Source organism: Haemaphysalis longicornis, unplaced genomic scaffold, assembly GCF_048455015.1.
Source record: "Haemaphysalis longicornis isolate Haplotype H1 unplaced genomic scaffold, Haemaphysalis longicornis Haplotype H1 scaffold_3, whole genome shotgun sequence".
Classification (NCBI taxonomy): domain Eukaryota; kingdom Metazoa; phylum Arthropoda; class Arachnida; order Ixodida; family Ixodidae; genus Haemaphysalis; species Haemaphysalis longicornis.
The window spans coordinates 221,692,943-221,944,739 of NW_027526335.1; the positions used below are offsets into that span (position 1 = coordinate 221,692,943).

Here is a 251,797-nt window from a genome sequence, read left to right on the forward strand (position 1 = left end):
AAGATCCGTCTTCAAGAAGGATCGCGAAACGCCTCAAATGTCACTGCCGAAAGTGAAACTAGCGCCACTGTATCCGTGATGAATCCTCAAAAGCTCCTACCCATATTTGACGAAAGGCGCGATGATCTTCACGCGTACCTTCAACGGTTCGAGCGCGTGGCAGCTGGACAGGGGTGGGCCCAGGACAAATGGGCCGTTGCACTCAGTATGTGCTTGTCCGGAGAAGCGCTCACCGTGATTGGCAGGATGACTGCGGAGGAATCACTCGACTACAGCAAAGTCAAAAAGGCATTACTTCAACGGTTCAAATTCACTGCCCAAGAATACCAAGAAAAGTTCCGCATAGCCCGGGCAGAAGACGGCGAAACGGGACGGCAGTTTGCAGTCAGGCTGTCGAGCTACTTTGATCATTGGGTTGAGATGGCCAATATTTCTAAATCTTTTGAAGGCCTCCGTGACCTAATGATCTCGGAGCAATTTTACCGCTATTGCCATTCAAAACTCGTATTTTTAAAAGAACGTGAGTGCAACAGCTTGGATGGTTTAGTGGATGTTGCGGACCGCTTCCTGGAGGCACAGAACCTTTCTAACCTAGGGAAGCTTCCAAGTGACGCGCCGGAAGGTCCGAAGAGTGCGGCCGACACACCGATAAGAGCAGCACAGAAGTGCTTCTTGTGCCATCGTCCCGGACACCGCGCACAGGACTGTCCCACTGTGGCCAGAGTAAACACCACCTGCTCCGAGTGTGGCAGATCAGGTCACAGTGCCGATAACTGTCGAAGTGGATCGGGAGGCAAAGACACGGTAGCTGCATGTGGCATTTACGAGCCTCCAAGGAGAGCCGCCGAATCCAAGTCCTACCAAGCCCAGTCGTCGGACGCGAGAGCAAGTGGTCCCAACTCTAAGGACGCCAGCGTCAGGAATTCGCCGTTTCTGGTGAAGGGGATGCCAGTCGTTTCAGGACGAGTGCTCGGTAAAGCTGCTAGAGTCCTCAGAGACACCGGGAGCAACACCACCATCGTCCGCCGTGATCTGGTCAACGACGACTGTCTCACTGGAAAGACACGCCGTGTTGCCCTTCTAGACGGTGTTGCGTCTTGTTGCGAGTTGTAGCGACCGCAGTCTGCTGGTAGCGGGGCCGGTCGCCGTCGCTTCGTCGAGCCAGGACTAGGGGAGAGCTTAGAGCAAACTCAACGGGTTTATTTACATTTTTACAGTGAGTTGTCGAGATGAAGACAGAAGACAGAAGACAGCTCTTGGCGGGCCGCAGCACGCCCTTTTAAATGCAGAGCATTTCAGTAACTCACGATGTCACCCGCGTTGGCGTCCGTAGTCCGCACGCTCACTGCGCATGCGCGTCGAGTCGAGGCGATAGCGAACACTCACGCGAGGGGCATTGGATTGGATTCGAACACTCTCTCGCGAGGGGCATTGGATTGGATTCGATTGGATTGGCATGGATTGGCTTGGCTTGACTTGGATTGGATTGGATTCGGGTTGGATTGGATTGGATTAAAGTGGATTGTGTTGGATTGTGTTGCGTCATAGCCGCGGCACGTTGCGTCATAGCCGCGGCAGACGCGCTGGGGCTGGCGCATGTGCAGTACTCTCTCTTCCGCGGTTTCCTCTCCTTCGGGCGCGCTGCGCATATAACCGGTGTGCCGTTCTCCGGCGAAGCAACATCCCCGCTCTTGGCTCAAACACCTAGAGTCCACGCCGCTTTACAAGTGCGCCGACGTCGTCGACTGGGACCGGCTTACGCAGTCCCCTCAACGTATATAAGCGGCGGAGCGCAATTCAGTCAAGGGCGTCTTTGCTTGGCTTTCGCTTCACGTGACGCTTTGCTTGACTCGAGTAGATGCGACGCATTTACTCGAGTTCCCCCTGTGGGAAGATGCAGGCGGCTTTTTGTTGACCCCCGATCCCTAGTTCCCTAGGTTGGGGATCCCCATACAAAACAATGCGGACCAATGGTGAGGTGTAAGTTCCTCGCTGTGAAGCACCGCCCTCGGGTAGACACGCCTTTCAGGTATGTCGACAGATGCACGGCACACACACACACAAACACACCCTTGCCACTCGTCAGGAGCATCTAGTCGGTGTTGCTGTAGTAGAGGGGAAGAACGGAAGGCGCGCGAGCGCCTTTTGGTGTCCGCCGCGCGCTGCGTTCCCACGGTGGGGTTCTCACACATACTTCCCAGGGAGCTAACAAGGTTCGTGGAATCTCTCCGGGAAGGGTTAATGGCTTGACCATTGCCACTGCCTTCTTCGCTGTGCTGCCGCCGCCACTGGGTCCCATTGTCCGGTCGTCGCCGTCTGGGCTTTCACGCGCACACGCGTTCAGTTGCTTAGGCCGGGGGACGAGCGGCGGCTCCTTAATCCCTTTTGGGCAACAACACTAAACACCGCTCAAAAGCCGCTGTCAATCAGTGGCCGCCGCCGCGGTGTCGGCTTCCTTTCGTTTCCGTCGACAAGCGGTGGGGAGGTCGACCGGCGGGTGACTGACCCGCGCAAACATGGCGCCGGTGAGTCATAACAGCTCCTCCGCCGATGGGAAGATCTCGGACGTCGTGTAGTATCAGCTGCTCGACGGGAGAGATCACAGTAGCAGCATTCTTTCAGCACCATTGAAACCACAAAGACCAACCTTCCGAACCAGCAAGAGCCGGCAATGAGTTTTCGGCAACCAGGCTGCTCTTTCAAAGGTGCTACAATGCACCTACGCTTTTCAATTTTTTTTTTCATATGGCAACCACACCAATACTCTTGCTCACAGCTAAAAGCTTAGACTGAGTTACTCACAACACTACTCAAAACCATTACTGAAAACGTTCCTCAACTGAAAACAAAAGAACGCGAAAGAAAAGCTAGAAGGCTCCGCTTAATGTGTCAACATTGGCATTGGCAGAACCCTTCTTATACTTCACAGTGAAGTTAAGCTCCTGAAGCGCAAGGCTCCAGCGTAGTAGTCGCGGATTCTTTCCCGACATTTGCGACAGCCACGTTAGTGGGCAGTGGTCAGTGACGAAGACAAAAGAAGTTCCGTAAAGGTAGCAGGCCAATTTTTGGGTGGCCCACACAATGCAGGCACATTCTTTTTCTGACGCACTGTAGGCCTCCTCGCGAACTGAGAGTTTCCTGCAGGCGTACAGCACTGGGTTCTCGTTCCCGTTCTCATCCTCCTGGCAGAGTACTACTCCTGAGCCTCTGTTGCGGGCATCGCATTGCACAGTCAAGGGACGATCATGGTTCGGTGCATGCCGTACGGGCGAGTTTACAAGAGCCGTTTTGAGGCCTTGGATAGCACCCTCCATTTCTGGTTGCGGGAATTCGCTAACCGCCTCTACTTTCAACTCGTCAGGTCGCCTCCTGACCTGCCCTACCACGTGCCCTAGGTACCGTACTTCGGCGCGAGCTAGCTGGCAGTTAGCCGGCTTCGCTGTCAGTCCAGCGTGTGTCAAACGTCTAAGGACATCGCTAAGATGGTACAGGTGGTCTTCCCATGTATTGTAGTACATAGCAAGGTCGACTAAGTAGGGAACAGCGTATTCTTCAGCCCCCTGCAGAACTCGGCTCATCAGCCTTATCCCGCACTTATCCAGGAAGCCCGCGGTCAGTACGCTGGTGAACACTGAGCCCGGGTCGCACAGTATCTCCTGAGGAAAGCCCACTCTCGAAAAAACAGACAGTAGTGCGTTAACTACTTCTACTGAGCTTTGCTCCTTTATTGGGACTCCCTCTGGAAATTTGGCTGGTGGACAAACAGCGGTAAGCAAATACCGGTAGCCTGATTTTGTCACTGGGAGTGGTCCCACAACGTCTATTACCAGCCGGCGAAAGGGCCCTGAAATGAGCGGAAGGAGCTCAAGTGGCGCCTTTCCCTTCTCGTGCGGTTTTCGCACTCTCTGACAGGTTTCACACGCTCTTACGTGGTTCTCAACCTGGGTGAAGCATCCTGGCCAATAAAACTCCGTTAGGAGCCTATCTTTGCTCTTCCGAGCTCCTAAATGCCCCAACCGACCAACTCCGTGACAGAGATCAACAATGTAATGCCGATACTTAGTCGGAACTACAATCTGGTCAAACGTGCGACCTTTTGCATCCTGGTAGTGGCGGTACAAGATGCCGTTTTTGACGGGAAAACTGACATTCTTCCTCGCCACCCCTTCCCTGACGGTGTTCCAAATCTCCTTAAGGCTGGGATCGCTTTTCTGCTGCTCGATGAGCTCGTCTCCTGTCACTTTCCCCTGTACATTGCCTAGTGATTTGGATACAGGCAACACGAGCAGCCCCTCTTCCGATTCCCCTTCAGCTATATCAGCGCGAGTCTCCTCCTCTGACCCCTCTCTCTTTTTTTCAGTAGGCGACGGGATAGTAGACTCCGCTGTGCTGACTCCAGCTGGTGATGCTGTACTTCCGGTGAAACTCGGTTCTTTCCGCTCTAGTTCGGCGGCTGGCGTGCGTGCTTTAGCTCTAGTCAAGGCTTGGACTGTTCCCTCCTGAAAACTTTTCCCTTGTTCTCTAAGCAGACGGTCGGTCTGATTCGAGAACAAGTAGGAGTACTGCGAGGGCAGCTTGCCTGACACCGCCGCTTCCGTCTCTACTTCTCCGAACGGCCCAGTGATGACTACTCGAGCTACCGGGAGACAAATGCTTCCCTCTTGCAAAACCGGTTTAATCCATGCGCACTTGCCGTTGTAATCTGCTTGTGTCACATAGTCCGGGTGCACCAGATCAATGGTTGCCCCACTGTCTCATAAGACGCGGCATGGCTTCCCGTTCACTGTTAGGTTAAAAAGGTAAGGACTAAGTAGCTCCTCGCTAGTAGCAGAGTCACAAGTGTACGAAAGGGCTGGCCTGGGCCTACGACAGCCTATGGCAATGTGACCGACCTCCTTGCATTTGTAGCAGGTAGGTGGTTGCCGCGCGTCAAAAGGACTCTTTTTGGAAGAAGTCTCCGAAGCCTTTCCCTCCTGTTTGTTTTGCGATCATTGACTACTTTCAGCGAAGTCCGCCTTTTTCTGTGCCGTCTTACCTGCGCCAGCCCCCTGCTTTCCCGTCCAAGGTTTTCCTCTATCTCCCGCTTTTGCTGGAGGAACCTCGTCCCTTTCTCCGCGGCGTGACGCGTACTCATCAGCCAAGTCGGCAGCTGCCTGCACTGTTACTACTCCGGCCCTGTCTTGGATCCAGAGCTTCATTGGCTCGGAAAGCTTAGAAAAGAACTGTTCGAGAGCTACTACTTCAAGAGCCTTTTCGAAGTTCCCAAAAGCGCTGGCTCCCTTCATCCATTCTACCAAGTTGACCTTCAACTCGTAGGCAAACTCAGAATACGTGCTGCCCTGCTTCTTGCCAAGATTGCGAAACCGCTGCCGGAACGCATCTGACGAAAGTCGGAACCTCTTTAGAAGGCTATCCTTCACTTTTTCATAATTGTCCGCATCCTCCACCGGAAGCCGCGCGATCACATCGGCTGCTTCACATGGCAGCAAACTTAACAAGTTTCGAGCCCATGTGCTACGGCCAAGCTTCGCTTTTTCACACGTTCTCTCGAAGTTCACAAGAAAGAGGCCCACATCTTGCCCTACTTTGAAGGGTTGCATTAGCTTAGATAAATCACAAAGATTTTGTCTGCCTGCTACCTCCACTCCTTGAACCTCAGCCATCTTCCTCGCTTCCACTTCCAGGCGCAACTGTTCTACCTCCAGTTCTTTTTGCTTTAACTGGTACTCCTGTTGCTCCCGTTTTTCCTGGCGTTCATGTTGCTCTCGCCTTTCCTGACGCTCCTGTTCCTCACGCTTTTTCTCGCGCTCCTGTTCCTCTTGCTTTTGAATCTCGTTCCACGTTTCTTTGATATCTTCACTGCTCAGATTCAAGCCCTCGATAGCGCGAACAATTGCGTCTTTCTTCATCCCCGAATCTACTTCTGCTCCTAGCTCCTCCCCCAGAATTAGCAGCTGATTCTTCAACAAACGCTTCCAATCCATGACAGAGAACTAGTGTGGTGCGGCTCACTCTCTACCCAGAAGTTCCGGAAACAACTGCTTCTGTGGTAGCCTCTACCAGCGAAAAGATTGCACTTCTATCTTATCAGCCTGGCAACCAAAAAACCAAAGCCAGCACTCACCAGTCCACAGCTGTCAGTCTCCGTGATCTCGGCGTGTTGATCATTCTCCGTCCTCCAGGCTCAGATCCCACCGCTGCCACCAGTTGTTGCGCGCTGTTGCGAGTTGTAGCGACCGCAGTCTGCTGGTAGCGGGGCCGGTCGCCGTCGCTCCGTCGAGCCAGGACTAGGGGAGAGCTTAGAGCAAACTCAACGGGTTTATTTACATTTTTACAGTGAGTTGTCGAGATGAAGACAGAAGACAGCTCTTGGCGGGCCGCAGCACGCCCTTTTTGTTGACCCCCGATCCCTAGTTCCCTAGGTTGGGGATCCCCATACAAAACAATGCGGACCAATGGTGAGGTGTAAGTTCCTCGCTGTGAAGCACCGCCCTCGGGTAGGGACACGCCTTTCAGGTATGTCGACAGATGCACGGCACACACACACACAAACACACCCTTGCCACTCGTCAGGAGCATCTAGTCGGTGTTGCTGTAGTAGAGGGGAAGAACGGAAGGCGCGCGAGCGCCTTTTGGTGTCCGCCGCGCGCTGCGTTCCCATGGTGGGGTTCTCACACATACTTCCCAGGGAGCTAACAAGGTTCGTGGAATCTCTCCGGGAAGGGTTAATGGCTTGACCATTGCCACTGCCTTCTTCGCTGTGCTGCCGCCGCCACTGGGTCCCATTGTCCGGTCGTCGCCGTCTGGGCTATCACGCGCACACGCGTTCAGTTGCTTAGGCCGGGGGACGAGCGGCGGCTCCTTAATCCCTTTTGGGCAACAACACTAAACACCGCTCAAAAGCCGCTGTCAATCAGTGGCCGCCGCCGCGGTGTCGGCTTCCTTTCGTTTCCGTCGACAATCGGTGGGGAGGTCGACCGGCGGGTGACTGACCCGCGCAAACATGGCGCCGGTGAGTCATAACAACGGGTCCACGAAGAAACTACCGGAGGCGAAAATTCAAGTGCAGACGCCGTATTTTGTAGGAGAGATTAGCGCTGTCTGCATGGCCTGCCCCCTTTACGACCTGGTTCTTGGCAACATTCCAGGCGTCAGGGAACCCCACGATCCAGATCTTGACTGGGAGTACGGGGTTATTGGCGACAGTGAAACGGGTACGAGCAGCATAGGGCGAACGCTGCCTTCGGGACCGCGCTACCTGATTTCCGCCGTGGCAAGCGCTGAAGCCCTGCTGGATATACGCTTAAGAGCGCCACTACTCCTGCACCCTAACCTCAACCGGAAAAAACTAGCCCAGGAACAGCGAGAAGACCCTTTGAGGTCCATTTACCGGAAAGTAGGGAAGGGGTCTCGCTCTGCAAGAGGCCACGACTACACTTTCCTTGAAAGTGAGGACCTCTTGTATCGGTCTGTCGTTTTTCAAATAGAAATATGTTCAAGCAGATATAATGCCCCAGACCTTCAGAAAGTCAGTCCTTCGACCCGCGCATGAGCGCGTCATGCCTCGACACGCCGGCATCCGGAAGACCACGTATCGGATTTTAGAAGAATTCTACTGGCCGGATTTGGGACGAGATGTGAAGCGTTTTGTGCGATCATGCAACGTCTGCAACCGGAAAACACCTGAAGCGCAAGTTGCTGCGGCATTTCTGCTCAACGCTCCGAATACCGCAACTTGCTTGCAGCACACCGGTATCGCAATGAAAACGTGTAATCAACTTTCCGACGAACCAGGAGGTGATGCAAGCAGGCACGATACACGAGCTGGACTTCGACACCTAGATACGCAACCTTGCTTCAGGTGGCATACTCCGTGCACCTCCCAGAGAAGCCGACGGCACAAGGTTTTCCGCAAGTGGACAGGTGTCCAGCTGTGTCGTGTTGTGCGGGCGCGTGTGTAACTTAACGGTGACATAACGTCGTTCAACGTAGTTTAAGTGACTGCATGCTGTGCGTGATTGCGTTGTCGTCAGTGCCATTTTTTGCCCTGCCTAGGGACTGGCAGAATAGTTGTTTGGTCCCCTAAAAACTTTCTTAAGGTGTGGGTGATGTGATGAGTGGTTCGGAGGGGGCACGGTGAAAATAGTGGAAGATTTCACTCGCACGTGACACCAAGCGGCCGCTGGGAAAAAGACACCACCAGGATGAAGAAGACGAAGGCGTGGTGCGAGCAAGAGCTGCGAACCCGGGAAGCGCAGGGCGACCGAGACAGGGCACGGCTGGATTGGCATTCCCACGTCAGATGTCCGGTCGACGTGCCGTCCGCTACGAGTCCGTCGCCATCGGTCACCAAGGCGAGCTTTCGTCTGGGTGCGGCTCGGGCACGAGTGACCGCAAGGCTCTGCCGCGTCGTCCCGTTACGGCTCGAGCCAGGGTTTCTGCTGCTGCGAGGCCGACGTTCCCGGTGCGTCAGCGGCCCCATGCTCCTGCTCGGACCGCCGGGTTGCTAAGTCCTGGCCACGACTTCCGGGCCTGGTGTGCTTGGTCGCGGAGGTGTTCCGGAGCGTCCCACACCAGATCGTTGGCGTCCCACACCAGACCACTGCGCCCCAACAAGACATACCTGTGAGCCGTGCGCAACGCAACTGTTTTGCGGGCCTAGCGACAGCCACTGCCGTGGAAAGCTAACCGAACCCGCTTTGCGAACATTTCTTTTTTGAGTTGCGTTCATTTCCTTGAGTGGCTAAATATGTTGTAAATACATTCCGTCCTGTGTGTGCGTCCGGCATTCCTCTCATTGGGTTCTGCATGATCCTAGCGCAACAACATACATACATACATGCACACATACATACATACATACATACATACATACAAGAGAAGAAAAACTGCGAACAAGGTAAAAGCACGATTGTGGCCTACGTTTCAGCAAAAAGAACTTGCTTTCCTCAGGAAGTTTTTCTTCTCTTGTGTTCTCTACCATCTTCAAAGTTCTACTACATACATACATACATACATATATACATACATACATACGTACATACATACATACATACATACATACTGCCGCGAACCATACATTGGGTTTGTTTATTTGTGTTTTGCTTTTACCGCCCGGCTGCGCCGGTCTGTGTTATCTCTGCGCCAAGGGAAGCGCGTGTTCCATTCTTTCTTTCTGTGCCGCATGTGTTATCTGTTGTGATAGGGAGAGCATTCCGATCTAACGTGAACAGCCCAGAATAATCTTCTTGGATCTACTATGTTCTCGATGTGAATCGACGTTTCGAGAACCACGCGCGCCAAAAGATAAAAAGCCTGCAGTGCGGACGCCGGGGCATTCGATTCTGCGACGCTCGCCGACGCACGTACGTCACTTTGTTGACCACTGCTTCGCCGCCTCTGTATTCTTTTCAGTTGTTAGGGGAGCACAAGTTCGCTCCAATAAACTTGTTTCTTTTCCAAACAACTGCTTCGTCCTTGGCTACGTGACATCTGGTGGAGGTGCGGGGTACGCACCCTTCATGCAAACTACAACCTCTGGAAGCCGCCAAGCCAGTCCAACAAGGGCCAGCCTCCGCGTGCAAGACTTACCACCCGAGTTCGGTCTACTACCGGAGAAGACGAAGAAGAAAAACGTCGCAACCAGCACCATGCTCAACCAAGCCAACCCTCCTGTCGTCCTGCAGCAGCCACGGGAACCGCCATCATTCCGAGGAGCCCCCGCAGAAGACCCAGAAGAATGGTTGGAGAAACTGGAGCGCGTCCGGAAATTCAACAGGTGGGACGACGCAGAAACGTTCCGGCACGTTTTCTTTTACTTGGAAGATTCGGCTCGCACTTGGTTCGAGAACCACGAGAGCTCTTTGACAAACTGGGCTCAGTTCAAAAGCGAGTTCACTAAGACCTTCACTACCGTCGTGCGGAAAGAAAGAGCCGCCCTTTTGTTGGAAACGCGCACGCAACACCCCAACGAAGGTGTTGTGATCTTCGTTGAGGAGATGAAGCAGCTATTTCGCCGCGCGGACCCCGAAATGACGGAAGAAAAAAAGTTGCGCTTCTTAATGCGCGGAGTGAAGGAGGAACTGTTTGCTGGACTTGTCCGAAATCCGCCCAAAACCGTCGCCGAATTCGTGACCGAAGCCAGCACCATTGAGAAAGCCCTCGAAATGCGTGCTAAGCAGTATGACCGCAACTTTGTTGGCGCGGCCAATGCGAACGACTTTGGCAGCATGCGGATCCCGGCCGACAGCCTACGCGAGACTATCCGCACAATCGTGAGAGAGGAGCTGCGGAAACTTCTCCCAACGCCGCCGCAGCCCCAAGTCACTTCCCTCACCGACGTGATTAGAGAAGAAGTGCAACAAGCGTTGGGAACTTCTACGCCATCCGAGGTACCCCCAGAGCCACAAGCTATGACATACTCCGCGGCTGTTCGTCGACCCCGCCCTGCTCCAACACGCCGTCAAGAGGCCCCGCCGTACCGCCGCCCACTGTCACACGCCCGACCCCCGGTAGCCCGAAACCAGACGCAGAGGAAGACGGACGTATGGCGAACTCCCGATAACCGTCCTCTGTGCTACCACTGCGGAGAGGCCGACCACATCTACCGTCGCTGCCCATACAAGATTCTCGGGCGCGTGGTTTCTCCGTCGACGCACCTCGCCCTCTCTCTGGCCAACGACCACGTGAGATCGACGAGTATCTATCTGAAACCAGTCGTGGCCCATCCCGTTTCAACCGCTCACCATCGCCCTACCCGTACCAATCGCCGAACCGCCGTAGCAATGCTGACTTCGCCCGTGGAAGGTCCCCCAGCCCACGCGGGGGAAACTAAAAGCAGCAACTTCTGGAGGTGAATTTGCAGAACGGCGAAAAAACGAAAACCCTCCAACGACGCATGGCCGCACCGAACACCGTACCTGCAGCCCAACGACTCGATCTAACCCGGACGTGACTCCCGAACCCGACAACGACACGACGCGACGCTTACCCGAAACGACAGAGCCTGCCGCTGAGAAGATGACGAGAATGACGACGCATAATGCCCGCCCGTCAACACGCACAAGCCGAGATACAACGCCCCGGCGCACCAGAAACTCCAGGAAAGCGGCGTCCGACGTCCAGCTGTCCATCGACGGCTTTGACGTAGTCGCCCTCATCGACACGGGATCCGACTACTCGGTAATGAGCGGCTCATTCGCGTCGAAGCTGAGGAAAGTTACGACAAACAGGACGGTCCGCATATACGCACAGCAGGAGGCCATCTCGTAACGCCAAGTGGAACGTGCACATCGCGCGTCACCATAGACGGCACAACGTACCCTGCGGTGTTCGTCGTTCTGCCTAACTGCTCCCGCGACGTGATTCTCGGAATGGACTTTTTGACGGACAACGGCGGAATAATTGATCTGCAGACCAAGTCGATAACATTTTCCTCCGATCACTCCATGACGCCGCAGCCGAACCCCGTTCACAGTGCTGCTGTCAGGATCGCCGACGATCACATCACCCTGCCACCCCGCGCAAGCTTGATGATCGCCGTCTACTGTGAGGATGCTGCTTCTGACATCGACGCTATCGTAGAGAGTGATCGAAGGTTGCTTCTCGACCGCGGTGTCTCCGTCGCAAGAGGCATTGCGCACTTTAAGCAACGACAATCTCACGTTTTGGTCACTAATTTCACCGAAGAGTACCAGCATTTAAACAAGGGAGCTGCAATTGCGTTCCTCGAAGAAACGCTAGAGGCAAGTGATGTGATCGCGGTCGCCGACTTTGAACGCGCACCCGAAGATACCTTCAAGCTCCCGCAGTCGTTCGACGTGAATCCGGCGCTACCGCAAGAACAACGGAAAAAATTATTGGCTTTGCTGCGTCGCTATAGCGAATGTTTTTCGTCGAGCGCAAAACTACGTCAGACCCCTCTAGCGAAGCACCGAATAATAATCGAAGACGGAGCCCGACCTACCCGACAGTCACCGTACCGCGTCTCTTCACACGAACGGGAAGCCATCCGGACTCAAGTCGACGACATGCTCAGCGACGACATTATACAGCCATCGAAAAGCCCCTGGGCTGCGCCCGTCGTACTCGTAAAGAAAAAAGACGGCACATTAAGGTTTTGCGTTGACTACCGGCGACTGAACAAAATCACGAAAAAAGACGTGTACCCCCTCCCCCGAATCGACGACGCCCTCGACCACCTCTGCCACGCGAAGTACTTCTCATCGATGGACCTGAAGACCGGCTACTGGCAAATTGAAGTGGACGAGAGAGACCGAGAGAAGACTGCATTTATAACCCCAGACGGCCTATACGAGTTCAAGGTGATGCCGTTTGGGCTGTGCACAGCACCAGCGACGTTTCAAAGAGTCATGGACACTGTGCTAGCTGGCCTTAAGTGGCACACCTGCCTCGTATACCTCGACGACGTAGTTGTATTCGCCCGGACTTTCGACGAACACCTTGCAAGGTTGGAGTCTGTACTCGAGGCCATTCGTACGTCGGGGTTGACGCTGAAGCCTGAAAAGTGCCGTTTCGCATACGGAGAACTCAAGTTCTTGGGCCACGTCGTCAACGCCGCGGGAGTCCTACCTGACCCGGCAAAAACTTCAGCCATTGCGAACTTCCCAAGGCCGAAAGACAAGAAGGGCGTGCGAAGATTTCTCGGGCTGTGCGCATACTACCGGCGCTTCGTCGCAAACTTCGCACGCATTGCAGAGCCACTCACGCGCTTGACGAAAGATAGCACCCCTTTCAGCTGGGAAAACGACCAAGAAAAAGCATTCTGCGAGCTGCAAAAACGCCTGCAAAGCCCGCCCGTGCTCGCTCATTTCGACGAAAATGCCGAAACGGAAATGCACACGGACGCCAGTGATATAGGCTTGGGTGCCGTCCTTGTCCAAAAGCAAAGCGGCTGCGAAAGGGTAATCGCCTATGCCAGCCGTGGTCTGTCGAAGGAGGAGAAAAACTATTCTGCCTCTGAGAAAGAGTGCCTGGCTATTATATGGGCGATTTCAAAATTTCGCCCATACGTGTATGGAAGGCCATTCAAGGTTGTAACAGACCACCATGCGCTGTGTTGGCTCGCCAATTTGAAGGACCCCTCTGGCCGTCTTGGGCGGTGGAGCTTGCGCCTGCAGGAGTTCGACGTTACAGTCGTTTATAAATCCGGCAGGAAACACTCCGACGCCGACTGCCTGTCCCGCGCCCCCGTCGACCCACCACCACAAGACTCTGATGAAGACAGCGCGTTCTTCGGGATCGTGACGGAGAGCGACCTAGCCGCCCAGCAGCGTGCCGACCCCGACTTACGCGTCATAATCGAGTACCTCGAGGGATGCAACGTTGCCGTTCCTAGGACCTTCAAACGCAGCTTACCAGCATTCAGCCTGAGAAACTCCGTCCTTGTGAAGAAGAATTTCAGCCCCGCAACAAGAGCGAATTACCTTCTTGTCATCCCCGCGGACCTTCGTGACGAAATTTTGGAAGCGTGCCACGACGACCCGTCTTCCGGACATCTGGGCACAGCCCGCACTATTGGAAAAATCAAGGCGAGGTACTACTGGCCCGGCCTTACCTCTGACGTCACTCACTACGTCCGGAGCTGCCGTGACTGCCAGCGACGAAAAACGCCGCCGACAAGACCCGCCGGACTTCTGCAACCGATCGCCGTCCCATCGAGACCATTTCAACAGATTGGAATGGATCTTTTAGGCCCGTTCCCTACGTCACGATCACAGAACAAGTGGATTATCGTAGCGACAGACTACATGACGCGCTACGCAGAGACCGCCGCTCTTCCGAGGGGGACTGCACAAGAAGTGGCGAAGTTCTTTATAAGCCAAGTTGTGCTGCGACATGGAGCCCCGGAAGTCCTAATCACAGACCGCGGAACGGCATTTACTGCGGAGCTGATGCAAGGAGTATTACGCTACAGCAACACGGATCACCGAAGAACGACGGCGTACCACCCCCAAACGAACGGACTAACAGAACGTCTGAACAAGACAATCGCAGATATGCTGTCAATGTACGTTGACGTTGAACATAAGACTTGGGACGAAGTGCTCCCGTATGTCACGTTTGCGTACAACACGGCTATCCAGGAGACGACACAGCTGACGCCGTTCGAGCTTGTCTACGGTAGAAGGCCGACTACGATGCTCGACGCCATGCTTCCGCACGTAGAAGACGACGACCTCAACGCCGACGTCCACGGATATCTTCAACGTGCGGAGGAGGCCCGCCAGCTCGCTCGAGTTCGTATAACGGACCAGCAGCTGGTGGATGCGGGCCGCTACAACCTCCGACGCCGAGACGCCGAGTACCAACCAGGGGATCGTGTGTGGGTTTGGACTCCCATCCGACGACGCGGACTCAGTGAGAAGCTCCTGCGACGGTATTTCGGACCCTACAAGATTCTACGACGTGTTGGCCAACTTACCTACGAAGTGATCCCCGATGGTGACTCCGGCACATCACGACGACGCACACGGCCTGAAGTCGTCCACGTGGTTCGCTTAAAACCTTTCTACGGACGATGACGAACTTTTATTTTCATTTGTTCGGACTGTCGCTTATGTTAGCATCGGGTCGATGCACTCTTAGAGGGGGGGTAATGCCGCGAACCATACATTGGGTTTGTTTATTTGTGTTTTGCTTTTACCGCCCGGCTGCGCCGGTCTGTGTTATCTCTGCGCCAAGGGAAGCGCGTGTTCCATTCTTTCTTTCTGTGCCGCATGTGTTATCTGTTGTGATAGGGAGAGCATTCCGATCTAACGTGAACAGCCCAGAATAATCTTCTTGGATCTACTATGTTCTCGATGTGAATCGACGTTTCGAGAACCACGCGCGCCAAAAGATAAAAAGCCTGCAGTGCGGACGCCGGGGCATTCGATTCTGCGACGCTCGCCGACGCACGTACGTCACTTTGTTGACCACTGCTTCGCCGCCTCTGTATTCTTTTCAGTTGTTAGGGGAGCACAAGTTCGCTCCAATAAACTTGTTTCTTTTCCAAACAACTGCTTCGTCCTTGGCTTCGTCCTTGGCTTCGTCCAAACAACTGCTTCGTCCTTACATGCATGCGTGCATACATGCACACATACACACATACATACATGCACACACACATACATACATACATACATACATACATACATGCATACGCACGCACGCGCATACACATCCTACTAAATATACGAAGTGTGGGCGTATTATAGTTTTAAAAAGTGCGATAACCTAAGCATACCGCAATCATATTGCGTTTGCCTTATTTAGCTCAATGTATAGCATTAGCCTTTACCGTTATGGTAGTATTTACCTACGCTGTGACTAACGCATTGCACTTGTTACATGCGTTTTTGTTATTTCGTTTATGGTCACAATTGCTCCTTATGTTTCTTTAAGAACATAAATAATACGACCGAAACGCCTCAAATAAGTGCACTGCGTAGGATTCCCAGCATTGTATGTAGAATCTGTTGGTACACCAGGCACATTTCGTGGAAAAGAGAAAAAGAAGGATCGCAGAGAAAAATCACTTTCGTTAGGTAGAGCAAGAGGAGGTCATAGATGAGCTTTCTCAGCAGAGCCATGGCCTGGATCCTATCCGCAACAACCCGTTTCCCGTTTTCCTTCTCATGTAAAAACACCGGGCGGTTGGCCCAACTCAAGTCGTAGCAGCCATGACCAAAATTATTTCTGATCGAACCCCTATGTTTCTAGCTTTGATTTGGCCCAACCACATGCATAATAGTGTGATCGGGAAATTGATAGTTTTTTTTTGTTAGGTAGTTTTGTGTGACGAAATGTTATCTCGACAATACTACGTATAATCGTGTACTTTTAGTTCAAACCCCATGCCGCAGTGTAGAAAACATTTCAAAGGCATTACAACGGTAATAAATTCCAGCGAAGCTGCATATAACAATTCGAGGAATGTTATAAATGATGTTACCTCGAATGCGGGAAATATTTAGCAAGAAATTTGTTCAGAGTACAAATATGTTTGCATGTTAAAAGCATGGGGGGGACTATTTTTTAGGCAGCCTTCTTGGCCTAGAAGCATAGATAATACGGTAGTTATCGCCTGCCAAACGCCGCACAGCGTGATTTGCTCGCCCGCAAGAGGTGTGTTTGCCAGTTTCTGCTACATTGGTGCGAACTTCTTGATGCGTAACCCTCCCAATCGTTTGCAGGAATTTAACGCGCATAAGTGGGAGAGAATTCTCCTTTGAGAAGTCCCGTTTACGTGGCCTAGACAGAAGCGCAGCGAACCAAGCTTCCATCACGTAAACGTCACGTAAACGTCATCTAAAGGCAGGATTCATAACTAATTCTGAGGGAGGTCTGTAGTTGCCCAGTAGGCTCTCACGCGTTCGCTTGCCGCTGCAGCAGCTCGCGGCAATGCTCCTCCATCAGAGCCATGGAGTGTAACCGCCGCTGCATATGCTGGCTCGAAAGTGGAGTTGGATACGCGCTGTCCTACTTGTTTTTACCTCTGCGCGTACACTGATAACAAAGGTTTTGGGAACAAGGAAATACATTTTTTTCGCATTGTTAAACACAGTAACCTCATCTGGAGGTCGCAGGTGATAAATCTAACATTTATTCTGACCACGAAAAGCATCCTCCTCGCCCTCTTTGCAAGTCGCCGACTTCGTGTTCTATATAAAAAAAATTCCCGCGCCTTCCCGCGAGGGGAACACGAGTAAATGCAGAGCATTGGGGCCTCAGTACTGATTGAAGGCAGTGTTGCTTCCATCGCTTCTTCCGTGATGCTGGAGTAGCAGACACGAGTAAACGTGGGGGCGAGCGTCAACCAAGGAAGGAAGGAGCAACGCAGTGACTGAAACACGAGCGACCGCTAGCCGCTATATTTGCAGCGCGCGCAGTAGAGGGAGAGCAGTACGGGGGGGAGAGCGCGCATGCGCAAGCAGCGCGCGCCCTTCCACGCCCCACCGCGCTGCTATCACGCACCTGTTACGCCGAGATCGCGACGGAGCGAACGGGCTGACTACGACGCATGCGCGCGCCAGCTGCTGTTGAGAGAGAGGAGGGAAGGAGAGGCGCACCTGCTGCGGACGCGGAACTGTTGACACCGTCCGACGCAGGAACAGGCGAGGCTAAGAAATGCTCAGCATTTAAAAGGCAGCATCAAAAACGCAAGAAAGAAACAACACCTGGGCCAAGTCATACCAATATTGATTCCGTACTGATATCTGACATGCTTGGCGGCGATCTTTGGTCTTATCAGAGAACGCTCGTGTCCCCGCATGACCGAGGCATGCCGTCATCGTAGGTACAATTTCTTTCGTGCGACGGAATAAAGGGTGCTTCGGTGTCCTGGTTGTTTTTACACTGCTTGATTGCTGCTATCTGACAAAGCTTTTTGGGGCCGATATGTGATGCAATCTGTGAAGCAAAAAGTGCGAATCTGAGTTGGTGCCGAACAAATGAATCCTCAATGACGCGTCGAGGCACCAGGCAGTGTGAATCGGCGCTACTGCTCTCGGGGCAAGCTTCAGCGCTTGAGGTCTGTATCAGTCACCACCGTCCGAAAATAGCATCACTCGCTGCTGCGTCAACAGAAGAAGGCTTTGAATTCTATGAAGTGCGAACCTGGGGCAGTATTCTCGAGTTTTGTCCCTTTTGCGTCGCTTTCAAAAGTGTCCCGTTTGGCGAGCCCTGATTGGCTAAAAGCAAACAACCGGAAGTGACGTACCGCAAGCGCAACAAACCTACTGCCAACGCCCACTGCTTAACCGGAAATACGTCACGATGAAAGGGACTCAAAAGGGACGTTTTCAAAAGGGACTAGAAACTTCAACAGCGCGAACTGACAGGACGAAAGACGAGAGACACAAACGACGTAGATGGGCGCTGTCTTCCAACTGTTTATTTCAGAGCGTCCAAGCATGCTTATATCTAAAAAAAAACACATACGAAACTTAAAACCATGAAGAAGTAAAAAGAAAAGTACATTTGATAGCGGAGGGAACTGGTTAAAGGACACCTTGTAAAAATTTTATATCTTTATCGTACAGTGACAATGATGGTGTGCTAATACATTTTTTACCCGCTTTGTTTATGTAAAAGGCTTCGATAATATTTCTCTCTGTTTTATCAGAGGCTCGTTTGAGGAACTTGGTTTTATCTAGTAGTGGCTCACACCCCCATCTTTTACAATGGTCGTTCATGTGACCACCTAGATTGCTACGTACAGCAAGTTGGTGCTCACGTGCCCTATCATTAAAGCATCGGCCTGTCTGTCCGATATATGAAAAACCGCAGCGCAGTGGTATCTCGTACACAACGTTGCGCACGCAATCAGTGTAACTTTTTTCATGTTTCTTTGTGCAACCGCCCTTGGTTTCTTTCTTTTCCATCATTGGACACAGTCTTTCCAATTTGCACGGGGCGGAAAACAACACCTTCACTTTATATCTCGCCGCAACCTTCTTGACGTTATGCGAAATGCGGTGAAAATAAGAAATAACGTGCGTTGTGTTACGTTCCAACTGAGCACGCTCTTTTTTCTTTCCTTTCACCTTTTGAAGGAGGCTTCCACAAACATTTTTGGTAAAAGCTGCAGGATACCCAGCGTTTGTTAAGCGCGTAGTCTGATTTTTAAAGCTGACGTCGATTTTATGCTGACCCGACTTAACGAGTGCAGCTTGAAGACAGGTTGTCGCAACCCCCCTCTTGACTAACTTTGAATGGGCACTGTCAAAGGGAAGAAGGCACTTTTTTGTTCTTGGGTTGTACATGTAACAGATGTGATCAGGAGCAAATTCTAGTTCCAAATCCATGAATTTAATTACCGTTCCTCGCGGCTTTTCTAGAGTGAAATTTATACCTTTGGATTGAGAGACAAATGTTCCCTTTACTTCTTCAATTACGTTGTTAAGGTCAGTCACACCGGAAGTGTTTAAAAACACCAAATAGTCATCTACGTATCTGTGCGACAGGACGTTGGTTGAACTGAATAAAAAGTAATTGAAAAATAATTTCGTAAAATTGATTTGAATGCACGGACGAAAGATAACTGAATTACTTTGGCCCACGTTTCTTTTATAGTTTAGTATCCCCCAACAATCCCCCAACTTCCGTAATCCCCCACAGCCGTGATTGTGTAACGCCCTGCACTAGTACAGTAGTGAAAGTAACACATTTCATCATTATATTAGCGTAAATAGAGGTTAGTGAAAGAAAAAAAAGAAAAAGAAAGAAGAGTGGCAAAAAGTTACACAAAAAAATGGCCTGTCCTAACCAGATTCAGATTCAGTTTATTTCATGTACAAGTACAAGTCATCTTCGGCCCGTGTGTACGAGATTTCGGCGCACGATAAAGATCCCCAGGTGGTCAAAATTAATCCGGAGCCCTCCACTACGGCGCGCCTCATCGCCTGCGTTGCGTCGGCGCGTTAAACCCCACAATCAATCAATCAATCATCTTCGGCATCCCCATAAAACGACGCCTACTCAAACTATCTCGGAAAAAGATATTGGAAATAGTACTATATTATCTTGCTAAGACAGACCAACCGGCCACTACGCATTGCATCACCGGGAAAATATATAATTGGCGCAGAAGGCAGCAAACCCACTTACTCGCTATATTTGCATTTATTTACATCATAGCTGAATAGAAACAAAGAAGAACATGAGCGCAAGAACATGCCCCAACGTGTTTGGCTACTCATAAACAAAGCTGTCTGTAACTATGTACACATGCGGCAAAAGTTCGCTGACCCTTACTAGACTAGTTTCTGATTTTCTGCAGATTTTTAAAATCGAAGCTCGGATAGTAAAAGTAGGTTTTTAGATTTCCAACAGAGAACTCATGCCGACACGTCTTCGTGGATCACAGAGTTTTAAATGCTTGTGCCCTTTCTCGCCCCTAAGTATATAGAAGCAGGCAAGAAAACTTGCGCGGTGCAACGGGTGACTGACTGATCGGGGAATTTCCTGCCCGCAAGCTAGTTGCATAGAACGTAGACGCACTGGTTATGGGCGCCTGTTTATGGGTAAAGTAAAGGCAAAGTTAAAGGTAAAGGTAAAGGTAAAGTATTTAGGTGTCACCTTTTCTAGTAATTTATCCTCGGAAAGCCATTTAGACAAAATATGTAGTAAAGCACTAGGTAAGCTAAAGTTCTTAAGAAGGCGCCTACGCCAGGCACCCTTAAAGGTTAAACTTAATGCCTATAAATCTCTGATTAAGCCAACTCTAGAGTACGCCGATATTATATGGAGCCCCCACCAAAAATATTTAGTATACAAACTTGAACGCGTACAGAACTTGGCTTTGCGTTTTATCTTTTCCAACTACTCCCACTTTACTAGCATTTCCGATCTACGAAAACGGGCAGACCTCGGAACTCTCTCAGACTGCAGAATGATATCTAGATTAAAGTTCCTTTATCTTTTGTTCCACGATCATTATAAAATACCCCGAACTAACTACCTCCAAGCTCCCTTCAGGCATTCTTCGCGCACAAATCACAATAAGACTATCAGGCAACCTCATAGCAACATAAACACACATACGTGCTCTTTATTCCCATCAGCCATCGTGCTGTGGAACAGATTACCGGCGGACGCCGCCAACAGCACATCTGTAGAGTGTTTTCTAAGAGTCATAAATGATCTAGAATTTTAACACGTGATAAAAGGAAAAATTGCATATTTAGTGTTTATATAACTTCTTTTTGTGAACTAAACGTTTACACTGTATAGCATGCTTCTGTCCATGTGTATTCTATATCGTTTTTGTTTCTTGCCTTTTGAATACCTACGTTATCCTTACGATGAAAACTTGAATTCATTGTAACCACTCCTGCATGGGCCCTGAAGGGCCTGCAGTATGTTGAAATAAATAAATAAAAATATACATTGCGGAAATTTGCGAAAATCTACCATACCTTTACATGTTCTTGGGCACTCAGCTACGCAAGAATGTTCGACTTGAATCTTCTAATGCGTAGTCCTCGGTTTCAAGATCTGGGCGCATTTACTGAACAACACCTGTTTGAAGCAATGCCTAAATATATTGACATTACGCGTCCCGCCTTGCACGAATGCAGTTTAATTTCTGATTTCCATGCGTAGTTGTCAACGTCAAGCTGAACGCCCACGCGCGTAATGTTTGTGAATGGTTAATGTTAAACCTGCCGAACACCTTATTTTTCCCATTACTTACTTTTTCGTTGCCGTTAACTGCAGCGTGCTCACTTTTTTAGAAGCTGACAAACTCGCGCTGAAAAGAAAATTTATTATAAACCACATCTCAGCTGCTGCTTGTGCCAGAAAAACAGCACTGGTACGTAGATACTAAGGCCGCCATGTGTGCTTTATGGCCGATCTGCATGAGAGCACTGAAATAGTTGTGTCGATCTGCAAATAGACATAGGTGCGCCACGTCCTAGTCTTCGGCTGTGTGAAATGTACCTCAGGCTTTGCCTTTATTATACACTCTTACACTGTGAGCGTCCGCAGTTAAAACAGGAACACATAACGACGTTGGTAACAAAATATACCCGAAGTAAAAAAGCCATGAAACCCAATAATTTCTGCTTTGCGCGGGATACACACTTCGCTTTCTTTTCCACGTCGCGTTCTTTATGCCACTACCGATGGATATCCAGTGTCACCGGGATGCCTTTTGATGTGATTGACGACAATAGGCGACTGACCAGCTTTGGCGTCCAGCGTGCAAACTTAGCAACAAATCCAGCACGGGCAGCGTACACGCTGTAGTCGAAGGTGGACGCTGTCCAAGATCCGGCCAGCCTTTCGATGTAAAACATATCTGCGTGCCAATTGGTTTACTATTTGTGGTTACAAAAGATTCTTGCCGGACGTTCAGAGTGATAAAATACCGACCGAACCAAGTTTTGAAGCTTGTGTTTCTATAATTTGCGAACACCATTGGCAAGGCAACAGCAGCGAATCTCGGTTGTTTCAATTCATCCGTCTTGGAATGCTCGACCCTAATTAGTGGCGCGTCTTTTAATCGGCTGCGGTCATCTCTCGCCACTGATCTGTTGAATTGGCAATCTCATTCGCGTTCATGCTACACCTTGCGGGCACACAGTTTTGTGCAGCTTAACATAGCGATAATTCGTACTGATATGCCGTATGCAATTTTATTTGTCGCTCTTACCTTCCCTCCCCAACAGCCCCCGAAACACATCCCTTTGATTTTTACTTACTGATGTGAGTAGCCATGAGTATGGCATGACGCGTTGAGAGCTGTGTTGAACACCGGTTCCTTACATAAGTCGTTTTACACCTCAATGGCGTGCGTACGATTTGCACTTCTGTTGTGGCATGCGCGCGTTAAAAAGTGCCGCAGCTTTTTATTACCACTGAAAACTGTCAGTTTACAGCTTCAATTTTTTCCCCACGAGAAAGTAATGAGGCTCTGTTGTCACGCAGGAAATTCAAGGACCGCAGGTAGCGGCGTTACAAGAACGCGTGCGAGTACTTTGTAAAGCTAGTCTGGGGTAGCTAATGTAGAATGTTTGGTCGTGGGACTATTTACTGGCAGCTTGGCGTTTTGGAGCAAGTACGCGTTTTCCTGCGCATACCTTGTTGAGTGTTTTCATTTTAACAAATATAAGCCGCCGAGGTGGCATACATATCCGTTGAAAGTATCTAGAGCCAGTAAAAAAAACTACTCTGTCATGGGGAGCAGCTACTTCGGCACTCATTATTAAACAGTAGGTGCACTAGGTGAAACCCACAAAGCTGTCATGAGGTGCAGCAATGGTAGAATTTTTATTAGCCGTTCCACTCTGTTACGCTTGATGACCAGCCAAAGCAGAGTTAGAACTGTACTTGGCTTGTCGCGCCAATTACGTCAACCGAAGAGAAGGGACAATCAATACGGATACCGGCCACTTATCCTGACGAGGGGACCGCTGTCCCAAGAAGCTGGGGGAAACTAGACAATGCAAAGAGGACGCCGACAATATGAAAGCAGCACGAACGTAGAGGTGGTCGACGCGGTTCGTGCGGTGGAAAATCTTTGAGAAGCTTTTTTACTACCTACCTGAGATATACTACTTTACTACTGAGACTTTAGACCTACTATAAACTGACCTGAAAATGTATACGCAAGTGATAATATGCATAGTACTGAGGTTCAAATTAATGCTCCGGACAGCATGCGGTTCTGATGGGGACGGGGCGGTTGTAGCACCCACAGCGGAAATTCGTTTTCCAACGCCTCACGCTATAGAGCGCGCCGCGCTTAAAGAACATGAGACTTTTTGTTCTGAAGTGTAAAACAATGCACCAAACCTTGAGCATTTCAGCTTTGCTTTAAAACATGACTGCAAGCCGAGACTGTAATGTAGAGTTTTCGCCACAGTGCAATTTATGCAGCCAGATCGCCCCTATCGGCCGCGTCGGCTGACTGGCTGAGAGCTAGAGCAACCAGCGCGAGGCGGAAGGTTTCAATTGAGGCTGCGGTAGCTAGGTTTCCGTAACTGGACGATCATGCCGAACCATTTGTTTAGCACGGTCGCGAACCAACAAACGAAATAAAAATGAACAACCACTTAAGGAACATCGAAACCATCCTTCAAGAGGAAATGAAAATCCCAAATATCAAAGTTACCTTTGCCACGCTTTCACAGACGGTCCTTGTGTGATTTTGGAAGGATTTTAGTGAGTTCTGAAACAGAATGTTTTCCACAGTGAAGAGGTAGGTTCTTGTAGTTCTTTTTTTTGGTATGGAACCACACTGTTAAACAATCAATGTGTTTGTTTCATGTTATTTTCAAAGTAAATCATTATTACGTGGATAATAATCGTTGATATTGTACCTGATTTTTATACTGTGGTTGCAAATGCTAATGGAAGCGCATTGTTTTTATTTCAGAGAAAAAGCTACCTCGTCCAGTGGAAAGGTGCTCCAAGATGGGAATGTGCGTTTGAGCCCAAAGTCAACCTGAACTCTGCTTGTCACCGTGCATTTTATACACCTCCTCCACCATCATGAGGTCGCTTGGAGGCTGCTACGATGAATTTCCTTTGCGCCGTCCAGAAGAAGCTGCCGTCCTCAAAAAACACAAGTGGAAGGCTGTTCATCCCCAACTTCGAACTGGACATTTTTCGTTGGGTGTTTAAAAAAATTCCTCAAACTCAATCAAGCACGCTTGGCTCCTCCTCGAGGAGTCGGACTTCGTTCGTCTTGACCATCCACCGGCGTGGTATCATTCCATAAGCAAGTTTGGAGCAATCACTTCAATATCGTTTCCAGTTAGGATTCGGGGCTTCCTGAGAATGCAAAAAGGCGCCGTGTTTCCTCGCGGGTGCCCGGTCGAATCTCTGACGATGTTTTTTTCATCAAGATGTGGCCGTTGAACGAGGACTGTGCTGCTCGACCGCCAAATTGCTCACCAAATAAGGCGTGTGCCACATGCCAAATTAACAACGAAGCGTGAAAATTGAGGAATAAAGTGAAAGAGAAACAGCTGCAATGGCCAGCTGCAGGTCCGTTGCTATTAGCTTCACTTCGTTTTCGTCGGCATAGGACTGCAAGAAACAAAATGTCCACGTACGTCTCGCCAGAAGTTCGCTTAGCTGAACTGAATGATTTCGTGATTTTGTCATTTGACAATAATACGGCCATAACCATACACGAAGAAAAGTGTCTCTTAAAAAGAGTTATGTTGAAATCATTTTACAATGCCTGCCAACCACTGTACACGCAATAAAGTGTTTCACAAAGTTGGAGGAGCGCTTAAGATGTCGTTGCACTGTTGCGGCGCACCGGTTTTCAAAACTTAAAAGCCGCAGCAAGCAGGAATACTTGAGGAAGGTGAGCTCCATAAAAGTTCATTTTGTTCCAGCTTCTGAAGAACTCGGCACACCTGCTTCGGAGAAGGTCGCCCAAGGAAAATCGCAGCAAGTGCTGAAGCTTGAGGCAGAAGTGACGCAATTGAAAGCAAAAGTGCAAAAACTGGAAGAACAACGTGCCATATCTGAATCCACCAAGCAAGCTGGAAAAAGCACCGGTGATGGAAGCAGGTAAACAAAAAAACGCAAGCTCAAATTATTTGGAACGTCGATGAATGCTTCGCCAGAAAACCAGCTTCATAGCTATGGACTGGAGTTAAGCTCTGTCATTGTCAGAGATGCAGACTGTCTCCTTCACAAGATAACTTTAGACCGTGATGTTATCCTTGTGGAACAAAACCCACGACGGCTTTTGGGGGCGACAAAGAAATATTCTCCCTCTTCCCTGGGTCCTGAAGATCGCGAAGTTCTGGAGAACATAGTGGCTCTTCTAGACAATCACTACGTCAGCGATAGTTTTCGGAAGAAACTTTTTATGTTCATTCCGAACATCCCTTCACTGCGCCTTGTTAACAGTCTAAGGAGCGACCTCGATGACCGCACGGAAATCTTCCGTACTCCAGGGAAGTTTCGAGGAGCCCAAGTGTCATTAGATACAGAGCTTGTTAGAGCTTTTGAAGATGTCTGCAAAAGAGAACGAAAGAGCTCAACAGACCTCTGCAAGGAACAAGTCGTCGTGAAGCTGGAAGGGGATGGCTGCAAAGTCAGTCGTCGAACTTCGTGGTCGACTGTGTCGTTTGTTATCATTCGACCAAGTGACCGCATGCAGAACCACAAGCTGCACAGGCTTCTTGCTATCACTGATGGTCCGGAAAGCTATTTCCCGTTAAGGGAAACTTTCTCTGACTTACTGGCTGAAATTAACGCGGTAGCTGAGAGGGGCTACGCAATAATGGATGAGGTGAAGATCCCTTTAAGGGTATGCCTGGCCGCTGACTTAAAATTTCTCCTCATAGCTTTGGGCTTACAGTCAGCTTCATCAAAATACCCGTGCCCATTTTGCTTCACCAATGAAATCGAACGGACCAACCGAAGTATCCCTTTGGAGAACTTCAATCGAGCTCCATTTGTTCGGACAAGAGAGAACATGCTTTCCGACTGTGACACGATGGCCCATCGCGCCCTTTTTCACATCAACCCCTGTCTTGTAATACCAGACGTGCTTCAGATGAAGTTGAGGGTGGTCGATCGATTAGTTTATAACTTACTGCTCGAGTTTGAAGACTTCAACGTGTCTGCACAAGTGCTGAACCCAAGCGCTCCAAAAGAAGAGCACATGGATGTTTTTGTCGAGCTTGTCAGCAGCTGCGGAGTGAAGTTTTCAGTTTGGAAGGACGAAAATACGTGGTGTTTCACATCGCTGACTGGTGACGACGCTGATGTCCTCCTTCAAAAGCTTCCTAAGAAGCTCACAGGGAAGCTTCACAGCGATACCGAAACAACCGTAACCGAACCATGGACGACACTGCGGTCTCTTTTAGACCACTTCACTTCGAAGACTACCGGAGCATCTGCAGAAAATCACGCGTGTCTCTTCCTCCAACGCTTTATTGACCTCGGAAAGGGCCCACGTAGGGGTTGCGGGAAGAGACGAGTGACGCCCTACATCCATATATTGTGTCACCACGCAGCTCAGAAGCACGAGGAATTCAAGAGCCTCCGCTGGTTTTCAAGCCAGGGCCTAGAGAAAAAAAATGACGTCCTCAAACACCATCACCACGCCAGAACAAATGGAACCCTGCTACCGACGCCTTAAAGATTGTTAAGAGGCAAGAAAGCCATTTTTTGTAGAGAATTCTACTCGCTCATATGCTTAGCAGGACTTGGACTACTGGTTTGAGGGTGGAATCGAGGAGTCCAGAAAAAAGAGAGCCCGTTCCGTACCGGAAAGCCAAAGCACAACCCCACGATTCGAAGCATGTGAAGTTGATGCCACGACGGTAAGGGAACTTCGGACGGAGTTGAAAGCTTTGGTAGTGACCACAAAGTCAAAAAACGCCGAAACACTTAGAAAAATGCTACGTGCGCAGCATCAGCGTTGTCCGTCATGAAGATTATGCGTCACCTCTTGTTGCAAGGCACTGCAACGTTTCAAATGAAGATTGGTGAAACTCGAGGTCCTCCGGCTGCAAAGTCGTCGTGTCGAATCGGAGAGAGCACGTAAAATTAGAATGAGGGCTTCAATAGAACTGGCTGCGGGTGCAGCGCGACGGCTTGCAACCGCTCGGTCGCTGCGGCTGAAAGTAATGATGATGCCGCGCCGCGTGCTACAGCGCCGACTAGGAAGAAGTTTTCCCAGAGATAATTAAGCGCAATTTAAAATATCTTAAGATTGGGAAGTGGTTCCTGTCACCCGTCATTTCGTCGTATGTTTCTGTTGTACAGTAAACAGTTGTACCGACTAGCCTCGTCAAAAAATGTGTTATTATAATGCAACAATCCCATTGGGAATTCCATATAAAGGGTGTTTCAGCTAAATTTTGCCAGAGTTTAAACATGTGCCGATGCCCTTGAAGACGACGCGACAAATTCCATGCTGCTCACTTTTGCATGTGCAGTATCACGCTAATTTTGCCTTTCGATTTACCCACCGTTTAATTGCAGCAAAGATAGGCAAAAAATTGGAAAGTTGCAGAGTGGTTCGCAAAATGTCCGAATAAACAGCTTCCGTGTTTGTATTAAGTATTAGTGCCTTTCACCTTACTCGTGATGCCCCCAAAATACAAAAAACACCATGTGACATGCCCGCCTGCGCGTTGTGATCGAAGTGCGCTCAAACGTGCCCCGCACAAACAGACACAGGTGTGCTGCCATTTAAATTGTATCAGGTCAGCGACGCAAGCGCTAACCGCTGCGTCTGCTTATTAGAGAGTTTTAGCTGACCGTTTTTGACACTCCGCTATGCTCCCGACGGGCCGCTTAGCAAAACCGGAGCGTCAGCAGCAGAAAGGCTTTTAGCTAAGCGATAAGCGTATCTCCCGCGACACGGAATGATTCGCGTGACTGGTCTTTTCCTGCGCGTGTGTAAACCAAAACTTCATCCAAAAGGAAGCATAAGAATTTGTATTTAGTCGCTCAAATAAATCAAAACGCCGTGTTTTTCGCCTCTTCTAGCCTCTTTTGTATAATGTAGTCACGGACACGGTATAATGGTTCTAAATAATTTAAAAGAAGCCGATAAGCTTTTGAATAGCCAAGGCAAGGCTGTCTTTCTTGGAGCTGCGTAGAAGCAGAGTCCTTCAATGCTTCTCTGGTCATGAAACTCCCGGCCAAGTTTCGTACGGGGACAAAGGCTACCGCGAGGGGCGCCACCGCAGATCGGAGGGCATCGGGCAGCCGCCGCTGCTCTGTAGCCAGACCGGCAGGCAGTGACGCAGTAGCAGCATGCTCGTTCGCACCAAATTTTTCGCCACTCACAAAATGACAAGTCTATTTAAGCGGCCCACAACACGCAAAGCGAAACCGCACTGCTGATAAGGCGGCGAGCGTCTGTTTTATCTTACTCCGTGGTCCGTTTACTGCCAAGCGCGCTCTGACCACGCCCCCGGCTGCCTTCCGATCAACAACAGCGCCGCGGGGCAGCAGCGTACGAAGCTCTCCCATAGCGTGATGGCGAAGTTTCATGACCAGAAAGGCATTGAAGGACTCTGGTAGAAGCTATAGTGAACTAGAATATAATAGAAGCAGCTCCGCGCTTCGTTCGGCGTTTTTCGCTTGCATTCTTTTACGATTTTGTCCCTCGTGTCCCAACTGACGAAACGGAGTTCGCCGTAGCGCCCTCGCCTCGCGGGGGGCAGCCATGTTGGAATTCCGCGCGGAAGCGTAACCTGCTGTGACGGTCCGCTAAGAGGCCCCAGTTAAAGGCCTATAAACGGTACCTCCGGCGAGGTCTTTCCGTTCCGGCCAAAATCATTCCGGCGGCCGGAACGCCCGGCGGATGGCGGAAGGGGTTTAAACGGTCTCTCCGGCACACCGCGCACTCCGGCGCCGCTAGAGCCATCTTATTGGCCGGCGAGTCCAATGACGTGCGTGCAATGCTTTTACTTTTTTTTTATTAATGCGTGCTCGATTCGAAGACGTGTGTTGTGTACTTTCGGCGTTGAGAGGCCGCGATATGGATTTACGCGAACTTCAGTAGTGTGAGAGCAGTCTGGAAAAACTAACCTGACCTGGGCAATGGTCGTGCTAGCGCGAGAAACGCGCAGCGCCCCGCGTCGTATGTTGCACCTGGATTTGTGTAAAGCACAAAGCTACATAACAAGCTGCCAGCCGGCGCCCGCGCGACTGCACAAAGGCAATCGTAGGTAAAAACTGTCGGCAGCTGATTTTAAGCAACGCACGTACATACCGCGGTTTGCTTGTGCATGTTTACGCCATTTGTTTAGATACCCTTATTTATCATCGCTAGGCAGCTACTCCAGGATACCGATTATTAAAACCAAACAAGCCGCGGATCTCGTTAGGGGCGAACGGATCTGATAGTACAGTGAAGCTAGAAATGTCTAGTTCATATCGTAGCATCGCCCCCGCTCCCCCGCCGACCTCCCGCTTGTCATATTCGACCCGTAGCCGTAGGACACCGCGGGACGCTGCCGCTTCCCATCATTTATTTAGCCTCCGCAGGAATTTAGATCAAGGGTCATAATATAGTTTTAAACCTACAATTGCATTACCCAACAGCGCTTGCGCAAGTTTATTCAGCTTAGATTTGAAGTGACCCAGTTTGCGAACTGTAGTGAAGCAATATTCAGTCAAGTGGGGCGGGTGGATCGCCATATCCCCCCCTTAACGACAAGTACCCATTTTCCAGCCTCTCCCTCACACAAACCCCTAACAACTCTACAATTCCGTAAATATTTTAAAATGACTGCAAACCAAGCAGCCTCATCAAGAAATGAGCATGACAAAGCCCTAGGAATACCCATGTACGCTCCAAACAAAAAATATGACGCGTTGGGTGTGCGCAACACTTTCGAAGAACAAATCAAGGCGCAAGCCGTGCAACACACAGCGCACCTAGAGCACCTCACCAAGATAGCCGCGAGCAGACACCTATTAGACAGCCTGCGCATTTTATATGAGAATACCGTCGGCGACAACATCTCCACCCCTGCGGAGAGAGCTGTGAGTCCAGGAACTTGAGGAAATCCGCACGTTGTTTGTATTGACACAGCCACGTGGAGCTATGGTTTCAGCCGCTACCGACTGCTCGAGCAAAGTTCTTGAACCCTGCTCCACCCAAACAACCAAAGGAGGACGAAGAACTGGCCTTTGCCCTAGCCCTATATAGCAGCTACCCAAGTGCGGAAAATGATTAGCGATTCCCATCAAGCGATCTGCAAAAGGAAGAATTTCCAGCGGAAGGCGCAGGATCTTTACCCGCCACGAGACGAACCAAAACACCAGACCGCCGCACATGTGGCACTACAAGGCAACGAACGGGCCAACAAGGCTGCCCGAGATCTCACCCACCGGGAGCCCCAGCACACATTCCACAGACAACTCCAAAGATCGTGTCTGTTTTCGCCGAGACGTGCTTGTTCACTACAAAGGGGAAAGACGAAGCCACCCGGCTGCTTGCCCCTCGCGCACCAAGAAACAAGAAGTGGTGTGTAGACGTCTCCAGATGATCACTTATCCAAACCCAAGGCTGTACTGGCCCTTCCATTTGGAAATAGACAACACTGGGTGTAAACACTGCCCAAAGCTTGCGACCTTGGCTCGCATGCTATGGGAACGCCCCAGTATACAGAGACATGGGTTCGAAAATTCAAAAGGAACATTTATTATCACTAGTAAGGAGCAATGGGAAACAGTGCCGCACAGCGAAAAGCCTGAAATCCAACAGTGGGCCATCCAAAGGAAGACATCGCCAGGAGCCAAGGCATCTTGGCTGTCGTCTAGAATGCCACAGGCCTGAATAGGCCTCCCCTTTCGACCGCATAAAGTTATTTTCTCCTCCTGCGGATCGATCGGAGTTCAACATTTTCTAAACTAGCCATAGGATTTACTTGAAGTGAATTTAGTGCTGCAAAATATCACGAGCTAATTGCTAATTGGGCATATTTCAGAAAACTTCAGTGACAGAGAAGGATAATAGAACACTCAAAATAAATTCAACAAAACCCAAATTTAATGTCCACATGCGCCCAAATGCCCAGCTGTCAGTTGTACCACTGATGACGACCTTTGAAGGTTGGAATTCTGCAAATGCACCCAGCATTGTTTGCGAAACAGGGACTACAAGTTTATAGTGGCATGGGAGCACAAAGGGAAAGACACGTGAGCGTGGGGGTCCAAAAAAACATCTCTTGGTGCAACGTCATCCACCCACCAGTTACGTATCCAGGATTTCATTTCGGGGGATGATTGGGGCCAAAAAAGGTAATAAAAGAGCATGAAAGGATGAAAGTGCACACAAAAAAAATACAAGCCAGAGCAAGGAATTCATTACAAAGAAAAACAGCTTTGTTATCTAACTCAACAGCCCGCACAAGCACTGTTTGAATTGCCTGCACAGTGGACGAGCAGATATCACCCTCATACCGAAGATCCACAAACCTCCAAGGACTACGCCTATACCTTTTCTGTTGGCAAAACATTTGAACACTTGGTACATACACAAATCACCACGCACCTTGAACAAGCGGACAGTATCCTTATGCCATGTTTTGCTTTTGTACCGGACTGTTCGCTCAACACGCACTGTTACAGCCAAAAAAGGCGAAGAAAAAATTGTGGAGGCTCTGTTACATCACGTCTCTTTTTCAAAGATAATTACTCCACTCACCCATAAGACTTCACCAAATCTCAGACCTTCATTACACTCTCTATGCCGAGAACATCATACTGTGGACAATTCAAGGTCAGTTGGAGCCGACACGACACCTTACATACATAGACACATATAGATACAATCAACACGTATCTCATACCAAAAGGGCTACGCTGCCAAGCCGAGAAGTCTGCACTACTGATGCTTCGCTTACGCACGCGAGAAAGACCTGCCGAAACCCCATCAAATTCTACTCTGGCGATTAAAAACACTCCTATCCCCCAAGTTTCTGCTCTGTGTAATCTTGGCGTTCCTTTGCATCATGATGGCCCGAGTGCTGCCCTTAGCCTCCAACTCACTAAAGCATGTTCGCAACTTACATGCCTCACTCAACGTCTAAGACACCAACACGCAGTACTCAGAGAGGATGAATCTTGCAAGCAAGCTCAAACAGGCCCTGCTGCTTAGTCGCATCACCTACAGGATGACTTATACTCCAGTCGAACCCCCCTGAATTAAGAAAATTTGATATGTTAAGGGGGAACATGGGTCTGTAGGACCAAAAAATTGCCCAAAAAAGCATTTTTTCAGGTATCGCTTTTCTCTTGATTTGCAGTTTTTCCTCCAAGAATTCCATATGTGGAACAGTGCCACCGACTTATAAAAGCCATAGAGGCCCGATATTTTCCCATAATTCCACACTTTTTCGCCTCGAGTGGTATAGCAGTGATACAAAACTCTCGAGGGGTACTATCGGCATCAAATGAAACGCGAACACGAAATTATGAACCTGAACACACAAATAGCGCGATTTCTTTCCATGCAAGTTAAAATGACGCGTCGCTTAGTTACAAAAACAAAGTTCGAAACACGGGATTTCCAAACATAACAATAGCAAGCCATTATATGAACTCTACGAACAGTACTTTTCAATTTTGCACGTTCTGGTTCATATTTTCAGGTTTGCGTTTCATTTGACGCCAATAGTACATCCCAGCATGTAGTGCAGCTAGAAATGATCATTTCTTTCGCACTGTGAAGCTGAATGTGTGCGCCATGCGATATGGGAAGCAGATTTTGCATTTTGTGTTTCAGTAGTTGTTTAATTAGCATTATTTTTAATTGGTTAGCAGTAGTAGTTCAAACCTAGAAGTTAGAGTTGGTGTAAACTTGTATTTGATTGCAAAACAAAAAAACTGCTTCACGTTTCATTCTCCACCACTTCTGGTATCTATTCATGTCTTGCTGGCAATCTTTTGTTGAATAGTTTTTTTTTCTACTGTTCTCAGAAACAATCAGGGAATTTTTTAAATTAACACAGAAACTAGTTGCCTCACATCAAAACTAATTAAATATTTGAAATCAGCTAAAAAAACTGAGCAAGCCTATGAAGTTTCATCAGAATTGGTTGGAAAGCAAAAAAAAAAGTTTCTGGAACCAGTGTTTCCATGGAAAGCCTACAAAACGGCCCTTCACCTGCCCACCTTTACACCCTCACAAAAACTCTTGGGCACCCACAACACAAACTCACGCAAGTTCACCTTCAACTTGCCACCTAGCATAATCAGAAGTTACAAGCAGGAAAATTGACCCAGAATGCAATACTGCACCGGTTAAGGAAATGATTACACACACATGGTGGAGGGGCGTGTTGGCTATTTTAATGAACTTTACATGAAGTTTTGTTCACCACACATAAAATTAAAGGTAGAAACTAGCAGGAGGAGCAAAAACACTTTTCAAGACAGCAATCAGTGTAAGTTCTACTGCTTTTCATTCAACTTAACAATTTTAGGCTTTCATATTCCCAAAATTTTAACAACTGAAGGTTGCAGGCTGACAAAGGTTGATTTTTCTTCCACTTAAACTCAACATTAAATGCACATCTGTAGGTCTGTACATGCTTTATGCCAGATTGACTTCTATCTATCACCCGAGGCAAACTATGTCACTGCGATCGCTAATCAGCGATAGTGTCAGCTCTCAGATTTTTTTTATTAAAATTCGGGATTGGATGGGAATAATACACGTCTAAAATGCGATCCCAGTACGCATCCCCGTCGCCAGTGTGTTTTATGGTTCCAGGTGAAGGTGGGCCTTGTGAATGCGTTGTGGCTTTCTACTTAGAAAACGCGGACAACTGGTACATGCAGCTCAATGTACAGTGATTTCGACTTTGCTTGGCACGTAAAGAGGGTCGACATTACGGTAGTAACGACAGGGTAAAATGAATATTGGCATGACGACATACCAACTCAGGTGGATTAGCCAGAACGACTACAGCTGCCATCAGAACCAATTGGCTGTTCCACCAAATCGCATTTGGCTGCAACTTCACATACCCACCCATAATTCTCACAAACCCATTGGCAGATGCAGAAGCCCAGCAGACACACCACAATGGAACTCTCGTGGCTATACCCATCACACGGCAAGATGCTAACACGATACTCTACCGAGCACGTAAACAAGCTACAGCCTTGCATTCGTTTGGCCTGCAGAATCGACATGAACGGCTTCACAGGCTCGATGCAGAGCAAAAGTTCTAGCTCGCTCACGCTCCTCGGCTTCGCAGAAGTGAAGAGACATTGCTACACCGGCTGCGTCTTGGAGTAGCATTGACCTAAAAGTCTCCACACAATCGGACGCGAGGACTGCCCGGACTGCCTTCTGTGTGGTTGTCCTGAAACTATCGAACATTTGCTTAGCGGTTGTCCAAAGTACTCTAGTGAGCGAGATCCTTGAGGCAGCATTAATACTACACTTGGACACTCACCCTGTAATAATCTGATTCAGCGACCCATTGTACATGAGGCGTTTATTGGTTGTACTGCTTGTACATAGTTCATTTGCCGATTTCACTGTCATTCCTCATACCTTCCATATTCATTCCATTCTCTTTTTGTTCCCAGATCCATTCCCCCAATGGGAAATAGCAGGCCCAAGTAGTTTCTTAGGCCGGCCTCTTCTCCCTTTCAATAAACATTTACTCTCTCAAAAGGTGACAATGACAATGACCGCTGTTAGAAGCTCATGGCCAATTTCCTTACTCTCATAACAAACCAAATTCTCACATACCGACAGAGTTGGACTGGCGACTGATAATGAAAGGTGCTGTCAAAATTCATGGTGAATTCACCAGTTCCTATAGGCTGTGATGTGAACATACCCACTTGAAGGAACACTCTGTGGCATTCTTTTTATTTATTTATTGCACAATTTTGACACAGGGCATCAAAGTAACAGAGGGGTAAAAAAAGGAAAGTGAGGGGATGCAAGTGGCTTCATGACCTACAGAATAGTGTATAGGCCTTTCTCGGCAAGAAATTCCAACAGCTGCTTGTGGAGAAAACCATGCGTTCAATGGGACACTAGTGCTTTTGCATTCCAAACCCATAAGAAATGCTTCGGTGTCCTCGAACTTCTTCTCCTGTCACTTACACAACATATAGGTGTGCACACTTTAACACACTTAAGCGAAACAAAATTTTTGTTCACTGACATACACTTACAGGGCAAAGTGTAGGTAACCTGTGGCATCACTACTAGTAACAGTGCTATGTGCACATACAAGTTTACCCCAGGGTAGTATTTTTGGGGAAAATCACAGGCCTATATGTTGTGGTGTACAGCTGACAAACCATTCAAACTGATGGCCTGGTTTCATCACTTCTGTGGCAAATAATTTCAATGCAGAAGCTGTTTTAGCTTATCACTTGACATAACTGTAGCTCTTTTCAAATAGGTACTTCTCTGACAGAATCTCTTATGATGAAAGCACTTGGTAATTATTTTAGTTGTGGAAGTTGAAGCTATTTGAATGACATCTGAATTCAGTATGGGGAGGCAGCTTCATGTTTATATCTGTCGCACAGTGATGTTAACAGTAGAAGCTTTCTACATGATGTTTTGCCCACAGGAAAGCAGGAATGGGACGTGCAGTACACACTGCAGGCAAACCGGGGATATTTTCCTGCTAGTGCTACCTTCTTTGCATGCCTTATTTTCCTCGCAAGATATAACCAATTCTTAGGACTGATCTAGGCAAGCTAAAAAGTAACAGCAGATAACAGCAAAAGGAACAAAATGAATAAAAGGAACAGCAGATAACCTGTTACATTCTTTACCACAGATCAACAACAAAAATTTTGGCAATGGGGAAAAAATATACTGCACTTGTTTAGGAGAAGCAAATGTATGTATGGCTATTCAAGACTTCATTCGGCTTCATGTTTAAGTGACACACAAGAACTAAGACCACAAATGTGACAATTAGCGACCATAGATAGCGGGCTTCTGGTGTTGTGATTAGTCTGCGGGGGAAAAGTGCATGGGTGATTACCAGATTGACGGCACCAAATGACATTGACTGCGGATTACCAACAACAAATGTTCTAACTCCTTTGTCGTGAGCCAGTAAATGCTATTCTCTTTTTTTGGTTTAGTTCCAGTTCGGGTTCAGTGAAAGCACTGTTTACTGCTTTACGGTCAGACCCAATCCTCCTGTGTTCACAATGGTCTGCAACACAAGAAGAGCTACTCGCCGACGGGATCCTGGCACCTCCTAGTAATGCGAGAAAAATTGTTCTTCTGTAATTCATGCTATGCACGACTACGCCACAGCTGGGCATCGGTACTGTGCATGCACTCTTCACCGCACACAACAGCATTAATTTTTGCCCGAAAATGTGACAGTCGACCGAGCTGTACGTGGTGAGTTGCCCCCAGTGTAAACGCAACAAATACCCCACGCCTGCTCAGCCGGGAAGACTCCACCCTGCGAATCTCCCTCCCCCCTTTACCAGTTTAAAAAGTGGGCATAGATTTGATGGTCCCTTAACCTCGGTCAAAGAATGGGAACCATTGGATGATCGTGTGCATCAACTACCTTTCACGCCATAGTGATACAGCTGCATTGTCATCTGCAACAGCTGCCAAAGCGACGAACTTCATTCTCAGTCGCCGTATACTTCAACATGGCCCACCTCGTGTCCTCATCAGTGACCGTGGGCGCCAGTTCACTGCTGACATCGTTAAGGAGCTACTTCATCTGTCCGATTCTCAATTCTGCCATTCAGTGCCATATCATAAACAAACAAACGGTCTCACTGAGCGGACCATCCGGACACTCACTAACATGAATGCCATGCCTGTTGTTTCTGACCACAACTGGGACGACATCTTGCCGTTTATTACCCATGCTTACCACACTGCCAAGCATGAGACAATTCTACCCAGTTGACGCACGTGTTCCCCCAACTACCTCAACACCATCTTCCCCTTCTTTCATGAGGAGGCCAGCCTATCAAACACCCTCTGCGTTGCTGAAGAAGCTCAGAAACTCACTAGTCTCCACATACTGCCGTCACAAGACCGCTCGAAACTCCGCTACAACAGCTGACATCAGGAAATTCGTACTCGCGGGGAGACCTGGTTTTGCTCTGGACACCTCAGCGACAGCATGGACTGTGCAAGAAACTGCTGTTACATTAAGTCAGCCCATTCCCGCTACTTGACCGACTTAGTTGACTGAACTATGTCATGTTCAGCTTACTGCTTGAGGACGGCGTAGTCGCAGAACTCAAGTGGCTCGCGTACCTTGCTTGAAGCTCTTTGAACCACGTGACGCTCACTGACTTGCAGAGCATGCACAACAAGCACAACATGCACAACATTCCTTCCCTGGCATGTTGTGCATGTTACATTTCTTCGGCACTCCTTCAATCGGTGGCCCCTCCTCGTACATCGATAGCACCGCATAGAGTTTGCCAGTCGCTTCTTCTTTTCTAAAATGCTCGGAGAAGCGTCGCAAGCCTCGGTACTGTGCTGGCCGATCCGCAACATTTGGTGCCGAAACCCCAGGGGAAAACGAGCGGCTCCCGCCGACGTGGGCAACGGGTGACGGCGACGACGAGTTTCACCGAAAAACGACCGCCACAGCACTTCGTCCTCATCGGAACCGCCCCCAGGGAGACAACGCGCGGACCGGGCTGCCTGCCAAGCGAGTAAGCCGGACTTTTTCGCTTAACGATGGACCGGCTGAAGGCGAAACGCGCTGCCAGGCGAGCCCAAGCGACAAAAATTTCGACCGAGGCAACAGCGCGCATCGAGAGCGGCTGCTCTGACCGGCTCGTGCTCCGAAAGGTGCTGGATAAGCTCATGGCTAGCCGCGAGGAGCTTACCAAGATCGACGCCCAGGTCGAGGACGCGATTCCTGTCGCGGAGCTAGAAAGGGAGTACGAGTCGGTGGCGCATTACAACTTCCAGACGCTCGAGGCTCTGACTCGCCTTACGTAACGGCTCGAGGAACTCAGCGTCAGCAGCACGGCGCAACCTGCCCCCTCGCCTGCGATTAACACGCCCCATGCGCCAACGACGGTTCCATGCCAGATCACGACCTCATCTCCCAGCGCTTACCATCAAGTCTTTTATGGGGACGTGTGTCAGTGGACGTCGTTTTGGAAGCAATTCAACGGCGCAGTCCACACCAACCAGGCTCTAACCACCACCGACAAGTTTCACTACCTCCGAAACTACCTGGAAGGTGACGCAGCAGCTGCCATCGTAGGACTGCCAACAACGGAGGCGTGCTATGAGAGTGCCATCCAGCAGCTCCAGGACAGGTTCGGGGACACGAGCCGGATAATACAGCGGCATTTCCGAATGCTCCGCGGGATTCAGCGTGTGCCATCTGAATCTGACACGAGAGAGCTGCGCAGTCTATATGACTCCGTTCAGCTGAACATCCGCTGCCTGAACGTGTTGGACGTCCCAACGAGCAGCTTCGCCGCGATGCTCTACGACAGTTTGCTCGAGGTTTTGCCGGAAGAGGTCGTCGTGGCGTTTCACAGGCACGTCCGCCTCCAGGAGATATCAACGCCCACGACATCATCTTCGTCTGGGGATGAAAAAGTAACGGCTTGCCGGCAACTGGAGCAATTTTTGCGGTACACGCAAATCGAGCTCGAGGCAAGAGACCAATGTGCTCCAGTAGGGACTCCTACCGAATCAAGCGACCCTCTCCAACGTAACGGCCAGTCAACGTCGGTTCTTCACGTCTCGCATGCTTCGATGCCCAAACGAAACGAGTGCTTTTTTTGCGGATCGGCCAAGCACAGTACCGAGGCTTGCGACGCTTCTCTGATCATCTTAGAAAAGAAGAAGCGACTGGCGATCGAAAGAGTGCCGAAGAAATGTAATATGCACAACATGCCAGGGAAGACATGCAACTGTCATGTGCGACCCAGACTATGCATGCGCAGTGAAAACGGATGAGGTGCACGCTGACCCCGCATGCAAGGTCCCGGTGCAGACGCAGGACGCCACGTCAGCATCAACTGCCCTCACAAGCTGCCAGTTGGGTGAGGACGTTTACCTCCAAACCTTCCAGTCGTGGATTATCGGTCCTAAGGGTAGATGCTACACACGAGGCATTTCGGATGGTGGCAGCCAGCGAACGTTCATTAAGGAAGACCTCGTGGCCAAATTGCGACTAAAAGTCGTTGGAGAGACGAGCCTAGCTGTAAATTCATTTGCGTCGGCCGTCTCTCCAGAAGTACGACGATATCGAATAGTTGAACTGCGACTGCGTAGCCAGTTTGGCGACGCAGAGCATGCTCTCCAGGCAATTTCTGTACCAACGATTTGCCCAAACGTCCCAAATACAGAAATGAACACTGATTTCGTCAAGCATCTACGGAAGTTAGGCTACCGACTTGCGGACGAACAAACTGTTCCCCAACGAAGTGCAGACCGAGACATCGACCTGCTCATAGGATCCGACCAACTGTGGACAGTAGTGGCAGGAGAAGTTATTATAAGCGAGCAACAGAAAGGATTAGTGGTGATAAAGACTTCGCTTGGGTGGACGCTGCAAGGCCCTGTCAGCAAATCGAGTCCTGCGCTTCAGAGGACGGGACTAACTTGCGCGCTGAGTGCCCAAGTATCACTAAACTATGAATCAAGAATGGACTCTGTGCAGCATCCAAGGGATCGACAAAGCAGTGCTGCTACCTTATCGCCTGATGTTGCATCCGTCGCAAAGTGCTTCACAGGAAGTGCGGGAGCAAAGGCACTAGACGGACTCAAGAGATATCCGCGTATCAAAGAGTTTACTTCATTAGCGGCAACACTCCAGACTTCGCAGGCCACAGACGTATACGATGTGCAGAAGACTTCGACTGGTGATGGCGTAGCCAGCGATCGACCGCAATATTTGCCAAAGACAGGAGCTCATCCGCTAACCCATAGAGCAGCGTGGAAATACCTGAGCGGCTACCTGAACGGCTGCATGCATTGTTTGAATGATAATCTGAACACGTCAGAAGCAACGTGGTCACCAACCTGGGTACACCGAAAGAAAAGAAGAAACCACATTGAACGGAAAGTCAATGGAAAAAAAGGACGGTCTAGACGGAACTGGCATGCACGCCAGATTTTTACCGATAATGATAATGCGATGTTTAGGCCAGGAGCCGCTTGCTACATGTGGACGTTGTTTCACTCTTTTGTGGCCGGGAGAATGTTGGGAATTGCGAAGAAGAGGAAGAAGGTGTGGCTCCTGGCTCGAGGGCACGAGTATCATTATCATTGTACATAAGTCAGTCATCGCCATTAAATGGACGTTCGAACAGGGCTCCCACGGCTTCGTTTCCTGGCGGCTCAGCCGCAGCGAGCTGGCCGATCCGCAACACGGGCTGCATCTTCGACGGGGGGAAATGTTATGGCCTCCGGGGCCTTGCGATATTGGCCGCCTTAAACTTGGACACCAGCGAGGAAGATGTCACCTTACAATACTGAAAGCTAGTCAAAGAGGAAGATGATGAAGCTGGCTGGTAGCCCAGTCCGCCATCTTGGCTCGCCACCCTTTTGTAAATAAATGAGTTTTTCTCTGTAATGATATCGTGGTGGCTAAAGCAGGCTTTGATAAGTGGTCTTGGGCAAGCAAGAATGATCCAGCTTCGCACCAAGCACTAGCCGAGACAGTATTCCACACTTAACAGTTATGCTGAAAACGATAACTGTTTCACCTCGAACAGCTGGGTACAACAGTGGGTGTGAGGGCCATCCTCAACATATCACTCACCCAGTTTAAACAATAAATAGTGCATCAAGCTGCATTATCGCAACTTACCATGCAACTGCTAAGTGCAATCAGCAGTGTTTGATTGACGAACCAAACTAGAGCTTCATATTCATGAGCAAAGGTAGCACAGCTATTGCTGTTACATCTGTCAGAAGTGCATTGCGCCACCGCCACACCACATGGAAAGCTGACAACTCAAAATTCAAGTCTGCTTTTATCAGGTTGTCGGCACTCCTTACACACTTGTAACGCTCATTCATGTCCAGGCGGCAGCCGAGGAGGAAACCACTTTTGCCGAAAACTGTTTCTCAGTAGGAGTGTGTTAAGACAGATGACGGCTAGAAGGCAGCCGAGCAATCATGATCCTAGTTAAGTGTATACAACACCCGTTCCCTTAATTTGAAGTCACAGAAAGAAGCCAAAGTGCCCACTCCTTTAATTAAGCACAGCAATCCCAAGGCAGACACGAAGCTGGAACACTGAAGACTACACGAGGTTGCAGCTGTGCTATGCCGATTCCTAAATGGCAACAAGCCAACTTTTTCCATTTAATTAATGTCGGGAGCAAAAGTATGGAGTCCACTCAAGTGGCCGCCAAATGTATTGCAGTCCCATCATGCGAAAGAGCTTCTGCTGTCGACACACTGGTTGTGCGTCCCATTTTAACTGCATGCATCTTCGTTGGCTCGCCTGAGTTGATACGCTTTTGGTACGAAAAAGGACTGAGCTGTTTCGATTCGGTTGCCCATGTGTCACACCTTTCCTAAGTGTTCTCGCTGAGCAATGATGAACGATGTAATTAGCGTAGAATGATGTGCTGAACCAGTGGGCCGCTCTTGTTACTCATCACGAACTCAAGCACACGATATGCTTCATTCAAACAAGGCCTGAGTATGCATATTTTTACTCTTGAGTCCCAGATTGTATAGGAAGTGCAACGATGACAGAAGACAGAGTAACAATAAAGAACAAAAACACAGATGACAATTATGCGCACACATATATTAACTGCAAATTCAGCTACTCATTGGGGCCACCTTTGAAAACAGGCACAACATGTGCAGCTGAAGCAACACTGTTCAGTCACTCTGCTTACAAACACTGCATCAACTCATAGGTGCAAACTATGATGCATGCAGTTAAAATAAGCAATGCAGCCTTTATCTCGGCAGCAGTTGCCCTTCCGCTAGGTGGTACTGCAGTGTGTTTTGGTTGGTGCTTGCGTGGAATCCAGACTTTCGCTCCCGGCAGTACACATTCGACCATGTGTAATGGTTATGGATTGATTTCAAAGAATGAGTCAGTTTCACACAAACACCAGTATACTCAGCAGGTGACGAGCCTATTGCATACAGTGGGTGTACCCCAGAAGCAACACAGAACAGTATATCTGCTTTACCTCAACGAGCGTGCACTCTGACTGCTTTAGCACTCCTGACACAAACAATGATGATGATGATGGTTGGATATTAATGGCGCAAGGCCAACTGGGGCAAAGAGCGCCAAAACAGTGGTTAAACATGAGAGGTGAGAACGTAGACACTAAAATCAGTATGCAAGAACACAAGTAAAATCAATAAAAGACAGTGAGGGTGGCTGGTGTAAAAGGCCAGGTTGTGATGGTGCATGGCATGAAATAAGGCTTTAAAAAACTACGCGTGATAGGAAATGAGACGTAAAAACGTGATGTCACTGAGAAACTTAAGAGTGCGTTGCACATGAATCACGGGATCATCCGCTAGAAAGAGTGCTGGGTGTAGTGGAATGTGTAGAGTTGAGGGAAGTGCTTGCGTCTTGTTGTCGGGAGTGCTTTGCATGTAATGAGTAGAGGCCGGATTTTTAGGCACTAAAACGCACGTTTTAGGCGCCAAAAATAGGCGGCAAAAACAACGTTTTAGGCACTAAAAAGAATAAAATAGGCGCAATAAATTTTTAGATAAATGCTAATAATTTCAAGTGAAGATATGAGCTAACTGTAAGCCCGACAGGAAATCCAAAAATGCCATTGCTATGAGGCCACAATGGCAATAACAGTTCAATTCAATTCAATTCTTTATTTTTCTCTCATAACAAGTTCTATACATTGACCTTAGACGTGGAATTGCCCCGTAATACCTCTGGGCTAATGGCGATCAATTGGCTTAATTTCCCAAGCGCATTGCTTACATACATGTTCAGATGCGAAAGTCACTCAAGCGTCGCATATTGTGAAACAGGCAGGAGAAACAATACTTGAAATATGGTAATACTGATTTATAAAAGCGCAAAGTTATGTCTGCCTGACGCAATTAAATTACAATAAAGCAAGAAAATAATAAATGCAAGATAGACAAGGTTTGTTAAGAAATTAACATGTTGTTACGTGAGAACTTACGTACAAATTTTAGCAATTTTCTACAGGTACCTTAATTATACAGGCAAGACCTTTCAACACTGCCAAATACACATACGCTCATTCGAAATATAAATATTAAGAATTGTGTTTGGACAGAACGCGGAACCTAGTTTAAGAATCACTATGAAAATTATACACACAATAGGTAACTACCAGAATCTCCAGATTTCCGGGTTCAAAATTGTGCCTCTTGTAGCTGAGAATGAGTTTGTACGCGGAGAACGAACGCTCGACGTCGACAGATGTGATTGGTGCGTACTTATACTTGGGAAGATTCGATGGGTTAATTGACACTGGGATCCTACAGTGCTCACCAGCAAGGACTTCTGAAGCTTCTTTAAGGACAGAAAACCCCTTGTTTTTGTCCAAGACCGATTGCAGCTTCGCACGTGCCTTATCGGCGACGGGTCCTTCGGGAACGGTGGCGATTCTTTCCTGTGCGTGGAGAATTAGCGCAACTTTCGTAACAAGAGTTTCTCCCGCACTTTCAAGTTTTTTGATAGAATCCGCTAAGAACGTGAAGTTGGCGCAAAGGTACGCCAGGTCTCCTGGAAGGCTATTCACGGAGAGGACAGCTTGAGCCTTTGTGACTGCAACACTCTCGTCAATTGGAAGGCCGTTGATCACGGCCTTGATGTCCGAAAAGTAGCAGTTGTAGTACTCAACAGCTTCTAGCCACGTTCCCCATCGTGTGACGACGGGTTCTGGCGGAAGGGGCACATCAGGCAGCATCTCCTTGAAGACGCGCACGCGAGAGGGTGCCTTCAGGAACACGGCCTTGGCTAAACCAATAAGCTCGTTGACGTCAGTGAAGTGCTTCCTCAGTTCCTCGCAAACACGATGAAGCGCATGCGCTAGGCAGGTGATGGAGCATCTGCGGGTAGAAGGCCTTCAGGAGATGAGCGGCCTTGTGCATGTAGCCTGCAGCGTCTGTGTAGAGCAACAGAACCTTGGTTGCCTCGACTCCTGTAGGGTAAAGAACCTTTGAGGATTCGTTTACAAAGAATGCTGCAGACTCCCCATTTGTTCTCTCCAAAGGTTTCGAACACACAAGGAAAGCCCTTGTCTTCTCGTGCGCTGCAAGCTTCCCAGCAACAAAGTGAACGACAAAGCGCCCTTTGACGTCTGTTGTTTCGTCTACGGAAATCCAAATGCAGGAGTCGCCAAGCCCTTCTCTGATTCTTGCTAATGTCTGTTCATACAAAGACCGGAGGTAGTTCTTCCTCAAATTAGACTCAGACGGCACGTTGTGATTGCAGTATTTCTGTAGAAATTGTTTCAGAACGGTATTTTCAATTTTGGTCCAAGGGATGTTTGCGGCCACCAGGGCCTCGCACAAATCAATGTTGAAAGCGTTTGTCCTGTCGTCCTTGAAGTCTGTTGTCAAAAACGACTGTTTGGATGTTGAGGGCTTGTCCCGCTTAAAGTTTGCCAGGTGACCTGCCGTCTTCTCATGCTGAGCCAGGTGGTACTTCTTCTCGCAAGGAATCTGCGCAAATGCGTTAGGATTTCTTAAATACGAAGCGTATATACAACATCACAGCGCAGATAAACATGCTAGCATACTAAGCGTCTTGACATGCTAACAGAAGACAAATAAATACGATAAGCATCAATAAACATTCTAACTTCCGCAGAGAAGCGCTCGAACACCCCTGCTGCGTCCTATTTGATGGTATAACTGCACTTGAGCGCCGCGCTGCTACGCGTGTCATACCACCAAAACGTACTTGAAAAACAAGAAGGTGAGATTCCATTTACGTTCTGTTCAACTGACTCGGCGCGCGTCATCAATACCCTAAATTTCACGGTGGCACGGCGGGGGAGTAAGATACCAGATTCAATTGCGTGTTAACTTAGCGTGGCGTACTTCGGTAATTCTAGCTAGCGTCTGCATGTAATTAACAGTGTAGCTACGAGGTGGTCTTCGATTTAACGGATGTCTAGTGCATATCTTAAAAACACGCTGCGTTCATCAGCGCTAGTTTTGAAACATCATCCTTCAGTACCAACTGATCGATTGCTCGTTTGATTAAGAAATTTCTGGACTTTCACTTAATACAGCAAACAAGGACGGTACATAAAAATGTGAATCTCCTTCTCAAGGTATCTAAAATATTTCATTTCAATAATCTCAATGGTATTGAAAGTTTAGAACTTATAAACAACGCTAGCAATCAAAACAACCAACGTTTGAAAAAATGCAGGCACCGAAATGAACGCTGTCTGCCGTATTCAAAATACACAGGTGCCTCCTTTCTTTTCTCAGAAGAAGGGGCAGTATAAACAAAAAGCAATAACAGCGAATCGCGGCCATGACGCCCAGGCGCCAACCAAGGCGGCGCAATGGACAACTTTGCATAGTTTCGAGTTCGACCACGGACCCTGGATCAAGCGCACTTGATCGAGGGGCCGTGGTTTCAAATAACACATGAAACACTCACACCACGTAAAAACTCGTCGGCTCACCTTCTTTCCGCACGGTTGGCAGAACACGGTCTCTCCGTCTATTCTGTAGCATGGTGAGTTAAGTGTCCACTGTCGGATCAACGCACTTCTGGGCGTCTTCCGTTTCGGCATGGCTGAAAAGGGCAGCGGAGAAAGCCAGACCGTGCACATTGAAAGACCGGACAAGAAGGGTACGATGCCTCCTATTGGTCGGGTCCAATCGCCTAGAGCCGGCGGCGGCGGCGTCGGCACAGGTGCGTCTCTCCTCCACTCTCCTCCTCTCCTCTCGGCGGCGGCGGCGGATCAGGTGCGTCTCTCCTCCCAACGCCGCCTGTATTAACATTGCCTGACGCGTCGCGCGCTTTTCAATGGGAAGGGTAGGGACGCTTAGTTCAGGCACTGATCCGCTATGTGGCGCGTGCCGGCGGACATCTCGCCTTACGTCACTGCTCGCGAGTCGCGAACGCTGCACCCACTTCTACGACGTGTGTCTGTCAGCTTGCCTGTTGGGCTTCAAGGGCCGTTTCGCTTACATCTTAGCCGCGACGGGGCGCTAGTTCTGTGGCACACTGGGGATCTCGTTCAACGTGTCGCTCGCTTCATACTTGCTGCATTTTTCCAAAGATAAAGACGGAGGCGGACTGAAATAGTGTAAGAACATACTGATGTCGGGTAGACATACAGCTAACAGAAAAACGATATTTTCGTATGGGGCAGCCATTATTTTATTGATATTTTTTTTTCGGGAGTATTTAGAGAAGAAAAAAATTGCGTGCACGCTTTTCGTTCAGGCGCTCACTTCTACGATTACTTTCCAATAATATCACGTACTTGTAAACTTCAGAAAATTATAGGAAACAAAAAGATAAGCAGCTGGGATCCCGCGACGCTGTCCGGGCGCTTCTGCAGTACAGTCGTCAATTTTAGAAGTGCGTACCGATGCGGAGTGCGAACAGCGGGGTCAAAACAGTGCCTAAATGCGGAGGGGATAGAGGTGGGATGCCCCACTCAGAAAATTTCAGGGCCTGTGATCCGAGTAGATAAGCGCGCAAAGCCGGCATCAGCCTGCGGCAGCGCAAGGGATTTTGCTTCGTGACAAAGGAAGTTTTATCAGTGACAGACCAAGACAGACAGGCATGGTGAAAAACAAGAAGGCGTAGGAGCGCCGCCTCGGGAACGCTAAACAAACTTTCCACTATTTTGCATAGTTTCCGAGAAGCGGCGCTGGCTGGCGGACACGAAAGCACGCTGGAAGGCTACGGAGCGGGGAAGGGTAGGAGAGAGCAACAGGAGAGTGGCTGTGTGGCCATTTTTCGCTCGCGCGTAGGCAATGTTTATACAGGCGGCGTTGCTCCTCCACTCTCCTCCTTTCCTCTCTCCGATAGCGAACGCGGTCTCAGTCGACGGTCGTCCGTGCTCCGTTTGCACTCTCTCCCAGTACTCGACGATTGCTTGATGCGACGGTTCCTTTAGAGAATCAACCCAACGGAAACACCAATGGAACCACCCAGATGCGTTGCATCACACCAGGGTTCCCGCGAGGGGAGGTGGGCGTAATTTTTCCCCATCACTTTCTTTGCCCCTGGTGGTATCATAGTTCCCCTGGGGAGTAGAGTTGTGCGTCCACCGCCAAGTCCTGCGGGAAAGCCACCCGTAAAGCACGCAGAAGCCGCCGCTCCGGTTGTACCGGCTCAAAGGGAGGGGGTGGGGGGGAGTGGTAAAAATAGGACCAGGTTCAAACACATGTAATTCAGAACAGTAAATATTTCCAGGTAGAATGAATAAAGGTATCAAATTGCACTCGAAAGCGAAACTTGACGCTATATAGTGCTGATTTAGGCGCCAATTTGAGAAAAAAGGCATTTATAGGCATTTATCGGAGTTTAGGCACCAACACCCAAAATAGGCATTTATAGGCACTATAAAACCACCATAAAAGCCATCCTTGACCCCCAATTCGTGCTCATATATCGAAATGGGGCGATAGGAAAGCAAGGAAAAAAATAGGCATTTGCCTAAAATCCGGTCTCTAGTAATGAGGATGTGAAGTACGGATAGGCCCTCCCCACACCTGCTACACAGGGGTCTTGGAGATCCAGTGAGCAGATGGGAGTGTGTCGCGTGTGTGTGGCCTATCCGTAATATAGCTAGGGCAACTTCGATGAATCTGTTGTGTGAGTCACTAGTGTATCGTCCTAGGTGTGGCTTTATTATGTGTAACTTGTTGTCTGTCTGTGTATTCCAGTCGGCTTGCCATGTTTTGCGAAGGTGCTGTCGGATGTGTGGCTTGAGGTCAGTGTAGGGTATTGTTGTTATGTCCACTGTGTTTGCAAGTGCAGCGGCGGCGGCCATTTGATCCGCGGTCTCATTCCCCGCCATTCCAACATGGCCTGGAACCCAGCACAGGATTAGTTGAAAATTATTTGCATATATAGACATTATGAAATTAAAGACAAGATTGACAATGTGGTTTTTCCTGGGTCTGTGTGAAGACAATGCACGCACAACGCTCAAAGAGTCTGTGAAGATGACGGACTTAGGAATTTGTTTTTTCAGAACGTGCTGAACGATGTGTAAAATGCCATATGCTTCTGCAGAGAAGATAGTGGTGTGTACACTCATGGTTCTGCAAGCAATAAAGTTGGTACCATGAGCGGCGCACGACACTGTAGTTGAAGTTGTCGAGGCATCGCTACAGAACTCGGCACATTTATATTTACCCTGAAGCGACAAGAAATGCAGCAGAATCGCAGCTCTCGGAACCCTGTTTTTATCTTTTTTCATAAAAGAAACATCACAACAAACAGGCTGCAGTTGCCATGGTGGTATAACGTCAGAAAATGATGATGATGTACAGACATCTAAAAACCCAACGGAAATACCTGAAGCTTCCTCTCTCACCCTCAGAGAGTAGGGCAAAGGAATAGATGGACGATTTGAGAATAGCTAGGTTGTAGATGTATCGTTGAGGACAGGTTAAAAGGATGGTTATTGAGTGATGAGACATTAAAAGCATAACATATAAATAAATAACTATAATAAATAATAAATAACATATAATAAATCAGCCGGTCCATCGTTAAGCGAAAAAGTCCGGCTTACTCGCTTGGCAGGCAGCCCGGTCCGCGCGTTGTCTCCCTGGGGGCGGTTCCGATGAGGACGAAGTGCTGTGGCGGTCGTTTTTCGGTGAAACTCGTCGTCGCCGTCACCCGTTGCCCACGTCGGCGGGAGCCGCTCGTTTTCCCCTGGGGTTTCGGCACCAAATGTTGCGGATCGGCCAGCACAGTACCGAGGCTTGCGACGCTTCTCCGAGCATCTTAGAAAAGAAGAAGCGACTGGCAAACTCTATGCGGTGCTATCGATGTACGAGGAGGGGCCACCGATTGAAGGAGTGCCGAAGAAATGTAACATGCACAACATGCCAGGGAAGGCATGTTGTGCATGTTGTGCTTGTTGTGCATGCTCTGCAAGTCAGTGAGCGTCACGTGGTTCAAAGAGCTTCAAGCAAGGTACGCGAGCCACTTGAGTTCTGCGACTACGCCGTCCTCAAGCAGTAAGCTGAACATGACATAGTTCAGTCAACTAAGTCGGTCAAGTAGCGGGAATGGGCTGACTTAATGTGACAGCAGTTTCTCGCACAGTCCATGCTGTCGCTGAGGTGTCCAGAGCAAAACCAGGTCTCCCCGCGAGTATGAATTTTCTCATCTCGGCTGTCGTGCGGGGTTTCAAGCGGTCCTGTGACGGCAGTATGTGGAGGCTAGTGAGTTTCCCAGCTTCTTCAGCAAAGCAGAGGGTGTTTGATAGGCTGGCCTCCTCATGAAAGAAGGGGAAGATGGTGTTGAGGTAGTTGGGGGAACAAGTGCGTCAACTGGGTAGAATGGGCTATAACCATTGTCTCATGCTTGGCAGTGTGGTAAGCGTGGGTAATAAACAGCAAGATGTCGTCCCAGTTATGGTCGGAAGAAACATGCATGGCATTCATGTTAGTGAGTGTCCGGTTGGTCCGCTCAGTGAGACCGTTTGTTTGTTTATGATATGGCACTGAATGGCAGAATTGAGAATCGGACAGATGAAGTAGCTCCTTAACGATGTCAGCAGTGAACTGGCCCCCACGGTCACTGATGAGGACATGAGGTGGGCCATGTTGAAGTATACTGCGACTGAGAAGGAAGTTCGTCACTTTGGCAGCTATTGCAGATGACAATGCAGCTGTCTCACTATACCGTGAAAAGAAGTCGATGCACACGATCATCCAATGGTTCCCATTCTTTGACCGAAGAAAAGGGACCATCAAATCTATGCTCACTTTTTAAAGGGGTAAAGGGGGAGGGGGATTCGCAGGGTGGAGTCTTCCCGGCTGAGCAGTCGTAGGGCATTTGTTGCGTTGACACTGGGGGCAACTTGCCACGTACAGCTCGGTCGACGGTCACATTTTCGGGCAAAAATAACAACGCTGTTGTGTGCGGTGAAGAGTGCATGCACAGCCCCGATGCCCAGCTGTGGCGTAGTCGTGCATAGCACGAATTACCAAAGAGCACAATTTTTCTCGCACCACTAGGAGGTGCCAGGATCCCATCGGCGAGTACCTCTTCTTGTGTAGCAGGTCATTGTGAACACAGGAGGATTGGGTCTCACCATATAGCAGTAAACACTGCTTTTACTGAACCCAACCCAAACTTTTTCCAGCATACCGAACCCGAACTGGAACTAAACCAAAAAAAGTGAAAAACATTTACTGCCTCACGACAAAGGAGTTAGAACATTTGTTGTTGGTAATCCGCAGTCAATGTCATTTGGTGCCCTCAATTTGATAACCACCCATGCACTTTTCCCCCTCAGACCAATCACAACGCTACAAGCAAGCTATCCATGGTCGCTAATCGTCACATTTGTGTTCTTAGTTCTTCTGTGTGACACTTAAACAAGAAGCCGAATGAAGACTTTGAATGGCCATACATACATTTGCTTCTGAACAAGTGCAGTATATTTTTCCCCGTTGTTTAAATTTTTGTTGTAGATCTGTGGTAAAGAATGTAACAAGTTATCTGCTGTTCCACTGCGTACTTTTTTTAGCTTGCCTAGATCAGTGCTGAGAATTTATTATATCTTGTGAGGAAAATAAGGCATACAAAGAACGTAGCACTAGCAGAAAAATATCCCAGGTTTGCCTGCAGTGTATACTGCACATCCCATTCCGGCTTTCCTGTGGGCAAAACATCATGTAAAAAGCTTCTACTGTTGCCAGCACTGTGCGACAGATATACACGAAGCTGTCTCCCCATACTGAATTCAGATGTAATTCAAATAGCTTCAACTTCCACAACTGAGCTAATTGTCAAGTGTTTTCTTTATAACATATTCTGTCAGAGAAGTACCTATTTGAAAAGAGCTACAGTTATGTCCAGTGATAAGCTAAAACAGCTTCTGCATTGAAATTATTTGCCACAAAAGTGACGAAACTAGGCCATCAGTTTGAATGGTTTGATTGTCAGCTGTTACTTTAATGCCCTGTGGCAAAATTGTGCAATAAATAAATAAAAAGAATGCCACAGAGTGTTCCTTCAAGTGGTATGTTCACATCACAGCCAATACGAACTGGTGAATTCACTGTAAACTTTGACAGCACCTTTCATTGTCAGTCGCCAGTTCCAGTCTGTCAGTACGTAAGAATTTGGTTTGTTATGAGAGTAAGGGAATTGGCCGTGAGCTTCTAACAGCGGTCATCGTCATTGTCAACCCTTGAGAGAGAGAGAGAGAGAGTAAATGTTTATTAAAAGGGAGCAGAGGCCGGCCTGAGAAACTACTTGGGCCTGCTATTTCCCACTGGGGGGAGGGAACTGGGGACAAAAAGAGAAAGGAATGAATATGGAAGGCATGAGGAGTGACAACGAAATTAACAAATGAACTATGTACAAGCAGTAAAACCAATAAACGCCTCACATACAATGGGACGCTAAATCAGATTATTACAGTCCACTTTTCACCATATAATTATCCTCCATAAAAAATTGCGGCATTATTCCGTACTCAAATTTTGTAGCAACCTAAAGCCGAGAATCCACAGAGAAGTCACTAAGAAATATAAGCAGGGCTTCAACGGCTAGGCTTTGTTTCCCGTTGCCAGCCCACGTGCCCAAAATCTTTTGTTCGGACCGAGGGCGAGTGTCCAAGCGTAGTATTATTGCTGCCTCAAGGATCTTTCGCTCACTAGAGTACTTGGGACAAGCGCTAAGCAAATGTTCGATAGTTTCACGACAATCACACAGAAGGCAGTCCGGGCAGTCCTCGCGTCCGATTGTGTGGAGATACTTCCAGGTCAATGCTACTCCAAGACGCAGCCGGTGTAGCAATGTCACTTGACTTCTGCGAAGCCGAGGAGCATGAGCGAGCTAGAACTTTTGCTCTGCATCGAGCCTGTGAAGCCGTTCATGTCGATTCTGCAGGCCAGACGAATGCAAGGCTGCAGCTTGTTTACGTGGTCGGTAGAGTATCGTTTTAGCATCTTGCCGTGTGATGGGTATAGCCAAGAAAGTTCCATTGTGGTGTGTCTGCTGTGCCTCCGCATCTGCCAATGGGTTCGTGAGAATTGGGGGTGGGTATGTGAAGTTGCAGCCAAATGTGATTTGGTGGAACAGCCAATTGCTTCCTATACCAGCTGTAGTTGTTGCTGGCTAATCCAACTGAATTGGTATGTCGTCATGCCAATATTCATTTTACCCTGTCGTTACTACCGTAATGCCGACCCTCTTTACGTGCCAAGCAATGTCGAAATCACTGTACATTGAGCTGCATGCACCAGTTGTCCGCGTTTTCTAAGTGGAAAGCCACAACGCATTCTTAAGGCCCACCTTCACCTGGAACCATAAAACTCACTGGCAACGGGGATGCGTACTGGGATCACATTCTAGACATTTGTGCATTATTTCCATCCAATCCCGAATTTTAATTTCAAAAATCTGAGAGCTGACACTATAGATGATTAGCGATCGCAGTGACATAGTTTGTCTTGGGTGATAGATAGAAATCAATCTGGCATAAAGCATGTACAGACCTACAGATGTGCATTTAATGTTGAGTTTAAGTGCAAGGAAAATCAACATTTGTCAGCCTGCTACCTTCAGTTTTTACAATTTTGGTAAATATAATAGCCTAAAATTGTTAAGTTGAATGAAAAGCATTAGAACTTACACTGATTGTTGTCTTGAAAAGTGTTTTTGCTCCTGCTGCTAGTTTCCTCCTTTAATTTTATTCGTGATGAAGAAAACTTCATCTAAAGTTTATTTCAATAGCCAACACGCCTTTTCACCCATTCGTTCCCATAGTCGGTGCAGTATTGCATTCTGGGTCAATTTTCCTGCTTGGAACTTCTGATTATGCTAGGTGGCAAGTTGAAGGTGAACTTGAGTGAGTTTGTGTTGTGGGGGCCCAATAGTTTTTGTGAAGTTGTAAAGGTGGGAAGGTGAAGGGCCATTTTGTAGGCTTTCCATTTGAGGAAGCACACTGGTCCCCAAAACTTTTTTTTGCTTTCCAACCAACTCTGATGAAACTTCGTAGGCCTGTTCAGTTTTTTTTAGCTGATTTCAAATATCTAATTAGTTTTGATGTGAGGTAATTAGTTTCTGTGTTAATTTAAAAAATTCCTTGATTTTTTTAGAACAGTAGAAAAAAAAATATTCAAAAAAGATGACAAGAAGTTGTGGAGAATTAAACACAGGAAGCAGTTTTTTTGTTTTGCAATCACATACGAGTTTACATGAATTCTAACTTCTAGGTTTGAACTACTCCTGCTAACCAATCAAAAATAATGCTAATTGAACAACTACTAAAACAGAAAATGCAAAATCTGCTTCCCATATCACATGGTTTACACATTCAGCTTCACAGTGCAAACGAAATGTTCCTAGCTGCACTACATGCTGGGATGTACATCTCGTGAATTTTGTATCACTGCGATACCACTCGAGGCGAAAAAGTGGGAAATTATGGGAAAATAATTATTTATTTATTAAAATCTGGCCTCTATGGCATTTATAAGTACGTGGCACTGTTCCACATACGGAATTTTTGGAGGAAAAACTGCAAATCAAGCGAAAAGTGATACCAAAAAAATGATTTTGGGGCAATTTTTTGGTCCCAAAGACCCATGTGCCTCTTTATCATATCAAACTTTCTTAATTCAGGGGGTTTGACTGGAGTATAAGTCGTCCCGTAGGTGATGTGACTAAGCAGCAGGGCCTGTTTGAGCTTGCAAGGTTCATCCTCTCTGAGTACTGCGTGTTGGTGTCTTAGACGTTGAGTGAGGCCAGTAAGTTGCGAACATGCTTTAGTGAGTTGGAGGCTAAAGGCAGCACTCGGGCCATCATGATGCAAAGAAACGCCGAGATTACACAGAGCAGAAACTTGGGGGATAGGAGTGTCTTGGATCGCCAGAGTAGAATTTAATGGGGTTTCGGCAGGTCTTTCTCGCGTGCGTAAGCAAAGCATCAGTAGTGCAGACTTCTCGGCTTGGCAACGTAGCCCTTTTGGTATGAGATACGTGTTGATAGTATCGATAGCTTACTGTAGGGGTGTCGTGTTGGCCCCAACTGACCTTGAATTGTCCAGAGTATGATGTTGTCGGCATAGAAAGTGTAATGAAGGTCTGAGATCTGGTGAAGTCTTATGGGTGAGTGGAGTATTTAGCATTGCAAAAGAGAGGTGATGTAACGGAGCCTCCAATATTTTTTTTCGCCGTTTTTGGCTGTAACGGTGCGTGTTGAGTGAACAGTCCGGTACAAAAGCCAAACATGGCATAGGGATACTGTCCGCTTGTTCAAGGTGTGTGGTGATTTGTGTATGTACCAAGTGTTAACTATTTTGCCAACAGAACAGGTGCAGGCATAGTCCTTGGAGGTTTGTGGATCTTCGGTATGAGGGTGATATCTGCTCGTCCACTGTGCAGGCAATTCAAACAGTGCTTGTGCGGGCTGTTGAGTTACATAACAAAGTTGTTTTTCTTTGTAATGAATTCCTCGCTCTGGCTTGTATTTTTTGCGTGTGTGCAGTTTCATCCTTTCATGCTCTTCCATTACCTTTTTTGGCCCCAATCCTCCCCCGAAATGAAATTCTGGATACGTGACTGGTGGGCGGATGATGCCGCACCAAGAGATGTTTTTTTTTTGCAAATGATTTTGGCCGGAACGAAACGACCTTGCCGGAGGTACCGTTTATAGGCCTTTAGCGGAGCGCGGCCCCGCTCCGGTATCACCTCTAGCGCCCTAGCGCGGCACGCATGCGCAATGGCGCTCCCGCTTGCTATCGGAGCGAAGCGGACCGTCAGAAACGGTCAGCTAAAACTCTCTATTGCTAAAACGAACTCTCGCGAGGGGAGCACATCGCTGGCGTAAATGACACAGCCAGGGCTTCTATCGCTGGTCTGTCGCCTTTCAAGCGGCAGCACACGCATGGCTGTTTGTCCGCGGAACGTTTGGGAGCACTGCAATAAGAATGCGCAAGCGGGCATGTCACGCGGTGTTTTTTTCGTATTTCGTAGGCATCATGCGTAAGCTAAAAACGGTAATACTGAATAGATAGAAACAAGGAAACTGTTTATTCGGACGTTATGTAGATTTCAACTTTCAAGTGGAATTTTTTTTCCTATCTTCGATGCTTCAGAAGTTGGCTTAGCATCACAAAATATAGCATCAGTGTTCTGGTCGCGTCGTCCTCGAGTGCGTTGGCATGTTGTTGAGCTCTGGGTAAAATGCGCTGAAACACTCTCATATACACTGCGATCGGTTGAACACTCCAATGAGATTTATTTGCGTATTCTTTAGAAAGCTGAGCAACTGACTGACTGACTTTGGTTGGACTTAATAATAAGTAACAATGCACCGTGGGAATATTTTGTTGAGATTATTGTGGTCTATTTTCTATGTGTGGTCCTCGTTATCTAGCGACGAAAAAAGCCTTTCGATATGCCGCCTATTTGGCTTCTTCCGATTGCGGAATGGCGCCCTGCGTATTAGGGGTGAAGCCCCTTAGGGGCTCGGCCTTGCGGCGTCTAATGTCGTCGTCGTCGTCTCATGTCGACGTAGTACCATGCAGTAACGGTACTAAAACACCGGGAGACTCGTTTTCCAACGCTTCGCGCTAAGAAGCTTCATCTGCGTGTAAAAAAGCGTACTAAAGAACACACCGGGGCACTCGTTTTCTAACCCCTCGCGCTAGAACGCTTTATGCTCAAAGACAAGAGGCTTAACGCAAGTCTGTATGCATCTACCCTCAAAGGTTTCATCTGCGTGGACGAAAACACAAAGGCGCAAAGAATGCAGTTACACACTGCATGCTTCGCCCCTCCCAAGGTTTTACACGCTTGTAGAGCGCAGCGAGCGCTCACTTCGTGTAAGAGCCTGACAAGGCTTGCAGTATTGAAAAATAAAAATAAATAGGCGCTCTTTTGAGGGGAGGTGGCGGGGGAGGAGGTGAGGAAATTAGCTGCAGCATGCACGTGTGTCTCGAAGCGGGGCTGATACCTGAGGAACTTCGCTATGGAAATTTGCATATCTAAAGTATGTCCACCTGGGAGCGTGCCTTTTCAACAGCGAAACTGTTTGGCAATCCGTGAATTCCGGCGTCCGAAAAACTCCGAAAGATGACAAACATACCGATCGGACGTGAGCGCGTGCCTTCCGGCGACCGCCCAGCATACCTGGCGCACGTTCGTCAATCCAAGCATTGGCCAAGATTGGCCAAGATTGGCAAAAAAAATTTCTGCGCTTATCGTAATCATGGCAGAACTTCAAAAAAATTACGGAAGCTCACACTTAAGGAAGACGATAGAAGCTCAAGCAATGCACCAGCGGTTTATAACAAGCTCTTAATGAGAGTTTTCTGTGGGCCGAAAATTCTCCAAACAGGAGTATTCCTCGTGGGAAATGCCCTATGAGAATTTGGAATTCCCAACCAGTTCACCTATGACGAGTTTCCCTATGACGACTGGCCTTGTAAGGAGTGGGACAATATGCATGCGCGCGATATATTCGGCATTGTGTATAGTACATCACAGTAAATTTCAGGACTTTTCCTCCTTCAGGAATGCGCGCCGTGTCGCCGTGAGGGACGTGGAAAACTCCGATGTCCACATTATGTGCACCTTATGTACAGGAATACATACAGCATATATACCAGAAAACTGAGTCCGAAGTGGGGCGTACAAAGTGTTGGCGGGTTCTAACTGGCGCCCCGGAATTCCACCCGCGACCTGCCGCAAGTTCGACAGCAAAACACCCTCCTGCCACACATCATGCTTTGCCCTTGGACAGAAAGAGGGTTCAACCCAATTGGACTAGGCTCAACCCAGAATCAGGTAAGCTGGGGCTCCTTAACGTTTCAATGCATTTCCATGCAACCCCATCACTGGTGTGCCGTGCTGCTGCAACTCCTTTAAAAAAACAGTGCAGCAAGTTCCACCACCAAAGTAACGATCTGCGTGCAGCCAACCATTCATCTCGACCACACCTCGCTATCAAAACGCAGCGTAACAGCTGTTGTTTGTCAGTCGTGCGATGCCTTATTCGCAATAGACAGATAAGCGCCCGGCTGTGTTCGGAAAGTCGGCTGTGTTCTTTCTACACATACGCTTGATAAACAAACGCTGACGCGGAAGCCGGGAATTTCAAAAGCTGACCCGCATGCGGCACGTAGTGGCCAAAGGGCGCACTACTGGCCATGAGCCGGAAAGCTGGACATGACGTGTACGAGATTCTGCATGCTAATCAGCAAAGTGTAATGTGTGTACAAGAAACACAATTAAATTCCAATGATACAAATTTCTTAAATAGTTATACGGTATTCAGAAAGGATAGGGCTGGCTGCACACACTCTTCGGGCGGTGTGGCCATAATCGCCCGGAAATCCTTAGCATGCCACCGTGAACACTGTCCTTGAGGCTGTAGCAATTCGAACAATAATATTTAATAGGTTGATAACGGTATGCTCCATATATATTCCTCCTGATCTTGCACTTTCGAGCTTCGACTTTGAGGCGCTGATGTACCAGCTGCCCGAACCGTACATACTGACAGGCGACCTTAATGCACAAAATTCTCCTTTGGGTTTTCCTCGCACGGATGCCCGAGCTCACCTGATAGAGAAGTTTTTACCATCCTCTGGAGCATGACTTTTCAACAAGAAACAGCCTACATACCATAACTTAGGACACAATACATACTGAAATCTTGACTTGGTTATTGGTTCTGCAATTCTCTCTCCATGTCTTGAGTGGGGTGTGGGCACTGACCTATACGGCAGTGACCACTTCCCAACCTCCCTCACATATATAGGTAAAGGCCCATGCAGTCCATCTTCCCAGAACAGGTTCAATGAAGCGCGAGCTAACTGGAATACATTCACAGACACATCCAAACTACACTACACAACCATAACACACCTACACGCAGGTGAAGCCGCTCAACTCCTCACGGTGCACATCCTCGACGCTGCCGAAAAGTCCATTCATCACGCCTCTGGTGCCCCTCGCTACCAGCGGAGGCCGTGGTGGAATGAAGACTGTAGGCGGGGCACAGAACAAGGCGTGGGGTATCCTTCGTCGGTACCCCACGTCGGGTAACCTCCTGTTGTTCAAGCGGGCAAAGGCGTTTGGAAAACGGGTCCGCCGTCAGGCAAAACGAGTTATTTGGCGCTCATTCATAACATTAATAAACTCATACACAGACACACGAAAAGTATGGACAAGAATACGCAAACTCAAAGGACAACAGACACACAGCCTGCCTCTGGTCAGCACAACAGGGGACACACTTGAAGACCAGGCTGACACACTTGCACAACACTTCGAACACGTACGTGTCCAGTTCATACTCACTACACGAACACTTTCATGAAACACAAACTCTCAGCCGAAAAGAAGCCTTTACATGACAACGACAGATCAACCACGTCCTATAACTCCTAGTTTTCGCTTCATGAGCTGAGGGGTGCTCTGAGTACCTGTAAACCCTCTGCTCCAGGTCCAGACAACATCACATATACAATGACACAGCGCTTACACGCAGACACCCTTGTTACACTCCTTCACCTTTACAACAAGATATGGCTTTCGGGGCACATTCCAAAGTCCTGGAGGGAGGCCATAGTTTTAGCATTCTTGAAAGAGGGGAAGAACTCTTCCGCTCCCGTGAGCTATCGACCCATCGCCCTCACAAGCTGTCTGTGCAAGCTTCCCGAGAAGATGATAAACAGAAGGCTCGAGTACTTCTTGGAGTACAACGGTCTTCTCGAAAGCTGCTAGCCAGGCTTCAGGGTGGGGCGGTCTACGAACGACCAATTTGTCGCTCTTGAATCATATATAAAGGATACGTTCGTGCATAAACAGTTTTGCCTTACGGTGTTTTTCGACATCGAGAAAGCCTATGACACCGCTTGGCGGTACGGCATCCTTAGTGACCTGAAGTCAATCGGTGTTTCGGGCAACATGTTGAACATCCTTTGTAGTAATATGTCGGAGAGAACCTTTCGCGTCAGGGTTGTTTCTGCACTATCAAAGGTTCATGTGCAAGAAAATAGCGTGCCACAAGGTGGAGTGTTGAGCTGCACTCTTTTCATAGTTAAGATGAACTATCTCGGAAAGGCACACCTACACTCTCTTATTCAATGTATGTAGATGACGTCCAGATAACCTTTAAGTGTTGTAATATGTCAATCTGCGAACGTCAAGTCCAGCTTGGCGTCAAGAAACTAGCCGGCTGGGCCGACAAAAATGGCTTTAAACTCAATCCTGCAAAAAGCTCTTGCGTTGTGTTCTCCTGGAAGCGTGGGGTCCATCCGGACCCAGACATTACTCTTAATGGCGTGTCGCTTCCTGTGAACAAGGAGCACACGTTTCTAGGTGTTGTGTTTGACTACAAACTCACATTCATTCCACACATCAAGGAACTTAAGCATAAATGTCTGAAAACAATGAATATCCTTAAGGTTCTCTCCCACCAATCGTATGGGGCTGACAAAGAACTCCTGCTGCGCTTGTATACTGCTCTGGTTGGGTCTCGTTTGAACTATGGCAATGTGGTGTATGGGTCGGCGACTAAAACATCGTTGCGTATGCTTGACCCAGTGCTACACTTGGTACTTCGTCTTGCGTCGGGTGCTTTTCGCACTAGCCCTGTCGAGAGTCTGTATGTCGAGTGTAAGTGGAGCCTTGCGAACCAACGGACGTACATGGACTTACTTTATGCTTGTAAAATTTCATCGCTGAATAACCATCCTTTTTATCCTGTCTTTAACAACACATCCACATCTGTGCTCTTTGTAAATCGCCCATCCATTCCTCTGCCCTTTTCACTTAGAGTGAGAGAGCGAGCCTCGGATCTCAGCGCTTCGTTTTTATATGTGTACAGGTCACCCTTTTCAGACAATTTACCGCCTTGAAACGTTCGCCCTGTGTCCTCCGACCTTTCTTTTATGAAACTTGACAAAAATCGGGTACCGCGAGCTGCAATACTGCTGCACTTTCTGTCTCTACAGTTTAAATTCCCATGCGCAGAATTTTACAGTGGCGCTTCTAAAACCTCCACTATGGTGTCCTGCGCTGCTCATGGTCCGAATATCAATGCAGCCAGAACCATGAGGGTACACACAACCATTTTTTTCAGCAGAAGCATATGGAATTTTACTCATCGTACAGCACATTCTTGAAAAACAAATTCCCAATTCCGTCATCTATACAGATTCCTTGAGTGTTGTTCGCGCACTATCATCGCACAAGCTCCTCAAAAACCACATAGTTAATGTTGTATTCAACACCATTATGTTTATCTATGCGGGAAAGCATGAGCTGCTACTCTTCTGGGTCCCAGGACACTCTGGGATCGCTGGCAACGAGTTGGGAGACGAGAGGGCCGCTGCTGCTGCACTCGGGAACACTGTAGACATAACAACCGTGCCATATACAGTCCTCAAGCCACACATAAGACAACACTTGCGTAGAACATGGCAAACACACTGGAGTGAACAAATAGACAACAAACTACATGTAATAAAGCCACACTTGGGACGGTACACAGCTGACTCACACAACAGATACACGGAAGTTGCCTTGGCTAGGCTACGGATAGGGCACACCCATGCCACGCACTCCTATCTGCTCACGGGATCTTCTACACCCCAGTGCAGCAGGTGCGGAGAGGCCCTATCCGTAGTCCACGTACTCATTAAATGCAAGGCACTCGACACCACACGACGCAAACATTTTCCCGAACTGTACAGACAACACATCCCACTACACCCATCACACTTCTTGGCCGACAACCCAATGTTTTCTAACAAGCGTGTTTTTCAGTTTTTAACAGACGTCAAGTTTTTACATCCATAATCACACTGGCCCTATACACCAGCCATCTTCATGCATTCGCTTCACTTTTGTTTTTAATCGACAATTTAGTATTTAGGTACACATCCGTCCTCATCAAATAATTATCTCTGGCGCTCTTTGCCCTTGACGGCCTTGCGCCCTTAAACTGAAACCATCATCATCATCATCAAACAGCCTTGCAAGGTAAGAAAAATAGGGGGGGGGGGTGTTGCCCTGAGGAAAACATCGGAGCAGACGACGCTCCCACAACAGGTAGTTCCATGCGCATACGCGTACCCTCGCCTATTTTGCCGGTGGACACAGTGATAAGGCGCTGACATGCCGATCGGTCGTCGCTCCTGCTATATTATTAAAAATTTGGGAGGCTGTACATATATGCGTGTTTTCTTGCTTCCTTTTGCATAAACCAAGTTAAAATTCTAGCGTGTGTTTCGTCTTTTCCTTCTTCGTCCTGTGTTAAAGTTCCCTAGATGTATGAGTTCATTACTAATCCACGACTTCGAGAGTGGTCGCTTCACAAAACCGGCGCTTGCGACCAAGTACGCCGTCTCGAAGAGTAGCCTGGCGAGAATAATACAGGACAAGGACAAGCTGTGGGACGATTTCGAAACGTCACGCTTTGGTCTTCAATGGAAAAGACTGCGAGTGGCTGACCACGAAGATTTAGAGAAGTGCTTGGTAGTTTGGCTACGGAGAGGCCGCAGGGAGAACATCCCCATCATCCCCGCCGAAACAAATTGCGCGCAAGCCCGCCTCGTCGGGGCCAAGCGGCGTTGAGTCGGTTGTGCGATCCTGAATCTATTCTCTCTCTAAACGAAACTCCCGATAAACGGAGGATATTTTCCCGGTCCCTAGAGGTTCCGTTTAACGAGAGTCCACTGTAATTAGTTTAGTAAGTTTGAGAACTGCGAGAAAGCTGAGGAAACTGTTATCATCGCTATTGATCAGAGCCAGTTGCGCCTTTCGCCTTTTGTAATGCTAGTTAAAAGACAACCGAATTGGTATTCACCAATTTAGAAAACGAAATCTCATTCGTGGCAAGCAGTGAGCAAAAGGTAGCGTTTCTGTAGCGGCCAAATGTCTGTATGTGGTATCTACATTTTGTTTTCCCGCCCTGCAAACTAATCCTTAACGTATCATTGCCGTACGACCACTTAATTCCGTCGGGTCCGGGTTACCCAGGAGGTGTTGTCAAACAAGTTAATCAAGCAGTGCAAATGAAGCGCACAATGGACGCGAAGTACGCCAGAACAGGCCAAAAACAACCGTCACTAAACAGACAACAAAGCCGTCCCTCCAACGTGCCCTCCGGTGCGAGCAGACAGCTGCGTGGGGGGAAGGCCACACAGTTCGATAGAACAGCAGCCACTATATGCAGGGCGTCCTTAGCAATACGTCTAACGCCCTGCAACAACGACGTGACGTATCTCGAGTCCGCCTACTCTGCAGGGCTCCCTCGGTGACACCAGCTGCCTCTCATCCTCCGTCCGGCTGAGCAAGCGGACTGGGCAGCCAGAACTGCCACGTGCCCGTACCATCCGTCACCGACACTCGGTGCTCATATCTGGCATTGAGAGTTTTCCGTCGGCACCCCTGACCTTCCGGATTCCACTTCCTCAAGACAGGTCTGAGTCCACACTCCTTGCGCGTGCCGTCTCGCGCCACTGGTCCCATTAGTGCTACCCATGGACACCAACACCCGGTTAACCCCCCCGTGCCATTGTTGTGTTGCGTGTGTGTGAGTGTGTGTGTGTGAGAGAGAGACATTTGCTTCGGCATCACCCGCCCTGGGTGGCAGGCTCGTATACGCACTAGCATACGGGCCTCAGCCTTTCAGTCTAGCCTTGCGTGCCACCCAGGGCCAAGTTTCCGCAAATAAAGACTATTATTATTATTATTATTATTATTCGTATGCCGAAATCATTGATTTTGTTAAATGACCTTTATTCTTCATTCTAGTTTTTTTTCTTCGCTTGTATTTTGTTGTTCTCCTCACGCGTGGATGTATTTGTGTCGTCGTCTGTCTTTTTCTTGAGTGCGCCAGAACAAAGGCTACGGCTGTACCTGGGCACTATAATAAAGAGATTGATTAAAGAGATTGATTGATTATTATTATTATTATTATTATTATTATTATTATTATTATTATTATTATTATTATTATTATTATTAATATGAAAGGAGACTGCTATGAATGCGTGATATCGCCTGCCTTTTCTCACGTAGTTCATTTGTAGTCAGTGCTGTAGTTTATAGGCGTATAAGTCCACAAAATCACAAACGGCTCGCGCCATGTTCAAAATATTCCCAGTAACGCACTACTTGCGCCGCGCGGAGCAACATCCGGCTGTGGTGATGAGGCACAGTGGCAACTTCCTTTGCCGTCCATAAGTTGTAACCGAGTTAGGGTGGCTACCGAGTATACCTCTTGACATGTCGACGTTTTTCACGTCTCAGACATGAATTCCTGGAGGTGCCGCTCTCAGTGCCGGCTCTACTATCATTCGGGGCTTCCGAAACGTGGTTCTACCGCCGGGATGTATGCTCTGCCCGCCTGCGCTTCATTGAAAATTCTAATAGATTCAATTTATGATTGCCATTGGTTACTCTCGCCTTTATTTCAGTTGTTTTTTCTGTGTCATTTATGAAACCAAAACTCTTTCCAACCGGTCTAAACTATATATCTTTTCTAAGCGCCTCGTAATTAAAAAGAATTCTATTACCGTCTTCTGTTGAATGGCCGATCCCCTGATTGGGTATGTGCCATACCAAAGGCGCAACAACAACAACAACGTCTGCTGGAAAATAACGTTCGTTTCCTTGCCACCTGTACGAAGGCCCTACGCTTGCGCAAGCTGCTATAACTTAAAAATAAAGTGTTATGATCTATGCATGCGCCGTCATGAAACATACTAAGAAAAGTCACGATATCGGTCACACCAAGAGACAGCCGCTACCTCACACGGAGTATCGTGCCTGGAAAAGCAAACTACTGCATCTGCAGCAAAAACAACTATAGTTTCAATTCTTCATGTACTGATGCAACACTGTCCCGGTGAACACTGAAAATTCTCACACCACAAAATATTTAAACTTTTGTGCCTTTCGTAATTAAGGTTTCCTCTCCCGAAGTTGCCTATGTGCTTCCCCTAGCAAAAATTACCAATAGACAAAACCAATAGCCTATTGGGTTATTCACACCAATAGCTATTGGTGTATCAGTCTATAGGTGTATCATTTCTCTGTGAATATGAGTGTGGGACAAGACATAATATTTGGGAGGATAATATGGAACCACACAAAAGGACCACGCGCGCGTTTCGTGTCCTGCGCTTAACTTCCCTGGGGGGGCCGTAGCTTTAGTGGCTGCAGCCCTACGCAATCGCCCTGACTGAGGCGCTTTGTTCTTTGTAAGCGCCCAGACGTTAAACTGGCATTGAGACGCGAATGTTTCTAATAGTTCGAAGGATATGCGCCTTTGTTTACAAGCGACAGCTCATAGCAGTAGCACGGCGCCTACAGTAAAAATTGCGGGGATAGAGGGAGGGACTTAAACCTCTCTGGCTACGCCACTGACACACATGAACTTTCCCGGTGGAAGAAACTCGGTGAGGGCAGGCGCCCTGCTGCCCCCCCCCCCCCCCCCCCCCGCCGTACTTGACGCCTATGCATGTATCAGAAGTCGTCATATTATCCTACTTAATGTCTGCAGTTATTTTAGCCCCTCGCACTACTCTGTTTTAATGCATAGCATTCTTTGCCTAGTACACCCACAGCCAGGACCGTGTCACGCCCTGCATTTCCACAAAAATGCCAATATCGCGGAAGTTCCACCTGTGATCGCTAATAGAGTAAATGGAGATCACTGGTAAAACGAAATGTTTAAAAACTAAAAAATAAGAAAAATACAAAAAATTACGGAAACTGGGTTTGGAAGTTTAAATACGTAATGTAAATAAAGTGCACATATTGTACAATTGCTTGGAGTAGCTCATCGTTTGCCACGTGCCGTCGACGAGCCATCGTTTCAGCGATCATCTCTTCGATCGTCGATGACCGATCCACCGTGAATTTAACTCACGTGTAAATGGAGATAACTGGTCAAACGAAATGTTTGAAAACTAAAAAATAAGAAAAATACAAAAAAATTACGGAAAATGGTGAACCGTGTAACGCCGTACATTTCCACAACATTGCAGATTTCGCAAAAGTTCCAAAGGTAATCGTTATAATAACGTAACTTGAGAGAATTGGTCGGTCGAAATTTCCAAAAACTAAAAAATAAGAGAAATGTTTAAAAATTACGGAAAATGCCAAAACGTATAACACGTATAACACATGGCATTTCCACAATATTGCAGATTTCGCGAAAGTTCCACCTGTAATCGTTGTGATAGCGTAAATGGAGATATCTGATCGGACAGGATTTAGAAAAACCAAAAATTTCACTGTAAAAGTTCCCACTCAAGACAAGTGGATAAGGCAAAGCAGATAAGAATGCTACGCATCAGTAGATAATATTCTCAGAATTTCTGCAGAATTTTTTGTGTTCCAAGGCGCGCGAAGGCGGCATGGGTCCCTGAACGTTGGCGGACACTTTCGCTAATCTCGCCGTGACAGCTTATGCTCAATTCGGCGTTCCTAACCTAGCTCTTTTTGCATCTTCAAGATTAAGAAGATCTGTACGCCACTTTCATTTAAAATTCGGGCGGAATAGTCGTCTGCGAGGTTGGCAGCAATGCGAAGTGACTTTCACTGAGCAGCGCTGCGGGATTCCCAGGCTACACTTATATTTGTCTACTACAAGGCTTTCCCCTACGGAAAGCCCTGTACTAGACCTGTACAAGACCTGAATGCGGCTTCTCAATTATCCAAATGCTCCCCTTTTCATTCCCACTTCCCACCTTTTCCATACCAGGTCGTATTGCCTTTTCCTCATTGAATCCTATCAATCAATCAGTCAATCACCCGTCGCCTCTGTCGGCAGCTATACTATCAGTTCCACTTATCCTACTGGGGAAACAAGGTTGAGGAGCGCAATAAGGGTGTATGTAAAAATTGTATTCAAGCTTACCTTTCTGCAACAGGACGCTTGAATTGTGAAAGAATACGTAATTGATGGGTAATTGGCGTTTCAATTCGCACACTTCCATCAATTAGTGCTATCCCCTCTTGCAGGTACGTGCCAAAAACCTCGAGGGCCTCGTCATCGCCCGCACTTGGTACAAAGTGCCACGGCCTCTCCACCATATATGTCAACTACGTGGGGGCAGCGGGGCGCGTGCCCCCACCGGGATTCTCCGGAGGGGGCGACGCCCTCACCGGGAGCGTAGTCAGGGGGGCTGAACGGGCTTAAGCCCCGCAGAATTTTTCCCATCGGCGCCATGCTTCCTGTTATGCGCGATACGTCACGTGTAAACAAAAGTGCATATCCTTTCAACGTATCTCTATTACAAACGTGCACGCCTCAATGCCTGTCCTCCGCGTCGGTGCTTTCATAGAACGAAGCGCCACAGTGCAAATTTAAAGCGCAACAAATTTAGACAAAAGACGAATGACACAAGGACAAGGATAGCGCTTGTCCTTGTGTCATTCGTCTTTTGTCTAAATTTGTGGCGCTTTAAATTTGCACTGTGGAGTACTAACTAGCTCGAACCCTCACGTTGAAGCGCCATAGTCAGGATGATTGCAGAAGAGTGGAGCTCCCAAAGCGATGACCCCCTCGGCATGAGCGTCGGAAGAATTTTGGCATCGGGGGGCGATTTTATTCTCTGGGGAGAGGGAGAGGGCGCGGGAAAGGCAATCGTGCTGGAGTGGCTTAAGGGAAAGGGGGAGGGGGAGTTCCCATTTTGCATCGCCGTGCCTACGCACATGCCCCACGGGTAAGCTAAGCGGAGGACGACAAACGCGTGCGTTGTTCTTTTTTTCTCTCCAATTTTGCCCGACACTCGAGTGCGTGGCGATATGTCGCCGATGTTGCCACACGGAGAATAATAGGCCGGCCGGGACGTTCTTCGCCGGGAAAGCACCCTCTCCACACACCGAATCCGTTCAAATGTCCCGAGCTCCAGAGGTGAGCCGGGTGCAGCGTAAGCCTGCCCGACCAGCTTCGGCTGGTGGAGCGGGCTGTAGCGGCTGGAAAAGCATGCGGAGTTCTGGACTGAGGACTCCGCTTTCTGAAGACAACAATAAAGATGTTTATCCTCCTGCGAAGTAAAACGGCACGCGACTGCAACGCAGCAAATGTGTGGCGGGGGAAGAAAGGAGTAGTCTGCAGTAATGGGCGGCGGGAAAAGTGCAACCGGCTGCCATTGATGGTGAACAAAAGGGAACCGATGATCTTTGCCTTTCAGAACCGCACGCGGCACTGCGGCGGCAGCAGGCGTCCAAGACGGAGAAAAGGTGACCTCAGAAAATGATGAGTACTTATCGGGCAAAATCTGGTTTCGGTGAATGAGGGCCGTTCACGAGGAGAGGACGTTTGTGAGTAAGGCGCACAGCAATTGATGCCGCTGTTCCGCGCATCACTTTTTTATATCCTCTCTCTCTCATGTTACTGTCTAGCGCGAAGGGTGTCCTTCGAGCGGGGTAATTCTCAGCGTGCGCGCGTGACGCTTCCCCTTCTGAAAGCGGTGCTGCCGACAAAGTCACTGTCCCCCCCCCCCCCCCCTCTCCGATTGACAGATTTGTTTTGCTGTATTTCTCTCTAACCTCGGATACTGGGGAACAGCGGGATGACAAAAAGCCACACTTGGACTGGCAGAACTGGTTTTACACTTCCCTGATGGCATGAAGGTCCGTATCCCTGTTACAGGCGGACGGCAATCGCGACAGTAGGTCTTCCCTACTTTCAGTCTCTGTCACAACTAAAGCCCAGTAATTTTATCCACGGATCAGTAGACTGAACAAGTATCCCATTACTTTGCTATGGGCGCCGGCACACTCTGGCCTCCCGGGCAACGAACGCGCTCACGAAGCAGCTCGAGCATTAACAATCCGAGCTCGCGTCTGTGAGTCCGCGTGTATCGGTGCACACGGAGCCGGCAGAACAAAGGCGCCTTCGTCGCCGACTGGGTCGGAGGGAACCGGACAGGCTGACGGCGGAGTCAATCTGCCCTCGAACCCCTGGCCTTCCGCGAGTGGTCGATTGGTAACGTAATATTGGACCATTACAGAAGCTCCCGGCTCAAATACCCGCCGGCGGACAAAATACTAGAAAGGGGGCAGGCGGTGGCATGGCGACTCCTTCAGGCGAACAGGTATCCAAATCCGGCGTTGTACAACCGGTGCTACCCCGGAATGTACGATGCACATTGTAAATGGTGTAAAGAAGGCAAGGCGGATCTCGCACATATGCTGTGGGCCTGCTCGGGCCCAACCGACAATACCAGGGTGTCAAATGACATAGCACAAGCTTATCCCGCACACTCAGGGAAAGACGACGCGAATACAATGGTAGAACAATATAAGGAGCGACAAAAGATCCTATCATCGCTAGGCATAACGGGACCGCTGAGTTGGGAGACCGCGCTGCTCAGTACAAACCTCCAGATCCAGAAGAAAATGACCCAGCTGGCCGAGGGTGCCGCTGGGGCCCACGGGCTCCTGGCCGCCACCTGAGGAAGAGGAGAAGTTGTACATCCTCCTTTCGAAGTGGATTCAAATTAAAGTTATTCTCTCTCTCTCTCTCTCTCCACGGCCCCATTTTTCCCGGGCGGCGGCTGACGATACCAGAGTATATGGAGAGGCTTTAGTCACAACAATGGCGTGGAATGCATGCAGGCAACCATGCGAGTGCGCCGCCATATCTGTGGCCATGCGTCTGTTTCTAGTCTATGGTTTCTAGGTGATGTTGTGCGCACGGCCCACAGATCAGGCACCCCTCTTCTCCTCCATGCAACCGTGTGAGTGCGCCGTCACTCGTTACGTCGGGCTCCGCGGGATGGCGGTACTTGTCCATGTCCGTCGCGCATCGGCCATGTCTGTGGCCGTTTCCAGTGTTGCCAAGCGAATAAATTGACCGCTAAGCTTTTCAACGAATACCATTGGTAACGAGTGACGGCGCACTCACACGGTTGCATGGAGGAGAAGAGGGGTGCCTGATCTGGGGGCCGTGCGCACAACGTCGCCTAGCAACAGACGCTTGGCCACAGATATGGCGGCCCACTCGCATGGTTGCCTGCATGCATTCCACGCCATTGAATACCGGCCATATGCCGCAAGTACACAAGCGCCCTGGATTTTGGGGAAGCTCATGCTCGCATTAAGTGCCAACACACAAACGAGGCCTCGAATTAATGTAAGTTATTTTCTACAACTGAGTTATGCTTGCTTGCATGGTTTTAACTTCGATAAAACAGTATTTATGCGAATAACCCACAGGAAAAAAACCCTTACTATTTAATTATTCCACCGCAAGCTTCACCCTTTCTGAGGTAACTAACATTAAGTATCTCGGCCTTTGGATTACCAATGACCTTAACTGGACTAAACATATTGACTCCGTAATTACAAATGCTAACCGAAAACTATTTTTCCTTCGAAGAGCTTTAAAATATTCTAATTCCACGGTGCGTACTCTAGCGTACAAGACCATCATTCGCCCAATCTTAGAATATGGAGTGATTGTTTGGGACCCCTTCACTAAAGCTAACATAACTAAATTGGAAAACGTGCAGAAAAAGGCAGTCCGCTTTATCTTTAATACCTTTGGACGCACCTCTATAACTGAACTCTTACATCGTGCCAATGAGCCTTCACCTACCGAAAGAAATCGTTTAATACGACTACAATTTCTTTACCAATTAATTAAAGGGCATTACAAGCTTGATATTTCCAATATCATTTCTTTTTCATCTCGGTACGCCACCCACCAAAGGCATCAACTGACACTAACCCCTTTCCGGTCCCGAAATAACTGCTTCAAATATTCCTTTTTCCCGCGTACCGTAACTCAATGGAATGAACTAACTAATAACCAAGTCATGGAGCCGTCCTTATTGTTGTTTGCAGCACATTTGACCTGATTATTCACATCTTGATGTTCTATTTTTTGTTGTTTTGTTTTATGCATTCTAGAGTGCCAACATTGTAAAAATTATGTCTGTAACCACCCTGCTAAAATCTCTGTAATGGGGATTGCAGTATGAATAAATGAAATGAAATGATCACCCGTCTTGTGATGATGGAGGTTGCAATGTGCCTTACCAGTGAAGATTATCTTTAATTTCTCTGACATTTAGATAATCAGTCCCTGATAGTTTAAGGAAGGTAAATTAACTTAGTATGTGCCTGAGAGACCGAAAATCTGTATTTCGCTTCATTTCTTGAACGCAATATCGCGTGAGTCGTAGACGAATTTCTGCTCTTCGATATTGAATGATCGAAAGTGCCCTTAACAAAGTAGGTATACCTTTGGGTGAGGAAACCGTAAGTACAAAACGTAAAAAAACATTTAAATATTTCATGGTGTGCGGAGCTGGAGAGAGTTTTGCGGAGGTTTTTGGGGCAGCGGTAGCATCACTACAACAAAAGTTAAAAATATAGTTGTTCTTACTGCAGTTCTAATAGTTTGCTTTTGCAGGCACGCTACCCCCCTTGTGTGGTAGCGGATGTCACATGGCCTTACTAGCGTTGCTGGGTAAACTTGCACCCGCGGCCCAGGAAATTTGCCCCCCCCCTCACATACAGATAACAATTAATAATAATAAAACTAGTATAATGGTTCTTAATATTAATATCTTCTATTGTTGCCCCATTAACTGAGCTACCAAAAGCGGTTTGTGTCGCCTTCGTCGCGTGACAAGAGGGATTAATTGATCTCGACCAACTTTGTACCTTTCATTTGGATACCAATGTATGTACAAAAACTTTTCACAGATACTGACTGCGTGGGCTTCGAAATGTCAATGCAAGCATGCATAATATAAAACATGCGATGCGAAATGAAGTCAGAAGATAATTAATGATGTATTGTTATTTATAAAGAACAGGCAATATATCAGGAAAGTAAGCAGCAAGTAAGAAGCCCTGTGTTATGTATGAAAATAAAACCATAATACCTACACGAGCTGGGTTTCTAGACCCACAGACGCCGACTGTGGTGCAAATCACGAGCACACGAACACCGGCCTTTTCAGTGAATTAGGCATTGATAAAAATTCTAACAGTAAACAGCACTGTGAGCATGAAAACACCGTTAGTAGCCGAGAAAGGAGTGGCCAAGAGATACTAGCGACAGCAGAGGGGGTCATGCACCAAACCAGGGCGGGGTAGAGGGAAAATGAAGGCAGCGGCACGGAGAGCGTACCATATCGTACAGTCGATACCAAGCGAATGGATGCTTGCAAGCTTGCAATGGATGCTTCCTGTAGCTGAGAGAGAGAGAGAGAGAGAGAGAGAGAGAGAGAGAGAGAGAGAGAGAGAGAGAGAGAGAGAGAGAGAGAGAGAGAGAGAGAGAGAGAGAGAGAGAGAGAGAGAGAGAGAGAGAGAGAGAGAGAGAGAGAGAGAGAGAGTCTCAGGCCTTGCCAGACGACGACAAGCACGGGCCTAATTCTCTAAAAAAGGGGCGTCGTTTTGAAACGACGGGGTAGCCATGCAAATGCATGTGTTTTGGGGTTGGAGCGCCGCTTTGAGCTGAGTATCCCTGCACTAAGACAAGGGCAACGGCGGATGGATGGATGGAGGCCAACTTTATTGATAGCCTGCAGATCGACGCCGGAGAATCTTGGGGACGCGCCGGGTCGTTAAGAAGGATGGTCATGGGTTTCAGCTGGCGTGGAATGGGTGTCCGGTTTTAGACGAGAATCGTGGGAACAGGCGATGCAGACCGCGTTCGTAGAAGCTTGTCCCTGGCGCTCGCACGTGTTTCCGCGGGTTTCCAAATGTTTGTTGTAGCTGTTTCATTTGCTTTTGATATTTTCCTTCTTGGTTGGTGAGAGAGGGTGACCAATGTTTCAGAGTTACGGGGGGCGTCGCCCACCTCAATATAAACCCCGGATGTGGTAACCCGACCAATCAGATCGCCAGGGGATGCTGATTGGCCCGTGTATCGAGGGTGGAGACTAAGGGACCCATTAAAACCACAAGACACGAGGTCTCGGGGTCTAATCCTCAGGGTTTTAATGTGCTATGCACTGCCGGCGTATTGCCGGGCTAGCCAGGTCAGGCCACGGAGGATGTCACCACTTGGGTATTCTTAGGTCAGGGTCCGTCGCTGACGGGGGGTGCCGCGGGCACAAGTCTTAGCTGACCTAGAAACCCACTTTATTTCTTACTCTGTCTACTTCAGTCTGTAAATATCCTGTAATGTTTCTCGCTTAAATATACAGTTTTAAAAACCCTCAACAACTCTCATTAGTGCCGCAACCATCAAGCACCAACGCAGACCATCGGAAGACTTCTACACGCCACAACTTTGGCGCATCGAAGCAAGAAACAACGAACCAAACCTTCACTCTTAGGAATACGTTCTTTCCTAATGTTTGAAAGGTAAGTAGTTGGACTTATTATAGTTACTTTTCCAAATCAGAGACCGGTCTTCGTCCGGTCTCCGGTCTTCGTCTCTCTGACGAAGACCGGACCCCCGGTCGAAACGTTAGTTCATTCATCGTTTTCATACGAGTGTCTACCCTCTCGTGTATTTCTGAAACCGAATCCCGGAACTTATCCATCGCTATATATATATATATATATATATATATATAGTCTGAAAAGATAAAAACTCACACAGAGCGCGAAAAAAAATAAGGTTAGTAGAGACAGAGACAAACGAGAAAGACGTAGAAAATAGAAATACGTTTACTGACGTTTCAGGGAGAGGACTCCCTTTCTTCAGAGTACAAAATAAGTTCGTTCCAGAGTTATATATATATAATATATATACAGAAAATGTAGCAAGGGCGAGGGCAAGGTAAGAGAAGGGAGAGTTTGTATAGAGAGAGAGAGAGAAAGATATAGATATATATATATAGAGAGAGAAAGATGAAACTCACAAAGCGCGCAGAAATAGTATAAGTAAAGAGTCGTATACACAGCAAGACAATAACAAACAAGGTTTACTTACGTAGCGGCAACGGGACTTGCATTCATCAGAGTACAGTTACATGATTTTGCTGTAAATCATGTAACTGTAAAATCATGTAACTGTACTCTGATGAAGGCAAGTCCCGTTGCCGCTACGTAAGTAAACCTTGTTTGTTATTGTTCTTGCTGTATATTCCGACTCTTTACTTATACTATAATATATATATATATATATATATATATATATATATATAAGGATTGGCAGTCAAGAAAACCTCGGAAAGCAAAGGGGAGGTTGTGGTGGGTCATAGAAAGAGATGAAGAAATTTTTGAGTCGAAAAGAAAGTGGTGAAAAAATGCTCGCCGGGTGGAATCCGAACCCACGACCTCCAGAATACCGGTCTGGTGCGATAACCACTACGCTACCGGCGGGGCTGTTTCCCCAGCACTTTCTCGGGTATTTATGTTAAGGTATTTTTGTTTCCTGCACTTGGGGGTGGTATTCTGGAGGTCGTGGGTTCGGATCCCACCAGGCGGGCATTTTTTCACCACTTTCTTTTCGACTCAAAAATTTTTTCATCTCTTTCTATGACCCACCACAACCTCCCCTTTGCCTTCCGAGGTTTTCTTGACTGCCAATCCTTATTTCTGTCTTATTTCACGGAGCCCCTCATTTCCCATTTTCTGATTGGTTTATATATATATATATATATATATATATATATATATATATATATATATATATATATATATATATATATATATATATATATATATATATATATATATATATATATATATATATATGGGATGACTGAATGGATTGCTAACCATGTCCCTGCCCGCTCCAGGAAAATGCAAACTGTACGGCTATGCAATGCTGCACACAGTGTCGATACATGTGAAGCGCGTGCAGCGTGACGCGTCTCTTGCAAACCACGCGTGGAGCAGCCTGGAATGTCCGTTGGAAGAGGAGCGGTTGTCGCCGGGCCCTGCAGCAGCGGAGCGAGGTCCAGAGGGAGCAATGAAGGCGGTCTGGCAAAGCTTGGCATCCAAACAGGAGTAAAAGGGGTTTAACACGCCCAAGCACACATGGGCTATGAGGAGCGCCTCCCCTCTGAGAAGGGGTCGGACCTTCGTCCTTAACTGTACCGCGCCTTAGCCACTCGGCCACCGCGGCGGGTAAAAACAAAACGGAAACAAAACTGCCCCGCAAAAGTGGAAGACCAGCAAAGCTTTCTAGCTCGTAGAGGTGAATTTAGCATTGACGGCACTCATTTCTAAGAAAGACACCCATCTTTACTTTGACTCTGCTGCTGACCTTGGAAGTGGTGCCCACTAAAGAGAAAGAACAGGTTGGCCTTTATCGACAGATTACGGCGCCCAGAACCTAAATACACTGTTCTCTTTAAGTGTTGCTTGATATTTATTTATTATTTAATTTTTATTTTACAACAGGGGTGGAACAGGGTCCATGGATTTGGGAGCAGTCCTGGGAGCAGGCAAAAGTGCCTTTTGTAGCAAGCTTGGAGCAGCAAGAAAGGCATTTTTGGAGCAGGTTTGGAGCAGCCAGAATTGCCATTTGTAGGAGATGTAACACCACTTCAATGCATTATGGTGCCTCCGTACAGGCCGCTGTGCACGTCCCCGGCCAAGTACCCAATCTCTCTACTATTCTCAGGTGTTCTATCATGCACTAGAACCTAATCTGAACCAAGAACGCAGTATATCAGGAGGTTTACAAAATGCGGAGTCATCTACCTTCGGCCGCAGCGAGTGCGTTGCATTATTACCGTTAGATGGCCAAACCTCAAGCGGAGAGTCGAAAGGGATCAGATAACAGGCCTTGCTTTGTGTCCACCAAACGGCAGTGTTTATGCGACCCCATGGCGGCATTCCGTAAACCAAGGTGTTTGCTTGCATTGTTTCTATCGAACAGCGGTTTCAGTGCGTGCAAAGTTCGACATAGCTTTTTCTTCACTCGTCACCGCGATGCAAGAGTCTACGAACTTACGCCGCAGACAACGTACCTAACTAGAGCGTGTCAGAAGGCCCTATTAATATTAGACCATCCTCCACTAAGCAAAGCCAACCCCAAAGTTGAATTGAATTTAAGTTTATTTGTTCTTTTATGAACACAGAAACACGGAGGGGGGAGGCAAAAGGCAACCAGCATCCGTCCGTTTAGCAGGGAGTTCATTTCAAGTTTCAAATTAATTTTCGTTTAAAGTTTACGGGCGAAATGAGTAGATACCTCAAAGCAAAAGTGAATTACTCCGTAAGGCGGAGCATGATGTCGCAAAATAAGATAGCGGAAATTACATCTCTAGTTTCTAACTCTTGCTGCAGCATAGCCACAATATAAAGAGCACCGTGTCACTTTGTTCCTCACGAAAAAAAAAAAAAACAAGAATGCGACCGTACCACAAAAATAACCAGAAAAGCTCTATGCAAGCAATGAACATTTTGCAAACAGCGCTGGAAAACTACACTTTTTGCTGAACTTCACAAACGGTACTTGCTACTTTGCACTTCCTTCAACTTCTATGCAAACTAAAGAAAAGCACAAACATATTGTGCTGCCAACTTTTTTTTCGCAAATAACACCAAAGCACAACAGCTAACGAAATCTAGACGTTTCCACGCGGCGCTTTTCGGACTAGATTCGTCGTAACAGGCGATCCCGGCACCGTGGTTTATGACGTGTTTCGTCGTTTTTTCGTGCGCTTGCAGCGCGTAATTCGTTGAGGTAAAGGTCTCCAAGCATTGCGACACGAGACAAAAAGGCGTTGTAACAGAATCGCAGTCACTAACGGCAAAGAAAACGCACCCGGATTAAAAATACTTCGGCGGGAGACGCGCGCCTGCAAAAACAAAACGAAAATAAAAGGCGGCTGAACCGCATCGGCCAATCAAGACGCGGAACGGGGGGCTTGCCTGAGCTCGCGTGCTCCTGCCAATCAGCGGCTCGTAAACGATCTTCGCGAAATCGGCGGTAACGGCGGTAACGCTCGTTCTCCTCATGGGACGCCATTTTGAGATAGTGCAAAATACGCACAAAGAAGGCTAGGCCAAGATGGCCGTCGCCGGCAGTCTGCTTCGAGTGTGGCGCGCGCGCGAAATTCAAGCTTTTTTAGCCCGATTCTCGGTTTTGCGGCTCCCGCTGCGTTTAAAAGGTCGACTTTAAGACCTTTCCAGACCAAATTCAGCGGTAAAACTTTCAGATTAGGTGCGTGAAGGTATGCAGACTTCAAAAATGTGTTTTTCCTAAAATGCATTTTTTTTTCGTGATTTTTTACCATTTTAAGACCCGCGTCCCCCTTTTAATTCAGGCTGGTTTGGCGCAACAGGGGCGGTTCGGCGCAGGATGGCGCAGCTAAACACGTTTGGCGCTCAATGGCGCAAATGGCGCAGCTGTTCCACCCTTGTTACAATCATCGTGGGAGGTCCCTCCTGCGGTTATTACCTTGGGACCTTCCATTGCCTCTGTACCCACTCACGCTTTGTGTTCACGCTTTGTAAATAAAGTTCAATTCAATTTGATTTTTTAAAAAAAGCAAGAAATGCCAGATACGTGAAAACAGCTAAGTGTCGATGCTCCGTATGCTTTAGGGTACTAAGGTTTGTGACGTCACAAAAGTTGTGAAAGGCGAAAGCTCGAGAAGCATCTATAAATGTTTTCTTGATATAAACAGTTCTTACGCGGTTGAACACGTGAAATAAATGTAAATCAAATCTTTACGTGAGCCCCGCACGGGGCACCTTGAGTAATCTTGGTGACGGTACTGGCGATACCGCGGACCCCCGAGCCCCCCAACATAAGCTGTGACCTACCGTGGTGATGTGTTTTTAAGGTGAAGGGTAGAAACCTCAAACGGTGGCCGTCGGAGCCCAGGTCAAATAGGCTCCCTGTCTGTTTACCAGGCAGGGAGCTCCGGGACCTCTCTCGGTATCAGGGTAACCCGATCGAAGGAAGTACCCCGTCCCCTGCTGTTTCCTATGCCATATGGTAAATCGAAAAGCCCCCTCCAAACCTGATCGGACCCTGAAAAGGGTCCGCACCGAAGCATCTTTCCCACCTCTTCCTGCCATCAACTCCCCGAAACCCGACAACTACCCCCGTTTTCTGATAGTTGAATGTGTTGACAAATCCAAGCCTCTTCCTTCACAATCCGTATTCCTTGTATCGAAGTTTCTTGAAGCCATCCTTGGCAAGAGGTACAATGCTAAAAAACTAAGAACCGGTGAGGTCTTAGTTGAGGTCAACACGCAGCAGCAAACGACAACTCTCATCAGCCAAACCCGCATGGCAGACCTTGATATCAGAGTCACACCCCACCGCAGCCTCAACAGCTCCCAGGGTGTGATATCTGAGTCAGATCTCCTAACCGAGACAGAGACCGATCTGCTCGAAGGCCTAAAAGACCAAGGCGTGACAGCAGTAAAGCGCATCGTCATTAGGAGAGACAACAAATAGCCACCAAACATCTGATTCTGACTTTCGACCGCTGCACACTGCCCGAACATGTCAACGCAGGTTTCATTCGTTGTCCTATCCGGCTATACATCCCGAACCCGCGGCGCTGTTTCAAGTGCCAGCGGTTCGGGCATGGTACCAACTCCTGTCGTGGCAGAACAACATGTGCCAAATGTGGCCAGCATGATCATCTATCCGACAACTCCACTGCAACCAACCTTACCTGCCCGAATTGCCAGGGTCCACATGCAGCATACTGTCGTGCTTGTGAAAAGTTTCAACTAGAGAAAAAAATCATGAACGTAAAGGTAAGAGAAAACATCACCTTCCCGGAGGCGCGAAAGAGGTTCGCCTCTTTTCCACTGGGGAGTTACGCCGACGCTGCTCACCGGGGGGCGGAGCAGCGTCTGGTTTCGGCGGGGACCCAGTACCGCGAGTCGGACTTGGTTCCCCCCCCCCCAGGGTTGCCCCGGGCAGCCCAACCAGCCTCTGCACCGCTCGCTCACCCAGCAGCGGCTGTGGTGGCAACAACGTCTGTTGGGGATGCCGCTGCATCCACTGCTTCCTTTCCACTGGCCCAAAGCACACGCAAGGGCACGGAGGAGATGGAGGCAGTCGCAGCGACCCCCTCCCCCTCCTCACTGCCTGTGCCATCTGTGTGTGCTCCCCACGCCTTCGGCACCGGCAGCGCAGGCAAGGAACACCCGAAAGGGTACCACATCAAGGGGGCCTAGTCCGCTGGGCACCCCCTTGCCTTCAGATGACGACGTGGACGTCGAGCCCTTCCGGCTTTCATCGCAACGAAAGGAACGGGCTGCGACGTCCAGGTCAGTAGAGAAGGTTAAAAAACCCCTTCCAAGAGTTTAAGTCCCGAAAGACCCTACATATCCAGTAGCTCTGAACACATAATAATGGGCAGAGAAAATATTGTTCAATGGAACTGCAGAGGCCTTCTGAATAATCTTGATGACGTGTATGAGATTCTGCATAGCCATCAGCCAAGTGTAATGTGTGTTCAGGAAACACATTTGAATTCTAAACACACACATTTCTTGAATATACAGGAAAGACAGGGATGGCTGCACACACTCTTCTGGGGGTGTGGCCAAATCCTTAGCATGCCACCCTCTCACTTTGAACACTGTCCTTGAGGCTGTAGCAATTCGAACAATAATATTTAATAGGTTGATAACGGTATGCTCCATATACATTCCTCCTGATCTTACACTTACGAGCTCTGACTTCGAGGCGCTGGTTGACCAGCTGCCCGAACCATACATACTCATCAGCTAACAGGCGACCTTACTGCATACAATTGTCTTTGGGGCTCTACTCGTACGGTTGCCCGAGGTCGCCTGATAGAGAAATTCCTGACATCTTCAGGAGCATGCCTTTTCAACCATAAACAGCCTACATACCATAACATAGGACACAACACATACTCATTCACACCTTGACTTGGCTATTGGCTCCGCAGTTCTCTTTCCTCTTCTCGAGTGGGGTGTGGGAACTGACCCATATGGCAGTGACCACTTCCCCACCTTACTAACGTATATAGGTAAAGGCCCACGCAATCCATCTTCCCATAGTAGGTTCAATGAAGCACTAGCTAACTGGAACACATTTACAGAGACATCGAAACTACACCTACACGTTGAAGAAGCTACCCAACTGCTCACGGCGCACATCCTCGACGCCGCCAAAAAGTCCATTCCCCACGCCTCTGGTGCCCCGCGCAACCAGCGGAGGCTGTGGTGGAATGAGGACTGCAGGCGGGCGCGAGAGGCCCAGAACAAGGCGTGGGGTATCCTCCGTCGGTACCCCACGTCGGGAAACCTCCTCTTGTTCAAACGGGCCAAGGCATACGGAAAACGTGTGCGCCGTGAGGCAAAAAGAGATAGTTGGCGCTCATTCATAACATCTATAAACTCATACACAGACACACGCAAGGTATGGACACGTATACGCAAACTCAAAGGACAACAGACACACAGCCTGCCCCTCTGGTCAGTACAACAGGGGACACATTGGAAGACCAAGCTGACACACCCGCACAACACTTCCGACACGTGTCCAGTTCAGCACACTACACGAACACTTTCCTGAAGTATAAAGACTCTAGTGAAAAGAAGTCCCTACACGACAACAACAAATCACAGACTTCTAACAACTCCCTGTTTTCACTACATGAGCTGAGGGCTGCTCTGAGCACGTGTAAACCCTCAGCTCCAGGCCCAGACAACATTACATATACAATGATACAACACCTACACGCAGACACACTTGAAGCACTTCTACATCTATATAATAAAATATGGCTTTCGGGGCACATTCCACACTCTTGGAGGGAGGCCATTGTAGTGGCTTTCTTGAAGGAGGGAAAGGACCCGTTGTTCCCCTGAAGTTACCGTCCAATAGCCCTGACGAGCTGCCTGTGCAAGCTCTTAGAGAAGATGATCAATCGCAGGCTCGTGTACTTCCTCGAGTACAATGGTCTTCTCGAGAGCTGCCAGGCAGTCTTTAGGGTGGGGCGATCGACGAACGATCAACTGGTTGCACTTGACTCATACATCAAGGATGCCTTCGTGTATAAGCAGTACTGTTTAACTGCCTTTTTCGACCTTGAGAAGGCCTACGACACAGCTTGGCGTTATGGGATCCTAAGTGACCTCAAGTCATTCGGTGTTTCAAGTCATACTAATCACATGCAAGGCACTTTACACAACACGACACAAACACTTCGGAGAACTCTACAGACAACATATCCCCCTACATCCATCGCTGTTTCTTGGTGACGATGCCATGGTTTCCGTGAAACGTGTGTTTCAGTATTTGTCAGACGTTAAGTTTTTAAACCTCATTTCCTATCACGCATAATCAAATCTGGCCCCATACACCAGCCATCACCATTATCTTTAACTGATTTTACTATGTTCGATTGACACGTTTTTTTTTTTACCTACCTTTTTGTGGTAACCACTTCACTTCATTAAATAACCTTTCCTCTGGCGCTATTTGCCCTTAGTCGGGCTTGCGCCATAAAAACCCAACAATCATCATCAAATCTTTACGTGAGCTGATCTCATTTAAAAAAAACACCGACTACAGCTTTTACACATTGCGAGACAGGCTGCTTCCCTCACGCTTGAGTCGGCCATCACGTTTTCAGTTTCATTTTGGAAGAGACGTGCTCTACAGTGGTGCACGAATGGCCAAGCCAATATTCTACGACGGTGAACGGCCGAGACTTCGCCTGCAATAACCCCGGCAGGAAGCGGCAAAAGGAACAAGATCCCCGCACGGGGCACCTTGAGTCATCTTGGTGACGGTACTGGCGATACCGCGGACCCCGAGCCCCCAAACATAAGCTGGATCCAACCGTGGCGATGTGTTTATAGGTGGAGGGTTAGAAACCACGAACGGTGGCCGTCGGAGCCCAGGTCAAGCTCCGGCGGATGGGCTCCCTGTCTGTTCACCAGGCAGGGAGCTCCGGGACCTCTTTCACTACCAGGGTAAGGTCAAAAAAGAAAGTACCCCCGTCCCCCTGCTTTTTCCTATGCCATATGGATAAATCAAACCCCCCCCCCCCCCCAGACGTGATCGGCCCCCTAAAAGGGGCCGCACCGAAGTATCTTTTCCTTCTTTGCCTTCTATCTTGCTCCCAAAGCCAGATAACTACCCTCGTTTTTTGATCATTGAATCTGTGGACAAATCGAAGCCGGTTTCCTCTCAATCTGTATTTCTTGTTTCTAAATACCTTGAAGGTATCATCGGCAATATGACGCCAAAAAGCTCAGAACTGGTGAAGTGCTAGTTGAAGTTAAAACCCAGCAGCAATCCACAATCCTCCTGAAACAAACCCGCATGGCAGATCTGGAGATCAGGGTCACACCCCAACGCAGCCTCAACAGTTGTCAAGGTGTGATCTCTGAGGCAGATCTCCTAACCGAGACAGAGACTGATCTGCTAGAAGGCCTAAAAGAACAAGGCGTGACAGCAGTAAGGCGCATCGTCATCAGGAGAGAGAACAAAGAAATAGCCACCAAACATCTGATCCTGACTTTCGACCGCTGCACACTGCCCGAGCATGTCAACGCAGGTTTCATCCGTTGTTCTTTCCGGCCGTACATTCCGAACCCGAGGCGCTGTTTCAAGTGCCAGAGGTTCGAGCATGGTACCAACTCCTGTCGAGGCAGAACAACATGTGCCAAATGCGCCCAGCACGATCATCTGTCCGACAACTGCACTGCAACCAACTTCACCTGCCCGAATTGCCAGGGTCCACACACAGCATACTCTCACGCGTGTGATAAGTTTCATCTTGAAAAAAAAATCATTAACCTTAAGATAACCGAAAACATCACCTTCCCAGAGGCGCGAAAGAGGTTCGTCTCCTTCCCTCTGGGCAGGTACGCCGACGCAGCTCGCCGGGGGGCGGAGCGGCGTTTGATTTCGGCGGGGACCCAGTACCGCGAGTCGGACTTGGTCCCGCCCCCGCCCTCCCCTGGGTTGCCTATGGCAGCCCAACCCGCCTCCGCACCGCTCGCTCACCCAGCAGCGGCTGTGGTGGCAACGTCTGTTGGGGATGCCGCTGCATCCACTGCTTCCTCTCCACCGGCCAAAAGCACACGCAAGGGCACGGAGATGGAGACGGAGGCAGTCGCAGCGACCCCCTCCCCCGCCTCACTGCCTGTGCCACCTGTGGTGCTCCTCACGCCTTCGGCACTGGCAGCGCAGGCAAAGAACACCCGAAAGGGTAGCACGTCAAGGGGGCCCAGTCCGCTGGGCACCCCCTTGCCTTCAGATGACATGGACGTCGAGCCCTTCCGGCTTTCATCGCAACGGAAGGAACGGGCTGCGACGTCCAGGTCAGTAGAGAAGGCCAGAAAACCCCTCCCAAGAGTGCAAGCCCCGAAAGACCCTACATAAATAGTGACACTCCAGTAGCTCTGAACACATAATAATGGGAAGAGAAAATATGGTTCAATGGAACTGCAGAGGCCTTCTGAATAATCTTGACGACGTGTATGAGATTCTGCATGCCAATCAGCCAAGTATAATGTGTGTCCAGGAAACACATCTGAATTCCAAACACACAAATTTCCTGAATAGTTACCTGGTATACAGGAAAGACAGGGATGGCTGCACACACTCTTCTGGCGGTGTTGCCATAGTCTCCCGCAAATCCTTAGCATGCCACCCTGTCACCTTGAACACCGTCCTTGAGGCTGTAGCCGTTCGCTCAATAATATTTAATAGGTTGATAACGGTATGCTCCATATACATTCCTCCTGATGTTGCACTTACGAGCTCCGACTTCGAGGCGCTGGTTGACCAGCTGCCCGAACCATACATCCTTACAGGCGACCTTAATGCTCACAACTCTCTTTGGGGCTCTTCCAGAACGGATGCCCGAGGTCGCCTGATAGAGAAATTCCTGACATCTTCTGGAGCATGCCTTTTCAATAATAAACAGCCTACATATCATAACATAGGACACAACATATACTCATGTCTTGACTTGGCTATTGGCTCCGCAGTTCTCTTTCCTCTTCTCGAGTGGGGTGTGGGAACTGACCCATATGGTAGTGACCACTTCCCCACCTCACTTAGATATACAGTCGAACACGGATATATCGAACTCCAAGGGGACCGCGAAATAGTTCGATATATGAAAAATTCGATATAAAAAATATGGACTCTGAGATCTCACCTACGGCGGACGATCACTTACCGATCGCCACATTCAAGAATAACAACTAATTCCGCACTCATGACGCAACAGGACGCTTTAATTCCGTGAAAAAAAAATCGCTGATGTTGGCCTGCTTCTTCGTCCTGGAAATGAAATTAAAGACGCTGGTCTCGATCTTCTCGAGGCTGCACAACTAGAAAATTCCAGCACTACGCTACGCCTTCGCACACCATGCACAACACGCACGCAAAAGAAGAACAGCGCGCACGTACCACAACAACTATGAAGGTAACAATTCCAAGGTTCTCTGAACGGACTCCAACAAAGCGCTTGCGATGGTCATCTCCGAGAGAAACAGTGATTTCCGAAAGGTGCGGGACAACTCGCCAAAGAGAAGCAACAGCAGCAAAATTCAAAAGAAGGAGGAGCCCGTCAGCGCCTTCGTTCCCTCTTCCCTTTCCCGAGACGATATCGGGGGAAGACAGAACCAGAGAGAGAGAAAAAAAACTCTTTTTTGGCAAGCCAGGGAACGTACGCAGCCGAAAAAAAGAACGTGCGCAGTTGGGGCATCCCTACCTCGCCCTGTCACATTTTCCGAGCGTTGGGGCTTGTGTGCCTAGAGAGATTTAGCATACCGGGCTCCGTTCGCTAACGCTACGGCGGCCGGTAGCGGGGCCCGACTGGGCAAGCGCAAATTCGTTCCGGTAGGGGGGATTAGTTCCGCGAGCCAGTCTTCGCCATGCCCGCGCATTCCTCCAAACCCCTCTCAACCTCAATCGGGGGTGCAGCGACCGCCGACGAGCACCTTCCAGCTCACGCGGCGTTCGATATACCCAATGTCGATAAAAATACGGTTCGATATAAACGTACGAATTCCTATATTTTTACACAGAATTTTCAAGGGGATAATTTACGAGTTCGATATAGACAATAATTCGATATACCCGTGTTCGATATATCCGTGTTCGACTGTATAGGTAAAGGCCCAAGCAGTTCATCTTCCCATAATAGGTTCAATGAAGCACGAGCTAACTGGAACACATTTACAGAGACATCGAAACTACACCACACATCCATAGCACACCTACACGTAGATGAAGCCGCACAACTCCTCACGGCGCACATTCTCGACGCCGTCGAAAAGTCCATTCCCCACGCCTCTGGTGCCCCGCGCAACCAGCGGAGGCCGTGGTGGAATGAGGACTGTAGGCGGGCGCGAGAGGCCCAGAACAAGGCGTGGGGTGTCCTTCGTCGGTACCCCACGTCGGGTAACCTCATTTTGTTCAAACGGGCCAAGGCGTTAGGTAAACGTGTGCGCCGTGAGGCAAAACGAGAGAGTTGGCGCTCATTCATAACATCTATAAACTCATACACAGACACACGCAAGGTATGGACACGTATACGCAAACTCAAAGGACAACATACACACAGCCTGCCCCTGGTCAGTACAACAGGGGACACACTGGAAGACCAGGCTGACACACTCGCACAACACTTCCAACACGTCTCCAGTTCAGCACACTACACGAACACTTTCCTGAAGTATAAAGCCTGTTGTGAAAAGAAGTCCCTACACGACAACAACAAATCACAGACTTCTTACAACTCCCTGTTTTCACTACATGAGCTGAGGGCTGCTCTGAGCACGTGTAAACCCTCAGCTCCAGGCCTAGACAACATTACATACACAATGATACAACACCTACACGCAGACACACTTGAAGCACTTCTACATCTATATAATAAAATATGGCTTTCGGGGCACATTCTACCCTCCTGGAGGGAGGCCATTGTAGTGGCTTTCTTGAAGGAGGGAAAGGACCCATCGTCCCCCTCAAGTTACCGTCCAATAGCCCTGACGAGCTGCCTGTGCAAGCTCTTGGAGAAGATGATCAATCGCAGGCTTGTGTACTTCCTCGAGTACAATGGTCTTCTCGAGAGCTGCCAGGCAGGCTTTAGGGTGGGGCGATCGACGAACGATCAACTGGTTGCACTTGACTCAAGGATGCCTTTGTGCATAAGCAGTACTGCTTAACTGTCTTTTTCGACCTCGAGAAGGCCTACGACACCGCTTGGCGTTATGGGATCCTTAGTGACCTCCGGTCATTCAGTGTTTCGGGTAATATGTTGAACACCCTTGTTAGTTATTTGTCGGAGAGAGCGTTCAGAGTAAGAGTTGGTTGTGCACTTTTAAAGGTTCACGTCCAAGAAAATGGCGTGCTGCAAGGTGGCGTGTTGAGTTGCACTCTCTTTATCGTAAAGATGAACTCTCTTGGAAAGGCACTGCCACCAACGATCTCTTATTCTATGTATGTAGACGACGAGCAAATATCTTTTAAATCATGTAATATGTCAATATGCGAACGTCAAGTCCAGCTTGGTGTCAAGAAGCTTGCCGGCTGGGCAGACAAGAATGGGTTTAAATTGAATCCTGCAAAAAGCTCCTGCGTTGTGTTCTCCAGGAAGCGCGGGGTCCATCCGGACCCAGACATTACTCTGAATGGCGTGTCGCTTCCTGTGAACAAGGAGCACAAGTTCTTAGGTGTTGTGTTTGACCAGAAACTCACATTCATTCCACACATCAAGAAACTTAAACATAAATGTCTGAAAACAATTAATATACTTAAGGTTCTGTCCCATCAATCGTATGGTTCCGAAAAAGAACTCCTACTACGGGTCTATACTGCTTTGGTTGGGTCTCGTTTAGACTATGGCAGTGTGGTATATGGGTCGGCGACTAAAACAGCGTTGCGAATGCTTGACCCAGTGCTACACTTGGGCCTTCGTCTTGCGTCGGGTGCTTTTCGCACTAGCCCTGCCGAGAGTCTTTATGTCTAGTGTGGTAAGTGGAGCCTTGAGAACCAACGAACGTATATGGACTTGCTATATGCTTTTAAAATTTCGTCGCTGAATAATCATCCTTTTTATCCTGTTTTTAACGATACATCAACATCTCTGCTCTTTGTAAATCGCCCATCCGTTCCTCTGCCCTTTTCACTTAGAGTGAGAGAGCGAGCCTCGGATCTCAGTGCTTTGTTTTTAGATGTGTACAGGTCATCCTTTTCTAACAGTTTACCGCCTTGGCAAGTTCGCCCTGTGTCGTGCGACCTTTCTTTTATGAGACTTGACAAAAATCGTGTACCACGAGCTGCAATACTGCAGCACTTTCTGTCTTTGCAGTTTAAATACACTTGTGCAGAATTTTATAGTGACGCTTCTAAAACCTCCACTACGGTGTCGTGCGCTGCTCATGGCCCAAATTTCAATGCAGCCAGAACCATGAGCGTGCACACAACAATTTTTTCAGCAGAAGCGTATGGAATTTTGCTGATTGTACGACACATTCTTGAAACTCAAATTCCCAATTCCATCGTCTATACAGATTCTTTGAGTGTTGTTCGCGCACTGTCATCGCACAAGACCCCCAAAAACCACATAGTTAAAGGGGTCCTGAAATGCCTTCCGCCGATGCATGGATGTACATGTAACCAAATAAAGCTATGTATTAGCAATCTCCTCCTGCAAGAATTTTGTTAAAGCGATGAGTATTAGCTGAGAAATCGTAAATCAAAAACCGCGAATTATCGTCGCGCCGTATTTCCTCCTCCTTTCAACTGTTTCTTCGCTGTTGGCCTCCCCTCCCATGATGCTCCGCTCCTCAGCGGTGACGTACTTCCGCTATTGCGCTCCCACAGACTGCCGTCTGCTACGGGCCAGCTCTTTCGGCTTTTTCATCTCTGTAGACACCATGGACACAGGCTGGAAAAGCGAACGAATGACCTGGCCGCATGTGTGCGGCCTGGCCTTGCCCTTTCGCGGTGTACGTAGCTGCAGGGCTGCAGTTGGTATCGGCGGCGAACTCGCAGCCGCGTGGGGAGAATCGTGCGCTCGTTCCCTTTGGTGCACCGCGCACTGTTTATCCAAAAAGCGCGGTCTCAGATGTGGCCCCGCTGGTGCCGGGTGTTATTTTGCGGTGGTTGTAATTCCTACTACCGGCGGCATGTGAAAAAAGACATTTTCAACCGACACAGAACCCGTGCACAAAACGCGCCGGATCGGATCGCTTTATCAGCGGCGATGAACGTGAAGGCGAAGAGCAAACCAACGCTGCACTCCATCAGCGAGAACCCGTGTTCTGACAAGCTGCACCCATGTGTTGCATTCAACACTGACGGGAAAGCGTTTGTTTGCACTTGTTTGGATAGTCGTAAAATGTCCAAACACTCCGGCACTCCGCTAGCAGATCAGCCGGCGAGACATTTCGGAAAACATTTGACAGATGGCGCCGTATGCATTAGTGTGTCGCTACGCAAAACTGATGAGACGCTCTACTAAAACTCCCATCGCGGTGTCACGTAGCGGGACGCAAAAATTTAGCGTTTAGCGTATGCAAAGGCCACAAACGCTGTACTAAAACTCTATTAGCAGCAAAATAGCGTGCGTATGTGAAACCGCTTGCGTTTACAAAGCTGCACGCCGAGCGCGTACGTTTCAAACCTAGTGACATCGTTTAAATACACTGGCAAGCACAGTGTAACGTAGTCAGATATCAACCGTATGCTCAGGCGACAAGCAAGAGCTTGTTTTATGTGGGGCGGAGATTGCGCATAAAGGCCCGTTCGCACTTGCGACGAAAGCGAGTGAGAGCGGCAGGAATTCCGTCGCTTTGTCGCGCGACGATCGTTTTTGTCGAATGGTCGGGACAAATTTTGGTTGCGCGACAGAATTCCCGTCGCTTTCGCTCGCTTTCGTCGCAAGCGGGAATGGAAAGTTCTGCCGCTGCCGTCTGCTACGCAGCTCGGAGGTAACCGCGCGATCTGCTCGGGCCGGATGAACGCGCACACTCCCGCACGGCAGCGCCCCAAGCGGCAGACGGCCGCGTACATCGCTCCCGGCGCCCGCCTGGAGCCCGCCCTCGGCACACTAGCCAGTATATTTCAGGCACTATAATGGAGGAAAGATTTTTTGCTTCCGATGAACCTAGTTCTTTGCCCCTGTGTTTTTAAATACGTGAAGTGGTTAGCACGTCGTCCTCACGCAGCTCTGTATCGTCGTAGCATCGCTGATTGTCCGAACGAAGCTTGCAGCTAAGCCAATGCAGCGACCGAAGCTGTGTGTGTGTGTGTGCATCGCCTCCTGTGTGTTGTGGACGCGTTCGTTTCGCGATGAAATGCGACATTGTACTTCTGCGGGTGGATAGTGCTTCCCATGGTCTGGATTATCTTTCTCGAACGACGTACCACTCAACCTCGCATTTGGTATGTGCAGTGTGCCTGGCTAAAAGCCTTCTCGCTTGCGCGCCAGAGTTGTGACTTGCTGCTCGTCCCCGCAAACCGGGTGTGAGGTTAGTGCCGTATTTACGACGGGCAGGAGGAGGCAACTCATCGTCTGTCAATCGCGGTTCAGACTTGCAACGCATGTTGTGACGTTGCGTTCGTTCGAAACGCATCTCTGGATTGTTTTGAAGTTGAATAAAATGTACGCGTCAAACCCGGGCATTCGGCTCAGGGCGTTCTCTGCGATTGCACCAAAGAAGTGCCACGGGACTTTCTTTATGGTACGTACTCACGTAAGATAAAATCCACGTCGTGTTATGGCCGTGTTGCATTCAATACAAACGGTTAAGCGTTTGTTTACACTTGTTTCGTTTGTCGTAAAATGTCAAAGCACTCCGGCACTCCGCTGGCAGATCAGCCGGCGAGCCGACGCTGAGCAGACGACTCATCTCTTTGCCGGAAGTGCGTGAAAAAGCCGCCCAATAGCAGGATGTCTAGCTCATGACGAACATCTGGGAATCGATGATGTAGACATGTGAAGATGGCGGCGTCCAAAAACACGAAGGAAAGGGTGAGAAAAAAGCGACAAACTTTGCAACAAAAGTGTGAGCTTTCCGCTGCGCGTAAAAGAGTAATACTTGGCACAGGTGACGTTGGCGACCCAATCTAGCGATTGCGCTAGTTCATTTAGTGTGCTCAAAATGCCTTTCAGGGCCCCTTTAATCTTGTATTCAACACTATCATGTCCGTGTATGCACAAAAGCATGAGCTGGTCCTCTGCTGGGTCCCAGGACACGCAGGGATCGCTGGGAATGAGTTGGCAGACGAGAGGGCCACTGCTGCTGCACTCAGGAACACTGTAGACGTTACAACGATACCCTACACAGACCTCAAGCCACACATAAGACAACACCTGCGCAGAACATGGCAAACACACTGGGACGAACAGACAACAAACTACATCTAATAAAGCCACACTTGGGACGGTACACATCTGACTCACACAACAGACACACGGAAGTCGCCTTGGGTAGGCTACGGATAGGGCACACGCATGCAACTCACTCGTATCTGCTGACGGGATCTCCTAGGCCCCAGTGCAGCAGGTGCGGAGAGGCCCTATCCGTAGTACACATACTAATCACATGCAAGGCACTTCACACAACACGACACAAACACTTCAAAGAACTCTACAGACAATTAACATATTCCCCTACATCCATCGTTTTTTCTAGGTGACGATGCCATTGTTTCCGTGAAACGTGTTTTTGAGTATTTGTCAGAAGTCAAGTTTTTAAACCTCATTTGCTATCACGCATAATGAAATCTGGCCCTATACACCAGCCATGCTCATTGTCGTTCTGTGATTTTACTATTGTTTTTCCTGACTTTACGTAGTGTTTAAGGTTTCACCCCTCATATATGAATATTGTTTTGGTGCTCTTTGCCCCAGTTGGCCTTGCGCCATAAACATCCAACCATCATCATCATCAAAAGGAACAAGATGTTTGAGCTAATTTCTCATTCTCCGTCGGTGGACGTTATCGGTAAAGCGTGCCTCGCGCGGTTCAAACCTTACCGCCTGTGATAGGCAAAGGGGTAATTACATTGTGCTCTTCCGTTCGCCGTAAGCCGCTGTCATAATCAGCAAGAGTCGCGATTGGGACTACTCAATTGCAATGTTCGCAGGCCGAAATACGAGGCTGGTGGTTTAATCAAGCAGCGAACAAAAAGACATCTTTACTGTCAACTGCTCGAAGTGGAGAGCGCGGACGCAACTGATCGCATTTCAGTGGCGCATCGTTTAAAGGGAAACTGAAGTGATTTGTAAACATTGCGGAATTACTAGCGCAAATTGTAGTTCGGAGTCCGTAGGCATTGTTTCGACCACTCTGGCCGCGTTTACGCGAATTTATTTACTAGAAAAATCAATTCGAAAATGCTGTCCTCCTCTCTTTACGCTCGCCCATTTTCTGTGGCGTTTTCGTGTGACGTCAGCAGGAGATGAGCTGGAAAATGGCTGCGCTACTGCACGGTTCGCCGACCAGCCGACCTGCCGATCGAGTAAGTCGGCCCAGCGTTTCGTCCGCCGGCCGCCGGCGGGTCGTCGCTATTCGCTCGCTCAATTGAAACTAAGCCACAACACCTTTGTGAATGAAAGAATGTGCCTTTCCTTACTTTGTTAGTTTGTACACTGTGTCAAACTCAGAGTCCGGGTCGCTCCACACAAGCGCTGCACAAGTGCACATGCGACGCTTCGCTGACTTTACGCTAGTAGGGAAATCTAAGGCCAATTGAAGGCGGGAGAAGAGACAGCGAAGTCAATATAGGTGCTAAGAAAATAAAATCACCTGAAACTTTTACCGCACAGCGCAAAACTAGGGAGCAGGAAGCACTTTTTGCGCTGGGTAAACAAGCACAGCGGTCAGCAGCACGACCGCACATCTGCGAACACTTTTCCGTCAAAGAAATGCAATTGCTAGACGTGAGATATTGTGGAAGTTTGGGGGACACTTACTGCAGGAGTGATATACAACAAATAGTCATATAAAGTACTTAAAATGCTTAAAATAAATAAAAGTGTAAACTAGTCATACATTATAAACCTTATATATCCAAGCCGGTCAGCACCGGCTCGTGGCCTAGCGGTCTGAGGCGCTGGTTTTGTTTTGAAAGTCGCAAGTTCGAATCCCCGAGGGTACATGTATTTTTTTTTGTACGTTGATTTTTTCGTATGCGGCCGATGTTTTCTGAACTGAGTTCACCATTTTTGGGACGTAACGTTCACTGCTCCACGAGCGAGATCGCAGAACGCGCGCATACTGACAATGACGCGCTAGCGAGTTCTCGTTGGCGTGCTGTTGCCACAAGCACCGACTGCTTGCGGGCAGTGGGCCCAGGCCTGAATCAGCACACCCTTGGCCTGGTGCGAACTAGCTTTTTACGAACAGACATGAGTGAGGCAAGCTCCGAATATGCGGGAAAAGCGCATGGCATTTGAGAGTCTGCGGCGACGCGGAGGGCGTTCATCCGCTGCGTAGGCCTCGTCTAGTGATTTCTACGATTCCAAGCCGCCCTGGGAGGTTTATCTTAGACATTTGACAGCCGACAACATGGCAGAAGCGCGGTACGGCGATAATTGAGAAATCGAGAATGCCCATCCAACAACGCCATCAGATGTCAAGCATGTTGTTTTACAGAACCGAAACCGAAACTTTTGATTGCTAACCTTGGGCATCGTCCAATCACGGTGCCCCCCCTCCTGACGTCACAGCCTTTAGTTGGTGCGGCTGCCGCCAACCGCGCATTGTAGTTTTTCTTCTTTCGCGCTTTGTAAAGTATTTACCGATTTGTCAACCGGATAAACGATGAATAGTGTGTTAATTTGAGCCAGTCTACACAGTGCAAGCAAAAACGGGAGCTTGACAAATTCACTTCAGTGTCCCTTTAACGTGCCAGGAGCTCGCTCTAGCTTTACTGTGCCGAACCGAGCTCGCTAGAGCGGCGTTGGAGAAAACTCGCGCGGCATACCCGTTTCAATATCCAGGTGTGTAGCCTTGGGCAGTAGTTGGTGCGGTATTGTTGAAATGGGCAGGGCTATATTCCCTCAGAAGGATTTCGACACCGCCCCCCAACAAAGATTTCACAACCGCCAGCACCCAGCACAGAGATCTATACACCCCCAGGAGGATTTCAAAACCCTCCAAAAATAGAAATTCCGCGTAAGCCCCTGGAAATGGGCAGGAACAGTATATGTCAAAAAGCATTTCTCATTCCATCGGGGATAAATCCTGAAAGTCCAAGCCTGACCCCTTGACCATAGAAGCATTGCGACGTCGGCAGGATATCCATAAACGTTTCATCTCTCTCTCCCAGAATATTAATTTCAAGGGGAGGGGGAGGAGTGGTGCATAAATCCCTGGGGGGGGGGGGTGCTTGTGTGTGTGGAATCTTTCTGGGGGGTTGGAGGAGTCGAAATCCTCCTGGGGCAGTGTGGGCTTCGGCCATGACCTGTAGACGTAAAAATTGGCCGCCTATCTGCTCCTTTCGTTGCAAATGTCGTCAAAAGACGATAGTCTGTAGAAATTTGCCAAGGCAATGCACCCCTTTGCTTTTTCGCTCACCTCTCATGCTGTTTCTGTTCTGTCGCGCTCATTCCAAGGTAAACACACTAAAGGTTTGCTCAAGGTGTTTTGAATTTACCGCGTTCCACTGCTACAGGCGGGGTTCCTCGATGCCAGCGCTGCAGTACGGCGGAGACGCGTGTGAATGGAGGCGGCCGACTTCAAGGTTTATACATTGCCGAGCTCCACGTGCCTTCAAGCAGAACGTGAAACCTAGCTACTATAACCTTTCTTTGGTGTTGCCGTGTTATTTCTCATATGCCGCCAGGAGGCGGCGGTTTTCTGCAGTAGATATAGAATATAATTTGCTATCGAAAAGCCAAGCATCCAGAAATTTTTAATAAAGGAACACTGTAAATGTCCCTTTAGTACTAATTTCCTGTCTTATATTTGCATAATGTGTTGTTCTTGTTCAACAAAGTTGACAAGTATGAACGTATAAACCGGGCTTAGACGTTTACATGTGGCTGGAAATATATAAGACTATTGCGCAGTAAGCTTTTCACTTTGGCCGGGTGGATGAATCGAGTTACAGACAGACAGACCATAATTTCTGGGTTTAAAGGGGCCCTGAAAGGCATTTTGAGCACACTAAATGAACTAGCGCAACCGTTAGATTGGTTCGTCCTCTATGCCAAGTATTACTCTTTTACGCGCAGCGGAAAGCTCACACTTTTGTTGCAAAGATTGTCGTTTTTTTCTCACCCTTCCCTTCGTGTTTTTGGACGCCGCCATCTTCACATGTCTACATCATCGATTCCCAGATGTTCGTCATGAGCTAGACATCCTGCTATTGGGCGGCTTTTTCACGCACTTCCGGCAAAGAGATGAGTCGTCTGCTCAGCGTCGGCTCGCCGGCTGATCTGCCAGCGGAGTGCCGGAGTGCTTGGGCATTTTACGACAAACGAAACAAGTGTAAAACAAACGCTTAACCGTTTGTATTGAATGCAACACGGCCATAACACGACATGGATATTCTGTTACCTGAGTACCATAAAGAAAGCGTTGAAGCCCCGTGGCACTTCTTTCGTGCAATCGCAGAGAACGCCCTCAGCCGAATGCCCGGGTTTGACACATACATTTTATTCAACTTCAAAACAATCCAGAGATGCGTTTCTAACGAATACAACGTCACAACATGCGTTGAAAGTCTGAACCACGATTGACAGAGGATGGGTTGCCTCTTGCCCGTCGTAAATTCGGTACTCACCTCGCGCGCGATTTGGGACGAACAGCAAGCGCACAAGCCGATGGCTTTTAGCCACGCACACTGCACATACCCCATGCGAGGTTGAGTCGTACGTCGCTCGAGAAAGATAATCCAGACCATGGGAAGAACTATCCACCCGCAGAAGCACGTCGCATTTCATCGCGAAACAAAGGCGTCCACAACACACACACCATCGCCTCCTGTAATGCCAAACGCATCTCGCACTTCCCAATGGGAGTGAGTGGTACGCCTGCAGTGCCCACATGTCGCGAAGTGGGGCCCCAAGCTGAACCGGGATCACGCAACCGTAACTGACTTCTGGAACGGTTTGTGCCTTGTTGCCAAGGCAACTGATGTTTGAGATTGTCAAAGAAATGGCGCTCGCTCCAGCGCTAGAAAGCTCAGAGCCGCGACGGAGCATGTTTTGCCAACGTTGCCGCTCTCCACCACGCGTCGCCCCAAGCTGAACTGGTTACATGATTGAAGCGTTTTGTGCACGGGTTCTGTATCGGTTTAATAGGACTTTTTCGCAAGCCGCCGGCAGGAATTACCACCGCCGCAAAATAAGACCCGGCACCAGCGGGGCCACATCTGATACGGCGCTTTTTGGATAAACAGTGCGCGGTGCATCAAGCGAACGAGCGCACGACCCTCCCCGTGCGGCTGCGAGTTCGCCGCCGATAAAAAGTCATGTGCCGCCAGCAACGTACACCGCGAAAGGGCAAGGCCAGGCCGCCGCATACATGCGGCCAGGTTTTTCGTTCGCTTTTCCAGCCTTGAGCGGAGTGCGGGATTCATGGTGTCAACAAAGCTTGCCCGTAGCAGACGACAGTCTGAGCAGCACAATAGCGGAAGTACGTCACCGCTGCGGAGCGCAGCTCATAGGAGGCAAGGCTCGCGCGCCGTCAACGGCGGAGAGTAAGTCGAAAAGAGGAGGAAACGCGGAGCGACGATAATGCGCGGTTTTTTATTTACGATTTCTCAGCTAATACTCATCGCTTTAACATAATTCTTGCGGGAGGAGATTGCAAATACATTGCTTTATTTGGGTACATGTACATCCATGCATCGGCAGAAGGTATTTCAGGACCCCTTTAAGTAGCCCAAGAAAGACTAATGTCTTTAAAAGCTACCGTTGCAGCATGAGAGCGGTGCCTCGCTCCCACTTTGTTACGCAATGAAAAGGGAAGTGGGTAAGAGAAATGCCAGCTTTGCTCATTCCTCAGCGAATAATACACCATTGCTCGCCGAACAAAGGCCGAGAGAGCTACGAAACGTATGAGCGTTCAGTTAAAACAAAAGTTCGTGCAGCTTTTATCAATAAATCATCCACATGGGTCAAAATCCTGTTTTGAACAGAGCGAGACTTTGACAGTGACGGTATTGTTCTTTGTTGCCCATTTTCCGACGCCATGCGCTTGGTCGCCTTGCCAGGTGTGCACCAAGCCATACAACCACACAGGCCTCTCTTATTTGTCATTCTGGACCGCTCGATTTGCTCCAACGCAGCTTCGTATTTTATTTTCCCATCGAATTTTTACGTAAACAGCTGCTTTTGAGCTTTTGAGCAGAGAGACCAATAGCTCCAGAATGACGTGAGCGCTAATATGCGTTTGCCTCTGTAGGTGGCTCTTTCACTCTTGCCTCTTAGAGGAGAATTTTTGCTGCGACCTGCAGCATATGCGTTGGCGATATCTTCGCCACGGCTCCTTTGAAGATGTAGGCTGGCTTCCCCACACTGCGTTTCTCCCCGCACGCGTGCACAAGCCACAGCAGCTTCACTGAAAGAGACGAAGCTTTTCTCCCGCTTGTGGTGAAGCAATGGCCCGCAATCCAACAGGCCCACCCACGTGGGCTTCCCCTGTGCTGCAACTACGGCAACAGTTGCTTCGCTACCCCCTTTTCAACCCTGTCATGTTGGCCATTTCATTACACTGAAGTTTACTGCATCCAAGCCTTGCTACAGTTGCTCTGCTTCCACCATTGTCCACTCCAAGTCGCCCACCAAGTCACTTTCACGGTTTCTTCACCTGCAAGAGTCGACAAAAAATGACAACGCAGAATCAGTGCCAACTTCTACCCTATTCCGTGCATTATTGATGCATTCAAGCCATCGCATTAAAGTTTAAGGTCAGTTTTTCCGTAGGAAGAAATCGTTTTTATTTGTTCGCCAAAATAAGCGGGCAACTGCCGTCATTATTGTTGGCGTTAAACAAAACAGACCAGAAAATGCAACCTTCGTGCAAGGTTTGAACGTGAGAGACATGCGGTAGCTCAGGAAAATTTTCTTAAAGGATTCTCATTTACTGTAGCACCCTGTATTTAAAGGAACATTACAGGATTTAAAAATATCAATTTGCTGCGCATCATTTGCTCAGAAAGCCGGGAACTGTGCGTAAAGCGTTGACCGGGGCAGCTTTTCGGGAGTTGGCCAGGGAGACGAGAGGCACTGCCCGGAAGTCTGGCCGCTTAGCCGCACGCCCCCGGCAGTGCAGTGCCCCGCAGCGGCTGTCTCGCTTCCCCACGGGGAAAACGCAGTTGCATTATTTTCCAATACTGCTGTCCCAGTCACTTTAATATCCGGGTTTCCAACATTTGCACACGCCCACTAAAAGTGAGACACATTTCTGCGATCAACCCCCTCTGAATTGGTTAACTGGACTTTCGCAGTTATTCTCTGCAGTCTTCGGAAACACAGGGAATGCAACAAGTGTGCAAAAACCCAGCTCGATCCGAAGCAGCAAGCAATAGCTTAGGAAGGATGGGTAGCCCTGGCTGCTTGGATGTGACATCCAGAGGGTCAACCTCACCCGTCCAACTGCTTTACGCTCTTGTTTATAGATGGTAATCACTGAAAAGTTCGGCGGGCAATTTCTTTACTTGGCAACACAAGAAACCACCATGACAGTGCCCGCTGTGCCTGCACGTGCGCAGTGCACCTGCATTCCGTGGGAAAACAAAACACACTGGCATGTGTCGCCTGCTTGTTTCCCTCTGGTTCTCGGCCATGGCATCCACACTGAGCACAGCGACAACATGCAGCGGTCCTCTCCTTTTCCCTGAGAACTGGGGAATGAAAGCACAGCTGCGAACGTGGCACGGTGGAGCACTCTCGAGGAATGCCGACTTGGACAGCAGGGCAGTCAGTGCATGCGCGGCTGTCTGCCGAGCCGTGCCGTGCTTCCACAGGCACAGGCGGATTGCAGATGCCCTGGGAGCAAATCGCTCGAGTTTGGCTCCTGCACGGCAATGCTGTTGGCAACAATATTTCCGTGTTGTCCTTGAACAGGCTACAGACCAGGAAGGGGCTTTCACTAGCACATGCATGCCGCTTGGTCCATTATGGCGCAGTTGCACGCCTACGCAGGCTCTGAAGTTTTCGCGCTCTACCTAGTCGTGCAATGGTTGCAACCATGTCTGGCCATAGTTGATATCGTAGGTTGCTGCACGTATCAGCACCTAGGAATTACTTTGCGTTTGGTGAGGCACAGTTTAGAACATCAAACAGCTGTTGCCATGTGCTGTGCTCTGTCGGGCGCCAGCATGTCCATCTCATGGAGTCTGACGTCACCCGTGATAGGCGAGACGCAGTGTCGCCTTAGCAACACAGAGCTCCACGGCTGCTGGCGTGACCAGTGGGGCCACTTCAGCGCTCCACATCAGTAGCGTGTTTGTAAGTGAACAGCTTAAGCGTTGGACATCCACTGTGCCAGCATGCTGGATGGCTGCTGCGAAGTGCCTCATTTCCCCAAGAGCCACTTGGCGCAACTGCACATGTGCAGCTCCCCTGGTAAGATGCGGCGTGCCGGTCGCATTCCTTTCCCTCAACTGGTTGTCAGTGGGGTGCCTGCATGGTGGGTGGTGCCCTGTGCAAGCAGAGGGGCACTGGCCACTGGTTTCCCATGTCCTGTGCACCAGTCCAGTTCACCCGCTTTACGGTACCGTGCACACTACACATCCCTTTATGCACTTTAAAGGCATACTGGGATCTCTCAATGGACAGCCAATGTTGCGGGCACCGAGGCGCTGACGTTGCAGTGCTTGCAGTCACAACGCGTGCGACTCTCGTGCCGGAGAACAGGCGTTCCCCCTGCTCGTTTTCTTCTTCCAGCTGTCAGGGCCAGCGACAGTCTTTGCCCAAAACCTGGGCCCTTATTTCTGAAGGAGTCTTAACTATGTTCCCTCCCCTGTGGCTGTGAAGCACAGCAGCTCCTTTTTCTCATTCCCATTTGCTCAGGCTATCACTGGGATGCTTGGGTCACCCAGGAGCCTTTGGAGCCACAATTCAAGTTGTTGTGCACCTTTTGCCATTTTCCCATGTGTTTACAATGCACGTATCATATTACAGGGAGATTATTATTATTCGGTTTGCGTCCTTGTATACCATACACACTTGCTATCAAGCACACTGCTACTGCATAGGCCTCAAAGTGCCCTGTCTGCTGCTAGAAGAGACCGCTCCGTCCAGAAGTTGTGCCCGACATACAACACTGTTGTTTCTACTTATTCTCTGATTAATGTGAAAATATATGCTGAGCACGAATAATAACAATGACACCATTTTAAATACTACGTGTTATAATTGCAGCCACACTTCCTATAGGTCAACCCTTAAAGATTGAACTAGCAATGTTGGGATAAAACGGGCGGCCCCAGAAGATGCAGCACCCTTTACTCTTTCGCGCAGCAGCGTTGCCACTGGGCGTCCTTTGCACCATCGTCCATCGCCGGCCACATCAGAAGGGCCAGCCTGAACCGTCTCCACCCCCGACAAGGCAGGAAGCGCCCATTCCACTCCTCATCCAGACCTCAGGCCACTTCGGCCAGAGGGACAATGAACTGGGGGACGCCTCCCAGTGTGGCGTGTCAAAGGAGACCTGTGAGCATTTGTCAAGCATTGCCCATGTGGCTGAGGACGGACCATACTTGTGCGCATCCAGCACACCCTTGGCTTACGCACCCAGTATTTGTGATCGGAGAAAAGGGAAGAATGCACAAGTGCCACACGACAAGCTGTTTATGGGTGCATGAACTTCACTCCTTGCCACGCTAGGCTGGCTCTCGTCACCTTCGAGTCGCAGCATACCGTATAGCCACCGCTGCAAACCCAGGTCTCTCCCTCACAATATAAAAAAAAATGTCCAGCCACATGCAGCACTCGCTGAGCAGCAATCTTTTGCAGAAAGGGTGCACTGCATGGAACTACATAGGTGAGCTCTGCCGGGGCCAGGTGCGGAAGCCAAAGCGTGCCATCTAAAAAGGGATGCTCGAGTTTTCTTTGAATTAGCCTGGGCAGAAGAACCTGCAAGGCCCCTCATGTGCCTGTGACGCCCTTTGAGCCTTGCAGACCACAGCCACCGAGAGGGTCTTTTTCTGCACGCACGTGCTGCTGCACAGTGTACGAGCTTCTGCATGAAAAGATAAACCTTGGCTGCAGTTTTCTTCGCTACTCTGGTACGGGCAATCTTTGAAAGGCTGCTTGCACAGACATGCATTTGCGGTGGCCCTGCCATGTGGATATTGATAAGCCACTACTGGCGCCGTTTTCGCCTGGTACGTGATCCTAATGCAGCACATTTTTTGGGCCTTAGAACGCAGTGATTAAAACAGTTTCCTTCAGTGGCATCGCAGGAACTGTTGGGCCAGTTGTTCGGCCTCGGCTTGCCTGTCCTCACCAGACAGCACTCCCCGTCCCCCAACAGCTGTTAGGGTACATTGCTTGACGGCTGAAGTGACACGACTGACACCGTCGCCAACTGAGCCACCGTCCACGCAGGCGATGCAAGGCTTGGTGGAATAAGGTGGGAGAAACGAAGGAAACCAGGTGCGCCATGTGCGAAGCAAGCCAACAATTCAGCAGGTCATCTGTCGCTTCTCTTGGTCGCCCCTGGATGGCGTTATTGCTGTGCTTCAACACAGTTGCTGCACACGGGCTAGAGCGGCCTTTAGGGTGGCCAAATGCACTTTCCTTTTTTCCTGCGCCTATCACGGATGCGCAATGCAAACAGAATGCACTGGGATGCTCTGCTTGAAGGGTGGCAGGCGAAGCGCAGGAACTCCATCTGCACGCTCGACTCACAAACTTTGGTGACGATTATGAGTTAAGATTCTGTGGTGTAAACTTTGGGTAGCACCTGCCCCCCAAAACAAGGTCAGCTATACTAGATCAGCTGAGGGTATTTATATGCCCCCCTTAGTTTACCACATCTGTCAGCAAACTTCCTTTTGCTAGGAGCACCTTTGGTAGCGCCTCCCAACACGTGTGTCTCACACAAAAGCCTACTTTCCTGTGCCAACTTCAAAAGAGACTAACAGCAGCGCTCTGAGTGGGCCTGCACCCCACGTGTTTCCTCGAATCAGCTGCCTGGACGTGCACACATCGCTGCAAAGGGTCCGCTTGAGCGAAGGAGGGACTCAGAATATTAATTGAGGCTTAAACATGAGTGGCCTCCAATGAGCCAAGCAAGCACACACCAGAAGACACACACTAATAAAGTGAAAACACTTGTGCCCATGGTATTTTCTTTTTTTTTTGCATCAGCCAGTGCTCTGTAATGCTACCCGAAAGCAATCACCCCACGTTTCTTGCTCCAGTTGAGCCACAGCACTGCATCAACTTCTGCTCCGGTGACGTCGTTCTTTTGCTCCAGCATTGGGAAGAGTGGTTATCTCCAGACTCTCCCCGAAGAAGCCAGACTGCACTCACGTGTTTCTGGATGCAGCTCTTGAGCTGGCCAAACTCCTTGGCACAGTGGTGCATCTTGAGGTCGTCCACCCTGGCCACGCACGTCCCATATGCTACCGCCTGCACAAGGAAGAGGCCCCATTGCACACACCAGACAGCTCTGCAAGGAAGCAACGCCAGCCACAAAGGTGGCCAACACAAATTCTTCCCATCTGCAGGCTGTTCAGGAAAGTGCTCAACTCAATTCTGTGCAACCTCTGAGGCACTGACAGGCACGCAGTACAGGTGCCCCAGGAGGTGCACGTGCCACAGCCGCAGCAGCCGCCGACCTGCCTGCTGTTCCAAAGCGATGGCAGGCACACCCGACAGGATGATAACAGTTGTGCATTTCCAAAACTGCACACAAATTCTCATTGCCACTACGCTTGCCCGTCCAGTTTAATGTATTCGTGAACTCAACGTCGTTAACACTCCATTACAAGGATCTTCCAAGCAGAGAGAAGAGGATGTTCTTGGAAATGACTCGTGTCGTCAAGAGACGATTGAAAGAACCCCGCACACAAAGAAGCACGCGTGCTGCCGTCAGAGGAACAGTGCATGCAGCCTCTGCTGTACGCGAGGCACACTTGAAGTGCAACATGTCAAGTGCTTAGGAAGGCAGTCATTGCAAATGAAATCCGGGCAATTGGATTTTTGCTTACAAATTATATGCAACCTGCATTGTCACAAGGCAATTGTTTCTTTTTGCATCTTCCAACTGAACAGAATGTCTGAATTTCAGAAGCTTTGGGTGTCTCTGCCAAGCTCGGAAAATAGCATAGATGCACATACACACAGACATTGTTATGACAAAAGTTGCTTCTACAGCAGAATTCCAGGCACCGCCAAAGGCCAGCTCATCACAGTGGAATACACCACATTTCACAACTTTGGTTGACTGTCGTTGTCTGGCGTAGCATAACTATGCCTGTTAACACTATAAAAAGGCTTAACAATATAAACAGTGCCGTGTTTGCCCTTTTCTCAGTCTTTGTCTTCCCTTGCGCTGTTGTCATCATGAACGTACACCAACAGACAGTTCCGTTTTATCAAAAGTGGGGCTTTGTGGCTTACATTGTAATTTTCGGGGTTTATTTTGAACTGGCCATCGGATTAACCTAAACTGCAGTTAGCTTCATTCTACATTGCCTCTGCAGCGCATCACATACAAAAACATGCTTATAGTATATGTTGATGCGTCCTTCCCATGTTTTCGATCGCCTTTGCTTTATTAGAATTATTAGAATTTTTTTTGCCTGTTCATTGATTGCACTGAAGCATGTATGTTCGCCTTGTTTATATTACCGAATTTGCCACTATAGTAGAAACCTTAACCCCGTGTGCAATATTCGAGTGTAATTAGGTCTCCTTGCCCCATGGTTCACCATTACATGATCCCAAGTCTTGCCCTCCCCCGATTTTTCTAGTCCCGGGGTTTGCACGCGACTTTTACTCGGATTATGTGGTCACATTGATGCATCTGGAGAAAATCCTTCAAAGAACTTTGGAAATATTAGTGCTATATGAATGGAACAGGGGGGGTTCCGACATTGGAAGTGAGGCCCCAACAGAGGTGGTGGAGTCTACGAGAACTCGTCAAGTAGGACAAGTCGTCATAGGTCATCTTCCACCAGGGAAACTCGTAACCTAGGACAACTGGACAATGGCCCCTCTCCCGTTACATGTGTTGTTAATCATGCTCAAATAAAAAAATACAGGATTTCCTGTAATTCTCTACTTGTGCATCAACACCCTCCTTCGATTCAGCAGCCCTACGTTTCCATGGTGGAATTGGAGGTACGTGGCGGGCCAGACAGCGCATTTTTGTGGTTTTTGGTGTGATTTGTTCAGATAATCGTACGGCCGATATTACATTTTGTTTGCTCCTCCTCAATTTGTTTCAATTCTACATTTTTATCTTTTAGCTTATTTTATTTTTATGACATTTTTATCAAACTTTTTATCATTTTTATTTTATCAAGTGAAGGCGCTGTTTAAGTAGACCTTCACGAGTTCTCTATTGTTGGTGCTTACTATTTTTATCTTACTGTTTTTTATGCCTTATGATAAAAAGGTAAAAGAGTATGGGCTAAAAAACCCCAGACGAGTGGGGGGAGAGATGAAAACGAACCAACCTGTAGTATGGTGACTAATTTTGTAACTAACTTTTTTCCTGTTAGTTCCAAGCAAGGCAACAAGAACTTGGTAACCTCTGACAAGGCTTGGTAACCTCTTAGTAACTGAACTCAGTGGCCATTAAGGATTAGGAATGCAGAAATCGGGAGAGACCTGCTAGCGTTCTAGTTCGATTTTTGACACTGGACTCGCAAGCACCACGAAGTGCCTTAGTGCTTAGAACATACGCGGCAAAATAATTAGATTAGATTAGATACAAAAGTGGTGTGCAAAAAAAAGTATGGAGAATATCGAGGCATTCTAGTCATATCTATCTATATTCTAGGCATATCACGCCACAATGCCGTGATATGCTCCGGATCAGCAGGCGAACTACAGATCCAAGGGGATTCGTTATGGCAGTACCACCTGCGCAATGGACAGAACAAAATTTGTGGAGACAAATTTTGCGCATCACAAAAACAAAATGCACACAGGGAATAAAACACACCTATAAAGTCTATAAATTCTGTGAAATAGGCTCGCTTTAGAAATTTTCCCAAGTTACATAGTCAGGAGGAAACTAAAAAAATGTACTGCAAATTGTGTTACATAAAAAGGCCGGGAAAGACGGCTTCCATAAAACGAAAAACGGCTTCGACACCAACTTGCCGCACTCGTAAAGGCTTTTAGAAGCGCACGTTTCCTTTTTCTTCTACTTTTTGCAGTGGGTGAAAATAGCCGCCCTCGCCATAATATATGCATGCCTACATAATAGATACGTATGTAAAAGTTGCTTTTTCAAGCTTCGATTGCCCTGTTTTATTGCCACCAAAGCCGTCTCTCACACGGCAGTGATAGCCTAAAGTGCGTCGCAATTGTTTGTTGCAAGTTTCAAGGCGCCACAGACACCAGCAGAATGCGGGCGGGAGGACAGCTGCCACGCCTGGAATAGCGAATAGGAGGTCCTACTGCTGCTGCCAGCCCGCCGGTGTGGTGCGCTCCACCAAGGAGCAGTGTTAACAAGCCCCACTGGCCTTCAACGACGGGACGGAAGAGCACTGTTCTTCCACGGCACAGCCCCAGCCACCCTACCCCACATTCTGTGGGCCTGCCCCCAAAACCCCTATCCCCGAATCACCACAGCTGCGCAGTAGAGAGAAGCACTGGCATCCCACGACAGGGAGGTACAGACCTCCCTGATCGCAAGGGCCGCCTCGGTTGTCGTTGGGCTGATAACAACGACCATCAACTTCTCACGCTAAAGACCACGGCTGGCTGGGCCGCAGCTCTCTCCTCGCTCTCCCTTCCCACGAATGCACCCTCAGGCTGCCAACAGCTGGGCGGCTGGAAGAACCACTGACTACTCTTTTGCGGTCACCTGGATGACAGGCGGCGTTGCCGTAAAAGCGAACTCCTAGGGCAGGCAGGTTTTAAAGGCTCAGCGCGCCGTAGTGGAGGGGCTACAGGAGGTGCCGACCACCAACTATAACCGTCGCGACAGTGCAACGCATCAGCTGCCAGAAGTGGACGGTACCTGCTTCGAACACTTGATGTACGCATCCGGATAAGAACTCAGCCGCTGTCTCGCCTTTTTGACGGCATTCATGGTGGCACTTAACTTATTTGCTCGGTAAGTTCACGCGATGCGCACACAACAGTGGATACCTGGCGCGCGCGGAGCCGGCGGGCGGCCACAGAACAGAAGGCGGCTCACCTCTCACACTTTATAAAATAATGATGATGATGATGATAAAGGCCTTCTCTTTGAATCGGGGTGATGGCATGCGTCATCTAGCCTATCTTAGATTGAATTTCAACTTAGTCTAAACAAAATTTTGCCTTCTAGAATTAATGCTCACACAATGTACAATAGCCAGCATTTTTTTAGAATATGTGGGTAGAGTTTGTTGGTGACATACCACATTTTAATCAAAGAGGTAGAAAACTTGTTTAAAACACACGTATATTACTTGTTTATAATATTTTAATACAAGTTAATAGGTATTTTACACAATTTGTTTTTTTTTGCTCTGCAGTAGGCGTGAATGGGTCATGGGCGCAGACGGCGCAGATGGGGTCGGTAGGCAACCACGATTTCGCGCGCTTCTTGCACACCGTGCTTGCCGTGCTCCTGCTGTGCTTGTTCATCCTCGCGCGTTTCTTCCTACAAGTGCGCGTAGTGTCGTGACAGCGACGACCTGCATTCGACCCAGTTCTTATTGGGGAGCATTCGCGATGCCAAAAGGGAACACGCTGTTTGCGTACTTCAGCAAGAGCCCCAAGGCCGATGCCGCCGCCGCCGTCGAGGCTGTCAACGGCGGCGCTTCGCCGTCTTTGAACGGCCAGAAGGGCCCCAAGGGAGCGGAAGGCAAGCGAGTCACCAGCAGCGAGGCCCATTCGCCCAAAGGTAAACACGAGTCCTTCCAGGTCCGCATCTCGGCTGCTCAGCGCCTGCTCTGCTGGGCCCCCACAGCACATGGCTGCTTGATTCTGCGCGCACCTCAAGCATGGCATTCCTTGTTTGCTTTCCCCGTCGATTGGTGCGCGTCAAATCGTTTTCAAATGCCAGCACGTGGTCCAAAGTAATTACTGGTTGCTATGGTATGCTCCCTAAAAGTGTAGCTCGTAAGTCGACGAATCATTATGGCTGTGCTCGCTGAACAGTTGTGCTCGCTGAAGTAATTAGCGTTGCTAAGCGCAAGGTTCGTTCGGCAATGCTGATTACTATGTTTTCAGTTGGCGTGGCGCCAACGGGCCTGGTCTTGAAAAAAAAAAAATTTCGAGTATGGCAGGCAGTGTGATTTAAAAATAACAAAAATCGGAGGTGGCCGTCTGCTCTTGGAACAGCCTAGCAGACGACGGCAGCAGCGGCATTTGCTATGTGCGTATGCGGCTACTCTTGCCGAATTTGCCAAATCACTCCAGCAAACGGCGCTGCTCGACCGAACGGTCGACGCTCCAGTGATATTGGTAAAAAATTGGGCGGGTGTACCTGTCTCTGACAACGGACGCATAGCAACGAGATTTTTATGCTTAGTTTTAAAGGTGACAGCGTTTGTTTGGCTGTCTAAACGCGAAATTTCAGTCTGTGTCAATTAACTCAACGCGTTGCAACCTCTTATTTCGTTTCGTTGTTTTTGGTACAACCCACAACTGCGCCAATCTCAGGTCGAGTTTGGTCTCCGTCGGTACCTGTTTTAGTGCATGCAGAAGGGGGCCTCTCATCAGATTTTATTCAAATAAACCATTTGTCGTTTCAATTTCTTCCCGTTCTGGTGTGCTCATTTCTAGTTACCAACCGGCTGCATGTTTTAGAGAAATACGAAGACGGGGTGGAGTTTTTGTGGCACAAGTTCGTCACCGAGACGGTCGGTTTGGGACAGAGCTAGCAACGCACGCTTCCCCCTCACCGTTTGCTGCCGAAGTGTGTGCGAGTGAGGCATGTTAGTGAAGAAAGTGACCCTTATTGGCAAGCTTTGCCGCTTGAAGTGGGGGAAAAGACAGGATGGTTGGACGCGTGCGCACACATCGGTGTCTGCACACCAGAGGGGCACTTTGCCACGCCCCTGCTTGCTTTGCTGCCGGGTGTGCGTGTCAAGGGTGCACTCAAGCATGTGCCCAGCACAATACCGTCCTTGGGGGGCCCTGTTAATTGCGAACACACGCGTCCACAGCTAGCTGTCGCTGCCTCTGCAAGACGGGGGAAAGCGGCTGTCGGAGCTGAGGAACCAGGTTGGCTGGCCCGTGTGCCAAAGACTCGCTGCTGCCATCGTTGTGTGCCTGTGTCCTCAGGGGATGTGTCCGCCAAGCAAGAGGTTCTCCGTGGCATGCGTTCGAACTCGGTAGTAGTGCGAGGTGGCTGTCCACACAAATGCACCGCAGATGGGGCAGGAGCATGCAGCAGGCGGAGACCGTTCCTCAGTAAAGTGCAAAGCACAGGATCTCCATGCTCTCGCATTCACGGTCAAGCGTCCTCCGACTCGTCGTTTAATCCACGTGTTCAGTGAATGCGAAATGGCTTCCCTGTGGCATCTGCCACCATACAAGGGGTTTGAATTCTTTCGTCGGTTGCCATGGCACTGACTGGTCGTGGGGACCCACGGGATGAGCTGCTGGACGCACGCACTGTGGCCTCAGCCGCGTCTGCCCCCCGCCACGCCCAGGCAGCGCACCCGAACAGCCGGTGTGCAAGCGTGGCCTGCATTTGGCCCTCCAGCGGCACGTGTGAGAGACCAAGGGGGCCGGCAACGTGAGGAAAACAAAAGGTGCCCGCCACCACACAGGGAGGAGGAGACATTCCACGCGCTCTTGGACCAACATCGTCTCCTCGCTTTTGTGCTGACGCACTCGTTTCCCTTCCTCCTCTCGGTGATCATTGCAGCTACGCACAGTCTTCGCCCGCTTGAAGAGCTGGTAGGAAGTTGGTGTTCACGCATCTTGCGCTACATAAACTTGGCCGCGTGAAAGGGGCTCCAGTGCAGCGACCAATGTAGTGCTTCTTTCCGCACCCTTGCTGTCTACTTTTTGCGGCTTCCAATGCGCAAGCGTGACAGGTGCCGAAAATGCCGTATCGCTCATAGCCTTCTTAACGTAATGAGACATCATGTGAACATTGGCACAACTCCACACTTTTATTGCATTCCCTTCCATTGTTAATGCTGGTGTTTTCAGCTCCTATCTTTTTGATGCTGCCTGCGCTGCGGACGACACAACCGATTGCGGGAATCCAGCTTGCTCCACCCTTACAATCTGCACTGTGAAGCTTCCTTGAACTTTGTGGGGACATGATTTCTTCTTTAAAGCCGACATGATGTACTTTTTGAATGTACTACGTTTCTTTTCGGGACCTTGGTTTATAATTCCAGCACACATGGTTGTCACAGTAGGTTATAACAGTGTATAAAAACTGATTCAGTTATCTTTTGTTCTTTGTGAGTGAAGGTTAACCCTTTGCCATGGCACTCAAAAACATTTAGGACATCTGCAATGGCGTCATCATATGGGGTGCTGGTTTGCTTTTTAAAAGCGTCAGGAAATCGTCAACGTAACAAAAAACAGAAACCACCTCTTCTCAGTGGAGCCTTTTATTCATCGCTTTGTCAATTTCTGATAGAAAAATATAGCATGGCAAGGGTACAACACATGAGCCTCTGCATATTCCCTATTAGTGCACATAAAGGGTTTTGTCAAATTGCACAACAGCAGAGCTGAGGTAAAACTCAAGTGATGCTACAAACCTCTCAACAGTTATCCCAGCTGTATTCGGAAAAGCCACTTCTCCATGAGATTCAACGCATTTTTGAACAACCTGAAATCGCGAGGGATGGAGTAAAACAATTCTTCCACGTCGACAGAAAAAGCATGGCCAATGGCGTCGTTCAACTGTGAAAAATTAATAGCGAAGGGTTCGTACAGGTCCTTGAAAACCCTCGAAATTGATAATTGAGTTTTGAAGGGCCTTGAAAGTCTGGAATTTTTTCTTTCTTCTTGAAAACCCTTGATTTCTTTGGGCGACAAAGAGGAGACCCGATTACGCGACAGGTTTTCGTGGCTTCTATCAATGTGGCCCTGCAACCTCCCCGTCCAAAACATGCTTTTTACAATTTAAAGCCAGCTTGGGGGTGCAATCATGCTGCTGTGTACAGCTTTTACAATTTAAAGTAAGCGTGGGAGCACAGGCGTGCTGCTTTGTACGATGGCTCATACGGAACGAAATCCCTGCATTGGACGAGGCAGACATTAGCATAGGTCCCCTTCCAATTTTTCATTATGCATTGCCTCATCCTGTTATTCATTTTACATGTCTTCCTGTTGCTGTGCCCCACTATGTTTTGAAAACGAATGGTGCCGACACTCTAGGGCGAACTAAAAGTGAGCACAGATAGGCAAAACTCTGAATGTGAGAACACCTAAGCTTTTTTTTGACGGGTGTGATGCTGGGCAGATCCAGTGGAAAAGTCATGAATCCCCCCCCGTTAAGGAACGCAAAAGTTTGGGGAATGAGAATGGCAGGAGGTATTAAGTTGTGTTCCTCGTTATCCGAGACTGTGTATTAAGAGCATTTGCAGGGCTCAAAAAGTTCAAGGTGGCATGGCTTTCATAAAGCTCCCCCAGTATTACTGCGGGTGGGTGTTCACTTCCAAACGGTGGAGCTCTTCCAAAGAGATGTCCCTTGAGGTCACTTTTTTGAGACATAAAGAAGCAGACGTTTAGTGTGTGAAAACAGTAGTGGTCACTTTTTTGAGACATAAAGAAGCAGACTTTTAGTGTGTGAAAACAGTAGTGAAACGTCAGCACACGTGCTCTCCAGCGCCTTTGAAAGTGCCTTGGCAGGGCCTTGAAAGTCCCTGAATTGTTGTTTTTCAATTTTGTACGAACCCTGATAGCTTTTTCTGGGTTTTTTGTTTGAAATGAGTCGTTAACGTCTAGGCGCTTCAAACAACTTTGCAAGAGCCTACTAACTTTCTTCTGCCACTCACACGAATATCCTTCTTGCTCCGAAGTAGTCTCCTTTGCTCCTGTTGAGTGAGGTAGCCAGTTTTTGCTCGTGGACAACGCTTTGAACTTTGCTGACACATGAGGTGTGAAGTTCTTTTGGATGGCAGCTGTTCTGTCAAAAAGTCCAGTCGCCAAACCCTCCTTGGTTACCCTGCTGTAGAAGGGGATACCTGAAGTGGGGTCCGTGCGCATTGGCCGCCCGTCTGACTTTGTGAGGCTGTCCAATAACCGGCCAGACTGCAGTTGAAGGTCGTGTGCTTCCGGGGAAGTTGGCCCTTTTCCTCAGGGAACTTCCCGGGAGCCACCCAGCAGCATGAAGGCGTAACATTGCTCCATCGTCTGCGTTTGATGGGAAAAGTGCCGTAGCCCTTCCCCACATGTCTGCGTCTGGTTGTCTCGTCTGGTCCTACAGACTTGACTTCCAGGAAGGCCTCTGTACAGTTGCAGCACCTGTGTGGAACTCATCCAGTTGTGAGTGGCAGTCAGCTGACAGGAGGTAGAACGGATGCCGTGCAGCAGTGTGTGGCCACCCAGCAGCAGCCTCCTCCCCTCCCTTTCCCCCCAGGCGGCAGCGCAGTGGCGTCCCTGCATGCGGTGGTGTGGGCCAAGCTAGAGGGCCACCCATACTGGCCCGCCCTGGTGTGTGGGCGCTCGGAGGGGGCCCCGTTTGTGCGGCCCGGTCCGCCGCCCAGCGTCCATGTGCGCTTCTTCGACAGCCCCCCCTCCCGGGCGTGGGTCAAGCTCAGGTGGGCCCCCCGCACGGCGTCTGCTGTGCCCCCCCGTGCTCCAACGTCGTCCTCCTCCCCCCCCCCCCCCCTCCCGGGTGGTGCAGGCTGACCAAGCCGTTCACGGGTCCCCGGCACCCGCAAGTGCCCGCCCAGCTGTCCCGGCCCGGCTGGTCCCAGGGGGTGGCGCAGGCCGAGAGGGCCCTGGCCATGGAGCCCCGGGAACGGCCCACCCTCTTCCCCCATGAGGAGGGTGAGCGTCCTCACAGTCCCCCTTTCTTGCTGCCCCACCCCCCGTGGTAGTGTCGAGGTTGCGGCTGCACATGGGGGGCGTTTCTTTTGCTCCAGCCTCAGGTCTTGGGGGGGCATTGGCAGGGGGCTCTAAGCAAACTTGAATGGAGAGCGCTTAAACTTTGACTGTAAACAAGGACGAGAAAGACTAGAACACAGGACGAAGCGCAAACTAACAACTGATTTATTAACGTGGATGAACGTATGCTTATATGTGCTCCTTGTAACACCATATGCAGTTGTAATCTTTCTGCATCTTTTTTCTTTGTATCTCTTTTTCATACAAGCACGTGTATATATACGTTCATCTATGTTAATAAATCAGTTGTTAGTTCGCGCTTCGTCCTGTGTTCTTGTCTTTCTCGTCCTTGTTTACAGTCAAAGTTTAAGCGCTCTCCATTCAAGTTATGCAGAACCAACTAGCCCCTACAGATGCCCTGTTAACGTTAGGCTCTAAGCAAGCGCGGCTCACACCATCCGTGTGCCCAAAAGAGGCCGCAGCATACCCAGTCGAGTGTGCTCTCGATGAGACGACCAATGTGCTGCCCACAAAGCTGCTGTTGCACCTGTTTTGCCCGCTTCCAGCAGGAGATGGCGGCAGCAGTGAGAGTGAAGACGAGGGCGAGGATGAGGACGACGCCGACGACGCCAGAGGAGGGGTGAGCGTGCCCTTTCCACCGTGATGGCTGCTGTGGACACCGTCTGTGCTCCTCCCCCGGCCTAGGCCGAGCCGCTTGGGCATTTCCTCTGAGGGCCCTCTTTCCCGCAGCCACGCCCCAAGCGCCAGCGTTTGAGCAGCGGCAGCGGCGGAAGCAGCTCGGAGGAGGAGTTCCGGCCGGCCAAGGGGGAGCTGGCCAGCGAGTCGGAGGAGGACAGCTGCAGCAGCGGCGTGGACGAGCACAGCATCTCGGAGAAGGAGCCCGAGTCCTCTCCCGAGAAGGTGCCTTTCCCCGCTTTCACGGGCGTCTCCCTGCCAGCAGTGTATCCGGGGCACGCAGGGAACTTCTGGACCAGGGGCCTGCAGATACTCCAGCGTTCCAATGCAAACCTCCGCAAACACTTCCATTCGCGAATCAAATACGCCCCATTCGATGTGCTCAGCTCTGCAAAAGCGAGACGTGAGCACACATTGACACACTCAGTCATCCAAACCACGCTTTCAACAAGTGGGCCTTGCACAGGTCACCAGTGTTATCATGCAGCACAGAGTAATTTGCAATTGCATCAGTGAACTTGTTGCCAGCTCTGGTGGCCTTTTTGAGTTCTGCGACCAGATGTTTGCGACGTGTTCGTGGGGCTTCCCATAAAGCAATCAGCTGTGCCGCCATTTTCGTTGCACTTTTTACAGCACCTGTTCGAATTTAAAAGCAGAAATGCTACGCAGGGTATATGCTTTTTGCATTCTCCTTTTTCCGTTTGCGTTCTGGACCACAGGGGACAAATTGGCACCTTTACATGGCTATAGTGTACGCTGTAATGTGGCGTCAACCTCTACTACCTCCGGGTGAATTCAGTGAGCGCCGGTGTAGCGCTGGCAACTGTAGTGCAAACCTTGTTTTGGCAGCACATCGCTCAATGTGCTTGCCTCACCTTGGTCCGTGAGTGTGGTTCTGCCGCATTTTCACAACTGTGGTTGGTGCCCGCAAAGTGCCCGTTTTGTCCTAGTCGCTGCCTGTGACTGCACTGCATTCCTGAAGTGCCCCCTCAAGGCAGTTCAGCAAATGATGCAAGCTGTTATTCCGCCACGTGCCATGGACTGCTGCAAATGAGAGCTGAATCTCTGGCTTGCAACTGCTGATCATGTGGAGCAGCTTCTCCTTTGCTACGAAGCCCTGTGATGTTTGGTATATGCATACCTGCCAGGTTTCCCGAATTTTCCGGGAGACTCCCGAATTTGCATGGTTTTGTACGATTGTACGACCGAAACAAAAATCTCCCGAAAACGCACCCGTCTTTGGCCAAATCTTTTTCCCAGTCTGCCCACAATGCTCTGGAGGTATACCTGCAAATTCCAACCCGACACCAATTGGCATCGTTATAAGTAAAGTGCTTAAAAGTCGTAGTCGGCTATGCGCAGACGGTGAACCTGTTCGTCCTATTGTTAGTATACTGTTTATATAAACGCAGCGCCGCCGCCGCTTCCATTTACGCACGAGCATGGCTGTTCTGGATGGCCGTTTAGACGAAGCAACAAAACAGTTCAGTTCCTGCTGTTTTGTACTGCACTTGGTTAGTACTATTTCCAGGACTTTCTGAAAAGGGCGACGTCAGCCACGTCGAACATTTAAGTGGTGTAGCTTGTTGGTAGTTTGGACGAAGAAACAGTCCATTCCCTGCTAAGGTGCAAGTAAATGAAAAAATGTGTGTAAAGTTACGTATTCTGTTGTTGCTGCAACCCCCCCTCCGCCGGTGAGATCTCCCTAATGCCATCCCGGCAAACCTGGCAGGTATGTATATGGCTTTCTTTCATCATTTGCTCTGATATTCAGTTCGGAAGCTAACTGCCTGAACTGGCGCGAAGGTTGTGGTGGCAGGATACTGCAGACATTTCTGCTGCCTCAGAGACAAGGGGCATATTTCGATGCAGCGGGCTCAAAAGGGCCCCATCACCCAGCACATTAATTGAAACCGCACATTAATTGAAAAGCTAGCTGCCCTGCCCCTGGAGTCTGTGTGGACGTGTGGCCTCTCAAGTTTTTATCACCAGCGGGAAAACACTGTTGTTCCAAAGTGAAAAAATTGTTAGCACTGTTCGCACTCAAATTGAATTTATGCTGCAGGACCGCCTGAGCAACGAATGGCAAGTTTTTTTGTTGTGAGAATTTCATTACGCTATAAGGGCATTTGTGCATGTAGCATTGCAGAAAGCAAAGCACCTAGACGTTAAAGGGTCCCAAGATTGGCTTTTCCAAAGGTTGCGGTTTTACGCGTGCAGTCGCGAGCGTGTGCATTGACAGCAACAAATACTAAATATTACAACTCTGTGGGCCGCGTAAACATGCACAAGAAACATCCTCTTTCCTTCCTTGTGGATCCTGGTGGCCGCCTTTGTGGAGATGTGATTCCCCCCCTGCTGCTGCAGCCCCGCTGGGGATGCAGTCTGTACGAGCCACTCTCCTCATCTTTGCCGAGTTTGTAGATTGATGGCTGCATGCATCTGCCCATGTGCGGGGTGGGCCACGTGCGGGCATGTATGTCGCCGCAGCAGCTAAAACTTGTCACCGACTGCCAGAACTGACGTGTGCATCAAAGGGGAGGATAGAGTGCGGAAGGGTCGTTGTCACGGTGGCTTCTGATTGAAAAACGGCAGCGATGCTACGCGCACTGGCCCTGCAGTTGACTGGTCTGTTGAAACAGCACCGCATGCAAGAAATGCAAGTGGGACGCTAGTTGTTGGTGGAAATAAGAGATTGTTATGGGCGACCGTGTTGCACTTCTGCCCCTTCCCCCCCCTCTCTGGCCCCTAAACAGTCGGTTCCCCTACTCAAGAACTAAAGCAGTGACCCGTACTAAACCAGTGGTAGGTGGAGCATGCGTGTCGGCCGCTAAAAGAAAGCCTGGTGCGCGCGCCGCTGAGCAGAACCAATGACTCTTTGGAGTGTGAGAGCCGGGACTCGGCGGTCTCGCTCGGAGCTGGTGAGCTCGTGGCATCTGCGCTGCTTTGGGGCGCGACGAAAGGCGAAAGCCTCGGGCCTTGTGGCTGGCCCTCTGTAGTAAGTAGTGAGCACGGAACATTTTCGTTCCTTGGATAGTGCCCCAACGCCTGGGAGCGTAAAATCGAAGCCCTTGAAACCCTGTGTAGGGCCCCTTCAAGGAAGAAGCCCATCGGGGTGTTTCGTTTCGCTCTAACTGAGTGTGGCAAGGAGTGTACCTGCCCCGAGCACTTTGCTGTTGCCACGCACAAAGTGTCAAGAAAGCATTGCCTTCCAAACGGTGCTTCCTGGTGTCTTCTGCACGCCAGCCGTGCTCTCGGGAAGGGCACGTGACTCCTCTCCTTCCCTGCAGACGCCGCAGAAGCCGGCCAAGAAGCGCAAGCGGCCAGCAGCCCAAGGCACGCCCGCCCCTTCCGCCAACAAGTCCCCGGCCGTCCGCAAGCTGGCCGACTTTGCGCTGCCCAAGGTGGGAGCAGCTGCTGTTTTGTTTGCGTTGGCAAGGGAGAGACACGCGCTTTTTCTTTTGCTGCGCCTTGGGGACATGCCCCCCGGTATTCCACTTCTCAGCTAACTGCCCATAGAAACAGGGCACGCGTAAATGTCGGCTAGTTGGTTCGAACTGTGAAACATGGACAAAAGTAGAGACCACACAGGACTGGCGCTAGTCCTGTGTGGTCTCTACTTTTGTCCCGTCTTTACAGCGCTACTTAACCATGCTTCACAGGGCATTAAAAAGCCTGATTATACAACGCTCAAGTGCACACAGTCCGATTCATACAACGGACCCTGGTGGAAATAAACGGGTGTCTTTCCCCATCTTTCACACTGCTTTGCCGCCTCGACCTCTCTATGGGTTTTGGGGCCGAAAAGCAATCGAAAAATCCTTTTCTGAGAAAGGCATCCGTAGCCATTTTTTTTCAGTCTGCAAACTTGCTCATCAAAAGGTACTGTACCCACAGTGCCTTGGCACCCACAGAAGGTACAACTGTAATTTTTTTTGCTTGTGATGCGAAAATGTGTGGAGATAGAATACAATGTTGAAAACAGGATTTGCAACTAGAGGCTTTGAAAAATTATTTTTGCGTTCAATTGGCACCACCTGTGAGCCATTTCTGGCACAGCGCGGGAGGAGGGCAGTGCAGTGTGTCCTAAAATGACCAAAAATAGCTCAATCGAAAGAGGTCTTCCACTGTAGTCATTTTTCTGCCCAGCCACGTGGAAATTGCCATTCTGTATGGGGTGATTATTTTGTAATTGCGACCCAAATTAATGGCAATAATTCATTAATTTTCTCAAAAGATAATCCACTTGAAATAAATCTAATTACAGATATGAAATCGGTGCAAAAAACTTCATAATGCTAGGCAGTTTCACTAAAAATGATTTCTTAATTTAAAAAAAAATGGCTCCCTTAACCCCTGTTTGATGTTGCTTGATGTGCAAAGGCCCGCAGACAGGCCGCGACACTTGCTGAACAGACACAAGCAAGCAGGCAGGGGAGTTACCCGCCGCGGTGGCTCAGTGGCTAAGGCGTTGCACTGCTGAGCACGAGGTCGCGGGTTCGATTCCGGGCCGTGGCGGCCGCTTTTCCGATGGAGGCGAAAAGCAAAAACGCTCGTGTGTACGAGATTTCGGCGCACGTTAAAGACCCCAGGTGGTCAAAATTAATCCGGAGTCCTCCACTACGGCGCACCTCATCGCCTGCATTGCGTCGGCGCGTTAAGACCCTACAATCAATCAATCAGGCAGGGGAGTTAACCTTCGATGGCCCCACGCGCATCAGGGAAATTGCCCAAGTTTGAAAGGTCTAACAAAACATGTTTTCTGTGCTATACATATTGGTTAGGCACACATCGCTGTGACATAAAATGCAGATGATTCCACGTGCTTTACAATGACACCAGTTTTAATAATGTTTTCATAATGATTGCGAAAAAAGTTATCGAATTCGAAATTTTTGTGCAGGCGTCGAAGAACATAAAAAAAAAGTTGTGTATAATAAACCCCCAGTAGTACAAAAAATTTAGAATGTACATTTTGTTGGTAAACATTTCAGAAACTCGTCCTAGAAAACAAATTGAGTTGTGTGGTACAATGTTTCAGATATGGAAGAAAATGTTAGCCCACTTGGTGCCCATGCCTTGTGGTGAAGCCCAACCTCCGTTTCAAATTTTGCTATTTCGGATGGTTCTCCAGAAGAAATCTGGTGGTTTGACATCATTAAAGGCCCCAATTGGCCTCCACGTGATGTAAAAACTAGGGGTGTGCGAATATTCGAAACTTCGAATATTCGATTCGAATTTTTTGGTATTCGATTCGATTCGAATGACACTTTTATGGTTCGAAATATTCGAACCACCCAAAACTAAAAAAAAAAAAAAATTCAGAGCGTATCTCAACAGCAAAGTGGCGAAGCATATACACGGCGAACGGTACGTGCTTTCGCAGGCTGTATCGGGGTTGTTGTTTTCTGCTCGCGAAAACACTCTGCGCACGCCCAGCGCGCGCTGACACCGCCGGGAAACCACCCCCACGCTGCGCGCGGCGCGGCCGGCGGCGTCAACATGGCGTCGGCTCCAGCCGCGAAGTGGCGCGGGCGCTCGAGCGACCGTTTCTAACCGCTCTTTAAAGGGGCCCTGAAAGGCATTTTGAGCACACTAAATGAACTAGCGCAACCGTTAGATTGGGTCGTCAACGTCCTCTGTGCCAAGTATTACTCTTTTACGCGCAGCGGAAAGCTCACACTTTTGTCGCAAAGATTGTCGTTTTTTTCTCACCCTTTCCTTCGTGTTTTTGGACGCCGCCATCTTCACATGTCTACATCATCGATTCCCAGATGTTCGTCATGAGCTAGACACCCTGCTATTGGGCGGCTTTTTCACGCACTTCCGGCAAAGAGATGAGTCGTCTGCTCAGCGTCGGCTCACCGGCTTATCTGCCAGCGGAGTGCCAGAGTGCTTGGGCATTTTACGACAAACGAAACAAGTGTAAAGCAAACGCTTAACCGTTTGTATTGAATGCAACACGGCCATAACACGACATTGATATTCTGTTACCTGAGTATGTTCCATAAAGAAAGCGTTGAAGCCCCGTGGCACTTCTTTCGTGCAATCGCAGAGAACGCCCTGAGCCAAATGCCCGGGTTTGACGCATACATTTTATTCAACTTCAAAACAATCCAGAGATGCGTTTCTAACGAACACAACGTCACAACATGCGTTGAAAGTCTGAACCACGATTGACAGAGGATGGGTTGCCTCCTGCCCGTCGTAAATTCGGTACTCACCTCGCGCGCGCTTTGCGGGGACGAACAGCAAGTCACTTAACTCTGGCGCACAAGCCGATGGCTTTTAGCCACGCACACTGCACATACCCCACGCGAGGTTGAGTCGTACGTCGCTCGAGAAAGATAATCCAGACCATGGGAAGCACTATCCACCCGCAGAAGCACAGCGGCGTATTTCATCACGAAACAAAGGCGTCCACAACACACACACACCATCGCCTCCTGTAATGCCAAACGCATCTCGCACTTCCCAATGGGAATGAATGATAGGCCTGCAGTGCCCACATGTCGCGAGGTGGGGCCCCGAGCTGAACCGGGATCACGCAACCGTAAGTGACTTCTAAGCGGTTTGTGCCTTGTTGCCAAGGCAACCGATGTTTGAGATTGTCAAAGAAATGGCGCTCGCTCCAGCGCTAGAAAGCTCAGAGCCGCGGCGGAGAATGTTTTGCCAACGTTGCCGCTCTCCACCACGCGTCGCCCCAAGCTGAACTGGTCACATGATTGAAGCGTTTTGTGCACGGGTTCTCTATCGGTTTAATACGACTTTTTCACATGCCGCCGGCAGGAATTACCACCGCCGCAAAATAAGACCCGGCACCAGCGGGGACACATCTGATACGGCGCTTTTTGGATAAACAGTGCGCGGTGCATCAAGGAAACGAGCGCACTAAACTCCCTCGATAAACGCCGATCGAGGGACTTTAGAGCGCACGACCCTCCCCGTGCGGCTGCGAGTTCGCCGCCGATAAAAAGTCATGTGCCGCCAGCAACGTACACCGCGAAAGGGCAAGGCGAGGCCGCCGCATGCATGCGGCCAGATTTTTCGTTCGCTTTTCCAGCCTTGAGCGGCAGAGTGCGGGATTCATGGTGTCAACAAAGCTTGCCCGTAGCAGACGACAGTCTGTTCAGCGCAATAGCGGAAGTACGTCAACGCTGCGGAGCGCAGCATCATGGGAGGCAAGGCCCGCGCGCCGTCAACAGCGGAGAGTAAGTCGAAAGGAGGAGGAAACGCGGAGCGACGGTAATGCGCGGTTTTTGGTTTACGATTTCTCAGCTAATACTCATCGCTTTAACAAAATTCTTGCGGGAGGAGATTGCAAATACATTGCTTTATTTGGGTAGATGTACATCCATGCATCGGCGGAAGGTATTTCAGGACCCCTTTAAAATGCGGCTCAAGGGAGACGCGAAGTTGCTTGTGCGGTAAAGGAGCTCATAATGCAATCGAAAACGGTACTATAAAACATCATCCGCGCTGCTAGAAAGCGCCCGTAAAATATTTGCCGGGGTGCTAAGCCTAACCATCTCCGGCGGAGCCAAGCCGGCTGTCTCGATCTCATCGCAAGTAGTCAGGCTCCTCCATTCTGCCGCGCGCGTCGTGTGTCATTTTCTGACCGAGGTAGGCGCCACCGCGGGCGCGAAATCGTCGATGCAGGCGTGAAAATTCAGCGCTCGCAGAGCCGAGGCGAGCGAATCGCGTGCAAAAACGCACCATGCGGTTCACGCTTCACTGTTGGGGCGTGTAGCGAGCTTGGGCACAGCGAGTGAGGAGACGAGCGCGAAGCTTTACGTGCTCCAGAAAGGACTGCTTCGCGACATGGGGGTTTAAAAAAAGCAGAAAAAATCACGAATGTCTTCACGCGAAAGTAAGAGAAGAAATAAACGAAAACTTTTTTCAGCGTTCAATTTTTTGGTCTGTGTTGGTTCATACGAATTTTGGATGATACGAATATTTTTCGCGGTCCCGCAAGATTAGTATCATCGAGATTTTACTGCATCCGCGCGCGGCAATGTGCACGGGCTCGGGCATGCCAGCCACTAGTGTCTCAAGTGAGCGGCTACTTTCGGTATCTGGTGAGTCGTGAGGAGCAGGAGGTTGTCACTGCTCCCCGAACATGTCGAGCAGTTAACCTTTCTCCATGTTAACATTGAAGTGAGTGCAGACCTTAACCTGTTGAGTGCAATGGTATGGTGTAATTTCTAATTTTACTTTGTATGATTTGTTGTGCAATAAAGTTGCAGTTTTTGCGTCTCTAGATGGTGAAAACTTTAATTTTACAAAAAACAATAAGTATTCGTATTCGAAAAATATTCGAAAAATATTCGATTCGATTCGAACTTTGTTTTTATTATTCGAATTCGCTTCGAAATTAAAAAATTGATATTCGCACACCCCTAGTAAAAACACTTTGTCAATGATTATGACAAGCACAATATTGAAGGTAAGCAAGTGATGTGAAAAAATCCGCTTGGAGTTGAAAACCGAACTCTTTGGTGGTTGCTTGTTGATGTTCTGATGATCACTTATCAGTCAGAACTTTCATTTGCGGTTTATTATCGTGTTCTGACTCGCCATGGTAGCTCTGCTTGGAGGAATAAGGTACGATGTGCTATAATCGTGCCCAGCAAGCTTTCACAAAGCCGCCGTTGTGCTATGAAGCGAGTTTAGCCCTATGAGCCTACTACATTGCAGCGCCACCTAACAATTTCGCAAAGAAACAAATACAAGGCTCTTGGAGTCTTTGTCAAAAGAGACAGTTCTACTAAGAAGCGGCACTAGATCTCCAGAAATACCTTTGTATGAAACTGAAACTGGCCGGTGAACAGCAGGCGGGGCTCAAGTCCATTTGGAAGCATTCTCCTCATCTGAACTGATATCTGACGACTTGGTGTTCCAACCACGATCTGCATCCTTTCAGCGGAAGCTGTTATTGCAGAACTAAGGCGTGGATAAAGCGGAAGCACGGGCGGCATGCTTGTTTCAGGGAACAGTAGGGGGCAACGGAAGCAAATGAGCTTGTAGTTGGGTAACTGCGTAGTAGTGCCAAATATTAATTTTGCAACGCAAAAATGAAACCTAAACTGCTGGAAACTGGCTGGAAATGCCGGCACACGTGCTAGACGTTCGGGGGACCATCAGAAATAAGCTTTGGCAGAATAAAGCTGCCCTTTTTCCCAACCAAAGATTACTAGTGAATAGCTGGTGTCATTTTCAAGTAATTAGCACCTCTCAACTCTGTCGGATTACAAAGCTGACAACGTTATTTGGTGCTTCAGTTGCCAAGGGCCATTTGGTAAAAAATCATGGTAATGCAACCTAACCACAAGCGGCGTGCTTTTTTTGTCAAGTGCAACAGACACGCCCCCTTCCTCAAAAACCACACGAACGTCAGCTCGCAAAAAATGCCGTCAAAAATCTCAAATGTCGCCGGAGCGGGAAACTTTAAACTTATTCTGAAAGTGCAGTGCCTCGACTGAGCACTGGCCGCATTAGGTGTACGAGAAACGACCACAACACGTCGAAACGGGCAGTATTAATGATCGTTCACCGGTGGTGGATTTGAATAGGCGTGGTGACGCGAAGGAGGAGGGGTGCGTAGCCTGTGCTGGGCACTGCTGCAGGTGGCCAGCCAGCCTGCCGCTGAAGCCGAGCCTGGTGCAGGGCTGCAGGCGTGGGCCCACCTGTCCTACGACTTCCTCAAGGAAGGCAAGCGCAGGTGAGTGCCTCGGCCAAGGGGGCCCGGGCAAGGAGCTCCTCTCGGGGGCGGCCGGCAGGTTTCGGCCCGCTGGGTCCCCATTGGGAACGCCTGGGGCAGTTTGGAGAAACACTGCACGCCCATTCCCTCCTGCTCAGATGCGAGGGAAGACAGCTGGCAGAAACTTGACGCATGCAACTGCGGCAGCAAACATCCCTCGAGCCTCAACCAGCTCCTGCAGCCTTAAACTGCAGCATGCTGGCAAAATACAAGTTCGTTCTAGTATTCGAAAGATTTCGTATTTTATGCTGCCCCCAGCGCTTCTCCGGCAGCAAGTGACGCTTTATTCTCTGAGGAATAATCGATTTAAGTTAACACTTCGATTTTCCCGCCAAATCGTATTTTCGTGACACCCGCAATGCTGCACAGAAACAGGTCTTCAAGAGAAACCTAGTGCTCTGGAGGCTCGGCAGCCGACTGGGAAACCTTGTTTACCGTCAGTCCTCCTAGATGGCGGGACCATACTGAGCCGGGCCATTTTGCGCCTCTGCTTTGTTTCTGACCGTACAGTCTAATCCCGCTACAACGAAGTCCGCTTCAACAAAATATTTCCTGTTCCCCATCAGCTAGCCATAGAAGTCAATGCAACAAAGTCCTCGCCACAACGAACCATTTGTCAGACTTGCTTTCGCTTCAATGAAATTTTCGCTCATTGGGGCTGGGTTTGAACAATTATTTTACAATAAAATAAGCATAGCGCCAGCTATTTGTAACTTTTTATACATTCAGGACGCTTAGTTTCACCGAAAACATGTGCGGTGCGCCCACACATGGCCCGCACTGCCACCCAAAACAAAAACAAACTCATAGGTGGATGCCATTGTTTGATGGTGATAACGATGCGGCGGGCCGTCTTTACATGCGACGCAAGCCAGTTTCGCCAAGCCGGAGCTATAGCCAATCTGCATCCAGTTGAAATCACGCGAATGTGGCTCTGCTGCTCTGGCGCAGCGCTGTCTGGCGCCATCATGCATGTGTTATGAGCAGCTGTCCTTGCAGTTTTCCTTCTACAATTCTTCAAAGTCAAAAGCATAAATAATGTTTTCGTGTTTAGTCTTGAACCCGCACCATCCTGTCTTAGTCGCGAGGGCGAAATCGCAAGCGCGCGGCTTGCCTGCCAAGGTCAGTTGCTGCCATGCCTAGTCGGAGATAAGATAACGGCGCTGTTCCTGCCACAAGCGAGAGGGGGGGCTTCCAACCTCAGAGCAGCTATCTGCAAGTAATCAGCTTGGTGGAAATGCCTTGTTGTACAGCAATACGCTTTGCGCCTGCATTTCTACATTTCTTCACCTCTCCCCTTCTCCTCAGTATCGCGCTCTTTGCGTGCCGGTAAAAAAACAGATAACCATTAGTATGTTTGTTATCTGAATAAACACGACGTTACTGCGCGTCACTCTTTTTTCTAAACATTGTATTATGCTGCCAATATGTGGAAATATACCGTGCTATTTTTCTTGCCCTTCCGTGCTGTGTTGGGGCAGATTTCGCCTCAACGAATTTTCGCTTCAACGAAATTTTTTGCACGTCCCGTCGATTTCGTTGTAGCGGGATTCGACTGTATTTGCACCTGGCTCGTTTTTCAGGTGGGAAATAACCGTTTCGTGAAACATGGGGTATGCTCGACAAACAGGGTCACGTAAGCCAACGTCGCTTGCGCCAGTCAACCAGTGTCGTGGTAGACAATCCCAAAGTGCCGCACTGCTGTGCAGCTATAACAAGCACAGGGTGTGCAGTACCAACAGCACTGTGCACTGGCACTTCTATGTTTACCTGTGCCTTCATAACTTTCAGCGTTTACCCCGCCATGCTTATGCTATAAAAAGAATGTGCCCTAAGGGTAAGCGCAAATAGCTCGTTCGGCAAGCTTACAAGGCCTGCCTAATTTGCGTTTCGGTCTCAGCCAATCGCACGGCTGTGCATGTGACATGTTCTAGTGCAGGGAATGAGCTAGTGAGTCGCACGGCCGTTCCCTTTTTTTCCTAATTACGTAGCTTACTTGATCGAAGTGTGCGGTAAAAGTGTGATTCTAGCGAGGCAGTCTTTCGAGTGAACCGAACTTGTGTTTCGCCTGCATGGCCCCTTTAAAACTGGAGCAGGCAACATGAATGCTAGGCCTCGACCTTTATCACTGCAGACGCGACGTGTGGGCCCTTCGAAATTGTGCCCCCCAGTCTGGAGGCTCGGTGAAGCCTCCTTGCATGGAGGCGGGGCTGGGCAAGGAGATTGTGTCGCCACTCAAGCGAGCTGCAGTATGTGCAACAGCTGCCTCGGCGTTGGGCTAAGCTAAGCCCATGAGCGCCTGGTGTTGATGGGGTGGCATTTTGGGAGGAGTCCACAGCTACGTTGCTAGTCGCCACAAATTTGATGGCTGCTTTTAGGGCAAAAAGGGGTGAAACAGAATTGTACGAGAGTGCGGTGGCCATTTGATGAGTGTTTCAATATTGGTAATACAGTGGAATCTCAATGGTACGAACCTCACGGGACCGCGAAAAATATCCACATTATCCGAAATTCGTATGAACCAGAAATTGGGCTCCAAAAGGAAGTGTTCATTTTTTTATTTTCGTACTTTTGTGTGAAGGAATCCGTGATGTTTTCTGCTTTTTCTTAACCTCCACGTTGCTGAGCAGTCCTTTCTGGAGCACGTAAACCATCGCACTCGTCTCCTCACTCGCGGTGCCCAAGCTTCCTGCATGCCGCAAAACATGCAGGGAATGCAGGGCATCAAGGGCAGTGCTTGCTCACTTCCGCCGCTGTCTGACTGCTGCTCCGGCTGCTTCGTCTCCTGGTCCATGACCTCGATCATCCGGACACCGCAAGTGGCGACATCGTCGCCAACAGTGATGAAACCGTGTGCCGAGCATTGCACGCCGAGGTGGCTCTTCAAGCTGCGGAGATGCTGTTATAGCTGTCAGGGGCGAGACAGCTACGCATATTGCGCAGTTTTGATACAAATCTGTTTTCCTGCACCAGGGGGCTCCAAAAGCTTGAAAATTGCAAAAATTGCACCAAACTGCTTCAAAACAGTCTGAGAGCCAACTACTTTAACGCTCCCATCAGTATCAGTGGGTAAAAATGCTTACTGACGGCATAATTTTCCAGCACCTCCGAGGTGATGCTGTTTGTAAAAGTTGAATTGATTGATCATTCAATAAAAGACCTGCATAAAATTTTCCTCGAAATAGTTTTTTCAAAAGTCACAATGTCGGGTTGCACATGCTATATTCTGTGCATTTTTGAAGTTTTCCCATCAAAACCCATTCCAAAGTTCTGTAGGAGAAATACTTATGTGTACTGAGGTGTCAAACTACTTGTGCAAGTTGATGAAAAAAACGGCAATTTTTGGAGTGCTGTATCTCCGGAACGACATCACTCGGCGCCTCCATCTTGGTGGGGTGAAGATCTGACAACATGACTGCCGGGCGAGGAAGGTGCTCGGGGTTCAGGCAGTGTGCTCTTCGCCGATTTCCACCTTGGTTTTAGTTATTGGGGTGGCTGGGTTTACATTTAGTCGTTTCATCTGTAGCGGGAAGTTGTGGGACTCCAAAGACTGGAGTTCATCAAAAACAACGTGGTGCCCGCGAATTTGCCGTGTTTCGGCCTTGAGTGTGAGGCCGGTGCGTGCTTGAAGTGAGATTTCGGACTCATTGCAGTGTTTTAAAAGGTTTAGTTACTGCTGCCTTTGACATGATCACAGGGTTTAAAAGCGCAAGAAGAATGCGGACACCAGAAGAGGAAACGAGGCGCCACTTCCAACTAAACTTCATTAAAGAAACAACCAGCCTTTATGTGTTGTACAAACATGACATCGCGCCACTGTGTTCGCTTATTAGGAATTCAATCTCTGTTGCTGAAAGGGCAACAGATGGCTTGCTGATGCACTCTTCACCCGCTTTTTCGATTCAGAACGCTTCGATACTTCAGGAAGAATCAGGCCATACTGTAGGTAATATGGCAGAACGTGTGATTGGCTGGTGTTGACGGCTATCAGATTAACACACGTAATTAGCGGACTCGGCGTGACGCGAGAGGTTGGAAAAGAGCCCAGTGTACTAGAAAACCTGGACTAGCAACAGCTTGATGTCGGCCAGTTGGTTCGACATGGTGACGGGGTTTAAAGGCGCAGTGTTTCTGTAACATATAAATGCTGGTTGTTTCTTTAACAAAGTTTAGTTGGAAGTGGCGCCTCGTTTGTCTTGCTCCCCCTCTTCTGGAGTCGTGCGCCTTCAAACCCGGTGGTCGTGTCGAACCAACTGGCCCACATCAGGCTGTTGATTGCCTGTGACAGCGAGCGGTGGGAATGGGAGGACCGAGGCTGCAGAAGTAGCGGCGCAGGCTACATCGCCGCAAACGCAGTGTCCGATAGCAGGACGGCTGTTATTTCACGCTAGTAATAATGGTTCATTTACCTGAAGTGAAATTTAATGCCAACAGGGAGGCGGCTAAACATGCCAACGTTACTCAAATTACGATCGTATTGAACATGCACCTTGGGGATTGAAATGGGAGGGCTGGGGGGGTGCGACGACTGTCACTTCGCTTTGCACAACTCTTGCCGTGGCTCTACACTTGTGCGTAAAGCCGTGTCTGGGATTACAAAAATAACAATTTCGGCATTCACACGATAATAAAAATGCCTTACGATTGCTTAGTTTTTCAATTCGATATTTTCAACGACACTCCACGATATATCTATGCACAGAGCCTAAAAATTTAAAAATGGTATGTAAAAAGGTAGTTCAGTTCGTACCTTGTGATACTCTGGTAGAAAAAAAGGGCTGTTTCAGTGTTCTGTACGTTCAAAAACTGCACTTGTCCCCCGTAAGTTGCCAAAAAATTTAGGTTTTAGGCTCCTAAGGTGGCATAATAAATGTCGTTCTTCTGCTCCAAATCAAGGTTCTTGTGCTACAGAATCAAGATTTTGCTGCTCCAAAAACTGCTCCCAAATTTGATTCAGCTGTCTCACCCCCGAGCTGTGCAAATTAAAGAAAAAAGCCCTGCCTCTACCACGTTAAATATATCCCGTGTGTCGTACTCTGATAGAAGCGCCGGCAGCGTGTTGGCCATCCAGTCGCTCACTGAAAAGATGGTGGACAACTCAGTAGTCGTCCACCATCTTTCCTCACTCACCGAACTCGGTTGTGTATACAAGACCATGCCACTGCTTGAAATTCGTCCGTCGAGGCCTGAAAGGTCTCGATTCCTAGTGAAAGGGCGACGTCATTGGCTTACTCATGGAGCACTTTTCTGTTGACGTTCACTGCAGCCACAGTCGCTTCCTTGAACCATATCAGGTAGATGTCTTCAAGCTTGGCCTGCTTGGAATTCATGCCGAAGCGCTGCACGTTCTCGTTGCCCAACAGTGGTGCACAATGTCGACGGCCGAGCTCGTTTGCCGGTTGGCTGTCGACTTTATTCAGGATGTCCAGCTTCTCTTGAAGGCATAGCTGACAGCACCCTGGTTGATTTGGTTGGGAGGAGCCCGTTGACTGTAAAAACCTTGCACACGCATCTCGGCAAGTGGTGGATTCCGAAGGGCTCCCACCTAAGGGCTGCCGCCGGCCCAAGACCATCGAGGCATTCTTCTCCTCGGTGGCTTGACCGTGGTAGACCTCACGCAACAGCAGCCTGGCCGTTCCCGGAGAGAGAGAGCCTGTACGTCGCCGCCAATTGCTTGCTGGACAGTATCTTCCGCTGGGCTGCGTGGGTAACAGCCGAAATTTTGCCCCTTGCAAACAATGTGGTTTCACTGGCACTTGTCAGAAATTGGTCTCATCCTGGAATCGTATCATCGAGATTCCTCTGTATAAACTCTGCACTCATTGGGAGATTGGAGCTTGAAGCAAGCATAGTTGCACTTGATGGCCAAGTCATTTCTCGCCAACGAGCAGGTTCTGGTGTGCAGCAGTGGTTGCTCCCCCGGCAACAAGCAGAGGGGCATTGTTGTTGTTGGAGACGCAGCAGAGGGCATGCTGAGTTCCCCCCGTGTGCAGGGACGCATGTGGCCGGCTGCCCGGTCACCCCGAGTTCAACCCGCGCACCCTGAGTGTCCCCGAGGGCTTCAAAAGCAAGCTGACCCCCGTGAGTAGTGTGTGTGGGCAGGAGGGGGGGCGCTGTGCCCTTCTGGAACGCGGTTCCCCTCCCTGTTGCAGGCCATGCGGCAGTGGTGGGAGATGAAGGCGCAGCACTTTGACGTCATCCTCTTCTTCAAGGTGAGTGGCCGGCTGCTCCGGTGGTGGGCTGCAGTGGTGGCACCGCTTCTCAGGTCACCTTCGTGCCAGTGCACTGTATGGTGAGGAACAGAGGGAGAGGACATGCCACTGGCCGAGGCTGGCCAAAGCAAACGCAACTTGGGCAGGGCTTGCAGAACGTGCTGTTTTTGCTTAATTGTAAGGCACATTAGTTACATGGCAGTAGGAACGGTGGGGTTAACAATGGAAGTTGCGAAGTACAGTTGAATCCCGATGCAACGAAATTGACGGGACGCGCGAAAAATTTCGTTGAAGTGGAAATTCATTGAGGCGAAATCTGCCCCTACACACCACGGAAAGGCCAGAAGAATAGACCCGATATTATCCGCATGATTGACAGCATAACGCGATGTTTAGAAAAAGGATTGATGCGCAATTGCGCCACGCTTATTTGGATTATAAACGTACGAATGGTTATTTGTTTTTGCCTGCATGTAAAGAGCGCGTTACGGAAGGGGGGGGGGGGTTGAAGAAATGCAGTCGCAAAACAAGTTACTGCACGACAAGGCACATCTACTGAGCTTATTGCTAGCACTGCTCGGCCGTCGGAAGCCCCCCCTCTCGCTCGTGGTAGGCAGGAAAGGTGCCGTTATCTTATCCTCCATGTAGTTGTCCTCCCACTAGGCACGGCGGCAACTGACCTTGGCAGGCAAGCCGCGTGTGCTTGCATTTTATCGCCAGCGCGCGCTCCTGTCTAAGATAGGCTGACGCGGGTTCACGACTAAACAAGAAAACATTATTTTTGCGTTTGACTTTGAAGAATTGTAGAAGGAAAACTGCAACGACAGCTGCTCACAACGCATACATGACGGCGCCGCGCCAGCAGCAGAGCACATTCGCGCGATTTTTACTGGATACGGATTGGCTTTGGCTCCAGCCTGGCGAACCAGACCCGCTGGGCCTGCGCCTCATGTGAAGACGGCCAGCCACATCGTTATCACAAGCAAACAATGGCGCCCGCCTATGAGTTTGTTTTTGTTTTGGGTGGTGGTGTGGGCGCGTGGCGCACGTTTTCGGAGAAACTAAGCGCCTTAAATGTATAAAAAGTTGCAGATAGCTAGCGTTATGCTTATTTTATTGTGAAACAAATGTTCAAACCCAGCCACAATGAGCGAAAATTTCGTTGAAGCGAAAGCACTCCCAACAAATTGTTTTTTCTGACGAGGACTTTGTTGCATTGACTTCTATGGCTAGCTGATGGGGAATTGGAAATATTTCGTTGCAGCGGAAATTTTGTTGAAGTGGACTTCGTTGTAGCGGGATTAGACTGTACACATAAAAGCGCCAGTGCGTACTGCTGCTGTTACCGCATGCGCTGTGCTTGTGAAACAGTCACACCTCGATATATCGAACACGGGTATATTGAATTATTGCCTATATTGAACGCTTTCTGTATCACTCGGGAAATCGCATGCATTTCTAATTTCTCTATTTTGAACGGGACGGACACGAGTTGGATACTATATCGGACTCCGCCACCCCAGACCGACCGCTCGCGCCCTGTTGACAGAGGGCAGCAAGCTTTTCCGCAACCCCTCCGAGGATAGCGGTGGTGCACTGTAGCTGCAGTCATCGATGGGGCCCATTTGAACGGAGCCTGTGCTGCACCGACTGCTTCTCGGTTGTGCTGCACCGGTCGTTGTTATTGTACTTGTGGGTGGGATCAGCTTTGGGCCTGTCGTGTGTCGTAAGATGGTTCGTGTCGGGATGGCTGCAAATGCGAAGAAACGAACGTCCCTGACATTTGCCGCAAAATTGGAAGCAATCCAGAGCGTTGGGAAATCGAGCATTGCTGGAGCTTCAGGCATGCCAAGAAAGGCCAAGGCAGAGCAGAAGCAGCACTCAGGCGTGTGCACAAAGCTGCCTTTGAAGATGCTGAGAAGTCCGTTGTGGCAACAGACGGCCATTCACTTTGTGCTCCTTCTCGGTGCCCGGAGCGGTTGGCTGCAACGTTTTCAGGCCCGTTTTAGCCTTGTCGGGAAGGCGGGTTGAGCGAGGAGCTGGAGCCGCACCAGAGGTTCAACGCGGACGAAGCAGGGCGGTTCTGGCAAAAGCGCGTCTGGCAGGGTTGCGTGGCAGTTCTGCTGGCTGCCCGCCTGGATGGAAGCACGAAGTTGCGGCCATAGGCAGGTTTCCAACCCCACGTTGCATGCCCCAGTGTTGCGGTGGCGTGTGCCTGGCACAGGAAGCCTTGGATGATGTCCCAAAGGCGTGGGATGGAAGGTCGAAGGCGTGGGATTCGTACCTGGTGCGTCACGGCCGGAAGGAATGCCTCGCAGTTGACAACTGGAGAACACGCCTCACCGATGTCCAGCTGAGCATTATTGCCACCTAACACCACACCCAAACTTCAGCAGTTGGACCAGGGCATTGTTCGCACCTTCAAGTCCATCTATGAGCACTGGCTGGTTGACATTGTTAAACTCTGGACGGGCCAAGATCTAGAGATGGATCTTTTGGGTGCTTTTCAACTGCCAGCAGCCTCTTGGGACAATGTCAAGCAGTACACAAAGCTAGCTGTTTTCGGCATGCGGGCTTCATTGGCCGTGCTGAATAAGCTTCAGAGGAAGCAGCCGAAGAAGCAGGATTGCACGGTACAGAGGAAGAATGCGAGCTCAAAGAAACCTGGCACAAGTTGGAGCGCTTTGTTGGTGCTAAGCCACGAAGGATGTGCATCTATGACATCGTTGGCGGTGACGACAGCACCGGAACAATGGTGGAGTTGACGGATGTGGAGGTCGCGGTGGAAGTTACTGCTGAGTAGACAAAGACGCTGCCGAGGTTGATCTCGCAAGCGCTGATGGTGCCCTATTATGCTGCTACTGCAGCGCAGTAGAAGGCACTGGCCTATCGCTTGTGGATCGCTTGGGGTATGTTGAGGACGCCCTAGTTAGACACGCCATTGCCAACAAGAAGCGGGCTACCAGTACTTTCAGCCAAAACAATAAATACTTTGTTGGAAGCTCCAAGTGAGTATTTATTGCACCATGATTCATTCATTCATTGATTTGTACAAGTTTATGATGTGTTTTTTATGTGGTTTCATATATTGAATTTTTGTTTATAAAACTATTTCGCAATCACCGCGCTGTTCCATATATCGAGGTTCGACTATTCGCCGCGAGATCGACATGTAGGTGGCGACAGCGTCGCGCTGCTAGTGTGGATGCTTCACTTAGCGGCCCGGGAGAATGCACACTGTGGGCGCACTTCATGCCTTTTTTGCGCCGTACGTGCGCATGAAAGGCACATACAAGAGTGGTATGCTGTAGTTCGGTTCCTCGATGTTCAATGTATCGCATGGAAGCGGCAAGAAGCTTTCATTACCACGCTGAAAAAGTAGCGACCCTTCGGCGACCCACCGGCAATTTCAGAACGGCTGAAATAATAATAATGAACCTGCACGCTGTGGCTCGTAGCAAGCTCGATATTTCCCGAGTATGACTTTGAACCTTCAATACAAACAGAAACAGGGACAAATTAGGAAGCCTCAATCTCTGGAACTCAGTTGAAGGCAGCAGTTTCAATCATTTTTAGTGGAAGCATGACGCATTATTCCATTTGTGGGATGCCTTGAAACGGTAACAGCACTTCGCTGCCCCGACACTTTTCGTAGGAGCTTAGGATAATCTTTCGTGTGTTCGAAAGGCAACATAGAATTTCGGAATTTTAACCTGCGCAGAGATGTAAATGTAAACGTTCAAGTCGGCCTATTAGGCTCAGCTTTGGTTAAGTGAAATTTTATCAACTTTGATGGCAGGTTTGGTGAATAGCGCTGTTGGGTCACTTATTTAAAGCTTTCATCGCAAGCGAAATTGCGAATTAAATTACTAACTCGCGGATCACAATCGACATCTCGTGTCTAATTAGATTTTGGCAAAGTGACTATAGCAGCTGGTTACAGTGTGTAAACCAGGCTTCTTGGACCTCACAGTGAGCACAAATTTTGTTACGGCTGCACTGTTGACCATTTTGCATTCCTTTTCAAATCTAACACGCGCCTAGAACAGCGAGATGTGTTTGCAGCTTCGCGTAATGTCGCTTGCGAAGACAGTTAAACAACAGTCAATCACAAAACCATAAAGACTGAATATGGAGTGCCCTTTTACTAACGTGACCAGACGTCCCGATTTAGGCAGGACACGTCCCGGTTTTGCGGCTGTGGTCCCACAGACTGCTTGTGGGACGGTGTTTTGTCCCGCTTTCGGCCAGAAATATGAAAAACGGGTATAAAGCTTCAGTGTCACTAATGAAAAGGGAGGAATGAAATGCGAAAGAAACTGTTTCAAGAACTTCAAGGAAAGAGTGCACACGATGGAACTAAGCAAACTGTGTGTGTTTCTTGCTTAGTCCGAATGTCTGAGCTGTTTTGTTTAAGTTACAGTGTACCAATAATCCATTCAGTGCACCCTTCTGCGTTGGACAAACGCTGGGTGGGCGTACTTCAGCACTTATTTACTTATTCAGCAAATGACGCTGTTCGTTGAACGTCAAAGGCCGAGGAGAAAAGTATGAAGCGAATGATCTTCCAGTCGAAGCAGAATTTCGCTGAGCCTGAGTGTGCCACGCCCTTTCTTACACCCGTCCTGCTTTGCGGTCTGAGGAGCATGGTCCTTTTACCTTTCACAGATGTGGTAAAACGTTCCTATTTATTTTTCGTTGGGAAATAGCGCAACGGGTTCCCCTGTGTTGCCAACTGAACGTCGCTTTTGTATTGGCATTTAATTCTTGAGGATTGGTTAAAAAGGGCGCGGATAAAAGTCTTGTGTTCTTTTCCTGCCAACGTTCCAGACGCAACGAGAAGAGAACGCATGTTCCGTGACTAGCCAAACGGTCGCGATCCGTGTTATCTGCCATTGGAAGTACCCTAGGCATAGTGTTCCGTAGCGGTGGAAAAGCAATACTTCAAAAGATAAGCGTCAGTATTTGGAAAATTGACTAGCCCTCTTTCCACTTGAGATTTTCTGATTCCGACCAAATCGGCCAGTTGGCTCCCGGCGGAAAGCACACGTTCCGCAGGTCAGCTCGGGGGGAGAGGAGGCCTTCCCCTGGTCGGGGAGAGGGTGGCGACAAGCTGGTCCTGCCCGGCATGGCCACTCGCGAAAGCATGTGCAGGTGAGGCGTGGGGAAACAGCCCCCGTTCTCACCGTCTTGTCTTGCCCCTGGGCCAGGTGGGCAAGTTCTACGAGCTGTACCACATGGATGCCGTCATCGGGGTGGAGGAACTGGGCCTCGTCTTCATGAAGGTAACTGCCCTGCTCGCCCTCTGCAGCCGAACCAGCTGGGCCCCGACTCCGCTTGCCTGTTAGCTGGGGCAGTGCTGGTTCTGGCCCCGGCTTCAATGAACAGGGTGACGCCCCGCTGACTTTTAATGGCTGTTCGTGCATCCCTGTAAAGTTCAAATTTCGCCCCTTGTAGACATTCTAGTTGCTCCTGCATAGGTTAAAACTTTATCTCCTATTTCTTCACCAGATCTCTTTTAGTGTTGTTTTAGTGTGATGTACGTTCAAAACTGATTAAGAAGTGCACTCCCCCCCTTCTCCCCCAGTTGCCAGCTTCTCAGGGGACATAATAAATGTCGTTCTTCTGCTCCAAAATCGAGGTTTCGCTGCTCCCAGAACTGCTCCCAAATCTGATTCAGCTGTCTCACCCCTGCTTATGTGAAACGGCCAGGGAAAAACATTGAAGCGCTCTGGTTTTGGCTGTCCCAAAGTTGCATCTGCGCTGCTTGGCGCACCTGTGCTGTGTGTGCCGCCCAGTGTGGCCGAGTGTTCTGCACTGGTGCAGGGGGAGTTTGCGCACTCGGGCTTCCCGGAGATTGCCTACGGCCGCTACTCGGAGGCCCTGATCCAGCGGGGCTACAAGGTGGCCCGCGTCGAGCAGACCGAGACCCCCCGCATGATGGAGGAGCGCTGCCGCCAGAGTGCGTACGGGCTGCGGGGCTGGTGCAGCAGGGGCTCCAGCTGTGTGTCTGTCTGCCTGTCGGTTTGGAATGCCTCACGGGCCCCTTGGCGGGGGGCATTGAGTAAGGCGAGGAGCCACAGGTCGCGCAGAATTTCTTCACGCAATATATAACATAGCAGAACAAGTGATGGCCACAAGGTTTGCAGCGCAAGACGATAACAAGGGAAAAGAAAAGTCAATTGCATAGTGCGCACTTATGGCAACTACACATAAGAATGAAAAGTGAACCGAATACAATCAGGGTAGTAGGTGATGGAAACAGCAATAGCCGACAATACGGACGCGACACGCACTAAGGAGTTGCAGTAGTTTGTAGTACACACAAAAGAAAAATCACCTGAAAGAAGGCAGAACCTATGCGCAAATGCAGAAAACATTTTCAGTGTAGAACATTCATAATCGGGCGCAAAGTGCGACTCGAAAAAAGAAAGAAAACAAGAAAGACCATGCTGTGGTACAAAGACAAAAGGTTCGTGTGGGCTTCAAGTACATCTTTAGAGGTACATACGAGGGATACAGGACATAGCAGAATAAAAAAAAATGTGCAAAACAGTGGTAAGATCTTATTGTGAAAAGAGAGTAAGCAGCAGCTGACGGAAAGAATTGTTGTCTGATACTGATGCGATGTTATTTGGAAGGCCATTCCACAAACGGTTGGCGTGAGGAAGAGCAGATGAGTTGAATGCATCAGTTGACCCGTGTAACCGCGTGAAATGGACGTGATTATTATACAGCCTGCGTGAAGTAATGGAGGGAACATCAAGGTGAAGTGGGCAAGGTCTGTTGCTGCACACGTATTTGTGAAAGGGGCAAAGGAAAGAAATGTCGCGGCGAGTACTCAGGGGTTGAAGCAAAAGGCTGCCTTTAATTTGCGTTGTGACGCTGCGATAGTCATGATTGCGTGAAATGAATCGGGCTGCCCTCAGCTGTGCATGCTGCTGTTCTGATGGAGGCGGAAAGCAAAAACGCCCGTGTGTTTGATATCGTTAAAGATCTCCAAATGGTCAAATTAAGTCGGTGCACCTCATTGCGTGTGAAGCGTCGGCGCGTTAAACCCCACAACTGGTGAGCTGCCAGCGGCCACGCAGCGGTGCACGCAGTTTGCTCTCCCCCGGCCCGTGCAGTGTCCCGTCCGAGCAAGTTTGACAGGGTGGTGCGGCGGGAGATCTGCCGCATCACGTCCCGGGCGACGCGCACCTTTGGCGCCCAGGACGGCCAGCTGTGTGACCCCGAGCCGTCCTTCCTGCTGGCCATCGTCCACCGGGTGAGTGCACCTGTGGTGTGTGCTCCTCGGCTCCTGCTGACCAGCGCGGCTTTCTGTGCGCAGGAGGTGGAAGGCCGCCCGCACTTCGGCATCTGCTTCGTCGACACCTCGGTGGGCAAGTTCCACGTGAGTAGTACGGGCCTCCGGGCCGGCTGGGAGGAGGGCTTCTTTTCCCCACTTCAAACAGGGCTCGAACGGGGCCCCACCTGAGGGCTGCATGCGAGGTGCTTTTTCGGTGTGGTGCGCGTGCGGTATGCCAAGGGGGACCAGCTGAGGCCCGCTATCCACATCGCCCCCTTTGGTGGCAAAGGAGGGGCACTGTTTTCATCGCACACCTGTAACTGCTAAAGCAGTAGGATCACCATGATGGCGATATTCGTACAGCCGAACCCCACTGCAACAAACTCCGCTTCAACGAAGTATTTCCTATTACCTGTCTGCCGGAACAATTGTGGGGCTCGTTTTCGCTTGAATGAAATTTTCACCGAGTGGAGCTGGGCTTGAACGATGAAAGAAAGCACAGCACCAGCCACCTGTAGCATCTTATGCATCTGCACCGCTTGAGGCCGATTCATACGGCGGATAAAACCACCGATTCAGACCGCGGAATGCGTACCACGGGATGCGACGTCATTGATTGGTGACCCTAGCGAGCGAACCCTGGGGCTGACAATGCCAGGCTTCATTTCTGTTCCCCATTCTGGAGGGGGGATGCTGTGCTTGGGCACGCACAAGGCTGCATAGTCTAGCAACCGCGCCTCTCTGCTGATAGCAGTGGGCGTATTGAGATCGCCGCTACGCCTTCGTTTATTAACATTTTTGGGCTTGCGGGCCTTTTTCCTGCGGGACGCGGGCTTGTTTCGGCACGGTTGCACAGCGGTGCGGGGCATTTGACTTGACGGACACAAACACGAGTGGCCAAAACACTGATCGCAGCGTTCATCAACTGCCTGCCCAGCAGCGATATCGCAAGGAGAACGGACGCAAGCCCACAACAACATCAGGAATGATGATGATGATGTTTGAATGTTAATGGCGCAAGGCCAGCTAGGGCAAAGAGCGCCAAGAAAGTGTTGATGAATAGGTGACAACTAAAATTGATTAGAGGGAACACGAATAAAATCAATTAAAAGACTATGAGTACGGCTGGTGTACAGGGCCAGGGTGAGGACCAAGAGTGGTTAAAAGATAAATAATGTGGCTGGTGTATAGGACCAGGGGTAAAACTATGGGTGGTATGAGATGAGCTGTAAGAAGTGAACTTCTGAAAAAAACTTGAAGGCGCGCTGAACGGAAAACATGGCGTCGTCTCCTAAAAAGTATGACGGATGCAATGAAATGTGTTGTCTGTAGAGTTCTCTGAAGTAATGTCGAGTGCCTTGCATTGAATGAGGATGTGTAGCTACATCAGAAAGCCACGAAATGTAGGGTGCGTGAAGCGACAGCAGTGAAAGCAGGTGTTCAAGGAACATAGAACCAGAAAATCTGAGCGCCACATCTTTCCTGCATGCGTAGGCACGTTCTCATTCAGTGCGTATACGTGATCTTGCGCGGCTTGTTCTCGTGGCCAATGCTACGGCGCTTGAGGTCGGCGTCTATCTCGGCCACCACCCTCGGCCACTCGAACCCGATGTGCAGATGGCCCGTGCATCGAGAGCGGGCTCTGTCCGTCCGTGCTGTCATCTGCTCGCTCCGTGGGAATGCTTCCTTCCGCTGACGTCGTCAGTCCGGCTGCGGACGCTGTGTGGACCCCCTTTGGTTTCACTGAAAACCCACTGCTTGGTGGTGATAACGATGTGGCTGGCAGTCTGTCGATCAGGCGCAGGCTCGGTTTTTCAAAAAGCCAGATCCGTATCAGTTGCAACTGGGATGCCCTGTCGCCGCTATCCCGTGGTGGATGCGTTGCAAAAGCAGCTGTCGTGGCAGTTTTGCTTCTGCCATTCCTCGAGGCTTTCCTGCTTAGTCTCCAACCCGCGCCATCCCGCACTAGCAGGTCCAGTGCCGTCGTGCCCAGTCGGGGCGCAAGACAACAGGCGTGCCACATTGGCGAGTGAGCAGCTCTATTCCTCATCCTGTGAGGCGCTCTTCACATGCGGGCGACCACAGGTTGCAGGGGTGGGGGAACACGGGAGCAAGGAAAAAGGCGCCGACCGCAGCAGCAACAAAACGTGGGGGACAACGCTACTGCCAACTGACTTTTAATTTTGAAACAGCACCTATGTACATTAGCAAAATGGTCGCTGTAAAACAGCGATATTAGGAGGGAGCCTTAAAAGATAGCCTTAGCAATATGCATTGTCACTTGCAACGCTCGGCCGTTTACATCTGTGAGCCACAAGTTGACAGATAGTGCAGTTCCTTTGTGGACAGTGATAGAAGGGGAACGCTGGCCACCTAATCCATGAAATTCCCCCCTCGCTTCTATAATTTCTTGGGTCGCCTGATGCCTGTGTCCGCCTATAACCGTGCATTGTTCAAATCGCAGCCTGCCACCGCACCGGAGCCACTGGCAGCGTTTGAGGTGATGTTGTGTTTGCGCAAGAATCGTTTTGGGTACGCCAGCTGAGCAAGCTTGTGCCAGAAGTGGAGCCGTTTCTCAGGCACTCGCTGCTGTGTCCTTCCGAGCGTTTGTGATTGCCTTGCGCCACCACCTGCCACTTTATCGGAGCAGTCACACACGAGAGGTGTTTTTGTAGCTTTCCGGTGTTCTTACGCTCATAGGAATTGCTCAAGTCGAGGTCAGACTAGTACGTCGCAGATTAGTTCGAGAAATTGCAGTGCGATACATCAACCCCCAGAAAAGCCCCATCTTGGGGGTCCTTTAAGCTGGCCTTGAACAGGGGCTTCACGTGCAACTCTCAGCAAAGCCATGCATGCCGTGAACAGGTCAAACACCTCTGTGTCCCCCCCCCCCTTTGGGAGCTAGCGCTTCCCACCACTGCGGTGTTTCACCAATGGTCCACTCTTGCAACCACTGGTACCTTTGTTGTCCGAGTCAGCGTTCGTCACTCCTTTTCCTAAAGATTGCATTATGTGGTCCACGAGGCCGAAAATATACGAGGGTATTTATTTTGTCCTTTTGTGGTATGTTGGGTCATATTTCACCATAACAAATTCCCGCTTCAGGGGGGACGTGGCTTTCAAAATCAACTTTTTTATTTCTTTGTGGATTTTGATGAAAATTGGCACAGCAACTGGAAATGCTTCCGTGATAACACCATAAAAATTTCAAGCTAATATTCTGAAAACTTTTTTATGTATTAAATTTTCTTTCTGTTCCGCTTGTACCGAGCTTGAGCGGCTTATAAAACATGATAGAAAATTTGTTCGAAGTGCTTTGCATTCCCAAATGAATGGACGAGGTCGTGACAGTTTTAGAATTTTTTTTTTTACAACACAATGTTTTTTAGTTTTCATTTTTTTAGAGGTTAATGTGCAATAGGCATGTTGACTGTGAACGATTATGTGAATAAAAAAATCACAAAAAACAAATCTGGAAAACCAAGAGTGTCACGACCTGAACTGTTCATCAAGGAATGTAATGCAAGAAACGGAATCAAAATAGACCCAGCGGTCACAAAGAAATCCCTGGTACAAGCGACACAGGTGGCAAAAAAAACTGTTTTGAGAAAACGGCTTCCAAAGTTGCAACATAGGTTTCACTTATCAAAAGTCGTCACGGTTGTAGCCTTTCATGTCCTTTTGAACATGGGGCTTCTGGAATGCCTTGCCTTGAAATTGGAGTGCCTTTCACAGCCTTTCTCTTTCCAGAAAATATCATTTTCAGCTCCTCTGTGAAGAGTACATACCCCACTTTGCAGATCAAATGAAGGGGGAGATGGGTTTCAATGGGCTTTCAATGCAAAGTAGGTTAGCTGGTTGGCTGTATCGCACTGAACAGCTTCCTTTTGCAGTGTTGTCACCATGGCAACAAGTTAAGCATTTTTTTTACTTAAATTTGAACATTTTTGGCTTTTTTTTATGCTTTATCATCTTGCCTGGCACAGCAACTTAGTACTCATACGTGCAGGTGTTCATTGCCAAAAGTTTGCATACCACAAGGATGAAAATTAGCTACTTTGAAGCTTGGTAGAGTATTCTGCATAACTCCCAACTTCAATGCAAGAGCATATTTTTTTACTACTTTTGACATTCAAGGCATCCAATATTTCTCGCAGCAAAGCCAGTATGCCCTGAGCAATGGAATCAATAATTTCACTAAAAAATCACTGTTAAATGCTGCGACAAACGTACATTTTTAATGCAGAGAACATATTTTTATTCCTATATTACTAACTCAAACCTGTTTGCATGAAAATTACAAGTGCACGGGAAACGTTGCGCAAGAAAGGCGATATGGCTCGCGCGCATCTTAGCGCACGCTTACCGCGACATATCGAACTTTGATTACAGCTGATATGGCTGGTCAGGTCGCTTTTAAGATTAAATCTAACGACGCAGGCATTAATTACAACTACTGGCGTTCAATCGTAACCGGTTGCCCAGTCATGTGCTGCCCCAATGCGCGTCGGCTATGCCGTGCGCGCCGCAGCGTTTGACGCGTCGACCGTTTCTTTCTCAAGGCTAGCGAGCCCACAGTCAAAACACAGCAATAACTAAGCGTGTAAACATCGCAAACCCGACCAAAAGTTCACTTCACGAACCGCTATTGCAAGCGCGCACACCGCGTCACCCTCCGGGGTCTGGCGACGGTAGAGTCACGCGCACCACGAAGCGTTCGATGACCTCCTCCTTTCGAGCCACACAACTTCCCGTAATCTGGCTCGTTATCTCCGGCATTCCCACCGCGATAACGTCCGTGTTGAATGCCATAGATTGAACAGAAACTCGGCCGAGCGAAGCGGCGAAAATGAACTCAAACCGCTCGCTACGCAGCTCAGGCGGCCGCCATCTTGCATTGCGCCCGTGACATCCAATCAGGAGGGTCGGTGTTCCGCGCCCCGACCGAAGACCAATAGCGCTTCAGCATCTATTTCTAGCTTCGTATGTGCGTCGTTTCTTTTCTGCCGTTTGTGCGCTTGTGAATGAACGAAGATAAAAGAGACGAGCAGAACCGGAAAGACGATCGCTCGGCCGATCTAACCATATCAAAATGGCCGCGCCCGGTGGCACCGGTGCGGAGATAGAGCGCTCCGAAAATTGCCGTTTTTTCGCCCTTTTGCGCTGATAGTTTGTCACCGCGCCTGACAAAAGTATTTTTTTATGCCACTTTGCGACGCTTTTCAGCCTAAAAACTTTGCAGACGCATAGAATAGGAAACATAGAAGCCGAATATGTGGGTTTCAAAAAAACGATGTTTTGGTCATTTTTCCGAAGTTGAAAGCCGCGTCCCCCCTTCAGTGAAATTTTTCACACGTCTCATTATTTTTGTCGTAGTGGGATTTGACTGTATCGTGCAAAATTCACGTCAGCAAAACCAGACTTAGCGAGCGAAAATGTTTTCTCTCATTTCACCTGCCGAGGTAGGGCCATTTTTTTTTGCCCCCTGACCACGAAGGCCGTAGAAAGTGCCTACCAATTAATTCTTGCGTCACCTGTGCACAGCGAATGCACTTGGCTGTGCCATGCAAGTCCTTCTTGGCGTAGTCTTTTTTTTTATGCGGAATAGGGGACGCATGTTGTGAGAGCGAGCCACTTCTCGCCACGCCCCAGCAGGTGCGCAGGGCCAGCGTCAGCTTCTAACACCTGGTTCTGTGCCCCGCCCAAGGGGGTCAGGGGAAATGTGTCGCCGCCCTGAAAGAAGGAGCCTCACCTGGCTGTGGTGCTCAAATGCAGCTGACGTCAATTTGGCATGCTTGGGAGTTGATTGGTGCCACAAATGTTGCTGGGGTTACCAAGTGCGATGGGGGCATTAAGGAAGCTAAGCACCATCGAAGTTGGCAGGGTGCATGCAGCAGACATGGGGGGAGCCGTTCTCGGGAGTGTGGCCTGTTGGGCAGGGGCGAGCTGAGCGTGTGATGATGCGCCCTCTCCGCAGCTGGGCCAGTTCGAGGACGACCAGTTCTGTTCCCAGCTGCGCACTGCCGTGTCCCACTACCCGCCAGCCCAGGTGAGTGCGCTGCTGCTGCTGCTGCGGGGGCGGGAACTGGGGAAGTGACCAGGGATGGTGTCGCCTCGGAGGCCACTGGGGTGCTGGTGAACTGGCCACCGAACTCTGCCGAAGCCTTGAAGGCCAACTGCACTCAAATTTTTTCTGCTCCAAACTTGATCCAAATGAGTAGTCTATGCTCTGAAAATCACTAAGCTTCGTAAGCACCGAGCAGACTAGGCACAGTCGTTCAAAGTCGCTCCGTGCAGACGACGTCGCCGAAACAAGTTCTGAGCGGCCTGTGACGGAGGTTGGGAAACCGGCTACTTGCCCGGCACTCCCCCGGGCGCAGGGACACGTTCACCCGGGGTTTCTCTGCTACACCACCGCGCTGTGCCGCCGTCGCCAGCACATGTTTAAAACTAGCCGTATCGGTAGCAATATCCGCAATTTTTTTTCTCGGTGCAATAAAAAAGATTACAAGTCTACATTCACTATTCACGTGCTTGGGAACGTTCTGGAGTTAGCAAAACTTTTTTACTTGAAAATAATATTTCTGCTAAAAAAAAAATCGCGACACGCACACTTGGCTTACATTTGTCATTCCTACTGCATCTATCACAGAAAAAGATCTTTTATGAATTCTTGACTACTTTCACTTCTGCGTCCAATATTTGCAATATTTGGGCTGGGCCAATGCCACCTCCATCCCTTCAACCTGTCCAAAGTTTTCCTACCTTACTAGAGTTGTTGTACACGCAAGTATAAACATTTGTGCAACTTTTGCCCCACTCGCTAAGTGAACCAAAATCAGCCCTCCTCCTGGAAACAAATATATCCGCACAAATATTGACACAAAATTGTGTGACACAATCACAAAATTGTTTGATTGATTGTAGGGTTTAACGCGCCGACGCAACGCAGGTGATGAGGCGTGCCGTAGTGGAGGGCTCCGGATTAATTTTGACCTCCTGGGGATCTTTAACGTGCGCCGAAATCTCGTACACACGGGCGTTTTTGCTTTTCGCCTCCATTAGTAAAGCTGCCGCCGCGACCGGGAATCGAACCCGCGACCTCGTGCTCAGCAGCGCAACGCCTTAGCCACTGAGCCACCGCGGCGGGTGTCGTCTTCGCTAAGTACGAAAGCTAACGAAAGTGCTCCTCTCCTAAACAAACTTGATTTTTTTTTTTAAATTCCCAAATGAAGTACTATTTACTTTTGTAGAGCACACTAGATTTATTGATTAAGTGTAAGGTTTAACGCGCCGACACAACACAGGCGATGAGGCGCGCCGTACTGGACGGCTCCGGATTAATTTTGACCACCTCGGGATCTTTAACGTGAGCCGATATCTCGTACACACGGGCGTTTTTGCTTTTCACCTCCATTGGAAAATCAGCCATGGCGGCCAAGAATAGAACCCACGAGCGCTAGATTTAGTTTACTTGAAAATAAAATGTTTTTGACGGCCCATGTCTCTCGTGAGAATAGGAAGCAGCGGTAGATAGGTAACTTTTATGTTTGAGTGCATCATTTAGCTGTGGAAGCTGGCTTATAGTTTCAGATCGCTTTTATAATTCGATTCTCGATGTGCAGCAAGGCGAAAAATACTGGGATGCTATTCAGGAAGCTGTTTTGTAATGTTTAGTAAAAATATTCATTGATCTCCGCCCGCATGCGGTGTATTCCCTTCAAAGAGAGCGCTGTGATAGTCGAGGCGCTGGCTGACCTAAGCTACTTTTTGATGTCATACGAGCAACTAGCTTTGTGAATCGGGGCCGGCTTCTTCACTACGCAATGCCAAGGATTGCTACAATGGCAGTTATTGTGATGGAAAAATAACTGCATACCGGGTATATTTCATTTTGGCTGATAGCAACGCGAGTCGGAATTGCGTCCAACTCCGTAATCCTTGGAAAAGGTTAGTAAGTGTTCTTCTATGGAAATAACGGTGCGAAATGTGACGCTACCACGCGCATTTGGAGGCGGCTACGAGTAGCCGCTGGTTCTAGTGCGGCCGCTTCCGTTCCATCATGTACGTCATGTCTGGCTGCCAGTAATAGCCGCCTTTTCAATTCAGTTTCGGTTCCGAAAACACCAACGTCATGAGGTGTTTGCGTTGCACGCGCTCGTGTTTGAAACGTATATTTTGCATTTCACACTTTATGTTCACTATTAGGTGACATTATTTTTACGTTGTTGAAAATTTGAGTGCAGTTGGCCTTTAACGTTGGGAACTGTGGGGACCGCATGTAGCTGTCAGTGACAAGGGTGCACCGAGCCTCACAGGCTCTGGCGTGAGACGTGACACGCCCTCCTCCGCCAGCCGACGCACTGGCCTGCTCGGCAAGCAACACTGTGTTTGGCTGGCCAATAAACACCGGCAAACACAGCAGCTTGCGGTCGGTCCCCGTCTCCTGTGGGTCATCACTCGGCTGGAGGGCATAGAGTTTCATACAAATAACTAGAGGGGAAACTGGCGCTGCGATCGTACGCCTCACTGGGCGTGATGGGTAGTTGTGGATTCGGATTGGCGCTCAATGGCTTGCGGAAGTTACTATGGATTGCAGGCAGTTTCGTTTTTGTTTTGGATTTACATGAACGCATTTGCCTATGTGGTGTGTTGGAAGAAGCTATCAAAAATACGTTTCTCCTTGAACTGCATACCGCGCGCACACTGACGCCACCCTGAGTAGAAAGTTTTAAGTGCGAATGCGCTTTATAAGCGACCCCAAACCATCCACCGCCGGCGGCGGCGGCGTCCGCAGTGCTCCTCTATATTTAAAAAAGAAACAGCATCTGGCGCCAGGTTTCGATCCGAGGACTTTGCGGCCGCAGCGCGACGCTCTACCGACCAAGCCACGGACACGACGCTGATATCAGTGTTAGTGACGCGCCTTATATCTTTAACGCATTCAAACTACGTCGTCAGCGGCGTGCGTTGGCGACTCAGCGGCGTTATAGCGGCTTGATAACTGCGTGGTGTACACGTGATACTACAAACCCGATGGAAGAGATGGAAGAGAAGGCGGCGAGGCGGTGGGCTGCGGGGGCCGAGCGCAAGCGCCGCAAGCGGGCCGACAACCGTGCATTCGCACTTTCACATTCTCCCCCTCGGGGAAATGCGGGAGAATTTTATAACTAGAGTTGCGAATTGGGTGGGTTATCAATTCGTTGCCGGCACAGCGAGCACGAAAACACAAATGACGGCGCTCTGTGCGGCGAAGTTGTCTGCGAATAAGGAGTTGCGGCGCTGCTTATTCGGCAGAGCAATGTATTGTCGAAGCTAACGATGGTTGCGAATTGCTTGGAACAGCCACACCTTCCGTGCGAACGCCGGCTCCTACAACGTAGACCAGCAGTATCGGCGGTTGATAGAAACGCAGGTTGATGAATGTCACTAATTCAGGCAAGAATAACTTCTCCAAAGGTAATCGGTTTCTTTTTTTTATGAGCACAAAACTTTTCGCTCCCTATTACAAACCACCAGCGCCGAAACTTTTTACAAGTAGTTTTTAAAGAAGTCCGCGTCCTGCTGCAGTTGGCGACAAATGGCAAACCTGCTCCGCAAACCTCCTCGACTCCGCGTCTGCTTTTTATTTAACGCGGCGTTTTATTTCGTACAAAACCAGTTTTTTGTCACCAACTTTTTTGTTCACCATGTAATTTGTAAACGGAGAACCGGGCAATAAGAGTTTTTTTGTCAAAAAACCCAATTTGCGCAGCCAGAAGCTTGTTTTGATCCTACGCAATCCGGTTCCACAACTACCCATCATTCCCATTGAAGCGTAAGCGCCGCTGCCATGTTCGCGTTGACACCAGTGCCAGTTTCCCCTCTAGTTATTATTGTATGAAACCCTATGGCTGGAGGGTGCTGTGATCCTCCAGCGTTCCTGAACACGGGGCGAATCGTGACATGGGGGCATTTGGATGAGAGCTTTGGCTGCTCTTGCCCTGTCTTGGTGAACCGAGGTGCTGCACGAGGCCGAGCCCCGCTCCAGCCTGCTGTGGCCGGTGCTGGAGGGGCCCCTGCACGCGGTGCCCCGGGAGGTCCTGCGACCCGGCCGGGAACTGTGGGACGCCGCCGAGACGCTGCGCCAGCTGCGCGAGGGGGCCTACTTCGAGGCCACCGGCTACCCCGAGGCCCTGCTGGCGCACTTCATCGACCCCGGTGGGTCTCCGCCCTTGTTGCAACCGAGGACAAGAAAAGAACTCGTACTAGTTCGGAAATATTTCAGCTATCAGTGGTATTTGGTTCCACAAACACTCGTGGATCAAGGTTATTCCAGTTTACAATAGTTTCGACAAGAAAAGAGTGCTTAAAAATATCAACCCTTGGAGAATAAGGCAAAACAGCATACGCATGATTGATGTGAGGAATTTGGGAATTTGCAGATATAACTCGGGACGTAAGTTTAGTTTGCCTGTGTACAGTTCGCGAGAGAATTTAAGCCTTGCCATTTTTCTACGCGAGGCTAGTAACGGAAGTTCTGCTTTGGCAAGTAAGGCAGTCACCGTCTGATTTCTGCAATATGCTGCACAAATAAACCTGGCAGCTATTTGTTGAACCCGCTCAAGCTTATTTATTTGATACTTCTGATACGGTTCCCCAATTATACTTCCATATTTGAGAGTTGGCCGCACGAACGTTCTGTATGCCATCAGCTTAGCCTCCGAAGTTGCATCTCTGAACCTTCATCACAGAAAACCTAGCTTTTTTTGGGCAGTACCACATATATTATCAATGTGTTCATTCCAATTCAAATTTGTGGTAATTGTGAGACCAAGGTATTTTAGCTTACTTGATCGCTTAAAAATCTATCATTCATGGTATAGTAAAATTCAAAGGGGACTTCTTCTGTGTAACTATTATACTAGCACTTTTTTCCATAATTTATCTGCATATTCCACTGCACACACAAGTCATGCACAACATTGAAAGAATCATTAAACAGTTCCTGATACCGAACGCTTCTGACGCGACAAAACAGCAAACAGTCATCAGCGAATAATTTCACTTCAATGGCTGGATGCACAGAGTCCACGATGTCATTGACATACAAAAGAAATAAAATAGGCCCCAAAACAGACCCTTGAGGTACTCCGGATGTTAAGAGTAAACTGGATGACCGTTTGCCAGCAATTAGGCCTGAATCCAAGGAATAATCCCAGGGTTAGTACAGAAGTCATACAACTTAATAAGTTTCACATGGCAAACTCTGTCAAAGGCTTCCGAAAGATCAATCGAAACTGCATCAATTTGCTCTTTCGAGTTGATGGCTTCGGCGAAGCAATGCGAAATTTAAAATAATTGTGTTACAGTTGAGAGCCGCCTGCGAAACCCATGCTGTTTCGCATAAAAAAGCTTTTTGTTTTCGATGTATTCGACCAAATATTTACTGATTATGTGCTCTAACGTTTTGCATACCACACACGTAATCGAAATTAGGCGGTAATTTTCTAAATGCTTCTTTTAGAAACTTTTTTTTTTGCTTTCCAAGCAATTCTGACGAAGTTTCATGGGCTTGTTCAGTTTTTTTAGCTGATTTTAAATATCTAATTAGTTTTGATGTGAGCTAATTAGTTTTTCAGTAATTAAAAAAAAATCCTTGATTGTTCTTGAGAACAGTAGGAAAACCACGCAACAAAAGATTACCAGCAAGACATGAATAGATACCAGAAGGTGTGTGGAAGGAAATATGGGAAGCAGTTTTTTTTTTTGTTTTGCAATCACATACACGTTTACATCAATTCGAACTTCTAAGTTTGAACTTCTACTGCTAACCAATTGTATCACTGTATTTTGTATCACTGCCATACCACTCGTGGTGAAAAAGTGGAGAATTATGGGAAAATAATTATTTATTTGTTGAAATCGGGCCTCTATATTTTTTATAAGTACCTGGTACGGTTCCATGTATGGAATTTTCAGAGGAAAAAAACGAAGAGAAAAGTGATACCTAAAAAAAGCTTTTTTTGGGCAATTTTTTCATCCCAAAGACCCAGGTGCCCCCTTAAATATCGGCACGATTCTCACCAGAAGCCATTCACTCGGCACAATGGCTTTCTGCAAAGACACAGTGAAAATTCTAAAAGAAAATGAGACCCATACACAATATCGCTTCAGAAATGCATTTGGTATCATATCAGCAGTGATGTGATAGCTGCGCCAATTGTGCCTAACTGCGCCAAAAGGCAAATCCTGCTACATCCTGCTACAAGGACTCTGATTTCAAGCAATCTGCGCCCATCTTGCGCCGAAGCTTCGTTTCGCCGGGTTTCCTCGATGTGGCGTGCTCTTTACGCCACGAGCATTGAAGAGGATGGAATCTTTGAGTGTTTTCTGCTCGCAAAAACGCTCTGCGCACGCCACAGGCGCGCTGACGCTGCCGCAGAACACCTGCACGCTGCGTGCGGTGTGGCTGGCGGCGGCAACATGGCGGCGGCTTCGGCCACGAAGTGTTGTGTGGGGATCTCAAGTGACTGCTTCTAACCGCTCTCTAAAATGCTGCTCAAGGCACACACGAAGTTGCTTGTGCGGTAAAGGAGCTGATATGTGGACGCAAACGGTACTAAAAAACATCATCTGCACCGCTAGTGAAAGCACCCCTGCAATATCTGCCAGGGTGGGAAGCCTAAACACCTCTGTCTGAGCCAGCTTGCTCTCTCGAGCCGCTCGAGCGCTTCGAAACTTGCGTCATGGGGTGCGCGCCTCCCCATTGGGGCAAGTCGGCAAGCTCCTTCCACTGTCGCGTGCGTCGTGCATCAGTTCCTGAGCGACGTAAAAGGTGCTGCGGGCGTGATATCATCGATGCGGGCTTGAAAATATCGCGCACACAATGCCGACGCACACGAATCACGTGCAAAGCGTGAACCACATGGAGCGTTTTTCCACGCGATTCGGGCGCGTTGGCGTTGTGCGTAAGAGAAAAAAACGCTCGAGACAGTCTGCTGGCTCCGCCAGAGATGTTTAGGCTTACAACCCCGGCAGATATTGCATGAGCGCTTTCACTAGCTGCGCGGATGACGTTTGATAGTACCGTTTTCGTCCACATTATCAGCTCCTTTACCACGCAAGCAACTTCGTGTGTGCCTTGAGCAGCATTTTAGAGAGTGCTTAGAAGCGGTCCCTCAAGCTCCCCACACCACTTCGCGGCCGAAGCCACCACCATATTGCTGCCGCCGGCCGCGCAGCGCGCAGCGTGCGGGTGGTTTCGCGGCAGCGTCAGCGTGCCTGTGGTGTGCGCAGCGCGTTTTCTGCGGGTTCACGCAGAAAAGTTTGGCAGGAGTTCACCTGACTATTTCTGAGGGGTCGAGATGGAGAGGGCATTGCAAGGGTAGGCAGCAGGGAAGGGGAAAGGGACGAAAGGGACCGGCTGTAAGCCGGTTCATTGAACAGTTTTGAGCTTCGAAGAAAGTGATCTTGTCTGACTCAACATGTCGTTCAGAAACAGAAACAGAAGCGCTACAGAAACGCTTCAGGAAAGCATTTTTTGATAAAACTTTCTTTGCAAGCTACTCTTTGTTAAGAATTTGGTCGACGTTTTCACGGATTTTTTTTGTCTTCGTGTCAGATAAGTTAGCTGTTGGTCCACCTACTCAATGATCATAATAGGTGACCCTCTTTCACAAGCTGGGTGGGCGCTCCATGAAGACAGAGTCCTACCGCTGAAAGAAAGCCAGAGTTGTTGCAAACCTAATCCCCTGCAAATTGAAAAGTGACAGTAGAAGTCGGAGAGGACATGTAGCACGCCTTGGGAACCCGGAGAGAAACAGACAGTTAGGTTGGGCGCTAGAAGCATTTACATAAAATGCACCCGGTACATTCTGTCGCGGCTGCCTTTCGACAGTGTCGTTTTGCAGAGCCTGCGCTCCTTGAGCTTCCACAGTTGAGGGAAGAGAAGTCCCCTTGCGCTCATTTCAGGGCACCAGCTACCAGGCTGCCGCAAGTGATCAAACCCTGCGGTGCCTTTGCTTTGATGGATGAATACACGCTCCTCCAGCTCGAACATGTTTATTTATGTATTTATTAGTAGTTGAATCAGATCTGTCTACAGAAATTGACAAGTAGTGGCAGCAGATTTCTGAGCAGAAGGAGGCTGAAAACAAAGCCAAAGACCGTCTCTTGACCTAGTGAAGGCGTTGCTTTGCATTCTACATAGGAACACGGATGTGGAAAGGGGCTTCAGTGTGAACTGCCGGCACCTTAATGAAAGGGCTTCGTTGACGATACAAAATGTTAATGGCATCAGGCACACCCTTTCGTTCTCCGAGCGCTTTCAAGGAGATGCAAGTCACTTCAATGTGACACCAGAGGTCTGGAGAGCTGTACGAACGTTCAGCGAAAATTAGCAAGAACACATTGCAGCTGAAGAAGCTCAGGCAGCCTAGCAGTGGTGTTGTGACCCAGCCAAGGCTGGTCCTAGTCACGATGGCCGAGTCAGGCTCCTGCGAGAAGTGGAGACCGCAAAAGAAAAGCTGGCAGTTAGCCACGGCATAATTGCATAAAAGCAATTAGCCACGGCATAAAGAGCTTCGGTAATGTCGAAATGACTTCCCTGGAACTAGTGGTACATGTGTAACCAGCAACTCTGACGGGGCTGCAGCTAGCACACCAGTTGCCACGTTCCGCTTAGATACGAGCCAGAAAGTCTTTTGGGGAATCTTTCCTTAGAATAGGAGAACCTGAGGGAAGCATTAGCATAATAAATTCGCTTGTGGCGAGCTTTAGAAATGTGTTTTTCCCCTAATGATGCGGGGCCAACTTGGGTTTTGTGGATGCAGGGAGCTTGTGCAGATATTGGGTCGTTGCTTTCACTAGCAGTGCTGATCACAATTCCTAGCACAATTTTTCAGCACAGCATCACGTGTGTGGTTTTGTTTTTACGTTCAGGCAGGTGGAAACAAGCTGCGTGGCAACAAGATGCGATGCGGCCGCTGGTTGCTGCGTTGCGCAAATGTGGCGCACTTGCAGTTCCTAAATGGGAACCAAGCATTGGGGGCCCCCCAAAAGTTTGTGGTTATTTACAAGTTGTTAATAACGGGGAAAAACACTGCAGGCGGAAACGCCCCTACGCGTGCGTCTGCCCGCTGTGCGGTGCATGCGTTGCACGGCATGTACCGCAGCAGCTAAAACGGGCCACTGGCTGCCAGAGCGGAACTTTTGCCGAAAGTCAGCTCACAAGCGCGGGGAAAAATTGCGCTGGGATTGTCGCGCAGCTTTGTGAAGCGGTGATCGAATAAGTGCGGCGATGCTAAGCCTTTTCTGCGTGACCCAGCCTCGGGAGGACCTGTTGCTTGCCGCACGCAAGAAACGCTAGCGGGTGGAAATCTTGGTCGGTGGAGATGTTTGGGACCCCCCAAGTGGCCGCTGCTTCCTCTGCGCACGCAAGCAGAGCTGATGCGGGGAGTGCCAGCTGGGGACGCCCCCGTCAACGCAGCAGAGCCGAGGGCTGCGCAAGCCTGCGCCTCGGCTGGTGTCTACATGTTGCTTTTCTCGGCGCTGCTCCGCTCGTACCATCCACAGGGCTTTGAAGGAACGGGCCCTTGTGAGTGAACGATAACTCTGTGAACGGTCATTGCTTTTGAGCTGTTTTGGGGGCAGGACGCTCCTTGGATTGCGCACACAAAATCGTAACGTTTGGAACTTTGTTTAGGGCCCCTTTAAGAACAGACCTTAATTGGAGCAAAATGCGTGCTAGCACGTTGAAGATCCCCAGCCGGTCGAACTTAATCCGGAACCCGCCACTACGGCGTGCCTCATTGCCTGCGTTGCGTTGGCGCGTTATACCCTGAAGTCAATCAATCTCGTGCCTCAGGTGCAACAGTTCAGGCGTGGAAAGTGCACTGCTGTTCCATCATGCGGGAGGGGCTTTGGTGAGAGTGTGCGGCCTTTCCTGCGCTGTAGAAGCGAGACTGCCCGTGTCCCCCTCACGGGCTGTGCCTTGCTTCCCACAGAGGACCCGACCAACCTCACCCCTCGGCCGGATGGCTGCCTCGCCCTGAAAGCCCTGGGCGCCTGTGTGTGGTGAGTGCCTGGGGGCCGTAGCCACACATTCGCATCAGTGCACTGAACGAGGGGCTGGGCTAGCCAGCTGCAGAGATCACGCGTTGCTGTATGGGAAAAAAAGGCAAAGGCTGGGCAGGGTTCGCTGCTGCCCAGGTGCTGCTCACTTGCCTCACCTTGGGACATTCACGTAATACAGTGTGACCTCGTTACAGCAAATGTTCAGATCGTGTCACTGGCTGATTGGCAATGTTTGTTCAATGGCAATGATTGGCAATGTTTGTTCATAATCCCATCTGAGCTATTGATAAAACTTCTTTTACTGCGGATTATGCTACAACATACGTTCGAATGTTGAAAGACTGCTTTGAAAGGCTTGCCAGTCCATTTTTTCACCTTTGCAGTGGACTTTTCAAATGTAGACAACCTTTCATTTCATATGATTGTATCGTTTGTGTTTCTAGTTTGCAATTGTGATCAAACAAAAGCAACTAGATTCAACTAAATATAATTGTGGGGCAGTAGAGGGGAAATTTCTTGCTTGCCAAAAGCAGGGCATGCATTGATGACCTTGCACTCTGTGCAAGTGTGATGTCGTGGCAGTGAGTCAGGATTTGCAATTTAACACTGTTAGGGTAACAGGTCACATGTTTGCATATGATAGTTACCATAGCTGAAACAAAAAACGTAAGCCCTCATACAGTACGAACGGCTAGATCTCTGAGCTTAGCAAGAAGACCTTTACAAGAGCATGGAAATGCCAGGTCACGTTGAAGAACAGAAAGAATGAAAACACAGAGAGGGTACAACATGGGAGACGTCAGGATATTGTGAAGTGCTTCGTAGTGTCGCAGGAGGATGAAACCGCCAGTCTACTGAAGGTTTGTCGGCCTAAATAGCATCCTGTTTCAGTTGTAACTGAATCTTGAAAAAAGACCCATGTACCTTCATTTCTCTTTTTTTTTTAATGGCTGAAAAGTGTAAACTCTTATTTTAACAGACCCCGTGCACGATTCCATCAGTCTGTAACGTGTAACGGTATTTGCATTGTTCGTACTTCTTTCACAGCAGACTGAAATCATGATCACTACAATCACGGTCGGTTGTGATGAGGTTATACTGTACGTCTGCAGGAGCAGTGGTGCCCTTTTGTTTATTTAGAAAATGCTCATTTGTTTTGGCTTGACAAATTTAAAGGGCAGAGGCGTTGTGAAGTGTAGTTGAGAGCCTTGCGTTGCAATTAATTAGTTTGTCATCGCTGCAATCATCATTAACGTTTCTGTTGGTCCCGAACAAGCACAGCTGGTACCAGCGGAAGCTTCTGTCGTTCGCACTCGGTGTGCCATGTGACGGGGTCCTTTAGTGCTTTTTAGGTGGAGGCAAACATGCCCCCGTACCCGCTCTAGCCTATCAGGGGAGGGCTGTGTTCCCTGGCTCAGCTGCATGGGAGGCCTGGTTGCAGGTACCTGCGCGAGTGCCTGATTGAGGAGGAGGTGCTGACCATGCGCAGCTTCGAGCGCTACGTGCCTCCGCAGGGACTCGCCCGCGCCAACATGGTGAGCGCCCGCTCGGCCCCTCCCCCCATGCCGGGCCCCCCTCGTCACAGAGTGCCCCCCGGGTGCAGGTCCTGGACGGGGTGTGCCTGCAGAACCTGGAGGTGCTGCGCAACGCCTCGGGCGGCACCCAGGGCACACTGCTCGCCACCATGGACTGCTGCTGCACCCCTTTCGGTGGGTGGCTGCGTCTGCAGGCTGGCCAGTTAGTTGCAGTCGGCTTGCGAAAAAGTTGTTTAGTACTTATTTAACTGAAGCAAAATACTTATGAGCGGTTGCCTCAGTAATGAATGCTAGCTCTTTCAAAAAGCCTTCAGCGTATAAAGCTGTAATTAGCGAACAAAGAGTGTTGGTTTTGATTTCCTTTGTGTGCTAGAGAGTGGCTCGGTCATTGCACCTGACTTGCACAGTGCGTGCAGTCGCCAGCTCAGCTGTGCGTACGTATTGCGCGCTGAGCCACTGCCTCCCCGGGTGCTTTCGAGGCCGTCGTTTGTTGCTTCACGTTGAACAGCTGAGCAGCCTCTGAGCTGACGCCGGAACAGCGATTCCGACCTGAACTGGACTGCCGCAAGTTCACTCCAGACTACGGAGTGACAGCCAGGGGTCGTTCCCGTTGGGAAAGAATAACAGCAGCTTTTAGAATCATTCCGTTTAAGTTGTTTTATTTATGGAACTTTCGCGCAAACGTTCGTGAAGGTACAATGCAAAAATTGCTTTTTTTTTTTTAATCAATGACAATAAGTGAATGTCCTCTCCTCGCTTTGTGTGGCAAATTCCATTCAGTCCCGCAAGCTGTGGTGGAAAGCAGCTAAAAGTTGACGAATACAAACAGAAAAGAAAACGGGACACGCTGTTGACAGTATTTCGCACACTGCCATTGGCATGCCACTCCGTTGAATGCCTGTGGTCAACCGTGCCCTTTCGTTTCTGTTCTTCAAAGGGACCGCGACTCACCAAGAATATCCCCGGCAGGGGGCACCTTGTGTACTCAAGGTGTTTTGGTGAGTAGCGCCACCACAGTCCCGAGCTCTGCAGGGGGGCCTACTGCCGTAGGCACTTCGTGTCTTGCAACACCACGGACCCGAGCACATGTGGGTTGGACCCACCCACGTCCCGGCTGTGCGTGGCTTTGCCGTGTTCGGGGAAAAGGGAAACCTGGTGGCCGAGCCAAAGTTGGGGTTGTTTTGGACTTTAAGGCCCCCCAGCAGCGGCAACACGCCACTTCGGCCTCCGCTTCTCGCAGACGGTACCCCCGGTCTGACCCACGGGGGGGGAATCAGCCAGTCGCCTTTTCCTCCCTCCCTCTCCACTTTTTCACTTTCCTGTCTCCTCTCCTACCCCTGTCCTGTCATCTCTTTTCTTCCTCATTTCTACATTCTTCCTGGTGGCGAGGGTTAACCCTGCGCAAGGATATCAACCTTGGTACCAAGTATAGGGTTATAGCGGCAGGGTAACGGTTAGCGTGTACTTTAACGTTAAGTTCCCTTGTTGGGCTCGGTGGTGGGCGACCGGCTCTGCCGCCGAATTGATTCCATGTTCATATGACTTTTTCTATCCTCCCCCCAAAAAACTGATCGGCCTTCTAAAAGGGGCCGCACCGAGGTAACACAACTGAAACCAGTCTCCCGAGGTGAAACTTTCACAAAATACATTGTTTTCCACTCCGAAGACGAAAATGCACCACTTGCTAAAAAATCTGTCTTTCTCATTGAAACGGGCCTTGAAAGCGTTGTCGGCCGGGATTACCAAGCTAAGAAACTAGCCTCTGGTGCTCTGCTGGTAGAGGTGCAACGAAAGAACCAAAGTCGGAACCTACTAAAACAGAACACCCTGGCTGAACTCAAAGTAACGGTCGCACGACATCGTAGCCTGAATACAACGCAAGGCGTGATCTCTGAGAGGGAACTGCTTCACGAGACAGATGAGGATTTGCTTGAAGGACTGAGGGACTAGGGCGTCACGGTTGTGCGGCAGATCACCATGCGTCGCGCAGGTGTCAACTGTCCAACGCTTCCTGAATTCGTCCATGCTGCCTTCATATCCTGTCCAGTACGCCCTTACATACCTAGTCCTCAAAGGTGTTTCAAGTGCCAGAAGTATGGCCACGGAACTCAGTCTTGTCGTGGCCGACCCACCTGTGCTCACTGCGCAAGTGCTGACCGCACCAGTGATGACTGCAAAAAAGAACAAGTGAAATGTCCAAACTTTGGTGAACCACACTCTGCGTACTCACGTGCATGTCTCGCGTTCAAAAAGGAAAAAGAAATAATTTAACTCAAAGTAACTGAAAACCTATCTTCTGTGCAAGCACGCCTGAAGCATGTCCTGCTTTCAGGCAGAAGTTACGCAGACGCTGCTCGCCGGGGGGTGGAGCATCGTCTAGTGGATGCGGGCGCCCAGCGCAACCTGGTCCCGCCACAGCCCCCCGCTCAGCAGCAGAAAGTTGCTCCCGTGGCTTCTACTGCTACACTCTCCTCCAGTGCTGTGCCAAAGGCCCCCAGCGCGACCTCCTGTGCTGCTCCTAAAGTTTCCAGCACGAGCTCTGGTGCTGTGCCTAAGGCCTCAAGCACGAGCTCAGTCCAGATGAATGATGATCTAGCTCCATCCCGGACATCTGCAAAACAGCAGAAGGCTGCTCCTGCGGTCACTGCTGTTGCAGCAATGTCCAGTGCTGTGGCTGCGGCCTCTAGCACAAACAGTGTCTCCACTGACACTTCTCCTTCAGAAACCTTGGATAAGGCCATGGATGTCTCTCCAAGCACACACGCTCCTGAAACACAACAGGAGCGCCGCAGGTCCGGGTAAATCAAACAAACCAAAGTCGTTCAAGATCACTACACCGGGAACTAACTCGGCGACCTAGGTAAACTACTCAAAGGGCTCCAGAAAGAAAACTCCTTCACTAATGACCCTTTTAATGGAAAAAGAACATCTCATGATCTGTATTCCTCTTCTCTTGGTATTTATGGCTGCTGAAAGTGTTATTCAGTGGAATTGTAGGGAGCTGTTGAACAACCTTGATGATATATATGATATACTCTCAAATCACAAACCAAAACTACTGTGCCTCCAAGAAACACACCTACGCCCATCTCAGACAAACTTTTTAACACGTTTACGTTTAGTCGTTTCATCTGTTGCAGGGAGTTGCGCGACTCGAAAGACGGGAGTTCAAAAACAATGTGGTGGCCGCGAATTTGCCGTGTTTGGGCCTTGAGTGTGAGGCGCGGTGCGTGCTTGAAGTGAAATTTCGGACTCATGGCGGTGTTATAAAACGCTGAGTTATTGCTGCCTTTGACAGCGAGCTTGCGAGCGGTGGGAATAGGACGATCGGCACTGCAGCAGTGGCGGCACAGGCTACATCGCTGCAAAATGTTCAAGCAGACGGGACACTAGTAATAATGGTTCATCTGTCTGACGTGAAATTTAATCACAAGAGGGAGGTTGCTAAACATACCGACGTTGCGCCGACTGTCACCTCGCTTTGCACAACTTTTGCCGTGGCTCTACACATCTGCATAAAGCCCAGTCTGGGATTTAAAAAATAACAATTTCAGCAGTTACATGATGATAAAATGTCGTACAATTGCTTAGTTTTTCAATCCGATATTCTCAACGGCGCTCCAGGCTATCTATGCATAGTGTCAGAGAATTTAAAAATCCTTTGTAAAAATGTAGTGCTCTGGTAGAAAAAACTTTACTGAAAGGCTGTTTCAGTGTTATGTATGTTCAAAACCAATTAAAATGTGCACGTGAGTTGCCAAAAATTTGACTTTTTAGGCTCCTAAGGTGACATAATAAATGTCCTTCTTCTGCTCCAAATCAAGGTTCTTCTGCTCCGAAATCGAGATTTCGCTGCTCCAAAAAGTGCTCTCAAATCTGATTCAGCTGTCTCACTCCTGTAACACCATAAGGGCGCTCTAACACCAACAACAAGATGGCTGCCGGGCGATTTGGCTGACGCGCAGTTCGCATGCACTCCGTGGCGCTGTCTGCAGTGATCCGTCGCAAGAAGTGGGTTGTCATAAGTCCGTGGGACGAATCAGTGGGGTTCTGCACAAGCCGACTGTAGAGGCGTGCAAGCTTGCTAGTGTGCTCGCGCAGGCAAACAGTGTCCTTTGTGAGCGATGTAAGAGCGCCTGCATTTCGCCGGTATCCTGTGGACCAGCGGCGGTAGGAGTGTGTGGCTCACCGCTGCTGCTGGTGCTGGTGGTGGTGCAGGCCGGCGGCTGTTCCAGCAGTGGCTGTGTGCCCCCCCGTGCCGGGTGCCGCTGATTGAGGAGCGGCAGCGGGCGGTGGCTGACCTGCTGGCCTTCCCCGACGAGGCCCGGCAGACGCGCGACCTGCTGCGCACCCTGCCCGACCTCGAGCGCCTCTTGGCCAGGTGGGGCTCTTCGCTGCCCAACCTGCGTGACCCGCAGGCCATCGCCCGGTCCTCTGTTTGCCTCCGGCCAATGGGGGGAAAAAGTGGTCGCTTCAGCGTACGTGTGGCGGCTCACAGGGGGCCAAAGTAAGGAGGTCTGCAGGTGCGAGGAACTGATGGCCTGACTTGCTCGTCTCAAAGGGTGTTTTATACGCTTCTCAAATGCCAGTAGGAGGCAGAGCCTCGGTGCTACAAAAGTAGGCTTGGCGGCTGCAGCAGCTTCCAAGAGCATTGGGCCGTGCCCATTAATTTATTCAGCATACTTTCAAGGCCCCCAAGGCATAACGGAACGAAGTGTTTTTTTTTATACGACGTTTTTTTTTTTTTTTTCCAATTGCAGCACACAGAGAGAAGACAAAAATGACAAAAGATGGTTTCAGCAGACGCCGTGTTGTGGATGGCCGTATTGTTTAAAGTGAGCAGCATCGGTGCTGGCAGCCTCCGTGGTGGGAGGCCATTGAGCACTGTTCTTTATTTGAGTGCAACAGCATGCCCAGGGGTGTAAAAATGGCCTACTCCTCCGGGCACAGGCTGCAAGAAGGTCCCGAGTGGATGGAGTGGAGGGTTTGGCAGGAGCGGTGGACGGTAGCGTGGTGGCCACGGCATGCTCGCAGCATGCTCTCTGCCTCCTCCCAGTGGCTTTTGTTGTCGGGAAATGCCTTCCTGTGCAGCGGTTGCCGGCATGTGGGGCGCATGAGAGGGGCACGTGGTTGGCTACTTGGCGTGAATCCTTCATCGCTGCTGCCACGGAGTCTCTATGCAAGATGACAATAGACTTTAAGTTCATACTTTAGCGTCGCCTCACCTAACCTGAAAGGGACATGAAGGCTGGATGAAATATTGTTTTAACTGAAAGATTTCTTAACTCACTCGGCTTTTGTTCAACCGGCAACGGCAAGTGATTTGCCGAGAAATGAGCAAACAGAGCGGGCATTTCTCTCACCCGCTTCCCTTTCATTTTTTCAAGATGTAGCCATAGCGTCGCAAATTAGGTCTAGGTGCTCTCATGCTGGCAACACTAGCTCATACAGTTGAGCCTCGTTATCAGAGGCGTGGATGTAAGAGACAATCGGGTGTAATCGAAACACTGTCCACCCACATGGATGGCCGCCCTATCTTTGCCATTAAATTGACCTCTTTTGTGACAGACATCGGGTGTAGAAGATGGTTGGCTATAAAGGACAAGTTATCTTTGAATTATGGTCAACAGTCTCGCTTGTAACAGACGTTAGATGCGGTGCCACCAGTGGCCAATTGCAGTTGCGTCCGTTGTGGAATCAAAGGGGACGACAAACGTGCGCAGTTCAGCAATCACGATGGTTCAGCCAGCCATGAAATTATGACGAGAAGCCCCAGCAGTGGAAGTGGTTAAAGCTTGCCGCCATGCGACCGCGTGTGTGGGCTTCTGCGCCAGCCAAGAATACCGGGAGTGCACAGCGCGCTCTCCCAATCGCATAGCTCCCGGTCATGAAGCACCGCAGATGTCGAGTCCTGCAAGCCTGATGAATAGCCAGAGCACACAGCGGAAAGAAGCGGTGTGCCCTGCCTATTCACCTGGCTTGTGAGCTCGACATCTATGATTCTTCTTCTGTGGGGAGTAAAAGGAATATAAAGCTTGTAGAAGCTGTTGTACAAAACAATGTGAACACAGTCATGAAGCAGAACTATTTCATAATTTCTGGGGGGTGAAACATACATTATAACAAAACTTTTTCTATATGCTTCAGCAATTTTTGTGCTTATTTTAGTCTCCGGGTGCCTACATTTATCGAAGGGTTGATCAGTAAGTGAAAACATGATGAGAGACCCCTCATATAAGAGCAGGTACCTATGGAGGCAGCGTCACAGCGACACCACCAGGGGGCGACACATGGGGACTCGTGGCTTTGGCTTGGGCATCGCTAGCGGGCCACTGCCGAACAATGTGCATGCGTTCGTTTGTGCACGCTGTTCGGCGCCTCTTCTCCGGTCAAAGATGCCTGCGCCAGCTCGAAAGCGGAAGTCTTTATGGCTACGAGACAGGGAAGCCGTCATTTCCCAAGTGGAGGAAGGGAGCTGAGGAGCGTGGAACTGCCTGCAGCTTGCTCGCCATTTAGAAAAGGATGGGTGTCACTCTTCAACGGCGGAAGTCTGCAAAACAAAACGGCAACGGCTGTGGCCTTTCTGGATGTCAACAAAGCGGTGCCCAATCAGTTTTGGGGACAGCACCGTCTGGCGAAGTTACTCGGATTGCATGCTCACTCGAACTGTGTGCTGCAGCAGAAAAATACTGTGTGCCGAGGGCCAAGTAGAAGAAGGTGCAGAGAAGGCAAACCTGCGGGACGTTTTGTATGCGCGCGACACGATTCAGTCGTTCTTAGGTGCGCGCGACGACTAGCAACGAACAACTTCTTGTAGTGTTAGTGCTGAGATGTGAAGCTGCTGCAAGGCAAGGCTTGCAAGGTAATATAACTGTCTTTTAGGTTTGCAGGCGATATTTCTGTTGTTTATGTTTCATTCTCGCGGGGACGAAATTTTGACAAAAGCGAATTTTTCGGCTTTCCCTTGTGGTTTGACAATTGCGCGGTTCGACTGTATCTCGTAACAAGAAAATTTTATAGTTACAACGAGGTTTTATATACACTGGTTTCTGTGGGGACTTTCGAGGGGAATGAGGATTTGCTCGTAATATCCATTATTTCGCTATAACCCATCTCGTTGTAACAAGTTTTTGCCGTATTTTCTGGTGTATAAGTCGCGGTATTTTCTGAAATTTTCGTTGGTGCGTCTTATCCACCGGTGCGATGTATGTATGGAATAAATCCGGTTCACGGCGGCCGCGCGTGGCCAGTGCATGTTGAGACACAGCTCTATGGTGTAAATGAATCCGAAGCCCACCGCTACGGCGTTTCTCATAGCCCATATGTCGCTTCGGGACGTTACACCAAAGAATTTGCAGCTTTTTCTAGTCACAAACAATGATAATGACCTGTGACAACCCCTCGCCACTTTATGCCATGCGCAGTAACTACAGTTCAGAATAAATTCAAAGTAACATCAAATTGGGTTGCAAAAACAAAATGCAGCTTATAAATTATTACAGAGAGTTGCTCTGAAGGAGGTAAACGTGCAGCTAATTTTTAAAATGACAGCTTGCAGATAAGTTTCGATTTTCGGGCCACTTCCGGTCGCGTCACTTCCGTCCACCACGACACCTCTATTGCGCTGATTTACCCCTGTTCTGTGGATTTACGACAGCACGCAAGAGACGCGCGACGTTTCGAGGTGGCCAAAGGGTCTCCGACTCTTGGGACTCCATTTCTACAAAAACAGTTGTAGCCAGGTTGATAAAGGCCTGAGTAATCCGGTCCGCGAGTGGTAACGATGTCGGGGAAGAAGACATCAGAGAGTCGGAGGACGACAGTGATGAGCCGGCGGAACTCCCATTGAAGATACTGAATCATAATTATTTTATAGCGAGACGGAGGAAAAAGACTTCGATGGTTTTGCCTAAATGCCGTCCGTAAGTACATGCCATCTGTGTGTATCAATAAACCATTTTTGAGAAGTTAGTTCTGTCTAGACTTTGGATGTTATATGCCCGTGTGTAGTCCTCCTTCCCGGGAGATGCGTTCAGAGGCGGCGGCCGCCGCAACCATGTACTTTTGCCCCACTTTCTAACGATTTGATTCACTATATATGAGTTTACCTAATTAACAAGTGCGTCTTATATTCCGGTGCGACTTATATACGTTTTTTTTTTTCGAAAAACTCATTTTGAGGGGGGTGCGACTTATACAAAGGTGCGACATATAGACCGGAAAATACAGTACTGTATATGTTTTTCCCAGAAAAACTGCCTTTTTGAGGGGAATGAGACCTATACAAAGGTGCGGCTTATACATTAAAAAAGTGGTAATTGAAATTGGGGCCTTCTCAGCCCTAAAAGAGGATGGCATGAGCAAAGGGGTGCTGCGGTACCGTGTGCACGGGAAGCTTTTAAAGTTTGGCGTCCCTGGTGGTGCCCATCATGCGAGCCCAGACGTCAAGCGGGGGAAAGAGTTGGGAACGCTGCCCAAGAGGCTGGTGCCGAGAGAGGTCCCTTTCCTTGGTGCAGGATCCACAGCCAGGGGCTGGCACGCAAGAGCGGCTCCTGCCACCCCGACCAGCGGGCCATCCTGTACGAGGACACTGCCTACAACAAGCGCAAAATCGCCAACTTGCTCCAGGTGCGCCTGCTCTCCTCTGCCGGGGGTCTCGGGTGGGCGCCTTGTTCTTTGAGAGCCCTGCTGTGGCTCGGCCGGCCGCCGGGACATGGCCGTACGCACCGGGCAGTTTTGCAGTCGGGGCTGACCATGCAGCACAGCGGAAACATGGCAGTGAGGGTTTTCTGTGCAGGCAAACCACACAAAACACAAGTTTGGTTCATTCATAAGATTGCCTCGTTAGAATCATACTGACACCACTTTTAACGTAAACTTCGCTCAAATAAGCTACATAATTAGGAAAAAAGAGAATGGCCATGTGACCCACTAGCTCATTTCCCGCAACTGAACCTCTGATGTCATTTGAGCCAGCTCTGCGATTGGCGGAGGCCGGCAAAAGCAAACGCAAATTAAGCAGAGCTTATAAGCTTGCCGAATGAGCTATTTGCGTTTAAATTTAGAATACATTCTTTTTAAAGCAGTGAGAATGGTGGGACAAACAGTGGAAGTTACGAAAAGAATGTTATGAAAAGATGATTATGAAAAGAATGTTACCCGTTTTTCTTGATTTTGGCTTCGAGACAAAAAGGAAGCCATGCACCAAGAAACCAAGCCAAGTAGGCAAGGAACGTCGCTAACTGCAATGGCGCCGCCCACAGCGTCCCGGGAATGCTGCTCCAGATTTCCCTTTAGTATATATTAGTATGAAACTCTATGCATTTTGCCCCCCAATGATGGCGGATTGGTCGCTGGGAGCAAGCGTAGCGCATGTGCAAAGCGCTGCTGGAAAAAGATCCCTTGCTCTGTTCGAACTCTCGAGCGGCATGCAGGAGCAGAGCTACGGGCCTGCATTTCGACAAGCTATAAAAAATTTATTTTATAGCTTGGTACGTTCCGACAAGATTCTTTTTCTTCCAAACTGTAACATTTGTTTATGGACAATGAAGTAACTTTTATGGTAATTACTTTAGCTTTTGTCTTTTATGTGTGGAAATCATGACACTTTCGAAAAGTAGCTTTTTAAAATGAATATTTTCATTAACTTCCATCGGGGATCGTCGAACGAGAATGAGCTATACCCTTTTTCTACAATGAGAGATTCGAAGCCACTGTGCAGATTTAAGAGCTTATCTTCAGGGTTCACACAGGTCCTTGAAAATCCTAGAGTTTAGAAATGTCACCTTCAAGGCCTTGACAGTGCCGGAATTGTTTAGTGGTCCTTAAAAACCCCCGATTTTCACGGGTATAGCCAGTGCCTCGGTCATTTCGCAAGAATTTAAAGTGTTATTCATGAATAAGTTTGAACTAATGTAAGACGTTGTAACAACCATGTTTCATTGTACTGCACAGAGTTGCGGCACATTTCACGGACTTTCGTTAAGCAGTGGGCAACTTTGGGAGCAGAAGTTTTCGATGCAGTTGGATACAGTCCAATAGAATGCGCCTTCTGTTGGCCATCTTTCTTTGTTCGTAGCCTGTGGATGCTCGCTCGCTGCTTTGGCCCCTCTCGCGTTTGTTTTGACGCGGCAAGGGTGGGTGGGGAAACAGTCCAAGCCAGTCGAGCCTCGGAAGGGCAGCGGCAGGGTTTCGTTAGACAGAATTGTGCAAAGTGCAAACCACGTAGATTGTCGATGGGAGAGAGTGCGCTCAAAAGCCATGGCGACGCGAGGGCAGCTGGCGGCCCTGCTGCTGTGCCTGTGTGCAAGGTGCACGACAGGTGCAGGGGTTTTGCACGCTCTAAAGAGAGTCCGTCAGTGCAAACGTCTTTGCCCCGTGCGTGCGTGCAGGCCCTCGAGGGCTTCCAGAAGGCCAGCCGGCTGGGGCCCCTGTGGGAGGGGGCCCGGCCCTCGCTGGCCTCCGGCGCGCTGGCGGCCTGCCTCCCGGGGGGCGAGGCGGCAGGCCAGGAGGCCTCCTTCCCGGACCTGTCGGAGGCCCTGGCGTTCTTCGAGGGGGCCTTTGACCACGAGCTGGCCAAGCGCGAGGGCCGTGTGACGCCCGCGCGTGGCGTGGACCCCGACTACGACCGCGCCATGCAGGGCATCCAGGTCGGTGCTCCCCGCGAACCATTTCTGTTGGTTTGTTTGGTCCGCATGCATTTTATGTGGAGTCCACTCCGCTCGTAATGGACCCGGCAATGGCGGACTATCAGGCGAAAATTATGTCAACTGAATGCTTATGGCGGACTTCGACGGGGCCGGCACCCGGTATGCTTTTTCTTTGTTTATTTTGGCAAGGAAACTGTTCTGTCTGGCAACATTGTCGGCAGCCGGGCCGTTGGCGCAGCCAAGCCAAGCCAGTGCAGCTGGCCTTTTTTTTTTTTTTCTTTTTTTGCGACCAGCGGCTTGAGCGGCAAGCTAGCTGATTTCACTGGCGGATAAACTAAGCATGATTAACGCTGTCAAACACGACAAAAAATTACGCCCACCTCCCCTCGCGGGAACCCTGGTGTGATGCGGCGCTGAGGGGGGTTCAAGCGCAAGCGGAGAGCAACCGTCAACCGAAAGGCCGTCGGAGAGTGGCACACCGGTTATATGCGCAGCGTGCCCGAAGGAGAGGAGACCGTGGAGAGAGTGCCGCGGCTATGACGCAACACAATCCAACACAATCCACTGTAATCGAATCCGAATCCAATCCAAGCCAAGCCAGTCCAATCGAATCCAATCCAATGCCCCTCCCAAGAGAGTGTTCGCTATCGGAGAGGAGAGGGGGAGAGTGGCTGCGGACAACAACAACAGTGGACGCACACAGGAAGGACAGGGCCACCGACAAGAGATGCTCTGAGCGTCGCATCTAAAACAGGCCGACATCGCCAAAAGTACAGGCCTATCTAAGCAGACGGTCCGTTTGACCATCAAGAACAACGCCGCTCCCGATAAACGCGACTGGTGAGATTGAACAACAGCGCTTTCGAATACGCAAAGTGACGCACTCAGAGTCAAGTCTGCCCTCCATCTTTACAGGTTTTTTATGTAATAAAGTACTCAGGTTCAGTGAAGCTCGGCATTTATTATTCCCACGCATGCATCGTTTGCGTTCCGTCCGGTGAAAAAGGTAAGAAATGCCTAAAGTAGGAGGTTGGCTTCCATCCATTGTGTGCATTCTGCCAGTGGCCATGCTCAGTCCAACTAATAGAACTTTCTACATTTACAGCTGTTCATCAGGTTATTTTGTATCAGCTGCCTTAGTGCCCAGACTATACCGTATTTACTCGCATAATCCTCGCACTTTTTTTTTCGGAAAAGTCAGTGCAAAATTAGGGGTGCAAGAATTATGCGGGAAAAAAAGAAAATCCGGTGCACAGTGTTGCCAATTTGCCTTATGCCAATCCCGCTAAATGTAGCGGTCGTTTTTTGTATAGGTAAGCTCAGTGTTGCCAACAGCAGCTTTTTCTTTTTATTTTATTATTTACAATGTAAGCAGTCTTCCGTCGATCAGCGATCATGAAATTGCCGCCTTTGCTTTCTGGCGCGCGCCCTATCTCGTCGTCGTATGTGCGTGCCCTACTCCAGTAACGCACGTTGAAGTCGGTGACGCCGAAGTGCCTGCCTGCGGCACGGTTTCCGTGTTCGATCGCGTACTCTTTCGCTTTCAATTTTAAAGCGGCAGTGTAGCTGGCGTTCCTCCCCATGGCGAAGCGGCACCAAGCACAAAACAATTAGATCAAAAAGTTCTCAAAACGGCAGTGAGCTATCCACCACTGACGCGAGTGACTCACTGACTGCTGCCGCTCAACGGCGAGACCACGACGGCGACACGACAACACGACAGCGGGCTGCGCGAACACCGTCTAGTTGCGCACACGCGAAACATGCGCGAAACCGGCTCAAGGACAGTGTGAGTAGCGTGTTAGGGTGCCTGGGAGGGAGTAGCCATGCAGGTTGTTAGGGCGCCTGGATGGCCTTGGATACACAGCGCTCTCCGCCGAACGGAGAGGCGGCGGGGGAGGGCGCGCGTTGGAGAGCGCGTGCACCATGCGGGTTTTGCGAGCGGGCAACTTTCGCCGCTGCAAAGTTGGGGGTGCGAGGATTATGCGAGGAACCAAAAAATTCAAGTTTTGGTGGCTCACATTAGGGGTGCGAGGATTACGCGAGTGCGAGGGTTACGCGAGTAAATACGGTAATTATAAGAAATCTGGAAGCTGCCTTGGGGGAACGTCAAGCAGCAATCCGATTTGCTTGACGAACGGTGCCTCGTCCCGAAGGGTTTTAAAAAAGCCTAGCTAATTCTGCCGGCTACGGCTGATTTTATAGCGGGTTAGTAATTGCTCCTTGTTATACTCTCGAATTCTTTGCTCAGCTAATCGTGCGTCTTTACGCACTCGACCGCATGTGCTGGGCCTTTTCCAAGTGCCGGGGCTAAGCTTTGGAAATAGGGTTTTTAGGTGATTCTTTCCGCGCGTGAACGCTGTACAGAGGTGCTGCAGGCGGGTATAAAGAACAGTGTTTATAATGTGCAGTACTGGTCAAAGATCGCACTTTTGCGCTCGTATACCTGGTCCCCCCCCCCCCCCCCCCCCCCCCAATTCCGGTCAGATACTGCATACTTCGGCTACAGCAGACGTTTTTTTCCGGATTAAAGGGACCCTGCAACACACTCTTTGAGCAGTGCAAGTAAACCTGCGCGACGTTTAGATTACACTGCCAGGAATACCTGAGCCAAATATTGCACGTGCACGGGAAGCGGTGAGCGCGCAAATCGATGTGGAAGACGCAGAAAAACCAACCGCTCTCTCTTCAGTTGTCCTCATTATGCAACCCCTGGCATGGCCTAAGGGACGTCACATAGGCCATGGCTGCGCGATCGGCTGTCAGTGGTCAACTTCACGGCTAGATTCTCCCATTTCCGTTGTCGTCATCGCTGTGTACGAACCTCTTCTATGCCTGAACCTGTAGGCACAGTTTTGCCATTTTTTTGTGTTTTGAGTGCGTGCGGAGCTTGAGTGATGAGCTCAATACTTCCCTTTCAACAGGACCACTCGACTACAAACGGTTATTGCTTCAAAAACGCCCTACCAGCCCGAGCGCGCACTTGCGAGACGGCACCCATGCCTGCTTTTTTGTGGCACCAGACCGGAAATAGGCCCCTCCTCATTGCGAAAAAAAGGAGAAAACTGCCCGACATGTGATATATCGAAGGCCGCTGAAGAGAACGCCGCGAGCCGCCCCCTTTTCCAGGAGACAGCGCGCAGCTTTCGTCGCGTTGTCAGCGGTCGAGTTGAGAGGAAACGATTATGCGCGATTTCTCATCGCGCGTAGTTTCGTTAATTGTGAACGGATTTTCACAATTCTTGCGGGAGGAGATTTCTGGGACAATAGACTTTATCCCAAAATACAGTACTAGTAGTCGATGGCAAGTGTTGCAGGGTCCCTTTAAGAGGGTCCGTTGTAACGAGCGTGCGACGCAACGCTTGACCCTGTTAGCACACTTGTAACATTTGCCATTTGAGGAATGTTTGAGAACTACAGTGCTGCTCGAATAACTCTGTATTGTAGAGTCGTTTATTCACTTACTTTTTTTCACCCTAATGATTCTTTGTAGGAGTTTGAAAGCAAAAAATTTGTGTCGTCTGCTTTCATGCCACTTTTAGCTGTGGTCGTCTGTGCTCTGTGATGAGCAGACGCAAATATTCAGAAAAAAAAAAAAACCTATTGAGACATGAGAAAGTGAGCGAAGAGACATTAAAATGCCAAAAAAGAAGTAGCAAAACAAGAATTGATTTTTTAGAATAGTGTCTCCGCAGCACAAGGGGCCAGTACACTGAGTGCAGTGCAAGAGTGTGCCTGAGGCTTTCACCGCAAAAAGGACCCCGGTGAAGGGCTCGGATGGTGCTCTAGGGACTGTATTGCGGCCACAGCTTTTATCTCGGCCAGCTAGGCAGCCCCCGGCGTCCTTCCGACAGCCCTTGTGCGCCACCAGTGCGGGAACAATCCGAGGCAGACTTGGGTGGTATTGGGCATTGGGTGCGGGCGGAGGGGAGCGTGTGCTGCCGCGCTCGACCCGTGTGCCCCTGCTGTCTGTCCCCAGGATGTGGAGCGAGCCCTGAAGGCGTACCTGGAGAGCCAGTGCCGGCACTTCCGCTGCAAGGCCACCTACGTGCACTCGGGCAAGAGCCGCTTCCAGATCGAGGTGCCCGAGTCGGCCGCCCGGCTGGCCCTGGCCTCCCACGCCCTGCAGGGCCAGCGCAAGGGCTTCCGGTCAGTCTGGGGGCCAGGCAAGGGCCGGGCAAGGGCCGGGCAGGTGCCGGGCGGGGGCTGACCCCTCCCTCCCTCCCGCAGCCGCTACTACACGGAGGAGGTGAAGCGCCTGGCTGCCGACATGGCCGCCGCTGAGGAGGCCCAGGAGGCGGCCCTCAAGGACATCATGCGCCGCATCTTCGACAGCTTCGACCGCAGGTGGGCTGGCCGCTTCGCTGCTGGGCCGGCACGGGGGGGCAATGTCAGCGCCTCGTGCATTCTTCTTCAGCCTGCTCTAGTTTCCCATGGAAATGGTCTGTCACGAGAGCCTGCTGGGTCACGGGTCCCAGGCAGAATCCCGTAGATGGGAACTGGGCCTTGAACACAGCCGAATCCCCCCTTCTCCCACCCTTGGAGAAGGGCCTTCTGCCGTTCCGGCACAGGCGCAAACTCTGTGCATGCGACGGGGGCGAGTGACAGGGGCTGCCATTGCCACGGGAGGCGCATCCGTCGGCCGTCAGTGACACGACCTGGGCTTTTTGAAAGAGCCCTGTCACAATTGCTTTCCACCTCTGCCACAATCACTCCAGAAAATCTTTTGCGAAATGTATCGTGTTGTTGGGCAGCAGAGCGGCACACTGCACGCGATTCTTTTAGCTCAAAACTACTTTACCAAAAAATTTAAAAAAGCAGCCACCGCTAGTAACATATTGTTGATTACTGTACAAATAAAAGCCAAAAAGTCCCTGCATTTAAAGGAATTGGCAAAAAGCAGGTTTCAGTCACGAGTAAAGGGTAATAGAGAGTTTTAGTACAGCGTTTTAGCTGTGTCGTTAATGTTAGTGCACCACAATCGCAAATGGATAGCGCCTCGTTACGCGATCGTTAGCGTGCCCGTTAACGCTATGGGCGCGCTAAAGTGGTGCTTTCCGCTATACTAAAACTCTCTAATATCAAGGTGCCAGCTCCTATTTGATTTATTGCACTCCTAAATAATTCCGGCCAATTCTGTTTATCATGCAGTTTTTGGATTAGTTGCTATTAAAAAGTGCGCTCAGCCGCATTATTTAAGGCCATCAGTGCGCTCCAAAAGTGCTCCGAAATAACCCCTAAATTGTTCCAAAGCTGCTCCAAAATGGGATTTTTGCTGCTCCAAAGCTGCTCCAAAAAGCTGGACCCTGCTTCCACCCCTGCACCTGCACCAATGAGTTTTCGGCGATCGTTGTTTGCTTTCTCGCATACAGAAAAAAACTGTCTAAATTGCGTAGTGCGCTGCAAAAATTAACCGTTGCACTTAACGCACCCAATGATGTACTAACAGTTGCTAGTCTCCACTATTGTTTCCCGGCCTGGCAGCGCAGGCAGCGCTTCTCACGGCGAAAAAAGGTACACAGCCATCGCGCTGATGTGGGTCGCGCATGCTCACATTCTATCGGTCTCCAACCAGGCGTTATCACTAGATGAATCGTGCTCAGTCCGGAGCACGCCGCTCACAAGTTAGAGACAAGCCTTTTGCCGACTGTACTATGTATATGCAATATCGGTCAAAGTACCCCCTTTGGGGCTCATACCCCTCCTTCCCCCGTCGGATACTGCATATTTTGGCTACAGCGGACGTTTTTTCTCCGTATTAAGAGTGTCTGTTGTAATGGGCGTAGACTGTAAGATTGTTTAGGGTAATAAATGGGGATTAATATGACAAACAAAACTTCTGAAACCAACTGGTATTAAGCAGCGGCCGTCAGAGGCACTGCTTACAACAGGAGCTCCTCAGCAGAAATTTTCATCGCAAATCGGCCCCGAGCGACACACCTCTCCCTTCTAGTACACCGTGCCTGCACAAAGACTTCTCTCTTCCGCAAGTGGTCGATTGGCTTGGCTTGGCTAGCAGCACTGACGGCAGCTCGATGTGGCCATCATCTGCTGCGCACTCTGCAAACTCAGTGTGTTTCGTGTGGCGTGACCCAGAGGCGCGAAAGGCGCTTACTGGGTACTGTGAATTTCTGGGATACTGAATGGAAGCGAATTTGCACTCGCCTACGGGTGGTGCCAGCATAGTGGGAAGGAAAAGGGACATCCCATGTGCCCGTGTGCTGCGTGCAGGCGGTGCGAGTGGGAGCGGGCGGTGCGCTGCCTGTCCCAACTGGACTGCCTGCTGTCCCTGGCGCAGTACAGCGGCTCCATCACGGGGCCCTGCTGTACACCGCGCTTCTTGGCCGCCCCGCAGGAGGTGAGTGCTGTGCCCAGGGGGGGAACCACTGCTGCAGGCGCCGGGGGGCTCGCTGGGGCTGCAACTGGCAGGTTTCGTTCCGCCGTCGGCCCCTTGTCCCAACCCCCGCCTCGAGAAACGAGCACGGTCGAGTGCTCCTGCGAGGCGGAGTGGGCAGAGCGGCTGGCTGTTGGTCATGTGCATGCATGGGCCTGGCTGTGTGCTAGAGGCACCTGGACGGCATGAAAGTGGGGGTGTGCCAAGGTTGAAACTTTCCCATGCGAACTGCCTTCGAACACTGTCTCACATATCAAATATACGGGTAGTGATTAAAAGATGCAAAAAAAAACACGAGTAACCAGAGCTGTGGTCATCCTTTTAGAATAAATTGTTGCACTGAACTTAACCCCTCCCGCACTCTGCCGGAAATGGCCCACAGGTGGTGTCAGTTGAGCGCAATAATAATTTTTCAAACCCTCCATTTGAAAAATTTGTTTCCAACATTGTATTCTCAGGGGTGAGACAGCTGCGCATATTGCGCCTTTCTGATACAATTCCATTTTCCTGCGCCAAGCTGCTCCAAAAGCACGAAAACGGCGAAAATTGCGCCAAACTGCTCCAGAAGAGCCTCAACGGCACGGATTTTGATGCTCATGTCAGTTTCGGCGGAGACGAAAGCCTCCCGCATCCCGGTCACCGCTTTTATCGTCGATCAATCGCAAACACAGAAATGGCACAAATAGAAAGACTGAAACGAAGCAAGCAATAGCTTCTAAAACTCGATTCGCTTTCCGTCCGGGTTCGCTGAAACGGCCTTCTTGATTAGGCATCGCTGTGGCAACAAACATGGCCGCCGCCTGGTCTGGCTGCTACCAACGCGCTCAGTGCGTATCGCCGATATTTTTCCTGGTTTATTTTATGCTATCAGCTGGGTTCCAGTCTATTCATTCTATGTGTTGTGGCTCTGAACAGTGACGTTAACGCGGGGATATGGTTTGAGATTGGTGCCAGATTACGGGAAGTTGGGTGGCTCGAAAAAAAGTTCATTGAAATGTGGGGCCTACGACTTCGGCGTGTCCTTGAGTGCGAAACGCGGTGCGCGCGTCTATAATCGGGTTTGTAAAGTGAATTTTTTGGCTTGTTGTGCTGTTGTAAAATGCTGAGGTGTTGCTGTGCTTCGCGATCGCGAGCCTCGGGGATGGAACAGTCGACACGAAAGTTGCGGGCTGTGCTGCGGCGCCGCGACCTGTTCAGGCAGCGCCCAATAGCTGCAGGACTACACGGTTGCCATAGAACGCGACTATAACCCTTGATGTATGCAAAGTGAAATTTAATGCCAGAATCTAGGTGGCTAAACATTAGCGCTACTCAAATGACCATAGGGTGAACCTGCGCCCCGGGGACTGAAACGGGTAGGTGGTTGGGCTATGCGACCGTTAGCTCGAAGCTGCTCAACTGTTGCCGTGACTACAGTCGTTCGTATAACGCAGCCTGGGATTACAAAAATAATAATTTTAGCATTAAAACAGCAAAAAAAGACGCCACAATTGCGGAGCCCTTAAATTTGATAAGAGTTTTAGCAGTCCGTCTGTTCCGTCGTGTACGTAGTTACCGTGCTCACCGGGACTCGTCTGGGCACTTGGGCATTCGTAGCCGTAGGGGGATTAGTTGCGCGGACCTGCCTTCGCCTTGTCCGCGCTTCCTCGCCCTTCCGCGCGTGCAGGCGCAGACCGGTCCGGTAAACCCGGTAACAAAGTAACCAACAGAACAGACGGACTGCTAAAACTCTCTAATGTTAACGGCAGTTTTGTTGTCAGTGTTGCGTGCAGGCGCAACACAATATCACCAGTTAGGAAAAAGGTAGTGCAGTTAGTACTTTGTGATACTCTTAAAAACTCTTTCCGGTAAGGCTGTTTGAGTGGTCTGTTCAAAACTGATTGAAATGTGCACTTGACCTGCAACCCTGCAAATTGCTGAAATAATGATTTTTTTAAGCCCATAAGACGATGTATTAAATGTCCCTAACTGCTCCAAATCAAGATTCTTCTGCTCCAAAATCGAAATTTTGCTGCTCTGAAAACTGCTCCCAAATCTGTTAGGGCTGTCTCACCCCTGTATTCTCCACACATTCAGGTATCAGAAGCAAAAAAAGTTACACTTGTGCCAAGATATCCGAGGACGAAATGCCAGCTTTGCATTGCAAGAAAAATGCCATTCCACCGTCGAATTCTGTGCGAACTGAGCTGTAGAGTGCGCATTACAAGGCTATTTACAATAAAATATGGTGCCTTTCGATGAGGAAATTTGCAGACTGATAGAAAAATGGCTGTGGATGCCAAAAATGCCATTTTCAGAAAATGACTTTTTGGCCGTTATTCGGCCCCCAAGACTCCATCTGCCCCTTTTTTTTAAAGCCCAGCAGCTGGTGCAATTGCTCGCCCTCGCCGGCGTAGTGCGCAGCAGCGATGCGCGAGTGCATCGGCAAGTGCATGGGACCATGTGGTTGGGCTTTGTAGGAGAAAGCATTGCGCGCATTGCACATCGCTGCTGCTTGTCCAAAATATTCGACAGCTTCGGATATGCATTTCCCACATGGAATCTGCTTCGAATGGGAGCAGTGCTCCATTCGTATTGGGTGTGGCATGGCCAGGAAGAAGAGTGATGCGGAGACGACAGGACGGTGAACTTGGCCCTTGCAAAGGTTTCTTTCCCCTTCTCTCCCCCGTTTGCAGGAGCCGAGCGTGCGGATCCAGGGTGGCCGGCACCCGTGCCTGCTGCAGCACCTGGGCGCAGACACCCTCGTCCCGAACGACCTCGTCCTGGGCCACCCAGAGGTCGGTAGAGAGACCTCTTTGCATGAGCAGGGTTGCTGAGGGGGGCTGTTCCAGGAGTGCCCGCCCCTGGTGGCGCTCATCACGGGACCCAACATGGGCGGCAAATCCACGCTCATGCGCCAGGCAGGCCTGCTGCTCATCATCGCCCACATGGTGAGCCACTTCACTCCCCATAGGGCCTCTGTTTTCAATGTTTTTCCATACGGTGGCACTACCTGTTCGCGACAAAATAAGCTATGCAATGGGCTTCGCTGCTCGGCGACCTGGGCAAGAAATGGTATTTGGGTGCTTGCGGAAATTTCTTGTGCTGAAGGAGCCCAATGTGTTCAACCATGCAAGTACGCACTTGAACACATGGTTGAACATATGCATTCGAAGAAAGAGTAGTGAAAAAAAATGCGACCGTATGGTCATCGCTTGCGCATTGTCGTCTGCGGCGCGTAATCTGCAGTCTTCAGGCAGAAAAAAATGAATAAATGAATAAAAAGGTTCAGTATTTCTCTTTGACGGCTCATTCCCACTGGCGATTCGCCTCGTTGCGCGACGTTGCAAAATGAAGAGCCGGCCGTCGCTTTTTCTCACTTGGTGACGGCGGAGCAGATCGCTGTCGGACCGAATTCCCTCGTTGCGCAACGGCACTGCAATACCACATAGCCAGTCGTGACCAGGAGTAGGCTGACGTGACCGGAAATGAAACATTTGCTTGCGTCCGGCAATGCAAACGGCGGCAGCTTTGCCCGCTACCGCTGGCGCTGGGCCCGCTGGGTAGGGCCAGCAAGCAACTTCCCATGCGCTTCCGTTGTTTGGTCAGTGGCTTCAGCGTACGCATGTACTAATCAACGAACAGCGTGAAACTCATCACTGTGGAGAAACTGTTTGAATTGTAAAAGCAAGTAATCAGGTGGATAGTGGGACGGTAGGGTTACTTGCAGCTTTTTCATACTTCTATCTGCGAATGGTAAACACAACATAGAGTTCGGAGGCGTCGGAACTTTGCGCCTGTGAAAAGAAGCGAAATTTGCGTGCCGGGATGCAAGTGTTGTGGCGTGAAAGGAAATGTGCGTATTTCTTCGTGTAACATTATGTTGAAAAGAGCCTTTTTGAGTTCATTATTTTCTGCTCCTCCCACAACCCGCAATGCTTTCGCCATGGTTCCAGGTTAGTAGCACGTGTTCTAGTGTGACTTCCACCGTTTTTGTCGTGCTCGTGTGACAATTTTCTGTTACTGCGAATGGTGGGAGCACCAAGGAGGTGTGGCAACAGCTCCGTCAGACGCAGTTGCGTCATCGCTTGTCGCCAGTGCGAATGCCGCCTCATCACGCGGCGCGCCCGAGTCACCAGTGGGAATGTGCCTTTACGCAAGCTTGAAAGGAGTACTTGGGCCCGAATTTTAAAACCTTCCTTAAGGTCACCTTAACTCGTAAGGAGGCCTTAGTTCAATTTTGGAACGTTCCCTACTGAGGCGTCCTTACGAAACGCTCCCTTGATATCTCCTTACTGCAAGGTACCTCGCGTGCTACCTTGGTGCGTGCGGCCTTACCCTGCTCTTTCGACTGAACACACACTTCTCTGCAGCACTTGCGCTCCTTGGCCCCTGGCACACCCCTTCAGCACAACGCGAAGCACTAATGGCGTTGCTTGAATACCTGGACGAGATCGGCGTCCCTGAACTGATTTAAACTACTGAGAACATGACGTTCGTCGAACTGTTCACACAAACTACATGATGCCCGTTTTTTTTTTTTTTTTTTTTTACTTCTTCTCTTCTCTTCTCTTCTGCCCTGTTTCTACTCTCCCCTACCCATTCCCTGCCGGGTAGCATGTCGGGGTTACGATTCCGGCGAAACTCTCGGCTTTCTTCTCTAATAAATTAAGGGGGGACGCGGCTTTCAACTTCGGAAAAATGACCAAAACATCGTTTTTTTGAATCCCACATATTCGGCTTTTATGTTTCCTATTCTGTGCGTCTGCAAAGTTTTTACGCTGAAAAGCGTCGCAAAGTGGCATAAAAAAATACTTTTGTCAGGCGCGGTGACAAATTATCAGCGCAAAAGGGCGAAAAACGAAAAAAAAAAAGGGCGAAAAAACAGCGCAAAAAACGAAAAAAAAAAAAAATAACGAGCCAGATTACGGAAAGTTGTGTGGCTCGAAAGGCGGAGGTCATCGAACGCTTCGTGGTGCGCGTGACTCTACCGTCGCCAGACCTTGGAGGGTGACGTGGTGTGCGCGCTTGCGATAGCGGTTCGTGAAGTTAACTTTTAGTCGGATTTGCGATGTTTACACGCTTAGTTATTGCTGTGTTTTGACTGTGGGCTCGCTAGCCTTGAGAAAGAAACGGTCGACGCGTCAAACGCTGCGGCGCGCACGGCATAGCCGACGCGCAATGGAGCATCACATGACTGGGCAACCGGTTACGATTGAACGCCAGTAGTTGTAATTAATGCCTGCGACGTTAGATTTAATCTTAAAAGCGACCTGACCAGCCATATCAGGTATAATCAAAGTTCAATATGTCGCGGTAAGCGTGCGCTGCGATGCGGGCGAGCCATATCGCCTTTCTTGCGCTACGTTTCCCGTGCACTTGTAATTTTCATGCAAACAGGTTTGAGTTAGTAATATAGGAATAAAAATATGCTCTCTGCGTTAAAAATGTACGTTACTGTGGCAGCATTTAACAGTGATTTTTTAAGGGAAATTTTTGATACCATTGCTTAGGGCATACTGGCTGTGCTGCGAGAAATATTGGATGCCTTGAATGTCAAAAGTAGTAAAAAAAAATATGCTCTTGCATTGAAGTTGGGAGTTATGCAAAATACTCTACCAAGCTTCAAAGTAGCTCATTTTCATCCTTGTGGTATGCAAACTTTTGGCAATGAACACCTGCATGTATGAGTACTAAGTTGCTGTGCCAGGCAAGATAAAACATAAAAAAAGCCAAAAATGTTCAAATTTAAGTAAAAAAAATGCTTAACTTGTTGCCATGGTGACAACACTGCAAAAGGAGGTTGTCCAGTGCTATACAGCCAACCAGCTAACCTACTTTGCATTGAAAGCCCATTGAAACCCATCTTCCCCTCCGTTTGGTTTGCAAAGGGGGTATGTACTCTTCACGGAGGAGCTGAAAATGATGTTTTCTGGAAAGAGAAAGGCTGTAAAAGGCACTCCAATTTCAAGGCAAGGCCTTCCAGAAGCCCCATGTTCAAAAGGACATGAAAGGCTGCAACCGTAGCGACTTTTGATAAGTGAAACCTATGTTGCAACTTCGGAAGCCGTTTTCTCAAAGTTTTTTTGCCACCTATGTCGCTTGTACCAGGGATTTCTTCGTGACCACTGGGTCTATTTTGATTCCGTTTCTTGCATTACATTCCTTGATGAACAGTTCAGGTCGTGACACTTTTGGTTTCCCAGATTTGTTTTTTGTGACTTTTTTATTCAAATAATCGTTCGCAGTCGACATGCCTGTTGCACATTAACCTCTAAAAAAATGAAAACTAAAAAATATTGTTTTGTAAAAAAAAAATTCTAAAACTGTCACGACCTTGCCCATTCATTTGGGAATGCAAAGCACTTCGAACAAGTTTTCTATCGTGTTTTATAATCGCTCAAGCTCGGTTCAAGCGGAACAGAAAGAAAATCTAATAAATAAAAAAGTTATCAAAATATTATCTTGAAATTTTTATGGTGTTATAACAAAAGCATTTCCAGTTGCTGTGCCAATTTTCATCAAAATCCACTCAGAAATAAAAAAGTTGATTTTGAAAGCCACGTCCCCCCTTAAGAGCCTTCTCTCTCTCTCCCCCTCCTTGCACACGCCTCGTTGGGCCGCACGAAACGCTGGGAGCTTCGTCCGGCGGTGAGCGAGGAACGCGACCGCTATGGCGTCCGAGTTTATTGTTTCGTACGACAGCTGGGCGGACTTTGTCCAGTTTTGCCTGAGGGCTTCATGTGCAGTGACCTGTACAGATACCCGTCGCTCACAATGAGGCAGCCGCGAGACCGCCTCAACCCCATGGCGAGTTTGCATCCCGGTACCGCTTCTCCGAGGCAGCAGTGATGAAAGAAAATGCTGGCGTGAGAACTCCGACAGAAGGGGAGGCCCACTTCCGCCGCTGCTCAAGTTACTAGGCAGTTTTTAGTATAGGGGAAGCCGGCGTCGGCGGCCCCCAAGAAGTTAGGGGAACCAAAACGCAACGCGCTCGCGTGCGGCAAGTTCCCTACAGCCCACAATCGGCTTGCGTTGCTCGGGTCGGCTCGGGTGCTGGGAACTTTAGGCTTAGCATCGTGGCGGATATTTGATCGCCGCTATCTTTGCAACTGCGAATGACAATCCCTAACACAACTTTTCACCACACTATCATCCCCTTTCTCACATGTGGAAGTTTATTTCAGCTATAATTGCCGTTTGAGCGATCGATGACCAAGACATCTGCCGTAGCCTGTTTCGATGCTTCCGCGCAGGTAGCGCCATGTGTCGGTCGCTCGGCACACCATGCGCTGCGGTGACAAAAATGTGCTGCGATGACAAAACTCCTGGCTACGCGCCTGCACACTGACATACATAGAAAAAAGACCAAGTAGTTCACCTTCCCACAAAAAGTTCAATGAAGCGTGAGCGAGTTGGAATACATTCACAGAGGCATCTGAACTACACCACACATTCGTAACACACCTACTCGTAGAGGAGGCAACCCAAGTGGTCATGGCGCACATCCCTGATGCCACTGCAAAGTTCATTCCCCAGGTCTCCTGGGCCCCTTGGGCGTGAGAGGCCCAGAACAAGGCGTGGGGTATCCTTCGTCGGTAACTGTCACGCGTCTCGCGCAGCAGAGAAATGAGGCTCGGATTGAGGCATTCGATATCCACACAATATATTTTCCGAACAAAACCTCACACAAACGCGATCATAGCACACTCACAAACATATCACACTCTACACAAAAAAAAAAAAAAACAAGCACAACCTTATACTATCCAAAAATCTAGTCAAATAGTCACTATAACACATTAACTGTCTAATCCAAATTCAAACATCCTACCGCCGGCACCACGATGAACCAGGTGCGATGCCGATGATGTGGCCCAGAGGGTAGGCTTCCTTGTTGCTGAACGTCGCAGTACGTCGCGATGGCCAGTGCTGGTCGTCAGTGGTCCAGATGACCACGGTGCGATGCCACGGCTTTGCTGAGCAGCGCGGCTCAGTAGGAGGCCAGCAGTGCGAAGCTGTTGGTCATAGGTGGTCCCGGGCCCACGGTGCGATGCCGCTGGTGCGTCGTGGGGCACAGCCCGACGGGTCGCCGGCGGTGCGGGGCCGCCGGTCGCTGCAGGAGGCCAGCAGAGCGAAGCCGCTGGTAATCGGTGGTGCCGAGCTGCCCGCTGCCAAGCGGTGCGATGCCGCTGGTGCGTTATAGGGCACGGCCCGAACTTGCCACCATTCCTCCCAAGACCTCGTTCCACTCTCTCCACTCCACTTCGTCCTCCTCCTCTTCACCTCGCATTCTACCGTGTGAGGCTCCCATTTGCTGGACAAGCTACCTCCTCGTCCTCTTCGATTACCGTGTGTTTCTTTTTCATTGGTCGCTTCAAAATCCTTCTCGCCATTCCGTATGCTGATTCTTCTTTCTCTTCATCTTTTCTTCCAACATCTTCTTCTGGGGCCAATCCCCCTTTGGGTATGGGTTCACCTTGCCACATGACAGTAACCCATGTCCGAAAAGCTTGTCTCCTTTAGCCCTTTCAGGCTCAATGACACCATTGTACGTCCCCTGCAAACACCTTCAAAATGGTCAACACCTTCTTCGATCACTTCTCTCGCTTGGCATGTGCTGCCACACGGTGGCGGGAGTACGTGAAATTTCTTTCTTGCCACTGTGGCATGGCCAAAATGAGGTGGCTGCTGCACTCGGAAACACCGCAGGCGTAACAGCAGCACCTCACACTGAGCTGAAACCACACATTAGACAAGCACTTGGCAAGCAGACTGCAGTGAACAGACAACAAACCACCCATAACAAAACTGCACTTAGGATGATACACAACCAATTCACACAGCGGACACATGGAAGTTGCATTAGCTAGATTGCGGATAGGCACTAGGTAAATTGTTTCGCAAGTCGCAAATTCGAATTCCATAAAGAGAGCATGCTTTTTTTTTTTTTTTGAGGTTGATTTCTTTGTTTTTGACCTATGTTTTCTATACTGAATTCACCATTTTTGCGCTGCAACGTCCGCTGCTCCATGAGCGAGTTTGCAGAATGCACGCAGACTGACACTGACACGCTGGCGAGCTCTCGTTGGCGTGGTGTTGCCGTGAGCACGGACTGCTTGCAGGCGCAGGCCAAAATCAGCAGACCCTTGGCCTGGTGCGAACACGCTTTTTACGGTACAGGCATGAGTGAGACAAGCTCCGAATATGAGGGAAAAGCGCATGGCATTTGGGCGTCTCTGGTGATGCAGGGGGCGTTCATCCACTGCGTACACTCTGCTAGTGATTGTTACGATTCCAAGCCGTGCTGGCAGGCTTATCTGACATCATGGCAGAAGTGCGGTGTACCAATTACTGGGATATCGAGAAGGCCCATCCAACGTTAATTTCGTATGCCAAGCATGTTGTTTCACTGAACCACGACTGGTTTGAATTCTAATCTTGGACATTGTCCAATCATGTAGCACCTTGTATTTACGTCACTGCTATTAGTTGGTGTGTCCACCGCAATTCCCCCGTGTAGTTTTTCATCTCAAAGTACCACCTTACTGCCAAGATGAATGGTGAACAGGGTGTTTGTTTGATGAGCTAGTCCAGTGATTCTCAAATGGGGGTCCGCGAGAGCATTTGAGGGGTCCGCGAAGCCTACCTTAAAGCTTTTACTCAAAGCTTTTTCTCGATTTTGCCAGCACTTTCTTGCAATGCAAAAAATGTAGCTTTGTTGCATTACATGTACGTTTAGTTTCTCCGCGTAGCACCTATTTTAACAACTGCTTTTTGCACGACAAGCCAGCTATGAGAAGGAAAAAAGCATACACAGAAGAGGCAATATATAGGTGTTTAGAAGAACTTTAGATTCAAGACCAGATTGTTTAACATGGTGCGCATCGTCATTAGCGTCAACCATAAAAGGCGGGCATCGAATAAGTGTGTGGGCTACGTAAGCTGCAAGTAGAAATTGTTTGACGTTATGACACCAAACAACATATGCTCCATCGTTAGCATATCACTTTAGCAAGCCCAAAAGGGGTCCCCGGGGCAGTCATGGCTGAGAACCACTGAGCTAGTCTATACACAGTGCAAGCAAAAAGGCGATCTTGACAGAGTCACCTCAGTGTCCCACTGGGGCCACAGGAGACGCGTGGAGGAGCACGAGCGGCCCATGCCCGCAAAGAGAGCCGATGCGCACGACAGCTGCTCCGCTGACAAGAGAAGCCCCACACTTTATTGGGGGCAGAATATATACAAGATAACAAGTGGTGCCACACGCTAGTGGCAGCCTAACTAAATGGCCGGAGGGTGGCGACCTCTACGTGGAGCACGAGGGATTTTCGCTGCCGTGCATCAAGTGCAGTGTCTCCTGCCAGTCTGCACAGTGGGGAGTCGGCGTCAGATGTTTCTCAACTTGCCCAGGCGTCTCGGTTGGGGACGTGCTTTGTGACTGGCGGGGGACCGTAACGAATGTGCCCACAAATGGGAAGAGCGCTTGTGCCAGTGGGTCATTGGGGGTTCAGGTAGACACAGTCCGTGCTGTTCCACGGCAGGTTTCACGTTAGTTTCGTGACTGGGTGCGAGGCTGTGCTTGGCATAATGGGAAACAGCGCAAAAACAAAACTTGGACAAGAAAGACGAACAGGACGTCCCGTTCGTCTTTCTTGTCCAAGTTTTGTTTTTGCGCTGTTTCCCATTATGAACCTATACCAACAAGCCCAACTCGCAGTTCTTCTAAATATCTGCTTGGCATGTAAGCAGGAGCCCAGTGCCAGCCTGTGCTTCCTCCTGTGGCGCGCCTGCTTCGCCAGGGGAGGCTGTCGGGGGGCCTCCGGCTGTGAGGCCCCCCGACAGCCTCTGGGCAAGGCCGTCCGTGCTCACCCCTTGGCCTTCCCTTGCAGGGGGCCCGTGTTCCAGCGGACGTGTGCGAGCTCACCCTGGTGGACCGCATCTTCACCCGGCTGGGGGCCACCGACCGCATCACCTCGGGTGAGCGTGCCAAGCTGGGCTCCTGATGCGGGGCCCTGGGGCAGTCGTGCCACTGTCACGCTGCCGGCAGCGCAAGCACCTGGTTGGTGTGTCAGGTCCAAATGTTTGATGGTGGGATTCGTGGCTCCCCGTTTTCGTCCTTTGACTTCGTGATTTGCGTCAATTAGAGGTGTGCAAACATTCTAAACTTCAAATGTTGAAGTGAATAACACAAAATTTTATTTGACTTTGAATTAAATAGTACTGTTCGGGAATTTCAAATAAATTTTCAAAGCACAGTGTAGACCTCTTAAACGTATATTTCGGGAGCTGCAAAAATTTGCACTACAAGCGCTGCCAAAGTATAAACAAAATATGTGCAAACCCATCCATATCGCAACCTACTTTTCAATCATTCTTTGTTTATCATCACTTGCCTAAAACCGGAGGCACAGTCCTTTTTTTCTTTTTTGTCTTTTTTCCCTTCTTTTTTCCCCCTCACCAGACACTGCTGCACAGTCTCGCAAACCACGAGTGTGGTTTCGACTTTGCGCTGGTGTATTGAGGAAGCACGTCTGCATTTTCTTAGCACCTAGAAGAATGCAGGCTGCAGGAAGGGAAGGGTTCAGGTAGGGGTGGAACAGCTGCGCCCATTGTGCCATTGAGCGGCAAATTTGTTCATCTGCGCCGCCCTGCAGCGAACCGCCTTCATCGCTGCACGGTGCCGTCCCGGGCCGCAGGGCGCAAACTTAGCGACGAGACACGACCGCCGTGGTGCCCCATGCCCGAAAACTTGGCTAAAACATTGTGTTTTCGGTTTCGTCGAGGCTATGAGCGGCTATGAAACCTTAGCCCAGGGGTGAGATAGCTGCGCATATTGCACATTTCTGATAGAAAACCGTTTTCCTGCGCCAAGCTGCTCCAATGGCTGGGAAATTCCCAAAATTGCGCCAAACTCCTCTGGAACAGCCTGTAAAGCAAAAAATGGGACGCTCATGTCAGTTTCAGTGGAGGAAAGAAATGCCGACTGGACGTGATTTTCCAGCATTCCCAAGTTGGCGCTGTTTTTACGGTTTGATTGTCAATTAACTAATCAATAAAAAAACGTCCCAGAGATTTTTTGAAAGTAACATTGTCAGGTTGCATATTTTGTACTCTGCGCATTTCTGAAGTTTTCTCTTTGCAGACCATCGCAAAGTGCCTAGAAAACTTTTTATTTTTCTGCAAACTATTTCTGCAAGTTGATGAGAAAACGGCAATTTTTAGAGGGCCGGAACGACACCACTGGGCGCGGCGCCCCATTCAGGGGTGAGACAGCTGCGCATATTGCGCCCCCCCCCCCCTTTTTTTTTCTTTTTCAACGTTTATTGAAATGTAGAAAAAACACGCGGGGGTCTCTTGCTAGTGCATCAGACCCCCTTAGGGGTAGCAATAAGTTAAGGTTCACGACGGGTATGGGTAGGAAATAACAAGGGTAAAATAGTGGGTCGGGATATGAAATGCAGGAGAGTGTCCCACACTGCCTTTGCTAAATTAGGTGGGTGAGAGGGACGCAGGAGGCCGTTTAAGGAATTTGGTCGTAAGTTAGCGGGAAGGGTGTCTAGGAGAACCTGTCTTTCAGTTTGAAATTGAGGGCATGTCCGAATAATGTGTTCAGTGGTGGCCGGAATTTCACAGGGTGACTTGATTAGGTGACGGATGAAAAAACTGTTGTCGTTTTGCAGGGGAAAGGTTGGTAAGTGTCATTAGCTGTCTGAGGCGGACTTGTTGAGAGCGTGAATAGGACTTGGGAATGGGAGTGTGGTTGACCAGGGAGGAGAGAAAGTTTTTCTGTTGTTGTTTGATGGTGGTCCGGTGCTCGTCAGGGTCATAATCGCAGTCCGAAGGCATCCAGCTGGCTTGGGGCACGGTTGTTAACGATGCACGTGCCGCCAAATGGGCCACCTCATTTCTGGGGATTCTGGCATGGCCGGGCACCCATGTGATGGTGACGTCGATGTTCTGTTGATGAAGGATGCTCTTGAGTTCTTGGATCCTCTTAACTCGTAGGCTGTATGATAGTTGATGGCGACATTCCAGGAAAGCTTCCCGGCTATCTATGTGAATGTGTATGAGTTTGTACATGGAAAAAGATGATATGTTATGAACAATGTGACGAAGTGAGAGGATGATACTTTCTATTTCTGCCTTTTTAATGGTGGTATCTGGTGGCATGGAATGAACGCTATTGAAGTTAAATGCCGGTATATGCCACGCCGAACTTGTGCTGGATTCTGTTTTAGATGCGTCAGTGTAGATGCTGAGTGTATTAGGGTGGCAAGACCGTTTCTGGTGTTGTTTTGCAGATTTTTGATACAATTCTATTTTCCTGTGCCAAGCTGCTCCAAAAGCATGAAAATTGCAAAAATTGCGCCAAACTGCTCCAGAAGAGCCTGAAAGGCACGGATTTAATGCTCATGTCAGTTCCAGCTAGGACAAAAGCCTCCCGCATCCCGGTCACCCCTTGTATCGTCGGTCAATCGCTAACACAGAAATGTCACAAATAGAAAGACTAAAACGAAGCAAACGATAGCTTCTAAAACGCGATTGGCTCTCCGTCCGGGTTCGCTGAAACGGCCTTCCCGATTGGAGCTAACACAGAAATGTCACAAATAGAAAGACTGAAACGAAGCAAACGATAGCTTCTAAAACGCGATTGGCTCTCCGTCCGGGTTCGCTGAAACGGCCTTCCCGATTGGAGCTAACACAGAAATGTCACAAATAGAAAGACTGAAACGAAGCAAACGATAGCTTCTAAAACGCGATTGGCTCTCCGTCCGGGTTCGCTGAAACGGCCTTCCCGATTGGACATCGCTGTGGCAACAAACATGGCCGCCGCCTGATCCGGCTGCTACTGCCTACTTTCACGCGCCCAGTGCGCATCGCCGATATTTTCCTTGATTTATTTTACGCTATCAGCTGGGTTCGAGTCTATTCATTCTCTCTGTTGTGGCTCTGAACAGTGATGTTAATGCGGGGTTGTCGTTTGAGATTGGTGCCAGATTACGGCAAGTTGCGCTGCTCGAAAAAAAGTTCATTGAAATGTGAGGCCTACGACTTCGGCGCGGTTTGTCCTTGAGTGCAAAACGCGGTGCGTGCGTCTATAATCGGGGTTCGTGAAGTGAACTTTTGGGCTCGTTGTGGTGTTATAATAGGCTGCTGTGCTTCGAAGTGCGATTGCGCGCCTCGGGGATGGAGCGGTCGACATGAAAGTTGCCGGCCGTGCTGCGCCGCCGCAACCTGTTCAGGCAGCACGCAATAGCTGCAGGACTGCATGGTTGCCATAGCACGCGACTAATAACACTTGATGTATGCGAAGTGAAATTTAATGCCAAAATCTAGGTGGCTAAACAGTAACGCTACTCAAATGACCATGGGGTGAACGTGTGCCCCGGGGACTGAAACTGGTAGGCTGGTTGGGCTATGTTCTTCAATCTCACCGGAGTCTAGTTTCTTGGCAGTGTCCTTGTTCTTGATGGCCGAGCGGACCGTCTGCTTACGGGCCCATACTTCCGGCGATGGCGGCCTATTTTTCGCCACGGTTGACAGTGTTAACTATGCTTAGTTTATCAGAAAGTGAAACAGGGATAGCTTTTGTATGTTTATTTTATGCCATTGTAAAATTCCGCTAAAAGAGGCCCCGTTTTTTTTTTTTTTTTTTTTTTTTTTTTTTTTTTTTCCCCTCAGCAGGCTGTAGTTAGTGAAGCACGTTTGATGGGCACCTGTTTGCAGAAAGTTATCGGCGAGCAGGCATGAGTAGCACTGCATGCCTTGCCCACTGTGCAGGTGAGAGCACCTTCCTGGTGGAGATGAACGAGACGTCAGCCATCCTGCGGCACGCCACCCGCCACTCGCTGGTGCTGCTCGACGAGCTGGGTGGGTACTCGCCCGGTTCAGCGCTGCTTTCTGCCACTTGCCGGATCACCCCTGCTGCCGTCCCCTCTGCCTCCTTCCTGCAGCTGCTGCCCTTCCCCACTTTCATCTTCTTCTGGCAGCAGCTTGATTGAAGTGGGGGGCGTGCGGTTGCAGGGCGGGGCACCTCGACGCACGACGGCATGTCCCTGGCGCACGCGGTGGTGCGGGAGCTGGCCGAGTCCCTGCGCTGCCGCACCCTCTTCTCCACCCACTACCACCACCTGGTGCAGGGCTTCCGCGCACACCCGGCCGTGCACCTGGCACACATGGTGAGCAGACCCGGGGGACGACGTCCTGCGGGCGTGGGGGGCAGCTCGGGAGGCAAGAAAGAAAAGCAGGACACGCGAAACAACGTACTTGCACACATCGGTTGAAGAAAGTAGTCGCGATATGCGCTGCAGTCGGCTCAAAACAAATTCACCAAAATTTGCCCAGGAGGGCAAAGAGGGCTGTGGCGTCAAACGTGGCACCAAGTGCGTAGGTTGCAGGAAAGATGTTGTCACTGTGGGGCCAGACAGGCCGATGCCTCAACGTTCGGCTTCGCGAACGTCCCGGTTCTTTGCAAGGGGCACCGTACTCGCATCTTGCAATGCACTGCAACAAGTGCACGTACCCATCAGGGCACATGTCACCCAAACTAGGCAACACGGCCATCATTGATCAGCACGCAAGACAATCCACAATAGAGATCATGGAAGCCTTTCAGACTAGGAAGGCAGGGGCCACTACATAGTTGTGTCAACCAGCCATCTGTGCAGTTGTCACATATCAAGTTTGCGTTTTTGGAACAGGGTTTGACTGTGTTTTGCGTGGTTTTTTTTTTTTTTTAGTTTTCACTAGGCATGTCTTGTAATTATTCGCTACTGTCCACGATGATGTTTCAATGCTGTCAATGTTTTAAGTAGTAACGCGAATTCTTACTCCTTGTATGTACCGTCGAGCCCGACTATAACAAACCCATTTACATCAAATAATCCTTTATATCCAACTATTTCTGGACACGTTGCGTTTTCAATGAGAATACTATGCTCATATTGAATAAAAATACCAGCAACGACCATTAGATCAAAAACTAGCATGGGGGCAGGAGAAGGAATCAAAAACATAGATGCGTTTTCAATGAGAATACTATGCTCATATTGAATAAAAATACCAGCGACGACCATTAGATCAAAAACTAGCATGGGGGCAGGAGAAGGAATCAAAAACATAGATGAGAAAATTTGTGGCGACAGAGCACCCTTGTGCCAGAGTTGCGTTGCCTCACGCTTGCAGTGCGCAAACCCGGGCGCCTAATGGCTGCCCTGAGCATAGGAACCTTGCCTCTCCACCATGCACGTGTCCTCTCTACGTTTAGCAAGAGGAGGAAAACGGGAAATTCGCTGGAGCAGTGCTTGGCTCCACGATTGGGTGATTCGAGAGGTCCACCTGACCGATTTGAATTTGCTGCGCGACATACAATAGCTGCGAGGGATTATATCCCCGTGCAAGATAGCCAGCAGCAGACGTGGCTGGAATTTTTCAAGACACTGAAAACCGGTGAGCCTCTGTGCTCAAAGCGTGTGAAACTTTGCATCTAGGGCGTGACTAAGGGTCAGTCGCTACAGTTGTACACCTGGGGCGTAACTCAGTCCATCATCAAGGCAGCAAGTTTTTCTCTCCACTTGGAAGTTCTGCGCCTCAGCTGCTTGAACCCCAGCCCTTTTCAGTGTAGAAGATTTTGCTGCTGCATCCGTGAGGAACTGGGCTGAGGAGCTTCTGCAAGTAAATGGTGTCCTCTTTAATCGATGAGTTCAGCCTTGTTTCGACAGAAAACATTGACTACAGCCCTTCGGATCCGCTGGGCAAGTTCTGGCAAAAGATCTTCGAGCTAAAGGTAGCTGATGGAGCCCTGAGGCACCCATTACTGGGGGTACTTGTAAAAGTGCTGTTAAAGCCTCTACCTACATTTCAGTGAGAATAGGCGTATGCTTCGGCACCGAACTAGTCTCTCCATTTCAAGTGTCACCAGCCTTCGGCCTGCAGTGTCGTTCTCAGAAAGATTTAGCCGCAATGCAGCAGCAGTGCTACGCCGCTTGGTTCTTTTCTCTCTCTTCTGTCGGCAAGTGAGCCACAATAAACGTCGCATCTTCGGCGTCTGGCGTCGACTTTCTGCGTCGGCCTGGAGCCCGGCTTGGCCAAAACGTAACAGCTTAGTGGCAGCGGCCGGATTGCGGACCCCGGCAGTTCTACGGCAGCGGTCAGTGAGGCTTTGGCTTTGTACTCTGGTGCGCCGAGTGTTGGGGTTTTTTTTGCAGAGGCAGGAAATAGGAAAGGCGACTGGAGGGTATTTGCCGCACACGGTAGCTGGCCGAAATGGATGTGAACAGCTTGCTGAAACTTGAGTTGTTAGCCGTAGCTTGGTGTGGAGTGCAGCAAAGCTGTTCGGAAACCCGAAATTGTGGGCAAAGTTTTAGTTTGCGGAGCCGCAAATGATGAAGTCACTGAAGCAGTGAATGAATTCGAAAGGAAACGCCGAGAGAGAGAACGAGACGAGGAACTGAAGAATTGCCAACTAGAGCAATTAAAGAGGACTCTGGCTTTCGAAGCAGAGCCGAAACCTGTCAACTATGACATGAGAGGTTTTCTTCAGCCTTTCGCTATTGGTGGTGAACTAGGGTTGTTTCTGACAAATTTTGAACGCACTTGCGCGAGGATGGGCTTTTAGCGGGCGTCCTGGCCCCAAAGACTTTTGAGTTTGTTGCTGGCAGAGGCTGCCGAGGTGTTGGCCAGGCTAGGCCCCGAGGAAGCAGAGCGTTATGCAGATGTAAAAAGTGCCTTGCTAGCGAAGTACAGGTTGTCTCTGGAAGCTTTCCGCTTAAAGTTTCGAAAAGCAGTGAAGCACCCAGATGAAAGTTACTCAGAGTTCGCGTACAAGCTGGCAAGTTTTCTGGAAAACTGGATGAAAGGAGCTGGAGCCTTTGATGACAAGGCAAAGATGTTCGAGAAAATTTGCCTAGAACAGCTTTGTAGTACGCTCCCAAATAAAGTGAAGGAATGGGTGCTAGATAGGCCAGACGTGAAAACAGTGCGAAAAGCAGCGGAGTTTGCAGACGAGTATTTTGCGAAACACCGTTCTGCTAGCACAGAAAAAAACACATATGCCAGGGGTCCCTTCTATGAAGCCGAAATTCTTTCGCAAGTCAGAAAAGAAAGACGATGGTGAAGTAAAGAAGGAATCGGCGAAGTTGGGAAAGAGTAAGTCGTTTGAACATCGCAAGCAAATTGTGTGTTATAATTGCCAGAAGCCCGGACACGTAGCCACTCGGTGCCGGGTTCCAAAGGTGTCCCCGGTCCAGTTCGTTGGGGAGCATGACGAAGACCTCCTTAGCCCGTACCTTCACGATATGGAAGTTAACGGAAAGAAATGCAAAGTCTTGCGCGACACAGATGCGACGTATGACGTAGTGCATTCGTCCCTAGTTCCGGATACAGATTTCACAGGGGATTTTGTGTGCCTACGGCAGGCCTTGAAAAAGCTATGCTGAGCCTGCCAGTAGCAGAAGTAGCCTTGAAGGGTTCCTTTGGCGAAATCGAAACCGAGGAAGCCGTCTCAGACAGGGTATTGCCCATGTGTCCGTATCTGTTATCGAACAGAACAGCAAAGCAGCTGCTGAAGTCTGGAACTACACTCGACATGAATCCTGTAATGATTATCACCAGGTCGATGGCGAAGGAAGCCTCTAACGCACGCACGGACACCCTTCCGCGCGTTATCACTCGCGACGCTGCGGAGAAACAGCGCACTGTACTAGGTAACAGTGAGAGCTTAAGTTCAGACCTACCAGAATGTGTCGAAGAAGATGCCGAACTCGAAACAAGTTACATTCTCCCACTAGCCGCGATTTTCAGGTGCTGTCTGCGGTAGATAGGGAATCGTTTGTGCAAGAACAGAAAAACGATCCAGTTTGGCAAAATGCCGTGAAAGCGTTGGCAGACAAGAAACAAGCGACGGTTCGTTTTTTGAAAGAACTGATATTTATTTTGTACCGTACCTTTCATGGAAAGAAAGGAATAAACGTTGACTAAATCGTGGTAACCCTAAAATATCACGGAAACAGAAATCTGCACATTCTTAGGGATGGTGGATTATTATCAGCACTATGTCAAAAGTTTCTTGATGATTGCCTTAAAGAAAGACTCTCCTAATTGCAGGAGTGAGACAGCTGCGCATGTTGCGCAGTTTTGATACAAATTTGTTTTGTTGCACCAGGCTGCTCCAAAAGCTTGAAAATTGCAATAATTGCGCCAAACTGCTCCAAAATGCTTACTGGCTGCATAATTCTCCAGCACCTCCAAGATGATGCTGCTTTTAAAGAAAGAATTGATTGATAATTCAATAAAAAACGCAATAAAATTGTCCTGAGATGGTTTTTTCGAAAGTAGCAATGTCAGGTTGCCCATGTTATATTCTCCGAGTTTTTCGAGTTTTGAAATCAAAAACCATTGCAAAAAAATCCTGTAGAAAAACTACTTATGTGCACTGAGGTGACAAACTAGTTGTGCAAGTTGATGAAAAAACGGCAATATTCGGAGCGAGCGCCGTTTCTCCGGACATCGCCTCCGATGCTACGGAACGACGTTACTGGGCGCCGCCATCTTGGTGGAGTAAAGACTGGGAAACATGGCCGCCGGGCGAAACAGTTGCTCGTGGTTCAGGCAGAGCGCTCTTCGCCGATTTCTACCGTGGGTTTGGTTGCGGGGGTGGCTGGGTTTGCATTTAGTCTTTCGGTCTGCTGCGGGAAGTTGCGCGACTCGAAAGACGGGAGTTCATCAAAACGTGGTGCCCGCAAATTCGCCGTGTTTCGGCCTTGAGTGTGAGGCGCGGTGCGTGCTGGAAGTGAAATTTCGGACTCATTGCGGTGCTGTAAAACGATGTTATTGCTGCCTTTGACAGCGAGCTTGCGAGCAGCGGGAATGGGACGGTCGACACTGCAGAAGTGGCGGCGCAGGCTACATGGCCGAAAATGTTCAAGCAAACAAAACTTGTTGCTGAGCTAGTTGGTACATACTTTAAGAAAGAAGAAAACATGGCGCAAAATAGACGTGGACGAAGAAAACAACGTAAGACGTATACACGCGCCTGTATACATAGAGTTTTTGAATATGAGAAAGTCTACACCTGTATATGTCTTACCTTGTTTTCTTCGTCTGCGTCTAGTTTGCACCACGTTTTCTTCTTTCTTAAAATGTTCAAGCAGTGTAATAGCGGGACAGGCTATTATTGCACGCTAGTAATAGCGGTTCATCTATCTGGAGTGAAATTTAATGCCAAAAGGGAGTGGGTAAACATACTAACATTACTCAAATTACGATCGTAGTGGACGTGCACCGTGAGGATTGAAATGGGCTGGCGGGATGGGACGACTGTCACCTCGATTTGCTCAACTTTTGCCGTGACTCTGCACTTGTGTTAAGCCGAGTCTGGGATTACAAAAATGATAATTTCAGCATTCACATGATAACAAAAATGCCTTAAGATTGCTTACTTTTTCAATTCGATATTTCCAAGGGCACTCGACGCTATCTATGCATCAGCCTAAGAATTTAAAAATGGTTCCTGAACGTAGTGTAGGGGAAAAAAAACTTTATTGAAATGCTGTTTTAGTGTTATGTACGTTCAAAACCGATTAAAAAAGTGAACTTTTGTCCCTGGAGTTGCCCGAAATTTGAATTTTTAGGCTCCTAAAGTGACATAATAAATGTTGTTCTGCTCCAAATCAAGGTTCTTCTGCTCCAAAATCGAGATTTCGCTGCTGCAAAAACTGCTCCCAAATCTGATTCAGCTGGCTCACCCCTGTAATCGTGTAAAATGGGACGCAGCGAAAGAGGCTGTTACGTTTTGGCCGAGCTGGGCTCCAGGCCGACGCAGAAAGTCGACGCCGGACGCCGAAGACGTTACGTTTATTGCGGCTAACTTGCCGACAGAAGAGAGAGAAAAGAACCCAGCGGCGGAGCTTGCGTTTGCTTTTGAGCCCCACCGTCGCGAGGGGAAACAGCACAAGCATAGTTATTCCATGTGCGCTGCGGCATGCGAGAACGCCAATCAGTTCTGGCCGGCGTCTCCCGTTTCCTACACTTGCGTTCGACTGCAGATGCTTTGGAACGACTGGTCTTGCTTCGACGCTGATTGAACGCACACACTCATACAAACACATCTGCACTCTAGCGCCACAGCTATCGGCCGGTTTGGCTGGTTCTAACACGAGCGTTCCAGTGCAGACGCTTGGCCAGATTGAAGGTACGCTTGCGCTGCAGCGCAACAACATCAATACTTATACGCTTACGTCTATTTTCGTAACTTTCATTGTTTACCACACCATTCTTGCTGGTGTAAAATAATATGCATTACATATAAGTGCGAATAGCTCATTTGGCAAACTTATAAGCCCTGGCGAATTTGTGTTTGCTTTTGGTGGCCTCAGCCAATCGCATAGCTGGGCATGTGACATCATAGGTTCTGTTGCAGGAAATGAGCGAGGGGGTCGCATGGCTATTCCCTTTTTTCCTAATTAGGTAGCTTATTTGAGTGAAGTGTGCCGTAAAAGTGGTGTCAGTATGATTCTAACGAGGCTACCTTTCGAATGAACCAAACATGTGTTTTGTCTGCATGGCCCTTTAAGGGGGGACGCGGGTCTTAGAATGGTCAAAAATGGCAAAAATATCGATTTTGAGAAAATCCAATTTTTGGAATTATTGTACCTTCAAGCACCTGCCTTCAAAATATCAACGCGAAATTCCATCAGGAAATACTCTAAAATCATGTTTTGAAACGCCTCGAGGGCCACGAAATGCCCCGAATTGGGCAAAAGTTGCTTCAAATTCCCGCGCGCCCCACGGGCGAAGCAGCCGACCGATCGCCGCCATCTTGGTCTTGTTTTGAAGCTTGTTTCTTTGTGCGCATTTTGCGATATCTCAAAATGGCGTCGCTTGAGTAAAACGACCGCCCTTGCCAGTTTTCCGAAGGCACCTTCTCGGCCACCGATTGGCTAGAGCGGGCGCGCGCGGTTTGAGTTCGCCATACGACCCCTCCCATTGGTCGGCGCGACTGCTGTCATGGCGGTCGCCATCATGGCGTCTGCTACGCGCGTCTGACGGAGTCCGCTCTTCTGGCGCAGCGCTCGCTTAGAGCAGTTTTTTTTTACAGTTTCTTCTAATTATTCCATCGCGTACTTTCGTGAATGATGCCAGGAGACGTACGTTTGAAGAAGACGACCCGTCATGCGCACGGGAAGCGAAAGCGTCGCCCGCCTATCCCAAGGTCGCGTGGTGCAACTTCGGGCCGCTCGACTCCGCCGGATGAGAATCGTTCGCCGCCTCGTATTGCCTCGCCTGCCCCATCGCCTGACCAACCACTTCCGGAATCCATACCTGGTCCAAGCACGTCCTGCCGGCTTTATACGAGGTATTACACGGCGGAGGAGATCGCCGCGCGTACGGAACACGCGGTCAGGTCAAGCGCGGAATGGAGACCAAGTCAGCAACGCAGCGGAAATTCGACCTCCTTGAAGTGGATTTGGCGCACTCAGAGGGAAATCCGGCACAGATTTTGTCTTAGTGGATTTTTCAAAGCTGAAGGATCTTTTTGCGCACGTCAGGTGCGGCAAGTGCGGGCTGGCGGCGCCGGATTTGAGGAAGCCTGACCTGCAGTACGGCCTCGCCGTGAAGCTCGAGGTGACGTGCTCGGTTTGTGAACACCGTGTGGAACGTTTTTCCTCGCCAAGGACCGAAGGATCTGGCAATATCACTCTTTTTGAAGTGAATATGAGGGCTTTGAAAAGTATTCAAAGCATCGGGAAGGGGGTGACTGCTCTGTCAGATTATTGTGCTGGTATGAACTTGTCCCACAGAGGCCTGCACCACAAGACATTCCAAGCGCACTTGAGGAAAGTGGTTCTGGTTTGCGAGGACACTGCAGCAGCCCCTGAAGCTGATAATGTGCGTGCCATCATGGACTTGTACTCGGACCTTGGTCAGCCGCCAAACAACATAGATGTGATGTTTGATTGCACGTGGATGACAAGGGGACGGTTGTCACACATTGGAGTGGGCTGCATCATTGAAGTGTACACCGGCTTGGTGATTGATCATGTAGTCCTCTCTAACTTTTGCTTAGGTTGCGCCATCGGACCCAAAGCTTCAGATGAGGGCTACGAAGATTGGCTGGCAGACCATGAGCGTCAGCGAAACATTTACTGTGGTGCAGGACGCATGGAGGTAGAGGCAGCCCTGATAATGTTCAAGTGCTCGCTCTCCAAGAATGGGCTGCGGTACACAACCGTGATGTCCTATGGAGATAGCCACACCATGCACGGCTTGAAGGAAAAAGGCGTCTATGGGTTTATCCCCATAGGCCAAGAAAGTTTGCCTTTCGGCTACATTTATTTTCCCCAAAAGACTCTTTTGAGGGCCGACAACATGATGCATTTGCGGAAAACGCACTGCGCAGTGTCCCACACCTGTATCCTCTCAAACTTCCAGCATAAAAACCGCGAATGAAATAGCCTCACCAAAGAACAAAAAAAGGGGGGCACCTAAAGCAAGTTTCACCCTCACACTTTTGCCGTACACAATATTCTGGGTACCACAGTGCACTGTTATAGATGAAGGCACTTCACGAAGGACTGTTGCAGTTTTCACGACGCCATCAAGACACCACCAGATTTCACAACGCTAACAAAATGCCAACCTATTCGAAGTCGATAAATTTTGCTAAATTCCTGATGGGGTCCGTTAATTGGCCTTTTGTATCTCCAGTTCTAATTGACATTTTTGGAATCCAAAGACAAATTTGAAAATGGGAAGAACATGTCTTTGTTACTGGGAAATTTTGAAGCTACACTACTGACGGTTCATCTCATAACACATGGCCAAACTTCAAATGCAGTTTTCTCAGTTTCATATTTTTGGTCACTTCCCTCAGCCTTACGCAGCTTTTTGGAAACTTCTTTTTGCTTCATAAGGTCAATCTTAGTACCATTTTTTTCAGTACAGCCTGAGGCAGCCGATGACATTCTTAGTTTTTCTGTTTAGGCTACGCATAAATAATGACTTGCAGTTATTTTGATGAGCCAAAATATCCAATACTGCCATTTTTTGTACTTGACATATTTTTTTAGGATGCCGTGACTTTAGAGAAAAACGAAGAATGTCATCGGGTATGGGAACTCTCTGGCTATCCATTCATGTAATTAAAAGCGACAAAATGCAATGCGAAAGTTCATTAAAGCTGCGTAAGAAATTACCTATTTGCGGTTTAGACTTTGTATGATAACTTTTGAACTAACAGCACCAGCTCAAATATAATTGCATATTTGAAATCTACAGAGAAAAGCACATCCGTGTGCAAATTGTCATAAGTTTCTACCCATAAATAAAAAAGTTAGTTTTAAGACCCTCGTCCCCCCTTAATAAGTGATATCACTACCTTTAACTCTTTCGTTACCACGCCTATTCAAATCGATCACCGGTGATCGATGATTTATATTGCCTATTTTGACATGTTGTAATCGTTTCTCGTACACCTAATGCGGCCAGTGGTTAGTATAGGCACTGGCCTTTTAGAATCAGTTTAAATTTTCCCGCTCCGGCGACATTGAGATTTTTGGCGCCGTTTTTTGCGAGCTGAGGTGCCTGTGTTTTTGAGGAAGGGGGCGTGGCTGCTGCACTTGAGAAAAAAGGATGCAGGTCGTGGTTAGGCTGCATTACCATAATATTTTTTTTGTCAAAAGGCTTCTGGCAAGTCAAATAACAAATAATGGGGTCAGCTTCGTAATCCGACACGATGAGAGGTGATAATTACTTGAAAATGACCCCAGCTATTCACTAAACTAATGATCTTTGGTTCCGACAAAGGGCAGCTTTATTCTCCCAAAGCTTATTTCTCATGGCCCCCGCATGTCTAGCAAGTGTGCTCGACATTTTCAACCAGTTTTCAGCAGTTTCGGTTTCGTTTTCGCATTGCGAAATTCATATTTGGTGCTACTACGCAGTTACCCAACTACAAGCTCATTTGCCATGGCGCCTCCGTTGCCCGCTACTGCTCCTCAAAACAAGCATGCCGCTCGCGCTTCCAGTTTATCTACGCCTTGCTTCTGCGATAAGAGCTTCCGCTGAAAGTCAGACGATAACACCAAGTCGTCAGGTGTCAGTTCAGACGAGGAGAACGCTTCCAATTGGCCTTGAACACCGCCAGCTGTTCACCGGCCAGTTTCGGTTTCATACGAGGGTATTTCCGGAAGTCTAGTGTCGCTTGTTAGTAGTACTGTCTATTCTGGCAAAGTCTCCAACAGCCTTGTATTTGTTTCTTTTCGAAATTGTTAGGTGGTGCTGCAATGTAGTAGGCTCGTAGTGCTGAACTCGCTTCACAGCCCGACGGTGGCTTGGTGAAAGCTTGCTGGGCATGATTCTAGCGCATCGTACCTTATTCCTGCAAGCAGGGCTACCATAGTGAGTCAGAACATGATAATAAACCGCAAATGAAAGTTCTGACTGATAAGTGATCATCAGAACGTCAACAAGCATCCACCAAAGAGTTTGGTTCTCAACTCCAAGCGGATTTTTTCACATCGCTTGCTTGCCTTCAATATTGTGCCGGTCATAATCATTGACAAGGTGTTTTTACATCACGTGGAGGCTAATTTGGGCCTTTAATAATGTCAAACCACCAGATTTCTTCTAGAGAACTACCCAAAATAGCAAAACTTGAAATAGAGGTTGGGCTTCACCACATGGCACAGGCACCACGTGGGCTAACATTTTCTTTTATATCTGACAAATTGTAGTGCGCAACTCAATTTTTTTTCTAGGACGGGTTTTTGAAATGTCTACCTACAAAATGTATATTCTAAATTTTTTCTACTACTGGTGGTTTATTATACACAACTTACTTTTTCCTTATTTTCTTCGACGTGTGGACAAAAATTTCGAATTCGATAATTTTTTTTTTGGAACCATTATTTAGGAAAAAATGTTTAAAACTGGTGTCGTTTGAAAGCGCGTGAAATACTCTGCATTTTATGTCACTGCAATGTGTGCCTAACCAATATGTATAGCACAAAAAAATGTTTTGTTAGACCCTTCAAAATTGGTCAATTTCCCGCGGTAACGAAAGTTAAAACGAGGTATCAGACCTAAGTGCCTCAAGCAATTCTTTCGACCCGTGTGGGGAACACAGTAGACATAACAACACTACCACACAGGGACCTTAAGCCACAAATTCAACAACACCTTCGTAATGAAATGGCAAGCACAGTGGAATGAACAGACAGATAACAAACTAGACGTAATAAAGCCACACTTGGGACAATACACCACTGACTCACACAGCAGATTCACTGAGGTTGCCTTATGCAGGCTGTGGATAGGCCACACACGTGGAACACGCTCGCACCTGCTCACTGGATCTCCAAGACCCATGTGCAGCGGTTGTGGAGAGGGCCTATCCATGATCCACATCCTCATCAATGCAAGGCACTAGAAACAACGCTACACAAACACTTTGCACAACTATACAGACAACACATTCCACTACACCTGTCGTACTTTTTAGGGGACGACCCCATTCGCGCCCACAAGCGTACTGTTAATAGCGATGTCAAGTTTTTACACCCTATTACTTACCATGCATGTTGAAACCCTGGCCCTTTACACCAGTCATCTTCATTGCTTCTTATGTCATTTCACGTATATTTTTAGGTAAATGTTTTACACTCACTATCGCTTTGTTTTCATAGAGCAACTTTTCCTTGGCGCTCTTTGCCCTCTGTCGGCCTTGCGCTATAAAGACCCAACCAATGTCATCATAAAACGAGTTAGCAGACCTAAGTGCCTCGGGGAATTCTTTCGACGCGTGTGGGGAGCCCACGAAAGGGAAAGATAAGCTGCAACCCAAAGCCACATCTCTTGAGGTGCAGCTGTGCCTGTGAGAAGGAGCGGGTGGAGCAGAGAGCATTGTCCGGGCTTGTGAGTGTGCGAGCTCAGGCAGCTCGTCCCCATTGTCGCTGCAGGCCTGCATGGTGGAAGAGGAGAACGCGGAGGACCCCACCGAGGAGACCGTGGTGTTCCTCTACAAGTGTGCCCCGGGGCCCTGCCCCAAGAGCTACGGCTTCAACGCTGCCAAGCTGGCCGGCATCTCGCCACAGGTGGGCGCCTCGCTTCCTGCTGATCCCCTCGTGGGGGACACTGGTCCTCCTCGCAGGGCTTTCCTCGCTGTGCCCGCTCGGGGCGATGTGGGTCTTCCAGAACGGTCGCGACACCATCGTACACACTCACAAACTTGCCAACCATTGATCCAGCAGCAATGGCCAGAAGTTGAAAGAGGTCGCTCCACATTTTGGCTACACTGGCGATGGCTTCGTTGCACTCCGGATTTTCAAAGTCGTCACCAGCACACTTACGGTTTCTTTCGTGCTTTCGTGCAGTTTCTTTCGTGACACCTGACCAGGCTTACTTCGAACAGGTCAGTTTTAAAGGCCGACTGCGCTCAAAATTTCGACCCCTTGACAACCCTATTTTCGTGTAGTCTGCCTTAAAAGACTGTGGATACAAAATATGGCAGCCGAAATAAGCACGCACACGGCGCAAACAACCAGTATGAATGGGCGATTTCGAAGCCGAAATTGAGAAGAGTGCAGCCAGGATGCAGTGATGCTGCCCCAGCCAGCACGTTGGGGATAGTCTGTGACGGAGCTGTGTTAAACATTTCACAGGGCTACCAGTCATGTCCCAGTTGTTGCGGTGGTAGCAGTGCACATTCGAAAAAAATTTGGCCAGGGTGAAATTTGAGTGCAGCTGGCCTTTAAACTGACACTCCGCTTCATTCTTCAAGATCGTGCTGAGGGTGCACTTGGGAATGTCGTGCGTCGCATTCGACTTCTCGCCTCATTCGACTCGATTGCCAGCTGGACGGCGAAAAGAAACTCCGGATAGTTCGCACTAGCTGAGGCCACTAAGTAAGCCTGTGTTTAGGGACACCAGCGCTAGCTTCCACAGCTACACTCCAGTTGAAAGCCCTCCATGCACGCAAAAACAATAATCATGGCCACAGTAGCTTTTTGCAAGGAGGCACTGCATGGTGGCGCATGCACGATAGAAAGAGCAAGAAGAAAGAGAAATATACCGTGTCCAGAAATAGTTTGCTTCAGGGTAATTTGATCAAACGAGTTCAACACAGTCTTGTTTGACTGTTTAGGCAGCCACCACACAGTGATGAAAGAAGAGAGGCCCAATTCAAAATGAAGAACAATTCATGTCGTGATACAGTCCAACAGAATCCGGCTTCTGTTGGCCATCTTGCATCATAGCCTGTGGACAGCCACTTGTTGCACGTTTGTTGCATCTCGTACACTCGTTTTGCGTTTGTCCTTACGCGGCGAGTGGTGGACGTGGGTGCAGCCAAGTTCGTCATGCCTGGGAAGTGCAACTTTTTGCAGTTGTAGCTGAGCAAGGACCCTCGCAAAATGTCTCGCCAGACCCAACATCAGCCTTTGCCAGTGGCCACCAACATTATCGGCATTCTCAGGCTCATTCTTTCCCAACGCAATAACCCTTTGGAATTCGCTACCCGACGATATAGTAGTATCATGCACTGACCGTGCATCTTTCTGAAACAAATTGGACGACCATTATCACAACTCCGAATATCAATGCTGACTCATGCGTCTTACCAGTTTGGGCCTGTGCAGTCGCTCTTCTCTTTTTCTGTGCTTTTTTTTTCTTGTAACTGAACTTGTGTGTTTGGTATTAGTTTTCTGTTATCTGCCTTTTTTTGTTGTTGTTGTTAGTTGGGCTGACTGATGCATGTCAGTCACCATTATCTTATTTAATTTTTTTGATGCCCAGTTGTATTTTTTTTATATTGTTCATTGTCCTTCCCTTCGGGCTCTTTAAGGAACTAATAAATGGAATGAAATGAAAACAAGCGCATATCACACGAAACACAAACCACGTGGAGGAAATGTGTGACATTTTGTCAGTGGGAGTGGCTGCGCTAAAAGGCCATGGCAACACGACGGCAGGAGGCTCCTTCAAGAGGCTGTGCACGAGTGCCCGGCAAGTCCATGCGCTCCGTGCTCAGTGGTCACGTGCGGGAGGCAGGAAGGAGCGGGGGGCTGCCACCGTGTGGGGAGCGTTGAAGGGGGCGACGTCCCGCTCCTCCAGCAGTTCGCCACTGCACACACGTTGGCTCTTTGATGAAATGGTCCCGGATAGTGCGCTTGTGGAGAGAAACAGTGCACCTACATGGCATGCTGCTGTCTTGGGCCGTTTTATTATTACTATTATTATTATTATTATTATTATTATTATTATTATTATTAATATTTTGTTGTTATTGTTATTGTTGTTGTTATTATTACCTGTGCAACGGAAGATAGAGAAATGCAACTGTTGTGTTGTCCTGTTTGATGGGTTTGCTAAATTACTCACAATGAAGCAGGTAGATATTCCAAAATCTGAAATCTTAGAAAAAGAGCAGCTTGCAAGAACAAGGCAGCTGAAAAGATTGTCGTGGAGGAGATGGACAACATGAGGAAAGCAAAGGCAAAGCTCGCTTACGGTGAGAGTTGCTAATCTAATATCTTTAGCTGATGCATTTGCTGATAAAGCAGGAGATGCAGGCGACATTTCCTTTGTTTTTAAATCACCTGCCTGAGAAAAACTGCAAGAAGAATAAAAACCTTTAAAGAGCAACCAAGAAATAAAAAGTAAAGCCAAAGGAGCGTTCGCAAACTTGAGCAAAGTGGAAAGCTGGGCTAGTGGAAAGTGGTTCATGACTGGAACTGCGCACAAAAAACTGGACCAGGGAAGAGAACACACACAGCGCAGTTTTCAACTAAGTTTATTATTGGAAAAGAAAACACACATATACAGGCTATGTCGCATGATTTCTCGGGGGCACACATGCGCACGGGGACTCCGAATACGTGTTACACGTGCGTTGCTAGCAGGTTAATCTCTTACCAGCGATGGGTGACTCACACAGTCATCTTGGTGAGAAGTAACGTGGAAGGCTTCTGTCAACTCTCTTGGCACCTGTTTCTTGTGGGAATATAAAATATCTGTGTTATCGAAACACGGTGTGCAACCACATTCTGCGCAATGGAGGGCTAAGTGAGTGAAGGGCCGCCCCTGGAGGCTCGACGAATGCTCTCTTAATCTGATGCTGACACCGCGTCTAGTTTGCCCTACATACACATGACCGCACGTCATCGGGATGTGGTATATGACGTTTTTCTTGCATTCAACAAAACGCCGCGAATGACGTACCTGAAGGGCATGGAGGAAGAATAACGAAGACGCTTCGGTCGGAATGCTAGAACCAAGAGAGGCACCTCAAGGACTGTCTACGTGTGGCTTGTGCGCGGAACAGCACTGGAGACAAGTCCTGCAAAGTGTTCCGTGAGTGCAGTGCACATGCTGACTGCCTCACGGAAGCACTGTGGAACTGTGTCCGTCCATTCTTACCCCGGAAAGAGAAGAAACTGGCGGCGGAAGGAAAGCGGTTGATTCTGGGTGACACTCCTGTCCAGGAACGACAGCAAAATGTCCTAAAATTGGGACCCAAGTTTTGTGTGGAGCCTTCCCTGAGCGCTGTGGAGCAGCTAGCCCTGACCAGAGATATCACAAGGTGTGCACCTGAGAAAGAAAAGGAGAGATATGTGGTTGAATGTGTGGACGCTGTATGTAATTTAAAGAAGAGCCATAGAGTTAAACCCAAAGTGCGAGATGTTGCATGCCTGTTGTTCGCCAACGGCCTGCGTGTCGTACAGTCGAACAAAGTCATTTCGTGGTGCTTCCTGATGATTTGTTCCAAGCGAAAGCTTTGCTAGCACTAGGCAAATGCTTCAAGGAAGTTGAGGTGACTCCTGAAAAAACAAAAAAGCGAGCATTAGAGCTCCTGAAGCAATAGAACTTGCAGAAGTTGGCATGTTTAAGGGGGGACGCGGCTTTCAACTTCGGAAAAATGACCAAAACATCGTTTTTTTGAAACCCGCATATTCGGCTTCTATGTTTCCTATTCTATGCGTCTGCAAAGTTTTTACGCTGAAAAGCGTCGCAAAGTGGCATAAAAAAATACTTTTGTCAGGCGCGGTGACAAACTATCAGCGCAAAAGGGCGAAAAAACGGCAATTTTCGGAGCGCTCTATCTCCGCAACGGTGCCACCGGGCGCGGCCATTTTGATATGGTTAGATCGGCCGAGCGATCGTCTTTCCGGTTCCGCTCTTCTTTTTTTTCTTCGTTCATTCACAAACGCACAAACGGCAGAAAAGAAACGACGCACAAACGAAGCTAGAAATAGATGCTGAAGCGCTATTGGTCCTCCGGTCGGGGCGCAGAACAGCGACCCTCCTGATTGGATGTCACAGGCGCAACGCAAGATGGCGGCCGCCTGAGCTGCGTAGCGAGCGGATTGAGTTCATTTTCGCCGCTTCGCTCGGCCGAGTTTCTGTTCAATCTGTGGTATTCAACACGCACGTTATCGCAATGGGAATGCCTGAGATCGCGAGCCAGATTACGGGAAGTTGTGTGGCTCGAAAGGAGGAGGTCATCGAACGCTTCGTGGTGCGCGTGACTCTACCGTCGCCAGACCCCGGAGGGTGACGCGGTGTGCGCGCTTGTGATAGCGGTTCGTGAAGTGAACTTTTAGTCGGGTTTGCGATGTTAACACGCTTAGTTATTGCTGTGTTTTGACTGTGGACTCGCTAGCCTTGAGAAAGAAACGGTCGACGCGTCAAACGCACTGGCGCGCACGGCATAGCCGACGCGCATTGGAGCAGCACATGACTGGGCAACCGGTTACGATTGAACGCCAGTAGTTGTAATTAATGCCTGCGACGTTAGATTTAATCTTAAAAGCGACCTGACCAGCCATATCAGGTATAATTAAAGTTCGATATGTCGCGGTAAGCGTGCGCTGCGATGCGCGCGAGCCATATCGCTCGTATTGCGCAACGTTTCCCGTGCACTTTGTAATTTTCATGCAAACAGGTTTGAGTTAGTAATATAGGAATAAAAATATGTTCTCTGCATTAAAAATGTACATTACTATCGCAGCATTTAACAGTGATTTTTTAGGGAAATTATTGATACCATTGCTTAGGGCATACTGGCTTTGCTGCTAGAAATATTGGATGCCTTGAATGTCAAAAGTATTAAAAAAATATGCTCTTGCATTGAAGTTGGGAGTTATGCAGAATACTCTACCAAGCTTCAAAGTAGCTCATTTTCATCCTTGTGGTATGCAAACTTTTGGCAATGAACACCTGCACGTATGAGTACTAATTAAGTTGCTGTGCCAGGCAAGATGATAAAACATAAAAAAAAGCCAAAAATGTTCAAATTTAAGTAAAAAAAATGCTCAACTTGTTGCCATGGTGACAACACTGCAAAAGGAGGCTGTTCAGTGCGATACAGCCAACCAGCTAACCTACTTTGCATTGAAAGCCCATTGAAACCCATCTCCCCCTTCGTTTGGTCTGCAAAGTGGGGTATGTACTCTTCACGGAGGAGCTGAAAATGATGTTTTCTAGAAAGAAAAAGGCTGTAAAAGGCACTCCAATTTCAAGGCAAGGCATTCCAGAAGCCCCATGTTCAAAAGGACATGAAAGGCTACAACCGTGACGACTTTTGATAAGTGAAACCTATGTTGCAACTTCGGAAGCCGTTTTCTCAAAACAGTTTTTTTTGCCACCTCCGTCGCTTGTACCAGGGATTTTTTTGTGACCGCTGGGTCTATTTTGATTTCGTTTCTTGCATTACATTCCTTGATAAACAGTTCAGGTCGTGACACTCTTGGTTTTCCAGATTTGTTTTTTTGGGATTTTTTTATTCAAATAATCGTTTACAGTCAACATGCCTATTGCACATTAACCTCTAAAAAAATGAAAACTAAAAAACATTGTGTTGTAAAAAAAAAATTCTAAAACTGTCACGACCTCGTCCATTCATTTGGGAATGCAAAGCACTTCGAACAAGTTTTCTATCGTGTTTTATAAGCCGCTCAAGCTCGGTACAAGCGGAACTGAAAGAAAATTTAATACATAAAAAAGTTTTCAAAATATTAGTTTGAAATTTTTATGGTGTTATCACGGAAGCATTTCCAGTTGCTGTGCCAATTTTCATCAAAATCCACAAAGAAATAAAAAAGTTGATTTTGAAAGCCACGTCCCCCCTTAAGAAGGCAAAGGAAGCAGTGCTGGATGTGTTCGTCTCCGCAAAAACACACAAGCAAGATATTCCCTTCCGAGCAATAGTGTCAGAGCGTCATACGTGGTAGCTCGTGATAGCAGGGTTTTTGCAGCGCATGTTGAATTCTTTGAGTGTAGACGACCCTTTTTTGGTGAAAAACTCGGAGGGAGGGGTTTCTCACTTGTCATCCCTGAACACCGAAAACTGCTCGGGGTTCAGCATAGATGCAGAGGATCTCTACTATTCGATGCCCCAAGACGAGCAGATGAAGTGTGTTCAAAAGTGTATCACAGCAGAGAATGACGAAGTGGCCTTCCGTAACACATCCGGTATGTCGACGGAGAGTTTCCTAGATCAGCTGAGCTTTTACTTAAAGCACTGCGGTCGGCTTTGGTGGAAACACGTACTTGCAAAAAAGTGGGGTTCGCATTGGCTCAAGAGCAGCACCTGCGTTGAGCGCTATTTTTCTTGGTTCTCTGGATAAGGAACTGGCCGGGGACATCCAAGATTTTGTGATCAAAGTTTTCAGGTACGCAGCCGATTATTTGGTGTTGACAACTGGTCCCAACTTAACAATGGTTAAAGAAAAAGTATTGGATGCATTCCGTACTCGAGGGAAGGGGTTAAAATTCACCTGCGAGGCTCCGAGTGGGAGCAGCTTGCAATAACTTGAAGCTCGCTTTTGAAAAGGATCATGTCTATTGGCTGTTTTCGCCCCGTTCTGAGAAGCCACTCCTTAGCTTTTCTTCAGACCACTCCAAAATAGTCAAGCAGGGTATTGCAGTGGCCTGTTTGAAGTCCGCAGTGATGAAATCTTGCCCACACGGTGTGGGATAGTCCTTCACAATGAGCAAGTAGCGCGGCTCAGGACAGCAGGCTTCCCTGACGCAGTGCTATTCATGGCGAGCAAGAAAGTGAAAAAAGCCATCCTGTCAGAGGGCAGCGGCTCCAATGAAAAAGAATGGGATCCTAATGAACGAGGCATGTTATCGGTAATTCCGTACGTGCTTGGGTTATCACATCGATTAAAGAAAGTGACAGCAAGATTTGGTGTGAAGGTGGCGTTTTCGGCGAAGAATAAGCTCAGTAGTGTGGGCTCGCTTGTTCGAAAGAAGTTTGAACAGCCCCAAGGCGCACAAGAATGTACAGTACGTCATTCGCGACGTTTTGTTGAATCCAAGAAAAACGTCGTATACCGCATCCCGATGACGTGCGGTCATGTGTATGTAGGGCAAACTAGACACTGTGTCAACATCAGATTAACTCTTTCGTTGCGGCGGAAAAACAGCTGATTTTGAGTGCTTCCACAAAACTATTGCTTTCTCTTGAGCTAGTGGACACATTTAGCATTGCTATGCATGGAATTGCAGCTTATAGATTGCTCTTACAAACACATAACAGCAGTTTTGTGAAAGGTACAATTACTTACAGTTTATTAGACAAATAATCAGAAAAAAAATGCACAAAAAAGTATACACGCAACGTATATAGGCGATTGTAATTAGCCTAAAAATTATTTTAGGAATTCTAAGAAATACAAATTGTTCCTACATTTCTTGGCTATGGTTCAATACATATATCAGCGCTGTACACCAAGTTTTGTATTTTTGTGGACCCGTCAACCTAGCGGAACTGGCAGCTGTGCCACTCCTCGAAGCCACTCGAGTGTAAGTCGGTCATGCATCGAAGCACACATTTTTGTGTTCTGACAGAAAATCTTTTTCACTTTAGTGGTAAAAAACCAGAAAAAAAAAATCCAGCACTCTTGAGAAGTGTCGTGCATCACTCTGTAGCGGTAATCTGACACGAGTGCCAGGCTATCATGAAGGTGATAACGCGATATGACGCGGTGCATTTGGCAAAACATCCCCACCGTATTGTCCAGACCCTACAATCAATGTGTAAAGCCGCAGTCGTCAGATAGGGAGCCTGTTTTGTTTATAAATACAGCCCAAATACAGCGAACGCCGTTTTCACAAAACTCGCCACTATCGCGGGTTCTAATTTCTCTCTTGGCGCGGTCTCTGCACGCGAAATATCAACAAAACAGAACAAAATCGAAAAATGAGTTGTCAATAAATACGCCAGATGGCGTTAGTTGTCCGCCAGGCGCCGTTTTTAGCTTTCGCGGGACGTTTGAAATCATCGGAACTCCGTGTTTGATGGCCTATGGCGCCGTAAGGAAAGAGTTAAGAGAGCATTCATCGAGCCTCCAGGGGCGGCCCTTCACTCACTTATCCCTCGGTTGCGCAGAATGTGGTTGCACACCGTGTTTCGATAACACAGATACAGTCTACGCTCGTTACAGCGGATCCGGCAACAACGGACTTTCGGTTACAACAGACCATTTCTGTTGGTTTGTCTGGTACCCATGCATTTTAAATGGGAGTCCACTCCGCTCACAACGGACCCGGCTAGAGCAGACTATCGGCTACAACAGACTAAATTTTAGGCGAAAATTGTTTCGACTGAACGTTTATAGCGGACTTCTGCGGGGCCGGCGCCGGTGTGCTTTTTCGTTTATTTTGGCAAGAAAACTATTATGTCTGGCAACATTGCTGGCAGCCGGGTCTTGGCGCAGCCAAGCCAAGCCAGTGGCTTTTTTTTTTTTTGTGCGACCCGCGGCATGAGCGGCAGGGTAGCAGATTTCACTGTCGGATAAATTAAGCGTAATTAACGCTGTTGAACACGGGGAAAAACAGGCTGACATCGCCAGAAGTACAGGCCTGTCTAAGCACAGTGTCCGCTGTACCGTCAAGAACAAGGCCGCTGCCGATCAACGCGACTCCGGTGAGATTGAAAACAGGGCAATCGAATACTCGAAGTGGTGCACTCGGAGGCGAGTCTGCCCTTGTCAGTTTTTTTATGTAATAAAAAATTCGGGTTCGGTGAAGTTTTGCTTTTATTATTCCTACGCATGCATCGTTCCCGTTCCGTTCGGTGAAAAAGGTAAGAAATGCCTCAAGTAGGGGTTGTTCCCCATCCATTGTGTGCAATCTGCCGGTAACCGTGCGCAGTCCAACTGGTCTATCTTTCGATTTTACAGCTTACCGTCATGAGATTATTTCATTACATCTGTTTCAATGACCAGACTAAAATCGCTAAAAATGTGGAATCTGCCTTGAGGGAACGTCTGGCCGGGATCCGATTTGTTTTACGAACGGTTTCGTGAAAACCTGCCTCGTCGTGAGGGGATTTAAAAGAGCCTAGCTAATGCTGATGGGCACGACTGATGTTTTATAGCTGGTTTATAATTGCGCCTAGTTATATTCTTGCGTTATTTGCTCAGCTGATCTTGCGTCTTTACACGCTTGACCACATGCGCTAGGCCTTTACGAACTGCCGGTGCTAAGTTTTGGAAACGGTGTTTACGCGATTCTTTGCCCTCGCGCGAACACTGTGGAGATGTGCTGCAGGCGTGTAGAAAGAGCAAAGTATATGTACTATGCATGCAATATCGGTCAAAGTACCCACTGTAAGGATCATAGCCCCCCCCCCCCGTCGGATACTGCATACTTCGGCTACAGCGGACGTTTTCTTCCGGATTCAGAGGGTCCGTTGTAACGGGCGTAGACTGTATTTTATATTCCCACAAGAAACAGGTGCCAAGAGAGTTGACAAAAGCCTTCCACATTACTTCTCACCAAGATGACTGTGTGAGTCACCCATCGCCGGTAAGAGATTAACCTGCTAGTAACGTCACGTGTAACGTGTATTCGGAAACCCCGTGCGCATGTGTGCCGCGAGAAATCATGTGGCATAGCCTGTATATGTGTGTTTTCTTTTCTGATAATAAATTTAGTTGAAAACTGCGTTGTGTGTGTTCTCTTCCCTGGTCCAGTTTTTTGTGCGCAGTTACAGTCATTCGCAAACTCGTTAGTACCTCTTTGAGTATTGCGCACTAATGTTCCTAGGCATCGTGCAGCCAACAACTTTTGCACTGTGTTGAAAAAGCTATAAATAATCCCTGGTAAAACACTGGATGGGGAGGCCTGTGGATACCCCGCCCTCTTCTGGACGGCAGTGGCCTCGTAGTGCCAGTGTGCGTGCATGTGTGTGGCAGCCCGGTGCAGTGTGAGCCTCCTCTTGCGTGCAGATCATCCGGCGAGCCTTTGCCAAGGCCACGAGCCTCGAGAGGCGCATCCAGCCAGCCCACTGAGTCCTTCCACCAGAGCCAGGGGGAGTGGCAGACAGTCCCCACGTTCTCAGGGTCAGCAACAGAGCTCTTTGAGCATTACAACGCAAAGACACACACACATTGCACCCATTGGGTCACAATGCCACAGTAGTGTATGTCAGTTCAAGCACACCATAATTGCAGGCATTTCTTTTCCATTATCATTACTTCCACCTGTTCTATAACATTTGTTCACAGCTGCCGAATTCAGTTTTCTCCTCTAGTATGTTCGCTGAGCCTTAAGATTGCTTAACATATTTCATTCTTTTCTTTGGCTTTATATGTCTGAATATGATCTGTTGTCAGGTGATTAATCTGCTCTCTGTGCCTGGTGTGCAGAACCTGTATGCTGCAGACTTTATCTTAACGTGAGGGTTCGAGCTAGTTGGTACTCCATAGTGAAAATTTAAAGCGCAACAAATTTAGACAAAAGACGAATGACACAAGGACAAGCGCTCTTGTCCAAGCGCTTGTCCTTGTGTCATTCGTGTTTTGTCTAAATTTGTTGCACTTTAAATTTTCACTATGCAGACTTTATCAGCTCGAAGCACTGAATGTGAATGTCCCCAGCAGTGAACAGTTCCTAGATTTGCATAGCAGCCTTAATAATGGAAACCTAGTATGTACAGAGTCCTTTCTTGTAATGCAATTAGCTTGTTATAATTTCTTTTATTTGGGCTCCCCCCTACTCCTAACCCCGTAATGAGTAAGTGAGGGAATTATATAGAGGCTGTCCCAGTCATAGTGGTATCAAATGACACATACTTCTGCGGGCATTAGTCAGCGCGAAACTTCCAGGAAAGTTGTTCTCAAAACCAAACACCCACAAGCTGTCGAAACTTCTCTCTCTTTTTTTTTTTTTTTTTTTGTGCTCGTGTTCTTGTTGCATCAAGTTTTTGTGTTCTTGTCCTTGTTGCATCGAGTTGTACTTTTGGATCCAGTTCCAAATTTTGTTCCAATAAAGCATTCACCATGAGCAAAGTGCAAAATGTGGTGGTGGTGGCAGCTGATGTCTGCATGGCTTGCGCTGTATTCTGCTGCAGCGCTGAGCCAGTGGTGACAGTGACGACCACTTGGGTCGGAACAAAAACTTGCATTCAGGAAGCCGAACTGAAAAAAATACCGGTTCGGTGACGGTTCAAGTTTGGGTGAATTCATTTTGTTCCAGTTCAGTTCCAGCTTGACTAAACCATGTATCAAACGAGTTTGAGAGCTTTGAACTGGTTCGTGAACTGGTTCGATGAGTCGAGCTATCAGCGAAGTGAGAAAAAAATACTTCCTAGTTTACAGTGACAACAATAAAATACTAACAAAATTCAAGGTACTTCTTTTTCTTAATACAGTAGTGCAGTTCCAAAGGCACTAGGGTCAGATATTAGGGAGAGCAGGTTAAAAGTGACGATTCACCATCCCCTTTTTCTCCCAGGCCTTCCTAGAGACTGGTTGGGGTGTTTAATAGGATGGCTCAGGTGTGTACGGCCAACGCTGTTGATTTGAACGAAAGATATTTGCGTAGCGCCCTGTGCACAGGGAATAATATCCGAGAAAAAAAAACTTTCTATCTGTTTCCGCTATTACCGTAATTACCCGATTCTAACGCGCACCTTTTTTCCGGAAAAATAGGTCGAAAAATCGCATGCGCGTTAGAATCGGATACGAAACCGAAACTGCCGAAAGAGCGGAAATTTCGTCCCACCCATCGCCATCGCATCTCAAGATGGCGCCAAAGCCTTTAGCAACAATTTTTCGAACGCAGGAAGCATAGGCACCTCTGGTTTTCTATCCGCGTTCACACAATCGTCAAATCGTTCCACTTGCGCGCTTGGTAAAAGCAATGGCAGCAGCGGCTCTCACGCGTTTAAAACTCGTGGTCGGCTGAAGCGTGCGCATCCAGAGAAGTTCGCAGGATGGGCGTGCGAGGCCTGTGACACGATCCAAACGATCATAGTTGAACGTTCGTTATGAAGTGTGGCATCGCGAACGCGCTTGACGGCACCAAGGACGAAATGTTGTGGTCAGCGGAGAGCGACGAGGAGTGAGATGAGTGAGATTACTTCGAGCAATAAATCGCCCGTTTCTCTCGCATTCGTTTTTCTTGCTGAAGAAGTTCCGCGCGCGTTACAATCGGAAGTGCAAGTTTTTTCGGTTTTTTTGCCAGGAAAATCGGGTGCGCGTTAGAATCGGGGGCGCGTTACAATCGGGTAATTACGGTAGCACCTGCGTGCACTTAGCAGCCCTTGCCCAAGTACAGTAAAACCTCGGTACAAAAGACACTCAAGGGATCCAGGAAACGTGTCTCTTGTAACCAAGGTCTCTTGTAACGGGGTTTTACTGTAGTACAATGACGGGCTGCTGCCAGAATTTTCTTAGTGCCGGCAGTTTTCTCATAGACCGGATCTGTGGTTTAAGTTAAGCTGACTGGCATGCAATACTCTCGCGTCTGTTGACGCTTGAGCAGCGAGCCCCACTTGAGCCTGTGCGGGGAGCTCATCTGCAGCAGTGGTGTCGTCGTTGAGGCCGCGCCGAGAATCAGAGATGTGCGTGTGCCCAGCACTGCTGGCCATCGATCAACACTGTGCTCGCCAATGTGTATGCATGTGCGCGACGGGTTTATTTCAGTGAAGAAATTTCACCCCTGAGATGAAGCCGTTGTTGGTGAGGGGGAGAAAGGAGTTCGCCAGGGTTTATTTGTTGCTTCGCTGTTTCAGAGAGACACTGACAGCTGCTGCCAAATGCCACTACGTGTAGGGCATTACACAAGCCTTACTGTAATGAAATGGGCCGGATCACACGAAACGGAGGGAACGCTCTTGGTGCGGACGAGGAAAATGGCATTATATTTACAGACTGGACAGCACAGATGGTTTAAGCAATGACAAAAGGGAATTCACAAAGCGTTATGGAGAAACTCAGATAATGAAACAGCCCACGCGGCCCGCTCCAGCGCCCGCAACTACAAAGTCCGCGCACCGTCCCCGCGTAAACGTCCCGAGGGCAGGAAACGCTCACGGTCGGTTGTATGGGACGCGGGTGCCGACGTCACCCTCGTAGCGGTGTCCACGTCGTTGAGGTTGGCTACCCAGGTTCCGAAGCCAGAGGACTTTCCGCCGGGTTCGCTGACGGCCTTGCGACCGCCTCGAGCCCGGTCACGCGCCGTTCGGAACGCCGGAGCCCGGTCGACGGTGGCCCGTGCTGGCGACGATGTCCCGGGCCTTGGCGGCGACGCCCGGAACCGTAGCGGAGACTGGCGACGGCCTTGCCTCACTGTGGCACGTAGACCAGACGTCTTGCCGTGAGGTCGCACAGAGCCGTGCCCCGTTCCGTCCGCCTCGTTCCCTGGCTGGGGTCTCGCTCTCTGCGCCCGTGCCTCCTTCACCTCTTCTTCTTCCAACTCCTCAGCAGGCGCTTGGCCTTGCACTTCGTCTTTCTCGCGTAGAATACGGCGTCAGTCCCCTTCGCGAGTATGTTCCATCACACTTACCTTGCATGGGAAAGCAGGCGTTCGTGGGCAGAGACTATGGCAAAGGGCGGCGGCCCACACAGAGCCAAGCTTATGCAGAAGAAGACGCAAACACAGGAATAAATGCCTTTATTTGGGGCGCACGTGAGTCGGGGGAGACATTCTCATCTGTGAACCCTACTGGTACCACTGGTCGGCAGCTTATTCCGTGGCTGGTGCGGAAGTCATTTCACAAACGTGTTGCCCACTGCACCCTAACAGACTGTCACAGAAACATTTCCTGAAGTCAAGCATTGCAGGCACGAGGGTGCAGGCAGCTTTTTCCCACAGTGCCCTGAACAGCCTTGAACACCTTCCTGCCCAGACCTTTCAACTCGATAGTGTACCCGTGCCTCATCTTTGAGCATGTCCCGACTTGTCTCCTCGTTTGTCTTATGCTATACCAGTGTGGGGTCTTTTAAGCAGTGGCTAACCTGATCGTCTGTTCCCACCTGTTGTGGAGGCTGACAGCAGCATGTCGTGCATGTTTGGCCAGTCGTCATCGTCTATGCTGTCAGTGCCACAGAACGTGCCGGGGCTGGGGGTGGCGATGGGAGGAGCGGCCATTGGCGGGCGTGCCTGGCTGCATTGTCGTCGTCACAAAGTCGGGGCACCCGCTGCTCGATTGCGTAACAATTGGTGCAGCTGGGCCACAGGAGGGTGAAAAGAGGGAACGTAATGTACCGCAGTTGCCTGCGTAATGAACCCACTTTCTTTCCAGAAAATTCGCCATGAATTTGGGGGGAGGGTTCATTATGCGAGAAAAAGATTGCAACAATTGAAATTTCATATCATAAAGATGCTAAGAGAAGTGCTGTCTAAGCCTTGCTAGCTTGGTAAAAACAGATAGGTAATTGTGTAATTAAAGTTTGGGTTTGGGCCAGTTGGTTCATATTTAAACTGGGAAACAGCGCTTTAAACGAGGACAGCGAAGAAGGAGACACAGACACAGCGCTAGTGTCTGTGTCTCCTTCTTCGCTGTCCTCGTTTAAAGCGCTGTTTCCCAGTTTAATTGTGTAATCTAATTTCTTTTTTATTCCCAACATGCTAGTGGCTCCCTACTCACCATGGAGCTGTCCTCCTTACTGAAGTCACTTGCGGCTGCATGATTGTTGTCAGCCCACAGTGCACCGTCTTCCGTGCCGTCAATGCACTCCAAAATTTTTTTTCCCGCACTGGGAAACTTCGCTTCTTTGAGCCCACGAAACACACGGCAATCCCTGTTCACCGCTGAAAAATCTCATTTTCACCTGTAGCGTACACGCACTGGGTCAACACTGAGGTGCCGCCCAGCCACGCAGTTCCCATGTGGCCAAACACATGCTCCAGCACCTTCCATTTAAAATCGGATGTGTAGCTCACGTACTGGACCATGGTACGGTGTGCACTAGAAGCATAAAAAAAAAGTTCAGAACACACCTGAACAGCAAAACCACGGAGCATAATGGCAAGGTCGCAGAACAGCAAGAGCAGAGAAGTACGTTTAGTGCTTTGTTCGCTTGCCGCCGGAACCAGCCGGGACAGCAAAGTGCAGGGAAGCAATGCGGAGTACATTTTGTGCTTTGTTTGCACGCAGCATCGTTTTTATGACGCAAGGTGGTTTGTTTTGCATTGAGCAGTTGACGCTCCACAAGTGCACAAATTCTTAAATTGTAAGCTGTGGCATTTGCGCTCACGTCTCCGGCTACTGTTGACATTTCTTTTTGTTGGAATGCGTTTTTAGGTTTTCTGTGCATACTGTAGCATGATATCAAGTTACTGTGATCGTCTACGGCATCAACCATGCAGAGGTAAGAACATTTTTTATTCAAAGTGGCAAAAAAGTAAATATCCAAGAAGAAAAGTGGGGGGAGGGTTCATTACAGGAGTAAATACGGTATTCTTGGTATTTACAGAAGAGAGCAAGGAAAACTGGAATCAGACACCATCCTCTTCTTCCTCCAAGGGCTCAAAGAAAACGTCTCGTCTTCGTCGGCGCTGAGCAATACCAATCGATGCTTTGAAGTTGACATTTTGAAGTTTTCCCATTTGAATTTGGTGCTTTCCAACTATGGTCTAGGAATTGGCACACTCTACTGAGTAGTAAAAGCATTTACTATCCCCCCCCCCCCCCCCATGCGATTTTTAAATTTCCACTGGTGTCATGTGGCAGGCGCTCGAATGGTAGCGAGAAGACTCACTACCCCAGGCAGCAAAGAAAGTCTGTCCCACGAACGGCCTGTCTATGACCGCTTTCTGGCATGTCCGGCCAGCATGCAGCATCCAGGTTCTGGCAGCCACTGTCAACCGTTAAACAGCCAACATTTGGCTACCAGCACTTCGGTATTTTTCCGGCCGCCCGCGTTCAGACAGCGGCAGGTACCCGGCTGCCAGATATCCAGTTTACTTTCGGTTGCCGACGTTCAGAAGAAGAATGGCTGTAAGGCATGTTTTTCCTTCCGGAAACGGTGTTCAGCCGAAGCGCGGCAAGCAACCTGCCACAGAATATTTGTATTCGTGTGACAGTTGGTGTTCGGAAGGAAACCAGCCTGAGTGCAGCTGCCGTGCATTCGCTCTCTCACGGTCCGGTCTCTCTCCGAGCGTCCGGCAGCAGAATATTCATTTTCTTCGGGCAACCGGTGTAATAAAGGAGACCGGCCTAAGTATGGCCATAGAATGTACGTTTTTCGTTCGATTAGCGGCCTTCGGTCGGATTGCGGCAAGCGAACGGCCGCAGAAAACTTGGCAACTGGTGCTCAGCTGGAGATCAGCCGACGTAAAGTCTCAGGTTATCCGTCGTTACTTCGGTAAGCGGTGTACAGCCGAACAATGGCACGCGTCTGGGCTCAAGAACCCATGCATTTCTGGAAACGCGTTTTGAAAATGCCGTTAGGGAGCCGAGCGATGCAGACGCGTTTTTCATCGGTGTTTCTATGCTTTAAATGAACGAACTTTGTCAAGCTGTAATGAGTGGTACTAGGTGAACCGGCAAGTTGCATGGACTCACTGGGGATTACCAGTTAACCTTTAGGCCATCGGAATACCGTTTTATTGCCAAAAGAAGACTGCCGCACCGACGGGTCAGCTAAGCCTCGCCAGTCGCAGCACAACGACGCCTCGCCTGCCGGCCTTGTCGACGCATCAGATCGACGGTATTAACCCCCTCGAGAAATGGAGAGCATTGGAGACATCGACGCGGCATAGTTGTTCGACTCGAGATGGCCCTGGTTTGCCAAAATTAACTGGCCTACAAGGGCGTCGAGCAAGCGTCCACCACGCAGGAGCTCAATTGGCGCCATATAAGGGACTCCCCACCAAAGAAAAAGTAAGAGGTGCAAAAACGCAAGTTACCGGCTATTCTGGTAGTAGGCAGTTTTAGCATATCGTTACGGTATTTGCGTTACCGTTTACCGTGTTACCGGAAGCCGCTGGCGACGGTGAAGCCTGTGCCTGTAAGAGACCGTTCGCGGTAACTCTCACGCTGTGCACTCGCGCGGTAAACGGTAACGCAAACACGGTACCGATATGCTAACACTGCCTAATAATGCGGCAAAAAACAATGTTGCATTACGTTTTTCGTACTAAATACATCAGAGGCTAAGCTTGTGCATTTGTAGTGTTTGCAGGCCCAACTTCGTGCCCTGGGGCGGTATTCTCGAGTTTTGTCCCTTTTGCGTCCCTTTCAAATGTGTCCCTTTTGGCAAGCCCTGAAAGCAAACAACCGGAAGTGACGTAACGCAAGTGCAGCAAACCTACTGCCAACGCACACTGCTTAACCGGAAGTACGTCACGAGGAAGGGGCGCAAAAGGGACGTTTTAAAAAGGGACAGTTACGAGAATACCGCCCCTGCACTGTTTTTTCTGATTTTATGACTGCCTATTTAAAAAGGGTGTTAGCTTATATTCACGATAACAACAGAGCCTTGTCAATGACGAAGCGTGGATTTTAAATTAGTTGCGGTGTGTGATGCGGAGCTCAGCTACACTTGGGATACAGATTGATATGGTTGTAGAAAGGACGCATGAGCGACCAGAAGACAATAGTACTTATATGTGTATGCTCTGTCCAATAAAGGTTAGTTGAGAGTTTGCGCTTGTCCCGTCCTTTCTGCATGTGTTGTTTTCTCGCGCTAAGTCCGTGTTTATTCACCAAGATGAGCCAACTCACCCAACAACAAGCTCTTCCAAAATGGCGGGTTTGTGCTGTTGACAGTGCAACTGAGTCATCTGCTTGCACTGCATGCAGTGGTCGTCCACTGGCCTCAATACAGTTAACGTACTGCGGCTGAACTCCAATGCCCGTGGCATGGCCGAACTTCCGGCAGCTTTATTTCGGCTGCAGTCTGACGACTGCATCTCAGCTGTCCTCCGGTGGCCGTACTTCGGCAGCACACGGGTGGCTTTGGAATGGGTGGAGCCCTACGGCGGGAATTGGCCTATGAATGTAAGCCGGTCGACCGGCCGACGGAGACTGGCCATTGGATAGCCTTGGGAGTACGGCCAAAAGGCCCACATCTGGACACGGGCTGTACCCGTCTGCCGGAGAAAGGCCGGATGGAAAATCACACGCCAAAGTACATCGGCTTGAGTTAGGCCGAACGGTCCTGTGCTGCCTGGGACGGCACCGAGGAAACGCCGCATTTTTAGACATTTCGACGATTTTACACGCGACTTTGGATGGCATTAGTAGCACTAATGTCATCCAATGTCCATTAGTCCAATGTACATCAGTAGGACAACGTTTTGTCGTCACATTTCAGCACTTGCCAGTGCGATAAAGAGGTCCCAGAACCTATACTCCTGTTTACGCAAGCCCCAGAAAATGCAAATGTATAGAAACTGAATTGTGCTACAAACAAGGGGGGAGCGCAGAAAACCAGTGCTTTCTGTGTTGCCACCCTTTGTTTCGAGGAACTGCTTTGCAGTGTCATGAAATTCATGAAATAAAGGTGTCATGGCGAACAGAAGTGACGCGAACGGAAGCAGCCCGAAATTCGAAACTTATCAGCAAGCTGTCATTTTAAAAATTAGCAGCACGTTTACCTCCTTCAGAGTAACTTTGTAATAATTTACAAGCTGCATGTTGTTTTTGCAACCCAGTTTGATGTTACTTTGAATTTATTCTGCAATGTAGTTACTGCGCATGGCAGAAAGTGACGCGCAGTTGTTGCAGGCCATTATGATTGTTTTTGACTAGAAAAGTTGCAAATTCTCTGGTTTAACGTCCTGAAGCAACATATGGGCTATGAGAAACGCCGTAGCGGTGGGCTTCGTATTCATTTAGACCATAGAGCTGTGTCTCAACGTGCGCTGGCCAGGCGTGGCCGCCGCGAACCGGATTTATTCCATACATAAGTCGCACCGGTGGATAAGACGCACCAACGAAAATGTCAGAAAAAAACCGCGACTTATACAACGGAAAATACGGTACTCACAAAATGTTTATTTTATTTTTTGTCTATTTTTTCTCTGGAGCAACACTGACGTTTTCGCTTATTTTTTTGTTAGTCCCGAAACTTTTCTGTACAGCTTTTTCTTCCTTTCTTTTTTTTTTTTCAAATAAAAATTTCTGTTTGAAGCAGTCAGGAAAAGCAAAAACGCCCGCCTGTTCGACATTTCGCCGCACGTTAAAGGAGTACTGACACAAAATACGTTTTTTCGCTGCTATGGGTGCCGATTAGCCCACTAATCATAGAATGGCACATTAAACGGTCGATCGCAGCGTAAACAATCGTTTATGGTGTCGTTAATTCGTGTCAGTTTCGGTTTCGACAAAACGAACACCAAGCGGCCGCCATGACGGGAGGTATCACGTGACATCACCATTCTTGTCGCACCAGAGCGTTGGATTCCCCGACGTAAGTGACGAGACACGACTTGATGACTGTCCCCACATAGTCAGGTAGCAAGAGGGCCCTGCGTGGCACCCTGCTACCTCCGCCGGAGACTTCAATAAAGTTCACTTCTCTCTCTCTCTGCCGGTCTGGATGCTCGCGCTCGCCCAGACTGGCCGAGTTTTAACCATCCTCGCGCGCCTGGGCAGCATGACGTCAGGCCCAAAACCATGACGTGAACACACGGTGTAGCAGCGTGCGCCAACCACAGCCAGCGCGTTGGCTGCGTCACGGAAGCCCCGACGTCGGCAGTTTGGGGCAAGTATCAGATGATGTCATGCTGGCCCGCCCTGAAATTTCTCGTGCGGGCAGAGATTAACAGGGATTTAAAACGTGCTATACAGAGCGGCTACTGTTGAAACTTGCTGGGAGATGTCTCCTGATCAGGGTTCACCCCACGGTGGGCGGCGGTGGAAATTCCGCCCACTCCTCTGCTTCACCACCCACCCCAGACAACACACAGACATCCTTAGTAAGTGCGAGGGATGTCCCGCTTGGGAGTTTGGGATCTCCCAGGGATGTCCCAATTAAGTTCCAAAGACATCCCAAGTGATACAAAAATAGACCTCCCCGGGATGTCCCAGATATGACTTCACTGGGAGGTCAAATCTCCCATGTCGAATAAAGAAAGGAGCTCCCTGGGATGTTCCAAAAATGTGCTTATAGGTCCTCTTCGGGACATGTTTCGGGACATTTGTATGGTTACTCGACATCCCAAGCAGAAAAAAAAGGGACTTCCTTGGGATGTTTATAAAATACTTTTATGAAACACATTTTAAAATAATATGCTAAATTATTCATGCTTTGAAGTGCTTGACGTGACAAAAGCTGTGACACCACGTATAAAGAACATTTTTATTCAAATGTAGAAGCTTGTAGAATTTAGATGAGCTCATTGACCGGGCTGGCCCTTGTTCCCTTTTGTTCTGCAGCTGCTCGCTCCGTCGCGTGCCGAAACCACGACATCGCTGCTTTTTCGATGTCTTTTAAAGTTGCCTGCTCCTTGCTTCCCCTCTGCTCTGTCAGGCTGCCTGCATATAAAAAAATCCACTTTACAACTGCAGTGAGATGAAAAACAAACGTCACCAACCCAAGTTGGTACCTTAGTGCACACCTATGATTTTGTAAATTTATTTCACAGAACATCACAATGCTGCATCACAGATGGGAGGTGACAAGGTTTCAGGCAAGTGACAGAAGCGCATGAGAAGTACATGGTAATTTTGCTTTGCGTAGCAAAACTATTATGTTCTAGCTTTAACTTGGATACACACACAGCAGACCGATCCCCAGAGCAGTGCTACAGTTAGCTTAGTTCAGATGAGAGCCTTTAACATCTCATACACAGGCATCGATGTGGTACAAATACTATGGGAAAACAGCGCATGGTTAATGAAATACATGCCAATGCCCAGTGCACTCCTGCAGACCTGTAAAAAGGAAGATAAGGTCTGCGTACCTTTTTTTTGGCACAAGTTCAAAAGTAGCAGATAATAACTATAGGATGATAATTTTACAACCCATGAAAACAAAATTATTACAAAGTTCATAAATTGTGATGCCTTTATGGAGGAATGCTTTCTTACTGTTTGACGCACAACTTTAACAATCAATGTAAACCCGCATTTTATCTGTAAAGAAACGATTGCATGCAATCCCAATAAAAGGCAAAGTTGTAACTCAATGACTTCAGAGCACCTAGCAGCTCCCACAAGGTGTTGCTGACTTGCTCTGCGGCAGTGCATTGCCGCTACACAGCTTCATACTGCCAATTTGCACTAAAACACGAAAAGGAGAAAGATAATGCTTTAAAATGTGAGATTGTACTTACTGCACATCAGTTTGCAGATGTTTAGGTCGGAGTACTTCTTCTTGCCCTTGGCACCAAACCAACTGAATTGTTTGGCGACGTGCCACGTCATCAGGCTCTTTAGAATGCGGGCAGTCTGTTGCTTAACGGTATCACCGCCTTGCACAATCATGTGTTTTTTCTAGCAGAAAAGTAAGAAATAAAGTCATTCACATTAGCAAAATAGGTTAATGCATCACTGCAGAACGTTGGGGCGGTTTGATAAATTTTCAATAAAATCTGCCGAGCTTGGGTTTTTGAGCTTTTGAAAGGCGAAGCTAACATCGCATGCAAAAAGTAGCATGGACATTTTTCAGTCACCCATCAGTCATTACGTCATTTTGCCACATGTTCTTATCTTTTATACATGTTAATAGCAAAATGCAAAACTGTTGTAGTACTGCACTTCAAATGCAGAACCTATGCCCGCGCCACGTGAGGTAGTGATGCAGTCACCACGCACAAGCAGATCATGGTGGTCACAGAACATTCTAAATATTAGTGGTCATTATAATATGCATATATAATGCATAATATAATATGCATTATATATGCATGTTACGTTGTAAACTGCTATGCAGCTGAAAATATGTGTGGGTACCGAAAGGTAGACGAGACGCATTAAAATAAATACTGCACTCAGTAAAGCTACGAAATAAAAACGGGCCTGAAATTTATTCTGCTTCCACTAAGACAAGCTCTTAAAGGCAGCAGAATACAGACAAAATATTTTAAATATTGCATTTCTATTGGTTAGGTGATCAGTAGGCTAGAATTCCGCTTATGCTAGACTGCAGCTCAATGCTGAAAAAGTGAGTGGTCAGTGTGGCCTCGCACTATTTCAGAAAGCTATGTGGTGCTATGGCAATATTTAAAGCTGTCGCAGTGCTATAAGACCTGTTTCCAATTGTTTAAATACCTTGAAAGTTTTCGTCGGGCTGGAATTTGTGAATACTTGCCTTACCTAGCTCTAATGAAGGAAGAGTGGTATCCTACCGTAAGCTCTTAACAGCATGCACATCACTGCCACTCGTTAGGCTGCAGTGCAACGTCGTCGAGCAAAAGAACAAACACGTCAAGTTTGTTACGATACTTTGTTTTCTCCCTTAAAAATCTAGTTTTTACGTGCGGTGCAGAACCGAAAACATAGTTTCTTTAAAGGCTTCTTGCCCTCCTGGTTTTTTTCGCCAAAAGAAAGTTGCAAGTGAGAGCATAGCATCTTTACCATCTGAAGCCTTGCCTCCTTGTCGTCACCGAGATGGGCTTCCCAATCCATCAGATCTGCCAGTGTTCCGAACGGCAGATCGGGAAGCCCTTGTAAGCCTGGACTTGATGCTTCAGCACTGTTCACAAGCTGTGCCAGGAGTTGAGTATGCGCTTGTTGCGTCAGTTTGATGGTGGTTAATGAAGTCAGCACACGGTCCATGAAGGCTGAAACAAAATTTCGTGTTACAACATCTGTAACTTTCCTTTAAAGAAACCTATAGATGCCACCATAGCCAGAAAAACTCTTTTGACTTAAAAAACACGATGAAAAATAAAATACGATGGAGAGCTCCCATAAATGGGCACCTTACCAAGAAGCTGTGGGTCTGTCTGTGGCCCCACTTGAGCTGCAGTCGGATCTGATTCAAAAATTAGGGAAATCGAAATGACAACATGTGTTAAATGGAAGTAATGGGACGTAGAAGTGAGGCACTGTGATAGCACTATTGAAAACAAAGCAGTTGCAAAAAAGTGGGAAAAAATAGGTCTTTCTTTATTACTCAAGCAGCCAGTGGGAGTTCGCCTAACTTTGATAGGGAGTACACAATACCCTCAGATGACCTTGAAAAAGCCCATATAAGTGGCACAGCACCGCTCCAAGACTATCTAGTAAATAGATGCTTAAGTGTAAACAGATGAAGGATACTTGCCTGTATGGTGTGGGCCAGCATGTGACCTCATATCTGGCAGTGGCAAGTGCACTGGACTGACTTGACCTGAAGTAAAAAGTTAACATATTAACTTGTTTTAGCCGTTGCCACACCTAAGTCGAGATAATCTCATCTAGCATTACCTTGCTGCTGTCTCCATTCAGTCGGTCTGCCAAGTGCGCCCTGTGAGCTACTTTCAAACCAGGCTGCAAGCAATTTCGGTGAGGTTTAGAGCAATTCACAGGCATCGCCAACATTACAGCCCATCACAACAAAGCTTAGTAAAGCAGACTTCAGAGCAAGCATGGAAGAGCTGAAAAAGAAATTAGTCAACAGCAATTGTTTAGGACTGCTGAAAGCCTACCATCTTCTGGGTGGGTTCGAGCCAATGAAGTGGCAGGGCTGGCAGATCCACCTAAAACCAAATAAGGAAACATGACTGTTCACATAAGTGCTATAAAATTGGAACTGGGACTCACCATGGTTTATGCGGTGTGGGCTTGCCTGTGCCGTGTGACGCGTCCCGCCTGCTTCGTACTGGTGGGCTAGTGGACAGAAACATCGGTGAGAATTTCTTGTTCTGTCCGCAGCAGTGGGACAACCAGAACTTACTATGGCCGAACTGGTAAGGGCTTCCCTCAGTGGCAGGACGTGTCACGCCTGCTTCATACCGGTGGACTAGTTGGGCAGAAACATGGGTGTCAATTTTCTGTTCTGTCCGCAGCAGTGGGACAACTAGAACTTACCATGGCTGAACTGCTGAGGGCTTGCCTGAGTGGCAGGACGTGTCACGCCTGCTTCATACCGGTGGGCTAGTTGGGCAGAAACATGGGTGTCAATTTTCTGTTCTGTCCGCAGCAGTGGGACAACTAGAACTTACCATGGCTGAACTGCTGAGGGCTTGCCTGAGTGGCAGGACGTGTCACGCCTGCTTCATACCGGTGGGCTAGTTGGACAGAAACAAGGGTGGCAATTTTGGGTTCTGTCTGCAGCAGTGAGACGACTAGAACTTACCATGGCTGAACGGCTGAGGGCTTGCCTGAGTGGCAGGACGTGTCACGCCTGCTTCATACCGGTGGGCTAGTTGGGCAGAAACATTGGTTAAAAGTTATTTCATTCAGAACAGTTCCTTGTCAGGTATGAGAACAAAGAATTGAGTATTTACCAGAAGGGGGGGTGTGCATGTCGGGGATGTTCGCTGTCTGCCGGGCTGTAAATGTACGTTTTTCATTACTTCTACTTCACCAATATAGCTTTTAGTTATTCCAAAATAGCCCCTAGGCACGGCAATGAAATATGCACCACACACCTGGCGGCCGCCTTTTTTGTGCTTTAGTTCTCTGTGATGACGGCACATGGACAGGCGTTAGGTCGTATCCATCTGGAACTAAAATCATTTCATGCTGTTTGCTGTTCATGCTGTTCATAAGCAGAGTGCAATCGAGGGTAAAAGTTGGTGAGGTGCAACCAACTGATGGAGATTGCGCAACGTCCCCCATCAAGATGCCTGGTTTCAGTATGTGGGCTACGGGTGCATTTGGGCTGTATTCAGTTTGAAGAAATTTGATTATGCCGTTTTGATTCCCTCCTTTTTTCTGCCTTTGGGTTTGACGCATGAAGACACTTATGCCACTCACTACAGAGCGTACCGTTGATGGAGAGAACTGCTCAGTGACTGCTTGAAAGCCCACCAGCAGTGGGCTTTCAAGCAGTCATATTGTAATATCCAGAGTTAATAACAGTGTAGTGCAAAAATAACGAAGCATCTCAACACATAGCAGTGATGGTAGGCTGAAGCAGTAATTCGTTTCATTCAGCTCTGCCGTGCCCATCATACTTTTGCCCTTGAACGTACTCTACTGCAGGGAACACGTTAGGCAGGTGCCTCCACAATAAATTTTGATGCGCAGCTCTAAGACCAACAGAAAAGTTACCTCATAAAGTAAACCTCCCATGCCTTTAAAGACAATAAATTACAAGAGCAACAGGTACGTCCCATATAAAACTTTTCTGATGACATAGTCACATTTACCTAAAGCATTACCTGAAGAACAGCTTTTCTTGGAGGTTCACTGTTACTACTCATTATTGTGCAAAGTAAAAACAATTGTTTTGTACCTTTTTCTTTCTCCATTGGAGGTGGAGACGGTGGCGTTGGAGGGTCATAATCTAACTCATCACATGCACTATCCGTGCCGCCATCGCTTTCAAGGTCAAATGGGAGGGCACGCCGTTTTCTTCGCTTTCCCCGTCCGAGCTCCTCCTCACTGTTAATATCAGATCGATACTGCAAGAGTTGCAGCTTCTCCAGGGCCTTTTCGTAGACATCTGAAAATAACTTCATTAAAAACGGAAACACAAAAAATACAAAATGCAGCTTACCAGCCCAACACATCACTAAGCACCTGGCTTGTGCCCAGTCAGCCGATGGTGCCGCCCCTTCCATTGTCATTCGGCGCCGCTTCACTGGATTTCTGGTGCTTGACCATAATGTGTGATCCTCTTTTTCGTTCAGCCATGTTTTATGCACAACAGCCAAGCTGTTTTCTTCCTCGGGAAATGCCACAATGGCAAACGTCTCAGCTAAAAAAAGAAAATAAAGCAGCGCAAAGTATGGTGCCCACAAACAGCTAGCAGATAAAACTTATAAGAGAAATTACATTTGAAAACGAAATTGTAATACAAAGCTTATTGCAAGTGCCGCATCGGGAACACAGCATATTTTTTACCAAAGGGAAGCCGTACACATTTAGCTGCAACCTCTGAGAGAGGCCAAAAGTGCAGGTTCGAAAGCTTCGACACCAGAAAAATGTTGATGAGCGAGGAATGGCAGGGGTACGTGTAAAGGTCCTCCAAACTCGTATACCTCTGTCCAATAAGCACTGGCTGTTGGCTTACAGCACAGACTGCGAAGTTCACAACTTTGACGATACTTTTATCTTTCAGCATGCATGTGCAATCTCTCTCGTTTGCTTTGATTGTTACATCAGCAGAAAACTTCCAACTTTTGTGCTGAGGGCCTACACAACCAAATGGCAGAGGCCCATTCTCATGCCTGATTGCCAGTTTTCCAGCTTCTGGTATGCTGTGCGCACTAGGGAAAGTGTGTTTAGACAGGGCTCGTTCCTCCATAACCCGATTGTAAAGCTGTTCAAGTGGCTTTTCTGGTTTTCGGACATACTTCTTTAGCCTAGGCATGTAGTTTTCGAAAGGGAAGGCACTGTATCCATGCACGGATCCATGGACTCGGGCATCATCTGCTACGTGAACCAGGCAGTGAACATTAAGTGAAACTGCATGTTCGCCGTATATGGCAGTGAATACTTTGACAAAATGCACTAACAGTTTCTGCGCATATTCCAAGAGCTGGGTTAAAGAAGATGGGCTGCATAGCATGCTCATGGCAGCATGCAAGACCATGAAATTGTCTGCCAGACGATTAGATATTCTCGCCTTAAGCACGACAGGACCAGAATAAAGCAAAAGAAAGCGGAACTCTGAAGCCTTCCACCTCTCAACATCAGACAAACTTCGCGGCTTTCGGGACATTTCCGATGGCACGTAACGCCGAATGTCAGTGCTTGCTGCTGACACAGCATCTCTTGATTTTTTCCCTATTCTGTAGCGTTTCGCCCCTTTTATCCATAGCAGCAGAAGCTTGCGAACTACACCTAAACAAGCAAGATGCATGTAGTCTAACGGTACCTGCTGAATTAGGTCAATGGGGAGCTCTCTGAGAATAGTGTCAGTGTTGTGGTGCTCTTCCTGCTCTGCATTCCGAAAGCTAGCATCTGTTCGCAATGGAGCATCAATCTCAGGGAAGCACACGCGCTCATGCTTGTAATCCCCTTCGGTAGTACACTTTGGGCAGCTGAAGTATCCACTGTGACCCTTGATGCCTAAAATATAGGACTTAGCAGGTGCATCACAGATTATTGCGGCAAGTTCTACGCGGATCACTTTGTTTCCAATCACGATACCCTGCTGCAAGGCGACTTTCAAGTCTGTGACAAATTGCTGCAAGAAAGCATTGTGATCCAAAGCCTTGCACTGTCCGTAGTAAATGCCAATTGGAAATGGCTTGCTGCCCTCGCAGTTAGCTGCTCTGCAAAGAATTGGCCAGAATTGGTCGCGCGTGCTTTTAGTGAGAGGCAAGCCATCTACATTCACGTGCAGCATTACTGGATCGGGGACAGGCACATTTCTCAGTGCTGCCTCAATGCTCTCACTGAGACCAAAATGACAATACTGGCCTGATCCCATACATTTAACAGCATCTGCTGATCTCGGTGTTGACAAAAGCGTCCTAGCACTTTTTGGAAGGCTAGAGAAGCACGAGTGCGAGCGCAGCACTCCTAAAAGTTGTGTGACTGCAACATGAGGAACATCTCTCTCCACACTCCACTGGTGCAGACTTTGCCTGAAAGCCGCAGTGTTAAATTCCTGCCCCTGAAGCAATGTTTCGTCTCTGGCGGTGCACTGGACCAGATTTTGGCTGAAAGCCACAGTGTTAGGCTCCTGTCCTTGAAACAATGTTTCGTCTCCGGCGATGCACTGCTGGGCGCCATTTTTGTGCCAACAAAGCACATCTTCGTCAAAACATCTGCTGGAAGCTACATCAACATCCTCAGCGCCATTGGCAAACTCAAGAATTTCGCTCGAAGTTGTGAGAGAACTGCAACAAAGCACATGAGATTGCAGTGGAAACGTCTCTGTTGCTGCAGTTACTTCGGCACCTGTACTGAAAAGGGAACCTACGGAGCAAGTGCTTTCTTTCCCAGCTGATAGTATTTCATTCAAGTCATTCTGGACTGCTCTACGAACGCGGCGATAAGCTGTCATTCTAGGCAGACCAGCCATGTTGATACACGCACCAACTTCAGAAACGCAAGGGTCGCGACAACTTCCAATAAGGTTTCACTAAGTTAAACCGCTAATTTGAACAAACTAAACTTGCGAATCAAGACTGACATGACTCGACAATGCCAGCACACAAAGGGCAAACTTACTTCGGCTTGCCATGCTCGTCCCTTCCATGATGTCCGCTTCTGCCCTTGCCAAACCAGAGCTCATGCTAGCAGGGGAATAAGCAAAATGACACATCAGCGTACTAGTTACCAACAGGGTGTCAGAACGGAACAAAAACTGGAACCGAAAAACAAAAGAAAACAATAATTTTGGCCCGAACGGCAGCGTAACAATTTATTATTTCGTTCAGGAGCTGAACCGAAAAACATCGTTTCGGTTTTCGGTTCGAGTGGAAAGTTCAGGTAGATCAGCATTCATTCAGACTTCCATATGCAGCGGGAGGTGGAGATTGCCTCCGCTTTACAGGCATATAAATTCGCCTTTTGTTTTCCTGGCGCCATCTCTCCTTTGGCAGGCTCGCTGCCTGCTTCCCTACCACGGCCCCTCCATTGCTTCAAATCGAGGGGTCGTGTCCCTACTATCTCCGTCCGTTACACCACTCTAGAACTCTCTAGGACACTATATGTATGCCTCGATATTCAATGTTAAGGTCCCCGCGAGATCGCCGCCCGCAGCTGACTGAAGCGGACGTCACGACAGTCTTTGCTTTGCTAATCTCGTCAAATGTTTTTGTCATTAGGGTAAATTTGACCTTCATTTGACTGCAGCTGCGCCGTACCCTCGAGAACGCATCACGTGACTCGCTGGGCCGCGCCCCGCCGACCACAATACGCCGCCGATGGCCGGCTTGGTGCATGCGCTCTCGATCCGCAGCTGGTTCGCGCCTTACCGCATTACTGGCCGCGTACATGCAAGCTTGGCCACGAATGAGAGCTAGGCCGGCAGTCTTCTCTGAGCGTTGGGCGGGAGTTGGAGGCTTTGAGCCGTTGTCGGTAATCGGAGTCTGACCAAAACGCCAGAAGTGGGACCACAACCGTAAGGCTTTGAACGAATTGTATAATTATAGCTAAATCATGCAAAGGTTAACCAAATGAAACGAAGACCTAACCAGGCTAAGCCAAGCTCTCGCTGGTCATCTTAGCTAAGCCGCCGCCATTTTCGAATATTTATTTGCTTATTTATTCATTGACACATTATTTATTCATTATTCATTATTCATTATTCATTTATTTATTTATTTATTTATTTATTTATTTATTTATTTATTTATTTATTTATTTATTAACATACCTCCATTCTCTTAAGGCATTGTTTTAAGGGGGTGCTTTGAATGAATTCAGAAACACGGCATAACAACAAAGAAAAGGAAAATACGAAGTTCGGCGTGATTACAGCATCGTGCACAGATTGCAGCGAAACAAATTATCACAGCAGCACGCTGAATGAAAACAGCTACAAGTCGTGCAGAGCTTTTGCGGAAGTGCTGCCAGATCGCAGAGGGAACTCGATAAATTCTCTATTATTGCGGGCTGCCACGACGAACCATTATTTTTTTTTTCGTTCCGGAAAAAAAAAAACAAGAAAACATTGCGTTCCGGCACCCCGGTTACCAATATCAATACCCCGTTTTATTGGCATCCTGTAGCGCCGTGGAAGCTAAAAATACGAACGCCAGCTAGCCGTTGCCGTTGATCGGTGCATTAATTGTTCGAAGAGCATATATTCAGCCGGCAGCCGGGAGAAATTCCTAGCCAAACTTTTGCCAGCACTCGCCTTTCATTGGCTTATAAAACCGCGTAACGCTTGTCTTTAAAACAAGTGCTTTGTTATTCTCCCGACACATTTTAGTACTGAGAAAAATGAAGCCTAGAAATACCTTAACGTTACTCAACGCAACAATTTAATCTTACCTAATGTGTATAACCTAAGTTAACCCAACGTAAACGACCTAACCCGACGTAACAGAACCTTACCCAGGCCAACTGCATTAACACAATCTACTTTTAACCCAACCCAACCCAGTAGAACTCCTGTCCTGACAATTGTAGAAATAACACGCGGCAGAAAAATCCCCTGAGAAAACCGTGATGCTCAAAAACGTGTCCAAATTCGCAAAGAAAAAAAAAATGAAACTTCAACTTCTCAGGATTTGAACCGTCGTGCTTACAGGTGCGTGGACCCCCACTCGGGAGCAAGTCTGTTTTTAAGCGGCTTGAGCAAGAAAAACAAACGGGCATACAGTTCAAATGAACAGTTAATCAGTGCCGCAGTTAAGCAGGCCCGCACTTTTAATCGCAATGCGCTGGCAACTTGCTTGCATCAAATCGAGAGTTTTGCTTCCGACGGTACGTACGCGGACCTCAGGTGCTACAGCGCCGGCGCCCCATTGCTCTGTACGATGCGAGTGAAACGGGTTTAAGCACAGTACGTTTGGTATTACGATGACGCAAGTAAACCAACGAAGTACACTTGCCTTGCCTGCAGCAGCCGAAGATCTGGACACCCGGTGAAAACAGATGGTGCGCGGAGACCATGCGTGGAGAGATGCCGTTGCAGTGACGCCCGAGTAGCCCTGTGCACGTCCGTAACCTGTGCGCCGCCGAATCGCGCTGCCGCCCAAGTCCGGCGCCGCCGTATTTCTATTCTTTCTGAAGGGGAGTGGGGAAGGCTGTCTGAACAAAGAATCTTCTACGTCACTGCACGGGAACTTATATAGATCCTTCCTCTCCTCTCGCGGTCTCGGCGGGGCTGAAAAATATAATTAAACTCCAACCAAAGGTACAATAGACCAACAAGCTCTGTACCTACGCATACGCTGCAGCCCGTGCCTGTGCAATGCTGGGAGAGTTCTAAGAAAGCGATTAAGGTATTGTGGAGTTTGCGAGATGTGCCACAATTCAATTCTCCATATACACCGGGCGCTTTCTGCAGCACTTTGTCGTGCGACCTTTAATAGGAAGAAGGCGGGAGGGGGGGGGGGGGGGGGGAGAGTAGGTCCATTTGAAGGCTTCTCCATGATGTGTGACCTTCCTCTTTTGAATACGAGGGTGAACGCCTCGCTGCTCCTTGCACGTAAAGAACCGGCACGCGTTTCCGAGATATCCGCCGGTCAATGTTTTCCTGTGCTGTTCGCCGCAATAGCATACCCGCGCGCATTCCACCATACTTTCTGTTTGGGATCAGTCAATCTGCTCTCCTCGCTGGCAGTCCTACCTTCCCCTACCGTTCAAACATTCCCGTCAGCCCCACCAGTCGTCCGACGCTTGCATTGGAACCTGTTTTTACCACCACAATATGTCAACAATGCACGCCCGTCTACCTGCCGTCTTGACGCACCCCGGCTTGTGCTGTCGCTACACAAGCGCCGCATCTTTCTCCTTTTCTCCGCGTCCATAGAAACACGAAAATGACGAAAAGTCTCTCCCCGTCCAGGTCCCAACGAGTTCCCATTTAACAACCTTGTTCCTCCCCTGTCTTTATTTTTATTTTCCGAGGGGCGTGGTGAGGAGGGCTTTCACGAGAGATGGAAATGCCGTGTTCGGTCGTCGCCATCTCTATTTTGCTGCAAATTTTGCTGGTGCAGAGGGAAAAACAATCGAAAGTGAGTTTGCAGAATAAAGATTTCTTAAGAACATCCCGAAAGCCGGCTCAGGTCGCAGGCGCGTTGGACGAATCGCACACGAAATTCGAAACATTACCGCTGATTGATTGATTGATTGATTGTGGGGTTTAACGCGCCGACGCAACGCAGGCGATGAGGCGCGCCGTAGTGGAGGGCTCCGGATTAATTTCGACCACCTGGGGATCTTTAACGTGCGCCGAAATCTCGTACACACGGGCGTTTTTGCTTTTCGCCTCCATCAGAAAAGCGGCCACCGCGGCCGGGAATCGAAGAAACATTACCGCTCTAAAACAAACTATAGCCGCTATCGCTGCGGGTGCTTTTTGTGTGGAGACTTTACATACCTTCAAATGAGTTTACCTGGTAATCTTTGATTATTCAGGTAAAAATATTTTCCATAAAAAAGTACAAACTTGACACATATTCGAAAATTGCCAAAATGTCCGGCCCTGTTTCTCTGCGTATAGACCAGCTGGGGAGTTCAAATTTTTCGTGCCAATTTTATTTCATGATGAAAAAAAAATGGTTCAGCTGGCGAAAATTGCACTGCATTGTAGGGGAGTCACGATTTTTTATGTATTTTAAAAACCAATATAAAAAGCCATCCCCGATTTTTTTCAAAATTTCACAAATTGAAGCCAAAGTTGCTCTCTAACAAAGCTTGAAAACATGTTGCGCTATCTTTTTGTACCTACAAAGTGTGAAGCATGACCCTGTCGCAGTATTGAGGTGACGTGTACTAAAGATGATTGTTGCAAACTTCTGACGGCAATGTGCCGGTACAACAACAAAAAGAACACATAAAAGTGAAATTGAGCTAGGTGACCATGCAGCCCCTGAATCTGCGGCCGTGGAAAAAATGGTGTCGGAACTAATGGTCCCAACTCCAAAGTAGGAAAAAATGGTCTTACCACTACTGCACTAGGAACGAAAAAGAGACGCCGACCAGTCCAAACAAAACGTACTGACGTTTCGGCTTCCAGCACGGAAGCCTTGTTCACAACAAATGCATCACCAGAAGTGGGTCGTTTAAGTGGGCTTGAATAATCGCTGCAAAGAGCGTGCGTAGATCGGGTTTAGATTTCCGTCGTTACGATTGACTGTGTTAGATGTGGTCTGAATGATTAGTGATTCCAGATGTAGCCGTGATGCTGTCACTTTTTCTGTTGCGACGATTGTTGCGACGATTATGCAAGTATCGTCGCAACAGAAAAAGTGACAGCATCACGGCTACATCTGGAATCATTAATCATTCAGACCACATCTAACACAGTCAATCGTAACAACGGAAATCTAAACCCGATCTACGCACGCTCTTTGCAGCGATTATTCAAGCCTACTTAAACGACCCACTTCTGGTGATGCATTTATTGTGAACAAGGCTTCCGTGCTGGAAGCCGAAACGTCAGTACGTTTTGTTTGGACTGGTCGGCGTCTCTTTTTCGTACCTAATGTACCCTCCCGGCCAGACGGGATTCCGTCATGCTCTCGATTTCTTCACCACTACTGCACCTATGCGTGAGCGCCTGTACTCGTAAATGTCAGGGGGCTCAATTAATTTTCGTTGATATATTTGTGTTTGTGTACAATGTATTTTTATCGGTTCGTGTGTAATGTATTTACCAGCTCAATACTGCATACAAGCGCCCCATTTTTCGTAGCACATGCATGATTGCCCGTACGTCCATTAGTCGTCTTTTCTTTATTCCGACTGACATTCAAAGAGCGGCGGGCGTTTCAATCAAAATCTGTTTCCTCTGTAGGCGACTGCATGCACTTAGCAGCCCTCGCTTAGTGCTTAAAGTAGATGCAATGACGGGCTGCCGGAAGCAGGGGTTTCCCGAGGAATCGATTCAAGAGGGAGAGGTGGGAGGCTATAGATAAACTACACAAACTGTTTCTTTTTCAGTCCACTAGTTAAATAATAGACGTCTTAACAAAATGCTCATCCGCGTGACGTATGTTTCTGTTTTTCTGTATATACACCTGGAAGTCGGTGTTTTCTATCTAATCTTAAAAAACATTTTTGAGAAATTTGGATTTTACTGAAAAAGGTCGGATTTACTGAAAAAGGTCGTGGATTTTACTGAAAAAATTAAGTTTTAAAGGTCCGACCATTTTTCAACGTATAAGGACATTTTGAAAGCTTTTGCCAGGGCCAATGACTGGATTTAAGTTTTTGAAACAATGCTTAAGGAGTACACGAATTACGCACCACTTATACCATGGGCACCGATTGTCTTTCGAAGCTCACAATTTGCGCTCACAGTGGACGCTCATCTGACGTCCACTGCAGCTAAAGCTATGAGACTTCATATTTTGAGAGAAATTTGGTCCCTGGTTGGGAAGTGAAGCCCCTTCGATTAAACTAGACAAGTACTACGTATTTTCTGCTTCTGTATCGCTTAGACGGTAACGTGGTATTTCACTCCTCCATTTGTTGGACTTTACCACACTACCCAGACGTTGAATGCAAGAATTGGCATGAGCAAAATTTAGAAATTCAAGGAAGGGTGTCCAGAAAACTAGGGGAGTCTACACACCCCTTCAGCGGTGTGTTGGGAAATCAGTGGCCGGAAGTATCATGATGAACGCAGTTTCCTCTGGAACGGGGCAAAACATCTGTGGTTTAGAGTAAGCTGGCTCACATGCAATGCTCGTACGGATGTAGACGTTCATTAACGCTTCATCAGAAGTGAGTGCCAGCTGAGCCTGCGCAGTCAGCTTATTTTACAGCCACGACATTGTCGTCCGGTACCGCTGTCAGTCAGTCAACATATATTGCTGGCTTGGTACATCGTGTTCGCCGATTTATTGTTATTTGGAAATAAAATCTTTGCCTGATGAACGGTTCATTTCTTTAGCTAAGCTGTAGTACTGTGCTTACCTCAAACGCTCCCATATCTGCAGCTCGGATCCATCCAAGCAGCACGATTTAAGATTTTGGTCCTAAATAATTTTGCAGCTCGAATTGGACGCATTTCATCAATAGCCGAATAAATTTAATCTATCTAACGTCATCTACCGTACACCGGCTCATTCATCCTGGTAGGGAACGAGGCGGCTCACGCCGCAGCCCGCGATCACACACACTGGCAGTCTTCTTCTGGGATGGCAGCCAGCCCTTCCATGAGCCCAACGCGAGAAATTACCCCCAGAAGTTACAATGACATCCTAGCACATTACCGCTGGGGATAAAAAACCTTTCCGCATCCACATATCAACATGTCTCGCAAAGACACGGTCATCTAGACAGCTCCAGAAGGACACATTTCCACATTGCACGTATACACTCAATACATCCTACATTATACACACACACTTGTAAATTCCGCGCAGAGCCATGCTCTTTCTACCTTGCGGTGTGGGAGTGCCGCCAACCAGCCTATGCCGACACGCCATGTGACGAACTGGCCGTATCCCCAAGAAAGCATGGTCACCTCAATTTCACGTTGATAGTTTTTTTAGTTGTACCGGCCGTTTCTCGTCCTGCGTTGCCGTCAGAAATTTTCTACAATCCTCTCTAGTATACAGGGTGTTTCAGGCAAAGCTGTAAGCAATTTTATAAAATAGCCTATCGGAGGTAAAATTGTTTTTTTTTTTTTTGCGCCAAGTAATCAGGGTCTATGTCGGGCGCTATAAAACGGGTTCCAAGTGCTATTAAGGGAATAATTGACTAGAATTCGTTAATTACCTTTCTAATTATTCTAATTAAATCAATTGGTTGTAATGAGGAAACTGTAGAGGATCATGAGTCCATCCGGTATTGATTATAAAAATTTTCGAAATTGTAATTGCGTGCAGGGGTACAGCGCTCAGAACCTCAGCTCTCCAGATGTGCACAACGGGCTCCGTGTGGCAGCTGAACGCCGCAAAGCCACGCCCACGCGCTCATGTCACTCAGAGCTGCACACGCCACACGTACGCCGCGCTTTATCACGTTGATTGCGAGAAGGGAAGTAGGTACAAAGGGCGTACGCTTCACACGAAACTGTTTATTCGTCGACTGGCTTTGCTGCGTGTTCGTTTATACCACTGTCGTCCAACGCGTACAGAGTGAAAAAAAAATCAGTAAGAAGAAAACACTAACGCGAAAAGATGCGAGGGAGAGCTTCTCGTAAGAACAAATGCAGATGAGAGAGAATAATAGAAATACACGTCACGCCAAAAACGGTACCCGTACATTTCGGTACGGACATTTCGGTGCACGGATTTCTTGGTGCACTGAAATTTCTGCAGGGCGTCTCGATGTGGAGATTACAGTGCGCTAAGCATCCCAGACATTCTGTTAACATTTTAGCTTTAATATTTCTATTTCGTCCGGCGATAGGTTTTAACGTTCGAGAGTTGTGTCTGGGCAGCACTGCGCGGAAACGAACAGTAATCCAAGGCGTAGCATCAGAGCCTGAAAGTGTTATAAATTAACGCTGTCAATGTACTTCCGTTCAATCTTCTGTATTTCGTTATCAAGTTAATAGCCCTAATCCTTTTATATAAGTGTTACTCAAGCGCTTTGATTTTACTTCATTCAACTTTAGAAGACCCTGCTGGTTTTAATCCAGCCAAACTCTTCTCTCCTCTCCTCCCAAACCGCCGGAGAAAAAAAGAAAGGGAATCGAGCTAGCCTAAGTGCGAGTGCATTCACATTTTGTGGTTTTCACTAGCACCCTAGTCTTTGTTGCGTTCGGTGCCGGTTCTACTGAAAAATAGCCAGTGGTCGCACGTGCAGTGCCGTGTCTAAGGGGACTCGGAAAGGCGGTCCGGGCAACGGGTACCAGCTTCCTCGGAAGGGGGAGGGTTATCACTGTGCCTCCTTGATCCGTAAAGCGTACTTCGAAAACTGCAAGACGACTACACGTGCCTATTTAAATTCTATTCCTATTGTAATGGAAGAAGGTAAGGAGAATTCCTCATCCAAGTCCGGCGCGTCGCCCCTCGGAGAGACATGTGCCCTCTGTTGAGAGGCAAAGCTTCGCCATTTAAATATTACCCCTTCAATAAACATTTTCTCTTTCTCTGTAAAGAGCTACTTGCCGAAGGGGCGACTGGAGGCGAAGAAAGAGCGATTCCGGGAGAAGAAGCGCCGTCCATATGACCGCGGCGCGCGGAAGGGTGTGCGAGCAAGCTAGTTTCTCGAGGAGGGCGACAGTGGGGCTAACGAGACTGTTTATTGTGTCCGCAGCGGCTTTTTAGTGGCTTTTTGTTGCGTACACGAGAGGTTGTGTGAGGTCATGGTGAAGGTATAGCTCTTTATTCCGTCTGCATGAAGCGTCGAATACCGTGAACTTTACTCGGCCTGTCCGATTTTCAGAGGAAATCTAGAATAATATAATAGAGTGTTTTAGCATAGCGGCTCCCGTACGCTACGATAAGGTTAGCGGGTAGCGGGACCAGACTGCGCATGCGCGCGCGGGGAGTGCGAGGAGGTTGCCCCTCAGCGGAGGGAAAGAGCGGGCATGGCGAAGGCGGGCCGCGCGGAACTAATCCACCCCACCGTGACGAATTTGCTCTCCCCAGTCGCGTCCCGCTACCCGCCGCCGTAGCGTTAGCGGACGGAGCACGCTATGCTAAAACTCTCTATTGATTGATTGATTGTAGGGTTTAACGCGCCAACGCAACGCAGGCGATGAGGCGCGCCGTCGTGGAGGGCTCCGGATTAATTCTGACCACGTGGGCATCTTTAACGTGCGCCGAAATCTCGTATACACGGGCGTTTTTGCTTTTCGCCTCCATCAGAAAAGCGGCCGCCGCGGCCGGGAATCGAACTCGCGGCCTCGCGCTCAGCAGCGAAACGCCTTAGCCACTGAGCCACCGCGGCGGGTCGAGAATAATATAACTGACAAAAAAAAAAAAAACGAGGGGTTATAGAAACTTGGAGGAGGGGTGTAGCTGCTGGGATGAAGAATTAAATTGAAATGAAAGTAAGTGCAAAAACATGAATTGAAGTTAGGTGTGGAACAAGTAACTGTAGAGATTAAAAGTTCTCGGGAGTACGAACAGCTCAATGTCCAGCAACGGGTACATAGTTGGCCGTCGCAGTTTTCAACCCATCATTTGTAATCTATAACGATCAAAAGTCGGTTGTTGATAGCTCATATTTTTGAGGTTGTTAAATTTTTGTTGTCTTTTCTTCCCTCTGAGGGCGAGTGAGATCGCGCTTTTTGCCCGAATACGGGAATGACTGGTATTTCTGCGCACAACATACGCGCTTTACGAGCATTTAATGGATATAGAAGCTGCAGCTGTATTCGAAGAGGCCCGATCTTCCTCCACTAGAATGTCCCAGACCTGTCCACATACTAAAAAAAAAAAGGATCCTCGCAACAACAGCGTTAGCCAATTCACTTTAGTGTGGCAGCGCAGACCACATGAAACTCTCCGTAAGATTTTCTGCAATTTTACCGCGTGTATGTAAATTTGCTTTCTTTAGGTGGTAGGTTGGTGCGAGAAAATTACTTGTAGAATGCTTTACACCATCATAAACACTGGCTAATTGCATATGCAACAAAAACGAGCGAAAATAGATGGATGCCCTGTCGAATATTAAGGTGTGCCAAAGAATTTAGTCAGTTGGCTGCATAACAGGTGTTTCTTGAATGAAGTATTAAAAATATATACAAATGTTAAAATTATAAAAATAACTGCCAAAATGATACATAGCTTAAACTAAAAATACAATCAGTGGATTGTTATCCGTACCCACGTTACAAAAATAAAGATATAACGGCTGCTTCCAACAAATAAGCACTCAATAATTCGTTCGCCAAAAAGTTTGCGCACCGAAATGCCTGTGGTCCTCCCACCACTCGTCGGTGCTCGGGAAAGAAAGTAAGAAACGTTTCTAGATCAGCTTGTGACAAGCAAACCAGCGGTGTTAGAGGTACGCCGGTAATACATAAGAATGACAATAGATAATCAACACAAGGAGAGTGCGCAAAAAACTGCCCCAGTAGCACGCAAGTTTTAATGGTTAGCATCATTACAGAAAAAGCGCACGGGAAGCGGGTGCAGCCGCACACAGGTTTCCATAATTACGAAGTTATCCAGCTACACAGGAAGGGAAAGCGCCGTTACAACCTCCGGAACTGTGGCTCAAACATTCTTAAATCACCATCAAGGCATAGCTTTAATAGACGTGAAACAAAATTAAAAGTGACACGAAACTTTTAAATCCGCTTCCCTTCAGCAAACCGAAGTCGTATTTAACAACTGTGATAAAGTGCTCACGTCCCTGCGGGCACAGGATCGTTCTGGTGTCCTTTCTACGCAGGAGGACAATGAAATAAAGCATTTAATGAAAAAGTACACAGAAGAAATGGTGAAAGTAAAATTTTAAAATCGGCAGGGACTCACAGAATCGTCCACTAATAATACGTAGCATTCTTACACCGCTTGTCTTCATTGTGAGTTCTTTACAGCCAGATGTCCCTTAGGGGAAGCCAGATAAGTTGTTTTTTTTTTAATTTTTTGTTTCTTTTCGACACTGATGTACGTTTACACAATTACAGCGAATAAGTGAGTTAACCCGGCCAATTATGTATTTTTTCAGCAGACGCAAGCTATGGTTGGTCCGTTATCGCGATTTTTGTTGTTCGTGTTTTCGCCGTTCTCTTCCGGCCTTTCTTATTGTAGGGGGGATGTATAAGGTGAATATTAATTGGGTTTTGTAATTTTGTAATTTCTATATATATTTTTTTATGTTTTTTCTATATGTTTCTATATTTCTATATGTTTTTTTTTTATTCCGCGCGACCAATTATCTCAATTTATGTTATTACAACGATTAAATGTGTTAACCACGCCAGTTGAGCATTTTTCTGCAAATAAGGGTGGGGGGGGGGAGGGCCTTCTGTTGGGGCTGTGGGGGTACTCTGCAAAGGATGCTATGCGTTAAAATTGTTAAAAGATAAAAATCCATACTCAAACAAGCTCTTTCACAGCAGTCTAGAAATATATCACCCAGATATTGGGAAACAACCTGGAAATTCACTCGCGCTTTGGAGCTGGCGGTTTAAATTTGCCTACGACACAAAAGAGCAATAATAAAAACATAATTAACCTTTCCTGCGTACAACTAAGCAGTCATAAACGGCCGGTAGTCTTCCGCGGACACACATACTGGCCAATACAGTGAGTCTGGCTTGCGAAACGACTGGACGACTTTTCGCTGAATCTGTCCAGAGAAATACTTCTTTAACAAGCGCCAGAAAGAACTCACTGCGCCAACCTCTCTCATTTGCGGGCGGAAGTGGACACTAAACCCCCAATGAACTAGGTTCCTACATTGCAGCCGCTCAAAAAGAGATATTGCGGGCTTCTATAACGCTCGCAAGCCAGCAACCCAGAATCTTTCAAAATAGTACCGAGACGCACTTGAGGCACTGAGTGATAAACCCAGCCAATAAAAAAGACTACAGTTAAACGCCTCTATAACAAAGCGTGTCGGACTGCGATAATTGTTCGTTATACACGTAACTTCGTTTTATGCGTCGCCAACGTCACTGACCCTCTATAAAGCAGATAAGCATATACTGAGAGAAAGAATCACCAGATTTAAACTGCAATAGGCGAAAAAGAGTGAGCAATTTTCTTCTGCACAGTAGTATGACATACTGAATGCGCAACCCCCCTTCCCTTCTTTTCCCCGACCCATGCAGTTTCCCAGTTTCTCGACCCATGCTCCCGGGGCGATATTATGACGCGTCATTTTCTTTTCAGTGACTATAATTTTTTAAATTAAAGTAATGTAAGGTTGGACGATCTTCTCACGAAGATTATTGGGTGTGCCGCTTTCCCGAAGTAGCACTGGGACGTTATTCCTTCTTCCCTTAGCCACGATAATCTAGATGTGTGTTCAAAGTACGATGGCGGTAAACGCTACCCCCCCCCCCTCCCACTCTCCGCTCGGGTGTAGGACATTTGGGTGCACGGAAGTTTCGGTGCGGAAGCTTTCCAACAAATGGATTATCTGGAACTTACTTGTTTTAAGCCAGGCTTTTAAACAGCCATTCTACATATCCGCGTAACTTGAGTTATGGAGCACAACAATCTAATGCAGCGCTTGCACATTTACATTGGTGCCATTTTTTTATTTTTGTAAGTTATTTGTATAAATTGAGCATTTCTATATCTCTATTTATACCTTGTTCAGGAAACAACTATTACGCAGCCAACTAATTAAATCCTTTTGCAGACCTTCTTATTTACGACAAGAATTTATAATATATAATCGCTCTTGTTTGCCGCATGCACATCAGCTAACGAAATTAAATGACGATAATTTTGCAAGATTTTCCTCTAAATAAAAGGCACACTCCCACAAGCAAGAAAGCAACTTTACAAATGTTCTGTGGCCTCCGAAAATGCAGAAAATCTTATGAAGTGTTTCATGTGCGCAGCGCTGTGAAGCTAAAATAAACTTGCAAACACTGTTTTTCTTGCGTAGAAGTCTGGAATATCGTAGGGGCAGAAGACTCTGCCTTTTTGAAGACAGCAGCAGCTTCTGTCTGTCTTAAACCCTGCTAAAGCGCGTATGGATTGTGCGTACAAATACCAGTCACTCCCGTGTTCAGACTAAAGCGCGATGTCACTTTCCTTTAAGGTCAAGGACAGAAAACGCGAAGGAAAGTGTCCGAAGTTTTCCTAGGCATGTCAGTTTTTTTTTTCTTTGCTTTTTTGTGCGCCGCGGGATGATGGGCCTCAGAGTATCTGTAAAAGTGCGTATGCACACGTTCTTGTGGTGTCGCAAATTAGTATGATCGTCATTCAGAGAAATCAATGGGTACTTGGGTTAGCCAAATTTATTTTAAGTATAGGGTCTGCACAACATACAATGAAGGTAAACATTTGGCCGATCTGTCTGGTTGGGAGGTTACAAATGAAAAGCTATTATTGCACTGCAAACAACAGTACAATAAAGGGAGAACCCGACATTTCACAACCAGCTTTCTTTCTGAGGGGTAACTGGGGCCAGGCTGCTGCGTCTGATGGCCTATCAAAGCGTTCGGTATCTCACAAAGCCCCTCTCTGCGGAGCGCAGCCCATGCGCGTACACAAAAGCGAGAGTAGAAGTAGAAGCCTCTTCCTCCAGTTTTGTTTCGTTCTCGATGATGGCCACCCCGGCAACGTCGCTATACATGCACGGTGAGCTAACTCAATCTCTTTTGTGCGCAATAAAAAGCCACCGAAGAAGCCCCCCCGAAGACACAATGACCAGTCTCGTTGGCCGCAGTGTCGCCCCCGTCGAGGAACAAGCTTGCTCTTTGCACCCTTCCGCGCGTCGCTGTCATACCTCTCCAGGAATCACCCTTTCTTCGCCCCGGAGGTCCTATCCGCAATTACTCTTCAAGCCCTGTAATTAACACTTCGGACGTTGTTGGACGCAGACGTCTCCTCGCCTTCTTTTGTTATAATAGGAAGAAAATTTTAATCGGCCGGTGTGGCGAGGGCTGCAACAGTCGTCTATCAGCTTTCGGCGCCCACTTTGCACATTGGAAATGCACAAATGGCACCCCCGACGCCCCCGACCTACAAGGCTTGTTCCCAGCGCCCCCCCCCCCCCCACCCACCCCATCCCCCGGCCAATCCCCTTAGTAGTACCACTGCAAGTGCGATCGCTGATTATTATTAAGTAGAACCTACCTACACCGAATGCAGCGACGACGGGTGTCACAGAGAAAATCACGAAAGGTGAATGCACACGTGCTTTTATTAAAAGCCAGCTTGGTTTCTTTCCTTTCATTTTTTCGTGACGGCTGAAGGGACGGTGGAGGAGAGTTCAAAATGGGCTACTATAAGCAAACGCATAAATTGAAATCAAAGCGCTTCAGTAACACTGAGAATAAAGGATTGAGGCCGTTCATTTGTATAGAAAAATTTTAAAATGTTGAATAAAAGTAAAATGTGAAATGCACCCAAATCTAGAAGGTGAAAGTCATATCGTCTGATGAAATTAAAATATTGGAGCCTAATATTAATAGAATATGTAATAAAATATTGAATATCAAAATTAAAATATTAAAATATTAAAACAAACATAGAATAGCTTGGGCTTAGATTATGAGTACGGCGCTTTAAGAGCGGGTCTTTCGGCGCGGGGCAATCGGCACGGGGCAAATGGGTCGGGGCAATTTACGATGGGGCAAAAGGGCGGGGAAAAAGTGGCCGGGGCTTATTGGTACGGGGCTTTCGAAAACGGGGCAAAAGCCACAGGGCTTTTGGCGCGGGCCAAATGAGACGGGGCTTTTGAAATCGTGGGCTTTTGTGCACCACCCGTTGGAACGCAGCAAAACGAAACACAGCCAGGTTAGCCTAAGCGGGATATATAGAGTGCACACCTCTAGTCTAGCTAGATGGCCGTGCACGCAAGGCCAAAGACTGCACCACTCCGACATTTCCAGCTAATAACAAAGCGAACAATACTAGTTGGTAGCGTCGGAAACGCGCGCTCCCTCGAAGAAAAGAGGGTGCTTAGATCCCAATAAAAGTTTTTTCCCCAGTTTGTTTTTGAAAATAGAGGAGTGTGCAAAGAATTGGGGGTGATTACAATCGCGAAAATGCGGTATATCTGCAGCGCATCAAATGCCGCTACCGCTTCACTGGTCCTCATAACGCTTGGCTCCTGTGCAAGCTCTTCATCACTGCTAGCGCGATCATTTTGTGGCATTCCTTTTATAGATGGCGTCACGATGTCGTCAGAGGGGAAGTCAGAGCGAACCAGGGCCTGGTCGTCCACCGAGACGTAATCGCCGGCCGTCACAACCGATGGTGCGCCGCAACACGCACTGTAAATTTTTATCGATTCCTCAGCTCCGTGGCCGAACTGGATGACTTACTGTCATCAGTACACCTATCAGATGCGCGTTACCACGCGATCGGCAAGGAGTATTCGTCATCAAACAACAATTAAGTGAATGAGAACGCATGAATTTCTTCGTTAAACAGGGAAATTCGCTGTTTTGGTCTTCGGTGTAGTGGCCATCACATTACATAGAAAACATAGGAATCTGGCCGGACCATATGACAGGAAGCAGCCATGCTTCGTTGTACAGGCTATTTCGTAGCAGAAGAGTCCGTTGTAGCGGCGTTTGACTGTACATTAAGTCTTTCTACCAACGACTTGACACAGATACCTATCGAACGTCGAATGATAGTAAAGGCAGCACTACATAATCTTGTAAAAATTGCAGAGATAAAACCACGGCTCTGAAGGCACTTACTGAAACACATAAATGCCAAAAAGGTCATATATGCTTCCTAAAATTTAAGAAAAAAGGAAACGATGGCAGACCAATAATTTTGGAAAGGGTGCTCTGACCGAGCGGACATGAAGCTGAAAAGACTGGCTGATTCGTAAAATACCAACAACACATTCGTCGTACCTACGTGATAGTAACCACACTCTACTGAAAATCGAAAACAAAAAATCCCCGATGGCTGTATTTACTGTGCTTCTTTTTGATTATCCATGTTGTCTATAAGCTGTACCTCATAAGATCTTTTTTTGCCCCTGTACATTTTTCTTTGGTGAAAAACGCTGTGTTCACTGTCGGATCCTTTGTTGTCGAATTCCGCGCCGTTGAATCTTGTTTTGCGGGTGAGATTTTATGTTATGTGCGCACTGCTTTTGTGTAAGCTATCGCACGGCGTACGCACACCACAATCGTGAGACTACAACGTTAAGGTTGCTTTAAAGGAGTACTGACACAAAATTTTCGTGTTACGTTTTTTTCCGCTGCTATACATGCCTACCAGCCCACTAATCATAGAATTACACATTAGACGGTCGAGCGCAGCGTACACATTCAGTTTACGGCGTCGTTTATTCGTGTCAGTTTCGGTTTCGACAAAACGAACGCCGAGCGGCCGCCACGACAGGAGGTATCACGTGACGTCACCATTCTTGCCGTATCGCTGCCAATCTGGAAGCGCGCGCGCGCGCGCGCCCAGATTGGCCGAGGTCTTCACCGTCCCCACAGGCCCGGGCAGCATGACGTCAGTCTCAAAACCATGACGTGTACACACGCCGGAGCAGCGCGCGCCAACCACAGCCAGCGCGTCGGCTTCGTCACGGGAGCCCCGACGCCAGCAGTTTGGGGCAAGTAGCAGATGATGTCATGTCGGTCCGCCCTGGGCTTTCTCGTGCGGGCGAAGATTAAAATGGGTTTTAAATATGTTTCGCTGAACGGTTGCTGTTGAAACTGGGAGATATCTCCTGGTAAAAAGGAAGCATTTTACATAGTTATCTCAGCTTTGAAATTTCGTGTCAGTACTCCTTTAAGGTTTGGAGAGTGTTTTTAAGTGCGAATGCACTTTATAAGCGACCCTGAATTCCGGCGACCGCCGTCCGTCCACATAGCAACAGCTGCGGGTGCGCGCGCTCCTCGTCTTCCTTGGAGATGGGCGCGCGCTGCCTGGCCGCTGACATGGCACATACCCACGTGGGGGATTGGCCAGGAATCTCCTCGTCTTCCTTGGCAACGGGGGGAGATGGGCGCGTTACCTGGCCGCTGACATGGCACATACCCACGCGGGGGCTTGGCCAGGAATCGGGCGTGAGAAGGGCTAATGCACCCGCTTAAAGGAGTACTGACACGAAATTTCAAAGCTGAGATCCGCTCTAGCAATCAAGTACAACGACAACACAAATAGGTGTCTGTGCATGGCACATACCCACGTGGGGGATTGGCCAGGAATCGGGCGTGAGAAGGGCTAATGCACCCGCTTAAAGGAGTACTGACACGAAATTTCAAAGCTGAGATCCGCTCTAGCAATCAAGTACAACGACAACACAAATAGGTGTCTGTGAATAAATGCATCTTTCTTTTTTTGTAGTTGTGTGTGTGTGTGTGATCTCTCTTTCGCGAACATTACCGAACCGCGCAAATTCAACTCGTGCATTCGCACTTTCACATTCTTCCCCTCGGGGAAATGCGGGGAAATTTTTATGTTTATGGTCTCTCTTATTTGTGCGTATCCTGTGAAGGGCGTTTTTCTTTTTTGAAAGGAAGCTTGTATTGGCAGCCTAGCGCCGTCGTTGGTGGCGTACGATAAAAGCCAATTTACCACGTGCCTTCCGGGCGCTGCTCTCTCACCGTTCACAGCTGGCGTGGGCACGCTCGCACAAGTGCTGCGCTATAGCACGCCAGTATGGTGGCCACTCAGCATCGTCGCTCACATCCCGCCACATCGCAGGGGCGGTCGCTGGATCTCTTCGGGCAGTTCGCCACGCGCGGCATATGTAGGCCGCGCGTGGTTCGCTCTAAGGAAGAGCGGGCAGCCCTTGGTGAACGTTAGCGTTCCTGATAATCAAGGACCTACAATAACTGATACCAAACACCTGCATTCGGGTAAAGTTCAGCAAAATGGGGAGGCTGCGTTTAGGTCGATCGATGGTTTTGCGCTTTCATTTCAGTCTGCGTTTTGATTTTGGCAGAAGTGTTTTGTATTAGTTTTGTGGTCATTGTGTTTCTTTTTTGGTCGTTTTCGTTTTCACTTAGGTCAAGCTTCGCACCCACTCGTTCCTGGAGAGAAGGAGTTCGTTAATTTTTTATTCTGCTTATGCACGATTCTTTGCCCTACCATATAGTATGCATAGATACACATATTGGTGTGCTTGTACGCTTTGTTTTCATTTTTGCTCGTGTAATTAAGTCAGTAAGTGTAGTTGTAAAGAGAATTAACGAGGCGCCAGGGTATATAAATCATCTAATTCTTCCATTGGATGAACTGTTTTCAACGGAGACGATGCAGCCCTTTAGAAAAAAATAAATAAATGCGAGCCTCTTCCACGGTTCTCATATTTTTTTCTTTTGTGTTTGGCGCTCTTTGCCCATGTCGGCCTTGCGCCATTAAACTTAAACCACCACCATCATCATCATCATCATATTTTTTCTTGTTTGAATTCAAAGGGCTCCTTTGCTCCCCTCACACTCGAATTTACCCCCCCCCCCCCTCCTCTTCTGCGCTACGCCGCCGATCCGGTCGGTGACCCCCGCCGCACCGTTCGCTCGCCACGCCGCCGCCCGAGGTGGAAACACCGGCATGTCCCCGTTGGCGATTGCTGATGCTGACCAGTACACAGCGCTACACCCGAGCGATGCCGCAGGAAACAGGGAAAAAATGGCGGTTGTGGGTTGTCTCTTAGTAACAAGAAAACTCAAAACCTTGGTAGCCCAAGAATACTTCTTTCAAAAAACGTGGTTGCAATATGTCAAAATACATTTTATCAGTTGCTTTTTTTGTTGTGAAAGGATTACTTGCAGCATTCATGAAGGAAAACGCGGACAGAAGTCTACAGTTTTGTGACCGCTGATCGATAAGAGCGGCAGATGTTCGCATTGTACGCATGCACCGACATGGCAGCAAAAGCGACGTCAGTGCAAGCTACTTGGTAATCGGCGATGAGTTACGGTCGCCTTACGAAAACGAAAGAAGACAGACGTCCTGAATGCCGCCAATGTTGGAGGTTTTAGGGATGACCCTAATGTGGAAGTCTGAAGGATGTCCTTGGGAAGTACGCCTTGGGAGGTGGATGTCCTGACTGTAACCAATGTTGGAGGTTTTAGGGATGATCCCAATGTGGAAGTCTGTGGGATGAACCAATGTTGGAGGTTTTAGGGATGATCCCAATGCGGAAGTCTGTGGGATGACCCCAGGAGGTACGCTTTGGGAGGTGGGATGTGAGCACGTTTTTGGGACATCCCTGGGACGTGGTGTGTTGTCTGGGGGCCTGGGAATCGAGGATCGGCCACTGAGTGGCCGCACCTCCCGCCACCTGGTTACGTGAAAAGGAGTCTGAGCAAGTGGCTCTGAAGTCTGGGACTGCCAGCTGCGTGCAAATCCTCGAGTCGATGCCGCTTTCTTATTTTTTCATCGCACTACTGCTCGGCAATATTCGGTATTTGACCATAGGTGTTCAATGATTTGTGAAGAAAATCTAAACAGGGTTCGCACAGGTGCTTGAAAACCTTGAAAACCCTTGAATTTAGAAGTGTCAATTTCAAGGCCTGGAAAGTCCTGGAATTTTTACATGGTCCTTGAAAACCCTTGATTTTTCCAGAGAGAATCATTGGCCCTGTCTTTTCACAAGAATTTAAAGTGTTTGTCGTGGATTTTAGGTGTTAACAAATGTAAATAAACATTTTAACAATCAAGTTTAAGTGTATTGCGTGAAATTACAAGATTGGTGGATTTTCATTATTACAAGGCAACATTGGGAGCAGACACTCGTCAATCCAATCCATATCACGATACAATCCAGTGAAAGCCAGCTTCTGTTCTCTATCTTGCATCTAGTCTGTAGACGCTTGCTCATTGCATGTTTACTGTGCCTCATACGCTCCATCTACGTTTGCTTTTACGTGCAAGTGGTGGACGTGTACATAGTTCATCCTGCCTTGAAGCAATACTTGCTCGATTTAATTTCAGCTGATACTCTTACTGACACAGCAGGAGATGCACGCAGCATTAACTAAGTTTTGAAATCAAACAGCCTCAGAAAAACACAAAGAAAAAGAAAAACCTGTAAATACCAGCCATAAAATTAAAAAAATAAAGCTGGGGGAGCATTTACGAACCCGTTAGCACCTATCTAGATGTGCACTAATGTGCTTAGGTATTGTGGAATAAAAACTTTTGCACTGTTGGAAAGAGAGAGAGAGAGAAAGACTTTATTGAATTGTCCTACGGGGGGAGGTGGGCGGGAGCCACTCAGGGCCTGCCCCCTCCTTGACGTTTCCTAAGTCGTCCCCGAGACAACGCCTTGCGGGCGTCTACGAGGTCGACGCGCGGAGGGTCGTCGGGTGTGATCCCTCAGACCTCCCGTCGGCGCCTCCCTACGCTTCTGCCCTGCAAGAGCAGCCTCGAGCCGCTGGACTGCCCGGAGTTGAACATAGTGGTCAGACGAGTCCATAGCACTTGTGATATCGTCCGGCCAACGCGTTGAGGCGGTTGCCTCCACTGGATTTAGTTCACAGTCCCACAGTAGGTGGGCCAAGGTCGCGTTCGTTTTCGCGCACACACTGCACAGCACACTTTCGTACACTTCTGGACACACATATTGCGCCAGCACCGGAGTTATCACAGAGTTTGTCTGTAATTGTCTATACAGCACTGCTTCAGCCCTGGTGAGCTTGGGGTGTGGGGGCGGCCGAAGCTGTCTGCCGAGGCGGTACCACTGTAGTATTTCGGCGTAAGTCACGAGGGGTTCCTGGTCTGAGTCCTGCTGCCTTTCCGCCTGAGAGATGCGGGGGGGCGCCGCGCGGTTGGTAAGTGCACGCGCGGCGGCGTCCGCTGTCTCGTTGCGGTTAGGGTGGCCGCTGCCGTCGGTGCTACCGTTCATGTGCGCCGGAAACCAACGGATGTGGGTAGCCGGCACCGATTCACTGTTCACTGCACAACACTGCACTACGCGCACTGCACTTGTACACACTTTGTCCTTGGCGAAGTTCGCGATGGCCGAGCGCGAGTCGCTCAGTATTGTTGTACATTGCGGGTTCGTTAGCGCGAGTGCGATCGCCACTTCTTCCGCCTGCTGAGCAGACGGTACGCGAACACTACACGCACTGTACACTTCTCCGGTGGTGGCTCTCACCGCCACTGTTGCGTAGGTGTCTGGTCTGTCGGGGTATTTGGCTACATCCACGTAGATGGCGCCCGTGTCGTTTGCGTGCGTCTCGGTGAGGGCTCGGGCCCTGGCCGCTCGGCGTCCTGGGTTGTAGTCGGGATGGACGTTGCGGGGCAATGGGAGTATCTTGAGGCGTTGTAGCGTTTCCAGAGGGAGACCCCTTGCCTTGTGTGTTTCCGTCTTCTTTGGTCCGAGGCCCAGCCGCTCGAGTATTCTTCTGCCTGTACGTATGGTCGAAAGGCGTTCAAGCTGGGCCATTCTTTGGGCCTCGCTAATCTCCTCCAGGGTGTTGTGGAGGCCCAGCTCCAGTAGCCGGTCGGTGCTGGTGCTGTTCAGTAGTCCCAGAGCGGCCTTGTATGTCTTTCGTATGGCTGCGTTGATTCTGTCGCTCTCGTGCTTCTTCCACTGGTGGAAGGCCCCTACGTAGGCCACGTGACTCATGGCGAATGATTGTATCAGTCGCAAGAGGCTGGCCTCCTTCATCCCGTGATGCCTTGTTGTTATTCGTTTGATAAGGCGGGTGGCAATTCCCAATTTCGTGGTGATGCGGTCGACCGTGGTTCCGTTGCTCCGGCTCGCTTCGAGGGTCATGCCGAGGACGCGAAGGGTTTGCACTTTGGGGATGACAGTTCCGTCTCTCGTGCGTATCGTGATTTTCGTAGACTCTTCCTCCGCCTTCTTGCGGTACCTGCCTGGTGGTGGGATGATGAGCAGTTCAGATTTCTGCGGGGAGCATCTCAGGCCGGTGTTCGTCAGGTGGTTTTCGATGACATATACTGCAGTCTGTAGTGTTGTTTCAATGTGGCCATCGCTGCCCCCGGGAACCCACAGGGTAATGTCGTCTGCGTAGATGGTGTATCGGACCTCCGGGATCTCCGAGAGCCGCTCGGCTACACCGATCATCACAAGGTTGAAAAGCAGCGGCGATATCACAGAACCTTGGGGGGTTCCCACGCTGCCCAGTTCTTTCACCGGCAGCTGTTGATCCCCTGCTTGGATTTCCACTGTTCTCTGCGAAAGGAAGTCTCGTATATAGTTGTACGTTCTCTCCCCCATGCCCAGTCGCGAGACCTGCGCCAGTATGGCGGAGTGGCGCACCTTGTCGAAGGCGCTCTGCAGGTCAAGGCCCAGCACCGCTTTGTTGTCGTGGGTGAGGATGGATGTGTCGAGTATATCTTGTTGTAACAAGATCATGGCGTCCTGGGTGCTGAGCCGTTCCCGGAACCCCAACATGGTGTCGGGGTAGAGGCCTTCGCCTTCGAGGTAACGCTGCCATCTGTTGTTGAGCACGTGTTCGAGGACTTCGCCTACACACGACGTGAGGGATATCGGGCGCAGGTTCTCGATGCTGGGCGGTTTACCGGGCTTAGGGATGAGGATTGTTTTGGCTGTCTTCCATTGTCGTGGTATCGCCCCTGCGCGCCAACAGCGGTTGAAGTACCCCGTGAGAGCCGTGACGGCCCCATCGCTGAGGTTCCGCAGAGCCTTGTTAGTTACTCGGTCCGGGCCAGCCGCAGATTTGCAATTGAGGCTCTGTAGCGCTGCCCGTACCTCCCATTCTTCGATGTCGCGATCGAGGGCTGGGTTTTGCGTTCCCTGGTAATCGCCATGGCTTTCACTTGGGGTACTCGGTAGATAACGTGCGTTTATCCGTTTGCACGTCTCCTCCTGCCCTAGTTCCTTGGTGGTGGCGTGCATGATTTGTGCCAGTCTGTGTTGTTGGTACCCTTTTGTCTTCGTTTCATCGAGGAGATGGCGGAGCAGCGTCCAGGTCCGTCCCTTGTGGAGTTGTCCGTCTGCTTCACTACAAGCGGCATGCCATTGCTGGGCGCAGAGCTCGCGGCTGTGTTTTTCAATAGCTCGTCCGAGCTCCGCCACTCTCTTGCGTAGTGTGCGGTTGTGGCGCTGTCGTCTCCATCGCCGCTGTAGGGACTGTCTGGCCTCTATCATATGGGCCAGGCGACTGTCGACTTGCTGCACGCTCTCATCCGTTTCCACTTCTGTGGTCGCGTCCGAGGTTGCCTGCACTATGGCTGCCGACCATTTCTCGATGTCCTCGATCTCTCGCTGCGGCTCCAGAAACTCCGATCTGAAACGAGCCCAGTCGGTGAGCTTGTGCTTGCGTCGATGTTCGTTGGTAACAGGGGCGGAGGCTGGCAGGTCCAATTCGACGATGAAGTGGTCGCTGCCCAAGTTGTACCCCGTGTTCCTCCAGGTGACACCCCTCCTGGCCGTTGCCGCTGTTCGGACAAAAGCCAGATCCGGGTTTGTGTCTCGTGTGACAGAAGTTCCTATTCGGCTGGGGTCCGCTGGATCTGTGTGGAGGGTGAAGCCTGCGTCGGCCGCCTCGTCCAGTAGGTCCCTTCCTTTGACTGTGGTGCGGTTGTAGCCGAGCTCTTTGTGCGGTGCGTTGAAGTCCCCGCATATTGCGATTGTGTCGTGTGGCGCTGTGCGTAGTGCTTTGTGCAGGAGAGTCTTGAACTTTTGGTGCCTGTGCGCTGGATTACTGTAAATGTTGATGAGGAGGAAGGATTCCTTCTTCTTGCCTAGTATCACCTCGGTCGCACATTGTTCGATGGTGCTGCGTCCGAGGAAGTTCTCGTGCTTGATGAAAGTAAGTCCTTTCTTTATGAAGGTGCATACCCCTTGCGCAGTTCCCTTACCGCAGTCCCTCGCGCTCGGGGGGCTCGCGTGTGTTCGGTAACCCGGGAGGGTCGGTGCACTTTCGGTGTGGGTTTCCTGGATCATTATGACGTCCGGAGGCTTTTCGAGGCCTTGCAGATGTTGTTGTAGCACTGATTTTCTGCACTGGAACCCGTTGGCGTTCCAGTGCCAGATCTTCAGGCCCGGGCTTGTTATTGGTGCTCGGGCCATAGCGATGTCTTTGGTTGAGCGGTTTGGGTGCGATCTTCTGCCACGTTGTCGTCGCGGCCAAGCTTTCTATAGAGAAATTCTTGTAACGCCTCGAGTCGGCGCTCTACTGCCGCGAACCGAGCGTTCATGCGATGCTCGAGTGCGTCGACCCTCTTCTCTAGTCGGTCTATTCTTTCGGTGCAGCGTCGTAGCCGGACGGCAGCACTGATACTCCCTTGGGTTCGCGATTCCTGCTCTTCATCTCTCGTTCGTGGGGATTCCTCTTCTTGGTCCTCCATGGCGGTCTCGGAGGGTGGTGGTGGTGGGCTTGCGGTCTCGGAGGGTGGTGGGCTTGCGGTCCTCTCCCTGGGCTGTGGCGCCTGCGTCGTTGGTTGTGAGCTTGCCGGTGTTTGCGTCGTCGGTTGTTGTCGTGGCGTAAGCGACGGGGGAAGCGGAACCCGTCCTTGCTCCCACTGTGGTTGGGCCGGTGTTTGCTGCGGTGACCGTTCTCGTTGTGCTTGATGGTTGCCCAAGAGTCTTACGGCTTCGTCGAGTCGTTGGCTGAGTCTCGTGTTCTCGGCCTTGAGGGCTGCGATTTCCTCTCGTAGATCTTTCATTGTTTTGGTCCGCTGTGTTGACTGCTCCCGGCGCTTCTGAGGCGTCTTGGATCTAGCGCGAGCAGAGGGTGCTCTGACGACTTCAGCCCACGCCACACGCTCACGCGACTGTGACGTAGCCCCTCCTCTCCTGTTTCGGCTCCTTGCACGCGTGCCCCGGCTGGCGGAGCGGCTCGCGGAGCGCTGTTGTCGCTCGCGGCTGCGGCTGCGCCCGCGTTGTTGCTGGGGGCTGAGTGGCAGGAAGCTGTGATCGTCCTTTCTAGGAATCCTCTCCCTCTGTGGCGACGTGGCGTTCCTGCGGTTCCATTGCCGCTTCTTCACCAAATATGGCGTCTTAAATTTGTTAACACAGCCCGCTGTGCCGGTAGGGTGGGGCCCTCCGCACAGTTTACAGTGCGGTTTGCACTCATTTTCGTGGTGCTCGCCCGGGTTTGCCTTCCCGCACGCGAAGCACACTCTCGCGTGCGGCTGCGGACACACGTCCCTGCGATGCCCGATCTTTCCGCACGTTGTGCATACCTCATGGTGTTGCCTGTAAAGGCTACACCTGACCAGCACAGCGCCGTACTTGACTGTCGAAGGCACTTTCGTGCCTTGAAATAGCACAATCACCGCGGTCGAATTGCCAATTCTGTGCGCCTCGACCGCCGTTGGGTTGTATTCGTTTACGATGTTTGCCCTAAGTTCCTCGGGGGAGTCCTCGGTGGAGATATTCCGAATCACTCCCTTTGCCGTGTCGTCCGGCGCTGCGTGGTAAGCGTATACTTCGTGCACTTGGTCACCGACTGTAAGGGCGCGGAGTTGGGCATATTGCACCGCTCCCCGCTCGTCAGGAGTGCTCATTACGATGATATTCTGAGCTACGTTTGGACATATGGTGTCTCGCATGGCCTCTTCTCTTGCGATTCCCGTTGCCGCCATTACAGCAGCCATGAGTTCTGTCGCCTTTACTCGACCGGTATGTAGGCCGCCTCGTGGTCGAATAATGATCTTGTACTCGCTGCGCGGGATGTTGCTCGGCATGCGGGCAGCCTTCGTTAGGGTTGCAGTAACTTGTCTGGCGTAGTGCGCCCGGGTAGGTGCAGATTTGGGTGCCTTGTTGGCAGACTCACCGGAGGCTGAGGTCTGTAGAGCGTCTCGCCGCTGCGGTTGCGGTCGTCGCCGTTGGATAGCCCAGCCCGCGTTGTCGTGTGGCGAGGAGTCCTCTCCCCGCACGACGACGGCTGTTTGGCCGGCAGAACGGTCGAGCTGTATTTGTGGTGTAGCTTCTTCTTGTTCGGAATTCGTCTCCATAGCGGTAGCCATCTCGTCCGATGCGTTGGTGGTGACGGGGTTGGTCGGCATTAGGCCTAGCGGCCGCCGCCGGCGTGGCCCGGTGCCGAGCTCGAGCTAGGCCTAAGGTAGGCTTAGCGAGGCGGCGCCGCCGTAGAACAGTAAAGTCGCGTAAATCCTCGAAAAATGCTGAGACGCACCAATGCCAGATAAAACATTAGATGGGGACCTTGAAAATGTGTTTTCTGGTCCTTGAAAGTCCTTGAAAACCCTTGAATTTTTGCTTTTGAAGCCTGTACGAACCCCGTCTAAAATTCGACCCTTTGAGGGTCGAATTTTTTCGCCAAATGCGTCCCCCCAGGGTCGATTTTTTTGTTGCTGATTTAAATTACGGACGAATCTATATCGAGAAAAAATAATGAAAATTTTTTTTGGGTGACCGTAAAGTGACAAAAAAATCATTTGAGTTGTTACATACATGTGGTTTATTATGGCGTTACACAAGAAAAATTCGAAATAAAAACGAGAGTAACAAGCTTGCACCTTTTGGGTGAATCAACGTTCGTTTCGCGGGCGCAAAAGGCGGGATGCGCCCGGAGGACGATACGAAACCAGTCGCTGCGCGCGCGGCCGGATGCGGGAGCGTGGACGGCGACCGCTCATAAAATAAAGAACGAGAAAAGAGCCTCATCAGTTTCGCAGGCGACCGTGGTCTGTGGCAGGCGCGAGAGGCGCCCGGGTACCCAGTGGGCGATACCCAGCGCGCCCCCTCATTCGCGGATGCGCAAGCGATAGCCGGCGCGCTGCTGAAGTAAATCATAAAAAAGTGCACGTATTTCCGAAGTGTGGCAGCACATGCCAAGCAAGAGAAGTTGGCGAAAAAATTAGCCCCATCTTCCCGAAGGAAACGCTGAGTAGATGCGGAGCATCTCGGGGTTCCGTTGTATTTCCGTTGTGTTCGTAGAACTTCATCGGAAGAACGGAGTGAAAAGTGGAGTCAACCGCAGCAAGCGCTGAACTGAACGCCCGCAGCGCGCTAGCCGATTTACATTCAAGGTTGAAGGAGAGGAGGAGAGATGCGCAAGCGCCGAGCATTCGCGCCGACGAAGCTCAGGGTCCGCCGCTCGCTTCAAGCGTTTGCGCTCAGCGTCGCGTGCCCTTCGCTGCGCAGCTTTGTCTTCAGTGGACGTAGCGTTGCTGTTAGTTTGTGGGGTGGTGGTGACGCTTGCTTGCGCCAACCCACTAACTGACGGGACTGTTGCTTCCATCACACTTCATCGGAAGAACGGAATGAAGTGGAGTCAACCGCAGCAAGCGCTGAACTGAACGCGCGCAGCGCGCTACCCGATTTACATTCAAGGTTGAAGGAGAGGAGACGAGAGGAGGAGAGATGCGCAAGCGCCGAGCATGCGCTGCGAAAGCAGATGCGAGAACGCGGGCGAAGCGAAAGCGAAGTGCACGCAGCTGGGGCGAGAGACGAAGTGGCGGGAGTATCGCGCAGCTGTGGGAGAGAGGGAAGGAGGAGAGTTGCGCGTGCGTGGTGTGAGTGCGGACGCCGACGCGGGACATGCCCAGACTATAAGATGCTCCTAATCGAAAAGGCGCGCGGTTAGGTACAAGCGATGGCAAGCATGTACGTCAATTTTGAAAGTGTTTGCCGATGCCGTACATGTACGGTCGTGACCCTCAAAGGGTTAAAGGGGCATTGACACAAAAATTTTGCATCTTGTTTTTTTTTGTTGCGATAAGTAGCTAGTGACCTACTTATAACCTGTAGAAACCTCATTTGCTT

The 251,797-nt window shown here is 49.0% G+C and overlaps 4 protein-coding genes across 6 annotated transcripts; 1 reads left to right on the forward strand and 3 right to left on the reverse strand.

Annotated features, from left to right (window-relative positions):
• Positions 1-95,670: 95,670 nt before the first annotated feature.
• On the reverse strand, positions 95,671-104,313 carry LOC144175999 (NADH dehydrogenase [ubiquinone] 1 alpha subcomplex assembly factor 8). Its single transcript, XM_077705084.1, has 3 exons — positions 104,123-104,313; positions 100,453-100,551; positions 95,671-95,776 (listed from the first exon to the last, which is right to left on the reverse strand). The coding sequence occupies exons 1-3, from the start codon at positions 104,192-104,194 to the stop codon at positions 95,762-95,764; spliced, it is 186 nt and encodes a 61-aa protein (XP_077561210.1). The 5' UTR covers positions 104,195-104,313; the 3' UTR covers positions 95,671-95,761.
• Positions 104,314-104,679: 366 nt separating this feature from the next.
• On the forward strand, positions 104,680-207,001 carry Msh6 (DNA mismatch repair protein Msh6). Of its 3 annotated transcripts, none has more exons than XM_077705085.1 (31): positions 104,680-104,995; positions 109,652-109,832; positions 109,919-110,064; positions 110,688-110,761; positions 110,872-111,042; positions 114,108-114,221; positions 120,444-120,538; positions 126,571-126,658; positions 126,730-126,789; positions 132,000-132,074; positions 132,616-132,751; positions 133,917-134,056; positions 134,120-134,182; positions 140,055-140,126; positions 144,079-144,277; positions 150,064-150,133; positions 151,575-151,668; positions 151,737-151,842; positions 155,887-156,049; positions 160,185-160,296; positions 162,060-162,317; positions 166,297-166,466; positions 166,548-166,664; positions 168,549-168,675; positions 171,387-171,488; positions 171,543-171,641; positions 179,583-179,670; positions 183,475-183,564; positions 183,718-183,872; positions 195,651-195,785; positions 205,929-207,001. In XM_077705085.1, the coding sequence occupies exons 1-31, from the start codon at positions 104,824-104,826 to the stop codon at positions 205,989-205,991; spliced, it is 3,735 nt and encodes a 1,244-aa protein (XP_077561211.1). In that variant the 5' UTR covers positions 104,680-104,823; the 3' UTR covers positions 205,992-207,001. The 3 variants fall into 3 exon arrangements, with proteins under 3 accessions (XP_077561211.1, XP_077561212.1, XP_077561213.1); XM_077705086.1 differs by having other exon boundaries at positions 110,691-110,761; XM_077705087.1 differs by lacking the exons at positions 109,652-109,832; positions 109,919-110,064 and having other exon boundaries at positions 104,681-104,995; positions 205,929-207,000.
• Positions 207,002-216,263: 9,262 nt separating this feature from the next.
• Positions 216,264-218,848, reverse strand: LOC144175727 (uncharacterized). Its single transcript, XM_077704758.1, has 4 exons — positions 218,808-218,848; positions 218,456-218,661; positions 217,213-217,372; positions 216,264-216,412 (listed from the first exon to the last, which is right to left on the reverse strand). Exons 2-4 carry the CDS (start codon positions 218,654-218,656, stop codon positions 216,264-216,266), a joined length of 510 nt encoding a protein of 169 aa, XP_077560884.1. The 5' UTR covers positions 218,657-218,661; positions 218,808-218,848.
• Positions 218,849-219,048: 200 nt separating this feature from the next.
• Positions 219,049-223,409, reverse strand: LOC144175728 (uncharacterized). Its single transcript, XM_077704759.1, has 2 exons — positions 222,045-223,409; positions 219,049-219,057 (listed from the first exon to the last, which is right to left on the reverse strand). The coding sequence occupies exons 1-2, from the start codon at positions 223,407-223,409 to the stop codon at positions 219,049-219,051; spliced, it is 1,374 nt and encodes a 457-aa protein (XP_077560885.1).
• Positions 223,410-251,797: the final 28,388 nt, after the last annotated feature.

Bases quoted from the DNA above. Each gene is read 5' to 3' on its own strand.
- LOC144175999 (XM_077705084.1), bottom strand. From the start codon at position 104,194: ATGAATGCCGTCAAAAAGGCGAGACAGCGGCTGAGTTCTTATCCGGAT. The intron at 100,552-104,122 runs GTACCGTCCACT...TTCCTTGTGCAG, and splicing joins ACATCAAGTGTTCGAAGCAG to GCGGTAGCATATGGGACGTG.
- Msh6 (XM_077705085.1), top strand. From the start codon at position 104,824: ATGCCAAAAGGGAACACGCTGTTTGCGTACTTCAGCAAGAGCCCCAAG. The intron at 120,539-126,570 runs GTGAGTGCCTCG...CCCCGTGTGCAG, and splicing joins CTCAAGGAAGGCAAGCGCAG to GGACGCATGTGGCCGGCTGC. The intron at 171,489-171,542 runs GTCGGTAGAGAG...GGGCTGTTCCAG, and splicing joins TCGTCCTGGGCCACCCAGAG to GAGTGCCCGCCCCTGGTGGC.
- LOC144175727 (XM_077704758.1), bottom strand. From the start codon at position 218,656: ATGGACCGTGTGCTGACTTCATTAACCACCATCAAACTGACGCAACAA. The intron at 217,373-218,455 runs GTAAAGATGCTA...CTTTTCTGCTAG, and splicing joins AGGAGGCAAGGCTTCAGATG to AAAAAACACATGATTGTGCA. The intron at 216,413-217,212 runs GTAAGTACAATC...TTTTATATGCAG, and splicing joins CATCTGCAAACTGATGTGCA to GCAGCCTGACAGAGCAGAGG.
- LOC144175728 (XM_077704759.1), bottom strand. From the start codon at position 223,409: ATGGGATCAGGCCAGTATTGTCATTTTGGTCTCAGTGAGAGCATTGAG.